Source organism: Odontesthes bonariensis, chromosome 3 (genome assembly GCF_027942865.1).
Source record: "Odontesthes bonariensis isolate fOdoBon6 chromosome 3, fOdoBon6.hap1, whole genome shotgun sequence".
Classification (NCBI taxonomy): Eukaryota; Metazoa; Chordata; class Actinopteri; order Atheriniformes; family Atherinopsidae; genus Odontesthes; species Odontesthes bonariensis.
In genome coordinates, this window is record NC_134508.1 from 44,393,396 (window position 1) to 44,650,152 (window position 256,757).

The 256,757-nt window shown below is 42.9% G+C and overlaps 7 protein-coding genes across 22 annotated transcripts; 4 read left to right on the plus strand and 3 right to left on the minus strand.

Moving 5' to 3' along the window:
• The first annotated feature begins 40,746 nt into the window (after window positions 1-40,746).
• usp48 (ubiquitin specific peptidase 48) lies at window positions 40,747-70,737 on the plus strand. 3 transcript variants are annotated; one of them, XM_075461880.1, is made up of 28 exons: window positions 40,747-40,884; window positions 41,398-41,535; window positions 42,021-42,141; window positions 42,295-42,436; window positions 43,862-43,989; window positions 47,320-47,444; window positions 51,187-51,295; window positions 51,585-51,718; window positions 53,612-53,697; window positions 56,683-56,862; window positions 57,794-57,931; window positions 58,092-58,241; window positions 60,916-61,116; window positions 61,595-61,706; window positions 61,790-61,932; window positions 63,310-63,384; window positions 63,482-63,606; window positions 66,859-66,981; window positions 67,112-67,173; window positions 67,467-67,577; window positions 68,288-68,418; window positions 68,616-68,722; window positions 68,825-68,932; window positions 69,158-69,340; window positions 69,418-69,543; window positions 69,629-69,677; window positions 69,772-69,798; window positions 69,902-70,737. In XM_075461880.1, exons 2-28 carry the CDS (start codon window positions 41,402-41,404, stop codon window positions 69,922-69,924), a joined length of 3,153 nt encoding a protein of 1,050 aa, XP_075317995.1. In that variant the 5' UTR covers window positions 40,747-40,884; window positions 41,398-41,401; the 3' UTR covers window positions 69,925-70,737. The 3 variants fall into 3 exon arrangements, with proteins under 3 accessions (XP_075317995.1, XP_075317997.1, XP_075317996.1); XM_075461881.1 differs by having other exon boundaries at window positions 40,755-40,798; XM_075461882.1 differs by lacking the exons at window positions 68,616-68,722; window positions 68,825-68,932; window positions 69,158-69,340; ... (2 more) ...; window positions 69,772-69,798; window positions 69,902-70,737 and having other exon boundaries at window positions 68,293-68,403.
• A 1,004-nt stretch (window positions 70,738-71,741) lies between these two features.
• On the plus strand, window positions 71,742-115,041 carry zbtb40 (zinc finger and BTB domain containing 40). Of its 4 annotated transcripts, none has more exons than XM_075461884.1 (12): window positions 71,742-71,842; window positions 72,369-72,558; window positions 72,895-73,322; window positions 73,444-73,637; window positions 83,176-83,392; window positions 83,470-83,862; window positions 84,506-84,712; window positions 84,945-85,109; window positions 86,263-86,477; window positions 87,549-87,705; window positions 112,155-112,396; window positions 114,497-115,041. In XM_075461884.1, exons 2-12 carry the CDS (start codon window positions 72,407-72,409, stop codon window positions 114,719-114,721), a joined length of 2,595 nt encoding a protein of 864 aa, XP_075317999.1. In that variant the 5' UTR covers window positions 71,742-71,842; window positions 72,369-72,406; the 3' UTR covers window positions 114,722-115,041. The 4 variants fall into 4 exon arrangements, with proteins under 4 accessions (XP_075317999.1, XP_075318001.1, XP_075318000.1 ...); XM_075461886.1 differs by having other exon boundaries at window positions 72,374-72,558; XM_075461885.1 differs by lacking the exon at window positions 71,742-71,842 and adding an exon at window positions 71,868-72,257.
• Window positions 115,042-116,640: 1,599 nt separating this feature from the next.
• Window positions 116,641-135,525, minus strand: cyb561d1 (cytochrome b561 family, member D1). Its single transcript, XM_075461888.1, has 3 exons — window positions 135,192-135,525; window positions 121,947-121,984; window positions 116,641-119,769 (listed from the first exon to the last, which is right to left on the minus strand). Exons 1-3 carry the CDS (start codon window positions 135,346-135,348, stop codon window positions 119,263-119,265), a joined length of 702 nt encoding a protein of 233 aa, XP_075318003.1. The 5' UTR covers window positions 135,349-135,525; the 3' UTR covers window positions 116,641-119,262.
• Window positions 135,526-136,047: 522 nt separating this feature from the next.
• atxn7l2a (ataxin 7-like 2a) lies at window positions 136,048-149,217 on the minus strand. 5 transcript variants are annotated; one of them, XM_075461892.1, is made up of 10 exons: window positions 149,088-149,217; window positions 148,076-148,144; window positions 146,601-146,937; window positions 145,893-146,143; window positions 145,299-145,381; window positions 144,303-144,514; window positions 140,813-140,993; window positions 140,183-140,304; window positions 136,518-137,442; window positions 136,048-136,268 (listed from the first exon to the last, which is right to left on the minus strand). In XM_075461892.1, exons 1-10 carry the CDS (start codon window positions 149,215-149,217, stop codon window positions 136,251-136,253), a joined length of 2,328 nt encoding a protein of 775 aa, XP_075318007.1. In that variant the 3' UTR covers window positions 136,048-136,250. The 5 variants fall into 5 exon arrangements, with proteins under 5 accessions (XP_075318007.1, XP_075318005.1, XP_075318006.1 ...); XM_075461890.1 differs by having other exon boundaries at window positions 140,813-141,023; XM_075461891.1 differs by having other exon boundaries at window positions 145,869-146,143.
• A 3,625-nt stretch (window positions 149,218-152,842) lies between these two features.
• On the minus strand, window positions 152,843-177,031 carry sypl2a (synaptophysin-like 2a). The gene is made up of 6 exons (XM_075461894.1): window positions 176,864-177,031; window positions 176,603-176,677; window positions 169,868-169,983; window positions 169,303-169,501; window positions 156,258-156,431; window positions 152,843-154,426 (listed from the first exon to the last, which is right to left on the minus strand). Exons 1-6 carry the CDS (start codon window positions 176,876-176,878, stop codon window positions 154,301-154,303), a joined length of 705 nt encoding a protein of 234 aa, XP_075318009.1. The 5' UTR covers window positions 176,879-177,031; the 3' UTR covers window positions 152,843-154,300.
• Window positions 177,032-196,771: 19,740 nt separating this feature from the next.
• Window positions 196,772-210,257, plus strand: zc3h11a (zinc finger CCCH-type containing 11A). 7 transcript variants are annotated; one of them, XM_075461900.1, is made up of 18 exons: window positions 196,792-196,878; window positions 197,179-197,217; window positions 198,297-198,377; window positions 198,879-199,007; window positions 199,108-199,227; window positions 199,630-199,753; window positions 199,833-200,015; window positions 200,121-200,186; window positions 200,270-200,440; window positions 200,918-200,995; window positions 201,068-201,166; window positions 204,913-204,975; window positions 205,067-205,570; window positions 205,747-205,820; window positions 205,908-206,412; window positions 206,640-206,785; window positions 207,101-207,303; window positions 209,012-210,257. In XM_075461900.1, the coding sequence occupies exons 4-18, from the start codon at window positions 198,954-198,956 to the stop codon at window positions 209,238-209,240; spliced, it is 2,619 nt and encodes an 872-aa protein (XP_075318015.1). In that variant the 5' UTR covers window positions 196,792-196,878; window positions 197,179-197,217; window positions 198,297-198,377; window positions 198,879-198,953; the 3' UTR covers window positions 209,241-210,257. The 7 variants fall into 7 exon arrangements, with proteins under 7 accessions (XP_075318013.1, XP_075318014.1, XP_075318011.1 ...); XM_075461901.1 differs by having other exon boundaries at window positions 198,308-198,377; XM_075461898.1 differs by having other exon boundaries at window positions 196,772-197,217.
• Window positions 210,258-223,152: 12,895 nt separating this feature from the next.
• LOC142377958 (uncharacterized) lies at window positions 223,153-229,811 on the plus strand. Its single transcript, XM_075462294.1, has 2 exons — window positions 223,153-223,396; window positions 228,911-229,811. The coding sequence occupies exons 1-2, from the start codon at window positions 223,210-223,212 to the stop codon at window positions 229,693-229,695; spliced, it is 972 nt and encodes a 323-aa protein (XP_075318409.1). The 5' UTR covers window positions 223,153-223,209; the 3' UTR covers window positions 229,696-229,811.
• The last annotated feature ends 26,946 nt before the right edge of the window (window positions 229,812-256,757 follow it).

Sequence of the window (256,757 nt, forward strand, 5' to 3'; positions counted from 1 at the left end):
TAATGCATGTAAACTGCATGTAAATTGCATGTAAACTGCATGTAAACTGCATGTAACCTGCATGTAACCTGCATGTAAACTTCATGTAAATTGCATGTAAACTGCATGTAACCTGCATGTAAACTGCATGTAAACTGCATGTAACCTGCATGTAAACTGCATGTAAACTGCATGTAACCTGCATGTAAACTGCATGGACACTTCATGTAACCTGCATGTAAACTGCATGTAAACTACATGTAAACTGCATGTCAATTCATGTAAACTGCATGTAAACTACATGTAAACTGAATGTAACTGCATGTAAACCCGCATGTAAACCTGCATGTAAACTCTATATAAACTGCATGTAACCTGCATGTAACCTGCATGTAACCTTTATGTAAACTGCATGTAAACTGCATTTAACCTGCATGTAAACTGCATGTAACCTGCATGTAACCTGCATGTAACCTGCATGTAAACTGCAAACTGCATGTAAACTGCATGTAAACTGCATGTAACCTGCATGTAACCTGCATGTAAACTGCATGTAACCTGCATGTAACCTGCATGTAAACTGCATGTAAACTGCATGTAACCTGCATGTAAACTGCATTTAAACTCCATGTAAACTCTATGTAAACTGCATGTAAACTGCATGTAACCTGCATGTAAACTGCATGTAAACTACATGTAAACAGCATGTAAACCTGCATGTAATCTGAATGTAACCTTGATGTAAACCTGCATGTAACCTGCATGTAAACTGCATGTAAACTACATGTAAACTGCATTTAAACTCCATCTAAACTGCATGTAAACTGCATGTAAACTGCATGTAACCGGCATTTAAACTGCATGTAAACTGCATGTAACCTGCATGTACCTGCATGTAAACTACATGTAAACTGCATGTAAACTACATGTAAACTGCATGTAACCTGCATGTAACCTGCATGTAAACTACATGTAAACTGCATGTAAACTACATGTAAACTGCATGTAAACTACATGTAAACAGCATGTAAACCTGCATGTAATCTGCATGTAACCTTGATGTAACCTGCATGTAACCTGCATATAAACTGCATGTAATCCACATGTAAACTGCATTTAAAACTCCATGTAAACTGCATGTAAACTGCATGTAAACTGCATGTAACCTGCATGTAAACTGCATGTAAACTGCATGTAAATTGCATGTAAACTGCATGTAAACTGCATGTAAACTAAATGTAACCTGCATGTAAACTGCATGTAAACTGCAGGTAACCTGCATGTAAACTGCATGTAAACTGCATGTAACCTGCATGTAACCTGCAAGTAAACCGCATGTAAACTGCATGTAAACTGCATATAAACTGCATGTAACTTGCATGTAAACTGCATGTAAACTGCATGTAACCTGCATGTAAACTGCATGTAAACTGCATGTAACCTGCATGTAAACTGCATGTAAACTGCATGTAAACTTGCATGTAAACTCTATATAAACTGCATGTAACCTGCTTGTAACCTGCATGTAACCTGCATGTAAACGGCATGTAAACTGCATGTAACCTGCAAGTAAACTGCATGTAAACTGCATATAAACTTCATGTAACTTGCATGTAAACTGCATGTAAACTGCATGTAACCTGCATGTAAACTGCATGTAAACTGCATGTAACCTGCATGTAAACTGCATGTAAACTGCATGTAAATTGCAAGTAAACTGCATGTAACCTGCATGTAACCTGCATGTAAACTGCATGTAAACTGCATGTAACCTGCATGTAAAATGCATGTAAACTGCATGTAAATTGCATGTAAACCTGCATGTAAACTGCATGTAAACTGCATGTAACCTGCATGTAAACTTCATGTAAATTGCTTGCAAACTGCATGTAACCTGCATGTAAACTGCATGTAAACTGCATGTAACCTGCATGTAAACTGCATGTAAACTGCATGTAACCTGCAGGTAAACTGCATGGACACTTCATGTAACCTGCATGTAAACTGCATGTAAACTACATGTAAACTGCATGTCAATTCCATGTAAACTGCATGTAACTACATGTAAACTGCATGTAACCTGCATGTAAACAGCATGTAAACTGCATGTAAACTCTATATAAACTGCATGTAACCTGCATGTAACCTGCATGTAACCCTTTATGTAAACTGCATGTAAACTGCATGTAACCTGCTGTAACCTGCATTTAAACTGCATGTAACCTGCATGTAAACTGCATGGACACTTCATGTAACCTGCATGTAAACTGCATGTAAACTACATGTAAACTGCATGTAAATTCCATGTAAACTGCATGTAAACTACATGTAAACTGCATGTAACCTGCATGTAAACTGCATGTAAACTGGCATGTAAACTCTATATAAACTGCATGTAACCTGCATGTAACCTGCATGTAACCTGCATGTAAAACTGCATGTAACCTGCATGTAAACTGCATGTAACCTTTATGTAACCTGCAAGTAAACTGCATGTAAACTGCATATAAACTAAATGTAAACTGCATGTAAACTGCATGTAACAACATGTAAACTGCATGTAACCTGCATGTAAACTGCCATGTAAACTGCATGTAACTTGCATGTAAACTGCATGTAAACTGCATGTAAACTACATGTAAACTCTATATAAACTGCATGTAACCTGCTTGTAACCTGAATGTAACCTGCATGTAAACTGCATGTAACCTGCATGTAAACTGCATGTAAACTGCATGTAACCTGCAAGTAAACTGCATGTAAACTGCATGTAAACTGCATATAAACTGCATGTAACTTGCATGTAAACTGCATGTAAACTGCATGTAACCTGCATGTAAACTGCATGTAAACTGCATGTAAACTGCATGTAAATTGCAAGTAAACTGCATGTAACCTGCATGTAAAATGCATGTAAACTGCATGTAAATTGCATGTAAACTGCATGTAACCTGCATGTAAACTGCATGTAAACTGCATGTAAACTGCATGTAAACTGCATGTAAATTGCATGTATACTGCATGTAACCTGCATGTAAACTGCATGTAAACTGCATGTAACCTGCAAATAACCTGCATGTAAACTGCATGTAACCTGCATGTAACCTGCATGTAAACTGCATGTAAACTGCATGTAACCTGCATGTAAACTGAATGTAAACTGCATGTAAACTACATGTAAACTGCATTTAAACTCCATCTAAACTGCATGTAAACTGCATGTAAACTGCATGTAACCTGCATTTAAACTGCATGTAAACTGCATGTAACCTGCATGTAACCTGCAGTAAACTACATGTAAACTGCATGTAAACTACATGTAAACTGCATGTAAACTACATGTAACCTGCTTGTAACCTGCATTTAAACTGCATATAACCTGCATGTAAACTGCATGTAAACTGCATGTAACCTGCATGTAAACTGCATGTAAACTACATGTAAACTGCATGTAAACTCCATGTAAACTGCATGTAAACTATATGGTAAACTGCATGTAAACTGCATGTAAACTGCATGTAACCTGCATCTAACCTGCATGTAAACTGCATGTAAACTGCATATAAACTGCATGTAACCTGCATGTAAACTGCATGTAAACTGCATGTAACCTGCATGTAAACTGCATTTAAACTACATGTAAACTGCATGTAAACTACATGTAAACTGCATGTAAACTGCATGTAATCTGCATGTAACCTTGATGTAACCTGCATGTAACCTGCATGTAAACTGCATGTAAACTACATTTAAACTGCATTTAACTCCATGTAAACTGCATGTAACCTGCATGTAAACTGCATGTAAACTGCATGTAACCGGCATGTAAACTACATGTAAACTGCATTTAAACTCCATGTAAACTGCATGTAACCTGCTTGTAAACTGCATGTAAATGCATGTAAACTGCATGTAACCTGCATGTAAACTGCATGTAACCTGCATGTAAACTGCATGATAAACTGCATGTAACCTGCATGTAACCTGCATGTAAACTGCATGTAAAGTGCATGTAACCTGCATGTAAACTACATGTAAACTGCATTTAAACTACATGTAAACAGCAGTAAACTGCATGTAATCTGCATGTAACCTTGATGTAACCTGCATGTAACCTGCATATAAACTGCATGTAAACTACATGTAAACTGCATTTAAACTCCATGTAAACTGCATGTAAACTGCATGTAAACTGCATGTAACCTGCATGTAAACTGCATGTAACTACATGTAATTGCATGTAAACTGCATGTAAACTGCATGTAAACTAAATGTAATCTGCATGTAAACTGCATGTAAACTGCATGTAACCTGCATGTAAACTGCATGTAAACTGCAGGTAACCTGCATGTAAACTGCATGTAAACTGCATGTAACCTGCATGTAACCTGCATGTAAGCTGCCATGTAAACTGCATGTAACCTGCATGTAACCTGCAAGTAAACTGCATGTAAACTGCATGTAAACTGCATATAAACTGCATGTAACTTGCATGTAAACTGCATGTAAACTGCATGTAACCTGCATGTAAAACTGCATGTAAACTGCATGTAACCTGCATGTAAACTGCATGTAAACTGCATGTAACTCTATATAAACTGCATGTACCTGCTTGTAACCTGCATGTAACCTGCATGTAAACTGCATGTAAACTGCATGTAACCTGCAAGTAAACTGCATGTAAACTGCATATAAATCTTCATGTAACTTGCATGTAAACTGCATGTAAACTGCATGTAACCTGCATGTAAACTGCATGTAAACTGCATGTAACCTGCATGTAAACTGCATGTAAACTGCATGTAAATTGCAAGTAAACTGCAATGTAACCTGCATGTAACTGCATGTAAACTGCATGTTAACTGCATGTAACCTGCATGTAAATGCATGTAACTGCATGTAAATTGCATGTAAACTGCATGTAAACTGCATGTAACCTGCATGTAACCTGCATGTAAACTTCATGTAAATTGCATGTTAAACTGCATGTAACCTGCATGTAAACTGCATGTAAACTGCATGTAACCTGCATGTAAACTGCATGTAAACTGCATGTAACCTGCATGTAAACTGCATGGACACTTCATGTAACCTGCATGTAAACTGCATGTAAACTACATGTAAACTGCATGTCAATTCCATGTAAACTGCATGTAAACTACATGTAAACTGAATGTAACCTGCTGTAAACAGCATGTAAACTGCATGTAAACTCTATATAAACTGCATGTAACCTGCATGTAACCTGCATGTAACCTTTATGTAAACTGCATGTAAACTGCATTTAACCTGCATGTAAACTGCATGTAACCTGCATGTAACCTGCATGTAACCTGCATGTAAACTGCAAACTGCATGTAAACTGCATGTAAACCTGCATGTAACCTGCATGTAACCTGCATGTAAACTGCATGTAACCTGCATGTAACCTGCATGTAAACTGCATGTAAACTGCATGTAACCTGCATGTAAACTGCATTTAAACTCCATGTAAACTCTATGTAAACTGCATGTAAACTGCATGTAACCTGCATGTAAACTGCATGTAAACTACATGTAAACAGCATGTAAACTGCATGTAATCTGAATGTAACCTTGATGTAACCTGCATGTAACCTGCATGTAAACTGCATGAAAACTACATGTAAACTGCATTTAAACTCCATCTAAACTGCATTTAAACTGCATGTAAACTGCATGTAACCTGCATTTAAACTGCATGTAAACTGCATGTAACCTGCATGTAACCTGCATGTAAACTACATGTAAACTGCATGTAAACTACATGTAAACTGCATGTAAACTACATGTAAACAGCATGTAAACTGCATGTAATCTGCATGTAACCTTGATGTAACCTGCATGTAACCTGCATATAAACTGCATGTAAACCACATGTAAACTGCATTTAAACTCCATGTAAACTGCATGTAAACTGCATGTAAAACTGCATGTAACCTGCATGTAAACTGCATGTAAACTGCATGTAAATTGCATGTAAACTGCATGTAAACTGCATGTAAACTAAATGTAACCTGCATGTAAACTGCATGTAAACTGCAGGTAACCTGCATGTAAACTGCATGTAAACTGCATGTAACCTGCATGTAAACTGCATGTAACTTGCATGTAAACTGCATGTAAACTGCATGTAACCTGCATGTAAACTGCATGTAAACTGCATGTAACCTGCATGTAAACTGCATGTAAACTGCATGTAAACTGCATATAAACTGCATGTAACTTGCATGTAAACTGCATGTAAACTGCATGTAACCTGCATGTAAACTGCATGTAAACTGCAGTAATGATGTAAACTGCATGTAAACTGCATGTAAACTGCATGTAAACTCTATATATAACTGCATGTAACCTGCTTGTAACCTGCATGTAACCTGCATGTAAACTGCATGTAAACTGCATGTAACCTGCAAGTAAACTGCATGTAAACTGCATATAAACTTCATGTAACTTGCATGTAAACTGCATGTAAACTGCATGTAACCTGCATGTAAACTGCATGTAAACTGCATGTAACCTGCATGTAAACTGCATGTAAACTGCATGTAAATTGCAAGTAAACTGCATGTAACCTGCATGTAACCTGCATGTAAACTGCATGTAAACTGCATGTAACCTGCATGTAAAATGCATGTAAACTGCATGTAAATTGCATGTAAACTGCATGTAAACTGCATGTAAACTGCATGTAACCTGCATGTAAACTTCATGTAAATTGCTTGTAAACTGCATGTAACCTGCATGTAAACTGCATGTAAACTGCATGTAACCTGCATGTAAACTGCATGTAAACTACATGTAAACTGCATGTAAATTCCATGTAAACTGCATGTAAACTGCATGTAACCTGCATGTAAACTGCATGTAACCTGCATGTAAACTACATGTAAACTGCATGTAAACTCCATGTAAACTGCATGTAACCTTCATGTAAACTGCATGTAAACTGCATGTAACCTGCATGTAAACTGCATGTAAACTGAATGTAAACTGCATATACACTGCATGTAACTTGCATGTAAACTGCATGTAACCTGCATGTAAACTGCATGTAAACTGCATGTAAACTGCATGTAAATTGCAAGTGAACTGCATGTAACCTGCATGTAAACCTGCATGTAAACTGCATGTAACCTGCATGTAAACTGCATGTCAACTGCATGTAAACTGCATGTAACCTGCATGTAAACTGCATGTAAACTGCATGTAAATAGCATGTAAACTGCATGTAAACTGCATGTAAACTGCTTGTAAATTGCATGTAAACTGCATGTAAATTGCATGTAAATTGCATGTAACCTGCATGTAACCTGCATGTAAACTGCATGTAACCTAAATGTAACCTTCATGTAACCTGCATGTAAACTGCATGTAACCTGTATGTAACCTGCATGTAAACTGCATGTAACCTGCATGTAAACTACATGTAAATTACATGTAAACTGCATGTAACCTGCATGTAAACTGCATGTAAACTGCCATGTAACCTAAATGTAACCTGTATGTAACCTGCATGTAAACTGCATTTAACCTGCATGTAAACTGCATGTAACCTGCATGTAACCTGCATGTAAACTGCATGTAACCTGCATGTAACCTGCATGTAAACTTCATGTAACCTGCATGTAAACTGCATGTAAATTAAATGTAAACTGATGTAAACTGCATGTAACCTGCATGTAAAATGCATGTAAACTGCATGTAAATTGCATGTAAACTACTCATGTAAACTGCATGTAAACTGCATGTAACCTGCATGTAAACTGCATGTAACCTGCATGTAAACTGCATGTAAACTGCATGTAACCTGCATGTAACCTGCATGTAAACTGCATGTAAACTGCATATAACCTGCATGTAAACTGCATGTAAACTACATGTAAACTGCATGTAAACTACATGTAAACTGCATGTAAACTACATGTAAACTGCATATAACCTGCATGTAAACTGCATGTAAACTGCATGTACACTGTATGTAAATTGCATGTAAACTGCATGTAAACTGCATGTAAACTGCATGTAAACTGCATGTAAACTGCAGGTAACCTGCAGGTAAACTGCATGTAAACTGAAGGTAACCTGCATGTAAACTGCATGTAAACTCTATGTAACCTGCATGTAACCTGCATGTAAACTGCATGTAAACTGCATGTAAATTGCAAGTAAACTGCCATGTAACCTGCATGTAAACTGCATGTAAACTGCATGTAACCTGCATGTAAACTGCATGTAAACTACATGTAAACTGCATGTAAATTCCATGTAAACTGCATGTAAACTGCATGTAACCTGCATGTAACCTGCATGTAAACTGCATGTAAACTGCATGTAACCTGCATGTAAACTGCATGTAAACTACATGTAAACTGCATGTAAACTCCATGTAAACTGCATGTAAACTGCATGTAAACTGCATGTAACCTTCATGTAAACTGCATGTAAACTGCATGTAACCTGCATGTAAACTGCATGTAAACTGAATGTAAACTGCATATACACTGCATGTAACTTGCATGTAAACTGCATGTAACCTGCATGTAAACTGCATGGTAAACTGCATGTAAATTGCAAGTAAATTGCATGTAACCTGCATGTAAACTGCATGTAAACTGCATGTAACCTGCTTGTAAACTGCATGTCAACTGCATGTAAACTGCATGTAAATAGCATGTAAACTGCATGTAAACTGCATGTAAAACTGCTTGTAAATTGCATGTAAACTGCATGTAAATTGCATGTAAACTGCATGTAACCTGCATGTAACCTGCATGTGAAACTGCATGTAAACTGCATGTAACCTAAATGTAACCTCATGTAACCTGCATGTAAACTGCATGTAACCTGCATGTAACCTGCATGTAAACTGCATGTAACCTGCATGTAAACTGCATGTAAATTACAGTGTAAACTGCATGTAACCTGCATGTAAACTGCATGTAAACTGCATGTAACCTAAATGTAACCTGCATGTAACCTGCATGTAAACTGCATTTAACCTGCATGTAAACTGCATGTAACCTGCATGTAACCTGCATGTAAACTGCAAACTGCATGTAAACTGCATGTAAACTGCATGTAACCTGCATGTAACCTGCATGTAAACTGCATGTAACCTGCATGTAACCTGCATGTAAACTGCATGTAAACTGCATGTAACCTGCATGTAAACTGCATTTAAACTCCATGTAAACTCTATGTAAACTGCATGTAAACTGCATGTAACCTGCATGTAAACTGCATGTAAACTGCATGTAAACTGCATGTAAACTCTATGTAACCTGCATGTAACCTGCATGTAAACTGCATGTAAACTGCATGTAAATTGCAAGTAAACTGCATGTAACCTGCATGTAAACTGCATGTAAACTGCATGTAACCTGCATGTAAACTGCATGTAAACTACATGTAAACTGCATGTAAATTCCATGTAAACTGCATGTAAACTGCATGTAACCTGCATGTAACCTGCATGTAAACTGCATGTAACCTGCATGTAAACTGCATGTAAACTACATGTAAACTGCATGTAAACTCCATGTAAACTGCATGTAAACTGCATGTAACCTTCATGTAAACTGCATGTAAACTGAATGTAAACTGCATATACACTGCATGTAACTTGCATGTAAACTGCATGTAACCTGCATGTAAACTGCATGTAAACTGCATGTAAACTGCCATGTAAATTGCAAGTAAACTGCATGTAATCTGCATGTAAACTGCATGTAAACTGCATGTAACCTGCATGTAAACTGCATGTCAACTGCATGTAAACTGCATGTAACCTGCATGTAAACTGCATGTAAACTGCATGTAAATAGCATGTAAACTGCATGTAAACTGCATGTAAACTGCTTGTAAATTGCATGTAAACTGCATGTAAATTGCATGTAAACTGCATGTAACCTGCATGTAACCTGCATTTAAACTGCATGTAACCTAAATGTAACCTTCATGTAACCTGCATGTAAACTGCATGTAACCTGCATGTAACCTGCATGTAAACTGCATGTAACCTGCATGTAAACTACATGTAAATTACATGTAAACTGCATGTAACCTGCATGTAAACTGCATGTAAACTGCATGTAACCTAAATGTAACCTGCATGTAACCTGCATGTAAACTGCATTTAACCTGCATGTAAACTGCATGTAACCTGCATGTAACCTGCATGTAAACTGCATGTAACCTGCATGTAACCTGCATGTAAACTTCATGTAACCTGCATGTAAACTGCATGTAAATTAAATGTAAACTGCATGTAAACTGCATGTAACCTGCATGTAAAATGCATGTAAACTGCATGTAAATTGCATGTAAACTGCATGTAAACTGCATGTAAACTGCATGTAACCTGCATGTAAACTGCATGTAACCTGCATGTAAACTGCATGTAACTACATGTAACCTGCATGTAACCTGCATGTAAACTGCATGTAAACTGCATGTAACCTGCATGTAACCTGCATGTAAACTGCATGTAAACTGCATGTAACCTGCATGTAAACTGCATTTAAACTCCATGTAAACTCTATGTAAACTGCATGTAAACTGCATGTAACCTGCATGTAAACTGCATGTAAACTACATGTAAACAGCATGTAAACTGCATGTAATCTGAATGTAACCTTGATGTAACCTGCATGTAACCTGCATGTAAACTGCATGTAAACTACATGTAAACTGCATTTAAACTCCATGTAAACTGCATGTAAACTGCATGTAAACTGCATGTAACCTGCATTTAAACTAAATGTAAACTGCATGTAACCTGCATGTAACCTGCATGTAAACTACATGTAAACTGCATGTAAACTACATGTAAACTGTCATGTAAACTACATGTAAACAGCATGTAAACTGCATGTAATCTGCATGTAACCTTGATGTAACCTGCATGTAACCTGCATATAAACTGCATGTAAACTACATGTAAACTGCATTTAAAACTCCATGTAAACTGCATGTAAACTGCATGTAAACTGCATGTAACCTGCATGTAAACTGCATGTAAACTGCATGTAAATTGCATGTAAACTGCATGTAAACTGCATGTAAACTAAATGTAACCTGCATGTAAACTGCATGTAAACTGCATGTAACCCTGCATGTAAACTGCATGTAAACTGCAGGTAACCTCCATGTAAACTGCATGTAAACTGTATGTAACATGCATGTAACCTGCAAGTAAACTGCATGTAAACTGCATGTAAAACTGCATATAAACTGCATGTAACTTGCATGTAAACTGCATGTAAACTGCATGTAACCTGCATGTAAACTGCATGTAAACTGCATGTAACCTGCATGTAAACTGCATGTAAACTGCATGTAAACTGCATGTAAACTCTATATAAACTGCATGTAACCTGCTTGTAACCTGCATGTAACCTGCATGTAAACTGCATGTAAACTGCATGTAACCTGCAAGTAAACTGCATGTAAACTGCATATAAACTTCATGTAACTTGCATGTAAACTGCATGTAAACTGCATGTAACCTGCATGTAAACTGCATGTAAACTGCATGTAACCTGCATGTAAACTGCATGTAAACTGCATGTAAATTGCAAGTAAACTGCATGTAACCTGCATGTAACCTGCATGTAAACTGCATGTTAACTGCATGTAACCTGCATGTAAAATGCATGTAAACTGCATGTAAATTGCATGTAAACTGCATGTAAACTGCATGTAACCTGCATGTAACCTGCATGTAAACTTCATGTAAATTGCATGTAAACTGCATGTAACCTGCATGTAAACTGCATGTAAACTGCATGTAACCTGCATGTAAACTGCATGTAAACTGCATGTAACCTGCATGTAAACTGCATGGACACTTCATGTAACCTGCATGTAAACTGCATGTAAACTACATGTAAACTGCATGTCAATTCCATGTAAACTGCATGTAAACTACATGTAAACTGAATGTAACCTGCATGTAAACCGCATGTAAACTGCATGTAAACTCTATATAAACTGCATGTAACCTGCATGTAACCTGCATGTAACCTTTATGTAAACTGCATGTAAACTGCATTTAACCTGCATGTAAACTGCATGTAACCTGCATGTAACCTGCATGTAACCTGCATGTAAACTGCAAACTGCATGTAAACTGCATGTAAACTGCATGTAACCTGCATGTAACCTGCATGTAAACTGCATGTAACCTGCATGTAACCTGCATGTAAACTGCATGTAAACTGCATGTAACCTGCATGTAAACTGCATTTAAACTCCATGTAAACTCTATGTAAACTGCATGTAAACTGCATGTAACCTGCATGTAAACTGCATGTAAACTACATGTAAACAGCATGTAAACTGCATGTAATCTGAATGTAACCTTGATGTAACCTGCATGTAACCTGCATGTAAACTGCATGTAAACTACATGTAAACTGCATTTAAACTCCATCTAAACTGCATGTAAACTGCATGTAAACTGCATGTAACCTGCATTTAAACTGCATGTAAACTGCATGTAACCTGCATGTAACCTGCATGTAAACTACATGTAAACTGCATGTAAACTACATGTAAACTGCATGTAAACTACATGTAAACAGCATGTAAACTGCATGTAATCTGCATGTAACCTTGATGTAACCTGCATGTAACCTGCATATAAACTGCATGTAAACCACATGTAAACTGCATTTAAACTCCATGTAAACTGCATGTAAACTGCATGTAAACTGCATGTAACCTGCATGTAAACTGCATGTAAACTGCATGTAAATTGCATGTAAACTGCATGTAAACTGCATGTAAACTAAATGTAACCTGCATGTAAACTGCATGTAAACTGCAGGTAACCTGCATGTAAACTGCATGTAAACTGCATGTAACCTGCATGTAACCTGCAAGTAAACCGCATGTAAACTGCATGTAAACTGCATATAAACTGCATGTAACTTGCATGTAAACTGCATGTAAACTGCATGTAACCTGCATGTACACTGCATGTAAACTGCATGTAACCTGCATGTAAACTGCATGTAAACTGCATGTAAACTGCATGTAAACTCTATATAAACTGCATGTAACCTGCTTGTAACCTGCATGTAACCTGCATGTAAACTGCATGTAAACTGCATGTAACCTGCAAGTAAACTGCATGTAAACTGCATATAAACTTCATGTAACTTGCATGTAAACTGCATGTAAACTGCATGTAACCTGCATGTAAACTGCATGTAAACTGCATGTAACCTGCATGTAAACTGCATGTAAACTGCATGTAAATTGCAAGTAAACTGCATGTAACCTGCATGTAACCTGCATGTAAACTGCATGTAAACTGCATGTAACCTGCATGTAAAATGCATGTAAACTGCATGTAAATTGCATGTAAACTGCATGTAAACTGCATGTAAACTGCATGTAACCTGCATGTAAACTTCATGTAAATTGCTTGCAAACTGCATGTAACCTTCATGTAAACTGCATGTAAACTGCATGTAACCTGCATGTAAACTGCATGTAAACTGCATGTAACCTGCAGGTAAACTGCATGGACACTTCATGTAACCTGCATGTAAACTGCATGTAAACTACATGTAAACTGCATGTCAATTCCATGTAAACTGCATGTAAACTACATGTAAACTGCATGTAACCTGCATGTAAACAGCATGTAAACTGCATGTAAACTCTATATAAACTGCATGTAACCTGCATGTAACCTGCATGTAACCTTTATGTAAACTGCATGTAAACTGCATGTAACCTGCATGTAACCTGCATTTAAACTGCATGTAACCTGCATGTAAACTGCATGGACACTTCATGTAACCTGCATGTAAACTGCATGTAAACTACATGTAAACTGCATGTAAATTCCATGTAAACTGCATGTAAACTACATGTAAACTGCATGTAACCTGCATGTAAACTGCATGTAAACTGCATGTAAACTCTATATAAACTGCATGTAACCTGCATGTAACCTGCATGTAACCTGCATGTAAACTGCATGTAACCTGCATGTAAACTGCATGTAACCTTTATGTAACCTGCAAGTAAACTGCATGTAAACTGCATATAAACTAAATGTAAACTGCATGTAAACTGCATGTAAACAACATGTAAACTGCATGTAACCTGCATGTAAACTGCATGTAAACTGCATGTAACTTGCATGTAAACTGCATGTAAACTGCATGTAAACTACATGTAAACTCTATATAAACTGCATGTAACCTGCTTGTAACCTGAATGTAACCTGCATGTAAACTGCATGTAACCTGCATGTAAACTGCATGTAAACTGCATGTAACCTGCAAGTAAACTGCATGTAAACTGCATGTAAACTGCATATAAACTGCATGTAACTTGCATGTAAACTGCATGTAAACTGCATGTAACCTGCATGTAAACTGCATGTAAACTGCATGTAAACTGCATGTAAATTGCAAGTAAACTGCATGTAACCTGCATGTAAAATGCATGTAAACTGCATGTAAATTGCATGTAAACTGCATGTAACCTGCATGTAAACTGCATGTAAACTGCATGTAAACTGCATGTAAACTGCATGTAAATTGCATGTAAACTGCATGTAACCTGCATGTAAACTGCATGTAAACTGCATGTAACCTGCAAATAACCTGCATGTAAACTGCATGTAACCTGCATGTAACCTGCATGTAAACTGCATGTAAACTGCATGTAACCTGCATGTAAACTGAATGTAAACTGCATGTAAACTACATGTAAACTGCATTTAAACTCCATCTAAACTGCATGTAAACTGCATGTAAACTGCATGTAACCTGCATTTAAACTGCATGTAAACTGCATGTAACCTGCATGTAACCTGCATGTAAACTACATGTAAACTGCATGTAAACTACATGTAAACTGCATGTAAACTACATGTAACCTGCTTGTAACCTGCATTTAAACTGCATATAACCTGCATGTAAACTGCATGTAAACTGCATGTAACCTGCATGTAAACTGCATGTAAACTACATGTAAACTGCATGTAAACTCCATGTAAACTGCATGTAAACTATATGTAAACTGCATGTAAACTGCATGTAAACTGCATGTAACCTGCATCTAACCTGCATGTAAACTGCATGTAAACTGCATATAAACTGCATGTAACCTGCATGTAAACTGCATGTAAACTGCATGTAACCTGCATGTAAACTGCATTTAAACTACATGTAAACTGCATGTAAACTACATGTAAACTGCATGTAAACTGCATGTAATCTGCATGTAACCTTGATGTAACCTGCATGTAACCTGCATGTAAACTGCATGTAAACTACATTTAAACTGCATTTAAACTCCATGTAAACTGCATGTAACCTGCATGTAAACTGCATGTAAACTGTATGTAACCGGCATGTAAACTACATGTAAACTGCATTTAAACTCCATGTAAACTGCATGTAACCTGCATGTAAACTGCATGTAAATTGCATGTAAACTGCATGTAACCTGCATGTAAACTGCATGTAACCTGCATGTAAACTGCATGTAAACTGCATGTAACCTGCATGTAACCTGCATGTAAACTGCATGTAAAGTGCATGTAACCTGCATGTAAACTACATGTAAACTGCATGTAAACTACATGTAAACAGCATGTAAACTGCATGTAATCTGCATGTAACCTTGATGTAACCTGCATGTAACCTGCATATAAACTGCATGTAAACTACATGTAAACTGCATTTAAACTCCATGTAAACTGCATGTAAACTGCATGTAAACTGCATGTAACCTGCATGTAAACTGCATGTAAACTACATGTAAATTGCATGTAAACTGCATGTAAACTGCATGTAAACTAAATGTAATCTGCATGTAAACTGCATGTAAACTGCATGTAACCTGCATGTAAACTGCATGTAAACTGCAGGTAACCTGCATGTAAACTGCATGTAAACTGCATGTAACCTGCATGTAACCTGCATGTAAGCTGCATGTAAACTGCATGTAAACTGCATGTAACCTGCATGTAAACTGCATGTAAACTGCAGGTATCCTGCATGTAAACTGCATGTAAACTACATGTAACGTGCATGTAACCCGCATGTAAGCTGCATGTAAACTGCAAACTGCATGTAACCTGCATGTAAACTGCATGTAACCTGCTTGTAACCTGCATTTAAACTGCATATAACCTGCATGTAAACTGCATGTAAACTGCATGTAACCTGCATGTAAACTGCATGTAAACTACATGTAAACTGCATGTAAACTCCATGTAAACTGCATGTAAACTATATGTAAATTGCATGTAAACTGCATGTAAACTGCATGTAACCTGCATCTAACCTGCATGTAAACTGCATGTAAACTGCATATAAACTGCATGTAACCTGCATGTAAACTGCATGTAAACTGCATGTAACCGGCATGTAAACTACATGTAAACTGCATTTAAACTCCATGTAAACTGCATGTAACCTGCATGTAAACTGCATGTAAATTGCATGTAAACTGCATGTAACCTGCATGTAAACTGCATGTAACCTGCATGTAAACTGCATGTAAACTGCATGTAACCTGCATGTAACCTGCATGTAAACTGCATGTAAAGTGCATGTAACCTGCATGTAAACTACATGTAAACTGCATGTAAACTACATGTAAACAGCATGTAAACTGCATGTAATCTGCATGTAACCTTGATGTAACCTGCATGTAACCTGCATATAAACTGCATGTAAACTACATGTAAACTGCATTTAAACTCCATGTAAACTGCATGTAAACTGCATGTAAACTGCATGTAACCTGCATGTAAACTGCATGTAAACTACATGTAAATTGCATGTAAACTGCATGTAAACTGCATGTAAACTAAATGTAATCTGCATGTAAACTGCATGTAAACTGCATGTAACCTGCATGTAAACTGCATGTAAACTGCAGGTAACCTGCATGTAAACTGCATGTAAACTGCATGTAACCTGCATGTAACCTGCATGTAAGCTGCATGTAAACTGCATGTAAACTGCATGTAACCTGCATGTAAACTGCATGTAAACTGCAGGTATCCTGCATGTAAACTGCATGTAAACTACATGTAACGTGCATGTAACCCGCATGTAAGCTGCAGGTAAACTGCAAACTGCATGTAACCTGCATGTAAACTGCATGTAACCTGCTTGTAACCTGCATTTAAACTGCATATAACCTGCATGTAAACTGCATGTAAACTGCATGTAACCTGCATGTAAACTGCATGTAAACTACATGTAAACTGCATGTAAACTCCATGTAAACTGCATGTAAACTATATGTAAACTGCATGTAAACTGCATGTAAACTGCATGTAACCTGCATCTAACCTGCATGTAAACTGCATGTAAACTGCATATAAACTGCATGTAACCTGCATGTAAACTGCATGTAAACTACATGTAACCTGCATGTAAACTGCATTTAAACTACATGTAAACTGCATGTAAACTACATGTAAACTGCATGTAAACTGCATGTAATCTGCATGTAACCTTGATGTAACCTGCATGTAACCTGCATGTAAACTGCATGTAAACTACATTTAAACTGCATTTAAACTCCATGTAAACTGCATGTAACCTGCATGTAAACTGCATGTAAACTGCATGTAACCGGCATGTAAACTACATGTAAACTGCATTTAAACTCCATGTAAACTGCATGTAACCTGCATGTAAACTGCATGTAAATTGCATGTAAACTGCATGTAACCTGCATGTAAACTGCATGTAACCTGCATGTAAACTGCATGTAAACTGCATGTAACCTGCATGTAACCTGCATGTAAACTGCATGTAAAGTGCATGTAACCTGCATGTAAACTACATGTAAACTGCATGTAAACTACATGTAAACAGCATGTTAACTGCATGTAATCTGCATGTAACCTTGATGTAACCTGCATGTAACCTGCATGTAAACTGCATGTAAACTACATGTAAACTGCATTTAAACTCCATGTAAACTGCATGTAAACTGCATGTAAACTGCATGTAACCTGCATGTAACCTGCATGTAACCTGCATGTAAACTGCATGTAAACTGCATGTAAACTGCATGTAAATTGCAAGTAAATTGCATGTAACCTGCATGTAAACTGCATGTAAACTGCATGTAACCTGCATGTAAACTGCATGTCAACTGCATGTAAACTGCATGTAACCTGCATGTAAACTGCATGTAAACTGCATGTAAACTGCATGTAAACTGCTTTTAAATTGCATGTAAACTGCATGTAAATTGCATGTAAACTGCATGTAACCTGCATGTAAACTGCATGTAACCTAAATGTAACCTTCATGTAACCTGCATGTAAACTGCATGTAACCTGCATGTAACCTGCATGTAAACTGCATGTAACCTGCATGTAAACTGCATGTAACCTGCATGTAACCTGCATGTAAACTGCATTTAACCTGCATGTAAACTGCATGTAACCTGCATGTAACCTGCATGTAAACTGCAAACTGCATGTAAACTGCATGTAAACTGCATGTAACCTGCATGTAAACTGCATGTAAACTGCATGTAACCTAAATGTAACCTGCATGTAACCTGCATGTAAACTGCATTTAACCTGCATGTAAACTGCATGTAACCTGCATGTAACCTGCATGTAAACTGCAAACTGCATGTAAACTGCATGTAAACTGCATGTAACCTGCATGTAACCTGCATGTAAACTGCATGTAACCTGCATGTAACCTGCATGTAAACTGCATGTAAACTGCATGTAACCTGCATGTAAACTGCATTTAAACTCCATGTAAACTGCATGTAAACTGCATGTAAACTGCATGTAACCTGCATGTAACCTGCATGTAAACTGCAAACTGCATGTAAACGGCATGTAAACTGCATGTAAACTGCATGTAAACTGCATGTACACTGTATGTAAATTGCATGTAAACTGCATGTAAACTGCATGTAAACTGCAGGTAACCTGCATGTAAACTGCATGTAAACTGCAGGTAACCTGCATGTAAACTGCATGTAACCTGCATGTAACCTGCATGTAAACTTCATACTGCATGTAAACTGCATGTAAACTGCATGTAACCTGCATGTAACCTGCATGTAAACTGCATGTAACCTGCATGTAACCTGCATGTAAACTGCACGTAACCTGCATGTAACCTGCATATAAACTTCAAACTGCATGTAAACTGCATGTAAACTGCATGTAACCTGCATGTAACCTGCATGTAAACTGCATGTAACCTGCATGTAAACTGCATGTAAACTGCAGGTAACCTGCATGTAAACTGCATGTAAACTGCATGTAACGTGCATGTAACCTGCATGTAAGCTGCATGTAAACTGCATGTAAACTGCATGTAACCTGCATGTAAGCTGCATGTAAACTGCAAACTGCATGTAAACTGCATGTAAACTGCATGTAACCTGCATGTAACCTGCATGTAAACTGCATGTAACCTGCATGTAACCTGCATTTAAACTGCATGTAACCTGCATGTAAACTGCATGTAAACTGCATGTAAACTGCATGTAACCTGCATGTAACCTGCATGTAAACTGCATGTAAACTGCATGTAACCTGCATGTAAACTGTATGTAAACTACATGTAAACTGCATGTAAATTCCATGTAAACTTCATATAAACTGCATGTAACCTGCATGTAAACTGCATGTAAACTGCATGTAAACTGCATGTAAACTGCATGTAACCTGCATGTAAACTGCATGTAAACTCCATATAAACTGCATGTAAACTACATGTAAACTGCATGTAAACTGCATGTAAACTTTATGTAAACTGCATGTAACCTGCATCTAACCTGCATGTAAACTGCATGTAAACTACATGTAAACTGCATTTAAACTCCATGTAAACTGCATGTAACCTGCATGTAAACTGCATGTAAACTGCATGTAACCTGCATGTAAACTACATGTAAACTGCATGTAAACTACATGTAAACAGCATGTAAACTGTATGTAATCTGCATGTAACCTTGATGTAACATGCATGTAACCTGCATATAAACTGCATGTAAAGTACATGTAAACTGAATTTAAACTCCATGTAAACTGCATGTAAACTGCATGTAAACTGCATGTAACCTGCAAGTAAACTGCATGTAAACTGCATGTAAACTGCATGTAAATTGCATGTAAACTGCATGTAAACTGTATGTAAACTAAATGTAACCTGCATGTAAACTGCATGTAAACTGCATGTAACCTGCATGTAAACTGCATGTAAATTACATGTAAATTGCATGTAACTTGCATGTAACCTGCATGTAAACTGCATGTAACCCAAATGTAACCTGCATGTAAACTGCATTTAACCTGCATGTAAACTGCATGTAACCTGCGTGTAACCTGCATGTAAACTTCATGTAACCTGCATGTAAACTGCATGTAAATTAAATGTAAACTGCATGTAAACTGCATGTAACCTGCATGTAAAATGCATGTGAACTGCATGTAACCTGCATGTAACCTGCATGTAAAATGCATGTGAACTGGATGTAAATTGCATGTAAACTGCATGTAAACTGCATGTAAACTGCATGTAACCTGCATGTAAAATGCATGTGAACTGGATGTAAATTGCATGTAAACTGCATGTAAACTGCATGTAAACTGCATGTAACCTGCATGTAAACTGCATGTAACCTGCATGTAAACTGCATGTAAACTGCATGTAACCTGCATGTAACCTGCATGTAAACTGCATGTAAACTGCATATAACCTGCATGTAAACTGCATGTAAACTACATGTAAACTGCATGTAAACTACATGTAAACTGCATATAAACTACATGTAAACAGCATGTAAACTGCATGTAAACTGCATGTAACCTTCATGTAACCTGCATGTAACCTGCATGTAAACTGCATGTAACCTGCATGTAAACAGCATGTAAACTGCATGTAAACTGCAGGTAACCTGCATGTAAACTGCATGTAAACTGCATGTAACCTGCATGTAAACTGCATGTAACCTGCATGTAACCTACATGTAACCTGCATGTAACTTGCATGTAAGCTGCATGTAAACTGCATGTAAACTGCATGTAACCTGCATGTAACCTGCATGTAAACTGCATGTAAACTGCATGTAAACTGCATGTAAACTGCATGTAACCTGCATGTAACCTGCATGTAAACTGCAAGTAACTTGCATGTAACCTGCATGTAAACTGCATGTAAACTGCATGTAACCTGCATGTAAACTGCATTTAAACTCCATATAAACTGCATGTAAACTGCATGTAAACTGCATGTAACCTGCATGTAAACTGCATGTAAACTGCATGTAACCTGCATGTAAACTGCATGTAACCTGCATGTAAACTGCATGTAACCTGCATGTAAACTCCATGTAAACTGCATGTAAACTGCATGTAAACTGCATGTAACCTGCATGTAAACTGCATGTAAACTGCATGTACACTGTATGTAAATTGCATGTAAACTGCATGTAAACTGCAGGTAACCTGCAGGTAAACTGCATGTAAACTGCAGGTAACCTGCAGGTAAACTGCATGTAAACTCTATGTAACCTGCATGTAACCTGCATGTAAACTGCATGTAAACTGCATGTAAACTGCATGTAAATTGCAAGTAAACTGCATGTAACCTGCATGTAACCTGCATGTAAACTGCATGTAAACTGCATGTAACCTGCATGTAAACTGTATGTAAACTACATGTAAACTGCATGTAAACTGCATGTAACCTGCATGTAACCTGCATGTAAACTTCATACTGCATGTAAACTGCATGTAAACTGCATGTACACTGTATGTAAATTGCATGTAAACTGCATGTAAACTGCATGTAAACTGCAGGTAACCTGCATGTAAACTGCATGTAAACTGCAGGTAACCTGCATGTAAACTGCATGTAACCTGCATGTAACCTGCATGTAAACTTCATACTGCATGTAAACTGCATGTAAACTGCATGTAACCTGCATGTAACCTGCATGTAAACTGCATGTAACCTGCATGTAACCTGCATGTAAACTGCACGTAACCTGCATGTAACCTGCATATAAACTTCAAACTGCATGTAAACTGCATGTAAACTGCATGTAACCTGCATGTAACCTGCATGTAAACTGCATGTAACCTGCATGTAAACTGCATGTAAACTGCAGGTAACCTGCATGTAAACTGCATGTAAACTGCATGTAACGTGCATGTAACCTGCATGTAAGCTGCATGTAAACTGCATGTAAACTGCATGTAACCTGCATGTAAGCTGCATGTAAACTGCAAACTGCATGTAAACTGCATGTAAACTGCATGTAACCTGCATGTAACCTGCATGTAAACTGCATGTAACCTGCATGTAACCTGCATTTAAACTGCATGTAACCTGCATGTAAACTGCATGTAAACTGCATGTAAACTGCATGTAACCTGCATGTAAACTGCATGTAAACTCCATATAAACTGCATGTAAACTACATGTAAACTGCATGTAAACTGCATGTAAACTTTATGTAAACTGCATGTAACCTGCATCTAACCTGCATGTAAACTGCATGTAAACTACATGTAAACTGCATTTAAACTCCATGTAAACTGCATGTAACCTGCATGTAAACTGCATGTAAACTGCATGTAACCTGCATGTAAACTACATGTAAACTGCATGTAAACTACATGTAAACAGCATGTAAACTGTATGTAATCTGCATGTAACCTTGATGTAACATGCATGTAACCTGCATATAAACTGCATGTAAAGTACATGTAAACTGAATTTAAACTCCATGTAAACTGCATGTAAACTGCATGTAAACTGCATGTAACCTGCAAGTAAACTGCATGTAAACTGCATGTAAACTGCATGTAAATTGCATGTAAACTGCATGTAAACTGTATGTAAACTAAATGTAACCTGCATGTAAACTGCATGTAAACTGCATGTAACCTGCATGTAAACTGCATGTAAATTACATGTAAATTGCATGTAACTTGCATGTAACCTGCATGTAAACTGCATGTAACCCAAATGTAACCTGCATGTAAACTGCATTTAACCTGCATGTAAACTGCATGTAACCTGCGTGTAACCTGCATGTAAACTTCATGTAACCTGCATGTAAACTGCATGTAAATTAAATGTAAACTGCATGTAAACTGCATGTAACCTGCATGTAAAATGCATGTGAACTGCATGTAACCTGCATGTAACCTGCATGTAAAATGCATGTGAACTGGATGTAAATTGCATGTAAACTGCATGTAAACTGCATGTAAACTGCATGTAACCTGCATGTAAAATGCATGTGAACTGGATGTAAATTGCATGTAAACTGCATGTAAACTGCATGTAAACTGCATGTAACCTGCATGTAAACTGCATGTAACCTGCATGTAAACTGCATGTAACCTGCATGTAACCTGCATGTAAACTGCATGTAAACTGCATATAACCTGCATGTAAACTGCATGTAAACTACATGTAAACTGCATGTAAACTACATGTAAACTGCATATAAACTACATGTAAACAGCATGTAAACTGCATGTAAACTGCATGTAACCTTCATGTAACCTGCATGTAACCTGCATGTAAACTGCATGTAACCTGCATGTAAACAGCATGTAAACTGCATGTAAACTGCAGGTAACCTGCATGTAAACTGCATGTAAACTGCATGTAACCTGCATGTAAACTGCATGTAACCTGCATGTAACCTACATGTAACCTGCATGTAACTTGCATGTAAGCTGCATGTAAACTGCATGTAAACTGCATGTAACCTGCATGTAACCTGCATGTAAACTGCATGTAAACTGCATGTAAACTGCATGTAAACTGCATGTAACCTGCATGTAACCTGCATGTAAACTGCATGTAACTTGCATGTAACCTGCATGTAAACTGCATGTAAACTGCATGTAACCTGCATGTAAACTGCATTTAAACTCCATATAAACTGCATGTAAACTGCATGTAAACTGCATGTAACCTGCATGTAAACTGCATGTAAACTGCATGTAACCTGCATGTAAACTGCATGTAACCTGCATGTAAACTGCATGTAACCTGCATGTAAACTCCATGTAAACTGCATGTAAACTGCATGTAAACTGCATGTAACCTGCATGTAAACTGCATGTAAACTGCATGTAAACTGCATGTAAACTGCATGTACACTGTATGTAAATTGCATGTAAACTGCATGTAAACTGCAGGTAACCTGCAGGTAAACTGCATGTAAACTGCAGGTAACCTGCAGGTAAACTGCATGTAAACTCTATGTAACCTGCATGTAACCTGCATGTAAACTGCATGTAAACTGCATGTAAACTGCATGTAAATTGCAAGTAAACTGCATGTAACCTGCATGTAACCTGCATGTAAACTGCATGTAAACTGCATGTAACCTGCATGTAAACTGTATGTAAACTACATGTAAACTGCATGTAAATTCCATGTAAACTTCATATAAACTGCATGTAACCTGCATGTAAACTGCATGTAAACTGCATGTAAACTGCATGTAAACTGCATGTAACCTGCATGTAAACTGCATGTAAACTCCATATAAACTGCATGTAAACTACATGTAAACTGCATGTAAACTGCATGTAAACTTTATGTAAACTGCATGTAACCTGCATCTAACCTGCATGTAAACTGCATGTAAACTACATGTAAACTGCATTTAAACTCCATGTAAACTGCATGTAACCTGCATGTAAACTGCATGTAAACTGCATGTAACCTGCATGTAAACTACATGTAAACTGCATGTAAACTACATGTAAACAGCATGTAAACTGTATGTAATCTGCATGTAACCTTGATGTAACATGCATGTAACCTGCATATAAACTGCATGTAAAGTACATGTAAACTGAATTTAAACTCCATGTAAACTGCATGTAAACTGCATGTAAACTGCATGTAACCTGCAAGTAAACTGCATGTAAACTGCATGTAAACTGCATGTAAATTGCATGTAAACTGCATGTAAACTGTATGTAAACTAAATGTAACCTGCATGTAAACTGCATGTAAACTGCATGTAACCTGCATGTAAACTGCATGTAAATTACATGTAAATTGCATGTAACTTGCATGTAACCTGCATGTAAACTGCATGTAACCCAAATGTAACCTGCATGTAAACTGCATTTAACCTGCATGTAAACTGCATGTAACCTGCGTGTAACCTGCATGTAAACTTCATGTAACCTGCATGTAAACTGCATGTAAATTAAATGTAAACTGCATGTAAACTGCATGTAACCTGCATGTAAAATGCATGTGAACTGCATGTAACCTGCATGTAACCTGCATGTAAAATGCATGTGAACTGGATGTAAATTGCATGTAAACTGCATGTAAACTGCATGTAAACTGCATGTAACCTGCATGTAAAATGCATGTGAACTGGATGTAAATTGCATGTAAACTGCATGTAAACTGCATGTAAACTGCATGTAACCTGCATGTAAACTGCATGTAACCTGCATGTAAACTGCATGTAAACTGCATGTAACCTGCATGTAACCTGCATGTAAACTGCATGTAAACTGCATATAACCTGCATGTAAACTGCATGTAAACTACATGTAAACTGCATGTAAACTACATGTAAACTGCATATAAACTACATGTAAACAGCATGTAAACTGCATGTAAACTGCATGTAACCTTCATGTAACCTGCATGTAACCTGCATGTAAACTGCATGTAACCTGCATGTAAACAGCATGTAAACTGCATGTAAACTGCAGGTAACCTGCATGTAAACTGCATGTAAACTGCATGTAACCTGCATGTAAACTGCATGTAACCTGCATGTAACCTACATGTAACCTGCATGTAACTTGCATGTAAGCTGCATGTAAACTGCATGTAAACTGCATGTAACCTGCATGTAACCTGCATGTAAACTGCATGTAAACTGCATGTAAACTGCATGTAAACTGCATGTAACCTGCATGTAACCTGCATGTAAACTGCAAGTAACTTGCATGTAACCTGCATGTAAACTGCATGTAAACTGCATGTAACCTGCATGTAAACTGCATTTAAACTCCATATAAACTGCATGTAAACTGCATGTAAACTGCATGTAACCTGCATGTAAACTGCATGTAAACTGCATGTAACCTGCATGTAAACTGCATGTAACCTGCATGTAAACTGCATGTAACCTGCATGTAAACTCCATGTAAACTGCATGTAAACTGCATGTAAACTGCATGTAACCTGCATGTAAACTGCATGTAAACTGCATGTACACTGTATGTAAATTGCATGTAAACTGCATGTAAACTGCAGGTAACCTGCAGGTAAACTGCATGTAAACTGCAGGTAACCTGCAGGTAAACTGCATGTAAACTCTATGTAACCTGCATGTAACCTGCATGTAAACTGCATGTAAACTGCATGTAAACTGCATGTAAATTGCAAGTAAACTGCATGTAACCTGCATGTAACCTGCATGTAAACTGCATGTAAACTGCATGTAACCTGCATGTAAACTGTATGTAAACTACATGTAAACTGCATGTAAACTGCATGTAACCTGCATGTAACCTGCATGTAAACTTCATACTGCATGTAAACTGCATGTAAACTGCATGTACACTGTATGTAAATTGCATGTAAACTGCATGTAAACTGCATGTAAACTGCAGGTAACCTGCATGTAAACTGCATGTAAACTGCAGGTAACCTGCATGTAAACTGCATGTAACCTGCATGTAACCTGCATGTAAACTTCATACTGCATGTAAACTGCATGTAAACTGCATGTAACCTGCATGTAACCTGCATGTAAACTGCATGTAACCTGCATGTAACCTGCATGTAAACTGCACGTAACCTGCATGTAACCTGCATATAAACTTCAAACTGCATGTAAACTGCATGTAAACTGCATGTAACCTGCATGTAACCTGCATGTAAACTGCATGTAACCTGCATGTAAACTGCATGTAAACTGCAGGTAACCTGCATGTAAACTGCATGTAAACTGCATGTAACGTGCATGTAACCTGCATGTAAGCTGCATGTAAACTGCATGTAAACTGCATGTAACCTGCATGTAAGCTGCATGTAAACTGCAAACTGCATGTAAACTGCATGTAAACTGCATGTAACCTGCATGTAACCTGCATGTAAACTGCATGTAACCTGCATGTAACCTGCATTTAAACTGCATGTAACCTGCATGTAAACTGCATGTAAACTGCATGTAAACTGCATGTAACCTGCATGTAAACTGCATGTAAACTCCATATAAACTGCATGTAAACTACATGTAAACTGCATGTAAACTGCATGTAAACTTTATGTAAACTGCATGTAACCTGCATGTAAACTGCATGTAAACTACATGTAAACTGCATTTAAACTCCATGTAAACTGCATGTAACCTGCATGTAAACTGCATGTAAACTGCATGTAACCTGCATGTAAACTACATGTAAACTGCATGTAAACTACATGTAAACAGCATGTAAACTGTATGTAATCTGCATGTAACCTTGATGTAACATGCATGTAACCTGCATATAAACTGCATGTAAAGTACATGTAAACTGAATTTAAACTCCATGTAAACTGCATGTAAACTGCATGTAAACTGCATGTAACCTGCAAGTAAACTGCATGTAAACTGCATGTAAACTGCATGTAAATTGCATGTAAACTGCATGTAAACTGTATGTAAACTAAATGTAACCTGCATGTAAACTGCATGTAAACTGCATGTAACCTGCATGTAAACTGCATGTAAATTACATGTAAATTGCATGTAACTTGCATGTAACCTGCATGTAAACTGCATGTAACCCAAATGTAACCTGCATGTAAACTGCATTTAACCTGCATGTAAACTGCATGTAACCTGCGTGTAACCTGCATGTAAACTTCATGTAACCTGCATGTAAACTGCATGTAAATTAAATGTAAACTGCATGTAAACTGCATGTAACCTGCATGTAAAATGCATGTGAACTGCATGTAACCTGCATGTAACCTGCATGTAAAATGCATGTGAACTGGATGTAAATTGCATGTAAACTGCATGTAAACTGCATGTAAACTGCATGTAACCTGCATGTAAAATGCATGTGAACTGGATGTAAATTGCATGTAAACTGCATGTAAACTGCATGTAAACTGCATGTAACCTGCATGTAAACTGCATGTAACCTGCATGTAAACTGCATGTAAACTGCATGTAACCTGCATGTAACCTGCATGTAAACTGCATGTAAACTGCATATAACCTGCATGTAAACTGCATGTAAACTACATGTAAACTGCATGTAAACTACATGTAAACTGCATATAAACTACATGTAAACAGCATGTAAACTGCATGTAAACTGCATGTAACCTTCATGTAACCTGCATGTAACCTGCATGTAAACTGCATGTAACCTGCATGTAAACAGCATGTAAACTGCATGTAAACTGCAGGTAACCTGCATGTAAACTGCATGTAAACTGCATGTAACCTGCATGTAAACTGCATGTAACCTGCATGTAACCTACATGTAACCTGCATGTAACTTGCATGTAAGCTGCATGTAAACTGCATGTAAACTGCATGTAACCTGCATGTAACCTGCATGTAAACTGCATGTAAACTGCATGTAAACTGCATGTAAACTGCATGTAACCTGCATGTAACCTGCATGTAAACTGCATGTAACTTGCATGTAACCTGCATGTAAACTGCATGTAAACTGCATGTAACCTGCATGTAAACTGCATTTAAACTCCATATAAACTGCATGTAAACTGCATGTAAACTGCATGTAACCTGCATGTAAACTGCATGTAAACTGCATGTAACCTGCATGTAAACTGCATGTAACCTGCATGTAAACTGCATGTAACCTGCATGTAAACTCCATGTAAACTGCATGTAAACTGCATGTAAACTGCATGTAACCTGCATGTAAACTGCATGTAAACTGCATGTAAACTGCATGTAAACTGCATGTACACTGTATGTAAATTGCATGTAAACTGCATGTAAACTGCAGGTAACCTGCAGGTAAACTGCATGTAAACTCTATGTAACCTGCATGTAACCTGCATGTAAACTGCATGTAAACTGCATGTAAACTGCATGTAAATTGCAAGTAAACTGCATGTAACCTGCATGTAACCTGCATGTAAACTGCATGTAAACTGCATGTAACCTGCATGTAAACTGTATGTAAACTACATGTAAACTGCATGTAAATTCCATGTAAACTTCATATAAACTGCATGTAACCTGCATGTAAACTGCATGTAAACTGCATGTAAACTGCATGTAAACTGCATGTACACTGTATGTAAATTGCATGTAAACTGCATGTAAACTGCATGTAAACTGCATGTAAACTGCAGGTAACCTGCATGTAAACTGCATGTAAACTGCAGGTAACCTGCATGTAAACTGCATGTAAACTGCATGTAACCTGCATGTAACCTGCATGTAAACTGCATGTAAACTGCATGTAAACTGCATGTAAACTACATGTAAACTGCATGTAAACTCCATGTAAACTGCGTGTAAACTGCATGTAACCTGCATGCAAACTGCATGTAAACTGCATGTAACCTGTATGTAACCTGCATGTAAACTGCAAACTGTATACAAACTGCATGTAAACTGCATGTAACCTTCATGTAAACTGCATGTAAACTGCATGTAACCTGCATGTAAACTGTATTTAAACTGCATGTAAACTGCATGTAACCTGCATGTAAACTGCAAACTGCATGTAAACTGCATGTAAACTACATGTAACCTGCATGTAAACTCCATGTAAACTGCATGTAAACTATATGTAAACTACATGTAAACTGCATGTAAACTCCATGTAAACTGCATGTAAACTGCATGTAACCTGCATGTAAACTGCATGTACACTGCATGCAAACTCCATGTCAACTGCATGTAAACTGCATGTAACCTGCATGTAAACTGCATGTAAACTGCATGTAACCTGCATGTAAACTGCATGTAAACTGCAAACTGCATGTAAACTGCATGTAACCTTCATGTAAACTGCATGTAAACTGCATGTAACCTGCATGTAAACTGCTTTTAAACTGCATGTAAACTGCATGTAACCTGCATGTAAACTGCATGTAAACTGCATGTAAACTGCATGTAACCTTTATGTAAACTGCAAACTGCATGTAAACTACATGTAAACTGCATGTAACCTGCATGTAAACTGCATGTAAACTGCATGTAAACTGCATGTAAACTGCATGTAAACTGCATGTAAACTGCATGTAAACTGCATATAAACTGCATGTAACCTGCATGTAAACTGCATGTAAACTACATGTAACCTGCATGTAAACTGCATTTAAACTACATGTAAACTGCATGTAAACTACATGTAAACTGCATGTAAACTGCATGTAATCTGCATGTAACCTTGATGTAACCTGCATGTAACCTGCATGTAAACTGCATGTAAACTACATTTAAACTGCATTTAAACTCCATGTAAACTGCATGTAACCTGCATGTAAACTGCATGTAAACTGCATGTAACCGGCATGTAAACTACATGTAAACTGCATTTAAACTCCATGTAAACTGCATGTAACCTGCATGTAAACTGCATGTAAATTGCATGTAAACTGCATGTAACCTGCATGTAAACTGCATGTAACCTGCATGTAAACTGCATGTAAACTGCATGTAACCTGCATGTAACCTGCATGTAAACTGCATGTAAACTACATGTAAACTGCATTTAAACTCCATGTAAACTGCATGTAAACTGCATGTAAACTGCATGTAACCTGCATGTAACCTGCATGTAACCTGCATGTAAACTGCATGTAAACTGCATGTAAACTGCATGTAAATTGCAAGTAAATTGCATGTAACCTGCATGTAAACTGCATGTAAACTGCATGTAACCTGCATGTAAACTGCATGTCAACTGCATGTAAACTGCATGTAACCTGCATGTAAACTGCATGTAAACTGCATGTAAACTGCATGTAAACTGCTTTTAAATTGCATGTAAACTGCATGTAAATTGCATGTAAACTGCATGTAACCTGCATGTAAACTGCATGTAACCTAAATGTAACCTTCATGTAACCTGCATGTAAACTGCATGTAACCTGCATGTAACGTGCATGTAAACTGCATGTAACCTGCATGTAAACTGCATGTAAATTACATGTAAACTGCATGTAACCTGCATGTAAACTGCATGTAAACTGCAGGTAACCTAAATGTAACCTGCATGTAACCTGCATGTAAACTGCATTTAACCTGCATGTAAACTGCATGTAACCTGCATGTAACCTGCATGTAAACTGCAAACTGCATGTAAACTGCATGTAAACTGCATGTAACCTGCATGTAACCTGCATGTAAACTGCATGTAACCTGCATGTAACCTGCATGTAAACTGCATGTAAACTGCATGTAACCTGCATGTAAACTGCATTTAAACTCCATGTAAACTGCATGTAAACTGCATGTAAACTGCATGTAACCTGCATGTAACCTGCATGTAAACTGCAAACTGCATGTAAACGGCATGTAAACTGCATGTAAACTGCATGTAAACTGCATGTACACTGTATGTAAATTGCATGTAAACTGCATGTAAACTGCATGTAAACTGCATGTAACCTGCATGTAAACTGCATGTAAACTGCAGGTAACCTGCATGTAAACTGCATGTAACCTGCATGTAACCTGCATGTAAACTTCATACTGCATGTAAACTGCATGTAAACTGCATGTAACCTGCATGTAACCTGCATGTAAACTGCATGTAACCTGCATGTAACCTGCATGTAAACTGCACGTAACCTGCATGTAACCTGCATATAAACTTCAAACTGCATGTAAACTGCATGTAAACTGCATGTAACCTGCATGTAACCTGCATGTAAACTGCATGTAACCTGCATGTAAACTGCATGTAAACTGCAGGTAACCTGCATGTAAACTGCATGTAAACTGCATGTAAACTGCAGGTAACCTGCATGTAAACTGCATGTAAACTGCATGTAACCTGCATGTAACCTGCATTTAACTTGCATGTAAACTGCATGTAAACTGCATGTAAACTGCATGTAAATTGCAAGTAAACTGCATGTAACCTTCATGTAAACTGCATGTAAACTGCATGTAACCTGCATGTAAACTGCATGTAAACTGCATGTAACCTGCATGTAAACTGCATGTAAACTACATGTAAACAGCATGTAAATTCCATGTAAACTGCATGTAAACTGCATGTAACCTGCATGTAACCTGCATGTAAACTGCATGTAACCTGCATGTAAACTGCATGTAAACTACATGTAAACTGCATGTAAACTCCATGTAAACTGCATGTAAACTGCATGTAACCTGCATGTAAACTGCATGTAAACTGCATGTAACCTGTATGTAACCTGCATGTAAACTGCAAACTGTATACAAACTGCATGTAAACTGCATGTAACCTTCATGTAAACTGCATGTAAACTGCATGTAACCTGCATGTAAACTGTATTTAAACTGCATGTAAACTGCATGTAACCTGCATGTAAACTGCAAACTGCATGTAAACTGCATGTAAACTACATGTAACCTGCATGTAAACTCCATGTAAACTGCATGTAAACTATATGTAAACTACATGTAAACTGCATGTAAACTCCATGTAAACTGCATGTAAACTGCATGTAACCTGCATGTAAACTGCATGTATACTGCATGCAAACTCCATGTCAACTGCATGTAAACTGCATGTAACCTGCATGTAAACTGCATGTAAACTGCATGTAGCCTGCATGTAACCTGCATGTAAACTGCAAACTGCATGTAAACTGCATGCAACCTTCATGTAAACTGCATGTAAACTGCATGTAACCTGCATGTAAACTGCTTTTAAACTGCATGTAAACTGCATGTAACCTGCATGTAACCTGCATGTAAACTGCATGTAAACTGCATGTAACCTTTATGTAAACTGCAAACTGCATGTAAACTACATGTAACCTGCATGTAACCTGCATGTAAACTGCATGTAAACTGCATGTAAACTGCATGTAACCTGCATGTAAACTACATGTAACCTGCATGTAAACTGTAAACTGCATGTAAACTGCATGTAAACTGCATGTAACCTTCATGTAAACTGCATGTAAACTGCATGTAACCTGCATGTAAACTGCATTTAAACTGCATGTAAACTGCATGTAAACTACATGTAACCTGCATGTAAACTGTAAACTGCATGTAAACTGCATGTAAACTGCATGTAACCTGCATGTAAACTGCATTTAAACTGCATGTAAACTGCATGTAACCTGCATGTAACCTGCATGTAAACTGCAAACTGCATCTAAACTACATGTAAACTGCATGTAAACTGCATGTAACCTGCATGTAACATGCATGTAACCTGCATGTAAACTGCATGTAAACTGCATGTAACCTGCATGTAAACTGCAAACTGCATGTAAACTGCATGTAAACTGCATGTAACCTGCATGTAAACTGCAAACTTCATGTAAACTGCATGTAACCTGCATGTAAACTGCATATAAACTGCCAACTGCATGTAACCTGCATGTAAACTGCATGTAAACTGCATGTAAACTGCCTGTAAACTGCATGTAAACTGCATGTAAACTGCATGTAAACTGCATGTAACCTGCATGTAAACTGCATGTAAACTGCATGTAACCTGCATGTAAACTGCATGTAAACTGCATGTAAACTGCCTGTAACCTGCATGTAAACTGCATGTAAACTACATGTAAACTACATGTAACCTGCATGCAAACTGCATGTAAACTGCATGTAACCTTCATGTAAACTGCATGTAAACTGCATGTAACCTCCATGTAACCTGCATGTAAACTGCATGAAAACTGCATGTAAACTCCATGTAACCTGCATGTAACCTGCATTCATTTGAGATTTACATTGTATTGTAGTAAACCACTATGCTTACCTGCACATTAACAACTAGAAATGCACTCAGAGAGTGCAGACCTCCGCCAACCGCCAACCTACCTGTGGATAGCGAGCCATGTATGGACATACGTTCCTGATGTGGGCTACTTGTTCTTTGGCTCTGTCAGCAGAAGAGGCATTCCCTTCTCCCTATTCATTATTGAACAGCAGTGTTCGCCGTTATTTATTATTATTAATATTATTATTATTATAATGTTTTGTCGGGAAGCAGTGTTCGCCGTTATTATTACGCTATATGCAGTTATGCACGAACAGACGAACGAACATCCAGACAAACAGACAAACAGACAAACTCGGGCGATCACATAACCTCCTTGGCGGAGGTAATGATATGGAGTTTAACAAGCTGTACTGCAGGTGAACTTACAAGAGTCAATACTAATAACAATAATAGTAATTATGATAATAACTTAATTTGTTCAAGCAGAACAGTGGGTGAGTAAATGCATTTTGTAATGTAATCGCCTCTTTAAACTGCCCCTGTGGACATGCTGTTCTCTCTTACTGTGCTCTGCAGGCAACACATTGGACATTTTTACATGGAAACACAAGCTGAACAGCAACTACTGAAAGAGCGTGACAAGCATAAAGCATGTGATTATCACATACGCCTGGTAGTCAGCATACCCGCCATAATGACCACGTCATCTAACCGGATGACCAATAGTGCTGATATGATGCACTTGTGGAAGGATAAACCAGCTGGGTGTTTGTGTCTGCAGTTGTTCTAAGCGCACACATGCTGTCATATCACAGGTGGCTCAAAACAGTTTGTCCTCTCTATGCTTTTGCATAGCCTCGCACAAATCCCAGGAAGAGTTTTAATACTTTCAACACTCCAGTGTTTCATTGCTTGTACTTCACAAAACAAAATTAAAACATGCTCTGCTGCAGCACGAGATGTGCTTATTAGTGGCACAGCACTGATAGTACGTCTAAGCAGATTATTTATACGTCAGCAGCTCATGCAGATACATTCTCTGTAGGCAATTTGAATGAATCATTAGTTATAAGTCGATCATTATTTACAGAGACAACATGTGAGTGCTGTCAAAAACAGAAATACATTGTTCAACTACAAGACAAGCGACAAAAACTGGGCTAGGTAGTGTCCTATTGGGTAACATCATGCTGATATTATCCGTTTGTCACGTGTAGGAGGTGGCGAGGAAGGGAGGACCCAGGAGCAGACACAGATTGAAAGCCAGAAGGTGAAATGAAAAGAAACTGTTCAAACAAAAGGCGCGGCAAAGCCGGATAACCATTTCCAAAAAAAACTAGGAAAGAAGCAATAACACTGAACTGAAAAAAGACAACAGCAACAACAACTCAGGAAGACAACCTGAAGAAAACAGAGGATCTGACAAAGAGTTTAAATACAGAGGAGGGTGATCGGTGAGTGCTGAGGGAAATAACACAGATGAAGGGAGTGGAGCCTGAGGAAGTGAACAGGACTGAGACAAGACAGAAATAACACAAAAAGACACAGATCATGACACTGTCCTACAAATAACTGAAAAGAATTTACCTTTGTGGCATGTAGAATCAGCACCTCCAAATCTGAGACCATGGTCCTCGGCCGGAAAAGGGTGGAATGCTCTCTCCGGGTTGGGAATGAGATCCTTCCCCAAGTGGAGGAGTTCAAGTATCTCTTGTTCACGAGTGAGGGGCGAATGGAGCAGGAGATTGACAGACGGATCGGTGCGGCGTCTGCAGTGATGTGGGCTCTGCACCGGCCCGTCGTGGTGAAGAAGGAGCTGAGCCAGAAGGCGAAGCTCTCGATTTACCGGTCAATCTATGTTCCTACCCTCACCTATGGTCACGAGCTGTGGGTAGTGACCGAAAGAACGAGATCGCGAATACAAGCGGCCGAAATGAGTTTCCTCCGCAGGGTGTCTGGGCTCTCCCTTAGAGATAGGGTGAGAAGCTCGGTCATCGGAGTAGAACCGCTGCTCCTCCGCATCCAGAGGAGTCAGATGAGGTGGCTCGGGCACCTGGTTAGGATGCCTCCTGGACGCCTCCCTGGTGAGGTGTTCCGGGCCCGTCCCACTGGGAGGAGGCCCCGGGGAAGACCCAGGACACATTGGAGAGACTATGTCTCTCGGCTGGCCTGGGAACGCCTCGGGGTCCCCCCAGAAGAGCTGGAGGAAGCGGCCGGGGACAGGGACGTCTGGGTTTCTCTGCTCAAGCTGCTGCCCCCGCGACCCGATCCCCGGACAAGTGGAAGATAATGGATGGATGGATGGATGTAGAAAAAAAAAATATTTAGAAATAATTTTTAAAAAAGTAAGATCACTTTGAAGACTTCTAAAGTCAATAGTGAATTGGTGACAACAAGTGAGGATGTCAGGATTGGGCATGAAATGAGCATCCACCAAAGGCGTAGCTTTCAAACAAGGGATCCCCATTTTGTGCCAAACTCTGTTGACAAATCATTGGTAAATTTACAAACAATATTTTGAACTGAACTGAAGTCAATTGAATACTTTATTAATCTCCAAAGAGAAATGATGTTATTGCAAACCAAAATTAAGAAGGATCGAACAAACAAAGAAAACCTCAAAGTTCACACAAAGTGCTCTCTCTCAACAACCAAGTAGACAGACAATATCTCAAAGTGCCTACAAACAAATGTCACAAATGGGATGGGTCCCAGGGCCCAGCTGCCACCATAGAGTCTTTCCAGCTGCCCTCTGTACACCAGGAACCATCAGGTTTAAATGCCCTTGGCTGGTTCCAGAATTGGTACAGCTGTAGAGGACCTGTAGTGGAATGGACCAATCACGGACAGGCAACTGCACAGCCTCTGATGAATAGGAAATGAAGGGAGATGAAATAGTCCTGGATGGGTAACCACACAGCCGCTGAAACAGAAAAACCTAGAACAGCAGACCATGGGTCGTAACAATGACATGTACGCAAACTCACAGCCAACGGTTCAATTTCTGAGGTGCAGAGATGCTTTTTCACGGCCTCCCCCTTTTGTTCCCACCTTTGTGTCTGCAGTCTGTGTGTCAGAGCCTATCCCAGCTGCCATAGGGCAAGAAGCGGGGTACACCCTAGACAGGTCGCCACTGGGCACACATTCAACAATGAACTATAAATGCCAAAAGAAGCAATAACAAATTACAAAAAAAGGAAAAGGAACAGTAAAACTAAAGTGAATCTTCACATCTTACAATTAGTTATTTCTCAAGAATCCATCAGAAAACTTCTCACTGCAACAAAAGCAGAATTAGGGAAACCCAGCTGGCTTTTCTTGGTGTGGTCAGAACATCTTGGCTTTACAAATAAAGACCAAGAAAGAAAGATGAGGTGTCAGATCCTGTTTAAACTTAAGTATATTACTGCTACAGAGAGAAACTATGGTGTGTATAACTGCCTATAAAATCTGAAAAATGACCAAGAACAAATGTGTTGAACATATTGCCTTAAAGCATTTGAATGAAAAGATTGCAATAATGCGATATAATTATTTAATGATATTATGATCATTTTTATCATCTAAAAAAAAGAAAATCAACATTTTCTGAGTGTAGGAGCCAATATGAGCTTTTGTTGATTCTAAAAATGTATTTTTCTTCTCATTAGTGTGTGTGAGAATGAATGAGTGGAGCGACTGTATAGCCCCATCTGGTGGGCACCACAGCAGAGGGTGAAGGCAGAGAAGGCCATGATTCCCAGCAGCACAGCATCGAGGGGGGGCTGAGGAAGCTCAAAACCTGTTGCCTGTTTTGAGCGTTTTTGAGTTTTGCCTTGTTCAGCATCAGAAATGCCCTCACATTTGTTGAATCCTGTGAGATTGGATCACAGACCTCTTTATGAAGCCTCTGGTTCTCCTGGTCTTGTAGCTTCTGTCGCTTCTTGCTGCTGCTGTTGAGCTGAGTCCCTGAGGGCAGACCAACAGTGTCTGTTAGTGCATAAAATATGAGAGTGTGGTAGAATGAAGAACTTTTTCTTACAAACAGTTGTATAGCTCAAGGACAAGGACTGAACAGTATCTGATCTTATCTTACAGCCTGCACACTGCATGTGAAGCTCTGAAGGGGATGTTTGATGAAGACTGCATCAATGTCCTTCTTATACAGCCTCCAGCTGATCCAAAATGCTGCAGCCAGAGTTCTGATGAGAACTAACAGCAGAGATCATATTTCTCCAGTTTTAGCTTCTCTTCATTGGCTCCCTGTTAAATTCAGAATAGAATTTAAGATTCTTCTCCTTACATATAAAGCTCTTAATGACCGAGCTCCATCATATCTTAAATATTTTCCTAACAGAGCACTTCGTTCCCAAACTGCAGGTTTACTTGAGGTTCCCAGAGTTTCTAAAAGTAGAAGGGGAGGCAGAGCCTTCAGTTATCAGGCCCCTCTCTGTGGAACCAGCTGCCAGTTTGGGAGGCAGAGCCTTCAGTTATCAGGCCCCTCTGTGGAACCAGCTGCCAGTTTGGCTTCAGGAAGCAGATACCATCTCTACCTTTAAGACCAGGCTTAAAACTTTCCTTTTTGATAAAGCTTATAGTTAGGGATGGCTCAGGTGATCCTGAAACATCCCATAGTTAAGCTGCTATAGGCCCAGACTGCTGGGGGGCCTCATCTGTCACACCTTTCCTCACTTTACTCTCTTTATGTATATGTGACATTATTGTGGTCATTAACTCGTGTTTCCCTGTTCCAACAGATATCCTTTGAATGGTGTTACAGTGTTTGTTGTCCCCTCTTTTCTGTCTTCTCAAACCCCAGCTGGTGGAGGTGGATGGCCACCCTTCCTGGTTCTGGTTCTGCCAGAGGTTTCTTCCTGTTCAAAGGGAGTTGTTTCTCTCCACAGTCGCCTCAGGCACGCTCAGGACGGGAGATTGGACTAAAGACAAGTTTCGGTGCAATCTGTTGGTTTCCTTAGCTAGGAAATCGTTTTTGAATCGGCTCTATATGAATGAATTGGATTATTTTGAAATTTTATGAATTGGATTTGATTGGATTATGATCACAAGGAATTGAACTCCAGTTGGCTTGAATTGGAATATATTATTCAAGTGCCTTGAGATGACATTTGCTGTAATTTGGCGCTATATAAATAAAACTGAATTGAATTGAATTGAACTTCATACACACAGAGTGTGTGAGCTCGACCGGCCTGCCAGCAGTCCACAGCTGTCTCCTATTGAGAATGTACGGAGCATCATGAAGAGGAGAACCAGACAACAACCAGGGAGTGTTGAGCAGCTGAAATCTTGAATTCAGCAGGAATGGACCCAGATTCCAGTGAAAAACTGCAACAATCAGTATCCTCGGTTCCCAAAGCGTTAAGAAGTGTCATTAAAGGAAGCTGATGGAGCAGGATGGGAACAGGACTCTGGAACAGCTCTCACTGAGTGTTGATGCTTCAGATTCTACATTTGGTTCAGTTTTTAAAAACAAAAAGGTTGTCAGTGAAGGCACAGAAATGATTTCCTTTGTGCTTGTGTCTGTTGAATGTCGGTTCAAACTTGTGCTGTAAAGAGATCAAAGTTTTAAATTGTGATTAGTCATAATTTATTGACAAATTTATTTCAATCTTTGATATGTTAAAAATCCTTTAGAATAGAAAAAGAATTTGAATGAAAATATAGCCAATGCAAATGTACTATTACTCTACCAGTTGAGCTTTTCTGTTTAAGAAGAAGGCATTGTGTCTGTTGTGGCTGTGAGCTGTTTTGGGAAGTGAGATGCAGCTGCACAGTGAGTCCAGACAGAGGTCATTAAAGGTGACATGTATCATTTTCCTCTATGCACAGATGTTCCCAACATGATTTACACCATCCAGCCAGATGCTGACACTTTCTATTCAAGACTAGGCTGAAAACGTTCCTTTATGAAAGAGTTTTATGTCAATTCAGTGTTTATTGAGCTCTTTTGTATTTGATATAGGGGCTGCACGGTGGTGTGGTGGTTAGCACCGTTACCTCACAGCAGAGGGTTCCAGGTTCAACTCCCAGCTGGTTCTTTCTGTGTGGAGTTTGCATGTTCTCCCCGTGTATGCGTGGGTTCTCTCCAGATACTCCAGCTTCCTCCCACTGCCCAAAAACATGCATGTCAGGTTAACTGGTGTCTCTAAATTGTCCCTAGGAGTGAGTGTGAGTGTGCATGGTTGTTTGTCTCATTTGTCTCTGTGTGGCCCTGTGATGGACTGTCGACCTGTGCAGGGTGTACCCCGCCTCTCACCCAACGACAGCTGGGATAGGCTCCAGCAGGTATAAAAAATGGATGGATGGTATTTGATACCCTTTTAACCCGTTGTTTTACCCTGAATTCCTACTTTTATCGCTATTTCTTTCAGTAATAATTGGTATTAGCAAAATTGCTTTTAATATTCTAAAATTTTCTACATTTTAAATGTGAAGCAATTGCATTTGTGTGCGTAATAACGTACTATATGAATACAGGTTTACAAGACAGACGCAGCCTCCACAAGATAAGCCCTATCAGAGGGTGTGATGGTGGATAGAGAAGAGTTTATAACATGCATAGTTCAATCATAAGCGATTCTCAAAACCAGATATGGCAAGTAACGCTACAACAAGCCAAAAGCACGTTTCCTGACAAAATAGTTTTAAGAGAAATATTTAAGAGATGCGACAAAATTAAATTTCTCTTTTTTCTTTTCTTCAAACTACAAATGGCAAATTCTTGTCGCAAAAGTTGTGGTAACAGGGGCAGGAAAGAGGGTTCGTGCGTCCCTTCCTCTGACTGGCCTCAACTAAGATACGTCGCCTGCGTCACTTATTGACGTCGTGTTGATTTTGAGCGGAGAAATTATTTATTTATAAACTGACGTAAGGGCGCTAAATCTAAAATAACCCGTAAATAAAATGTGAAAATACATATAAATATATTGATGAAGCAGCTGTACGCATGAAAGGTTCGATAAAATTTGTCATTAACACAATGAATTAGTTACCGTAGCGTCAGGTTGCGTTAAACAGAAAGTAGCTAACATGGGTAAATGACTAGCTAGCACAGCCGGTCGGGCTAGCTAAGTTTTAGCTAGCTAGCAAGCTAACAGCACGAATACATTTTTTAGTTAAGGTACTTTCCTGAAATAACTCTAGATTATGGATTGTGTTTTCGTATTTTAGTGTTTTATATATTGTTACGTCTTAATGTCAGCTCACATTTCAAGGTAAATTAGATAGTGCTAGAACCACAGAGCCTACATTAGCTGGCAAGGTTAAGTAGCATCACAAAAGCAGGGTTGCTTGGTAAACGCTAAGCATTGACCTGCAAGTACCTAATTAGCTTGAGCTAACTGGCTATATTAGCATTCCCGGAAACAGATAGGCAAACGTAAATCATTTGCTTTCTGTTTTTTAAGTATATGTATAAATGTACATTCTTATTTTATGACTGGCTGTCGTAAATGTTACATTCGTAGGATAATGGCGCCTCGCATACAGCTGGAAAAAGCGGCTTGGCGTTGGGTGGAAACTGTGAAACCAGAAGAAATTAGGCAGGAACATATAGAGCTAGCATATCGCATCAATCTCCTGGCCTGCAAGAGAGGAACCTGCAGGTACAGTATTTACATGTTTAGAAGTATGTCTGTTTTGCTGTCATGTGTCAGTGAACCCCTGAGGAGTAGAATTCAGTGTAACTGAAGTTGATGGCTCAGTGGCCAGCTCGCAAAGCGATGTTGACACAGCGTCTATTTTGTTTCATTGCTGCCGAACAAGGCTTCATGTTGTAATTGGCAGCTTCATAGACTTTACACAAGTTAAGAAGTTACATTCTTTGACCTGGCATACCACTACCTAGCTTTGACACACAATGGAGTCGGTTAACACTATTTCCCTGAGATTGTGGTGCGGAAATGACTGAGCTCGGTCTCGCTGAATGGCATCTTTCTACATATTAAAGGCTCATTTCAAAGTCTGTGAGGTTTTGCATGCGGTGCAACAGCAAGCTGTCAGATTCCAATACTGTTTCCACTTAAGAGAGTAAATGTTAAAAGAATCTTGGAGGAAAATCTAAGGTAATGACCATGACTTGCTCTGCTAGGAGGAATTGCAAAGGGAATCCCAACTGTCTTGTGGGAATTGGTGAACAGGCATGGCTTGGGGAAATTGATGAGAATGCTTTCCATAATATTGATGACCCAAATTCAGAACGGCGAGACAAGGTATTTCTTAAACCAGTTGCACATATCACAATTTCTAAACCAAGCTGGCATTTTCTTGGAAGTTTTCTTAAATCCAGTGTTGGCAGGGTACAAAAATATGCTTTAACCTCTTTTCTGTACATCTACATGTCTGTCTCTTTTTCCCCCTTTCAGAACACATTTGTTGGCCTGACCAACCTCGGTGCAACATGTTACGTGAACACATTCCTGCAAGTGTGGTTCCATAACCTGGAGCTTCGTAGGAGCCTTTATCACTGCCACAATCCACGTGCACATGAACACAACATTGAGTCTGGTATACCTGAAAACTATATGGGCACGATCTGTGACGCTTCTAATTCCCTGCTTTCAGTCAGATAGTTTCTGGTTTTTTTTATATTTTCTCTTTTGTAACAAGCTGGCAGTATTATGCTGGGGTTTCACTACCTAGTTACTGTTATTCAGGCTGTCTTCTCCTGGAATGGCCATCTAAATTATACAGTGACAGCCACAGACTAAATAAGCCAAAATCAGTACCAGTCTAATCATTCTCTGAAACTTTTTGGCTATTATGAATGATGTGGTGATTTCAAAGTAGGAACAAAGAGTTCCTACAGCCTACAGATATTGTCTGAAATCATACAACTACCCTATTAATAAAACTTTAGTGACAGTTATCATAAGACTATAGATTTATAGACACATATTTGTGTGTGTCTCATATACAAAATCTGAACAGCCAGTAGAATACCATAGAAAAATTGGACTGCAAATTGAAGTAGAAGCACTCGGAGAACAAAAGAAACAAACATCCTTATCAAGGTGGAACAATGCTTGAGATACAGTTAAAGCTGCAGTCTGCAACTCTTTTTCAAGTATAATGCCTGGAACTGTCCGGGGATTCTGAAAGTAGCACATTAAATACCCCAATACAAAAAAAAATGAGTTCTCTAGGTCCCCTATATGTCCCGCTAGGTCCCTCCAAAGCCAGCAGGTTTGTTTACAAAATTGCAGACCGGACCGGTAAAAGGTAACCAATCAGGTTTACGAGCTGGGCTCTGCTGCCTGTCAATCACCGATTGTGCACGCGCGATACAAGGTAGGCTGTCCCCACGCTTATTTATCTGGACTATTGAACTTCATTACGGGCTAGTCTACTTACTGTGTCTTCCATGATCGCAAATGACAGGTGAGTTGATGAATGAGGAGCCGTGTACGCGAATCTGGCGTGCACGTAGACGTGCACGAGTTCTCATGTGTTTTGATGGGGCGGGACAGGAAGTTGAATAACTTTTTATTTTTCGGTTAAAAAATAAGCATTTCTTGCATTTTGCGACTACGGAGGTCACCGTTTTCAACTTCAAGCGTTCTGATAGATCATGTAAACTCTTAAAATGCCAAAAAGTAGGACTTTACGTATGACAACAACAAATCCTGCAGACTGCAGCTTTAAGATACAAAGCAAATCGGCTAAATCACATAAATCACATTTATTAATTAATCTCAGATTCAACCAAAACCCAGTCCAATAATTACTATGTTGTTGGTTGGAAGAATTAATGGAGTACTAAATATTACAGGTGCCATATTTCTAATTTTTTATTGATTTAAGTTTTCTCTAATAAATTCTTAAAATGACATGACTTTACAGACATTTGTGTCCGTGTAACAGTGCACGCACACACTGCCTTACCTTTGTCCTCATGATATTGTCTGAAATGTACATCTTTGTCTCTCTCAGACTACGAGCCCCAGTCCATCTGTGAGCATCTGCAGTATCTGTTTGCGCTCTTGCAGAATAGCAACAGAAAATACATAGACCCTTCAGGACTTGTCAAGGCACTGGGTCTGGACACAGGACAGCAGCAGGTAAATCAGCCGTGATCATATTCTTAGCCAAGAAATACAGATACATTTGCAGATTGACACACAACTTGGGTTGAGAATGTTGCTTTTCACATGTAATAGGTTGAATATAATGAATTAGCCTCTAAATTATTATCAGTATTGTACCTATTTTAAATACTTTGTTTGGTTACGTTTCCAATGAATATTTGAAATAGTTTAAAAAGTTGTGCTGTTCATTCATGAATCCTGATCCGTTTCAGCTGATGGTGGTGATGTATCACAGCATTATTTCCTAACAGCAGTACAACTTAGGAACAAGGAATATCTCACTGGAATATCTTGAATCACTGACCTCTTTAACAAATCGGTTGCACCTGAAAGGCAAAAGCCCCGCCTCGTTTAGTCTTTGTAATTCACATATGTCAAACATAGGCTGTGCAGGCCCGCTTTGTGTGGATGGAATCAGCTGAGTGATAACAGGACTGTTGGATAGAATGGTGCATTACACGCTGCCTGCTTTATGTGAGCAGACACAGACAAGGCGGGACTGTTTTGACGGCTCAGAGGCATATCAATGGTGGATCAACTTTGACCCCCTCCACCTCCACCACCTCTGGCTCTGTACTTTCACACATGACACGGTGTGCAGCGAAAGCACATCAATCCCAGCTTGAAAAGGAATATGAGAAAGAGCCTTCTGAGTTCAGTTATCACCAAACTACGTACACCCTACCATACCAAATGAAAACTGCTGGCAGTAGAATTTATCCTGGTATTTTGCGATAGTTATATTGTTTGTGTGGAGGCAGTTCTTTCTAAACCTTGATGGTGTTGCAGTCAAAATTTGCAGCTTTACTGACATCTTGTTTGTAAATTATGCCAAAAGTGAATTCCATCACAGTAAAAAAAAAAAAAAGCAAAGCAACATATTCTATACAACATTTTAGTTACGACTTTGTTGTCCGTCGAAATTACATGGAATAATACGTTATTATTTTAATGTTGCTGCAAATTATTAATTTTATTTGAAGTTTTTTATATTTTTCATGTGGTTGCAGCTGCTATCAGGAATGACCTTCAAACAAACATCTCACTTCTTTATTTAGTATTTTATATTTTTTCAATGTTTTACTGTGAACTATTGATTTATGAGATGTTCAAATCAAAGCATTCTCTTTCTAACGTTCATATTTAAACAGTGCCCCAACCTTTTCTGCATTTGGGTTGCAGTTTGGGATTTAATAACACAACGCCCTTACATTCGACGCGTTGACTGCAGTGGATATTCATTTAGATTATTCAAACCAGGAAATGTTGACAGGTCTCAAAGTCAGCGCTTGACCAAAACATTTCAAGTTGTTTGTTTTCTGAATAGTTCCAGAATTAAACAGCTGATTTAAAACTTCATTGGAGAATTTGGCCATTTTTAAGCTCTTCAGCTCCACCTACAGGTGTGGGATGTAACATCATTGTCGTTAAAACAAACACTGGTCTGAGCCCTGCACATGCACAACTATACATGAGAAGCTGTTGTCATGCTTAGTAGCTTGGTTTCAGTCACGTGGTTGTAAGGGGGCGCGGTTTTCAGATGGTTGTCAGGAAGTGAATTCTGCCCATAGAACTGCAAGCAAGATGCCCGTGTTTTGTGCTGTTTACGGCTGCTCCAACCGTTCTACCCGTGAAAAGGACAAAAGTTTTTTTTAGAATACCAAAGGTGGTCGTACACAAAGGTGAGAAATATAAAAAGCTAACAGAACAACGCCGTAAAAAATGGATTTTAAACCTACGTCTGCAGTCGGGAGGAGCAGAGTCTGTTTACTCTCGTGTCTGCAGCGACCACTTCGTCAGAGGTATGTTAGCGAACTGCTAACTTTGTTTTTGTGGCTCTGTTTATATAGCATTGGGTTGTTGTTAAATACTCATTTACTTAGTAATGATTATTAAGTTTCCGGTAGTCTAATGTGGGCTTCATTGTGACTTTTTAGGCGTCCCTAGCGCTTGGGGTGACGTTGAGTCGGTAGACTGGGCTCCGACGGTCAAGCTCGGTTATAAAACCACTAAGCCGAAATCCAAGGCATCTCTTCAACGAGAGCAAAGGATGAAGCTCAAGGAGCACTAACAAACACGGTCGGCATGTGCAGTGGCTATGTTGGATCTCCAACAGACAGCTGAGAGCCCGGGTATGAGCGCAGATCTGATGCAGACAGCCGAGCATCCAGCTGACAACCCACAATAAGAGGGCATCAGTGGGAATGGAACATTAGATTATCCTTTGCTCTCGTTGAAGAGATGCCTTGTATTTCGGCTTAGTGGTTTCATAACCGAGCTTGACCGTCGGAGCCCAGTCTACCGACTCAACGTCACCCAAAGCGCTAGGGACGCCTAAAAAGTCACAATGAAGCCCATATTAGACTACCGGAAACTTAATAATCATTACTAAGTAAATGAGTATTTAACAACAACCCAATGCTATATAAACAGAGCCACAAAAACAAAGTTAGCAGTTAGCAAACATACCTCTGACGAAGTGGTCGCTGCAGACACGAGAGTAAACAGACTCTGCTCCTCCCGACTGCAGACGTAGGTTTAAAATCCATTTTTTACGGCGTTGTTCTGTTAGCTTTTTATATTTCTCACCTTTGTGTACGACCACCTTTGGTATTCTAAAAAAACTTTTGTCCTTTTCACGGGTAGAACGGTTGGAGCAGCCGTAAACAGCACAAAACACGGGCATCTTGCTTGCAGTTCTATGGGCAGAATTCACTTCCTGACATCCATCTGGATTTTGCGCGTTCGCGATGCAGCACTGTGACGTCACGTGAAACCCTCCTGTTTAAAGGCTAACAACTCATATGTAACAGAAAAGAGGGCTAATTCTGACTGCATCCAGTTTTTTCTCCTGAGCATGTTTTGCTCATACACTTTGCTCTTCCTCTCATAGTGTTGTCCCTTTTTTTAAATGTTTTTTTTTAATGACAGGTGTCTCTCCCCCAAAATTGATTTGTAATGGTGACAGTCTTTTTTTTTTCCTTTTAATTTACCAAAAATATGTTGTTATCTAGTTGTTGGTGCATTACATGGTATCGCAAATTAAAACTGTGTTGTAGTGGGCTAGAAACGAAAGCAGTGAGGTGTGGTAACTTACCCCCAGGGAAGCTTCAGGCCTGGGACTGTGGATTATTGAGGTTTGTGTACTTCCAAAAGAGTCAGATTGACATAGTTTTAAGGTCCACAAACTTCTCTGTAGTGTTGCTTTAAAACTGAATGGGAATGTCATCTAGTTTTGGAATGAATTTTTAGTGCAGATTGGTTTAAACTACATAGCACTAAATTCAGACTTTTCATTTTCAGGATGCGCAGGAATTTTCAAAGCTTTTCTTGTCACTGTTGGAGGATACATTGTCCAAGCAGAAGAACCCCAGCCTGCAAAATGTCATCCAGCAACAGTTCTGTGGGCAGTTCTCCTACGTTACAGTGTAAGTCTACTCCTCACTCAAACTTGACTCGAGCGTTTGGAGCTATACAATGTTAAACCACCTGTACCAGCATTCTTTTATAGTTATGACGAGGTATAAAATAAAATAAAACATTTAAACCGATATGTGCCCACTATACAACAGTGCCCCCGCTTTTCCCTCTGTGTTTGCCAGCAACACCCTGAGCTGCACTTGCTGCTTACAACTTCTCCTTATTCTTACCGATATTATTTTTCATAAAAGCAACCCCCTTTAAATGTGGCAACATCTGAAACAAACAATGCCTTAACTGTGTTATTTTTGTTTTATTTGCACCGCTCTACTTTGTTGATCAGGAGAGAAAAATCTGGAGGGGTTTTAATTGATTACAGTCTTTGAATAATTTAATTCAATACTTTTTTATAAAGCGCTTGTGACATCACATGTGCGGTATTGAGTTAAAACTTAGCTTTTATTCCATTTCATAAAGAATACTAGTGTATGACATATTTCACTATTTAGCCTAGAAATACAAGGATATGAATTGTGGTTCATATCTGCTAAGCAGTATAAAAAAGTAAACCAAAAAATGAATCGGGAAAAGATTTGTTCAATTTAAGTGCACAGCGCTATAAAGCATTCAGTGATGTCCCAGTTTATGTCATAAACATCATGCTTTCCCTAACATTGATGTTTGGTTTGTTGGAAGACACCAGAGGTCCGTTTCACGAAGCAGGTTTAGTGAAAACTCTGAGTTTATTAAAGCGGCACAATGCAACTTTTTCATGGTCATAAAATTGCTTGGCAATCATCAGATTGCTTGGCTGACCCGTTCTGATGAAAACGGTGACATTTCCATCTCCATCTGGTGGCCCTAGACCGAAACAGCGCTTGCAACTTTGCCTGTGGCGCCGCGTGCTTTGTTTACCTCTGGAAGTCTCGCGACACACGAGAGCCGAGAACTACTGCTTCACGGCAGGTCGTAAAGGGCTCTGAGCCGAGCCAGGTAGCCTGATAAGACACACCCCCTCTCCATTAGCTGTCGACGGCTCTCCAACTCTCTGCCAGTGTCTTGAAAAATAAACCGTAAATTGCCTCTGGTGGGTTTACGACAGTCTGGCTAGACTGTCGCCTTATTTTCTACGGAGCTCCCCCTACAGCTTTGGGGTGTGTATTGCATGGTAAACAAACCCCGTATTACTGAAAGTTGCATAGCGCCGCTTTAACCCTGAAATGAGGGAAACTGAGTTTTCCGTTTCACAAAGGGAGGTAACTCAACCCCGAGAAAGAGGGGTAACTCTAGCCTGTTTCACAGAGAGAGGTTACTTAAGCTCTCGGTCAGTTACCGTAGTAACAGACTCTATGAACCTAACCTGGTCAGGACCAGGTTTTTCTCTCTGTCTCCGCCCTCTTTCAGCCATTTGATTTCCTCATTCATTCAGTCAGCAGAGCGAGTTCTTCTACTTCTAGAAGTCCATCAGGCACAGCAGGAGGCGACTGTTTTCACCAACATGTCCTTTAGACAACGATCCCGTGGATGAAGGAGCAGCATTACTGCGCAGAGAATTATTAATATAATATTCATCGGGAGATGGTTATCAGACATAGATGTATAGATGTTTTAGCATTTCCAGACAATTATCTTTTTGAGCGGCACCATCAGAATTTTGTTGGGACAAAAGAAAAAAAGACAAATAAATATTTGTATGAATAGGCTTAAAAAAGATATATATAGGCCTATTATATTTTATAAAGGCACTTCTTGGGGGTGGATTCCCTCCAGGGATTCCCTCAGCCACTGGCCTTCCGTTAGAGGTGGCGGTGCTGGGCACCACCCGTTTTACGGGCATCTGCCTTCTTTCTGTTGGCTCAGTAGAAGTCTGTGTTAGTTTAAATAGGCTTAATTATTTAACTGAACATGATATAGATGAGAAGACATTTATGTGTGTGAAAACAGCATTATGTTGGGAATAAAGCAACTGCTCAGTCAAATAGCCACTTAATATTTATTTTACAGTGTAAAACATGATCAAAATGAGAAAGCTTCCGAAACAATAACAGGGATAGTGGTTTGTGCTCCCTGATACGATGGATGCCTTAATCAGCTGTAGAGTCATACATGCAACACAAGATCTCTGTTGCTCACCTTTACAAGTTTGCAATAACTTGACAGTTGTGTTTTTTTAAGTTTCTATTATTACAGTACAGTTTTTATGCTCTGTTTTCCACGATGGAGATGATTTGTTATTACCATTACAGGTTTTGGGTATTCCCTGGAGCCTAAAACGTATCTTAAACACAGTGTTCCATGCTGCCAGGTAGAGACTAATTCGCGATTGCGTCACACCATAGTGGCATAGTCTTTAAGATATGATGGAGCTTTGTCATTAAGAGCTTTATATGTGAGGAGAAGAATCTTAAATTCTATTCTGAATTTAACAGGAAGCCAATGAAGAGAAGCTAAAACTGGAGAATTATGATCTCTCGTGCTGTTTTAATTAAAAGGTTTTTGTTTTTATCAGTGACATTGTATTTAAAGCAACAGAACAACTGACATGGTCTTAAATGCTACCAAATGTTGTTTTCTGACCACATAGAGCTAAACTTACAATATTTGTACATTTCATACCCTACTATTAAAGAGACCGTGCAGTTAGCCTTCCGATTTCCGAGCAGAGACCCTTAATAATAGAACAGTGGCGAAAAGTTAGTGCACTGTGTCATGGTATTAACTTCTTATCGTAAAACTCTTTTTCACTTTGCTCTCCTGCTTGAGTGTTGTGCTGCTATAACAAGTCAGTTTCCCAGAGGAGAGAAGCTGACCTTCAATTCAGTTAAGCTAAATGGGTACTTTAAAAACAGGTACTTACCATTTCTTCTGACTAAGGCCACGTGCCCACGACAACGCTCTGAAGCATAAACGCAGATGTCCGTTTTTTTCCTCCACAATTTATCTGCGTTCTCACGAGCGTCTTGGGGTGGATATCTGTCTACCCATGGGAACAGGGAAAACGTATAAAACTCGCAGTTTGCCGATGTAGTATGCATGCCCCGGACGTAGGTGGCAGTAGCAACAATACCTTTGGTATTGTTATATGAGTTATATATTAATAAATATGAGAAATGCCTGTTTTGTGGCTACTTCCTCCGCGTCAGTTGGAAGAAAATGGCGAAGCGTGGCAGCAACAACAGTACGCCTTCAAACTTTGTTTGGACAGATGATGAGGTCCAGTTGCTCCTGAACACAACACTGAACTACAAAGCCAGGAAGGCAGTGGATAATGTGGATTGGGAGAGTGTCCAAAATAAATATAGTGAGATATGGGAGTCGTTAATGGAGAACTACCCACTTAACGTGTGCAAAAATCGCACTTTTGCGTTTTGAACTGTTCCTACGGCGACGAGAGGTTGGATCGTTTTCAAGATCTCCACTCTGGAGGGCGTTTGCGTTTTCTCCGTTTTGAACTCCTAAAAACGCCGTCGCCGTGTGCAAGATAGGCACATCTGTCGAAATGTTCTGCGTTTATCTGTCGTTAACCGTTGTCGTGGGCACGTAGCCTGAGGTGTAATAATGAGCCAATCTTCTAATAAAAAAATCAAATATAACCAAAAGTTGACTAGGTTTTTGTTATAAATAAAAACTGTTAAGTTCATAAATTCTGATTATGCTTGCATCATTGTCAAGAAAGCTTTATTTACAAAATGATTTAGACAAACCATAAATTCATTATACTGTGTTTATTTCTATTTGGCTGTTCTTCAGATGTAATCAGTGTGGACGATCATCTGCTCTTTCATCCCGATTCTATGAGCTGGAACTAAACATTCAGGGCCACAAGAACCTGACAGAGTGTGTCACAGAGTTCCTAAAGGTAGCTATAACTCACTACCACACTCTGTTTCTTTATCTACTGTTGTAAGTTGTAAAAAGGTTGGGATATGTGCCTTGTTTCCCTCTCTGTGTACAAAGCATGTCAGGAAATGTTTTTTAAATGATAATGAGTTGAATAAGATATTGTTTTTCAGCAAAGGAGGGTTTTTGATTAGTTTATTTACAATGGGCTTCATAGAATGACAATAAATGAATGTATCCATTCAGTTTGAATCAAAGTGGGCGTTATAAATACGTGTTGTTTGCCATGAATACTCTGCACCTTACAGGAGGAGAAGCTGGATGGGGACAACCGGTACTTCTGTGAAAGTTGTCAGAGTAAACAGAGCGCCACCCGGAGGATCAGGCTGCACAGCATTCCTCCAACCCTCAACCTGCAGCTCATGCGCTTCGTATTTGATAGGCAAGTAGCTTTCGCCACTGACGTAATGCTGGTTAATTGTGGTATTTCTTCTGTTTACAAAGAAAAAAATCCATTCAGATGCACTGTGTATGAGGGTTGAGCAGTATATAGGGATAGGAATTGATAAGATATTTACAATTCCAATTCCATTTTCGATTCTGCTTAACGGTTCGGTTCTTTGTCGGTTCCCTTATCGGTTCTTATTTGGGGGGGAAAGGACAGCAAACGGGTCGATGAGCATCAACTTTGTTTAGTTTAGAGGCAACATGAGTCATGTGAGTTAAACTGTGGCTTTGTACTTAGGGTTGAGAATCTTTGTCATCTCCCTAGAAAATATAAAATGGGAATGAATGACTGAGTGAAACATCTGGTTAACTTAGAGGAAAACATCCAACTTTGACATTCTCTGACTTGGCGTACAATGGAACACATTCACCTACCGAAATTCAGGGGCATCTACTGTGGCAAATGGGTGCAAGCCTTTTACCACAAACATAGTCACTGCTCTGTGACATTCGTCTATCCTGGCCTGGGTCATTTTACTCTTCCCATCTTCGGTGAAAGGAGAAGCTGGAGGTAGTACTGCCAGCCTCTGGCTCTGAGCCAGTCAGGCTCCGTCTCTCGTGATGGTCATCTAAATGTATGCCTGAAAAGGCATTCATTTAACCTTAACCGTTACTAATAGCAGGTTTTACAATGAGGCAAATGGCGCTAATATGATAGGCAGTGTTTGGTAGTTAGTTAGTTGCCTGCAGTATTAGCCGAGGACATGCTAACATTGCTGCTGCTGCTGGGTTGAGATTTGCTAACGTTAGTCCGGATCGAAAACGCGACATTCATTAATAGTTATTGCATGCTTTGTGCGCAAATGTTTCTGCATGTTGGTAGTATTTCCTCCCTTCGAGGAAATATCCACTTTGCAAGTAGTGCAAGTTGCCCTGTTGTTGTCTTTTTTAGTAAAGTGTAACCAAACCTTTGCGCGTTTGTACCGCTTGGGCGCCATGTTTACTGTTAATTGCTGGCTGCACTGGACTCGCCACGCACGTTGCGTGGCTTGCGTAAGCTACAAGCTATGCAACGTGCATGGTGACGTCATTCGTGCCCACTGGAATCGATAAGGGAATCGAAACACTGAGAACCGGTTCTCAACAAGTACCGTTTTTTGATTCCCATCCCTAGCAGTATATCAACTTTAAGATTTAGATTTTTCTTCTGGACTGGATTTAAGATGAGACAGAACATGCCATATCAATACAGTCTGATGCTGTGTATGACAAAGTGTTTCATCTTTAAAGTTGCCACTCAGTGTTTCTCCTCTTACTCTCAGTGAAGCCGCAGACCTGCCCACAAATTTCACTATTTAGTGCTTACGTATTTACTTTGAATGGGCACCTCCTGTTAAATCTAATGAAGGAGAAGGGCTTATTTCATACCATGCTCCACCTAACATTATCTGACAAAATTGTGGTTGTAGACCTAATGGGCAGCAGTTCAGCCTCTTTTTTAGGTTTGTTGAAATACAGAGAGTTGGAGAAAAGCAAAGACATGTTAAAGGGATAGTTCGCCTTTTTTGACATGAAGCTGTATGACATCCCATATTAGCAATATCATTTATGAACATTTTCTTACACCCTACTGTGTCCTGTGAGCCGATTTACAGCCTCGTTTTGGTGTTGATGAAGGTAGTCCGGCTTGTTGTCTGGGGCCACAAAAATAAAGCGTTTTGCTTCTCAAAACAATATGTGTTCAAAAGAGTAATACATTTGCATCACAAAATCGTTTTCCAGGAAAAAGTCAGAGCTTTTAAGGCTGACACCAGTTGTTACTTATCAACTAGCTATGTCAGTGGTGCTTAAGCAGTGATATGACAGGCTTTATGTTGTTTTTCTACAGACAAACGGGTCATAAGAAGAAACTCAACACTTTCATCAGTTTTCCTGAGCAGCTGGACATGGGGCCTTTCTTGGAAGGAAAACACAGTACTGAATCATTAGCACGTTCCACATTCTGCTTTACTACATCTGCGTTTTGCTTCTCATCTGCACGGTTCCCTGTTTGTTTTCTGTTCTTTGCACTAATCAGCTGGAGAGCTGCTAGATCTCTTGCTGAGCTATAGCTTCCCTCCCATCAGCATGACAGCTTATAACCTTGTATATATAGGACTATACACACATGCATATACATATATTACTGCTCAAAAAAATTAAAGGAACGCTTTTTAATCGGAGTATAGCATCGAGTCAGTTAAACTTCTTGGGTATTGATCTGTTCAGTTAAATAGAAGGGGGGTTGTTAATCAGTTTCAGCTGCTTTGGTGTTAAAGCAATACTATGTAACATTTCTACCTTAAAATAACAGCTTGAAAAAAATTGTGCGGCTAGAATGAGTTTTAATATTACGATTGGCCTGTCTCCTATGCCCTTCGGGGGTTTGAGTTGGAAAAACTGCGCAATGTAACTTTGCTGGACCGGCCCGGGAGCTGAGCAGAAGTACTTCGACTTGCTTTCTGGCACACCTACCGCAAAAACAAATAGACCCCTCTCACGCTCCCAGGTACATTTGATTACTCTTACCTTCTCGGTCGACATAGCTTGCACCTTCTGACTCCTCGCCGGTTCGTCAACAAACGTGAAAGCGAAAGGGTGTTGTATTTACGACAGTGTAACCGTACATTACCTCCAAGCCTGTAGGGGGAGCTCCATAATGGGCTTTTTGAGAAGTTACATTGTATTGCTTTAATGAAATGAACAACAGCTGCATTAGAGGAGCAACTATGATACAACCCCCAAAACAGGAATGATTTTACAGGGGGAGGCCACTGACAGTTTTTCCCTCTGCATCCCTTCACACTGTTTTTCACTAGTTTTGCATTTGGCAACGGTCAGCGTCACTACTGGTAGCATGAGGATCCTACAGAGGTTGCACAGGTAGTCCAATTCCTCCAGGATGGCACATCAATATGTGTCATTACCAGAAGGTTTGCTTCTCAGCACAGTCTCAAGAGCATGGGGGAGATTCCAGGATCCAGGCAGTTACTCCAGACGAGCTGGGCAGGGCCGTAGAAGGTCCTAAACCCCTCAACAGTAGCGGTACCTGCTCCTTTGTGCAAGGAGGAACAGGATGAGCACTGCTAGAGCCCTACAAAATGACTTCCAGCAGGCCACTGATGGGAATGTCTCTGACCAAACAATCAGAAACAGACTTCATGAGGATGGCCTGACATCGTCTAGTGGGCCCTGTGCTCACTGCCCGACTCTGTACGACAGAACACCAGGGATACAAACTACTGAGTACCATTTCCAGTTGCTGCAATGACATTTAGGCAAAATGGACTAGCCTGTTGCATCATTTATTCATTTAGATTTTCAGGGTGTCTTTGATTTCAGCCCTCTACAGGTTGTACATTTTCAATTCTATCAAACAATGTGGCATCTCTTCATTTCTAACAAATGACCCAGTCCATATCAGTAAGGAGCTGATCTGTTTTCAAATGTTCCTTTCATTTTTTTTTAACATTCTGTACATATATATAGTATATGTCTATGTGTGTATACGCACACACACACACACAGTAAATATGCAGAATATATATATATATACATATATATATATATATATACACACACATACTCATGTTTTGTTGCCACACAACCTGGAATTAAAATGGATTGTTTGAGAGTGCCATTTCATTTACAGAATTTTAGTCTCATCTGAGCAGAGCACCTTCCTCCATACATTTGGGGAGTGGCCCACGCCTTTTGGCAAACTCAAAACGTGCTTTCTTATTTTTAACACTAAGTAATGGCTTATTTCTGGCCACTCTTCCATAAAGCCCAGCTCTATGGAGTGTCTGGCTTATTGTGGTCCTATGGACAGACGGTCCCTGCTGTGGTAACTCCTTCAGGGTTACCTTTGGTCTCTGTGCTGCCTCTCTGATTAATGCCCTCTTTGCCCGCTCTGTGAGTTTTGGTGGGTGGCCCTCTCTTGGCAGGTTTGTTGTGGTACCATGTTCTTTCCATTTGAAGATGATGGATTTGATGGTGCTCCGAGGATCATCAAAGATTTTGATATTTTTTTAGAACCCCACCCTGACTTGTTTGGAGAGCTCCTTGGTCTTCATGGTGCGATGCCTCTCGCTTAGTGGTGTTGCAGCCTCTGGGGCCTTTCAGAAAGGGTGTGTTTATACTGACAGATCATGTGACACAGGTGGACTTCATTTCACTAATTATGTGACTTTTGAGAACTTTTTAGGGACTTCATAGCAAAGGGGTTGGATACATATGCACATGCCAATTTTCAGTTTTTTATTTTTTATTTATCTTTTTTATATATTTTTTTTTTAATTTCACTTCACCAACTTAGACTATTTTGTGAAAATCCATCACATAAAATAAGATTAAAAAACATTTAAATTACAGGTTGGAATGTAAGAAAATAGGTAAAAAATCAAAGGGGGTGAATATTTTTGCAAGGCACTGTGGCTGCACATTGGTGTGGTGGTTAGCATTGTCGCCTCACAGCAGAGAGTTCCAGGATCAATTCCCTGGAATTCAGGTACTCTGGGTACTCCGGCTTCCTCCCACCACCATCAAAAAACGTGCATGTCAGGTTAGCTATAGCTCAGGTTGACTCTAAATTGGATGTAGCGGGTACAGGAAATGAATGGATGGATGGATGGATGGATGGACATCTATCTTTATATTTTTTTTTTTCTCTGCACTTACCATATAATTTTTCATACAGTAAGGTACTTTATCAACTCCAGAAACATCTCGACTTCATGTCTGTCACCCTCTCATCATGTTCAGAGTTTGCTATTTTTCAAGTATTTTCCTTTAAAAAATACAATTTAAAAAAAAATACAAACTTCTTTTCCTGCAGCAACGGACAATTTCATTAGATGACCTTTAAGTTTAAAATGCTAAACTGCTTTATGTATTCTTCGGCTGACTCTTTTTTTCCAGATCAGAAGTGTGTATATGAACTAAGTGCGGTGCTGATCCATCGAGGCATCAGTGCCTACTCAGGCCACTACATTGCCCATGTCAAGGATGCTCTAACTGGTGACTGGTACAAATTCAATGATGAGGAAATTGAGAAGATGGAGGGAAAGAAACTGCAGCTTGGAATTGAAGAGGACATTGGTGAGTATTATTAAAAGTAGATTTAGTAACTTTGGTCTTCTACATTACTACCACCAGGGGCAGAGTTTTACAAGATGAGGTGTATGTTTCCATTCCTATTTAAGATTAATTTGGCTCCTATCATTTCAACCACAAAGGAAAAATAGCTGATAACAGCTACCAATAAGACAAACATTACTGCTGATGATTTGCATGCCAGGCACAATAACACAGCCTAGACTTCTACATTACACAATCATCTCTGTTTATAGCACAAACATATTACACATTAGGGCCCTTTTCACTTATGGGTTCTGCTTGTAGGCACAAAAAGATGTTCTTGTAAACCCGTCTCTTTCCTCCTGAGTAATTCACATATGCCAAGCAGGTGACTCAGCAAAGCATTGATACAAACAGCAAGTGGACCGTGTGAACTCAACGGCGAAAGGTTATAGCTACAACATAAGCTGACTTCAGAAGCTTCCTCTAGGCTCCAGGGCACATTACACACTACGGTGGCTCACAACACATCTCATGACACAAAGTGATGATCTAGAAAAATCTGGTTTTTCATTTGTACATCTAAATGACATCGTACATAAGGGTTTTTTTCATAATGTAATGGGTATTGCTTTTTCCAATTTTGTTGATATCTGTAGTTGAAGTTTTGATGTTTTTAACATTTTTTTCTACAGAGAGCATATTTAAATGGACACCTAGTAAGTACATTACATAGGGTGTCTATGTAGTATACTTGGCATGTTATAAACATCTAGTCCACATTGAAATGCAGTCCAGAGGTTGAGACTGTGTTTCAGTTTGTTCTTTTTTTGCCAAGGTAATGTTACTTGGTAAAATTAGACTAATCCTATTTATGCACATTGATTACATGTCTGTATATTTCCACATTCTCTTAAAGTTTTTCTTTCTTCTTGGTTTTCTTGCTTCCTAGCCGAGACGGTGAAATCCCAGTCACGAAAACCAAAGTGCAGTAAAGGCTACCACTGCTCGAGAAATGCATACATGCTGGTTTATAAAGTCCAGGAAGAGGAGAGCTCAGATCCCTCCAGTAACAATGTTCAGGTGCCAGGTGAGTTGTACATTCATGGGCTGTGGGTTGTTGCTGAGGCCAGAGAAAGAGGTAGTGATTGTCTCTGGTCTTTTTACTTCATTAAAAACAGAAAATATTAGCAGAAAAAAGTCGTTGCACTTCTGATGTCTCTCTTTTCTCTGTCTGTGTTGGTTGCTAGCCTTCCTCCAGAGGTTGGTAGATCAGGATAACCATAAATTTGAAGAGTGGTGCACGGAGATGGCTGACATGAGGAAACAGAGCGTGGATAAGGGCAAGGCAAAGCATGAAGAGGTGAAAGAGCTCTACGAGCTTTTACCTGCAAGAGATGGTTGGTAAAACATTCCTTAACAGCTCAATGCCTGCTTAACAGAAAGTGAATACTTTTGTTCTTAGTATGAGTTCAGGACTCTGATATGCAAATGGTGTGATAAAGGGACATTCCAGGTAACAGGGGGTGCATACTTTAATATTCCATGGAATAAAGACCATTTGTGAAATAATGTATGCTGATACAGTATAATATAATTCTATTAAAAGTCATCTCACATTCATAACATTTGGTTTTACAGTCATTTGAAAAAACAAAGTAGAATATTTTTAAATTCTGAGGTTTTCAAGGTTCAAATATCAGAACATAATTAAATTAATCTCCGATTTATAAATCAACACATGACATGTTACACTATGTAGTTGACTATTAAAAAAACGATGCCAAAACACAAAAACCATCTCGACTGCTTCCATAGGAATTAAGAGGATAAGTAGCAGCTGATCAAATGCATGTGGGTAACTGATGATCAGACAGTGAGACCACCTCTGTAAAGGAGTTTTGGCAGTTTGCTGGTGTGGAGCATTCAGGTGTTTGAACACAATAATAATACAGATGCAGCCACATTCTTCCAGCTACTTCCAGGCCAAGCCCATGGCTGCATCGTAAGCCACCATCGGACCTGGACATATCATGCCCTGACTGTGTAATTAGCTTCAAAGATTTATTTGTCCACTTGGATGAGCAGTTATTATTAAACCTCAAACTGTTAAATATGATGTGGAAAGGGATTATCTTGTGGAGGAAACACTCACAGTACACAGACAAGTCAGTGCGGGCTGCAAATAACAGCCTGTTAAAACTTTAGTAAAATAGGATGAAGCCTCAACACCTACGTAAGATTTAAGAAAGGCATATATTAACATTATTTTTGCACACAAGACTGTCGAAACCGCAAACTTTTTCAAGAGCCATCAACACAGTTTGTGTGGCTTTGGCTGACAGAAGCGTACCTCTTCTCACCTTAAGCCCTGTCAAGTCCATTGAGCTCCAGAGAAAGTCAGCGGGGTTACATAACACTGTAAAAATCGGATAAAGGGCTAAATTACAATCAGACTGAGGTATTAAATTCATGTAGACACCTTAATCTGACAAGATATTGGATCGGATCGGATTTGCTGTTTGTGCAACAAGCAGCTCATCACAGACCAAATGTAGAGGGACGTAGCTTCATCTCGCTCTGCGTTCTCCATCTTTCTCCAATGCCTGAGTCTGTTGTTGTTGTTGGTGTTGAAGAGGTCAACAGGAAGTGGCTCTATTAGCAATAGTTGAAATGGGTACAGCGCCACCTATCATACACAGGCTATGACACGCTTTGTATCAATGATTCCATTCATTCACTGCCATATATCCAAGGAGAATTACCCTTGCTCAAATAAGGAGCATAACCCAACTATAGCTATAATCATATTAATCTCATCATGTAGACCCACTGATTGAGCCATGCAGCCAGAGCTGAGAGGCCGGTGACTGTCCAACCCCAGCTATACACCAAAGGTGTCAAACTCGATGGGAAGGACCCTATGCATGATATGTCTAGAGTCCAGCAAGCACCATGTTTGATGTCACGTTTGTTTTTAGTGAGCATTCATTTAACATTCATAGTAAATGCATACCGCATCATGGAGAAAAAAAAGAAAGACTAAATAAGGTAAATGTCAATGTAAATTTCATTTTCATTGGTTATTTCAACATCCGGTGTTAGAAATGTAAGATTATTGCAACAGCCCAAGCTAAAAGTTTGTTTATATGGTTGAGAGCTGCATGTGTTGCTGCTAAGAAACAGAGAAAAGGCTCTCATGCCATCCCTGTACAGCAGGTTATTATGTTTATGGGATTTCTGGGTTTTATTGTGGAACATAGGTTTTGCTGTGTTTACACACAGCAAAAGAAATTTTTCCACTTCTTCCCACAAAAATAGCCAAACTTTGTAAGGATGTCTGGAGACCTCTCCTTTGCTGTCAGAGCTTGGATGACGAGTTTTTTTTACGGGAACTCTGATACTGGGAGATGACTTGTTGTGAAAAACCCTGTGGGGAAACTGTTAATCACCTCCGTGTGACCCGTCATTGATGATACTCTGAAGTCACACGGAGCCGAGCCTAATTACCTGCTTTTTCTTCTGTTTGTTTCCCACAACATCATCATTTGAGGGCTTTTACGCAGCGAGCTGTCGGTTGGCCGTTGGAAATGTCAGTCAACGCCTGTCTCTGCTGTCTTTTTGGTGTGTAAAGCACTGCTGGTTCTGTTGGACCCTGTTGAGGCTTTAGAAATCACCATTGGGTCATGCAGTGAGAGAGATGTCTGTTCATCCACAGCACACACTGTGTAAATGAATGCACCTTTAACGGTCTCCTAAAGCATTAAGCTGAAAATCATGCATGTACAAAGCAATGTATGTGATGTGTCAGTTTAGACTGAGGCATGGGTTTTGAGTTTAAACAGCCTAAAACTGAGGTAGAACCTGACCTAAATAATGACAGACTGCTGGTCCATTTCACCCTGCAAAGTTGCGTTGTCTTAACATTTTACATCAGAGTTGGAAGTTGGAGGTTGTCTCAAAGTGTGTTCAAGAGCAACTTTTTTCCTTGATGCTGCTGACCAGAGGGAACGCAACAGAAGATGCGTGGGTTGCTATTTATGGTTTATGCATTCCTCTGCTTTCCCTCCATAGGCGAGCAGTATGAGTTTGTCCCTCTTGAATGGCTAAAGAAATGGCTTGATGACTCCACTGCCACAAAAGAAATTGACTGCTCCCTCTTCCTTTGCTCTCATGGCAAACTGCACCCAGACAAGGTAGCAGATGCCAAGAGGGTTTCCATGCAAGCAGCAGAGCTCCTCTACGAACGCTACGGTGGCGGGCCAAGACTAAATGGTCAGTCTGAGAATCTGCTCTCTTCTCCAATCATGAACGCCAGCGTTCGGTTTTTGTGCCTCCAGTCATATATCCAACTGAGTGATCTACTAAATGAACTTCTGAAAATGCTACATTTTGATGATGAGCTTGGGAGAGGCAGCTTTGCCATCTCTGTTTATATCAGCTCTGTTTGAGATAATATGGAAGTTTTGAAATATTAATAGAGCGCTTTCTTATGTTGAAGGCATAGATTGAATCATGCAGTGTGTGCCAAGCAAGTAATTCATTCAAAGACTTTGAAAAAAAAAATGCCAGGGTAAATACTGAGAGAAAGGGATAGTTAAGCAACGGCTGCACCACACTGATGATGACCAGTATGCTACCTTAATCAATCAAAGTCATTACCTCACTGGTTTACTGGAAGGTGGAAATAATTCTGAGTATAATTCTGTCAGTTTTCTATATTTCTTACACTCCATCCTGTGTATTTGTTCAGGCTTCTCTCTGTGTAGAGAGTGCGTTAGTCAGCGATGCAGAGTGCTCCGGCTGAAAAACCAGCTCACTGAAGACTTCAAGGAAGTTTCCAATCTGGTGAAACGCACACTCAGGTAAACACACTAAAATGACTTAGTGATCCAGTTATTCAATCACTTTGTATTTTGATTATTACAAATGTATTTGCATGTTTTAGCTGTGAGGGCTACTGGGTGGGCAAAGCCTCTCTGCGTAGCTGGAGACAGTTGGCTTTGGAACAGCTGGAGGAGGATGAGCATGAGACCAAACACAGTAACAGTCAGACCAATGGACAGGGACCACACACCAACAGCAGCAAGGGTAAGTGGAATGTAGGTACAGGCTTTTTCCTGCTTCAAACTTATTCCACAGTTTCAAAAGCTCCAACACTTTTCCATCATAGTGTTCGAGTTTCTTTGGCTTATCAGACACAGAGTTAAGGAATCTGTCGGACTGTACACAGCACAGAGTACCAGCTCGGTGTTGGCTGAAAGAGGTGAACATCCGAAATGTCCACCCATTAAAAGAAAAATAAAGTTGCTTTTTGGGATACTGAAAAAAGACTGAAACTGACTGACCAAGAAAGGAGGGCATGGACTGGTCAGAACTGAGGGGATGGTGAGATGGATGGTGCTGAATACAGAGAAATGATAGAAATACAGAGGAATCCTTGGTTCAGTCTTCCAGCAGGACAATGACTCTAAGCTAGATGCTGAAACAACACTCGAGTGGTTTAAGGGGAAATCTTTGAATACATTGGAATGACCCAGACCTCAGAACAATTTAGAGTCTGTGGCATGACTTCCAGGTTGCTGTACACCAGCAGAACCCACCCAACCCGAAGGAGCTGGAGCAGTTTAGCTTTAAAGAATGGGCAAAAGTTTGTATACTTGCCTGTTTTTTCTTACATGAAGTGGACAAAAATCTGACTGCACCCTGACTTCTGGAAACTTTTTTAACTTTTTGTCCCATGAGTACAAAGTCATTTAGGGTGCTAAGACTTGGTTTTAGGGTTAGACTTAAAATCAGGTTAGGGAGTGCATTGAGTCAATGGAGACTCCCCAAGAGCAATATAAACCAGACGTGTGTGTGTGTGTGTAAGAATAAGATTACAGAGTTACTGTCCTATAACATATTTCAAATTGAAATAGATTTTCATTTTTTTTAAAACAAAAAAAGCAAAGTAATGCTGCCAAATGACAGAATATTTGCTTCAGGTTTAATGGTCAGAATGTCATTCAGGGCAGTAGTTCTCCTGTCTCTGTCAGTCCACGGTTTCCCCTGATAGAAAGTCCTTTTCTGGTTTTCATTCAATCGTTCCTAATTTTCTGCATTTCATTTTGATCCAAAGTATCAGGAAACATTGAACCCTTTCTCGTTCGTCATTTTAAAAATAAAAAAAAGCCCTGAGATCCAGCCATGATGAACTTTGTATTTTATGGCCCACCTTTCACACAGTTTGATATGGGGTTGCTGTTGAAAAGTCTGGTAACAGAGAAGGAGATAATCTGTGAAAAATAAATGTCAGTTGGTACATTAGCAGCATAGTTTTGGTAAAGGAAATATGACACATCTGCTTATTCACTGTATGTCCCACTGAATCAGTCCACTCTGTGTCAGTGTCTTTGTACGTTCTTTTAGGAGAGAATTGAAACTATTTTTTTGTGTCAATGTTCTTGGTGACGTGTTTGATTGCAGAGTCTGGTTCCGAGCTTTCAGGGGGTACCGAGGACGAGATGAAGACCTTCAATGAAGACGCTGTCTGCACTCATGGTAATTGCTAACATGTGCATCTAGAATGATGTTTGCAATACTTTCTCACAAGGACACAGTAACGGTAGAAATGTTTAATTGTATGTTTCTGCTGTAGGAGGTCTGAGTATTTTGGAGACTGAAAGGAAGCTGGTATCTACCGAAGTTTGGACCAAGCTGAGAAAATATTTCCCAAAAGCCCCAGAGTTCTCCCAAAACCAAGAACCCTGTCGACAGTGTTTGGTGAGTGTACGCCGACCCACATGTGAGGTTCAATTCGATTCATCTTTTTTACAAAATGTTTTGGATATATTCTTTGAATTATGTGTCCAATGTCAACCTGTCCTGCTCACATGACTGCACCTGTTTGACTTTGTTGTAATACTTACCCATTTAGAATGTTACTTTTTCAACTTGTAATAGTTATGTTTATGTTTATGCATTTGGCAGACGCTTTTATCCAAAGCGACTTACACTGGTAGGCGGTAGGTTAAGGGGGTCTTGCCTAAGGACCCCTACTGGAGGTAAGGCAAGGCAAGGCAAGGCATCTTTATTTATATAGCGCATTTCATACCGCAGGCAACTCAATGTGCTTTGCATAAAGACAAGGCATTTAAAAGAACAGCATAAAGCAGCATAAAAACAAGCAATTTAGAGAGAATAAAAAAATAGAATAAAAATTAGAACACAGTTAAAAGCAATCAAAGAAGAGGGGAAAAAGAAAAATATAAAACAATTAAGAGGATTTATAGCATTATGCTTTAAAAATTATTTAAAGGAACTCAACCATAAGCACACTGAAAGAGAAATGTTTTTAACCTGGATTTAAAAGTGCTTACAGTTGTGGCTGATTTCAGTTCTGCTGGTAGTTTGTTCCAGTTGTGTGCAGCATAACAGCTAAAAGCTGCTTCACCGGGTCTAGTTTGAACTCTGGGCTCCACTATCTGACCTGAGTCAGCAGATCTCAGAGCTCTGCTGGGTTTATACTCTGCTAGCATGTCATTCATGTGTTCTGGACCTAAACCATTCTGTGATTTGTAGACAAGCAGCAGAACTTTAAAATCTATTCTGTATCGCCTCAGGCACGCTCAGGCTGGGAGATTGGACCGAAAAACAAAAAGTTTTCAGTGCAATCTGTTGGTTTTCTTAGCTAGGAAATTGTTTTTGAATTGGCTCTATATGAACGAATTGGATTATTTTATGAATTATGATTATTATTAATTAATTGAATTCCAATTGGCTTGAATTGGACTTACTATCTAAGTGCCTTGAGATGACATTTGTTGTATTTGGCGCTATATAAATAAAAATTAATTGAATTGAATTGAATCTAACCGGGAGCCAATGTAAAAACTTGAGAACTGGGGTGATGTGATGTGATCTCTTTGTTCTGGTTAAAACTCGGGCTGCAGCGTTCTGAATGAGCTGCAGCTGTTTGAGACTCTTTTGGGGGAGTCCAGTCAGAAGACCGTTACAGTAGTCAAGTCTGCTGGAGATGAAAGCATGAATCAGCTTCTCCTGATCTGTTTGGGACATGAAACCCTTCATTCTGGATATGTTCTTAAGTTGATAAAAGGCTGATTTGGTGACTGATTTGATATGATTGTTGAAGGTCAGGTCTGAGTCTATCAGCACGCCGAGGTTCTGGACTTGGTCTTTAGTTTCTAGAGACAGTGACTCAAGATGTTTACTGACAGCAAACCTCTTCTCTTTGTTGCCAAACACAATGACCTCAGTTTGTTCTTGATTTAACTAAAGGTAGCACTTTTGATGCAGGGGATTTGAACCCAGGTCACCAACATGAAACTATCTTGTCCCCTCTTAGTTAAATGGACTGTGACCAGTCAGCACATAGACAAAAAACACCCGAGGATATCTTTGTGTGTTTTTTTTTTGTTTTTTTTTAAATGGATCCTTTGGGTCCGGTTTTTATAGATTGTTCTTGCCTCTCACATCAGGTCCCATCAGGCTGGTTTCTGGGATTTTTGGATTTTCTTGTCCTGCTGACCACTCTAAGCGCTTTACAGTATAGGGAACCCTCCAACCCTCTGATTGGTAGATAACCACTCTATATCTTGAGCCACAGCCACCTCGAAGACACATGCTCACGTGTTATATGTGTATATGTGTGATCAGTTAGCTATGTGAGATGCATGGTAACTGCTGTGTGTGAAGGTCTGCCTATACACCGTTACCTCTGAAGTAGGCCTGAGCGATAAAACCACGCCAAAATTATCTGAAAGTTGAAATGATGTCAAGTCTCTGCGATGAGCATTGTTAGTTCATCTGTTATGGAGAAAACTACCTGTCCGGCCAGATGTGTTGGCAGTCATGTTGAGCTTTTAAGAGTCGTGTCTGGAAGTACTTTGCATGTGAGGCGGATGATCAGGGATTAATAATAGATTCGCTAAAAACAATATGCAAACGGTGCCAAAGAGCTTTTCAGACGAAAGGAGGAAACACTTCCAATTTAGCAAAGCAGCTCAAAGACAGACATCCAGACTTATTCACAGAATTCAAGGTGAGTGAGTTTCAGGTCATGTTAACGTTCACTTTGCAGACATCTTAATCTTAATCTTAATCTTAAACTTCACACCCATTGTTCTCCCCTGAACAAACTCCCCATCGCATAGATATGAAATGCATATCACAAGAAAGAGCGGAAACAGAAGTTTAAAAGAGTGTCTGTTCATACCGAAATAATCCCGTTAGGAAGACAGCAAACGAACAGAACAAAGTTATGTCTTTGCAAAGTACGGCTGGATAAGCTGCAAAGTCCCCGTCACGACAGGTTTTGAAATAGATCAAATAATGCATCTGCTTCCATTGCAAAGACTAAAGTTGGGTTCAAAAGATGTGCGCAGATCACCTGTGTAAGCTACAGCTACAGTGCACATGCACGATAGGCACTAAGCAGATATATTTTCAAATGACTAAATCATAGAATATCCCACTTTCATGGTTCTGATATTGCCTGATATTCAAATTGATCAAATGTTAATAGTGGTTTATTATTATTTATTACTTAAGCGCTACATGCCACTGTTCTTTTTTTGTAATGTTGATAGTGTATTCTTTTTATTCATTACTCTAAGGTGAAATGTTTTGAATTAATGAGTAAGTTGAAGTACATGGAATTTATTGTTTTGTTTTTGTTTTTGTTTTTTACCGTGGTATCGAGCATCGTGGAATTTCACTGGTATTGGTATCTACTACTAAATTTCTGTTATTGATAACTGTCATAGGTGCGCGCGCTCCAACGGTTGTATTTCCAGTTACATATACTGTATATGTAACTGGAAATACATATGCATGTGTGTGTTGTTGGACAGCGTCATCAGATTTGACATAGCTTGATTAATACTGAGATAGGCCTGTAAAAAAGCTGTCCCCTCTGTGATCATGTCTGCAGCCTTACACCTGTGGCTATGCTAGCTTATAGATTCATCATTTGATTAGTTGTTGAATTAAAACTCTTCCTGCTTGTGTGTCCAGACTTTAGAACAGGAGGAAAAAGATAATGAGGCAGTTAGTAAGATGATGGCCCTTGACCAGAAGAACCAGCTTCTTAACCTCTTCCATGAAAAGAACCGGCCAACACTCCCAAAGTGGCCTCAGGTAAGCACAAAGCAAAGTTTCCTACTGCCACTTGTTGGTTCCAAATATCCTCAAAACATTTAAATCATCCAAATCCAAATATTCTGATTGCTGGTAAATACGTTTATTCCTTTCTGCGTGGTCTCCCCAGGGCACAGATGTACTTTACATTGTTCCTCTGTTTTTTGTGGATGAGTGGAGAAAATTCATCAGGTATGGTTGTCTCATCAGTGACGTGAAGAAAATGTTTGTTATTTTTCTTCATCAAAATAAAATGTGGCTGCATACAATAAGGAGCAATACAATGAATGTACTATGCTAACATTTTGGCATGAATATGTAATGTAATGTTTGTTGGTGGTAGTGACTAAAATAAGCTGTCATTTCTTTAGTTTGAAAGAAGGGCTTTTGATGCAGAATATATGATGTCTGTTGTATTGCATGTCAGTCCTCCAGATGGTCACCCCCCCCCCCCCCGCCCCCCACTCCCTTTGTTTGTTGTTCAGGAGACCCACAAAATCCTCTCCGGTGTCTAATGTAGGCAACACTCTGCTGCTCTGTCCCCATGGGGGCTTCATGTTCACCTATGAGTCCCTGATAAGTGGAGAGGCACAACAGTGAGTTTAAATGTGTGCTGTAACGTCCTCTTGTAAACAGTTTATGTCACAAATACTGACCAATCATTTCTGCTCAAAAAGTGTTGATTCTCACAAATGGAAAAGTGACAGAAAGTGTTTTTATTCCACAACCTCAGGCAGACTTTTTCCACTCGCAGTGCTCAGATCAACTTTAATGCAGTGCTTTCCATGCAGGCAATGATTTGGTCGTAAACAGAGAAGACCAAACTTTATCCCAGAGTAGTAGTTTACAAGGAAAACGACTGTCTGTTTGTCTCATCCTTTGTTTGGAGCTGCATGCTGAATGAAGCTTTTCTTTTGGAGTTCTTTCTGAGAGTCACGGTCACTTTTTTGAGTTAAACATAGTGAATAGCAGCTCTTCCTTTGCACCATGGGTCCAAAAGAAGAGCTGCCATCATGAGGGTCTCATGTTTAAAGTTTGCGGTCCAGTCAGCAAACGAGTCTTCTCCACAGATGCTTAGCCACAGCAACAGATGTATGTGAAACACACACACACTTTACCCTATAGACAGTGGGACTGCTCCCACATCTTATCCTCATCATTTAGTTGGGACTGTCTCGTCACATTAGGGTCTGAATGTATTGATTAGTATCTGAGCCCTTTCATCCATTAATGGGACAGAATGATATGCTTCTGAAGTCCAGTGTGCACCTCTGTGTTCTCATGTTGTGCTGTTTGTCCTGCACAGTATAGCTCTGCTCTGGCCTAACGAATGGGAGGTGATCAGCAGACTCTTCATTGTTGATCAGCCAATATCAATCCATTGCTTCAAACAGACCACACCGGATGGTTCCACCACCCGTTACACCACTCAGCCTGGTAAGATTTCCAAGTTAGAGAAAATTTGCTATTTTCAAATTGGTTAGATAGTTATGTTATTCTCTAGAAATGCAAATTATGAAAACTCTTAGAACATTGAATAGAATTGGTTTGTTTTCTGCTTTTTAAGTTACTTTAAAACAGCAGTAGGTGTTGTGTTGACCATTCTTAATTCATGGGGACGTTTGTATATTTAGATTTATGTTGGGAGTGCAGAGAGAGCTTCCTTTTCCAGCAGCAGAGGGACCTCAGAGAGTATACTCAAGCAACTATCTACATCCGCAAAGTCATCGAAGACACAAGGGTATGAACCAACAGTGAACAGACTTCCAGCTGTAATGTTCAGAACCACAGATCTGTGATTGCCGCTGTAGTCGATGAGAATTCCACATTGTTCTCTCTACAGATGATCAAAGATGCTACTCCAGAGCTGAACGCCAGCAGCTCTGAGGCAGAGGAGGAAAGAGAAGAACATCCAAAGGTGGATGGAGTGAGGGATCCAGACTTCAGTCAGGTGATCACACTGTAGCACTATATCCTAATGGGCCCCATGGGTCTGAGGTCGCACATCTAATTAGTTTACATAATATGCAGCATTGGAAAATAACAGCATCTAGGTTTCCTTCATCAGTTTTGCAATTCAGCTACATTATCAATCATTCTTTTGAGCTCTAAGACTCAGCTTAGCAAATAGGATAAATTCATCTTCTACAGCTAATAATGACGTGCTTTCTTTCAGTCACAAGATGGTGCAAAAAGGCTAAAGTTGAGTGTCAGCTGTGCAACATCAGCAGCTGCTCCGACTGTGACCAATGTGACCAAACAAGGTGGAATCAGGAGAAGCACCCGGCACAGGAAACTCCGCGGAGAGAAAGCACTCATTGTTTCAGCTAATCAGACACTAAAAGAGCTGAAGATACAAGTGAGACATTCACAGTCCAGGATACAGTGCTGCACAGAAAGGATACAACACTAACTCCGCTTTCCTTGTGACTTTAGATTATGCACGCCTTCTCCGTGGCTCCGTTTGACCAGAACCTCTCTATTGATGGAAAAAGTCTGACGGATGATTCGGCCACACTGGGCAGTCTGGGTGTCATTCCAGAGAGCATCATCTGTCTGAAGGTATGCTCTACTTTGGTATACTGATGGATCTTTACACAGAAGTTTTCCACCTGTGTAGACACATTGTTTCCATGTTGTCTTACAGGCTGATGAGCCAATAGCAGATTATGCTGCAATGGATGATGCCTATCAGGGTAAGTGGCATCATGTTTGCTGCAGCTGTTATTATTCTGGATTTTAAAGAAAAAAAGAAATGTTTTCTTAAAACACCTTGTACTTCCTACACAGTGAGAATGCCTGAAGAGGGATTTAAAGGTGAGCATTCTTCTTTTTATGTGAAAAGTAGAACGCTGGTATCTGTTTATCTACACCAGCATTTCAGATGTGTGGTAACGTCGCACATTTTCTCCCTCTCCAGGCACGGGGCTTCTTGGGCACTGAGGAAACTGATTTGGATGGACGACAGATGGGAATTTTAAAATTGCTTGAATTTGGCGAGTGTCTATATATAAATAAGTGCTTTAATTTTTTATTTTTTATTTTTTTTGGGACTAGGTTTTCTTCGATGAGACTGTGACTATGTTACAAAGCATCAGTTTTCCTCTGCATAATGTTAGCTGGCCTTCAATATTTAAAGTTTGGAGTTACTCTGAAGGTCCGTATGGTTAGTATTTCACACTTTAATGGCCACGGGTTGAAGACAACTGGTGAGATCACCTGTTGTACTCTGAAGCTTGGTTTCAGTTTCAAGCCAAACTTTATGACTCTTAAATTATGGCAGAAGAAAAATGCAAGACAATGTTCTGTCTTTTCATTATGTGGAAGGTTGTGTTGTCACTGCAGCGTTTACAGGTTTGTTCAAAGAACGCACGAGTAACTGGTAATTAATACAAATATAACTGCTCTTAATAGTTAGATCATTTATTACAGCAAATGTATACCCATATACTCCATGTGGTTAGAGCTCCACGGTATGTGTTGAAGCCAGTTGCTGTAGGTTTGAGCAATGCAAACTTGAATTGGATGTGAGAAGCAGAAGGCAAGCAGTGATATGTCCTGTTCCTTTGACTGTTCTTTCTTATGGACAATAAAGCTATTTTCAAGGCACCGTGTCCTCACATGATCACAAGTGTTTGTATTAATAAAAGTGAGTTATTTCGGCGGTTTGTGTAGTTGGGTAATGTCCGTCACTGCTAAAACAGTTTTGCATATTAAGGTATTCTTTTTTTTTTTTCTTTTTTTTTTTCTTTTTTTTACCAATACTGAACCAAATCACGTACACAACTATCTCATTTATTATTATTATGAATTATTCTAATCTTATCGTCTCCTTAAGGAGTCTAATTATTTAATTTCATCTTTGGACTACATGGTTTGGAGACACATTTAGTGGTAACACCATTCAACAGAACTTTTGGCTCCATCTACACCTGATCCATGTGAAAGAGACCAGGTGTGATTGGAGCTACATCAGACCAGATAACCCTGTAATTATGTCCTTTCATAGTTCCACAGCTCCTGCTTCATGGCAGACACATATCTCTAAAATCCCTATTAAGGATTTTAGCACCACACACATCTAATCTAATCTTCAGATGGATCTTAATGGCAGAAATTGATTGCATCTCTGAATGCAAGATCTGCTAATTAACAAGCTGGTATTGTGCCGAGATTTGATCCCCAATAAAAACTGACCCACTTTCTGTCCTTTTTGGGAAAGTAAACCAATCATAGTACAGTCAGATTCAGCAATGTGTTTGTATATGAAGTCGTGTCTAGTGGATTTAATGAGTCACAGTATTGATAATAAAAATGTGTTTTTATGTTGGAACTCATTAAAATGTGTTGGGTTTTTTACTTAAAGTGGACAGATTCTGTTTAATATTTGGCAAATATGTTAGCTTTCCTGGAGTTGGGTATCAGGGTCTGTGCATACAAAAGACGGAGCAAGCGAGTCCAAACAAATCCATTTGTGACGTCAGCTTGGCGTTCGGTATCCATGGTACCTACCATTAGAGCACATAAGCTGCAGCGACAGCCAAGAGCAGAGGAACGGGAAGAGGAAACGTTCAAAAGAGCCTGATGAGACGATGTTGGTCAACAGTTTGTGTGTATATGAGAGAGGGGGAGAACGGAAATAAATATAAATATATACTACAAAGGACAGAATTAATGAAAACCTGACAACTGAAATAACCACAGGACATTACTGGGAAAAAAGGCTTCCCACACCGGAACGGTCATATTTGAGTGCCGCACCGTCGTCGCCATTTTCAAAATGACAAAGCTTTATTGCGCACACTGAAGTTGTCCAGCAAAGAAGTTTAAATAAAGACACGGACCTTTTGAATTGTTCAAGGTAAATACATACCCGGTGTGGAAAGTGTATGTCGGCTGGGTTTGAGGGGCTCAACTAACTAGAACAGCTTGTGTTTCCCAACGCGTTTCATGACTACAACAGTTTCCAGTGACCTTATCTCTAGTCATTAGCATCTTTAGCTAAAGCTAGAGGTTTACAGACGGTCTTTGAGCTGGCTAAAGACTGAACATGAAATCCTCGCTGCTGACAAACTGGAACACTTTCTTTGTAATGTTGCAGAGATGAAGAGTTTGAAAGTTACGACATAAGACGGCACATTTCATGTGAAATGAAAAATATATAAACGCTTTACATGAACTCGCATTACTCTGATTAATATCTCCAATGTTCAAAATGTATTTGATCGCGAAAAAGTATGATGGCCGCATGAATGGAAAAGAAAACACGAGAGGAGGTTGTTTCCTTTGTTTCTTAAAAAAAAAAGTCAACTTGCCAAGAATAAAGTTTGGCTTCAGATAAAAGATTGAAGTCTAAATGTGAAGAAAAATATAAATTTTGTCTCCAGAACAGAAGAGGCACTCTCCCTCCAGGCCTTGAATCAAAATGATGGAGCTCCCCAACTACAGCAGCCAGCTGATGCAGCAGCTGTGGGCCCTGAAGAAGGAGGGCCACTTCTGTGACTGCACCATCCTTGTGGGAGACAGTCATCATCGGGCACATAAACTTGTGTTGGCTGCCTCCAGCATGCTCTTCAGGTAGAGTGAGAACTGGCTTCAAAAGATTAATGAAAACAGGTGATTTGTTAAAGTCAGAGAAGCTTCCAGAATAATCTTAACTTTCAGTCTCTGAGGGTCAGTGTTTAAACCTAAGCACGTGACTAATATCACTGTGTAGATTTGAATATTTCACATCATTTTAGGCTGTGTATGGTTACTTTAGTGAAGTCTCACAGTGTTTAACGGGTTGATTGGTGGGACAAGTTTAACAAAGTAAACTGAGGTGAGGGGGTGGTTGATGGAGTTGGATTGTTAGTTTGGAGTGTTTGTTAAGTAGGAACTTGACCAGGAATAAAAGCCTCTGTGTTCTGTTAGGTCCCTCCTTGATGGCTCAGACACCATCTCCATTGACACCACTGTGGTGTCCTCACATGAGTTTGGCTGCCTCCTGGACATGGTCTACACTGGCAAGTTGCCTCTGGGCAAACACAATGCGAGCCGCATTGTTGCTGCTGCAGACAGCCTGCAGATGTTTGATGTGGCTGTTGGCTTTAAAAACGTCCTCACCAATCTGATGAACCAGCAAGCTCCTGTCCCGGTCCATTCTACGCAAACCAAAAGCCTCACCAACAAAGCCCAGATTATGAGCCCTGAAGGCTCAGCCTCGGCCAGCAAGGAGGACTCACCATCAGACAAGATGGAGACGAGGGCTGGGCCAAGGAAGAAACACTGTGATGATGGTAAAGACAACGAAGAAGAACCAGCGTGTAAAATAACGTGTGTGGAGACCTGTAACCCCTCAGGTGTGTTTCAACTGCTAACCCGACAAAATATGTGGAAAACATCTTTCTGTACAGCATAGTTGATTTACCTAATGCTATCCAACACATCCTGAAAACAGCTGGACTCCATATGTGTTTTCAGGGCTCAAAGAATACGCATCCTCAGGGAGGTCAGTGGAAGAAAACAGCACATCACCAGCCAGAGTGCCCTGTGCTTCTGGCACTGGCCTTCTGCAACATTCCTCTCTCATTGTGGAGCTCCTCACTAACATGCCATCTGTCCCAGAGCTGTTGAGCCAGGCAGCAAACAGCAGCCTGAATGAGCAGGACAGACAGGTATAGCAGGTTGATCTTCTAATGAATGACTTAGATCTCAAACTATCTTCCCGTAGTAATCCTTTTCTCTCAGCCTGGGACCTGTTGATGTCTTCCATTTGTGTTGCTTTCACCTCTACTTTAACTACATCTGCAGTGTGTAGCTGTCATATATTTAAGTGAACAGCAGTGAGCACTAGATGTTCAACAGATTGATTTTCAAAAATACGTATCAGAAGGGATCAAAATGATCGTGTATGGTAATAAATTGGTGCAGTGAAAAAAGTACTAAAAACTGATATTTAAAGCATAGGCCAGTGACCAAGTCAAGAAGATTTGTTCTTTAATGGGTGATGTGGCATGTATGTTGCCACCGTGGGTTCACCCAACACACACGCAGAGACCGTGTCTGATTTCTAATGCTTTATTTAACAATAATGATGATCGAGGTTCTCAGCCAGAACGGCAGAAGACGATCGCCGGTTTCTCCGTCCTGCTCGTCTGCTCCTTCTTCCGTTCTCTGGCTCTGGTTCTCGATCTTCTCATCTCCTTTTCCCTTGCCTGGACCAGCACGCTACTGATAAGGGGAGAATGATTAGCCGACGATGTACAGGTGTGCCAATCATCTACCCTCCCACTGTCCTCTGAGCCCTTCCCACCTCTCCTCTGCACCTGATGCACCACGCCCCCCTCCACATACTTCCACCGCCTGACTTAGGCCGGGGAGCTGTCCGGCCTAACCAACACCCCCCCCCCCTTGTGGGAGCGGGAAAGGAAGTTGGCCACGACCATCTGCGTCCCCGGCCTATGGACCACTTTGAATTTAAAATGCTGCAAAGCCAGATACCAATGGGTGATCCGGGCATTAGTATCCTTCATGTGGTGGAGCCACTGGAGGGGAGCATGGTCCGAACAGAGGGTGAATGGGCGTCCCAACAGGTAGTACCGCAGAGCATCGACCGCCCACCGGATGGCCAGGCACTCCTTCTCCACGGTGCTGTACCTGGCCTCCCTCTTGGATAGTTTCCTGCTGATGTAGAGCACTGGGCGGTCGACACCCCGCACCTGCTGGGACAGAACGGCCCCCAGCCCTCTGTTCGATGCATCAGTCTGCAGAGTAAACGGGAGAGAGAAGTTAGGAGTGTGAAGAAAAGGCTCCTCACAGAGGGCCTGCTTTACCCTCTCAAGCGACACCTGGCACAGATCCGTCCACTGGACCGGATCTGAGGCACCCTTTCGGGTGAGGTCGGTCAAGGGGCTGGTCAGCTCGGCGAAGTTGGGAATAAAACGCCGGTAGCAACCGGCCAGCCCCAAAAACCGCCTCACCTCCTTTTTTGTCTTGGGCCGCGGGCAGGCTGCAATCGCTGCTGTCTTGTCGACCTGTGGACGCACCTGCCCGCCGCCCAAGTGGTACCCCAGATACCGTACCTCCCTCCGTCCAACTGCACACTTCTTCGGGTTGGCCGTGAGCCCCGCCTGCCTCACGGTAGCCGTCCACTATTCCGGCACGTCAACTTAACTCGCCGGATTGGATGCCTAGTCTCGCCGTGTTGCTACTGCAGTGGGCATGTACAGAGGGGCTTGTATACGAAGTTGTAGATAGAACATACGGGCTCCGGGGGAAAGTAAATAACTTGTGATTTTAACCAACCGAAGTTTCTCCCTCTAAAAATTTGAGTTTTGGAGGGAAATTAATGTGTATAAATCGTCAGCAATGGAACATTATTTCATATTGCACCATGGATCCGGATCTGCGAGCGAGGAGAGCTGCTGTGCTGCTGCTGCTGCTGCGACACAGGAGATCACATGATCTACTGTCATTGGATAACGCACTCCGTCTGCCGTGGCAAATTTGCATAAAGTTCGAGCGAGCCCAACTTTTTGACGTGCCGCAGGTCCCCCGCTTGCCGTGCCGGAATCCCAGCATGCTTTGCGAGCACGGCGACAACGATCGGCCGGATTTCATTGAAAATGAATTGAATGCGTTGGATACGGCTTGACGTGCCGGAATAGTGGACGCCTACCGTCAGTGACTCGAGCACCGCGGCCACCTGCTGCACATGCTCCGCCCAGCTGTTGCTGTGGATGATAACGTCATCCAGATAGGCCGCAGCATATGCAGCATGCGGCCGCAGCACCCGGTCCATGAGACGTTGTAACGTGGCTGGGGCCCCGAACAACCCGAACGGAAGTGTAACAAATTGGTACAAACCGTACGAAGTGGAGAAGGCCGATTTTTCCTTAGACTCTGGAGATAGGGGAATCTGCCAGTAGCCTTTGGTCAAATCCAGTGTCGTAAAAAACCGAGCTGTGCCAAGGCGATCCAGGAGCTCGTCGACCCGGGGCATAGGATAGGCATCAAACCGTGAAACATCATTCACCTTGCGATAGTCCACACAGAACTGGATAGACCCATCCTTCTTGGATACAAGAACAATGGGACTACACCAGGCACTGTTGGACTCTTCTATCACGCCCATTTCCAACATGGCCTTTAATTCTGCCTGTACCACTTTTCTTTTGTGTTCAGGCAACCGATAGGGTCGTGAACGCACTGTCACGCCCGGGTGAGTCTCCACGTGGTGTTGAATAAGGCTTGTGCGTCCTGGCAGGGGGGAGAACACATCAGCGTACCGCTGCTGCAACTTGGCTATGTCTGCTTTCTGTGACGGAGAGAGGTGGTTCTCACAAAGGAGCGAGGCGGGATTGGTCGATTTTGGTACCTCGGGGCCCCAACTCATCTCTCTCTGCAATTGTCGTCACCAGTGAAACAGACTCTGCCTCCCTCCATGCTTTAAGGAGGTTGAGGTGGTAAATCTGTCGCACCTCCCCTGTCAGATCGCACAAGCTCATAGTCAACGTCACCCACTTGTGGCCGTGTGACCACAAAGGGCCCTTGCCACTTGGCGAGTAATTTAGAGTTATGAGATGGGAGTAATACAAGCACTTTATCTCCCGGTGTAAATTGTCTCAGCCTAGATCCTCTGTTGTACAGCCGCTGCTGACGTTCCTGGGCCCGGAGCAAATTCTCACGTGATAACTGACTCAGTGTGTGGAGTTTTGCTCTCAGGTCCAGGACGTACTGAACTTCGTTTTTGCTGGGGCTTGGACCTTCCTCCCAGCTTTCTTTTACCAGGTCCAAAACCCCCCCGTGGTTTCCTGCCAAACAGCAGTTCAAAGGGAGAAAATCCCGTGGAGGCCTGGGGACTGGGGTACCTCACGTACTGCAATCAGCAGAGGATCTAGCCATTTATCCCAATTTGGCTTATCATCGTGCACAAACTTACGGATCATGGACTTCAAAGTCTTATTTAGGCGCTCGACGAGGCCGTCAGTTTGCGGGTGGTAAACACTGGTTCGAATAGACTTGATGCCCAATAATCCGTAAAGTGCCCTCAGTGTTCGTGACATAAACTGGGTGCCTTGGTCAGTCAGGATCTCTTTCGGGATCCTGACTCAGGAGATAACCTGAAACAGCGCTTGCGCTACACTCTTTGCAGAGATGGTGCGCAGCGGCACTGCCTCTGGATATCGAGTTGCGTAATCCACGAGGACTAACACAAATCGGTATCCACGTGTGCTCCGGTGAAATGGCCCGATGAGGTCCATCCCGATCCGTTCAAACGGGACCTCGATCAGTGGTAACGGGCGCAACGGCGCTCTCGGGATGGCCGGTTGGTTAACCAACTGGCATTCAGCGCAGGACGCACCAGCGGCGAACATCCGCCCGAATGCCTGGCCAATAGAATCGGGCCATTACCCGATTCAGTGTTTTTTCATACCCCATATGCCCAGCCATTGGGTTGTAGTGAGCCGCCTGGAAAACTATTTCCCGGCGGCTTTTCGGTACCAGCAACTGGGTAACTATCTCCTCAGTCTGAGTGTCACGATATGTGTGGATATGTTACCGCTGCGTCAGGGCGCACCATATGACCATCAATTCGTATCACTTGGTCAAAGGCAAAGCGTAGAGTATCATCACGAGACTGTTCAAGTGGAAAATCTTTCATGGAGTCAAACACGGGAACCTGCGGCGCCTCCTGGGGAGGCGCTGCCGGCTCCCCCTCCCCGTCATCAGTGTCGGACAACCTCGCGTCACCACTGAGCACAGCGCACATATCCCATGTCCCTGTTGGTCGTGAGCACACCCCACACACTGCCCCACTAATTTATCAAACCCCGGCCAATCAGTACCCAGAATAAGAGGGTGCGCCAGGCGGGAGCTAACCGCAGCCTTCACACTATGCTTTTTCCCCTTATATCGAATTTCCACTGAAGCAACAGGGTATCTGTGAATATCCCCATGCACACATTTAATATCCACCCAGCTCGCCTCTATCAAAGCCCCGGGCCGAATCAGATTCTGGTGAACCATGGACTGCGTGCAGCCCGAGTCCACCATCGCCTGATGTGTACCCCCCTGAATCCTTACCGGAATGCTGTACGTCCCTCCCGGACCGGCAGAGGGTGCTGCAGGGCCGACAACCCGGATCACCTGACCGACCTCCATGAGGGGGCACTCCCGGCGAAAGTGTCCGGGCCGTCCACACCTCCAGCACTCCTGCACTGCCGCTTGAGGGACCGTCTGTGGGCTGAGGACAGTGTCCGCAGCGCGCTGGCCCTGTGGCGGCAGGAAAAAAGACAGTTGGTTAGACCGGGGAAGCGGGGTGGGTCGGGTGGCTGTGCTGATCGGAGGTCCGGGTGACTGTGGAGGCCTCCTGCGGGGTGCCGGTGTGGGACGGGCGAAAGGCGTCGGCCGAACCTCCGGCGCTAGGTCACGGGAGTGGACAGACAGGTGGTCCTCTGCCAGCGTGATGGCCGTCGCCAGGTCCGCTGGGCGATGGCACCGCACCCAGGCCGAGGTGCCGCTTGGGAGCCCCTCAGTAAACTGCTCCATTACCACCGTCTCCAGCATCAGCTCCTCTCCCGCCGACCCACCCAGGCTGTAACCACCTGGTTGCTGCGTCTTTCAGCTACTGTGCGTACACAAACGGACGGTCGTTGGGCCCCAGCTTTGTCTCCCGGAATCTCCGCCGGTGGTCCTCCGTGGAGAATTCAATTCAATTAATTTTTATTTATATAGCGCCAAATACAACAAATGTCATCTCAAGGCACTTAGATAGTAAGTCCAATTCAAGCCAATTGGAATTCAATTAATTAATAATAATCATAATTCATAAAATAATCCAATTCGTTCATATAGAGCCAATTCAAAAACAATTTCCTAGCTAAGAAAACCAACAGATTGCACTGAAAACTTTTTGTTTTTCGGTCCAATCTCCCGGCCTGAGCGTGCCTGAGGCGACTGTGGAGAGAAACGACTCCCTTTTAACAGGAAGAAACCTCTGGCAGAACCAGACTCAGGAAGGGTGGCCATCCGCCTCCACCAGCTGGAGTTTGAGAAGACAGAAAGGGGGGGAGGGCCGCAGCGGCGGCGGCACTGTAACACCATTCAAAGGATATCTGTTGGAACAGGGAAACACGAGTTAATGACCACAATAATATCACATATACATAAAGAGAGTAAAGTGAGGAAAGGTGTGACAGATGAGGCCCCCCAGCAGTCTAGGCCTATAGCAGCTTAACTATGGGATGTTTCAGGATTACCTGAGCCATCCCTATTCAAGGTAAACACAAGAAACTTGTGCTAACGAAAAAATAAATAATAAAATAAAGGACCAGACTCAGTGAGTAATTCCCTATACTCCCTATATAGATCTGCTCCTCACACCACAACAACCATCTTTTTACAGCCACAAGCTACCTCAGCCTCTCACCAACTGCACACCAGTCACAGCGGGGTGGGGATGCAAACCCTGGTTCGGGTAGGGGGTAATGAAAGTATAGAGGGTGCCAGAGGTGGAGGCAGAACAAGACACACTAGCAGACACACTATCAGATTCAACAGACCTAACTATAAGCTTTATAAAAAAGGAAAGTTTTAAGCCTGGTCTTAAAAGTGGAAAGGGTGTCTGCTTCCCGGACATTTACTGGCAGCTTATTCCACAATAGAGGGGCCTGATAACTGAAGGCTCTGCCTCCCATTCTACTTTTAGAAACTCTGGGAACCTCAAGTAAACCTGCAGTTTGGGAACGAAGTGCTCTGTTAGGAAAATATCTTACAATGAGATCTTTAAGATATGATGGAGCTCGGTCATTAAGAGCTTTATATGTAAGGAGAAGAATCTTAGATTCTATTCTGAATTTAACAGGGAGCCAATGAAGAGAAGCTAAAACTGGAGAAATCTGATCTCTCCTGTTAGTTCTCATCAAAACTCTGGCTGCAGCATTTTGGATCAGCTGAAGGCTTTTCAGAGAATATGTGGGACAGCCCAATAATAAAGAATTACAGTAGTCCAATCTTGAAGTAACAAATGCATGAATTAGTTTTTCTGCATCACTCTGAGACAAGATGTTCCTGATTTTAACAATATTACGAAGATGAAAGAAGGCAGTCCTAGAAACCTGTTTTATATGCGAGTCAAATGATAAATTCTGGTCAAAAATAACTCCAAGGTTCCTCACTGTAGAACTAGAAGCCAAGGAAATACCATCTAGAGTAACTATATAGCTAGACAATTTCTCCCTGAAACGCTCAGGTCCAAAGATAACGACTTCAGTTTTGTCTGAATTTAGAAGCAGACAGTTCTGAGTCATCCAGGTCTTTATGTCTTTAAGACATGCTTGTAGTCTGACCAACCTATTGGGTTCATCTGGTTTTATAGATAAGTACAGCTGAGTATCATCAGCATAGCAATGGAAATTTATGCCATGCTGTCTAATAATGTTACCTAATGGAAGCATGTATAAAGTGAAAAGAATCGGTCCAAGCACAGAACCCTGAGGAACTCCATGACTTACTCTGGTGTGTGAGGAAGATTCTTCATTTACAAGAACAAACTGAAATCTATCAGATAAATATGACTTAAACCAGCCTAATGCAGTTCCTTTAATCCCAATAACATGTTCAAGTCTGTGTAATAAGATACTGTGATCGACCGTATCAAATGCAGCACTGAGATCCAACAGGACAAGCACAGACACAAGTCCGCTATCAGAGGCTAAGAGGAGATCATTGGTAACTTTCAGCAGTGCAGTTTCTGTGCTATGATGCACTCTGAATCCTGACTGAAACTCTTCAAACAGATTATTTCTGTGTAAGTGATCACAAAGCTGAGCTGCAACTATTTTTTCAAGAACTTTAGACATAAAAGGGAGATTGGATATAGGTCTATAATGAGCCAACACTTCTGAATCAAGAGTAGGTTTTTTAAGTAAAGGTTTAATTACAGCAACCTTAAAAGGCTGAGGTACATATCCTGTCAACAAAGACAGATTGATCAAATCCAATATGGAAGTGTCAATTAATGGGAAAACCTCCTTGAACAGTCTGGTTGGGATTGGGTCTAAAACACAAGTTGATGGTTTAGAAGAGACTATTGCTGTTGTTAGTTCAGAGAGATCAACTGGACAGAAGCCGTCTAAATACAAATCAGGTTCTAAAGATACTTCTAAAGCTGCTGTCCTTGATGATACATCACTGATAATAGTGGGAAGGACTCCATAAATCTTCTCTTTGATAGAAACAATTTTATTAATAAAGAAGCTCATGAAATCATCACTGCTGAGAGTTAAAGGAATACCTGGCTCAGCAGAGCTCGGACTCTTAGTCAGACTGGCTACAGTGCTGAAAAGAAACCTGGGATTATTCTTATTCTCTTCTATCAATGATGAATAATAAGCAGTTCTAGCTTTACGAAGGGCTTTCTTATACATTGTTAAACTATCTTTCCAGACTAACTGAGACTCTTCTAAATTAGAGGAACGCCACTGTCTCTCCAGCTTTCTTGCAGTCTGCTTTAAAGCACGCAGCTGTGAATTATACCAAGGAGCCAACCTCTTCTGACTGATTACCTTCCTTTTCAGAGGGGCAACATTGTCCAGTGCTGTACACATTGAAACTATAGTGCTGTCAACAAGAGAGTCAAGTGCTGCTGGAGTAAAGTTTAGGTAGTCGTCCTCTGTCATATCTGCACATGGCAGTGAAGAAAAGGATGATGGAATTAATTCTTTAAATCTGGTTACAGCATCCTCTGATAAACACCTTCTATATGTAAAGTTCTTCTCAGAAACTGTATAGTCAAGTAATGTAAACTCAAAGGTAATCAGAAAATGGTCAGATAAGACAGGGTTATGAGGGAACACTGTTAACTGTTCACTCTCAATGCCATAAGTCAGCACAAGATCAAGGGTGTGATTAAGGCAGTGAGTCGGTCTGTGAACACTCTGAGAAAATCCAATAGAGTCCAATATAGAATTAAAGTTCATATTCAGGCTGTCATTTTCAACATCTACATGAATATTAAAGTCACCCACTACAATGACTTTATCTGTACTCAGCACTAACTGGGATAAAAACTCTGAGAATTCAGACAGAAACTCAGAAGCCGAGGCGATCCAGGACAGCCCGCCTCACGTCCCGGTACCGCCCTCGGCAGGAGGCCGGTAGGCAGAGCGCCGCCGTCTGCACCTCCCCTGACAGCAGTGGAAGCAGCCGCACCGCCCACTCCGCCCACTCCGCCGCAGGCCAGCCACATGCCGTCGCTGTCACCTCAAACATGTCCAGGAATGACTGCGGATCGTCCTCTGCTGTCATTTTGTGGACAGTCATTCCTGAGAGCGAGGGGCCCGGTGTGCTTGGGCCCGGTGTGCTTGCCCCCGCCTGGGACAACATCGCCTCCAGCAGCCGCGTCTGCTTCTCCGCCTGCGTGTGCAGCGCTGCCAGGTGTTGTCTGTTCGCGGCGGCCTGGTCATGGCTCATCTTCGCGATCTCCGTCAGCATTCCTGCCAACGCGTTCACGGGTTGTTGCGGCTCTGTCATCCTGTTGTGTTGGGATCAGTTGGGCACCAGTGTGGCATGTATGTTGCCACCGTGGGTTCACCCAACACACACGCAGAGACCGTGTCTGATTTCTAATGCTTTATTTAACAATAATGATGATCGAGGTTCTCAGCCAGAACGGCAGAAGACGATCGCCGGTTTCTCCGTCCTGCTCGTCTGCTCCTTCTTCCGTTCTCTGGCTCTGGTTCTCGATCTTCTCATCTCCTTTTCCCTTGCCTGGACCAGCACGCTACTGATAAGGGGAGAATGATTAGCCGACGATGTACAGGTGTGCCAATCATCTACCCTCCCACTGTCCTCTGAGCCCTTCCCACCTCTCCTCTGCACCTGATGCACCACGCCCCCCTCCACAGGTGACATAATGAATTTGTACAAATGTACATTTCCTGTAGAGCTTTAAAACTGGAGGCAAACCAGATGGAGGCAACACATTTGAGCTTCTACAAGTCTTTAGATTTGTTAGTCTGAAAAAATGAGTTTCATTTGCAGCAGCTTAACATTCAAAAGGGAGTGCAGATTCAATAGTTTGGACTTAGTTTGATGTTACACTGTTAACATTGTTTCAAGGAGCAGCAAAATAAAAGCAGACTGATCAGAGAGCATGATGAAAGTGGAAACAGGCCTGTCAGTTTTTGTGCTCCCTCCTGCTCCCGTCAGGCAGTGTGTCGGTGCTGTGAGGAGGCGGACCCCCGCTCAGTGCCGGAGGAGCTGATCAACAGCGCCAGGGGTGGAGTCATCAGTGAGGGAGGGCTTCTTCAGCTGCTCCGCGCCATCAAGCAGAAAGCTCCGTCCTGCTTCCCCCCGCCGCTGCTCTCTCTGCTGGAGGATATGGGGGGGACACACACAGCCGCCCCAGAGGGACATCACACTGAAGGTGAAGACCGACACTTTGTTCCTGCTTTAGTAGTCCTTCTCTTTTCCACAGTTCTAACCTTTCTCCATCTTTGACAGTTGACTCAGAACAGCAGAGTCACTCCGGAAGTGAAGAAAAGGTGGAGGAAGGGAAAAAGGTGAAAGACAGTAAAGAGCAAGAGGATGAAGGGGATACAAACGCGACTGCAGACCCTTCCTCTCCTCCCCCGCCACCTCTCCCGACCTCCCCCTCCCAGCGCTACTCCTGCTGCTGGTGTAAGAAGGGTTTTGATTACAAGTGTCGGATGCTGGCCCATATAAAGCGCTGCTCCATGTCCCAGGAGTGCAAACAGCAATGTCCACTGTGCCCCGCGAAGCTGGGCAGCCAGCGAGCTCTGCAGCGCCACCAGGCTGAGGTCCACCGCAACGCCACACGGCTTAAGAAGAAGGTGGCCTGCGACCTCTGTGGGCGCACCTTTGCCCACCCATCAGGTGAGAGCAGAGAACCCTTTTCATTGGCTGGAGATATTTGTTCATGGTCTTGAAGATAAAGGTAATCTAGCTGGCGTTACTAAATACTGAAAAGCATTGGATGCATGCTGAAGTCTTGTCAGTTCTTCTCTCTTGTTCAAAGAGAAGTTGTATTAATTAGAGAATTAGAAAACAGCGTTACTACTATAGTAGCTACGATATAATAGATATAAAACTACGACTTCCAAAGTGTTCGCCTGCCATGTTGTCTGCTGAGAGCGTTCACCTGAGTTACCTGCTGACGCTGTGTGTGACATCATCAGCTCCCTGCTGACGCTGTGTGTGACATCATCAGCTGAGCTGTTGCTAAGCTACAGAAACAGCACCCCCAACCTACCACACCTTCCTCTCTGCTACACTTCAGCTGCTTTATGTTTTATGTTGTTGTCTAACTGTAACAACAGCTTATCTTTGATAATAATTATTACTGCAGGGATATCATTTACCTGCAGGGATTAATAAAGTGTCATGAATATGATATGCGTATGTATAGTAAATGAAGTGAATTCCGAATCTGAAGGGGCTGGATGGCCTACGATTGGTGGACTCTACTGAGCCACATCCACCCCAAACTACACTATATATTGCATCTATCATATTTCAGGTATGATTTACCACAAACGGACGGAGCACTTTGAAGAGAAGCCGTTTGCTTGTGAAGAGTGTGGGGCAAAGTTTGGTGCCAAGTCATCTCTGAAGAATCACAAGCGGCTGCACACAGGAGAGAAGCCGTACCACTGCCAGCACTGTGCCATGAGCTTCAGTGTAGCTGCTGCACTGGCCTACCACACCAAGAAGAAACACTCTGAGGGTAGGACACTCTCCACATGGGTGGGCATGTGTTAGGAATCATTTCAAACAGAAATGATTCCTCTGCTTGTATTTCAATCTGCAGCCCATCATCAAAAGTTCAATTCATCTTCCTTTTCTTAAAACATTTATTATTTTCTATCATGTATAGCCCAGTGATGTCGAAGGAAAGCTGACTTCTGCTACTGAAGGCTTCTTTGTTGCATGTGTGGTGGTGTTTTATGTGTCCCCAGGGAAGATGTATGTATGTCAGTACTGTAAGGCTGTTTTTGCCCAGTCCATCGAGCTCACACGTCATGTACGGACACACACTGGTGACCGGCCTTATGTGTGTCGGGAATGTGGGAAGGGCTACAGCCAGGCCAGCGGACTCACCGTTCACCTGCACACCTTCCACAGTAAGCAAACAGCACACTTTAAAACCTGATTTAACACGTGTTCAAACCGCAGTGGAACCACACAGAGCCTTTTTAAAAAACTAACGATTCTGGGTATCAGGAAATCAACCATTCCTGACTGTAGATCCTCTGAAAGCTCCTTTTGGCGAAACATTGCTCACATAAGCATTTTCTTCCTGAGTGATTTTTATCAGTCAAAGCAGCTGTAGCCCACACCTCCAAACTCATTTACTTAACAACACTCTCGGTATGCTAACACCTGACTCCAATGTCAGTAACTCAAGGGTTCACATGCTTTTGACATTACCATTCTGAATGTTGAATGAGTTTTTCAGTAAAGACATGAAAGATCAGAATGATCCTCGACTTAGATGAAGATCAGATCACACTTTGACTGATTAATGCAGAAAAACATTGCATACTTTTTCTCATTAGTGTGTGTGTGTGTGTGTGCGTACGTGTGTGTGTGTATGTGTGTGCGCGTGTGTGTGTGTGCGTGTGTGCGCGTGTGTGTGTGTGTGTGCGTGTGTGCGTGTGTGTGTGTGTGTGTGCGTGCGTGTGTGTGTGTGTGCGTGCGTGCGCGTGTGTGTGTGTGTGTGTGTGTGTGTGTGTGTGTGTGTGTGTGCGTACGTGTGTGTGTGTATGTGTGTGCGCGTGTGTGTGTGTGCGTACGTGTGTGTGTGTGTGTGTGCGCGTGTGTGTGTGTGTGTGCGTGTGTGCGTACGTGTGTTTGTATGTGTGTGCGCGTGTGTGTGTGTGTGTGTGTGCGTGTGTGTGTGTGCGCGTGTGTGTGTGCGTGTGTGCGTGTGTGTGTGTGTGCGTGCGTGTGCGTGTGCGTGTGTGTGTGTGTGTGTGTGTAGCTCACTGGAAGTGACTGATGTGTCCACCAATAAAAAAGTGTTTATTTAATGTTAACATCATTCCTGACAGATGTTTTCCTAATGGACAAACACTTTAGCCTGTGGAAACGTCAAACTGCTTCTTTTATCTTAAAGGAGGAGATTAATATTAAGGGATTTCTTTTTTGCCTTCTGTGTTTCAGAATCAAAGGTTGGCCTGATTTTCTCTCTCTCTGAAATGATTTCCAGTCAAAGAAAACAGAAGTTTGGTCCTTTGTGTAATCAGATCCTTCTCTTTGTGTTTTCTGTGGCAGACCTGTCAGAACCCCACGACTGTCAGAAGTGTTGTCTCAGCTTCTCTTCGTTGGAGGAGCATCAGCAGCACATCCAGGAGTTCCACCCAAAGGAGTTCCACAAGTGTTCCATCTGCAACAAGGTGTTCACCAGTGCTGCACTGCTGGACAAACATAAAGCCACACACTCTGGGAGCAAACCCTTCAGCTGTGAGCTCTGCAACAAGTCATACCAGGTAGGAGGAGAGTTAACACTTTTACTGTGTCTATCCAAACAGAAACTATGGTGACCCTGATTAATCCAATACGGCAGGATTTGATACTTCTGAAAACTCGAGCACAACACCATCACTGAAAGAAAAAAAGCCACAGTATTAATGTAAGAGGTCTGCACTTATTTAGTCCCTTTCTAACCTCGGGTCAGTCGTTTAAAGCACTTGTACGTCTCATACACTTACAAACATGCAGCACCTTTTCTCCATCATACTCAGGGGGAAATATCAGGGGGCAACATGGGCTCAGTGTCCTGCTCAAGTACACTTTGACTGGCCCAGCTTCATGAACATGAGTGCTGAGGACATCACGCCTCCACTGCAGCTCACTGCTTTCACCACAGATTCAGGAGAGGAAGTGTGTCGTTGCATTTAGTAGCAGTGTGTGGGAACTTTTAATGACTCATCCACAGAGGTGTAGATACGCCTAGAGGCTTAAATAAGAGGCAGCAGAAAACAAACCACAGCTGAAATATGCGTTAATCTGGTTATTAAAAATGGCTCATGCTGGGATGACGTGCGTTGTTGTATGTTACGTGATACGTGCACGTGTACAAGAACAGAAGACTTGCCCACCCTTTGGTGTTAAAGGCTTGTTGTTTCTGGACAGAGGGTAAACTCAGTTCTACTGGCAGTGAGGGAGTTTTATCCACCTGTTTTATTGGGTGTCCCCATGTTTAAAAAAGGGTTAAACACACTACATTTGCTATAAAAATGGTCCTTCAGCAGTCATGTGATCATTTGATGTTAATGGGTTTCAGACTTTGATAACTAAGATTTACATCCAAGTGTTAAAAGTAATCCTTATATTCATCTTTATCTTAGTTTGTCCAATTACTTTGCCTGATTTTGTGAAAATGTGGGAACTAATGACTTTATGAATGAATCTTTATGAATCCATTTGAATTAAACTCTACACCTCAATCAGGTCTTGGTTGCTTAATTTCCAGCCCACCCTGTTGGTGTACACACGATAAATGATGATCAGTTCAAAGACTTACGAACCTGGCTGCATTTTTCTCTTTGTTGCCATAGCAACTGTCAGGCCTCTGGTACCATAACAGGACCAACCATCCTGATGTGTTTGCCAGCCACAACCGGCAGCTCAAGACCCTGGTCCAGTGTGACGTCTGCTTTAAGTTCTTTCCCAGCGCTGCTAGCTTAGTCAAACACCGAGCTGCTGAGCATCAAGGTGAGGTCAACACACGCCGGGATATTCCACAAAGTGCTCCACACTGATGGTACCCACCCAGTACCACCAGCTGAAATGTGTGATATGAAGAGAAGAGCAGTTCAGTGCCATTTTCTTTATTGTTGACTGCTACTGTATAGCTCCATCATTAAAACACACAGTCAAAGTGTCAAAGTGAACTTTATTGTCAATCCAACTATGCAATCAGTGCAAGTAATTACATAGAGGATCGAAATTGCGTTCCCCCATACTCCAATGTGCAGCAACATTATAATACACACAAAATACGCAACATACAATAATGCACACAGGTAAGACAAAATAAACACACATGTACAGACAAATGGACGGGTGAATAATTAGAGGTAGATAGTGATGTGCAAAGGTACAGTAAGTAAAGTGTAGAGTGACAAAGTGACCAAAGCAGCATACAGTGGGTGTGTATTTTCATGTTCATAGACATTCCTAAAGTGAGTTGAGTAGTCTGATGGCCTGTGGGGAAAAAACTATTGCAGAGTCTGGAGGTCCTGCACCGCATGCTGAGGTAGCGCTTACCAGATGGTAGGATGGTGAACAGTTTGTGTGCAGGGTGAGTGGGGTCTTTGGTGATGTTGTTTGCTCTCTTGAGGCAGCGGGACGGATACAGTTCCTGGATAGATGGTTGGGCCGATCTGGTGATCTTTTCTGCTGTCCTTACCACTCTTTGTAGGGCCTTATGGTCGGCAACAGAGCAGCTGCCGTACCAGACTGAGAGGCTGCTAGTGAGAATGCTCTCAATAGCACCCCTGTAAAAGGTGGTGAGGGCAGAAGGGGGGAGGTTCGCTCTCCTCATCCGGCGAAGGAAGTGGAGGCGTTGCTGGGCCTTTTTGACCAGGGAGGTGGTGTTGGTAGACCAGGTCAGGTCATCTGTGATATGCACCCCCAGGAACTTGGTGCTTTTCACAGATTCCACAACACTGCCGTTTATGATGAGTGGGGTGTGTGGCATGTGTGTCTTCCTGAAGTCCACAGTCATTTCTTTGGTTTTATTTACATTGAGTTGTAAATTATTGATGTCGCACCAGTTGATGAGTAGATTTACCTCCTCTCTGTAGGCTGAGTCGTCATTGTCGCTGATGAGACCCACCACTGTTGTGTCATCTGCGAACTTGATGAAGTGGTTCGAATTGTATCTGGCACAACAGTCATGAGTCATCAGCGTGAACAATAACGGGCTGAGAACACATCCCTGGGGGACCCCAGTGTTCATGAAGGTGGTCTTTGAGGAGTTTTTGCCAACTCTTACTGTCTGTGGTCTGTTTGTAAGGAAGTCCAGTAACCAATTGCATAATGGGGTGCTGATGCCTATTGCGCTGAGTTTATTCACCAGGTGTTGAGGGATGACAGTGTTGAAGGCGGAGCTGAAGTCGATAAACAGCATCCGCACATAACTGTTTTTGTTTTCCAGATGTGTAATGCTGAGGTGAAGTGCTGTTGCTATGGCATCATCAGTGGAACGCTTGGGACGGTATGCAAACTGGAATGGGTCAAGCGTAGTGGGGAGACTGGATGTTATATGGGCCTTGACCAACCTTTCAAAGCACTTCATCATGATGGGAGTGAGTGCTATGGGCCGGTAGTCATTCAGTGATGAGACTGGGGATTTCTTGGGTAGCGGTATGATGGTGATTGCTTTGAAGCATGCTGGTATGATGGTTTGGCTCAGAGAAGTGTTGTAGATGTCCGTGAGAACATCTGTGAGTTGGTAAGCACAGTCTCTGAGCAGCCGCCCCGGTATGTTGTCAAGGACCTGCAGCTTTCCTGGGGTTCACCTTGAGTAGGGTCCTCCGTACGTCTGCTGGGTCCAGGTGTAGTGTTTCATTGTTCATGCTGAAGAATGTGTTGAGTGTGTTGAGGAAGTCAGTGTTGTCCTCACAGGTTGGGGGTGTTGGCCTGTAGTCAGAGACTGACTGAATGCCTTGCCACAGGCGCCTGTGGTCCTTTGTGTCTGTGAAGTGTGCCTGGATTTTCTGTCCATAGGCACGTTTGGCTGTTCTCACGCCTCTGTTCAAGTCAGCCCTGGCAGATCTAAGGGCGTCTTTGTCTCCAGACTTGAAGGCAGCATTCCGTGCTCTCAGGAGCTCATGTACCGCCCTGGTGAACCAGGGTTTGTCGTTGGCTCTTGTGGTGATGTTTTTGATGACGGTCACATCTTCCATGCATTTGGATATGTATCCAGTCACAGACTCTGTGTACTCCGTCAAGTTGACATGATGGTTGGAAGTGGCAGCTTCCCTAAAGACAGTCCAGTCTGTGCAGTCAAAACAGTTTTGGAGAGCTGAGGTGGCTCCCTCTGGCCATGCTCTGATCTGCTTCACAGACGGCTTGTTCCTGGTCAATAGTGGTCTGTAAACTGGGATTAGCATAACAGAGAGATGGTCCGAGTTCCCCAGGTGGGGGTGGGGAACTGCTCTGAATGCCTGCTTGATGTTGGTGTAGACCTGGTCAAGAGAGTTCTATCCCCGGGTCGCAAAGTTCACATGTTTGTGATAATGTGGAAGTACTGTCTTCAGTTTGGCCTGATTGAAATCGCCAGCAATTATGTAGACAGTGTCCGGGTTAGTGTTCTGCATTGAGCTGACAGACTGATACAATATAGATAGTGCTTCCTTAGCCTACGGCTACACGAAAACGAAACGAGTTTTTTTTTGAAAACCGGTACGAAAATTCTTGCGACCACACGGCAACGCGCTGCTGTAAAGACTCTGGTCCAGACGAAAACGGATAAAAACGATGAAACGATGCAGTACACACGCCACTGTGTCACGCCACGCTGTGAGACAATAGAGAAGTGTTAAAATTGGCTCACAGCGTCAACGTTTGACTGACGCAAAAACGTTTTAGCTGTAACAATGGAAACGAAACGAGGCCGTTTTCAAACTTTCCCACTCTGGAACCCGTTCTCAAAAACTATCGTTTTGGGGTAGTGGGAACGCCGGCGCCGTGTGGCCGCGACAGCGAAACGATAAGAAAAAGTATCGTTTACAGTGAAAAACGTTTTTGTGTAGCCGCAGCCTTAGTGTTCCACCATCGTGGAACGACACATGTAAAGAGTCTGGATTAGAGCTGGGCGATATAGGAAAAAGTCATATCACGATATATAATTTTTTTTTTTATATCACTCAATATCGATATATATCACGATGTAAAACAAATCACTATTTTGTGAATTTGAAATGTTCCCTGTTACTTTTAAAGGAGAATTCCGGCTATTTTACAAACATATCCCATCTGTTGGAGACCCAGGAAAGATGGCCAAAGGGAAAAACGCGAGAAATTTTCATGCCCGCTGCGCAAAGTTGTCCAATTGCGCTGATTTCCATGAAAGCGGGCTCTATCGGGCAAGCTTTTAACCTTTCCTGAGGCTCTTAACGTGTATCAAAATACTTTTTACCGAAATGGCCGTGGTGTCAGTACCAATACAATTCAACCCAGGGGCTAACCATACCATTAGCTAGCACAGACATTATACATTTTGAGATTTCAAAAACAGCGCACCTACCTCTCTCAGCTTCCGTGTTCCACAGGCGTGCGCACAAATCGATCGCCGAAGTCATACACTATAGTATTCCAAAATTGTCTTTTTGTCCACCAAAAACGACCCTCGGGAACCGAACTACACATTGCCATGTTTGTTATTGTTTCCTGACAAACAGCTGACTCGTTTCAACACCCATTTTCGCCGTGATGTCATGACGTGTCACATGACTGCTTGAAAGCGCGCACCTTCGCCCATTATTCAGCTGCGGGAGATAAGAACCCTCGGGATTTTATTGTTAGCAATTTAGAGATGGATAGTTCGTCAGATTCTAATGTTGGAATGGAAGAGTTTGACGAGTTTGATGGTCAGGGTTATCTTTTTGAACCAGAATACACTGATGAAGAGTTGTTGGCACAAGATGCAGCGAGGATGGCTCAAAACGATGATCCAGAAACGGGAGCTGCTGCTGGTCGTTTTTGGTGGACAAAAAGACAATTTTGGAATACTATAGTGTATGACTTCGGCGATCGATTTGTGCGCACGCCTGTGGAACATGGAAGCTGAGAGAGGTAGGTGCGCTGTTTTTGAAATCTCAAAATGTATAATGTCTGTGCTAGCTAATGGTATGGTTAGCCCCTGGGTTGAATTGTATTGCTACTGACACCACGGCCATTTCGGTAAAAAGTATTTTGATACACGTTAAGAGCCTCAGGAAAGGTTAAAAGCTTGCCCGATAGAGCCCGCTTTCATGGAAATCAGCGCAATTGGACAACTTTGCGCAGCGGGCATGAAAATTTCTCGCGTTTTTCCCTTTGGCCAACTTTCCTGGGTCTCCAACAGATGGGATATGTTTGTAAAATAGCCGGAATTCTCCTTTAATTGAGATTTGATGATATCAGAAGGTTAATTTTTAATTAAATATTTATTTTCTGTCAAAGTTGAACATGACATGTGACAACTGTTTCAGATAAATACAGAACAGGTATTTTGAATTAAAATCCTATATCTGACCGGTCAGCTGTTTGCTCTCCAGCAGCGGTGGTCTCTCTTGCTGTTCGGGAGCCCCCTCCTGACGTCTCAGCTGATGAACACATCCCTCACACACGTAGGAAACTCACTCAGCTTCTTGTAGAAGAAACACAGGAAACATGTTGCTCTGAACTCGCTCGCTTCAGTGAGGAGGTGCGCTCTCTTTATTATACAATGGGCCTCATGCAAGAACATTTTCGTATTTTTATTCTAAATTTCTCTCACTTTTTCCGTACGAAGGTCTCGTACGAACACGCCACGTCAGATTCAACAAACGCTCTTAACTTGGGAAAAAGTGTGTACGACCTGCGTAAATGATGAATGCCACCCGTGCGTATTTAAGTGCACGTGCACGAGGATAGTAAATTTGCATACTCCACGCCCTAAATAATACCATATAAGGCTGTGCTTCCTCTCTCCTGTGCCAGGAAGTGTTGAGTCATGAGAATGGCATCAAGGCGCAAAAAGAACAACTTTAGGGGCTCTGAGACTGAAGTTCTGCTTTCAGAGATCCAGAAAGAAAAATCTGTCATTTTTAGCAGAGTCAGCAGTGGAATTACGGGACCTGCTAAAGCCAAGAAATGGGAAGTTATCACGAGTGCTGTTAATACCATGTCACCTGTAGTTCGAAATGTCACCGAAATAAAGAAGAAATGGTTTGATATGAAAATAAACGCTGTATGGAGACACACCCACCTGGCCTTCAGCTCACGGCTGCTTTGATGCGTATATGTGTGCATTGCTCCGATTATGTTTGGCAGTCCAGCCACGGCATGAAAGTCCCTCTTAATTTGTACTTGTTGGACAGCGGTGTATGGGAATCTGATGCACCATGGGTGATAAACTGATGAGAGCTTTGATGACCAAGGGGAGCGCACGACTCACAGAGGACTGGGACACCCCCGATCTGTCTCCAATCTCCCTCTGAAAGGTTCCAGTGGCCAAAAATCCAAGGGTGGTGAGGACCTGGACGTGTGGTGGAACTGGGTTTGATCGGCGTGTTTTTCTCTGGAGTTGTGGCTCTAGCAAGCTGCATATTTGGAGCAGCACAGTCCTTGGTGATCTAAATCGCGATATCAGCCATTCGTCTGTCTCCACATGGATATCTACACGCTCTCTTCCAAGAGCCTGACGCGCTAAGGCATCCAAAAGTAGCAAGTCAGCCGCTGGTTACACTTCCCATTGACCTTGTTATATACAGAGTCAAATGAACCTTCAATTAGTGCATAATTTAAGTCAAACAGAATAATGTCAGCATCATAATGGGGTATAATGTATACATTTATTTATGTTTAGGCTTCAAAGTAATTAAATATACAATCCATTAGTCAAGCAAACTTGATTGGAATAACAGCGGACTATTTTAGGAAACTCCTACGACAGGTCTGGATCACTTCTTACCTGAAAAAAAAAGTAAAATAGGAAAAGATTGGTGAATGCGCAAATTCTCTTAAATCACTTGTACGCACGACTTAAGAACAAATCTGTGCGTACGAACGGTTGTTGCATGAGGCCCAATGACCGGGAAGACAACTACGACGCATATGTGCGTGTAAAGATTGTCTATAGCAGGGGTCAGGAACCTTTTTGACTCAGAGAGCCATTAAAGCAAAATATTTGGAAATTTATTTCAGTGAGAGCCATATAATATATTTTAAGACTGAATTAAACTAAATGTGAGTATAATAAGCCTCTGAATTTATTCTTTTAAAAAGTGTTGTTATAATACTCACCATTAATGCGACTTCTGGTGCTGCATGGATTTGCTGATGGCTTTGTAGTCTGGTTGGTACTTGGTGAGGTTAAGCTTCATGCAGGCGTTGAGGCTTTCATCCGTTAAACGTAATCGTAGGTTGGACTTGATGTTTTTAAGATGTGAAAATGACTGCTCACATGACTACGTAGATCCAAACATGGTCAATACAGCAATACTCACACGCTTCAGTGTGTCGTATGTGACAGGAAGCGCGTTCCAAGTTTTGATAATCAGCTGGTCTTCGGGTTGAAGTTTTTTCATTTCTGTCCACATGTGCTTGCTCGCCAACTCCGCTTTCTGTCGTGCGATTCTTTCCAAATCTTCATTCAGTGACTTGAACTTATTCACCCACATGTCTGAGGCCTTCAGGTCAGCCACTTCTGCTTCAAAATCTCTGAGGGAGACATCAGGAATGTAACTCAGGTCGGCTGTGTTCAGTGAACACTCGTTTGGATGGGTGATGAACTTAAAAAGACGAGTGTGCTCACGAAATTCTCCAAAGCGTGCTTTGAACGACTGTAGGAGACTGGATGTGAAGCCAGCTAGCTGGTGGAGATCAAAGTTTTGAGTGGGCTCACTTGCTGTGCATGCATCTTTAAATTGTCTCAGTTTTTCAAAATGTAATAAACGACCTGTTTTAAGATCCATGATAAAGAGCTCCAGCTTGTTTTCAAAAGCAAACACGGCGTGTTGAAGGGATAACACTGTATTTCCAATGCCTTTCATTTTCACGTTGAGCTGCTTCAGATGATCAGTCATATCCACGAGATGGTAAAACTTGAGGAGCCACTCAATTTCGGCTAGCTCAGGATGCTCGATGCCTTTCATTTCAAGGAAAGTCCGGATTTCGTTCAGGCAAGCCGCAAAACGGCTGAGCACCTTCCCTCTTGACAACCAACGCACATTGCTGTGCAAAAGCAGACCGTGATAGTTATTTCCAACTTCATCCAGCAGTGTTTTAAACTGGTGATCATTTAAGGCTCGGGCAACAATAAAGTTGATCACACGAATGACCAGCGACATCACATCATGATAGCGAGCCAGGTCCCTTTTGCCAGTGTGGAGCCACCTAGCGTAGCTAGCTCAATTAGCCTCCCCCTAGCAGAACCTGAGCAGCCAGGATTACAACGTGGCTGGGTGACTGTCAGGAAGAGGCATAGCTCTAAAGTCAAGCCCGTTGTTCACCATCGAGCTGTCCACGCTTCAAACAGATTTTCCCCACTCAGCGACACACCCGCTGAGGACAAAACCCTGGTAACTGGCAGCTCCATAGTCAGAAACGTGGCATTAGAGACACCAGCGGCCATAGTCAAATGCATTCCAGGGGCCAGAGCGGGCGACATAGAATCCTATTTAAAACTGCTGGCTAAGGATAAACGTAAATACGGTAAAATAGTTATTCATGTCGGCGTTAATGACACCCGGTTACGCCAATCGGAGGTTACTAAAATTAATGTTGCATCGGTGTGTAATTTTGCCAAAACAATGTGGGACTCCGTAGTTTTCTCTGGACCCCTGCCAAATCTGACCAGTGATGACATGTTTAGCCGCATGTCGTCCTACAATCGCTGGTTGTCTAGATGGTGTCCAGCAAACAACGTGGGCTACAGAGATAATTGGCAATCTTTCTGGAGAAAACCTGGTCTGATGAGGAGAGACGGCATACATCCCACTTTGGAAGGAGCAGCTCTCATTTCTAGAAATATGGATGAATTTATTTGCCACCCTAAAACATGACAACCCAGGGTTCAGACCAGGATGCAGAGTTGTAGTCTTACACACTTCTCTGCAGCTTCCCACCTGCTGCTACCCACCCAATCAATTAACACAAAAGGAGCAAATCCTCTTGTGCAAAAAGAAATTATTAAAACAAAAACTTTAACTGAACAAAAACATCAAACTATTAAATGTGGTTTGCTGAATATCAGATCTCTCCTTTCCAAGTCTCTGTTAGTGAATGAGTTGATTTGTGATCATCATATTGATATATTTTGTCTTACAGAAACCTGGCTGCAGCAGGAGGATCATGTTAGCATTAATGAATCAACTCCCTCTGACTGTTTAAATGTTCACGTTCCTCGAACCACAGGCAGAGGAGGAGGAGTGGCAGCTATTTTCAGATCAGGGTTACTCATCAGTCCCAGACCCAAGATTAGTTTGAGCTCTTTTGAATCTCTGATTCTCAGTTTTTCCCACGCAAAGTGGAAATCCCAGAAACCTCTTGTGTTTGTTGTTGTGTATCGTCCACCTGGCCCTTATTCTGAGTTTCTGTCTGAATTCTCAGAGTTTTTATCCCAGTTAGTGCTGAGTACAGATAAAGTCATTGTAGTGGGTGACTTTAATATTCATGTAGATGTTGAAAATGACAGCCTGAATATGAACTTTAATTCTATATTGGACTCTATTGGATTTTCTCAGAGTGTTCACAGACCGACTCACTGCCTTAAAGCTGCAGTCTGCAACTCTTTTTCAAGCATAATGCCTGGAACTGTCCGGGGATTCTGAAAGTAGTACATTAAATACCCCAATACAAAAAAAAAAGAGTTCTCTAGGTCCCCTATATGTCCCACTAGGTCCCTCCAAAGCCAGCAGGTTTGTTTACAAAATTGCAGACCGGACCGGTAAAAGGTAACCAATCAGGTTTACGAGCTGGGCTCTGCTGCCTGTCAATCACCGATTGTGCACGCGCGATACAAGGTAGGCTCGTCCCCACGCTTATTTATCTGGACTATTGAACTTCATTACGGGCTAGTCTACTTACTGTGTCTTCCATGATCGCAAATGACAGGTGAGTTGATGAATGAGGAGTCGTGTAGGCGCATCTGGCGTGCACGTAGACGTGCACGAGTTCTCATGTGTTTTGAAGGGGCGGGACAGGAAGTTGAATAACTTTTTATTTTTCGGTTAAAAAATAAGCATTTCTTGGGGGGGCGCTAGTGAGCAGGCGATGGAGTAGGCAGCACAAGTGACATGCTCTGCTGAATTTCGTTTTAAATTCCTTTTCTAGGCACAGTATTCAACAGGAACCTGCGACACATCGCCTCAGTCACTATTTTTTATCACAATACATTATTTTTTCTGTGATACATGGCCTACAATTTGCGGAAATTCGAGTTCACCGGAGGAGCCTCTGCAACTGGGCCAAAAACCTCGAGCTCGAGTGAGCCGCCACCCAAGTGTAGTACACCTCAGCCTGCTGACCAAATGGACTTGGCGGACCTGAAGACCGAAATCCTCGCGGCGTTGAAATCAGAAATAGCCACGCTGCTCAGGTCGGAGCTTAAAGCCGCTCTATCTGAAGATTTTGAAAACATCAAATCCGAGCTACAGGCAGTAAAGTCTGAGCTGGCTAACAACACCGCCGCGATCCGCTCCGAAGTGGAGGTGATGAAAACAACGGTGTCGCACATGGAGCAGGGGCTGTCATCCTGTTCAGACGACGTTACCTCGTTGCTAACGAAAGTGGGGAAACTTGAGACGGAGGTCGGCAGTTTGCGGGAGAAGTGTCTTGACATGGAAGGAAGAATGAGACGCTCCAACATCCGAATATTAAACGTCCCAGAAACCCCAGGCTCAAGCTCACCAACGGCTGTCTCCAAACTGCTAAGAGAAGCGCTGAAACTGGATAAAGACATCCTGATCGACCGGTCTCACAGAGGTCTGCAGCCGAGAAGCCAAGACGGAAAACCCCGGGTCATCATGGCGAAAGTTCATTACTACCAGGATTGCGTAGACATCCTCCGCCGCGCCAGGGAGTCCGGACCGCTCCGATTGAACGGGACAGATGTTTTAATTTTCCCGGACTATCCCCCAAGCATCGTACAGGCCAGATCTGCCTTCAACGAGGTGCGACGACTGCTTCGTGGTCGAGACGGTGTTAAATACGGTCTCCTTTACCCAGCGCGACTCCGGATCACGTATAACGGAACTGAGAAACGGTTTCAAAGCCCGGGAGAAGCCATGGCTTACGTGAAAGCCGAAATCTTACCAGACTGACTGTGATTTAAAACGGGTGATTTTTCTAAATGCTGCGCATGTATAAGGTTGGTACTTTAAACTCTATCACCCATACATATCACCCTGACTGAAGGGAGTGAAGTCAGTTAAAGTTAAAACTCCTGTTTCTCATGCTTTCATTTTATTTACAGCAGATATAACAATCTGATTTGTCAGATTACTGTAATGTGCTTCTGTTACCTTATTATTCTCTTTAATTTAGACAACAGAAGAAATTATGTTTATCTTAGGCTGTTTCTTTGGTGCCTTATTTGAAAGTGTGCTCTTTAACAGCAGAGCTTGTTCTTTTAGGACTAGTGTAACCCAACAAGCACTTAAATGTGTAGATGTTTTTGCGAGGGGTTTGGGATTCACCTTGTTCTGATAGGTGAGGCTCGGGGAGTTGCTGTACCTGGTCAACCTTTATTTTTCTTGTCTTTTTTTTCTTTTCTTTTTTTTCTCCTTGGTTCCTTGTTCAACTTTGATTTTTTTGAAGGTCCTTTCCAACACAATAAATATAGGAAACTTAAACAGAATATCAATCCTTCTCACTCTTGATTATGGCTATAACTAAGACAGGTTTTTCGGATAGTTCAGCTGATTGCGAGGTGGCTTTTGTAAGCTGGAATGTAAAGTCCTTGAACCACCCCACCAAACGAAAAAAAGTATTAACCCATCTGAGTAAATTAAAGGTGGGAATCGCCTTTCTCCAGGAGACACACCTCCGAACTTTTGATCATTTTCGACTCAGGGGAGGTTGGATCGGACAATCATATCACTCTAATTTTCATTCTAAATCTAGAGGTGTGGCCATCCTTATTAATAAGAACATCCCATTTGTTATGTCAAAGGTTGAAACGGACTCCTCAGGCCGCTACATAATTGTAGTAGGCAGACTGTACAACACACCGGTTGTCCTGGCCAATGTATATGCACCACACTGGGACGACAACTCCTTCTTTATAAATTTCTTTGCGCACATCCCCAATATGGACACGCATCATCTCATCTTTGGAGGTGATATGAATTGTACGCTATCACCTACTTTGGACCGTAGTTCATCTAAGACTGCGTCCAAATCCAGTGCAGCTGCTCAACTGCAGCTTTTTCTTGATACGTATGGTGTAGTTGATGTGTGGCGCTTTCAAAACCCTACAGCTAGAAGTTACTCCTTCTTTTCTCCAGTCCACAAAACATACTCACGCATAGACTATTTGTTTTTGGATAAAAAACTTCTCTCACTAATTAAAAAATGTGAATATCAGGCCATAGTTATCTCGGACCACGCACCCTTTTTGATGACACTATGCATACCGATTTCCAAAGCCAATTATCACCCCTGGCGTCTTAACACTTTACTTCTTTCAGATGAAGACTTCATCAAGTTTATCTCCTCTGAAATAACCTTCTTCCTGGAACATAACCAGACTCCAGGAATGTCCTCTTTAACAGTGTGGGAATCCATGAAGGCGTATTTGAGAGGACAAATAATATCGTATGGCGCACAACAAAGGAAACGTCATAATATGAGACTTGAACAGCTAACAAATGACATTCTCAAACTTGATGCTACCCTTGCTGTTACCCCATCCGATGATTTACTCAAACTACGACTAACTTTTCAAACTGAGTTCAACCTACTATCAACGAGACACATTGAAAACCTAATAAATAAGTCACAGAGTAAAATATACGAAAGTGGTGAAAAGACAGGGAGGATTCTTGCCCAACAACTCCACCAGAAAACTGTGGATAGGACAATAGCTGAAATAAACGACGAATCTGGCATCAAACATACAGACCATTCTGAGATTAATTCTTGTTTCCACAAATTTTACTCGAAGCTGTATGATAGTGAATCCCTTAGTGACCACGCTTTGTTTGACTCTTTTTTTAGGAAAATAAAGGTTCCTACAATTGATGACAAAATTGTATCCGAGCTAGACAAATCACTTTCTGTAGAGGAACTTATTAAAGCGATTAGGCTCATGCAAACCGGAAAATCCCCAGGACCCGATGGGTTTCCAAGTGAATTCTTTCAGAAATTTGCAGACCAACTCTCTCCCATCCTGCTCTCTGTATTCGAGGAGTCATATGCCACTGGCTCCCTTCCTCTAACAATGCGACAAGCTATCATCTCCCTTATTCCGAAAAAAGATAGAAACCTTTTAGATTGTGGTTCATACCGTCCCATCTCACTCTTAAATGTGGATAGTAAAATTCTCTCCAAAATCCTGGCTTGCCGCTTAGAGACGGTGTTGCCCTCAATTGTAGCCGATGATCAAACTGGCTTTATTAAAGGTCGCCATTCCTTCTTTAACATTAGACGCCTATTTAATATTCTTTATGGTCACACTCCACCCGACTTTCCAGAAATATTACTATCACTTGATGCCGAGAAGGCGTTTGACCGGGTGGAGTGGGATTACCTTTTCTACACTCTCAGACAATTTGGCTTTAGTGAAAAATTTATCTCCTGGATTAAAATTCTGTACTCCTCCCCACTAGCAGCCGTCCGTACGAACAACAACCTCTCCTCCTACTTCCCTCTCCACCGCGGCACCCGGCAGGGTTGTCCCCTGTCACCCCTCCTGTTTGCCATTGCAATCGAGCCACTAGCCTTAGCTATACGTGGTGAAGACAATATAAAGGGAATACAGAGATATGACTCAGATAATAAGGTGTCCTTGTATGCTGACGACACGCTTCTATATTTGTCTCAGCCTTTGACTAGTCTACCTATTACTCTGAACCTTCTTGAAAAATTCGGCAAAATATCAGGATACAAAATCAATCTACAAAAGTCTGAAATTATGCCAGTAAATGCAGCAGCAAAACAAATTGACTTTGGTTTGTTCCCACTTAAAGTCAGTTCACACAAATTCAAATACCTAGGAATCTGGATAACACATGACTTAAAAGACATATTCAAAACCAATTTTTCACCGCTATTAAACCACCTTAAGCAAGACTTAGAACGCTGGAATTTTCTCCCTCTGTCACTAGGTGGCAGAATTAACGTAATTAAAATGAATGTTTTGCCTAAATTTTTATATGTATTTCAGTGCATCCCCTTATATCTATCCAAATCTTTTTTTATGTCAGTGAACAATTTGGTGTCAGGATTTATATGGAACAAGAAAACCCCTCGTATACGGAAAAGAATCTTACAACAACATCGCCGTTATGGAGGATTATCCCTCCCTAACTTTCAGTTTTACTATTGGGCAGCTAACATAAGGACTATGCTGTTTTGGAAAGATCCTCCATCTGCCACTAATCCTGAGTGGTTACGAATGGAAACCTCCTCGTGTCTTCATACCTCCTTACATTCACTTCTATGCTCAAAACTCCCCCTCTGGGAACCAATATCTAAATACACCTCAAATCCGATTGTGAAGCATTCTTTTAAAATATTGACACAATTCAGACGAAACTTCTCTCTTAAGGATTTGCCCACTTGTGCCCCTATAATAAAAAATCACCAGTTCACGCCATCAGTTATGGACGGTGCTTTTTATGAATGGACTAATAGAGGGGTTGCCACAATAAAGAATCTATTCATAGATAATATCTTTGCAACCTTTGATCAGTTAAAGCTCAAATTCAAAATCCCAAACTCTCAGTTTTTCAGATTTTTGCAGCTCCGTAATTTCATATCAAAAACACTTACACATTTCCCATCCCAACCGCCTGACTCCCTCTTAAATCACATTTTGAAGTTTAAAGCAAGCTCCAAAGGGGTGATTGGGAGCATATACTCCCTACTAAATTCATATAATTTGGAACCGTTGACATCACTAAAGACTCAGTGGGAGGCTGACTTGGGGTCTGAACTTCCTGACAATATCTGGGAAAGAGCCTTAGATAGAATACATTCCTCCTCAATCTGCCTACGACATATAGTTATCCAGTTCAAAGTTGTACATCGCCTTCATTGGTCTAAAGTGAGGTTAGCAAAATTCACACTTAATATTGACCCCATTTGTGATCGATGCAGACTAATGCCAGCCACCCTCTCACACATGTTTTGGTCTTGTTCGAAATTAGACAACTTCTGGCAATCAATATTTAAAACTTTTTCAGATGTTTTGCGAATACCTATAGAGCCTTCTGCCATTACAGCCATATTTGGAACAACTCCTTATGACGCTCACCTTAATCATAAGACGAAGAGCATGATAGCCTTTGCAACTCTCATAGCCAGGCGACTGATACTGTTTAAGTGGAAGGAGAAACTTCCCCCAACCTTTAAAATGTGGATCAACGACCTTCTGCACCATTTGGTATTAGAGAAGATTCGTTATTCCACAAAAGGGTGTATTCAAAAATTTTATTCTATATGGGAACCATTTTTGAGTCATTTAGAAAAATTAGATGTCTGATTTTGGTGGTGTTGTATATGATGGATCCTGAACTGGAATGATCTGGAATTTATAAGGACTATTTTCTGTTTAATTATTTATCCATTTACTTTCCCTTAATTATTATTTAATTAATTTATATACTTTTCTTTTTTATTTTATTCTTTTAATTAATTTATTATTGTTTTCTGGTTTTTTTTGTTTTTTTTTGTATATGGACGATGGTACGGGGCTATTGTTGCAGGGATGGGGCTCTGTTGGAGCAAGGGGGGTTGATGTTTATATTTGTAATGCTTGTAATCATCTGGATTTACGTACTCTGTACAATGTCAATGTATAAACATTAATAAAAAGACTTGGAGCAAAAAAAAAAAAAAATAAGCATTTCTTGCATTTTGCGACTACGGAGGTCACCGTTTTCAACTTCAAGCGTTCTGATAGATCATGTAAACTCTTAAAATGCCAAAAAGTAGGATTTTATGTATGAAAACAACAAATCTTGCAGACTGCAGCTTTAATCACACCCTTGATCTTGTTCTGACTTATGGCATTGAGAGTGAACAGTTAACAGTGTTCCCTCATAACCCTGTCTTATCTGACCATTTTCTGATAACCTTTGAGTTTACATTACTTGACTATACAGTTTCTGAGAAGAAATGTACATATAGAAGGTGTCTATCAGAGGATGCTGTAACCAGATTTAAAGAATTAATTCCATCATCCTTTTCTTCACTGCCATGTGCAGATATGACAGAGGACGACTACCTAAACTTTACTCCAGCAGCACTTGACTCTCTTGTTGACAGCACTATAGTTTCAATGCGTACAGCACTGGACAATGTTGCCCCTCTGAAAAGGAAGGTAATCAGTCAGAAGAGGCTGGCTCCTTGGTATAATTCACAGCTGCGTGCTTTAAAGCAGACTGCAAGAAAGCTGGAGAGACAGTGCCGTTCCTCTAATTTAGAAGAGTCTCAGTTAGTCTGGAAAGATAGTTTAATAACGTATAAGAAAGCCCTTCGTAAAGCTAGAACTGCTTATTATTCATCATTGATAGAAGAGAATAAGAATAATCCCAGGTTTCTTTTCAGCGCTGTAGCCAGTCTGACTAAGAGTCCGAGCTCTGCTGAGCCAGGTATTCCTTTAACTCTCAGCAGTGATGATTTCATGAGCTTCTTTATTAATAAAATTGTTTCTATCAGAGAGAAGATTGATGGAGTCCTTCCCACTATTATCAGTGATGTATCATCAAGTACAGCAGCTTTAGAAGTATCTTTAGAACCTGATTTGTATTTAGACGGCTTCTGCCCAGTTGATCTCTCTGAACTAACAACAGCAATAGTCTCTTCTAAACCATCAACTTGTGTTTTAGACCCAATCCCAACCAGACTGTTCAAGGAGGTTTTCCCATTAATTGACACTTCCATATTGGATTTGATCAATCTGTCTTTGTTGACAGGATATGTACCTCAGACTTTTAAGGTTGCTGTAATTAAACCTTTACTTAAAAAACCTACTCTTGATTCAGAAGTGTTGGCTCATTATAGACCTATATCCAATCTCCCTTTTATGTCTAAAGTTCTTGAAAAAATAGTTGCAGCTCAGCTTTGTGATCACTTACACAGAAATAATCTGTTTGAAGAGTTTCAGTCAGGATTCAGAGTGCATCATAGCACAGAAACTGCACTGCTGAAAGTTACCAATGATCTCCTCTTAGCCTCTGATAGCGGACTTGTGTCTGTGCTTGTCCTGTTGGATCTCAGTGCTGCATTTGATACGGTCGATCACAGTATCTTATTACACAGACTTGAACATGTTATTGGGATTAAAGGAACTGCATTAGGCTGGTTTAAGTCATATTTATCTGATCGATTTCAGTTTGTTCTTGTAAATGAAGAATCTTCCTCACACACCAGAGTAAGTCATGGAGTTCCTCAGGGTTCTGTGCTTGGACCGATTCTTTTCACTTTATACATGCTTCCATTAGGTAACATTATTAGACAGCATGGCATAAATTTCCATTGCTATGCTGATGATACTCAGCTGTACTTATCTATAAAACCAGATGAACCCAATAGGTTGGTCAGACTACAAGCATGTCTTAAAGACATAAAGACCTGGATGACTCAGAACTGTCTGCTTCTAAATTCAGACAAACTGAAGTCGTTATCTTTGGACCTGAGCGTTTCAGGGAGAAACTGTCTAGCTATATAGTTACTCTAGATGGTATTTCATTGGCTTCTAGTTCTACAGTGAGGAACCTTGGAGTTATTTTTGACCAGAATTTATCATTTGACTCGCATATAAAACAGGTTTCTAGGACTGCCTTCTTTCATCTTCGTAATATTGTTAAAATCAGGAACATCTTGTCTCAGAGTGATGCAGAAAAACTGCTCCATGCATTTGTTACTTCAAGATTGGACTACTGTAATTCTTTATTATTGGGCTGCCCCACATATTCTCTGAAAAGCCTTCAGCTGATCCAAAATGCTGCAGCCAGAGTTTTGATGAGAACTAACAGCAGAGATCATATTTCTCCAGTTTTAGCTTCTCTTCATTGGCTCCCTGTTAAATTCAGAATAGAATTTAAGATTCTTCTCCTTACATATAAAGCTCTTAATGACCGAGCTCCATCATATCTTAAAGATCTCATTATAAGATATTTTCCTAACAGAGCACTTCGTTCCCAAACTGCAGGTTTACTTGAGGTTCCCAGAGTTTCTAAAAGTAGAATGGGAGGCAGAGCCTTCAGTTATCAGGCCCCTCTATTGTGGAATGAGCTGCCAGTAAATGTCCGGGAAGCAGACACCCTTTCCACTTTTAAGACCAGGCTTAAAACTTTCCTTTTTTATAAAGCTTATAGTTAGGTCTGTTGAATCTGATAGTGTATCTGCTAGTGTGTCTTGTTCTGCCTCCACCTCTGGCACCCTCTATACTTTCATTACCCCCTACCCGAACCAGGGTTTGAATCCCATTCCCGCTTATCTTACCTCTTTTATTTCTCCCCCTACCCGAACCAGGGTTTGCATCCCCACCCCGCTGTGACTGGTGTGCAGTTGGTGAGAGGCTGAGGTAGCTTGTGGCTGTAAAAAGATGGTTGTTGTGGTGTGAGGAGCAGATCTATATAGGGAGTATAGGGAATTACTCACTGAGTCTGGTCCTTTATTTTATTATTTATTTTTTCGTTAGCACAAGTTTCTTGTGTTTACCTTGAATAGGGATGGCTCAGGTAATCCTGAAACATCCCATAGTTAAGCTGCTATAGGCCTAGACTGCTGGGGGGCCTCATCTGTCACACCTTTCCTCACTTTACTCTCTTATGTATATGTGATATTATTGTGGTCATTAACTCGTGTTTCCCTGTTCCAACAGATATCCTTTGAATGGTGTTACAGTGCCGCCGCCGCTGCGGCCCTCCCCCCCTTTCTGTCTTCTCAAACCCCAGCTGGTGGAGGCGGATGGCCACCCTTCCTGAGTCTGGTTCTGCCAGAGGTTTCTTCCTGTTAAAAGGGAGTCGTTTCTCTCCACAGTCGCCTCAGGCACGCTCAGGCCGGGAGATTGGACCGAAAAACAAAAAGTTTTCAGTGCAATCTGTTGGTTTTCTTAGCTAGGAAATTGTTTTTGAATTGGCTCTATATGAACGAATTGTATTATTTTATGAATTATGATTATTATTAATTAATTGAATTCCAATTGGCTTGAATTGGACTTACTATCTAAGTGCCTTGAGATGACATTTGTTGTATTTGGCGCTATATAAATAAAAATGAATTGAATTGAATTGAATCACTTCGCCAAGCTGCCCGTCACACATCTGAGCAAAAGTGCCTCCTGGTGTAGAATACAATGGAAACTTAGGATGGGTCTATTTTCATGTTCACGGAGATGCGCCACAAATCCTTTGTTTTTCCCCACCATACACGGAGCACCATCAGTTTATCCATAGGTAGATTTTTTTCACGAGCGAAGTCCATGAAAGACTTGAATAAATCTTCACCTGTTGTGGACCCTTTTAATGGCAGAAAAGCAAGACTTTCTTGGCGCAGTGTCACCAGCAGCATATCTTGAGATCACACTGAACTGCGACAAATGACTTACGTCTGTTGACTCATCCAAAGCCAGGGAAAAGAACGGCGCTGCATTTATGTCCTTCACTTGCATTTCCTCCACTTGGTTTGCCATCATGATGGTACGATCATGAACAGTTCTTGCCGAAAGAGGCATGTCTTGTATCTGTTTGATTATCTTGTCTTTGTTCGGAAGATCATCAAAAAGTTCATTGACTACATCCAGCATGAACGTTTTAGCATACTCGCCATCTGTGAATGGTTTTCCGTTCCTCACTATTGCTAAAGATCCAGCAAAACTAGCGGAATTATAGTCACCTTGCTGGGTCCATACGCAGAGTTGCTGCTGGCTAGCTTGCACCCTGCTCAGTAGCTCTTGGCACGCTTTCTTCCTGCTGTCTCCCGCAGGGTATTTTGATGCAAAGGTAGCATGCCGTGTGTCGAAGTGCCCCTTTACATTCGACCGTTTCATCGATGCAATTTTGTCTTTGCAAATTAGGCACACCGCAGAACCTGCTCTTTCCACAAAGGCAAATTCTTCAGTCCATTCGTCCTGAAATGTACGATAATCATCATCTTTTTTTCTTTTCGCCATCTTCTTCGTCGAAGGGTTAGCTTTGAGCTAATGACCGAGCAGACTGATTCAAAAGGGCGTGTTTACCTGTTTACCCAGCAACGGGCAACGTAGGCTTTATCATCCAATTAAAATAATGGACAATTGCTCCTGCAGCCAACTGCAGCCCTGAACAGGACATGAGCAGTGGAAAATCGATGGATGGATTAAAACAAGTGATAACATTTTATGTTTTATCTGAAAAGCTGCGAGCCAGATGCAATCATCAAAAGAGCCACACCTGGCTCGCGAGCCATAGGTTCCCGACCCCTGGTCTATAGTGACAGACATCGCACTCTAGCATCAACTAATCAAAAAAAAGTTTGCCTTCTCTGTGCTCAAACGGGTGGCGCTGCTTCAGGTGATGAAACAGATTAGTGGTATCTTTGTCGGAACATGTGCTCGACATAACACACTACTCTGTTTCGTGTCGGACTCCCTGCTCACGGCTTAAGGCTCTAGCATGGTTGCTATAGCATGGTTGCTCTAGCATCGTTGCCGCGTCTGCTAGCGTGAGCGGTGTTGATGGCGTCACGATTTCGTGCCGGCTATTTATAGTGTCGCCAGTCGATGCGCCAGTAGTTGCAATTTTCTCCGAAGGTTACTGCTACTCTACAACCACGAAAGTGGAGAAGAAAACAATGCCACTGTCAAGAGTAGGAACACTGTCATCAATGATGCTGCTGCAGTATCTGGAAGATGAAATGATTCGTGTGTTTCTGTGTTTCACGAAGTTCGTGAGCCAAGACAATTCAGTCAGTAGAGGTGAAGGTCTGAAGCCCCCGGCATCACCACTTGGAGTCTCTGCCCTCTTCTTTGCCTTCACGTATCTGTCCCGTAGCTTCTTCCACACATTCTTACAGAACTCTCCCTCTTTCCCCAAAGTTCTGCCAATCTCTGTGCACCAGTTTTGGGAGTTTAGGTGCTCCCTGTGCTGTTTCCCTGCAGTGTCGTACAGCTGCCTGTACAAACGCACCTCCTGACTGAGCCGGTCTCACATCGGTCCATCTAGTTTGTCGTTCTCGGCGCAGCCAAGTTACAAAAATCGACTGGTGCACGACAACGCGCTGCGCCGTCTTTTCAAGGCAAGCGCCAGGCCTGAAACGTAATTTTGACGTCACGGTCCACCAGCGCCGTGAGCGACGCGTCAACGGTAAATCCGCCTTTAAGCTGGAATTATAGTTGACGCGTTCCTCACGACACTCACGGCCCAGATACTGCACCTGCGGCAACCATGCTCTAGCCTCAAGCATGGTTGCTATAGCATGGTCGCCGCGTCGGCTTGCACGAGCGGTGTTGATGACGTCACGATTTCGTGCCGGCTAAGTTGATGCGCCAGTAGTTGCAATTTTCTCTGTCACAGAGGTGTCGCTACGTGAAGGTTACCGCTACTCTACAACCACGAAAGTGGCGAAGAAAACAATGCCTCTGTCAAGAGCAGGAACACTGTCATCAATGATGCTGCTGCAGTATCTGGATAATTAAAATCTTTTAATTCAGTTAAGGTGACGTGTGATCTATTAGGCTGATGGAAGACCAGACGCGCCGCCGCGTTCTGGACCATCTGCAGAGGTTTCACAGTACAGGCTGGGAGACCAGTTAGGAGAGCGTTGCAACAGTCAAGGCGGGAGATGAGCATGGCCTGCACCAGCAGCTGGGTGGCGCGTTGGGTTAGGTATGGCCTGATCTTTCTGATGTTCAGCAATGCGAAGCGGCATGATCGAGCAACGGAGGTAACATGATCTTTAAAGGTTAGTTGGACATCAGTCATGACACCCAAGTTTCTAGCTACCTTTGATGGAGCAAGAGATAGGGATTCAGTTTGGATGCAGATGCTGTGGTGTATGGTTGGTTTGACTGGGAAGACAAGCAGTTCAGTTTTAGAGAGGTTCAGTTGGAGGTGATGGGCTTTCATCCATTTTGATATGTCAGAGAGACAGAGTCTGAGATTCGTGCTGAGACCGTGTGGTCGTCAGGTGGCAAGTTTGTGCATTTAATGGCCGGTTCCAACACGATAGTCTGTAGTCAGGCTGACCTAACAGCCATTAGACACATAGCGGTGATCTGATCTTCATCTATGTCTTTTTAAGTCATGGCCCCTCTTGTTTTGAAGAGAATAACTCCAGAGGCTGCTGCAGAGCTCTCAGGGTTTCCTTTGTTCCCTCTCTTATCACAAATGTCCTTGCCTGGTCCATGAGTCTTGATGGAGGGTTTTGTTCTTGGTAGGTTTGTTGTGCTTTAATATTATTTTGATTTTATAGTAAGTGCTATTTTTTCTATATATTTGTTTTATAACCAACCCAAGTCTATCCTTCCTCTGGGTCTCTGACTGAGCTGTTTGCTAATTGGTGTTGCAGGTGAGGCTGATAGATTCACCTTAACTTCAGGTAATTGCCAGCATCAGGTCATTATTTTAACCCATTTAGGCCTAAAACGCCTGGAAAAGAATGCCTGTAAAACCTATGGGCGATTTCAGAAAGACCCCCTAAAACCTGAAGTATCTATTTGTCTCGGAAATGAGATGCGCCCAAAGCTCCTCAGTAAAAATATGATTAAATGCCTGCAACGGTGTGGCATCTGCAGGTAAATCAACTTTCACCCCTGGTGTGCGGTTGAAATCTCTCCGTCGATTACGGTGGTAATTGTCAGTCTTCCACTCACATTCAAACCCTTCAAAATCATCCTCGTCGTTATCGTCATCTTCAAACATATGTGCTAGCCATAAATCTCCATCAATTGGGTCAGCACGTTCATCAGCATCATCAAAGCTAAGAAACTCCTCAAAATCGCTACCGTCTGAAATGTCCTCCATGCTTGTTCGATGTAACTTAACTTCAAAACAATGAGACGAGGAACATGACGACACTCTCACGTGTCTATTATAATGCATTTAATTGGCGCAGAGGTCAATAATTGGTGCAAAACAACCTTATACAGGAAAAAAGACGTGTACGCTTTCCCGGCCTTAAAGGTAGAATAACGCAACAGCGCCCCCGGCTTTAAAGGTAGAAATGCGGCAATGCTTTCCCGGCCTAAATGGGTTAAGGTGGTTAATACATACAAGTGTGCTTTTGGCCTTTGTCTTGCTACAGGTTATGGGGGGCTGCTCTGGTGCTCTTCTGTAAAATCTCTTCCAGACCTTGAGATGGCAGATGGTTATCATGATGGTCCCCTGCTCCTGCTTTACATTTAGAATGAGTTGGTGTGTTGTGCCTTTTATTCTGCAGGTGTTTCAGTGTTAGCCTTGAATAGTTTCCTCCCATGAAGAGTAGCAGCAGTCCTGAAGTTTCTGTACCTGTAAACTGTTTGTCGTGTGAACACTCACTCATCTGATCTCTGCACTGTCCACACCAACCAACCTTTCTTAAGTAAGGAAATCTAGGAGCCATACAAAAAATGATTAGGATGCAATGGAAAAATTCACCTTTTAAGACTTTTAAAGGGGAAGTTTTTTGTTTTTTTTTAAACCTGGACCATATGTCTGCTATAAAATACATTCATCTACTCACTGATAACAGTTTGGAGAAAGTCAGCGTCCTTCTGAAGATATTTAGATCACTCGAGATCGGCGTATATCCATATAACAGAGAGAACAGGGCAGAGACAATACAGGCTCTTAATAAGGCATTATCTGTCTTTATTTCACCAATACTTTAAGACCAATGAATGAATGAACGTGTAACTATTGCACTGTTAGCTCATAGTGCTCTGTTGGGACAATATCCAACAATGAGATCTTTAAGATATGATGGAGCTCGGTCATTAAGAGCTTTATATGTGAGGAGAAGAATCTTAAATTCTATTCTGAATTTAACAGGGAGCCAATGAAGAGAAGCTAAAACTGGAGAAATATGATCTCTGCTGTTAGTTCTCATCAGAACTCTGGCTGCAGCATTTTGGATCAGCTGAAGGCTTTTCAGAGAATATGTGGGACAGCCCAATAATAAAGAATTACAGTAGTCCAATCCTGAAGTAACAAATGCATGGAGCAGTTTTTCTGCATCACTCTGAGACAAGATGTTCCTGATTTTAACAATATTACGAAGATGAAAGAAGGCAGTCCTAGAAACCTGTTTTATATGCGAGTCAAATGATAAATTCTGGTCAAAAATAACTCCAAGGTTCCTCATTGTAGAACTAGAAGCCAAGGAAATACCATCTAGAGTAACTATATAGCTAGACAGTTTCTCCCTGAAGCGCTCAGGTCCAAAGATAACAACTTCAGTTTGTCTGAATTTAGAAGCAGACAGTTCTGAGTCATCCAGGTCTTTATGTCTTTAAGACATGCTTGTAGTCTGACCAACCTATTGGGTTCATCTGGTTTTATAGATAAGTACAGCTGAGTATCATCAGCATAGCAATGGAAATTTATGCCATGCTGTCTAATAATGTTACCTAATGGAAGCATGTATAAAGTGAAAAGAATCGGTCCTAGCACAGAACCCTGAGGAACTCCATGACTTACTCTGGTGTGTGAGGAAGATTCTTCATTTACAAGAACAAACTGAAATCGGTCAGATAAATATGACTTAAACCAGCCTAATGCAGTTCCTTTAATCCCAATAACATGTTCAAGTCTGTGTAATAAGATACTGTGATCGACCGTATCAAATGCAGCACTGAGATCCAACAGCATCAACATACATTTCGACTGTGCTAATGACTTCTGTAAAACTACCTGGGGCCTGACCCCCCTGGCACTGTTTGATGGCCACATCTGGCCCATGTATTTGAAACACAACAACATTCAGAAGTGAATTACTTCTAGGATGGGCCACGCCCCACTTCTTCTTTTCATTTCTATGCAAGTCGGTCCTTAACTTTTTCCTTTATGTCATGATACTGTAACTTATTAACGATCTTTGGCAGTCAGCTGGACTGGTCAGTATAAGAACAGGTCTGCTCACTGTGGGGAAAATGTGATTTACAGCAGCAGTTTGTAGTACAATGCCCTCATGGTCAGATATGAGATTAAAGCAGTAACGAACGACTTTATAGCCCCCGCTCCACCCTAATTTTATACTGTGATTTCCCAGTTGCTACTGAAACAGTTAATGAACACAACTTCCTGTTCTGTCTTCACTGATCTTGTGTGTCCTTCTTCCAGACTCTGAGGTGACTGCGGTGCATTGTCAGTACTGCAAAGCTGTTCTGGGTGGAGAAGAGAAGATACAGGAGCACATCTGCAGTCAGCATGTCAGCCAGAGCAGTGAGGCATTCAGCTGCCCCCTCTGCTCTCTGATCGGCTTCTCCCAGATGGAGCTCCAGGAGCACCTGCTCTCCTGCCACATGGAGACACAGCAGGAGCAGGAGAGTGGAGAGGAGGAGCAGGCCTCCACCTCATACACGGTGAGAGCAGCGTCCAACACACTGATGTGGGCTGAGCCCCCTCTGTCTGACATGTTGGAACATGATCAGTCCATGTGTGGAACAGGCTAATGAGGCTGTTATTTGACCAGGTTAAAGATACAGTTACAAATGATACAACTAATATTTTATATGAAATATTACATATCAAATAATGTATCAGATATTTAGTGTTAGTACAAAGGCTCTGTGCGGATCCAGAGATCAGAATACTGAAGCAAGCTTTTACTCTTAACAGCCACATGCACACACATACAGCACTTAAGGGCCGTGTATACTCTCGCAGCAGTGTGTCGCAGTGAGCTTGTCGCAGACATGACGCAGTTATTTTTGATTTATGCCCAATTTTGAAGCGTGGTCTGCGCTATGTTAATTCCACGCCACAACGCAAGAGGGACTATCACGAACAAGCTAGGATTGTGGGTGTGGTGGGTGGCGTGTTTCTCTTCCGGTTACGGAGGTCATTCAACAACAATGGCGACTGGACGAATGCGCACTTTGATTGAGATGCAGCTGATCGATCTAGAAATAGAAGAAATATTGCTACTACTGGAGCTGGCAGAGAGGCGAAAGAAGCGTCACGGTTAGCTGGTTAGCGTCACCATTAGCCGGTTAGCAAACCGGAAATACGCATAGTGTAGAGCGGATGTAGAGTTGACCAATCAGAGGCCTCCTTTCTCTCCTCCCTGCGGCGATGTCTGCGGCGATGTCTGCGGCACTGTCTGCGGTGAGTTACAATTTTGGGGAGGTGCACCAGAGTGTCTGCGTAAGGCGGGGGGGCATGTCTGCTTTAACTGCGACACACACGCAGACGACCTGGTTTCCGACCATAAACAGGCCTTTAGTCTTCACACTAGGGATGTCCCCATCAGGTTTTTTTGCTCCCGAGTCCGAGTCATTTGATTTTGAGTATCTGCCAATACCGAGTCCCGATCCGATACTTCTACAGTACATTAAAAAAATGAAGAACGGCGAAGAAACAGAACTTGGATGTCCCTGATTCTTTATTTTCTTCACTTATTTTATCATTTAACACTTATAAACAGAGCACTTCTGTGAGGTAGCGTGAACAACAAAAAGTAATCGAGTAATAAACAAATTCTTCACGTTGTAGTTTAGTGCAACAATGTCGGATATAAAAACGAGCAGCAGCTCAACCTGAAATACCTGCAGGCATGGAAACAAATAAGCAAATAAAAGTGCCACAGTGTTCTAAAGTAAGGCAGTAATGTGCTTTAACTGCACTCCTAATTCTTCCTCCCCTCCTCTGGCTTCACAGAAGGAAATGTACCTTTTTCTGTCATCAAGGATGTTAGCCATGTCTTTGCCACCTCTTGAAATCCCAAGTTTGCATATCTCACAGTTTGCAATTGCAACGTTTTTGTCCTCCACTTTAAAATCCCTCCACACCGCGGACATTCGGCCCCCAGCTTCTAGCTGCTGCCGTGTTCTGCTTCGCTTTACGGCAGCAAAGTGACGTCATGCCGCATGTTTCTGTGTTTCTGTGTTTCTGTGTGGAGGTGAGACCAGAGACATGATGATGATTATTATAGTTGGGGATAAACACCTTCCTCAGTGGAAATAAATGTAATCTGGAGGCATTGGAGACCCATCCAAGATGGCGGCCGCGCTGATTCGTCAGCTCCAACAGGCAGCGTCGGCCTATGAGGCGTCTACGTATATTATGTCTATGGTTGAGACACTCTGACTCTGTACCACATAACAGGAAATACTAAGCTGTTATTTTTTCCCATTTGTTTTGAAATATTATAGTTCTGATAAAAATAATAATGAGAATAAATAAACATATATAAATAGGTTATATATCCGATTCCTGTTCAGGATGTAACGTCCGATACCGATCGAGTCAGAAACCACGTGATCGGATCGGGACATCCCTACTTCACAGGCTACATAGTGCTTTTTTCCTAGTGACTGTGTCATGTGACGTGTGTGATCACATAACAGATACAGTTCCAAACGCCGGGCACTCCCACAACTGAATATCAAAGCGGGACTCCTGCTTTAGTGATGTCAGCTCCACCAACAGAGCAGTATTATTTCACCTTCTCTGTCCAACAGGTGATTTCAGCAGATTCATCTGGAAACAGGGAGGAGGGGGCCGAGTCCAGCATCCTGCCTGAAAAGCAAAGGCCTCTGGCATCTGGCCAGCAGGTGCTTGTTGCTCTTACAAGTGGAGGAGAGGGCAGAGCATCGGGGGAGGTGGTGGAGGTGAACTTTAATGACCTACTGAACAGCTCCATCACCTTCATCTGTGAGGACAAGGCGTCAGGTCCTGAGTCCTAAGGGGACACCAGGAGCTCTTTGGTCTTTAGGCCTGGGTTTAGTCCTCCAGGGGATTTCTTTAACATTGTTTTAAATGTTTATTTCTGAGGTTGATAGTGGTATTTAGGCCATAGAAAATCCAATTTTGCTATACTGGCAATAAGATGATGAAGGCAGAAAGTCTCTGCTTCTGTTGGTGAACAAATACTGTAGCAGTTTCATTTGTGTGAGTCTGTAATGGCAGGTGGAGAGGTGATGTTTCATCCATTCATTCATGTAGTTTTCTTCCACTCGTTTGTCCAGTCAAGCAGAAACATTAAATGATATCATCAAAATAAAAATGGGAGTTCAGATGTGTTTATTTGATGACTGTGGAAGGATCATGAGTTGATGACAAGGTTCAGAAAACAGAAACAACCTGCATCCAGTCAGAGCTCTGAGAGGACTCGAACAGCAGACAGGTGGAGGTGGGGGTGGGGATGGGGGTGGGGGTGGGGTGGAGGTGGGGGTGCGGTGGGGTGGGGCTGGGGGTGGGGGTTAACACAGTGACGGGGCTCCTGGTCCCACTCTCAGCTGCTCTCACTTGTGATGGACAGTCAGTCTGTCCGGGTGTACGCTGCCCTCCGCCCGATGGCAGGTGGAACTGGGTGTAGTATCCCCCACGATCCTGGATTACATATATCGATCAGCCATAAAATTATGACCACTTGTCTAAGGTAGCGCAAGCTCTCCTCATCCTGCCAAAACAGTGAGGAGGGGGGTGTCTGTGTGTTGAGGTTTAGATCCCATCGGATCTCTATCTGGGTCAGGGAACAGCTCGGGCTCTCATGGGCTTTTTAAGCCCTTCCTGCGGGCTCAGGGCTGTCTGGGGTTGCCTTACATGTGAGTCCCAGGATCAGAACACGCCACTGGATCATTATGAGAAGTGTGGCTCACTTTACCTGTCAGTGGTTTTAATGTTATGGCTGATCAGTGGAAAGCTGGTAAAGAAGATGAATGGACACATCTTGGCTCTGGTAAGAGGTTGAAGAAGTTTTCTGAGAACAGAGTGGACCTGCTTTGTGTCTGCCTGCAGCAGCTGGTCACGAGTACGACAGGAAGTAGGGCGTGCTGCCTGAGGCTCGGTACCAACGCTAAGTAGCTGCTTCAGCTGCTCCAGCTGCATCAGCTGCTCCAGCTGCATCAGATGCATCAGATGCATCAGATGCTCCAGCTGCATCAGCTGCTCCAGCTGCATCAGATGCATCAGCTGCATCAGATGCATCAGCTGCATCAGCTGCTCCAGCTGCATCAGATGCTCCAGCTGCATCAGATGCATCAGATGCACCAGCTGCATCAGCTGCATCAGATGCATCAGCTGCATCAGATGCTCCAGCTGCATCAGATGCATCAGATGCATCAGCTGCATCAGCTGCTCCAGCTGCATCAGATGCTCCAGCTGCATCAGATGCATCAGATGCATCAGCTGCATCAGATGCTCCAGCTGCATCAGATGCTCCAGCTGCATCAGATGCTCCAGCTGCATCAGATGCATCAGATGCATCAGATGCATCAGCTGCATCAGCTGCTCCAGCTGCATCAGATGCATCAGATGCATCAGCTGCATCAGATGCTCCAGCTGCATCAGATGCATCAGATGCATCAGCTGCATCAGCTGCTCCAGCTGCATCAGATGCTCCAGCTGCATCAGCTGCATCAGATGCTCCAGCTGCATCAGCTGCTCCAGCTGCATCAGATGCTCCAGCTGCATCAGATGCACCAGCTGCATCAGCTGCTCCAGCTGCATCAGCTGCTCCAGCTGCATCAGATGCTCCAGCTGCATCAGCTGCTCCAGCTGCATCAGATGCTCCAGCTGCATCAGCTGCTCCAGCTGCATCAGCTGCTCCAGCTGCATCAGCTGCTCCAGCTGCATCAGATGCTCCAGCTGCATCAGATGCATCAGATGCTCCAGCTGCATCAGATGCATCAGATGCTCCAGCTGCATCAGATGCTCCAGCTGCATCAGCTGCTCCAGCTGCATCAGATGCTCCAGCTGCATCAGCTGCTCCAGCTGCATCAGATGCTCCAGCTGCATCAGATGCTCCAGCATCATCAGATGCTCCAGCATCATCGGACTGCTGCGGGTTGAAATAACAGCCTGCAGCTGCCTTTGCACGGCTCCCTGAATCAGCCTGTCCTGTCTGCTGGAATAGGTAGACAGTTTTGAGTCTTTATGTCAAATGGCATTACTTGTCAGAGGAATGACTTCGGAGGAAGCCAAATCTGATTCAGTCAGGCTTAAAGGGACACTTTGTAATTTCTTCCCCCATCTAGAGGTGCAATTTTATTTTGCAAAGTCGAATGAATTTGCTCTCTAGCGCCTCGCGTTTTCAAATGTGCGCTGCAACTTGTTGAACTACGGCAGGCGGTATGTGTCGAGATTCAAGAAGCTACAGATTCAGACTCAAGGTCCATACAAACAAAAAGACATCAATACACACAGTACAAAGGATTACATAACACACATACAACAACACTATAAATACAGATGACAGATAACATGTCAGATAACATAAGTTGACATAGCCTTTGGTGTGCAAGCAATGCAATTAGTCATATTCCGGGAGTTACCAGAAGTGACGTCGACGCAGCGGTAGCGTTAGCAGCAGTGTGTAGTTGCTATCTGGAAAGTGTTCTTTTAAATAAACTCCCGGTAAACTTACAAACTTTCTAATGCCTCGTTTTGTGAGTTAAGAGCCTATGTGTACTACGGCAGAAGTTTGGTAACAATCAATGCATTATTAGTGGGATCACTTACCAGATAAAATCTATTTACCATTAGCGCCAGTAATAAGCCGTTCGGCGGATGTGGCTTCAAAATGACGTCATTTCCGCTTGCAGGCCTGGTGTTGGTGAAAACGTGATTCAAAGTGCTTTATGTGCCTCTCGGCACTTCGTCGTTTTTCATAGACCGGAAGGACATGGCAGCCTCCATAGAGCTTGCCCGCTCTATGTAGATACAGACAAGTTATTCTTCACTCAGGAGGATAAGTGAGATTTTTGACAGAGATCATTTTACACCAATGAAGACTAATTTATGAATGAGTATGTTGATTTGAGCTAATAAATGACTTAATTTATTACATAGTGTCCCTTTAAGGGTCAGAGGTCATGCTCTTTATAAACAGAACTATTCTGCAGAGATACTGAGCAGATTGTGCAACTCTGGAGCTTCTCTCTTGCAAGAAATAATGAAATTGGTCCATAAATGACAGTGGTGGTACAGACAGTGTTTCACACACATTAGAACAGCAAACCCAAACAAAGAGTTGACCACAGAAGATGAGGGCTCACACATGCACAGCATGAGCACTTCATACACCAGAGGGCAACGTGGACTTCTAACATAAGTTAATAACACAAACGGCCTGTTAAGAAACCATTCCCACTGAAAAGGTTCTGTGCATCAGAATCCCTGACTGGTCATTTCTGAACAATGTGCAAAACAAAACTTTCTCCTCATAGGTTTCATTGGTTTACAATCACTGCAGAAATGGTTCCTACTCTTGGAGTCACACTCCATTAAAAGCTGCACCATTCAGCAGAAGACGGCTCTAACTGAAGCTAAGAGTTTCACTTTCATCAACTAAAAGTTGTAGTTGCACAGCCCACTGGAACATGATGCTGTTCGCCTGTTAGCAGTGTAGTCACAAAGCAATTAGACAACAGAGCGAAAATGAATCCAGCAGCACCGTCTGCTGATGCCAGCTGCCGGTAATGGATCCTTCATGTCGGCTCTTTCAAACACTCCAAAGATACAACACAAAATACATGATTAATCAATAAATTAGACAAAATAAAACCATCCACAGCATCTTCACTGCTTTAGATCACTTCACTTTAGATCCAAGACTACAGAGTGTTTGAGACATGCTTTCATTTCAAAGGTAGTGCAAAACTTCCTCCACGTGGGCAGCAGACATGCAGACGACCTTCTCTTCTCAGGAGTTCCATCCCACCTTTTACACTGTTCCCTGGTTTTGTTTGTGTAAAACTCTGGGATCCAATGCAGTGTCGTGAAGGTACTTAGAAAACTATTTCTACATATTATTGATAAAAAAAGAAAAGAAAATAAAACAAACAAATAAACTTAATTATGTTTGCAACACCTGCACCAAATAACTTCACTTCTTCTTCCAACACATTGATTTGAGGGGAAATAAACTGTGTGACGAGTTGAGGGTAAAAGTCTGACAACAGTGCAGAAACTTCCTGATTGTGAGCTCGGGTGATTCCACCTGGACTCTGCCTCTTTACCCAATAAGATGTCTCTGGTTCTAATGACCTCTCAAGCAGTGAGGCCTAATCCATGACTGGTAAACCTCCTTTCAGAAAGAGGACAGACGTCCTGTGCTTGTGTCCTTCCACCGTTTACAGGACAGCCACTTACACGAAACTCTTATAATACTCAGATAATATCTGCAGCACTCAATGACTCCTCCATCTAAATCTCTGAGCCTCGGAGTAAAATCCAATATTACCACAGTCAGAACGAAGCCAGTCGTATCCGTGCCACATGCTACCTAGCTAGTAACCTTCTTGCGTGGCAGGTGGGCATTAGTGATCTGGTTCATCACCACCAGGGCAGTGAAGAGGGGCAGCAGCAGGAAAGCCCACCACGCCATTCCTTTCACCGTGGCCTGGAACCAGTCTGAGAACATGGCTGACATGACTGTGACTGTAGCCAGCAGGTAGACCACCAGTCCACAGGTGGCGTGGTACAGCTTGAGTCTGGGTGGGGGGGAGGAGAGACGCAGCTGCTTATGGAAGACCACACAGATGCCACAAGCTGCTTGAAGCAGGCTGGCAGCCAGCGTGCAGGAGCCCAGCAGGCTGTGCCAGGTGATCAGGTGGGGCAGCTCCGACACATTTTTGCTGGCCACCATGAAGCCCAGTCCAGTGGCTGCAGACACCAGTACCAGAGCCTGACACAACCAGTGAAGACGGACTTTACCCTTTCGAGATTTGAAGCAGAAAGGAGATCCCTCAGCTGAGAAGAGGAGGATGCCTTCAGTCATGCACAGACAGTACTGCAAAGACCAAGAGGACACGTGGAAGTGAGTAACACTGATGTCGTGGTGTGCTTAGGCAGACGTTAATGAACAAAGATCTGTATTTTCTTCATCATGTACAGTGGGGCTCTGCATCAGCTACAATCATACATGGAAGAAGAAGTGATGTGATGAGAAACAATGATGAAAGACTATTCAAAATACTAATCATGAACTATATGTTCACACACACAGTTTATTGACTTCATACAGTGGAGGAAATTGTCACTAAAGCATTGCATTTGGCTTATTCCACCACAGACCATAATTTGCCCTTGCTTCAATAATATTCACTAAAATTTCCCACGTGTCTTTTTTTTTTTTGTTTAAACGATTTATTGCTTGTACGAAGAAAAAAAAAGTCCTGTCATGTCATATGAAATAGAACTCATCTTCAGTGAAGACTCTTTCTTATAACTTTAACTATTTTCCTCTCAAAATTCTAATCTGGGAGGTGGTTCCCCAACAAAGGGAAATTAAATTCTAAACCCATTTTTAACGTGCAGTCCGCTACATGTTTCATATTTATCTCACAGAGGTTGTACTTACATGTGACAGAGTATAATTGGCCAGTTATTAGTGACATGAGCAGGCCAACCACTGTCCACATCATGATCTTTGGATGTGATAAACAACGTGTGTGAGTGTTGTTTTAGGCGTGTATCTAATGTACCAGACCTATCTGACAAGAGAAGCTTCATGTGTCCCAGTTATTAAGTCCAGTTATGCCATCTTAAAGTCTCGGACCATTGAAGGACATACATTGTGTATTATGAGTAGAGAGGACAAGTATGAAATTGAAACATAGATTGTTTTGTGAAATACAGAATATGAGTGCATAATGTTTAAGAACAAAGCCAACCAGAAAGCTGCAAGCAGCGTTAAGCGGGACCAAGATGTGCGTACGTTGGGATGTGCGTACGTTGGGATGTGCGTACGTTGGGATGTGCGTACGTTGGGATGTGCGTACGTTGGGGCTGCAGCTCTGCCCACACGCACGATACCCTCTGCGTACGTACGAGCACATAATAACCCCAATGCGGAGGGGTTTTTGAACATTTCTAAGGGGCGCCACTGAGCCATTTTGCTCCGCCCACACACGATACCCTTTACATACGTACGAGGTCGACAGGGTGGACGTGTGTGCCAAGTTTCATGACTTTGCGATGATGATAAGGCTTTCAAATCACAAACGCCATCACACGATTTTAATCGCCTGGCCACGCCCATACCGTTCAGAGTTTAGAAAAGTTTCTCCATGATTTTTCCCCCCATGTCTTAAGAGTAACCTGGCCAAGTTTGAAGTCTGTAGCATTAAATCTGTAGGAGGAGTTCGATCATATGAGAGGCGTGGAATCAGTCAAAAATGGCACGAAAACTCACTTTCCATCTAAAATGGCCGCCTTCCTGTGGACGTGGGACCATGGCGACATGAGACTTTTTTGTGCGTCTGGGCATGATGAATGAGTGTACCGAATTTTGTTGTCCCAGGTGAAACTAACCCCAATGCGGGGACCATTTTTAAGCATCCATAGCCGCATTCGGACTGTAAGAACCTTTGGCAGTTCTAATAACCTTTTAATCCGCGGGGCCGTTTTCTCCCTCATTCGCACATACAGGAACTCGGGACCATCGCCCTCAGTTCCTATAACCATTTTAGCTCCTCCTCCGAGGTCGGGTCTGTTCTGGGTTCCATAGCAACACATCTGACGTAGGTGTGAATTGGCTTGAATTGGACTGTATTATTGAAAATGACGTAATTTGGCGCTATATAAATAAAACTGAATTGAATTAATAAGTAAGCCAGCTCCTGCTAGACCACAAACACGGTGAAACACTGAGAATTTTGCTTAAGCTTAACATACCGACCCCATGACTACTAGAGAAGATATGTGTGTGCGTGTTTAGGTTGGGACACAAAATCTGAAAGCACATCAGTTTATGGGGATTTTTGAGAAGTTAAAACTTGGAGGGAGGGTCAAAAAAAAGAAAAAGGACAGTGAAAGAGAGATGGGAGTTGAGGTTATGTAAAGTAGAGTTAGAATTAGGTTTGGGTGAAGGCGTCATAGAGTGAAAATCCCCATGGGAACATAAAAAGAAGTGTGTGTGTGTGTGTGTGTGTGTGTGTGTGTGTGTGTGAAGAATTGGAGACTTACAGCAACAGACATACACACTGGATGCCAAGAAAACAGACCTGAAACAAACAAACAAAAAAACACCAGTAAGCATTTTACTGTGAAAAAAAACAACTAAAATAACTATTGAAGTTCCATTGAGAACATAGCAGGGTTTCTGTTAGGTTCTTTTTACCCTTTTACCATGTAAAACAACATTTAAATTATACAGAGCACAGAACCTGAATCAACTCCCTCTGACTGTTTAAATGTTCACGTTCCTGGAACCACAGGCAGAGGAGGAGGAGTGGCAGCTATTTTCAGATCAGGGTTACTCATCAGTCCCAGACCCAAGATTAGTTTGAGCTCTTTTGAATCTCTGATTCTCAGTTTTTCCCACGCAAAGTGGAAATCCCAGAAACCTCTTGTGTTTGTTGTTGTGTATCGTCCACCTGGCCCTTATTCTGAGTTTCTGTCTGAATTCTCAGAGTTTTTATCCCAGTTAGTGCTGAGTACAGATAAAGTCATTGTAGTGGGTGACTTTAATATTCATGTAGATGTTGAAAATGACAGCCTGAATATGAACTTTAATTCTATATTGGACTCTATTGGATTTTCTCAGAGTGTTCACAGACCGACTCACTGCCTTAATCACACCCTTGTGATCTTGTGCTGACTTATGGCATTGAGAGTGAACAGTTAACAGTGTTCCCTCATAACTCTGTCTTATCTGACCATTTTCTGATAACCTTTGAGTTTACATTACTTGACTATACAGTTTCTGAGAAGAAATTTACATATAGAAGGTGTCTATCAGAGGATGCTGTAACCAGATTTAAAGAATTAATTCCATCATCCTTTTCTTCACTGCCATGTGCAGATATGACAGAGGACGACTACCTAAACTTTACTCCAGCAGCACTTGACTCTCTTGTTGACAGCACTATAGTTTCAATGCGTACAGCACTGGACAATGTTGCCCCTCTGAAAAGGAAGGTAATCAGTCAGAAGAGGCTGGCTCCTTGGTATAATTCACAGCTGCGTGCTTTAAAGCAGACTGCAAGAAAGCTGGAGAGACAGTGGCGTTCCTCTAATTTAGAAGAGTCTCAGTTAGTCTGGAAAGATAGTTTAATAATGTATAAGAAAGCCCTTCGTAAAGCTAGAACTGCTTATTATTCATCATTGATAGAAGAGAATAAGAATAATCCCAGGTTTCTCTTCAGCACTGTAGCCAGTCTGACTAAGAGTCCGAGCTCTGCTGAGCCAGTTATTCCTTTAACTCTCAGCAGTGATGATTTCATGAGCTTCTTTATTAATAAAATTGTTTCTATCAGAGAGAAGATTGATGGAGTCCTTCCCACTATTATCAGTGATGTATCATCAAGTACAGCAGCTTTAGAAGTATCTTTAGAACCTGATTTGTATTTAGACGGCTTCTGCCCAGTTGATCTCTCTGAACTAACAACAGCAATAGTCTCTTCTAAACCATCAACTTGTGTTTTAGACCCAATCCCAACCAGACTGTTCAAGGAGGTTTTCCCATTAATTGACACTTCCATATTGGATTTGATCAATCTGTCTTTGTTGACAGGATATGTACCTCAGCCTTTTAAGGTTGCTGTAATTAAACCTTTACTTAAAAAACCTACTCTTGATTCAGAAGTGTTGGCTCATTATAGACCTATATCCAATCTCCCTTTTATGTCTAAAGTTCTTGAAAAAATAGTTGCAGCTCAGCTTTGTGATCACTTACACAGAAATAATCTGTTTGAAGAGTTTCAGTCAGGATTCAGAGTGCATCATAGCACAGAAACTGCACTGCTGAAAGTTACCAATGATCTCCTCTTAGCCTCTGATAGCGGACTTGTGTCTGTGCTTGTCCTGTTGGATCTCAGTGCTGCATTTGAAACGGTCGATCACAGTATCTTATTACACAGACTTGAACATGTTATTGGGATTAAAGGAACTGCATTAGGCTGGTTTAAGTCATATTTATCTGATAGATTTCAGTTTGTTCTTGTAAATGAAGAATCTTCCTCACACACCAGAGTAAGTCATGGAGTTCCCCAGGGTTCTGTGCTTGGACCGATTCTTTTCACTTTATACATGCTTCCATTAGGTAACATTATTAGACAGCATGGCATAAATTTCCATTGCTATGCTGATGATACTCAGCTGTACTTATCTATAAAACCAGATGAACCCAATAGGTTGGTCAGACTACAAGCATGTCTTAAAGACATAAAGACCTGGATGACTCAGAACTGTCTGCTTCTAAATTCAGACAAAACTGAAGTCGTTATCTTTGGACCTGAGCGTTTCAGGGAGAAACTGTCTAGCTATATAGTTACTTTAGATGGTATTTCCTTGGCTTCTAGTTCTACAGTGAGGAACCTTGGAGTTATTTTTGACCAGAACTTATCATTTGACTCGCATATAAAACAGGTTTCTAGGACTGCCTTCTTTCACCTTCGTAATATTGTTAAAATCAGGAACATCTTGTCTCAGAGTGATGCAGAAAAACTAATTCATGCATTTGTTACTTCAGGATTGGACTACTGTAATTCTTTATTATTGGGCTGTCCCACATATTCTCTGAAAAGCCTCCAGCTGATCCAAAATGCTGCAGCCAGAGTTTTGATGAGAACTAACAGGAGAGATCATATTTCTCCAGTTTTAGCTTCTCTTCATTGGCTCCCTGTTAAATTCAGAATAGAATTTAAGATTCTTCTCCTTACATATAAAGCTCTTAATGACCGAGCTCCATCATATCTTAAAGATCTCATTGTAAGATATTTTCCTAACAGAGCACTTCGTTCCCAAACTGCAGGTTTACTTGAGGTTCCCAGAGTTTCTAAAAGTAGAATGGGAGGCAGAGCCTTCAGTTATCAGGCCCCTCTCTGTGGAACCAGCTGCCAGTTTGGCTTCCGGAAGCAGACACCCTTTCCACTTTTAAGACCCGGCTTAAAACTTTCCTTTCTGATAAAGCTTATAGTTAGGGATGGCTCAGGTGATCCTGAAACATCCCATAGTTAAGCTGCTATAGGCCCAGACTGCTGGGGGAGCTCCCATGATGCACCTCTCCTCAGCAGGGCCAGATTAACACTTTGCTATACCCTGGGCAACAATATTCAAGGGCCCCATGATCACGACCCCAGGATCACCATAATCTGACAAAATACAGAACTACGTCCTCTTATCAAGGTCACTCACTCACATACGATGTTATGAAAACAAAGCACATCAGCATCAGTATAATCTGGCAAAATTGACCCACTACATAGAGAGGGAAGGCAGTGTCCTCCATTTTCACAAAAAAATAAATAAGCAATCACTTTCAAAGCATCCAATATTTATTTAACAACACATATTCCCAACACAGATGTATTGAACTGATAAAGCCATCACAGAGGAAGTCCACAGACAAGACAAGAACAATCTAGTTATAGTGCAATATAAACATTTTGAAATCTGCCTGTTTTCTCTCAACAACAATAAACTATTTACAGCATTTCCATGGAGCCACCACAAGGAAAAAATAAATAAAATGCAGTATCTGCAGTATCATCTGTATAATTTTAACTTGTCACATCACAACTCAACAAGACTGGCAAGGGTTAAACATTTTAATGCAAAATAACATTTGGAAATCTGTCATTTTCTCTCAATTAGACAAGACAAAACAAATTTAATCTTAAATAATGGGGAAGTGCATGTTTAAATTTGAAATGCTTGATTTAATTTAGCAAACTTCTTACACTGGCATTTTTCCGGACTTTGAATGTGCAAACTGGTAGCCTGGAAAACCAGCGCCAACTGCTGGACGGCAAAATGTTTTGCCTGCGGTTGGGTCTGGCTTCAAACCACTTTTCATTATGAAAATACTGCCCTGAATCTGGCAAATGGCAACTAAACCAATCACAACGCAGAGATGTGTTTTGAATCAACGCGGGCGGGGCAGAGGGTTCTGGGGCGGGGTTTTGAGGGAGTGACGACAGAGCAGTGCGACGTTGGGCAGTGGAAGCGAAAGCACAACAAGAAAGATGGCGGCGGCAATGGAACAGCACTCGTTTGATTCAGCCTTGCTGAAGTTGCTTCACTTGTTTACATACAGTCCCCTCCCACCAAAGCTTTCTGTCGCGCTTACTACGTCACAGTCAGTTGCGCTGATTGGTCAGAGCGTTGGCCTATAGGCACAGACACGGTTTGAAAGACAACGGGTTGTGCTCATCAACAATGTTCCGTTGTATCCATTCATCGGAGCCAGACTAAATTAGACATCCAATCCATTTAGGCTGGTTTATCAGGCTAGCAAACTGGTGTACAATATCTTCAAAATCAAGGGTACTAACAAGTTCATGTTCGATGGCCAAGAGAGAAAGTGCAGAGAGCCGTGTCTGTGACATTGTGGTCCTCAGCTCATTTTTAACTCGTTTCAAAACAGAAAACGACCTCTGACCCTCACAGTTAGACACAGGCAAGGTTAAAAACAGTCTTAGTGCAACATAAACATTTGGAAATGTTGTCTTAAGTCCATGTCTCTCAAGAGCTTGCAGCAGCTGTACAGGTGAAGTCTCATTCTGCACAAAGTGCTTGAACTGAAGAAGTTCGTCTGACAAGGAACCATCTAAATCTGTCGGATAAGTGGAGCACAGTTTAGCAGCTCTTTCACGCACATCACAATCATTGCAGTCCCTCAAATAAAACTCCAAAGAGGTCACACACATGTGTGTAGGCTTCGATGCGCTTGGATAGGCACGAACAAAGTCTGTCAATGATGACATGATATGTTTCAACCTTAAATCTCTGACTACTATCAGTAAAAGCTACTTCACTGTCATCACTAGACTCGTCTGCAAATTTCTTTCTTTTTCTCACACGTCGAGTGTCAAATTTATAGTTTTGTGTGGCACTAATAGTGCGCGCGGATTCTTCGAGCTCAGCAAACTGTTCTCGTAGAGAGCCAACATATGAATGCAGTGACCGCAAAAGGCCAAGAGCAGTAGCTAAATCCATGTCGCTCCTTTGGAGTTGGTCACTTGTTGCCTTAAATCTATGCAGTACCCGGTCCCACAACATAGTCATTATTACTGTTTCAAGTTTATCAAGTTTTGTGACCAATGCAGCAGCTTCGAGTTTGGTTTGTGTTTTCTCATCACAGTCTGAAGCTAATTTGGCTAATGTATCTCTGATTGCCCTGTAATTTTCATTAAGAGCTTTTGTGGAGTCTGCTCTGCAACTCCATCGAGTGCTGCTGAGGGATTTTAGAATGTATCTAATGTAATGTTCGCTGTTATGAAAAACTGTATTCCAGCGGTGTGTTGATGCGCTACAAAATCTATACAGGGACTGTAACAGTTCAAAAAATAAGTTCACCTCCTCACAGCAATTATCAATACTGTTAACACCTACGAGGTTCAGCGAATGGGCAGCACACGGTGTATAATGAATTAGTGGGTTTTGTTTTTTCAAGTGTGCCTGGAGGCCGCTGTATTTGCCAGACATATTGCTAGCATTATCAAAACTTTGGCCACGACAGTTTGACAAGTCTAACCCCAAGCCTCGCACCATTTCAATCACAGATTTAGCTAGCCTTGCACCTGTGTGGCTGTGGATGGGCTCAAACCCAATGAATCTTTCCAAGACTCTGCCATCTGCACTGACAAAACGAAAAACAAATGTGAGCTGATCTATGTGTGCTGAATCTGGTGTTGAATCAACGATTACAGAGAAATATTTAGCGTGTCTGATTTCCTCTGCTATCACTTGCTTAGTTTTGTCACCCATTAATGAAATAAATTCTTCACACACAGTTGAGGACATGTAAGATGGCCTACCTCTGCCCTTATTGCCATGCTTCTCAAGGTGCTCCTTTAAAAAGGGATCAAACTCCGCGATCAGTTCAAGCAGTCCCAAATAGTTCCCATTGTGCGCGGAGCCCAGCAGCTCGTTGTCGCCTCGAAATGGCAGTCCTCTCGCTCCCAAAAATTTAATAACGGCAACCACACGTCGAAGGACTTCTTTCCAGTACTGCTGTTCTGGCTCACACTGTCGGGCAAGAGAAGCGTCAACTCTGCATGCGAATTTAGACCGGTGCAACAAAGAAAGCATGTTTTGTCTGAGTTCTGCACTCTTTTCATGATTACTAATCCTCTCTGGATGTTTCCAATCACAGAATCCGCTGACAAATGCAGGCTTTTGGGATGATAAGAGTTTGCAGGCATAGCAATAAACTGATCCAGTTGATGGCGAGTAAAGAAGCCATTCCCTTGGCACAATTTGGTTGTTTGGGAGACGACAATTAAGCACATCGTTGGTGAGGGAGCGTGTCCAACTCCCAAGCCCGGACTCTCTTACCGATGTCGGATACTTAGCAGTCCGGTTCTGGAAAGCTGCAGGCCCCCGGGAGATCGCCTCTTCCGCCTCTTTCTTCTGCTCCGTAACCGGTCCCCACAGTGCAGGATCCCCAGGGAGTAGCAGAAGCGTTGAGGTACAGGGGCAACTCTCAGACTCGATGAGCGGCTCAGATGGCGGTGAGACTCGAGGCCCATCACCGCTTCCCTCAACGGTCGCACTCGCAGCAGAATTTGGGCCGTCGGTTGAAGATGCCGTGGGCTCTTTGCTAACCTCTGGGCTGTGGACATTAGCTAGCGCCAGCAATGAAGAAATATCCTGGCTAGCTGAGCTGTCCTTGTTGATGGAAGCTACCTTAGAACAGTTGGTAACATTTACTGGAGTGAAGAAGTTACCTATTTTTGGAATATACTTTAAATTTTCTGTGTTTCTGATGTCCTTCTCCTTTTTTAATTTCCGTTTCGCGCTCCCACTCAGCTTCTCCATGTTTGCTAATTGTGAACAAGCGCTTGACATCATGAAACCGCTCAGTGCACGTTGATTGGCGTCACCTTTAACCCGCCTCATACGGGCTGACCAATCACAGCTCATGGTCACAGTCACAGGCAGCCAGGGGCAGAGATTCTGTGCGGCGCATAGACTACAGATGCAGCGTAACGGCTCCCGTGGACAGTTTAATACGCGAGAGATAACCAGATATTTTGCTTGTGCCGTCACTGCCCAGGGCCCCATAGAAGTCGAGGGCCCCTGGGCAATTGCCCAATTGCCCATATGGTTAATCCGGCCTTGCTCCTCAGTCTGCTCTCTTTCCTTTCCATGTACATATGACATCATTGTGGTCATTAACTCGTGTTTCCCTGTTCCAACAGATATCCTTTGAATGGTGTTACAGTGTTTGTTGTCCCCTCTTTTCTGTCCTCTCAAACCCCAGCTGGTGGAGGCGGATGGCCACCCTTCCTGGTTCTGGTTCCAGTGTTTCCCGCAGCGCATTATAGTTAAGGCAGCCGCCTTGCCAACGTTCCCAAAAAAAAAAAAAAAAAAAATTTTTTTTTTTTTTTTTAAACCGAAGTAATAATGCTTTGCCAGGCTCAGACATTAAAAGACAGCATTGATAACATTGAATTGCGACACCTACTGGTTGTTAATGTAAATAGTTAATAATGTAAATAAAAAAGTGTTACAGCTCTTAAACAGCTTCGTTATTGCTCTAACGGCCCCCGTCCCATTCCAAGTACCCCCCCCATTTTATAATATTTTTTATGTTACCAAACGGCTTTCTCCCATTTAGTTTTTTTTATTTAAATGATTGTTTACCTATGGCTTTCCTGTCCCTACTATGTGAAGGAGGCTATAAGAATTATCGCTAATATTTAAGGAAAAATCTTCTAGAATTCAGCTCATTTCACTCTTTTAAACTCTCTCCTTTTTGTTGCCTGCCATTTAGAAACTGTATCTATCTATTTTACATCCAAGTCACTTGCATCCAGTGACTTGGATTAAATGCGCTCCATTCTTTCCCAGTGGCAGTGAACTGGTTTCACAATTTCTCATCTCAGTTCCAACTGTATTGCAGCACGAGGGAAAAAGCAAGGTTGCCTCCTGTCACCATCCGTTTGCTACTGCAATCAAACCACTGACGCTGCTTGATGAGGCTGACATTAAAGGAATGAAGAATAAAGATTTGAAACATAGGGTGATAAAGGGTACCCCTTTCTGCTGATATTCTTTATTACCTTTAACCTTAATTAGAAAAAAAAAACATGAAAAAAATGATGTAGATTTGAGTGTTTTAAATGTAGGTGTTTATGCTTATACAGAACAATTAAATATCCCATTGTCAGTAACACTGTCAGTGGGGTTACATGGCACTGAGAGGTTCTGCGCATGCTCCAGATGTTTTCCCGGGGTCGTGACCCAGAAGTCAAAGGAGACGATATTCCTGTTGTTGTCGCCGTCAGAAAGAAACAAAAAGCACGATGGAGAATGCTCCGTTGGGCATCGAGTTTGTGCAACAAGCAGCTCATCCCAGACCAAATGTAGAGGGACGTAGCTTCATCTTGCTCTGCGTTCTCCATCTTTCTCCAATGCCTGAGTCTGTTGTTGTTGTTGGTGGTGCAGAGGTCAACAGGAAGTGGCTCTATTAGCAACAGTTGAAATGGGTACAGTGCCACCTATCATCAATTTAAGATGAGGTGATGATGAGATGATTGATCTACTACTGTAGACAACAAAGTATATGCTATATTCTACATGATTTTTTATGAATTTTTATGTTGTAGAGTTGTGAATTTATTTTATCAATGGAGAAATTGAGCAGCCTTGCTTTGTTGTCTACAGTAGTAGATCAACCCTCATCTTACATTGAAGCTCCCAGATCAAGGAAGTGTCGTCGACGCAGCTTTAGCAGCAGAGAAGCTATCAGGCTTGTGTTGATAATAATAAACATCAGGGGTCCGTTTCACGTAGCAGGTTCAACCAACTCTGAGTCTATTCCTGATCTCTGAGTTGATCTACTCTGAGATAGAAAACTCTGAGTTTTCGGTTCCAGAAACGCTGATTTGAGTGAGGTTAATCAACTCTGAGTAAGTTCACCTTGAGTTTAGCGCGTGCACCACAACTTTAAAAAGCCAGCATCAATGGAGCCCCGATTCGACGAGTCACCTTGGCAACGGGGAAGAGGAGGGGCTACGTTTTTCACCAACCTCGAATTGGAAATCTTAATGCGCTCATACGGCGAGTTTCAATATGTTTTTAGAAATAAGTGCAACACCGTTGCAGCAGCAAAAGTGTAAGTTTAAATGTAGTCCTTTGCAATCACAATAATATTACAGGGAAACTGCTTGAATGGTAGCCCATTCATTTATTTCATTTAGGTGCAATCCCGCAGGAGAGAAGCGCTCTTGGCAGCAGCTTAAGATGAAATATAAAAACATTGTTCAAACAGGTGAGACCTCGGCATGGAGGTACCTCATTCTGATCATGTTTTACACTGTAAAGTAAATATTAAGTGGCTATTTGACTGTGCAGTTATTTTATTCCCAACATAATGCTGTTTTCACACACATAAACTATGTCTTCTCATCTATACCATCCATCCATCCATTATCTATACACCGCTGAATCCGTCAGTCGGGTCGCGGGGGGGCTGGAGCCTATCCCAGCAGTCAATGGGCAAGAGGCGGGGTACACCCTGGACAGGCCGCCAGTCCATCACAGGGCCACATAGAGACAAACCAGACAAACAACCATACACACTCACAGTCACTCCGAAGGACAATTTAGAGTCATCATCTACATCATGTTCTGTTAAATAATTAAGCCTATTTAAACTAACACAGACTTCTACTGAGCCAACAGAAAGAAGGCAGATGCCCGTAAAACGGGTGGTGCCCAGCACCGCCACCTCTAACGGGAGGGAAGTGGCTGAGGGAATCCCCGGAGGGAATCCACCCCCAAGACACGAGTGCCTTTATAAAATATAATAGGCCTATATATGTCTTTTTTAAGCCTATTCATACAAATATTTATTTGTCTTTTTTTTCTTAATTATCTGTAAATGCAAAAATCTATGCGCGGTCTGATAACCATCTCCGACGAATGTTTAATTCTCTGCGCAATAATGCTGCTCCTTCATCCACGGGATCGTTGTCAAAAGGACATGTTGGTGAAAAAAGTCGTCTCCTACTGTGCCTAATGAGCTTCTAGAAGTAGAAGAACTCGCTCTGCTGACTGAATGAATGAGGAAATCAAATGGCGTGTGTGTCTGAAAGAGGGCGGAGACAGAAAGAAACTTGAGGTTTCTTGAATAAAACCTGGTCCCGACTAGCCTGGGAATTCCCATGCTGCTTTGCGCTCGATTTCATTCTCACTGCAAAGTCAGCCTGGAAACCACCGCCCTTATTTTTGCCAGAGTTTGGGAACCAATCACAGAACGGGGGGGGCAGCAAGACGATGACGACGTCTATGCGCTACACCGAAGCTTGTAGAGTGTTAATCCAACATGACAGCGGACACAACGTTACCGTTCGATGCAGCCTTAGAAAGTGTTTCGGAGTAGATTCACCCTAGGGTCATTTGAACCGTGACATCCAGCCAAGTAGCCCACCCGAAGTTTTTCCGATATTGGCTGAACATCAGCTGAGTTACCGAGTGTCCCGAATAGCTTTGTACAAGCGCTAACGGACCCTGGCAGTATCTCCAAAATTACCACACTAAAATCACATGCCATGACACCAAACTTCTACAGTAGTACAAATATGGTCTGTACTCACAAAACGATGCATTTGGAAGTTTGTACATAGTCCAGGAGTTTATTATTATCATCAACACAAGCCTGATAGCTTCTCTGCTGCTAAAGCTGCGTCGACGTCACTTCTGGGAGCTGGGAGCTTCAAAGTAAGATGAGGGTTGATCTACTACTGTAGACAACAAAGCAAGGCTGCTCAGTTTCTCCATTATTAAAATAAATTCACAACTCTACAACATAAAAATTCATGTAGAATATAGCATATAGGCCTACTTTGTTGTCAATTTAAGTAGCTTAGAGCGCAAGTTTACTTTTATTTTACTTTTTTTTCTTCTTCCTCGTCGAATTTCTGTCGTCATCTGGTATAAGTGATACAATTGGCTATGAATCGCGCGCAAAGCAGCATGGGAAGAACCTGACGTCATTTGATAGACATTCGTAGCGCCCAATAAACGGCTCTAGGCATTCGTAAACCACGCCTCAAATACGAGAAAATGCACACCTAGTTCCCAGACCACCATCTCATCGAGATTGTGGACGCGTCAGCCAGGCTAGGTCCCGACCAGGTTAGGTTCAGAAAGTCTGTTACTACGGTAACTGACCGAGAGGTTAAGTTACCTCTCTTTGTGAAACAGGCTAGAGTTACCCCTCTTTCTCGGGGTTGAGTTACCTCCCTTTGTGAAACGGAAAACTCAGGGTTTCCCTCATTTCAGAGTTAACCTACTCAGAGTTTTCACTAAACCTGCTACGTGAAACGGACCTCTGGACTATTTTCAAACTTCCAAATGCATCGTTTTGTGAGTACAGACCATATTTGTACTACTGTAGAAGTTATGATATGGATTACCAGTGCACACCAGTAACCACTCCGGTGAGTTGATTATTTTGAAAACGTACGTTTATGGTGCTTTTTGGACATGCACATGACTTGCCGTTCTGAAATCAGGTTGAGATTAATCAAAATTAGGCAAATACCGGAGACAGCTAGCCTGGCTGACGCGTCCACAATCTCGATGAGATGGTGGTCTGGGAACTAGGTGTGCATTTTCTCGTATTTGAGGCGTGGTTTACGAATGCCTAGAGCCGTTTATTGGGCGCTACGAATGTCTATCAAATGACGTCAGGTTCTTCCCATGCTGCTTTGCGCGCGATTCATAGCCAATTGTATCACTTATACCAGATGACGACAGAAATTCGACGAGGAAGAAGAAAAAAAAGTAAAATAAAAGTAAACTTGCGCTCTAAGCTACTTAAATTGACAACAAAGTAGGCCTATATGCTATATTCTACATGAATTTTTATGTTGTAGAGTTGTGAATTTATTTTAATAATGGAGAAATTGAGCAGCCTTGCTTTGTTGTCTACAGTAGTAGATCAACCCTCATCTTACTTTGAAGCTCCCAGCTCCCAGAAGTGACGTCAACAAAGCTTTAGCAGCAGAGAAGCTATCAGGCTTGTGTTGATGATAATAATAAACTCCTGGACTATGTACAAACTTCCAAATGCATCGTTTTGTGAGTACAGACCATATTTGTGCTACTGTAGAAGTTTGGTGTCATGGCATGTGATTTTAGTGTGGTAATTTTGGAGATACTGCCAGGGTCCGTTAGCGCTTGTACTAAGCTATTCGGGATAACTCAGTAACTCAGCTGATGTTCAGCCAATATCGGAAAAACTTCGGGTGGGCTACTTGGCTGGATGTCACGGTTCAAATGACCCTAGGGTGAATCTACTCCGAAACACTTTCTAAGGCTGCATCGAACGGTAACGTTGTGTCCGCTGTCATGTTGGAATAACGCTCTACAAGCTTCGGTGTAGCGCATAGACGTCGTCATCTTCTTGCTGCCCCCCCCCCCCCCCCCCGTTCTGTGATTGGTTCCCAAACTCTGGCAAAAATAAGGGCGGTGGTTTCCAGGCTGACTTTGCAGTGAGAATGAAATCGAGCGCAAAGCAGCATGGGAATTCCCAGGCTAGGAGACAGCAGTAAACATCAAAAAAGCGGAGAGGGGGGGGTTCTAAAACATTGCAGACGACTCAGAAAAGAGGCTTAATGTTGAAAATACCGCAGTTATCCTTTAATTGTTCGACCAAGGTGGCGGCCATCTTGAAAAGTGGCTGGGAGCATTTTCTTGTCAAGTGACCCATGGTGACTGGTGATGGTCCCATGTGTGACCCAGACTAACGGCCAATTTAAACAACTTCTGAAAGTTAATCTTGTATTTTTTTTTTTCCAGATACACCCACAGAAGCAAACTGAATGCATGTCTTCTTCCTCAAAGACTTGTCTTTAGGAAGCAATTTCTTGTTTTATTATGTTTTATTCTCGTGCACACGCCTGTACTTTGGAAATGAAACTCACTCTTTCCATCTTTAGACAGGTGTTCTGCATGTGGAGGAGCATTTTCTAATCATTTCAATCGGTCATAAAAGCATTCGCAGATTATTAAAACAGTTAATCTGATTTATTCGCTTCGCAGGATTTCCCAAAACAAAAACTATACAAAGGGACTATTTTCACTACAGCTAGTCTACAGAGGCCGTTTTCGCCACTGATGACCTCACTCGAAGCACCTAATTCCTATATCCCTCCGCGACCGAACTGCTTTAAAAACAGATCCATGTTTTCAGTCGCGGCTGAATAATGAACGTGATAACCGCGTTGTGTCCACATATGCACGTGCACTCACTGGTTCCGGGTCTGGACAGCAGGGAGATGATGAGGGTCAGGCCCACGCCGGTGACGTGAGCGGAGACCACCGCCGCTCTACGCAGCCACACGTAGAGCCAGAAGTCCCGCATCCCCAGCCCCTCTCCCACCGGGCTGTACTCCACGTCAGACGGCATGATGCTGTCCCAACCAAAGTGCCCACCCGCTCCGGATAATTAAAGTGTTGATTTGAGCGCGGGACACGCGGCGCGCGTGCTACAAAGACGCTTCACGAGCGGCATAATCGCATCGAAGAACTAAGAGCCGAATATAAAGAGGAAACCGACCCGAGTCAGGTTAGCGACCGACACAACCGCGACTACTTCCGGTAGCAGCAGCGCGCTGACCGCCGGCGGGACGTCATTACTTTATATATTCATGAGGTCTGTGAGCTGGAAATAATGTCACCCTGCGCGTGTTCTGTTCCACTCAGCTGCTCATTAACGTATTTCCGCTTTCACTGGCTGCCGGAATCACTCCAATCTAAAGCAGGGGAAGGTGCCCCTGGATTTACAATAAAAGAAGAAGAATTCTCTTACAGAAAGGCTCAATAATGCGTGAATGAGCAAGTCACTCCACACGGATGTGTGGATGCACATGCCTGTAAAGACAAAGGAGGCAACACTGGATAAGCTCCATTTTCACCGATTTAAAAACTCAGATTGCGCTGCTGGTGCACAGGTAACTTCAGTCTTCAGAAAACAGTCACACAAGCAAAGTGAAAAGGACATTTTTAATCCATTTCTATAAACCAACATATTCAGTTTAGCAGCATAACCAGATGGTCTTGAGGTATTTCTAAATCCATACTCTGATTTTCACCCACCCTCCCAGTTCTCCCTCACACATCCACACACACACACACACACACACACAACCTGACACATTCATATTTGAGACTATGCTCAACAGACAAAAGGCAGACAGATGTGCACACACACACACACACACACACACACACACACACTTGAGTCCTGTAGCCTCAGTCGGGGACTGAGTAGAGCTGGCTCCCTCATAGTGGCTTGTAAGGCAGGCACACTCAATGGTGCAGTTTTGGCTGTGGAACAGAGAAAAGTGGTTCAGGCAGAGTGGGGTGGCTGGGAAAGACTTCTACACATTTCATCTTTAATCTCAAAGCTTGAACATTTCTGAAGAACATATCAGCGAGGTGGAGCAGCAAAGCATCCAGGGATGGGATGAGACCTCCAGTTTGGGAGAAGGAGACCCACCCTGCACATTCACTGTCAAATGACTTTCTTTTTAAATTCCTTCACTCAGTGATTTTTTTTGCCTTCTCCAAACCTACCTTTTGTGTGCCCAGTTTCTTCTCCACGCCCCCAGCAAGCCCCCCACCCTTACTGTCCTTCCAGGTGTAGAAGTTGGAGCGTGGAGAGGACGAGGGGGCAGAGCTGGAGCAGGATGAGGAAGGCAGGCGCTGTGCTGAGGGTTTGGATGAGGGGGAGTGCTCCTCCATGCCTCCCCCCTTGCGCTTCTTCAGTCCCTGCTGCTCAAAGTCCCTCCCCCCACCCTGCCCATGCAGTCCTGAGTCCCCCACACTGGCCCGGCTGTGAGAGTTTGTGGCAGAGGAGGGGTCTGGGGATGAGGAGTGGACCAGAGGAGGGTGTGTCCGTCTGTAAGTCCAGACGGCCTTAGCGGCAGGTGAGTGAGACTCTAAGAGGGAGGGTTGGGCCCGGGGTTTGCTGCTGGGGGAAAGAGTGCCATTGGTCTGTCCGTGTGGGACAAGCGAAGGAGGCGGGGCTTTGGAGGAGGAGGAGGCAGTGGAGGGTGGGCGGCCCCGGTCCTGGAGAATGATGCAGTTCCTGTCGGGACCCGAGTGTTCTCCTTCCTGGGACGGGACTTTTCGCTTCCGCAGGGCAGCGGCGGCGGCGGCCTCTTCTCGCAGCTTCAGCATTTGCTTGCTGGGGCGCCCCACTGGATTCTTAGGTCTCCCCGGACCCACGTGACGCACCACAGCTGCCTTTCCCACCAGGTGACCACCAGCAAAGCTACTGCCCCCAGAGTTCTCCCCCTGTAGGGCTGCGGTTGGTCTCCCTGGACCACGACTGGACGAGGACGATGCATTTTTCAGGGAAAAGCTGATATGACTTCCTGTGTGGACCTTCGAATGTAACGAAGAGGAGGATGCTGAGGCCATGGAGGGCGGAGGCGACGACATGATGGCCTTGGCTGAAGGAGTTGCAGACTGGAGGTCTGGGGCTTGAGGTATTTTTCTGGTTGGAGGAAAAAGAAGCTCCATCAATAGATATCAGATGCACTTTTGAAGACTAAACCATTGAAATATTACCAAATGAGAGCATCAAGAGTCCAATTTATGGCCTCTTTTTACTCTTCTATGTTAAATGCTATCTGGAGTAAATGTCAACTCCTACCATGTTCCTGTGGTTAAGACCTGGGACTGTCTGCGAGTCAAACAGGTGAAATAGTGCCGACTCATTTCTAATGTGGAAGGAAGGTTCTGCGTTCCTCAGTGATCAAACTAACTGCTGCTGCAGATAGAGGCTGGTTGTTTTAAAACAGCTGCTCTTGTATCCAACATTTCTTTGTTGAACTTTTTTGGACACCCACTGAACAGCATGGATCTGATGCACTTATCTGAAATTAAATCTGCGAGAACACCAGTACCACCGACTGGCTGGGATCCCATACTGCGCTGAGATTCACGGTAGGCGTCCACTATTCCGGCACGTCAAGCCGTATCCAACGCATTCAATTCATTTTCAATGAAATCCGGCCGATCGTTGTCGCCGTGCTCGCAAAGCATGCTGGGATTCCGGCACGGCGAGCGGCGGACCCGCGGCACGTCAAAAAGTTGGGCTCGGCAGACGGAGTGCGTTATCCAATGAAAGTAGATCATGTGATCTCCTGTGTCGCAGCAGCAGCAGCAGCAGCACAGCAGCTCTCCTCGCTCACAGATCCACAGCCATGGTGAAATACGAAATAATGTTCCATTGCTGACGATTTATACACATTCATTTCCCTCCAAAACTCAAATTTTTAGAGGGAGAAACTTCGGTTGGTTAAAATCACAAGTTATTTACTTTCCCCCGGAGCCCGTATGTTCTATCTACAACTTCGTATACAAGCCCCTCTGTACACGCCCACTGCAGTAGCAACACGGCGAGACTAGGCATCCAATCTGGCGAGTTAAGTTGACGTGCCGGAATAGTGGACGGCTACCGTAATGCCAACTACCTTTGGAAATGTCACCAGCTGCCTTGGAGCTGATATACATGATTGGGCAACACAAGAAGCAATGAAAATAAACAACATGGCGGTGAAGAAAGCATGTGCTCTGCTCTGGAAAGGGAACACAATAGCCGCTTTCGGACTGTAGGAACCTTTGGCAGTTCTAATAACCTTTTAATCCGCGGGGCCGTTTTCTCCCGCATTCGGACATACAGGAACTCGGGACCATCTCCCTCAGTTCCTATAACCATTTCAGCTCCTTCTCCTCAGCTGGGTCTGTTCTTGGTTCTATAGGAACACATCTGACGGAGGTGTTTGGTGGCTGGTAGCTCCGCCCCTTGTCATGTTGTCAGGCTGAAATGTTTCCTCATACGACACGGACACAACCTTGGCGTGTTTAATAAGTTAAACTTACACGTGGTCTCCTTTGTCTGCGGCGCTCTGCTCTCCTTCCTTCATGAAACCAAGAAGTACGGCCTGCGCTCCATCCTTCGTCTCCTGACTCTCTCTGTGAGCTCTTCCAGCCTCCATGTTAAGGCTGATTTATGCTTCAGGCGCAAAGCCTCTGACGCTCGGACGCAGAGCCTCTGCGAGCGTCAAAATCTTGACCACTCCCCCACGCAGAGGCTCTGCGCGCGTTGTCGTGCACCTCAGAAAAATCCTGACTACGCGACAGACGCACGCAGACCACCAACGGAAGTGCGCAGACAAAAGCGGCTGTGATTGGTCCTCGGTGTGCCTTTCCGGTTGTCTGTGTGGCTTCCTCCTTTGCATTTTCGCCAACTCCAATAAAAGAAGCTGTTCTTCTTCGATGTCGAGCAACTCCAGATCCATATCTTGCATACACTTTTTTTTTTTTTTTGGAAAGATAAACACTTCCGCCGCCGCCGCCATAGTTCTCGTCACCGCCCACCGAAATTCTCGCGAGGGGAAACTGCTGTGCGTCCCGAGAAATTCCAGACCGAGGTTGCAGAACCATAACATGAAAAGTGGTTCGCGACCAGAGCAAAGCAACACGTCAAGACGATAGACGCAGAACTATAATCCGCCCTTTAGACGCCTGATGTGATCGTCCATGATTAATATCACCATCATGCAGACCATGAACACGGTGGCCTCCCCGCTCTCCATGTTAGCTTCTTTGTGGTGTTTTTTCTTCTCTCCTTACTTTTACCGGGTTTTGTTTTGTTGTTGAATGTGGCGCTAAAGTAACACGTCGCTGATGCAGACGGCTGCGTGCGGCGCATCAGTCCCGACTCATGTGCGAATGCAAACTGAAACAGTTCCGCTGGGGAAGCGCAGTTATCAGAACGAAATTCGAGTAGGACAGTTCTGATAACTGCGTTCTTAGAACGGCTCTGTCCGAAAGCGGCTAATGTGGTTGAACACTGGTGAGAAGGTCCATGATGTTTGCAGTGGAACTAAGTAAAGCCACACCCACTCCCTCCTGATGCATGTTGGGAGTGAGTGGTTGCAGTTTGACAGCATGAACAATGTTAGCTTTGCTTCTATGCTGTAACAGCAGCTGTTTAATGCTCGATATCAACTTGTGTGTTCACTGTCAGCTGGAAGAGGTGAAGACAGCTCTGTCAAATGAAGATCTGATGAGATACGAGATGTAGTTTCGTTTTGTTGCTCTTGACAACCCTGTCAGTAACACTAAAGCTCTTTGACATGCAGTGTTCATTTTGGTTTGCCACAATAAAGGAATAACAAAAGACTCTTAGATTTGACATGACAGCAAAGCAGGACATGTGGTCTTACTTCCAAAGGTGGGCGCTGATGTGCTGCTCCAACATGCTGCTGAGGGCCCACCTCAGGTGGTGAAGTCTCCTGTCAAATGTGTAGATGCCGTGACCCAGCGAGTGGCTGCCGAATGAGCACATCTACAGAGAAATGATTTGTTAGAAAACAGACACACATCCATCAGTGAACATCATGTGACTCATGCTGCAGCTTTGTGTTCTGCAGAAAATCTCTGCACACACACACATGTATACATGTGTATATCTATAGATTCAGATTTTTTCTTCTCCATTTTCAGACTTGCTAAATATTAATACTGCTTTAAAAAAATAAAAGCACAAGTTTTGCAACAGCATTTACAATCGTCAGGCTTAAACAGAATTTCATATCATGTGTCAGAAACAGAAGGAGTTTGACAGGAATACGCTGGTTCTCTTTAATGCACAGCTAATGCACAGCTAATGCACAGCTAATGCACAGCTAAAGCACAGCTAAAGCACAGCTAAAGCACAGCTAAAGCACAGCTAAAGCACAGCTAATGCACAGCTAATGCACAGCTAATGCACAGCTAATGCACAGCTAAAGCACAGCTAAAGCACAGCTAAAGCACAGCTAAAGCACAGCTAATGCACAGCTAACGTGGCTCACCGCTGCTGGTCGGGGATGTGCAGCAGAAGAGGAGATATCTGAGAGCTCCTCTGCTCCTTCTGCCTCACTTTCATCACTGGAGATGTGTCCGTGGACCAGAGGCGAGGGGGCTCGGAGACGGGCCTCATCCTGACGTTGCTTCTCCTCCTCTGGGGCGCATTCCGACGGAGCCGTCGATCGACTGGAAACAAAGTCAGCTAATTCTTTTAAGCTGTAAGTGAACATCCAGAGGACAAGCAGGTCAGAACTTCTACAGCACATTGACTGGCTCAAAAAAAGAAAGAAAAAGATCAGGTACTAAACTCAATAGATATTCATCTTCAAATGCATCAGGACCAGTTTCACAATATTTATACCGTTGCATGGAAAACTCCCATGACTGGGATGGTGTTATAGCCTGCTGAGAAGACGTTTGATGGGCCCCAGTTCAATAGGTCACTAAATAAAATATGTATTTGTATTACTAAAAATATTTTAAATATCCATATAAATGATATGATGAGAAATCTGAAAGAAATCTAATATCACACCCAGTGCTTCCCATGTTCTCTCAGCCGAATATCAGAACCAGACAATGTTTAACATCTGAAAATATGAATTATTGCTGTAAGCCAACACACCCACCAATCAAAAGAGGAAGTGGAAGGTTTAATCAGGAATCCCCAGATAAGGACTCTGATTTGCAGTGAAAGACATGGCAATTTTCAAAAACTTTAGCAAAAGTATGAGTCAGGGAACATGAAAAGTTCAGCTACAACAAACAGCTGATTTTCAATGACTTTTGCCAAGTTTGCAGAGTGCAAAATCCATTTTTGTTCATTGGCCGCGCTCACCTGTCCAATCATCCCAAAAGTTTCGACATAGCCTCAGAACTCAAATCCACTCTGGTACACATCTGTCCAGCCAGCTAAGATAAACTACTCACATTTACAGCATCCCCTAGTTTTGGACTTTTAGCAAATTAGATGCATTTCCTCCTGGAGAGTTTTCAACTTAGATGTTAAATTTAAAGCACCATTTTCCAATTTGATAGTTAGCAAGCCGAACGCTGCAGGTACATTATTTGCACATAATGCGGTACGTCTAAATTCCACTCTGGTAAATTTTTTTGGTTAGGTCAGTACTTAAAGCATACTGAGTCTGAACCTGAGGAGGAGTTGACAAACAGAAGCTTCATGACTTTGTTCTGTAGCGAAACACAGTCCCAGCCAGCGAATCACAGGGGAGCTCAATCTGATCAGCTTCCAAAGAACGTGGGATGCTTTTATCAATGTGTGTGATACGGTTTACGATGCAGAGGGGGAAAGACTGTGGCTTTCAGAACAGCGCCGCCCTGTGGCCAACGTGTAGAATTATTTGTGCTTTAGATAAATATAGCCATTTATGGACCCAGTCTGATAAATGGCTATATTTCCAGCCTTATGATTCCGGCTGCCCCATGAGTTTTATATACAGAATAATAATGAAAATAAACAACAGAACAAAAACAATAGGGTTCTAGCACTGCTGGGTGCTTGGAACCACGTATGCGTCAAATCGCTGGACCCCTGACTAGCGGTGTTCTTATTGTTCAAAGGGCTTCAAATGTCAGATTCTCCATCATGTAGCAGCACACTAGGGAAGCTCTGAAATATCACCCAAGGCTTTTTAAAAAATCATCCTCACACCACTCTTATGAAACATTAAGTGTGTGTGTGTGTGTCTGTGTGTGTGTGTGTGAGAGAGAGACCCGGGAGTTAACAGCAGTGTGTGTGTGTGTGAGTGTGCGTTTCACATACAGCTGTTGCTGTGTCTGAACATCTGTGGAGGCTGGAGACAGAAGAAACTGAAAGGACCATAAACGTTATTACAGCCAGTGGAAAGAAAAGGCTGCCACTCATTCATTTGGAGTCAAACTGTTCAGATTGTTTGAGTTGACGTGACTCCGACTCTCAGAAACAACAGTATGTGTGCAGCTCTTTGGAAGCGACTGACGGGTCAACCAAACAGCTTCCTGCCATATTTATCCCATCTTAAAATCTTTACGGAGAAATGTTTCGGGAATGAGCAGACAGTTTGAGCAACAGAAATATACAACTAAACCGTTGTTATATTTCAAAGGAGGGGGTTCAACTCAAGCCATTTATTTATTTTGATCTATTTTGGCATTTAAATGAATGGGTTCTTTCTTGTAAACTACAAGGAACGCATTTTCTTATTGTTTTGCCAAAATCATTTCCAAATCAGGGATGCAGTGGAGAGTAGAATAATATGAAAGCGTTTCATTAAAGTTGATCCAAGCAGTGCTCCTTTTTGTGCTGCTCCTGTTTTCAGTGGGGACCACCAGTGATGCAAGTGGGAAACGTTTGTCTGAAGCCATTCAGAAAAGCATGTCACGCCTCTTAATGTCCCTGCGCGGCATCAAACACGTTATTAATCACTGAATAATATTCATTCCGTAACATAACAACCACAATCCACAGCAACCCCGATTCACTGAGAGTATATTCAAGCCATGTTCAGCATTCTCAGAATATTGGTCAAATACCTTTGGAAATGCCCCCCCCCGAAATGACCAACTTGTAATTATCACATGGGTCATGAACCCACAGTGGAAAAAGTCAGCATTAAATACAGAAACTTACAGCAGCCGAGGCCTCTACAGGGCAGCAGGTCAGTCATGCTTTGGTGCTCAGTAAGAGCAGAGATACTCATTGCGCGGCTCGCGAGCCACATGCGGCTCCTCAAGCTCTAATTGGCGGCTCGCACTCGCATAGTAGCTTATAACAATATGGTAACAATAACAATACATTTTTTCAAATAACATACAGCGAAAACTGCACAGTATTAAATATTTTTATTAAGTATTAATTAAGGCTTAATGGTGTTTCCTAAAGGGGGCTCTGTTAAACCTGGCAACGCAGCCCGCTTAACCCACCATCACACTTGACCGCAGTGCACGCTGGCTCTTTTAGCCAGCATGAGATGCAGGCACAATGGATCAGTTTTTAATTAAAAAAAGGGCAAAAACCAGCACAAAAACCATGCCCATCTTAAATGTCTCACTATGATTACAACAACAAACTACAAATACAACATGAAGAAAGTCGAGGACATGCACGCCAGCTTCTGCTCATCCCAGTATTAAGGTGAATGTGGTCTTAATTGAAAATGTATTGGCTGTGTTGTTTCTTTTTTGTGGGATGTTTTATATGTAGAAATGCATATTTGCAAAAGGCGACTTAGTATGTTGTTGTAAAAGTGGCTCTTCCTTTGATTTTGCTGCCAATGTGGCTCTTGTGAAAAAAATAGTGAGTATCACTGGTCTGAGCAGTTCAACGTGTTGTCAGCCAGCACGGCTCCAACACTCCCAGAATCTTAACACTATCCACCAACTGGGTACAATAGCTGAGCAGCAAGTTAAACTGTAAAAGTGCTCGTCAAATCCATGTGAACATGAATATTTACAATAATGGCCACTCTTGTATGCATCATTAGTAATCTTGCCAACCTGAAGGCAGGCAGGCTGGCCAGAGGTCTCCTGCAGTGTGGAACCCCAGCCTGCTCCCTGGGGGCCTCAGGGCTGGTGGAGCCTCCAGTAGAGGAGCCTCCCTCCAAGGCCTGGACCCCTTTGTCTCGAACCTTCGTCTTCAGTTCTGCCACCAGCTGGTCAAAGTTTTTGCTGCGGCCCGCCACCTTCCTCCGCTGGTGGATGGAGTGGATCTGAGGAGGAGCAGAAAGATCCAGATGAAGCTGCTTTCAGTTGTGTTCACATTCAGATCCATCCCAGCTTCAGCTTTACGGAATGACTGAGTGGCACTTCAGGTGACATGCTGTCCTCACACTCACAGCTCTGTCAGATACAACATCCCATAAACAAACTTTTCAATACACAATTACCGTTTCTATCGCTGGATGAATAGCATCATGAGCCCGTGGCATCTTTCAGTCTACGGGTGTCTGTGACACAGGCCACCTGGCCTCCCACCAACCACTATACCAGGACTCTTCCTGTGTCTTAACCCATGTGCAGGGCTCAGTATCAGATGGAGCTGATCAGCAGCAAAAAGCTGGGGTTGCCCTTTCAGTCACCTGAAAACCTTTGCTCTGATTTCATTATTCCCAACTTTGCCCCTTTAATGGCAGTTTAGTTTCCTTCAGTGCTGCACTGTGGGCCTCGCCAATGCAATTAATGGGAAATAGCTTCAAAAGAAAAGAGTAATTCAAACTTTCAAGTGCTTGAAAAAAAACCTTTAACAAGCAAAAGAAAACTTAGTCACTCGTGGATCTGACACAAGGACACAGAATCTACATTTGATGCAGTTAAAAAGCTTTTGCTGTCAACTTTCTGAGAAAGGATTATTACCAAAAATAATACCTAAACTTATTAGCTGTTGTGTTTCTGCTCTGATGTATTTTAATGAAGTCAAAGACACAGGGGACACATGATCCCACCATACACTGTTAAGAAAAAGCCTTTGGGGTCAGAGGAGGCGGAGCTACTTACATTACATGTCAACAGGCGAGTGCAGACCTTCTTCCTGTCGGGGTCGAGGACGCCGCAGTGTTTGTCCAAGTCACACTCCCTCTCTGAGGATACAGACACAATCTCAGCCATGACATCACAAACAGCACAAGAATTAAGGTCAACAAACACCTTCCTTTATCAGGCAGGGGAAAAAATACAAATAAGTCTATATTCACCAGTGTTTTCTACCAACTGTATCACCAAGTACATTCAGCTTTACACATGAATACTAATGTTGAAAAGGGTGCAAGAGATTGTCATCATATCAAGTTCTGAGACTTGTGGATGTATTAAATTCAGGTTTCGGCATCTGATAAGCCCTGAAAAAATGTATCCAATACCCAAATGATCCTTTTCAGATGGTATTTCATAGTTATCGTGTCCACAATGTACATTTATTTCCGACGGCTACACATATTCTTTCTTTATCTTATAATATGATGACGTTTTATGCGATTACAACTTCCTAATGAAGGAGATAAAAACAAGTTAATGAATACATATTAGATAATCAGGCCATCCACTCCTCTACCTAACAGTCAGCATTACCCCAGTCTGTCCTTGTGAACTCACTGGAGGCCACTTTGTTGTAGGGCCGGGGGATCCGGTGGCCCGACACCACAGAGGGCTGAGCAGCATCCTTCCTCTGAGTGGGGTGCCTGTCACTGGGTGAAGGCCTACCAGTGGGAGCGCCTCCATGTGGCCAAGGAGGATCTCTGAGTGAGGGAGGTGGAGACATGATCTGAGGCTCCAGAGGCGGCGGCTGCTTGAACACTGATGACTCTGAGTGGCTGCTGTGGGAGGACTTCTCCAGAGGGGAATGTCTGTGGGACACCAGGAGAATCGCCAGTTCAAAGTTAGCTTTGTGACATATCCTACCAACTGACCAAGGTTTGAAATACAGACAGAAAAATGTCTAACCACACCCTCCTCTCTGTGCACGGAGATGACGGTGCTGAGAGCTTTTTTGTGACCTGTGCACCAACATAAGTTTTTGAATGAAATAATAAAGAGGTATCACATATTAATGAGGGAGCTTTAAAGGAGCTGGTCGGGGGACCATTTCCAATACCTGCCCGTCTACTTTCCAAATATTTCCAACATTTCCAAACAGACATGAGTGGAACAGATCGCCCCACTCAGCTCTGGGCAGAGGGAAAAGCAGATTTCCCTAAAAACCTTTTACTTGAATCCAGCCAATACCTTTACTCTGAACAATATATCTGATGAGCCCTAAACTCAGGTTTGAACTTTCTTCCCGACTTGTGCCACTGCTCTTACCGAACTCCATCCTTGGAATTCTTGGAGTGTTTGTACTGGGGTGGGGTGGAGGGTGAAGGTGGGGCTGCCCGTAGCTGCCCAAAGCCCTGCCCTCGACCCTCCCATGACGAGGCGGAGGCAGTGTTGGTCCCGTGGGAAGGAGAGTGGCCATGGTGGGGTCTCTGGGGCAGAGGTGCAGATGTGGGAGAGCGCAGTCGGCCGTACAGCTTTGCCAGAGGGCCGTGTCTCCGCTCGCAGTGCTTTTCAAACGCCTGAGGCTTCACTACTTGGCCACAATGGCTGCACACCACCAAGTAGAAGTCATCATGGCCAGGGTAGAGGCCAAAGATGGACATGTCTGCAAGGAGAACAGAAACATGTCATTTTGAGAGAGCAGGCAGAGGTGATGATGCGTTGATGAAAGTGGTGGCTCCTCCCACTTTGGGCTGCTATACCTCGTACATAAGCATGTGAGCTTCGTGTGGACGACTGTCTACTGGTGTGACCAACGGTACTAATCTGTGGACTTAATTCATGATGCATATGTGCAGCAAACCACTGTGTGAACACGCTGATCTGATGGACTGCAGTCCTCCACCCAGAAGAGAAACATGTCCACATCTACGAGGGCCACAGTCAACCAAGAACAGAACTGTTAGAACTTTAATCTGTATTTACAAGGTCAAACCAAGTAACTACCCCCCCCCCCAGCATCCGAACCAAATGAAAACTGAGCTGCAGCTTCTGCTCTCTGTCTGATTATATGACAGTATATTCAACAGCTCCCATCCACCAGCATGTGGTCTAACAAGGTGCAGTGAGCACGATACCAAATCCTTTAGCAAAAGACATCTTATAAGAAAACAATGAGTCTAAAGACGAGCAGTTTCGCGTGGTGCTCAAAGAGTCAGGTGTGGAGTTAATAACAACTACACGGTTACTGCAGTACTATCAAACTCTTTCTGTACAACAAGGACTGTTCAACCCCTTACATTTTGAGATGTTTGCCCTCACTGTCAGCGCTTTACACAACAACGCCGTCTAATAATCCTTTAAGGTGTAGTGCGACATGCGTTTGGTCTTTCAAGCCTTAAGTGATGCACACGTTGCATCAACATTTACAAAACACACCAACTATTAGGCTGAGGAAGAAAAAAAAAAAGCCTTTTGGTGGACAGTTTAAGGATTTCCCTGTAATTTACTTACACTGGGTTCAACGACCATAAATTAGCCTCAAGTCTGAATGTATTGATAGAAATTGTTCCAATTGTACCTGTTGCTGTAAGAACTTTTCTGTCATGTGTCAGTCCAGAATCCTGACACACATTTTCAGGTCTCCCTGTTGCTGTCACAGGCAGGTCTGAATGAAACGTGAGGAACATTAACAAGGGAATGCCCCATGTGACAATGACTTGATGATGTCACTTTAACAGCCATTGGTGTTACTGGTCTCTAGTCTGCAAAGGACTTAAGCCGTGTAGACGTCAGTGACTTACCCTCTTTACTGAGTGACATAGCCTCTGCGGCCTTTTTGCCATTCTTGTTGCAGTCATCCACATCAGGCCCTGAAACATCACACAACACACATGTTCAAGAGCCCTGCTAAAAACAGTACGTCCATTTCAACACAAATAATAATCTCATCTCACACATCATACAGTTTTATCGGCTCGTTCGGCTGGGTTATATAAAGCACTGACTTGCAGGTCAACTGCTCCACTCCGGGCTGCTGCTCTGTGCTTTTATCACAGCTAGCTGAAAATTAGTTGCTATTTCACTGTGCAGTGAATGAAGACTTTATTTCAGAGTTATGGCCCCTGTATCACTTGGGGAAGATGTGAGACAATTAGTGAGCGCACATACTTCACACTGGCCGACACAGGAGGGCTTTATAAGTCATATCTCCTGGCAAACATAGTCCTGTTTACATGGGTACAGCGGTGGAAGCGAGGCTGCCAGAGAAGGTTGAGATGATGCTAAAAGAACACCGGGTAACGCTGGCTAATATCAAAGGCTGGGCCAGCATTTACATGGCAGCAGCAGCAGCAGACTCCTCCTCCGTCACCGGTGCCTTCTCTGATCCTCCTTCGGCTAGCATTAACATGCTAACGCTGGCTGCCGTGCTAGCCTAGCTTTGCACGGTGAGAAGTTGCTCGCCCAGCCGCCCTCTCTAACCTCCTTCCGCTCGGATGCCACCGCTGCCCAGCTGCTTTCAGTCAAAGCAAGCGGGTTCCAGAAGTGCCGGCAGCCCATTTTACTGTCACGGCATCAAAACAAAACGCTAGAATGACCATGTCTTAACATATATCACTATTTCTGTCTTGAAGACAGCGTTTGCCTCGGGAGCAGCGGGAAAGCAACATGTTACCCACCCAGCACTAGGACCCGGCAGGGTCTTTGTTTGGGTAACATGGTTAGCCTTGTCCATCGTTTCTACAGAAATTAACTGCCGTGATTTTGTAAAATGATTTCGTAGCAAACAGTGTTTGCGCCAGAATGCTTCCTTACCGTCTGCCGCTGTCACGCAGGCCAAGTCGGCCCAGGCAGTCCAGCTCTGACCAACGAAATCATCAAGACTCGGTACCCGCCGATCCAGAGCAGCCATTACTTTTGCTGCGCGTTCACGCACCGCCATCATCACTGCGCGGCAAGCAACTTACGTCATATCTCGCGTTCTCGACAAGATAGGAACTTCCTGCGTGCGCGTTCTAAAACCATAGACATAATATACATATAACCCCCGTATATTATGTCTGTTAAAACAGTCTGAGCGGAAGGGATTGGGATAGGACATACACTCCTGATCCAAATCTTAAGACCATTAAAAATTGCATGAATTTGCATTTTGCACCGTTGGATCTTAGGAAGGTTCTAAGTAGAGCTTCAACATGCAAAAAGAAGAAAAGGGAACAAGAGACCAAAAGTTGTGAGCAGGCAATTTATTGAAAACAACAATTGAACTGAAATAGGCTGTACATCAGCTGATCAAATGTTTCAGACCACAGCCTTTAAAAGCCAAACTCTGTGCTAAATTTTGGATTCCATGTCATTTCCTGTCAAGTAATCACTTTGTGAAAATCTCTTGATGGCAATGGCAAAAAAAGCTCACCATCTTTGAACGTGGTAGGATTGTTGAGCTGCATAAACAAGGCCTCACACAAGGTGCCATCGCTGCTGAGGTTGGACGCAGACAGTCCTTTTGCATGATCCTAGTCCCAAATTAAGGCCCTTACTGGTGCTGACTGCAGCCCACTAACCATCAGACGGCATCTGAGAAGGAAGGACTTCAAAAACAAGAAACGTCTTCAAAGGCCACGTCTCCTTCAACGCCACAAAATTGCCAGTTTGGACTTTGCATGGAGCACCAAACACGGGACATTCAAAGGTGGAGGAAAGTTTTATTCTCTGACGAGAAAACATTTAACCTTGATGCTCCTGATGGCTTCCATGAAGAGGAGATGCCACCTGAGAGGTTTTCTCCGCAGCACAGTGGAGGGGGCGCCATCGTGATGTGGGGTGCTTTTTCCTTCAGTGGAACAATGGAGCTCCAGGCTGTGCGGGGGGGGGGGGGGGGGGGGGGGGCATCACACAGCAGCTGGCCATGTTGCAGCGGGCATCCCTCATGACTGAGGGCCCTCGTCTGTGTGGTAATGACGCTTCAATTCACAGTGCCCGTCTGACCCAGACTTTTTTCCAGGAGAATAACATCACTCTTTTGGACCACCCTGCGTGTTCCCCTGATCTTAGTCCAATTGAGAACATTTGGGAATGGATGGCAAGGGAAGTGTACAAAAATGGACGTCAGTTAGAAACAGTGGATGCCCTGAAACGATCTTCACCACTTGGAGCAACATTCCCACTAGCCTTTGGAAAGACTTGCATCAAGCATGCCAAAACCAATTTCTGAAGTGATCAACAATAATGGTGGAGCTACTCATTACGGAGTCCGTTTTTGACACTTTAATTTCTGTTTTAGGAGGTTTTGGGTTTTTTTTAAGCCGTGGTCTTTTGATCAGCTGATGTACAGCCTATTTGAGTTCAGTTGTTGTTTTCAATAAATTGCCTGCTCAAAACTTTTGGTCTCTTGTTCCCACATCTTCTTTTTGCATGTTGAAGCTCTACTTAGAACCTTTTCCAAGATCCAACAGTGCAAAATGCAAATTCATGCAATTTCTAACAGTCTTAAGATTTTGATCAGGAGTATATTTACTCACATGTATTCAGTACAGTTCTGATTCATAGTACACACATATCTGAGAAATCTGACAACTCCTTTTTACACAAATGAAAAACATCCATGTAATCCAATATTAAGAAAAGCAAGTTCCTTTGTAAACCTATCAAATTGAGCAGATTCACTGTGTGAGGCACTGCATTATCACAACGATAAAACAATAAAAGTAGGTACCCCATCCCATGTCTAAGAACTCTGATCAAACTGATGTGGCTTTATTTTTTGCCCTGAGGCAGCACGATGGGGTCACACCTGGCCCCAGGATTATGTTCACTGGGAGAGCATGTTCTAAAATGGTGATCAGAAGTCACCAGCCCACAAATGTGAACACACCCTCCTCTTTTCTAATCCCCTTATGTGGTTAAGCCTCACACAGCTATTCAGAGCTGCACCACACACAATTCACCACAAAGACATATCTCTGGGTCTTCCTCAAGGGTCCAGTGCTATCAGTCATTTAATCAAATTTTTGTTCCACAAAATATGTTGTGAAAGTCCCAGACAGTGGTCTTATTTTGTACTGTTGGAGCTCAGAGCTGCATTAGACACTGAAACATGTTATCTGGATTAAAGTAACCACTTCAGGTTGGTTTAAGTCATATTTATGTACACAATGAGTCGTTTTTTAACTTACACATGCTTCCATTTGGGAATATTATCAGACAGCATAACTTTTTTAAATTTAAATTTTTTCCATGCTGATGATTCTCAATATTTATCCATGAAACCAATCAGTTGGTCAAGCATGTCTTGAAGACATAAAGAGCTGAATCACTCTGAAATTTGCTTCTAATTTCACACAAAACTGAGGCTGTTTGTGGATAGCGTCTCATGAAGACACCGTCCAGCTCTGTAGTTTCTCTGGATGGTACCTTTACCTTGGCTTTACATACTACCATGAGGGACTTTGGAGTTATTCTTGACCAGGTAGAGTTTTTTTTCTCACATATTAAAAAAAAAAAAAAGGTTTCTGGGGCCAATTTCTTTCACATTCTTAACGTTGCCAAAATTAGGAGCATCTTGTCCTTTTTGCTAATGATTATGATTCCTTGGTTATGATGCTATGGGAGCAGTAAACTGAAAGCTTTGCCCTCTGGCTCAGCTCCCTCTTCACCACATCAGAAAAGGCGCAGTGCCAATCAGTGGGAGTCTCCTGTCCAGCACCCTGGAAGACTTTCCCAGGGAGGCTGAGTAGTGAGAGCCCCCTGTACTTGGAACACACTCCAGTCCCCTTTCTTAAAACTGGGAACCACCACCTTGGTCTGCCACTCCACAGGCGTCGTCCCAGACATCCACCCAACATTGAAGATGCGTGTAAGCCACGAAAGCCCCACAATGTCCAGATCCTTCATCATAGGGGTGAATCTCATCCGATCCGCCAGTATGCTTTTTAACTATCTCGGCTACCTCCACCAAGGTGATGGGCAACTCTGCCTCTTCAATGGAGGACATGCTGGCTGGATTAAGGAGATCCTCAAAGTTCTCCTTCCACCACGCTATGATACCGTCAGTTCAGGTTAGCAGTTCTCACCTAGAAAGTCAAAATTTCTCCCATGCCAGAGTTTTGGCTTCAGCAACCACCAACACTGCAGTCCTTTTGGCCATTCGGTATCTGTCAGCATCCAAACCCGACAAGCCTCCTTCTTGAGCTTGGGGACTTCCCCCACCATTGATGTGCACAAGCGGGTCTATCGATTATCCCAACAAAAGGCACCGACAACCTCCAGGCCACATCTCCTTTCCCTTTGGTGCATAGGCCCAAACAACAGTCAGAACCTTCCCTCCTGCGAATGCACTCGCAGCGAGGTGACCCTCTCGCTTACTGGGGAGAACTCCAACATCGAGGCACTCATCCAGGGGCTTGTGAGTATATTTTTGCAAGCCACTGTACATAGAGGTTCCGGAAATGTCAAACTATCCATTAACCAAAAGAATGCGTGGTGAACTGCTAGCTTGCTAACTTCTAAACTCATGCATCAATAATAATAAAAAAAAAAAAAAAAAAAGAAGAAAAGAGACAGAATCCAGCAGTTGTGAAGCTCTCTTTTTTAACATGTGTCAATACAGATGAACCATTTGCACAAACAAGGGATAAAATACACAAAGTTCATCGTCAAATAATCCATGACATAAAAATCCCACTTTTACGCTACTCTAAATGAACCGTTATTTATCTTTAAAATTAATCTTGGGTGTCCAATATTCCCTGCAGTCAAAATGAGCCAACACTTTATTAATGTTGAGTTAATTACCACAGATGCATCTTAGTGTAATGCAAAGATGTGCTATGTTGACAAAGTCAAGAGTGACTCATGGATTCAACACAAAAAGCGACAATGAATGTAGTGGTTATCAATTCACATCAACAGCACAACAAGCAGGATTAAAAGAAAACAGCAGTCCATCTGTTGAAATGGGAAACAACAGAGTTCAGTCGGAGGTACTCAGGGGCACAACCAACTTTACAGAGATTCAGTTTTAAAATAAAAAGGACTTACACACTGAAACATTTCCCCTGTGAAAAACATGAAGCCATCACTGTTCAAATATGCAGCAGACCAATTCAGATTGATAAAAATACATATGAACTGTATATAAATAATGTCACTGATGGCTGAAAGAAGGAATAGTGTTAGACGAGGGATAAGGCTGGAACATTTACATCAAACGAAAGCTAAACATAGTTTGGGCCGACGTGTCAACTCCAATGTGAGGTTGAGCACAAACGCACCTGGAGTAACCCTGCAGAATCTCCTTCGCTTTGGACTGAAAACAAACTAAATGCTTCTACAACCTGAAAACTTAGCTGGAAATGACACTTTCCAATAAAGGTCTGCTTACCAGGATAATATGAAAAGTGCAGAAGACATTAGTGTCAGTAAACAAAAAGTGTGTTGAATCTAAGTGTTTTCTAACATTGGAGGGGGACAGCATCAGTGAAAGATTGTGGACTCCAGGCTGTAACTCACCCACTGGATGCTGTGCATTTGCTCCTTCCTACACATCTGCCTCTGTAAGGTTCTTATGGCTACACTAGCTCCTTTTCTTCCTACATTGGCTGAGCTTCATCTGAGATTCACAATTTTACACTCGGTGATGCTTTGCAGGGAGGACAAGGAGCTCATGTGGAGCACTGCAGGTCTGCTGCACTCAAAACCGCATATGTACAGTTCCATGTTGAAACTCATGCTACTTAACCTAAACTTCTAGTTGCACAAAGTGGAAAAGCATATTAGTTTTTATTTGCACTCATGCTTTGAAGGCTCATAGGGGCACAGTTTTGGATAAACATTTTGGGAAAAGTGTAGAACAAAGGGGTAGTCAGAGATTAGGGACGAACTAAAGCTAAAGAACAAAAGAACGGGGCTGGGAGCTAAAAAAACATTTTTTCTTTTTTAATTTAATTTCTGCAGGTTAACATCACTGCGGCACATAACACATTTCTCTGGTGGAAAATGGCTATGCTTTAGGACCCCCAGTGATGTGGTTAAGGCACAGGGGCTCCTCCCTCCTCCATGGTGGCTGGTGGGTTGGGATCTTTGTGGAAAGGAGTCTCCTTGTAAATGAACCAGCAGTTACCTGCCCACAGGATCAGGTTCAAAAAGCCAAAAGTCTAAAGAAAAACACAGAAACAGCTTTAGTAACAAACAACAAATACAGGTTAACAGCTCAATGCTTTAGAAACTCATTAACTAATATCAAGCCATGTATTAAAAATCACGTGGGCACAAAACACGCTTAGTCATGAGTAGAAAAGTACCAGAATTATTTCGCCACATCAGATATGTGATATTTTGGGGAAAATGCATTCATATAAGTCTCATGTTTTCCCAGAGTTCCATGTTAGAGTGCTGCAGTGAAGGAGAAGGTGTGGTTTGACTTTTAAACACCAGAGTGCACTGCCTGCCATAATAATCCATCATCAGCCACTCACTCCCATGCGGTGCATGATGTTGGAAGTGAAAACTAGCAGCTTGGATGAAAGCATTCAGAAACTTGACTCGTACCAGAGAGCTGCCTTCATTACTTGAGTCGACAAGGGGCTGAAAACAGCCTTCAGACATTTTGGAGCATATTTCACTGTGTATATCTGATCCAGCACATCCAAAAAGTGCACTGTCAGACTGAGTCCGTCGTGCTCATATAAGGATAGGGGACATAACGGAAACTTTGTGCTCAGAAAGTACGTTTGCAGATCACACCTGTTTGCACATACAAACTCTTCTAAACATGTATTTAGTTCAAGACAGAGAGAGGTGAAAGTGATCATTCAAAGTCATCCATTTCAATCAATTCTGTTAATAAATGCAATGGTAAACAGGTAAGCAAGAGTTGACACAGAGCTGCACTTCTCTGGGAGCCCGTTCCACATATCTGGTCTGGCCAGACAGGGCTAACGGAGGGTAATGCATGTAGACAGCAGAGATCACCCACGACATGGCTCAGGCACCACATTCAGAGACAATCAATACATTTTTTTTACCTTCATTTATTCAGCCACTAATTTATTTTGCTAGTTAACCAGCAAAATGATTGAACTCTCTATATCTGAAGTAAAAGATAAAGTCAGCTACAATTAGTTGTAGATGGTTTATTTGAACTGAAGCTTCATAAGGATATGTATTTGAGTTTTTATGAATAATTATGATTACAATTAATTGAATTCCAATTGGCTTGAATTGGACTTTATTATCTAAGTGCCTTGAGATGACATTTGTTGTATTTGGCGGCGCTATATATATATATATATATATATATACATAAAAAATGAATTAGTTAATTGTTCCACTTCTTGTACAGCTGCTTTTAACATGTCTGTTATATCTGCATTATATTGCATTTGGCAGCACATCTGCACTCTTACGGCACATGTTCACATCCACCTACCTAAAAACCATCTGCTTGTGAACAGCTAATTTACCTTTAAGAGCACTTTATGTGTGACCAAACTGTAAACTCTGTTTACTGCGGTAGGGAATTTCATTCCCTTTTTTCTGCCCCAGTTTGTGCAGTTTGTGCAAACCTTCTGTAGTTATTTACTGTACTGCTGCTTTGCATTGTGTATAAAATGCACTGCCCCACTTTCAGAGACTGTTTCAAAACAGGTGAGGTGACGTGGGGGGCTTTAAGGGCATTACTCCAGGGCCAGAGGCCCCATAGTTTCAATAGTAGTAGGTGCTTCAATTCTACCCAAGATTAAAAGTTCTCTATCAATGTGTAACCCCCCCCCGGCCCCCCCGGCCCCCTGTCCAATTTACTGGAGCAGCCACTTCTATCATGTCTATCAGATTTGGATGGCTGTTCCATAGGTAGGCTTTTACAGTTGATCAAACCCAATTCCCCACAGTTGTGTGCCACAGGACCAACGTAAGCACACTGAGAAATGAGGGTTTTATCAGAAAGGTTTAATATGGCCTGCGTCAGTTGTCTCCAACACATCTTACCACTGAGGCATTTAGACGGCCCATGGAAGGGAAATCTCCTGCTTGACAGATATCCAAACATAACTTCATCAGGTGGCTGGGGTTAGTGGCCCATTTGACATCCGTCAGGCCTTTGCCCCAAGCCGAGGAGGACACGAGCCACAGAAAGGCAAAGGCAGCCGTCACTACCAGGTCCTGGTCACAGTGAAAAGGAAAAATAACATATTAATGTACATATTGATACCATATGCACTTAGACACAAGTACACATAATATATATATATATATATATATATATATATATATATATATATATATATATGTAGCAGTCACAGTGCCGTGTGGATTAAGAGTTTTTCAAACTTTGACAAAACCAACATTCCTGTGGAGGATGTTTACGTATGTGGATAAAAACCAGATCCAGAGAACAGAAAACTGCCTAATTTACAACACCCTTAAGAGCTTTTGGGAGTGAAAAATAAGCAACAGACACTTGCCATAAAAATTGGAAAACTCGAATGAACAAAGGATCTCTCTGTTGGAAATGTGGAGACTTACTATCTTATCTTCACCATGAATCTAAGTTGACATTTTAACACCCTTTTTCCACCAGAGACCGACCAGATGGCTACACACGAACTGAGAAGACTTCACTAAGACTCACTTTTAGTCGAACCTTAAAACTATATTAAATGTGTTTGATAACCGTATACAATTTCTTTCAGGTTTCCAGCTTGATCACAAGACGCATATAGAGACAATTTGTACGATTCTGGCTTAAATATTGACAAAGAACTGATCTTGGTTGAAAATGCCCAACCTGCCTGATGGAACCACATTGCCCCCTAGTGGTCTGCAGTGTTGATTAGTTGAACATTTAAATCCCAGAGGACTCAGTAAAATGGACAAGATATATGTAACTTTTAACTTCTAACGATGTCCCTTCGGTATCTATTTGGTATTTGTTTGGTATCCCCATTGTTAACACAGAAAATTAACATTGTGTGGTTCACTATTCATATGTCACGATTTCATAGATATTCATCTGAATTTTGAAAGTCATAATCATCAATTACGTTGTGTGTTATTTTGATGTCTTTATATTGTAAGTCTATGTTATATCTTTAATCTGCATATCTTAACAAGATGTGGTGTTTTCAGAATCACCGAGACAAATGTTCTATGAGACAGAGTAATGGAGAAATAAGAGTTTCTTTGTCTCATCCAGAAATCCCCACGCAAAACAGATCATCTTACACAGTTCAGGCATATCATTGGCTGAAAGAGTAGTGTAAGCTTACGTCACGCCCCGCCTCCGAGAGTCAAAACCCGGAGCCCGCGAAAAACACAGGTCTCTCGCTTCTGGCTTCTTGTTTTTCTTGCTTCTTGCCTCTTGTTCCAGAAGAGTTTCAACCCAGAGTTTCAGAAGGAGATTTGAGCAGAGAACAGTTGCTCAGAGAGAGTTGGAGATGGTTTGAGAAGGAGAGAAGAGCTCACCAGAGTTTGGGAGTTTTCCCATAATCTCAGGAGAGAGCGGAAGGACGTGAGGAGGAGCGATGCAGAGGACGACCGGAGGAAGCCCTCCAGAACCCAGTGAGACCCCGGAGAAGAGAAAGAAAGACCCGAACAAAGATAAGAACAGAATGAAGTTTTCCTACTCAGAAAGCCAACTCCAAGCAACCTTTTATTAATCTTCTGTGAACTTAAGTTCACTTCATCAGAGAAGCAACGGACCCACTGACACTCAGAAGATTCGATCATCTAACCACAGCCCTCGGCACCATCGTTCCCGTTTCCCGGTGAAAAGAAGCAACTGAGAAGTCCGCTAAAGTCAGCCACCACAACCAGGAAGGCCCAGAGAGCGGAAGAGAAATCCCCTCGGACCCCGCGTGGCCGCTGCCGTGTTCCGAGCTGACTAAGCAGAACTTCATTCATATATATATATATATATATATCTCTCTATCTATCTTCTGGGAGATACATCACTTTGTCTGTTCCCCCTTACATCCAAGTCATGCGGTGTAAATACTTCAGGCATGCTATTAAGAAGGTGATTAATGCGATGTTTCCACTCAGAAGGACCCGGAGATTTGGCAAAGCTGAAGGCCAAACTAGGCTCCTGAGTTAGGCTCGCCTGAGGGGTAACCATGTTTTGTTCTTAGGCCAACACAGTTTGAGAAACACTAGCCCCTTTCACACTGAGGAATAACCCGCGTTTAATCCGCGAATTTAGCGTGTCCGCTGTTCCTTTCACACTGCCGACCCGGGCTGCCGTGTGTCAACTCGACTCGCCTTTCGACCCGCGTCGGACCCTAGTGTTTTTGCCGAGCCGAGTTTGATGTGAAAGCAATTGATGCGGGATGGACGTGGGCGTGGCGTGACGTGAGGAGTTTAAAAGACAGAATGGAGGACTTCCGGCGGGTGAGCGATGGAGTAGCCAGCAAGTCGGAAGGGCTCTGTCACCATTCGACATCAATTTGATATTTGCATTAATATTTACTCATTTAGAGCGTGGTGAACATCGAAAGGCTTTTCTCACAGTTGTTACCTTTAAAACTCAACTCATCATGGTTAAAAAAGGAAGAAAAGCTGAAAATGAGAGCGGACAAGATGGCGGTTTAGCCTCCGAGGAGCTAACCAGCAATGAGCCCGCAGAGAATGAAAATCAAGACAATCCGCCTGCAGCATCTCTCGGGGACATACAGACACTGCTCGCGGGCATGGAGGAGCGGATTATAACAAGCCTGACGGCACAAATTTCAGCCAACCACGCCGCCATCGCCAGACATGATCAGACAATTCAAGCTATTGAAACCTCCATGAATGACTTCCAGGGGAGACTAACCACGATGGAGTCCACAGTCGGCAAACTTGTTAAAGTGAACGAGCAACTGCAATTGAAGGTGGACGACCTTGAAAATAGATCAAGAAGGTGCAACATTCGTATAACAGGCATACCAGAGAGGATGGAAGGCAACAAACCAACCTTCATTGAATCCCTCCTGGGAGAGATCTTCGGCCCCGATGCTTTCCCTCACCCTCCAACCGTGGATAGAGCACACAGGCTGGCCATCCAAAGGAGACAGGACGGCGCGCCCCGACCCTTCATAGCCTGCATCCACCATTTTCAGGTGAAGCAGCGAATTATGCAGCTTGCCCGAGAGAAAGGCTCATTGACCTACAGGGGCACGGAGATTCACATTTATGCGGATTACAGCGCTGAGCTGTCCAAGAAGAGAGCCTCCTTCACCCCAATTAAGGCCGAGCTAAGGAAAGCGAGATACGAGTTCAGCCTGTGCTTCCCCGCAAAGCTCCGCGTAATCGCCGAGGGGTCCTGATTCGAGTTCAACACCCCTGCTGAAGCCGCCGCGTTTCTGGGTGAGCGACAACCAGCTGGGTGAGTCCCCTCAACAACCATGATGACAGGGACTTTATTCCTTTCTACCACGACCCTGATGGATTGTTTGGTGAGTGAACTTAACTACGGATCTACAATGTCCGGCACCTGAAGTCTGAACAGTCATTCTTGCCTGAAAAAGCCGCGGCCCCTTTTTTTTTTTCTCTTTTCTCTTTCTTTAAAAAAATTATTTTCTATTTTACCCGCATTTAAACGAACAGTATTTGGCAAATACAGACTTATACCAGGCGTCTTGGACCCTATACACACAGCGGGGTGTGAAATATTTAATTTATTTATTAGGCTACAATTGCTGTTCTGTGTTGAACTTGGCCAGGGGACTGTTTAAGCAGATGGCCTTGATCACTCCGTTAAGGACCCGGCTATTTCCTTTCTCCTTTTTTCATAAATAATGCCGGCTGGTTTTAAAGGACAGACTCCCTAATTTACTGAGAACCAGTTGCCTTAGTTCACAGTTTTAAAGGCTTATATCCCTAGTTGTTTGTTTACTGGGGTGATTTAAACATAACCTATAGAATTATTTTGAACACAGCTTTATGCCTTGATGATGTCTGATGACATACTCGCTGGTTATTTAAACTTTTTTCTTATAGGCTATCAATACTGCCTTTCACAGTACTGCTGACTAAGAATCAAGCTTCTTGTTTGGTTTTGCTTGAATACTTGTAAAAGAGTGGTCCACCAAACTCAATCTTACTTTTTTATGTATTCTATGGAAATGTTTTTCATAAAGACAGAGCTTTAAAGCTGCAGTCTGCAACTCTTTTTCACGCATAATGCCTGGAACTGTCCGGGGATTCTGAAAGTAGTACATTAAATACCCCAATACAAAAAAAAAAATGAGTTCTCTAGGTCCCCTATATGTCCCTCTAGGTCCCTCCAAAGCCAGCAGGTTTGTTTACAAAATTGCAGACCGGACCGGTAAAAGGTAACCAATCAGGTTTACGAGCTGGGCTCTGCTGCCTGTCAATCACCGATTGTGCACGCGCGATACAAGGTAGGCTCGTCCCCACGCTTATTTATCTGGACTATTGAACTTCATTACGGGCTAGTCTACTTACTGTGTCTTCCATGATCGCAAATGACAGGTGAGTTGATGAATGAGGAGTCGTGTGGGCGCATCTGGTGTGCACGTAGACGTGCACGAGTTCTCATGTGTTTTGAAGGGGCGGGACAGGAAGTTGAATAACTTTTTATTTTTCGGTTAAAAAATAAGCATTTCTTGCATTTTGCGATTACGGAGGTCACCGTTTTCAACTTCAAGCGTTCTGATAGATCATGTAAACTCTTAAAATGGCAAAAATTAGGACTTTACGTATGACAACAACAAATCTTGCAGACTGCAGCTTTAAGTGCAGAGTTTCACAAAGCACAAATGAATAAAGGTACTAGCCGAGAGAGGACTGTAGGTTTACACACACACGATTGTAATATTGCTTTTTCTGGGTTTTTTTGTTGTTTTTTTCTCTCTTTTTTTTTGTTTGTTTTGTTTTGTGTGTGCCCCCCGCCCCCCGCCACCACCACCAATGTTTCCTGCTGCCAAATATTCCTCAGACAATACATCACCTTGTTGTCACTACTGCATCTCCATCTATTCTCTACTACTCCTAAATAAATATGAATAACAATCTCAATAAGGGGATAGCCAACACCACCAAGTTCATATCCTGGAATGTAAAGGGAGTCAACAAGCCGGTTAAAAGACAAAGAATTATATCCCACCTGCAGCAGTTGAAAGTAGATGTTGCATTTTTACAAGAAACACACCTCTGTAATGCTAATGCTTCCAGTCTTAAGCAAAGCAGGGTTGGTCAAGTCTTCCATTCCAAGTTTAATGCAAAAGCAAGGGGAACGGCCATGTTAATTAACAAAAACATCTCTTTTCACTCCCAAGAGGTAATTAGTGATCCCAATGGCCGGTACATTATTGTTGTTGGACGGCTCTTTGCCAACCCGGTAATTCTGGTGAACTTATATGCACCAAACTGCGACGACAGTAACTTTTTCGAAAAACTATTCCTGACAATACCCAAAAATTGATAATGGATATCTCATAATAGGAGGAGACTTTAACCTCGTACTGGATGTCACCCTTGACAGGTCATCAACCAACCCCCACAATCTTACCAGGTCAGCAGGAGTTGTGAAAGACTTTATGGGTCAGTGTGGCCTTTCAGATGTCTGGAGGTTTAATTTTCCCCACGCCAGAGCTTATTCCTTCTTTTCAAAAGTGCATCACACTTACGCCCGCATAGATTATTTTTTACTTGACAACAGGCTGTTACCCAAGGTTAGAATGTGTTCATATACTAATATTGTAATATCAGATCATGGCGCCATCTTCTTTGATTTGGACCTCCCAAACCGCCCTCCCTCCAATAGGATTTGGAGGCTCAACCCCCTTCTGCTATCAGATGAGAAATTTGTAGAATTCATTTCATCCCAAATTGACTTTTTTCTGGAGACAAATACCTCCCCAGAGATTACACATGCGACACTATGGGAGACTCTTAAAGTATACATTCGAGTACAAATCATAGCCTTCGCCTCCACACGTATAAAAGAAAAAAAATCAAGATTACAAAATATCTTTCAACAAATATCAGATATTGACTTAAAATATGTTCAAAGCCCCACCCCAGACCTCTATAAAGACCGCCTAAGACTAAAAACTGAACTTGACCTGTTAACCACTGATGAAGCAACACGTCTCATTATGAAGGCTCGGCACAACACTTACGAGTTCGGGGACAAAGCGAGTAGACTACTAGCTATGCAAGCTCGTCAGGCAGCTGCCTCTCACTCAATTACAAAGATTCAGTCAAATACGGGTGATATACTGACAGACCATGGTGACATAAATAACACGTTCTTGCAATTCTACTGCGTTCAAGTATTTAAAACATTACAACAATACATGCCCAGTAATATTGTTGTAATGTTTTAAATACTTGAACGCAGTTTTTCTAGAGAAGATAATTGTTTTGTATATGGGATTATCGTCCATTGACTCTTTTGGGCTTTCACATGCGCGCGCCTACCGACAAGAGGTAAGTGACATGCTGTTTATAAAGTTGTTTTGTAACGTCCCCATGCCAGTAATGTGAGAACCATGCATATGGTTTTGATGGTAAGGCTTGTGACTTTATTGTCGGATGGTTTATAAAGTGGTGTGACGTTTCTGCAGTGTGCAAGTTGTTGTTTTACGTGGAAGGGTTAGCGCTTGCCCCTTAGCCACCACGTATTTGGTTAGCATGACAGGCTGCGCAAACAGCGCAATCGCTGCACAGGGAGCGCCGATTTGCACCTGTCTGTGTCCTACCGTCAGTATTTGACAACCTCTAGCAATGGAAATGCGCTTCAAATGCCCCGGAGTTCCCCTTTAAGGTAACACTGGTCTCCATCAAGCTCAAAGAATGCACAGCTAGTCCATTTGCCCCCTCAACTTTCAATATATTGTCATTCATGAAAATTCAATTCATTTCCTGCTCCGACTTGTGCTGTTCATAGAAAAGTTGAGAAATCGTGGTCACTGTGAGCCTGCGTCAAGAAGGCATTTGAATATTCATCTTTAATAATGACCTAAGCTGTACTCTTAGCACCAACTAATCTCTTAGGGAGTTTGAAAAGCTGTTTCTTTTAGCTTAGTGCACATTTGTGTTCTGCCATCACTGCTCACATCTGAGACACATTGTTCACTTTTTTTAGCTGATGTTTGTCCGACAGTAAGAAGGAAGTTTGGTTTTTCCTCACCAAAGCAGGGTTTGCAGCATGAGAGCAGGATGAGGCTATGTTCCTGGGTTTGCTGTTCTGCTTCCATTCAGTCTCTGGCTGCAGCCCTGTGTTTCCACTGCTTATCTTTAGACTTTGAAACTGTTTCTGTCGTGTGATGTCCTCTTGTTTATTTCTGTGATACACAAGAACATTACTATCTCAACAAAATTGCCATTTGTTTTGAAGATCTGCAATGACAGCAGGACAAACATCTGGCTTTTCTTTTAGTTCTGCACAGACATTTTGACAGTAAATGTGGACTTGCAGCATTGTGGCGTTAACTAAATGAAAAAATACTTGAATCCAAATGAAAATTCAAATTTTGCAGTATCTTTTTTCTCTAAACATTCCTTAGAAGCAGTCATTATGTTCCCGAGAACAGTGTCTGTGTGTAAATCGTCGTGTTTGTGTGAAAGTTTGGTTTGCCTACGTTGAGGTGCAAATACAGTCTGCAGTCCAGTGTTAATTTCGCCAGCTTTTTTTAATTTAGTCTTAGTCACAATGTCGAAAATCAATTTTAGTCTTAGTCATTGCCTTCCCAATTTAGTCTTAGTCTTAGTCACAATGTTGAAAATCAATTTTAGTCTTAGTCAAATTTTAGTCATTTTAGTCAACACTGTACATAATAGAACTTCTCCGCACACTGCTTCTATTTTTAACATATATCACACCACCACCAGCGGCATGATCAATCATTATCATGCAGGTTGTTTTGTTGTCCTTTGCGTTGTAAACGAAATGGCTCCATACATCCAGGCGTTGTTTTCGCCCAGCTCCAACAAACCTTATACCGGTATTCGAGCCCGACGCCATGACTGGACTGCAAAGTTGAACTAGCTACGGTTAAGTTATAGCTAGCTACCGGCTACGTTACTTGACATGGGAAGGGCCTAAACTCAACTGAACTCGACTCACTGAACTATCACTGATTGAGCCGCGCGAGGCACTGTGAGACAGGCGCCGTGCAGGGACAAACAGGGCAACAGCGCGTAATCTTCTATGAAGTTCAAGAAACACTTATATTAACAATTACAAATTAATTATAAACAATTACATTTTTTAATGTCCATTCGTCCATGGCTTGTAAATTTCGTCTTGTCTTAGTCTCGTTAAAGAAAATCATTTTGTATTCTCGTCATTTTTATTTTCTGGAAGCAATTTTGTGCGTCATCGTCATGGGAAAAAGGGGCGTTAACGAAATATTTTCATCATCGTCCTGGTTGACGAAATTAACACTGCATTGCTACTAGACCTCAACTTCGGGACCTGAGATTACTTCACAGGCCTAACATATCACCAACCTGGACTGCTGCTCTCCTCCCAAAGTGGAGGTGCAGGAAGAAGAAGCAGAAGATGGGGTAAACAGAAGTATATAAGCTAGGCAAATGGTTAGCCCGCACAAGCCGGCAATTTCATCCATTCTACTTGCTAATGTGCACTCACTGGACACTAAAATTGACCACCCCCGTATCCTAAGGTTCATCCTGCATAATGTGGATGAAACGTCATGGAAACGTGGCTTAACGACAGCATTCGACTCGACCACCTAACATGCTCCCGAGCCGACAGAGCCTGCAGTGTAGGAGGTGAGACACATGGCAGCAAGGTGTCAAGATGCTGCGGCTGTCTGCAGACATTGTACACCACTCGCCTTGGTAAGGCTGCGGCTACACGGAAACGTTTTTCACTGTAAACGATACTTTTTCTTATCGTTTCGCTGTCGCGGCCACACGGAGCCGGCGTTCCCACTACCCCAAAACGATAGTTTTTGAAAACGGGTTCCAGAGTGGGAAAGTTTGAAAACGGCCTCGTTTCGTTTCCATTGTTACAGCTAAAACGTTTTTGCGTCAGTCACACGTTGACGCTGGGAGCCAATTTTAACACTTCTCTATTGTCTCACAGCGTGGCGTGACACAGTGGCGTGTGTACTGCCTCATTTCATCGTTTTCGTCTGGACAGCAGCGCGTTTCCGTGTGGTCGCAAGAATTTTCGAACCCGTTTTAAAAAAAAACCTCGTTTCGTTTTCGTGTAGCCGTAGCCTAAGATTCAAGTAACATTCAAGCCAATACGTTTTGTTTCTTGATGTATATTGTACATTTTATAGGCGTTTTTTTCGCTTTAAAAGAGAGCTTTAACGTTATTCCTGAATCAGCAGCAAAGTTGAATAAAAGATGCATTTTTTTTCATTGAAGTACCCATCTTTCTTGTGTTTATTATCATTTGCCACATAATTAAAGCAACTTCATGCTAAATTTAAGAAAAATTAATAATTTTTAATTAATCAATTATCACAGTTATGCAGACGATACACAACTTTATGTGTCTCTGTCACCATGGCGACTGCAGCCCAGCAGACGTACTGTGTCAGTGTCTGGAGGAAGTAAACGCCTGGATGAGAGAGAATTTTCTACAATTAAATGAAGACAAAACTGAGATCATTCTGTTTGGTAGCAAAGAGAAGAGGGTCAGCGTTGGTAAATATCTTGAGACTCGGGCCCTTACAATCACTGACCAAGTTGGTAACCTCGGAGTGTTGATAGACTCAGATCTGACTTTCAGCAGCCACATCAAAGCTGTCACCAAGGCAGCTTTTTACCACCTCAGAAACATCAACAGAATTAAAGGTTTCCTCTCCCAAACAGACCAGGAGAAACTCATCCATGCATTCATCTCCAGCAGACTCCATTACTGTAATGCTCTTTTAACTGGACTTCCCAAAAAGAGCATTAAACATCTGCAGCTCATCCAGAACGCTGCTGCTGGAGTTTTAACCCGGACTAAGAGATCTGAACACATCACAGCAGCTTTAAAATCTTTACTCTGGCTTCCAGTCAGTCACAGAATAGATTTTAAAAGCCTGCTGATGGTTTACAATCTGTGATCTGTTCAGAGAATATAAAGCCAGCAGAGCTCTTAGATCCAAGGACTCAGGTCAGCTGGTCCAGTCCAGAGTCCAGACTAAACATGGAGAAGCAGCATTTAGCTGTTATGCTGCAAACAAGTGGAACAAACTGCCAGTGGAGATTAAACTTTCACCAAATGGAGACATTTTTAAATCCAGGTTAAAAACATTTCTGTTCTCATGTGTTTATGCAGGAAATCTGCACGATATCTTTGAACTTATCTGGACTGCTGCTTGTTTTTAAATTCATTTAAATGATTTTATTTGTTTCTCTTCATATTCTTTTATGTATTTTAATGCTTCTTCCACTCCCTGCTGCAATGCTTTTATTTTATGTAAAGCACTTTGAACTGTTTGTACATGAAATGTGCTATATAAATAAATTTGATTTGATTTGATTATCCGATTAGTCGACGAATGTTTCAATAGTCGGCGACAGAGAGCCCTCTCAGTCGCTTGCGTGCGTCGGCCAACATATCTATCTATCCGTCGAGGCGAGCGCGACTCGTGGAGACCACAAGGGTTGTGATTGGTCAGCTAACAACATAATTTCCGGAATCACTTTTCCGGTTTAGCTCCTTCCTGTCAGAACAACAACACCGCCATTTTTGAAAGAGTTTACTGTGTGCCGGTCAACATTTGGTCAAATTTATTTGCATTTCAATATCAACAAGCTCCAACTCCAACAACAGTCTTTCTCTCTCGGTCGCCATCGTTCACTGTGAGGAGTGGAACGGACCCGGAAGGTGAACAACCAATCAACCACTTTCACGATAGACATCGCCAGATTGGGTCATTTAACTTAGCGACCCCTACTGATCGGGAGGTGAACTGCCTTGCGTATCCGACATCCCAACGGAGAACTTCGAAAGGACAGCGAGCTGACGGCGAGCTGACGGAGAGCTGACGGAGAAGCATACTGAGGCCTTAATACGACACACAAAGGAGCATCTAAATCCTTACCCCTCCCCCACTTCAGCTTTTCTGATCACACCACGGCTGTGCGAATACTAGAGTACAGACCAACAGAAAAAAACGTTTTAAAGAAACAAAACCAGTTCTGAAGCAGGTACGGTGTGGTCAGAGAGGTGCCATCTCAGCCCTACAGGACTGCTTTGACACTACACACTGGGAATGCCCAAGCAAGCAGTCACCACCATTCAGAAATATACAGATTGCTACAGCCAACAGTAACATCTCTCTGCTGAACAACCTCAACAAATTATCTGTACACTTGGGTGCAATAAACTCCACAACTGCTAAGAAAATAGCTCCCCCACTTAATGACTAGGTTATGTGTCCATCTTCAGCCACTGTGCACTGTCCCACATAAACACCCGTAAGGCTGCTGGTCCAGATAACAAACCCGGTGCATGTGCTGAAGGACTCAGGGATTCACAGACATTTTTAACACTCCCTGATTCAGGCCATGGTCCCAACAAGTCTCAAAGCCACCACTAGGCATGGGCCGGTATGAGTAAGTAAGTTAGGTACCTAGATAAATGGGAAGACAATTTAGGAAACAAATAAGTGCGTAAGGAGCTGGGAGGAAACAGGTGATGTCCTAAGAGGGCGGATCAGGGTAGTGTTTCCTGAAGAGGTGGGTTTTCAGCCTGCGGCGAAAGATGGGCAGCGACTCAGCTGTCCTGATATCAGTCGGGAGATCTTTCCACCATCGGGGGGCCAGAACAGAGAAAAGCCGTGACCGTGTGGATGGTGCGCAGGGACCGCTGAGTGACGGGGCAGCCAGTATTAGGATTACAGCTCTGAAATGTGTATTTTTAATGTCTGTATTTAAAAACAAGAAAAATAAAAAACTTTTCCATTAGTTATGAAATAGTGTGCTTCAGTGGACACACTTGGGAATTATCTTATTACTTTCAGGATGCAATAATAATAATCATAGATCGGTTTTACAGTATATAGCGCTTTTCATAATACTCAAAGCCACTTCCAGTGAATGAAACAACAGCAAATTCCCCAAAGTTCTGCCAATCTCCAATCTCCTCTGGGAGTTGACGTGGTCACCATGTTGTTTCAGTGCAGAGTCATACAGGTGACTTAGCCGCACTTCTTCACTGAGTCTGGATTTCAATTGGTCCATCCTGTTTGTTGTTTTCTGCGCTTGCAAAGTTACACAATTTGACTGGTGCACGACAACGCGGCAACGAAAAAACAGAAGGGGGGCTCGCCTCCTTCTGCCATCATACAGCCTGCAGAGCTGCCTTCTTGTCACTCACAGCAAGCGGAGGTGCGCGAAGGGGGGCACTACGCTCCAGCTGCGTGAGAGACCTCCACTTTCTCTCTGACGAGACGTCACATAAAAAAAATAAAAACACGCTCATACCGCTGGGACGGTATGAGTGTGTTTTTCACATCCAATCTGTTCTACCTGCTACTCTGGATCCATTTCAGTTTGATAGCTAGTTTGAGTCTCTGGCCTTGATGCTGCTGCCACAGCAGATTCAACTCTCCACCAGACTTGGATGATGTGCAACATCTTGGTGCAGACATTGACGGACAAGTTCATGAAGAAGTCTTTTCCATCCCTTCATGTGGACAGCTGCTCTGTTCTATTACCAGTCAAGTCTGCTGTCCAGATGTATTCCCAGGAATCTGTATTCTCCTCAGATGGAGACTGTTTGGCTTATTCTTGGTCCTAAAATCCACAATCATCCCTTTTGTTTTGTTTGTCTTCAAGATGAGACAATTATTCCCACACCATACCACAAAGTGGTTGACCACTTACCTGTACTCAGCCCATCATCTGCAGAGTAATTCTGGAGATGACTTTGAGTTATGCTGGATGCATACATACATACATATTCATTCGATGGAGGACATGAATGTGGCAGTGATTTCCAGAAAATCATGTATGAAAGAAAATGATGTGAAATAAAGTGACAAAAGCTGAGAGTATGGGTTGTCTCTTGCTTCAGATGTGCATGAAAAGGGTTAGGATCTGTACTTACTATGACAGGACCTCGGGTGGTCTGACGGTAGACATTTTGGTAGCCCAGGTAGAGGATCAGCGTGGCAGTGCAATACAAGAACCCAAACACTCCGACGCAGACAAAGAACTCTGCTGAGGAGGAGAAGTCGCCCTGCAGGTAGGTGTTGTTGCGTGTAGTGCCATTACATGTGGGAATCTTAAATGGGTGCGCCGACAGCCTGAGGAAAACAAGTAAGGGACAACGCAGCTTTACCAGGTACTCTGAGGACTCTTATTTCAGTATTGTGAGATTTCACCTGATCCTCACCTGTGATTCTGTTCTATCCAAGGAAAGCAACAGGAGAAGAAGGATGAAGTGAGATTTTAAACATGTTCGAAAGACTGTTTACAACTATAACGCAGAACCTTCAACTGATCCAAGTCTAGCTCAGTTTTGGCCTTAATATCAGATCCACTGAGTAACGATACTTTTCACCAGAAGATGGCATCAATCCACTACTTGAGGTCTAGCAGGCATTCGAGTGAAGTTCTAGGTGCGTTGGTGTTGGTGTTATAACTGTGAGAACCTTAGCTTTCTTTAGTACCTGAATGGGTAACCAAACACGGGCTGGACATCAAACACCTCCTTGGGACATGCAACAGTGAAGTTTGTCGATCCAGAATAACCTCCAGTGGTGGCAAAGGCAAAGATGGTGAAGACCTGTTCAAGCAGAGGAATTTAGCAGGGTACAGGTTAGTTTGACTGACATGTCCTAAGCTACCAGGTTTTCTGTTTGAAAGGAAATCAAATCGGATTTTGTTCAAAAGGTCTGCGCTGAAAGTAAATGACAAACTTTTCTTACAACACGGTCAGAGTAGAGATGTGAACTCAAGTCAATAGAACTTTGACACCTTGGATCTTCTTCTCTTTCAGAGAAGAGTGAAAGACCAGACTTTCTTCGTGTTTTGTTCCAACTTCCCCTTACTTGACTATCGCACGCTTCCCTGCTGTGGTCACATCCCCTTTCCACACAGGAAACCCCCTCCCTCAGAGAACCGAGGACAAACATGGCAAACCTTTTAACTTGAAGCTGACAAATTAACTGTCCAACTCTTCAACAAGTTATTTTAGAGCTTACATGTGGTCTGAATGCCATCTCCTGAATCCGTCTTAAGAGAGTAGTTACTATATAATGAATCATATAATGGTTCCTTTGGACCCCTGGTGTAAAGGAAGACCTGTTCATCCCTACACGTCATCTTAAAGGGATACAAGGTAGTATAGCGATCTCTACTGGTCAACCTGAAATTCTACACTGTCGTAAAAATCCTGAATCCTTTTTCATGTGTAGATAACAATTCTTGTTCGGATCAAAACGCTATTCTTATTCTAATCAGGTCAGTCCGTGTATTTCTGAAGCTAGGCTACGTCTCGAACTCAGGAGGAATTAGAGCACCATCGTCTGTCTCTTTACGAACTAAAACGCAGGTCACTATGGTAGATGAACAAGATCACGCTTGGAGAAATTTCACAAAGATGGGAAGTGCCAACATCGAACGTTTCATATTCAGTCTGTGAAAGGCAGAATATGAAACGCTTGGTGTTGGCTCTTCAACGCAAGCGAACACATAGCCTACAAGTCTGCAAGCGAAGCCTACACCACGAATACCACATGAGGGACTAGCATACAGTACCTAGCTAAGTGCCGTAAACACAAACGACTCTTCTCGCGCATCGCGATACTTCAGAAGCGGGTCGCTTCTGCAGAAGTTACATATGGGATTCTCAGCAGACAGACCCCTGTTGGGAGCGAGACAGGCTTCATTCGCTTACTATTGACTTGTTTAACCATTGGTAAACTCCTGAAGGCTATAATTTTAGGTGAAAATGCTACCTAGTGCCCCTTTAATTATTCAATTAAAAAAGTCAATCAGTGAATCTGACACTCAGAAACAACAATGTTGGAAGTGACCAAAAATCAACCTGCAACTCCACACATTGATATAAATTCCATCTCAACATCATTTTATAATGAATAGACAGTTTAACCTAAAGAAATACCAAACTTCTCTTTTATTTTAAAGAATGGGTTTAATATTAAAGCGCTTATTTCTTTGGCTTCTTTGTTTGAAATGCAAAGGGTTCAACCAAATATTTTTTCCTGTAAACTACTTTACTCTATGCCTTTTGACCTGGAACATAAAACAGAAGTTTGATCTGTCATTTTTGTAGTGTTCTATGTCCATGACTAAGTCTTTTATCTAGGGATGCACCGATCTGCTTTTTTCAACTCCAATACCGATATTTGAGGTTTAGTATCGTCCGATATCGATACCAATACAGAAAAACAGCGCAGAATTATGGTAACAAACGGTAAGTTTCATTGCGTGGAAAAGAGGCAACATCAGACTTGACTTAAACATTTCTTTCCTATTTTTTAAAAAACAAATAAACACATATAAATGTACTGAATTACTTATTTATTTAACAATTGTGCACCAGTAAAACAATCTTTACCATAAAGGGATTATTTGTTTCAAATAAAGGACGAGCACACAGAAGAAGTAAAAAAGTTCTTAAAAAAGAAGTACAAAAACATAAACATGACAAAGTCGTCATAAGTTTCTTTTTTGGTATCCAACAAAGTTGTAGCTCAGTCAGACAAGTGTTCAGACCCATAACCCTAACCCATCATATGATCTCTCTCACTGACAGACAACATCAATTTAATATGTTGAATCGGCTGAAAAAACATCTTTACTTACATATTTCTAACACGACAGAGTAAAGGATAAATACAATTTGAAAACTAATTGTGAAAGATTTTTGAGAAAGGGTTTTTTCCCAAAAATCACCTAAGTTATCAAAAAGTAAGCGGATGCTGTCGACCAGCAGGAAGTGGAGAAATCAGAGAGGTAGTGAGTTCATTTCCTGTAAGACAAACTGACAGAGCAGAGAAGTGTGATACCACCCAGGCGCTGAAAGTTTGGACAAGACTTTAGCAGCCTCGGACCCACACTAACGCACAGCACAGGCTAAAAGATGGAGCTGTGGGACCATAATCTTTGGTTGGAGAATCAGACTGTGACAGCTGGGCAGGACACAGTTTACCCAAAAATCTCAAAGCCTTATTGGGTGGTGGGAAGATATCCATAGTATGAGAGGATTAGCAAGCAATTACAAAAGCTAGAAAAACCCTGTCCAACACCACAAGTCTTTTCTGGGCCAGGAAAAACATTGTCAAGATACTGTATCAGTGGTCCAACAATGTCAATGAGATCCTGACTGCTGCCATTTCATGCTATTTTTAATAGGAAAGACTACTAGGAACACAGTCAAGTGGGGTTCCAGGATCCAGTGTATCACACAGCCAGTACAAACTCACACTGAGCACACGGAAAGAAGGAAATACTGGATTCATCCTGGTCCTGAACACATGATCGCTGCCCACTAAAACCTGTCTTTGTGAAACTGGAAAGATGAAATAAAAATCATTTGAAATGAAAACCTTTAGCTTTTATTGAAATGTTCTGGCCTTGGTTCTGGCTGCCTTCTCAGTATCACAACAACATGTGCAATATTAAGGCGTTTTGACTTGAAATAGGACAATCAGAGGCGCATTAATGAGGGCTCCACTCCCAAAATCTGATCTACGTGCATGTGTGCAACAACACACACATTCATATGCATTTCCAGTTCCATTTATATTTACACTACACATCCTTACATGAGCAACATAATGTCATCATACTCATATTCATCACATTAGCCGCATAGCCACGGTAGGAACCTTTGGCAGTTCTAATAACCTTTTAATCCACGGGGCCGTTTTTTCCCGCATTCGCACATACAGGAACTAGGGACCATGGCCCTCAGTTCCTGGAACCATTTCAGCTCCTTCTCCTCAGCTGGGTCTGTTCTGGGTTCCATAGGAACACATCTGACGGAGGTGTTTGATGGTCGGTAACTCCGCCCCTTGGTGGTCGGTAGCTCCGCCCCTTGTCATGCTGTCAGGCTGAAATGTTTCCTCATACGACACGGACACAACCTTGGCGTGTTTAATAAGTTAAACTTACACGTGGTCTCCTTTGTCTGCGGCGCTCTGCTCTCCTTCCTTCATGAAACCAAGAAGTACGGCCTGCGCTCCATCCTTCGTCTCCTGACTCTCTCTGTGAGCTCTTCCAGCCTCCATGTTAGACGCCCCATGTGATCCTCCATGATTAATATCACCATCATGCAGACCATGAACACGGTGGCCTCCCCGCTCTCCATGTTAGCTTCTTTGTGGTGTTTTTTCTTCTCTGCTTACTTTTACCAGGTTTTGTTTTGTTCTGTTTTGTTGTTGAATGTGGCGCTAAAGTAACACGTCGCTGTCGCAGACGGTTGCGTCGCATCAGTCCCTATCAGGTCCCGACTCATGTGCGAATGCAGACTGAAACAGTTCCCCTGGAGAAGGGCAGTTATCAGAGCGAAATTAGACGAGGACCGTTCTTAGAACGGCTCTGTCCGAATGCAGCTATTGTCAGCTCTGAGGCTGCTGCATTCACTCTACAGACTGCAGTTAAGGTCTACTTTGTAAATTGGATTCAGCTCCCCACACCTTTCACACACACACATCAGCCCCCGTCCTCATACACGTCGCATCTTTGAACCAACATTGACTATGTGTTGGACACACCCCCTCTGCCCCTCTCTGTGTGTGGGGGCATGCCATGAAGATCACATGAGAGGGGGGCAGCTAATTCAATGACCAGGGAGCCAGACAGCTGACAATGATGTCAATGTGAGTGGGACATAGACTAAATTATTAAGGAATTCTGTTGGTTCTAATCTAGTAACAATAACTGAGAATAGAAGCATAGAAATAAGTTTATAACGAAGTACTGACAACTCCCCCACCTCAAAATGAATAGATCAATAACAATTTGGATGTAGGAAAGTTGGAGACTTTTAATGTCAACAACTCAGTGGCACCCCTACAGCTACCGTCAGACAGAAAATACTCCTTACCACAAAAAAAGGGGGAAAAACAAACGATATCACATTTTTCAAACCTATTTCAGATAGACACAGTTATTTAGCTGAATCATCACTGTAGCCTCTCTTCAAATGGATTTAAACAGCTGAATTAAACTGACAAATGTCCCATCATTCTCCCCATGATGTGGTCTTAATATCCCTGTTTCATTACAACTAAACAGCAGCATTGCAGTGACAGAACATATCCCACAGTCACTGTGACGCCTGACCACACACGTCTCGCCCCCCTTCTTCTTCTTCTTCTTTTCTCCAATAGAAAGCTTCTAAGTAGGGCATGCGCTTCTTGCTTCTGTATTTTTCTTGTGAGAATTAGGTCCTTTGCTCACTTTCACCCACATTTATTGTCAATTTATCACAGCAACTACACAGGAGTTAGAAACAATGGGCCAAAACGCAGGGAGACGAACACCAACTCACCCACAGTTCTGGATCTAACTGGGATCTTCAAAAATGGGTTTCATCTTTCAGGCATCTCCAACTCTCCACAACATTTCTCAGCTTTCATCCCAGGCACCACCTGACACACATTCCAGCCGACAACGCTACAAACAGGAGACGGCAGTAGCTCGTCACAAGGCGCTGATGCAAGAAGGTCAGCAGTTCATACAACAAGCAGATGGACGTCAACAGTAACGAACACCTCACAACACGATCCAGACTACTACTAAACTGAACTGCAGAGAAATCACAGAAGAAAACATGCCTTGACCTTTTATCACACTGAAATATGAGAAAAGATCTACTGCCCACACTTGGGTGACCAATAGGAACACTGCATTTGTGACCTCATGGTTCCTGGTTATTCAAATTTTAGTACAGACCTCACTGCACCCATAGGAACACTTACTGGTGCCAAAATACCAAAGGAGCTCTATGATTTCAATGACAATGATTTGAACTTACTTACCAAGTTCTGGTTAGTGTTAGATGCCATCAAACTTTATACAGGCGACTTCTTTTGTTAAATAACAAAAAGAAAAACTTGGATTTGTGTGACTACAGAGGAGCCTTATTCAGACTGAGATCAACCCGAGAGGAAAAAAATGCAGCAATCAGAAGGGTTCATGTCCAAAACCTTGGATTTGGCTGCAGTGTAATGTGCTCATCAGCATGAGCACGATAGAGAAATGTGCTACAGAAATTCATTCTTAGGACAGTCTACATACACCACATCTACAATTAAGTAAAACAAATGAGATTGTTAAAGGTAGCTGTAGTCCATTCATGGGTGCTTAAATAAGCCACATTAAGCTATTTCACAGGTTTGTGATTTTATTTTGGGGAACTCATAGATTTACATGCCTTACTAATGAAAAAAAACTGAACAAGATTATGTTTGAATTGGTTTCATTTGAAATAAAATGAAATATTTTTCACTTTTGCAGAAAAAATAAAAAATAAATACCCCAATGCAGCATCACTTTCAATTTGAGAGTTTCCAACATTTCTAACCATGTGTTTATATATTGTTTGACTGATTCTAATAATTTGTAACGTAACTAGAGATTACAATTCAGTTGATCCATTTGAGTCTGAACTTTATACTACATTTCTCAACTTTGCACAATTAAGATAAAAGCAGGCTTTTAAACACACCCTCCTGGAATGACCCAGCAATAGGTAATGCTGGTCATATACGTTAATCAGCAACAGTATTTTGGTGCTCCAGAGGCCCACACCTTATTTATACAAAGCACCACCTGCTGTCAAGGACAAGGGAGCACAGCGGTGCAGCACCCACCTTTGGAGCTCTGTGAGGGCTGGCAGCCACACTGGACATGGCATACCTGAACTGCTTTATTCCTCATGCAGTGAAAGGGTCAGTGGCTCTCTGCTGCCTCACCACAGCCTGGCAGAGCTGCTTCTACAACAATCTTCATAACACGGTGCCAACACCACCTCTGTGTGGTGCCACCATCTGCTAGAAGACAGCATCTTTGATCCAAAGTCACAATGTCTTTAGTTTTCCTGGTAACCATCACAGCAGAGCGGGAGTTTTATCACGGTTAAGACTTTCAGTGTCAGATCGGTTAACACTAATAAAACAAAACTGAATCCAAAGCCAAGAAATAGAGCAGAGATTTGAATAAACAAAGCAAAAATATTGTTTTTCAGACGGTGTTCACTCTAATGCCTTCCTGTCCAGTACATGGACTCAGTGGGATGGGCAGGATAAACCAAGGGGACTCTTTCGGAGTAATTAGGACCACTGAGCACAGGTGACAGAAACTAGAATGTGATTTCATCTCTAACCTATTGGCCCTTTAATGTTCGGTTGGTTTTTTCTAACTTTACTTACCCATTCCAAGACACGAATAAATCCAAGAGGTTCTTTCAATGGTCCCAGGTCCAGAGAAAATCCAGACACCACTTTCTGCAAACAGGGTATGTAAAGTGACACGCAAACATGTTCATGTTAGCGCCCAAACAACTATCATTACCTGCTTGTCACCTTGTAGCTAATAAATGGCCCTCCCCTCTTAGTTAGCCAGCCAACCCACTGCTAGCTACATGCTAACGCTACTTCGTGCCTGTTCGCCTATTAAACTAACTGACTTACCTGAACTGTGTCCATTGGGACAGACAATAGTATGTATGCCACTCCAAAATGTTGTCACTTTATCCGTGAAGATAATCTAAAGTTAGCATTCGAACGCTGGCATGCGATACAACAGCTGTCCGCAGGTGGCAGAGTCCAGGCAGGCAAACTGTCAAAACCTGTACGGCAACAGAACCGCTGTCAAACATGCCAAAATAAAAGTCCCCTACTTCCGGTTATGGCTTTTCAAAAATGTTCTCTCAAGCACGTCTCACCTGTCAGTGAGGCACTGCGGTCAAGTGAGCAGACGTTCGTTTTTTCCTGATTTAAAGTGCGCCCGTATTACAGAAATGATGGCAAATGCAGGAAGTCCATGATACGGAGCGTGCAAATAATTTACTCAACTGTAAAATCCCTTTTGATCCATAATTTCTGACAAAGGTTGATACACTTGAACTCAGGACCATCCTGACTGTTCACTGACTCAGTATCAAACATATTCACTGTATCATTTTGGAGAAATTCAGCCTCAAAGTTCATTATTTTTAAGTTAAAAATGCCTTATGCGCGATATTTATTCTACTGTAAAATCCCTTTCATCCATAATTTCTGACAAAGGTGTGTACATTTGAACTCAGGAACATCCTGACTGTTCACCCACTCAGTATCAAGCTCATTAACCGTATCATTTTGGAGAAATTCAGTCTCAAAGTTCATTATTTTGAAGTGAAAAAGGCATTATTTGCAATATTTATGCTACTGTAAAATCCCTTTCATCCATAATTTCTGAAAAAGGTTGATACATTTGAACTGTGGAAAATCCTGACTGTTCACACACTCAGTATCAAACATATTCATTGTACTATTTTGGAGAAATTCAGCCTCAAAGTTCATTATTTTTAAGTGAAAAATGCATTATGCACGATATTTATGCTACTGTAAAATCCCTTTGATCCATAATTTCTGACAAAGGTGTGTACACTTGAACTCAGGGACATCCTGACTGTTCACTCACTCAGTATCAAGCTCATTAACTGTATCATTTTGGAGAAATTCAGTCTCAAAGTTCATTATTTTGAAGTGAAAAATGCATTATTTGCAATATTTATGCTACTGTAAAATCCCTTTGATCCATAATTTCTGACAAAGGCGTGTACACTTGAACTCAGGGACATCCTGACTATTCACTCACTCAGTATCAAGCTCATTAACTGTATCATTTTGGAGAAATTCAGTCTCAAAGTTCATTATTTTGAAGTGAAAAATGCATTATTTGCAATATTTATGCCACTGTAAAATCCCTTTGATCCATAATTTCTGACAAAGGCGTGTACACTTGAACTCAGGGACATCCTGACTATTCACTCACTCAGTATCAAGCTCATTAACTGTATCATTTTGGAGAAATTCAGTCTCAAAGTTCATTATTTTGAAGTGAAAAGGGCATTATTTGCAATATTTATGCTACTGTAAAATCCCTTTCATCCATAATTTCTGAAAAAGGTTGATACACTTGAACTGTGGAACATCCTGACTGTTCACTCACTCAGTATCAAACATATTCACTGTACCATTTTGGAGAAATTCAGCCTCAAAGTTCATTATTTTTAAGTGAAAAATGCCTTATGCGTGATATTTATGCTACTGTAAAATCCCATCCATCCATTATCCATCCATTATCTTCCGCTGGTCCGGGGATCGGGTCGCGGGGGCAGCAGCTTGAGCAAAGAGACCCAGACGTCCCTGTCCCCGGCCACTTCCTCCAGCTCTTCTGGGGGGACCCCGAGGCGTTCCCAGGCCAGCTGAGAGACATAGTCTCTCCAACGTGTCCTGGGTCTTCCCCGGGGCCTCCTCCCAGTGGGACGGGCCCGGAACACCTCACCGGGGAGGCGTCCAGGAGGCATTCTCACCAGTTGCCCGAGCCACCTCATCTGACTCCTCTCGATGCGGAGGAGCAGCGGTTCTACTCCGAGCCCCTCCCGGATGACCGAGCTTCTCACCCTATCTCTAAGGGAGAGCCCAGACACCCTGCGGAGGAAACTCATTTCGGCCGCTTGTATTCGCGATCTCGTTCTTTCGGTCACTACCCACAGCTCGTGACCATAGGTGAGGGTAGGAACATAGATTGACCGGTAAATCGAGAGCTTGGCCTTCTGGCTCAGCTCCTTCTTCACCACGACGGGCCGGTGCAGAGCCCGCATCACTGCAGACGCCGCACCAATCCGTCTGTCAATCTCCTGTTCCATTCGTCCCTCACTCGTGAACAAGACCCCGAGATACTTGAACTCCTCCACTTGGGGAAGGATCTCATTCCCGACCCGGAGAGAGCATTCCACCCTTTTCCGGCCGAAGACCATGGTCTCAGATTTGGAGGTGCTGATGGTCATCCCAGCCGCTTCACACTCGGCTGCGAACCGCTCCAGTGAGAGCTGAAGGTCACGGCCTGACGACGCCAACAGAACCAAATCGTCCGCAAAAAGCAGAGACCCGATTCTGAGGTCGCCAAACCGGACCCCCTCGACGCCCTGGCTGCGCCTAGAAATTCTGTCCATAAAAATTATGAACAAAATCGGTGACAAAGGGCAGCCCTGACGGAGTCCAACCCTCACAGGAAACATGTCCGACTTACTGCCGGCGATGCGGACCAGACTCTGACACCGGTCATACAGGGACCGAACAGCCCATATCAAGGAGTCCGGCACTCCATACTCCCGGAGCACCCTCCACAAGAGTCCCCGAGGGACACGGTCGAACGCCTTCTCCAAGTCCACAAAACACATGTAGACAGGTTGGGCGAACTCCCATGCTCCCTCCAGGATCCTGCGGAGGGTGAAGAGCTGGTCCACTGTTCCACGGCCAGGACGAAAACCACACTGCACCTCCTGAATCCGAGATTCGACTATCCGGCGGATCCTCCTCTCCAGTACCCCCGAAAAGACTTTACCAGGGAGGCTGAGGAGTGTGATCCCCCTATAGTTGGAACACACCCTCCGGTCCCCCTTTTTAAAGAGGGGGACCACCACCCCGATCTGCCAGTCCAGAGGCACTGCCCCCGATGTCCACGCGATGCTGCAGAGGCGTGTCAACCAAGACAGCCCCACAACATTCAGAGCCTTGAGGAACTCAGGACGGACCTCATCCACCCCCGGGGCCTTGCCACCGAGGAGTTTTTTGACCACCTCGGCAACCTCAGCCCCAGAAATGGGAGGTCCCACGTCCGAGCTCCCCAACTCTGCTTCCTCATCGGAAGGCGTGTCGGTAGGATTGAGGAGGCCCTCGAAGTACTCCCCCCACCGACTCACGACGTCCCTAGTTGAAGTCAGCAGAGCCCCGCCCTCACCATACACGGTGTTGACGGTGCACCGCTTCCCCCCCCTGAGCCGCCGGATGGTGGACCAGAATCTCCTCGAGGCCGTCCGGAAATCGTTCTCCATGGCCTCCCCGAACTCCTCCCAAGCCCGAGTTTTTGCCTCAGCAACCGCCGAGGCTGCGTTCCGCTTGGCCTGTCGGTACCCATCAGCTGCTTCCAGAGTCCCACTGGCCAAAAAGGCCCGATAGGACTCCTTCTTCAGCTTGACGGCCTCCCTCACCACTGGGGTCCACCAGCGGGTTCGGGGATTGCCGCCACGACAGGCACCGACCACCTTGCGGCCACAGCTCCGGTCGGCCGCCTCAACAATGGAGGCACGGAACATGGCCCATTCGGGCTCAATGTCCCCCACCTCCCCCGGGACATGGTTGAAGCTCTGCCGGAGGTGGGAGTTGAAACTCCTCCTTACAGGGGATTCCGCCAGCCGTTCCCAGCAGACCCTCACAATACGTTTGGGCCTGCCAGGTCTGACCGGCTTCCTCCCCCACCAGCGGAGCCAACTCACCACCAGGTGGTGATCAGTTGACAGCTCCGCCCCTCTCTTCACCCGAGTGTCCAGGACATACGGCCGCAAGTCCGATGATACGACTACAAAGTCGATCATCGAGCTGCGGCCTAGGGTGTCCTGGTGCCAAGTGCACATATGGACACCCTTATGCCTGAACATGGTGTTCGTTATGGACAATCCGTGACGAGCACAGAAGTCCAACAACAAAACACCACTCTGATTCAGATCGGGGGGGCCGTTCCTCCCAATCACGCCCCTCCAGGTCTCACTGTCATTGCCCACGTGAGCATTGAAGTCCCCCAGCAGGACGAGGGAGTCTCCCGGAGGAGCACTCTCTAGTGCCTCCTCCAGGGACTCCAAAAAGGGTGGGTACTCTGAACTGCCGTTCGGTGCATAAGCACAAACAACAGTCAGGACCCGTCCCCCCACCCTAAGGCGGAGGGAGGCTACCCTCTCGTCTACCGGGGTGAACCCCAATGTACAGGCGCACAGCCGGGGGGCAATAAGTATGCCTACACCTGCTTTACGCCTCTCACCGCGGGCAACTCCAGAGTGGAAGAGAGTCCAACCCCTCTCGAGGAGGCTGGTTCCGGAGCCCAAGCCATGCGTCGAGGTGAGTCCGACTATATCTAGCCGGAACCGCTCAGCCTCGCGCACCAGCTCAGGCTCCTTCCCCAGCAGAGAGGTGACGTTCCACGTCCCAAGAGCCAGCTTCAGTAGCCGAGGATCAGACCGCCAAGGTCCCTGCCTTCGGCTGCCGCCCAGCTCACATTGCACCCGACCCCCATGGCCCCTCCCACGGGTGGTGAGCCCGTAGGAAGGGGGACCCGTGTCGTTTCTTCGGGCTGTGCCCGACCGAGCCCCACGGGCACAGACCCGGCCACCAGGCGCTCGCCGGCGGGCCCCACCCCTGGGCCTGGCTCCAGGGGGAGGCCCCGGTGACCCGCGTCCGGGCAAGGGAACACGGCGTCCAAAAGTATCAATCATCATAGGGGTCTTGTGAGCTGTTCTTTGTCTGGTCCCTCATCTAGGATCTGTTTGCCATGGGTGACCCTACCAGGGGCTTAAAGCCCCAGACAACATAGCTCCCAGACTCATTGGGGCACGCAAACCCCCCCACCACGGTAAGGTGACAGCTCAAGGGGGAGTAAAATCCCTTTCATCCATAATTTCTGACAAAGGCGTGAACACTTGAACTCAGGGACATCCTGACTATTCACTCACTCAGTATCAAGCTCATTAACTGTATCATTTTGGAGAAATTCAGTCTCAAAGTTCATTATTTTGAAGTGAAAAGGGCATTATTTGCAATATTTATGCTACTGTAAAATCCCTTTCATCCATAATTTCTGAAAAAGGTGTGTACACTTGAACTGTGGAACATCCTGACTGTTCACTCACTCAGTATCAAACATATTCGCTGTACCATTTTGGAGAAATTCAGCCTCAAAGTTCATTATTTTTAAGTGAAAAATGCCTTATGCGCGATATTTATGCTACTGTAAAATCCCTTTGATCCATAATTTCTGACAAAGGTGTGTACACTTGAACTCAGGAACATCCTGACTGTTCACTCACTTAGTATCAAGCTCATTAACTGTATCATTTTGGAGAAATTCAGTCTCAAAGTTCATTATTTTGAAGTGAAAAAGGCATTATGAACGATATTTATGCCACTGTAAAATTCCTTTCATCCATAATTTCTGACAAAGGCGTGTACAGTTGAACTCAGGACCATCCTGACTGTTCATTCATTCAGTATCAAGCTCATTCACTGTATTATTTTGGAGACATTCAACCTCAAATTTCATTATTTTGAAGTGAAAAGGGCATTATGCGCATTACATCAGCCAGGTTTGCAAGAACTGATTCTATATCAAACACTGTCACTGCAGTTTAATTCTTTTGATACTTCTCAAATAATTGGGGGTCCTAGCAGCGAAGCTGCGAAGGCACCCATTGTGTTAGTAGCTTTTCTTATTATTGATCCGTTTCTGCTGCAATTGAAGTCTATGGCAGCCCCATTAACGCAATGCGAGAAAGTTGTGAAATTTGGCACACTTAATCAGCCAAGTGCCAAAGCCAAAGTCAAGAAATTTCAAGCCCCAAGAGCTTACTCTCTAGCGCCACCAACACGTCAAAGTTCAAAGTGCATTCAGCCTAATAACTTTTGAATACTTGGTCCAAATTTCACAAACAAGGCATCGTTGGAATCCTTGGATCATGACGAGTCCAACGCACCCTATGACGTCAATTTGCGTATACTTAGATTTTCCGCCATTTTGAATTTGATCAAAAAGCTTAAAAAAGCATTTCAGGTCACACAGATTGTCAAATCTTCACGAAACTTGGCACATAGACTCTTAAGATCAAGCCGCACAAAAGTTATTGTGTGGAATTTTTAATTAGGCTTCCGATTTTCCATAAAAGCCAATCAAAATCGAGGTTGACGCCGCCAAACCGGAAGTGAGGTCATATCGTGGCAACCATTTGATGTTATAACGTCAACCTTCTAACACAGACTCCAGACCGCTAAGGTAAGAGGCCCAAGAAGTTTGGTGACGTTTGGCCAATAGGTGGCGCTATATGTAGCCAAAATGTCTTTTTGCTTATATCTTTGGACTCTTTGGTCCAAATGTCACACATGAGGTACCAATGGAATCACTCGATAAAGTCGGGGATATTGCACCTCATGACGTCATCTGCGCCATCTTGGATTGTCCGCCATTTTGAATTTAATCGAAAACCTTCAAAACACATTTAAGGCCACGCCTATTGTCCAATCCCGACGGGACTTGGCACATAGAATCTTCAGACCAAGCCACACATAAGTTATCAGGTGGATTTTCTCATTTCACTTCCGTTTGCCCGTGACAGCCAATCAAACTCTACGCCGACACGCAAACGTGACATTTGGCCAAATCTCTGCGATCCATTGATGTATCGAGGCCAAACTTGCTGCATGGACTCAAGACGCATTCCTGAGCAGCCCAAGCCTTCCCTATTGTGCCAATATGCTAGGCCCCCACATTGCTGCTTGCAGCTATATTTTTGTTCTATTTCTGAAGAATGCAAAATTCAAAGTCATGACAGAAACTTTGACTGATTGACTCGCTTAGTGAATTTTTTCTAAAAAAAAACACTTTGTAAACCTCTTCTCTATACGCTAAAACAAGGAAATCATTATTTTATTTATTATAAGAACAATTGTTAGTGGTGGCAGTAGTGGTAAATATAATATTTATAACTTTCTGTTAGTGATTAACACAGAGACCAGTTGTGCCATGTGTAGCAGTCACAGTGCCGTGTGGATTAAGAGTTTTTCAAACTTTGACAAAACCAACATTCCTGTGGGGGATGTTTACATATGTGGATATAAACCAGATCTTCATTTTCTTTCCACAAAGGAAAAAGAGACAGAAACTGCCTAATTTACGTTAACCTTCTACCCTTTTGAGAGTTTTTGGGGAGTCGAACTCGCAACAGACGCTCTCCATAAATTGGGATAAACTCGAATGAACAAAGGATCTCTCTGTTGGAAATGTGGGAGACTTACTATCTTATCTTCACCATGAATCGAATTGACATTTTAACACCCTCTCCCACCAGAGAAAGAGACCAGATGGCTACATACGAACTGAGAAGACTTCACTAAGACTCACTTTTAGTCGAATCTTAAAACTATATTAAATGTGTTTGATAACCGTATACAATTTCTTTCAGGTTTCCAGCTTGATCACAAGACGCATATAGAGACAATTTGTACGATTCTGGCTTAAATATTGACAAAGAACTGATCTTGGTTGAAAATGCCCAACCTGCCTGATGGAACCACATTGCCCCCTAGTGGTCTGCAGTGTTGATTAGTTGAACATTTAAATCCCAGAGGACTCAGTAAAATGGACAAGATATATGCAACTATTAACTTCTAACGATGTCCCTTCGGTATCTATTTGGTATTTGTTTGGTATCCCCATTGTTAACACAGAAAATTAACATTGTGTGGTTCACTATTCATATGTCACGATTTCATAGATATTCATCTGAATTTTGAAAGTCATAATCATCAATTACGTTGTGTGTTATTTTGATGTCTTTATATTGCAAGTCTATGTTATATCTTTAATCTGCATATCTTAACAAGATGTGGTGTTTTCAGAATCACCGAGACAAATGTTCTATGAGACAGAGTAATGGAGAAATAAGAGTTTCTTTGTCTCATCCAGAAATCCCCACGTAAAACAGATCACCTTACACAGTTCAGGCATATCATTGGCTGAAAGAGTAGTGTAAGCTTACGTCACGCCCCGCCTCCGAGAGTCAAAACCCGGAGCCCGCGAAAAACACACCCCTCTTGCTTCTTGCCTCTTGTTCCAGAAGAGTTCCAACCCAGAGTTTCAGAAGGAGATTTGAGCAGAGAACAGTTGCTCAGAGAGATTTGGAGATGGTTTGAGCAGAAGAGAAGAGCTCACCAGAGTTTTCCCATAATCTCAGGAGAGAGCGGAAGGACGTGAGGAGGAGCGATGCAGAGGACGACCGGAGGAAGCCCTCCAGAACCCAGTGAGACCCCGGAGAAGAGAAAGAAAGACCCGAACAAAGATAAGAACAGAATGAAGTTTTCCTACCAAGAAAACCAACTCCAAGCAACCTTTTATTAATCTTCTGTGAACTTAAGTTCACTTCATCAGAGAAGCAACGGACCCACTGACACTCAGAAGATTCGATCATCTAACCACAGCCCTCGGCACCATCGTTCCCGTTTCCCGGTGAAAAGAAGCAACTGAGAAGTCCGCTAAAGTCAGCCACCACAACCAGGAAGGCCCAGAGAGCGGAAGAGAAATCCCCTCGGACCCCGCGTGGCCGCTGCCGTGTTCCGAGCTGACTAAGCAGAACTTCAGCACAGTAAGACCGACCCGTTTTCACCTTAAAGTGGGTTTGATGGATGTCTCGAGGCTTTCACAGAATGATAAATTAATCCGAAATGTCAGTATTTAGCGTCAAATAGTCAGCCAACCTAAACTATTTGAATACATCCAGTATCTCCCCATTCCCCATATTTTATTTTCCATTCACTAAGTGTTTTATATAATCACCCATATTCAATGCATCTCCTGTTTGTTTTAAAGGTTCATGTTTTGGTCATATCATTTTAATAAATAGTTCATATATCTATATATATGTTATGATCACAGATTGTGTCGTATGCTTTCTTTACGTAATGTCTGTCCAACCAAACGAGAACTTCACGAAAGTAGCGAGATATGAGACTGATTATTAATTGATTATTAACTGATTATTAATTTAACATACCAGGATCGTAATATTTCAACAGTTTTCCTACCTGACTGTCACTTAAAGTAAATTATAGGTAGGTGGTGCCCTTAACTCGAGGTTTAAGATAAATCCTTATATTTGATAACCAATAACGCTACACATGTGCTCAGCAGTCAAACCAACACTTAAAGGGCCTGACTTAACAAACTGGGTAAGTTGTTTAAAAGGTTTTCTCCGCACATTTTGCATGCCTTGTTTTAAAGTGGATGACGGCAAGCAAGAGCCTAAAAGGATGAGAAATGACAGCCAATCATCTGTGCTAGGACAATCTGAGGTTCACTCCTCAGCCATAGGGATATGCATGTTTTCCTATCAAGAATTCCAAAAAGAAAGTGTGCATTAGATTAAGATTTCAACAATGAAAACATTTTGATCTGGAGAATAATCAAATGAAGATAGTCATCAAAAGGTTGTAGAACATAATTACTTAGTGATTTCCATGAAGAAAGCCAAAACATTTCTGGCCTTTGCCCTTTTACAGATTCAGTGTGACACCTGTTGCAGGTGGTTCCATGTTGAGTGCATCGACATGGACTCGGAAACATTTCAGCAGGCAGAGAGTAGTGAATGGAATTGTGTGATTTGTGAACAATGAATAAACAACTTCAACAATGATTTCAGACTATATCTACAGTTTATAGTCACTTCCTGCTCACACATCCACATTTTACTAGTGAATGATGTTATTTCTTTCCCAAATGTGGAGCTGAGACATGGAGGGTTTGCAATTATGTTTTCAGCTGAGTTGTTTAGTTTTCCTTCTGTTTGGAGTGTAATCCTCTTGATTTGTTCAGCTTCATTCTTATTTTGAACAAATAAACAAAACCAATATTAAAATAAATAATCTCCCTTTACAAACTAAAAATGTGAACTTTGAGGCTGAATTACTAAACAGTCAGGATGTTCCTGAGTTCAAGTGTACATGCCTTTGTCAGAAATTATGGATCAAAGGGATTTTACAGTAGCGTAAATATTGCAAATAAAGCCTTTTTCACATCAAATGAATGACCTTTGAGGCTGAATTTCTCCAAAATGATACAGTTAATGAGCTTGATACTGAGTGAGTGAACAGTCAGGATGTCCCTGAGTTCAAGTGTACACACCTTTGTCAGAAATGATGGATGAAAGGGATTTTACAGTTGAGTAAAATATTTGCACGCTCCGTATCATGGACGTCCTTTATTTACCATCAATTCTGTAATACGGGCGCACTTTAAATCAGGAAAAGACGAACGTCTGCTCACTTGACCGCAGTCTGTGACGCTGTGCACTCTTCTCTCACAGGTGTCGTGCCAAAGTAGTTATCCGACAGAAATTGCGTCCCCTGACGCGGGAGCGCGCACTCGCTCGGTAGCTGGCTCCTCCTCCTCCAGCTCTGCTCCTAACCATAGACAATATAAATATAAATATAAATATATTTATACGTGCCAGAGACAATATAAAGATAAATATAAATATATAAATATAAATATATTTATATGTGCCAGAGACAATATAAATATAAATATATAAATGTAAATGTAAATATCTTTATATGTGCCAGAGACAATATAAATATAAATATAAATATAAATATAAATATAAATATAAATATCTTTACACAACTGCAGTAAATAAAGACAAAACATCCTCATATTTACTGCAGTCATTGGACATGGCCTAAAGTATGTATGGAATAATTACACTTGGTGATGAGGTAAAGATCTAAAGACAGGGGACACAAAATGAATGAATGAATGAATGAATGATGACCTTTATTGTCATTGCACTGTGGAGGTACAATGAACACAGCGGGTGGTAGGCAGGGTGTGAGGGCTCTCCTGTGATGGCCTTGGTTTTTCTGAGGCAGCAGGATGTGGAGAGGTGTTCCAGGTTGGGCAGCTGATGATCCTTTGGGCAGGGTTTCTGACCCTCTGCACCGCCTTCCTGTCCTCAGCTGGAGCCTGAACCACACACCCAGGCAGGATGTTGGAACGCTCTCCACAGAGGAGTGACAGAAGGCCAGCAGCAGCTTTGTGTTCAGGTTCTTCTTCCTGAGGACACGCAGGGGACTGATGTGCTGGGAGACCTCTTGCTCCAGGCACTTCATGATTACAGACGTGAGGGCGATGGCTCTGTAATCATTCAAACTGTCTATGGCAGGTTTTTGGGGATGGGGACGATGGCGGAGGCTTTCAGACGTGGGGACGGTGGCATGTGTCAGGGAGGTGGAAGAGTTAGGTGAGGCTCCCTGCCAGTTGGTCTGCACATGCCTTAATCACCGCCCCCGGGATACCGGCCAGGCCAGCAGCTTTCCTGGGGTTCACTGCTCTAAGGTTTTCACCTCCTGCTCCTGGAGAGAGAAAGAGAGAGGCGGGGAACTGGAGCCAAGGGGGGGCGGTGACTGCAGGTGTGTGGTGGTGGTCTCAGAAGCTGTTCAGCTCCTCTGCCAGTGTGATTCTGCTGCTGCTGCTGGAGGGCCTTTGTAGTTGGTTCGGGCCTGGATGCCCCTCCACATCTGTCGTGGGCTCTTGTCAGTCAGGTATCCCTCCATTTTCCTCTTGTAGGAATCCTTGGCCTCTTTGATGTGGCAGGATGAGAAATAGAAGCAGCCTTCAACCATGCAAAGACAGATCAATCCTCAACAGATTTACTAGATCAGGGGTGGGCAACCTTTAAAGGGATACAAGGTAGTTTAGCGGCAGTATAGCGATCTCTATTGGTCAAACTGAAATTCTACACTGTCGTAAAAATGCCCACCTGTACACACCCACTAACTAACCATCGTGGCGAATGCTGCCGTTGTGTTATTTAGTCAGTGCAGTTAGGTCATCTGATTCACAAGTGTAGACTGCCCACGTAAGATACTATAATCAGAGATTTTCTGTAGAGAGAACTCAAGATAATATGCTATATATAATCCTGTTGCTGGAGGAAGTGGCCGGGGACAGCTCGTCTGGGTTTCTCTGCTCAGGCTGCTGTCCCCGCGACCCGATCCCCGGACAAGCGGCACATAATGGATGTATGAATGTATGGATGGACTGTTGCTGATCTTGAATGGGATTCTTCCCTCATCATGGTGTATTCGTGGAGTGATTCCTTTGTATTAGCAGACACTTACAAAAGTTACATCTGAGACAGATGCGCGCAGGCACTACCAACACACGCCGCAATAAACGCAGACTAGCTCTACACTATTCCGATTACAATCACAAATTAATCAATTTTCATTTGTAGATAACAATTCTTGTTCGGATCAAAACGCCATTCTTATTCTAATCAGGTCAGTCCGTGTATTTCTGAAGCTAGGCTACGTCTCGAACTCAGGAGGAATTAGAGCACCATCATCACATGTCTCTTCACGATCTAAAACGCAGATCACTATGGTAGATGAACAAGATCACGCTTGGAGAAATTTCACAAAGATGGGAAGTGCCAACATCGAACGTTTCATATTCAGTCTGTGAAAGGCAGAATATGAAACGCTTGGTGTTGGCTCTTCAACGCAAGCGAACACATAGCTACAACTACAGCTAGCATACAGTACCTAGCTAAGTGCCGTAAACACGAACGACTCTTCTCGCGCATCACGACACTTCAGAAGCGGGTCGCTCCTGCCGAAGTTACATATGGGATTTTCAGCATACAGACCCCTGTTGGGAGCGAGACAGGCTTCATTCGCTTACCATTGACTTGTTTAACCTTTGTTAAACTCCTGAAGGCTATAATTTTAGGTGAAAATGCTACCTAGTGCTCCTTTAACACTCAAAGAGCCATTCGGACCCGGTTTCCACGGAAAAGAAAACACTGGGAGCCGCAAATACTTTTTGACATCTAAAATGAAGATATTGTTTTTTACCTTTACGTTTTGTATAAACAATAGTGTGTTGCTTACGAAATCCATGAAGTGCTACAGAGAAAATGACGTGTTATTTCTGTAATGAAAACATTTGAACTCTTAAAAAAAACAGACTGAGTTTAAGGTCTCTTTCTCACCACAAATGAGGCATACTGGTCAGCCACTCTCCTCAGAGGTACATGCAAATGGATCTGCCCAGGCATCATTAAATGTTCTATTTTCTTTAGATATTTTTCTTTTCTTACATTTCTCCATACTTGGCCAACCTGGGGTTGAAAGTCTCCATAAATGCAAAGCGTTTTGTCGGGCATATACCGGCTTTCGGCGAGTGTGACGCATATTTTGAGCGACAATAAAAATAATAAAATATCATTTTATTTTAATATTTCAATATCACAACAATCTTCATCTTAAGGATGAAAGAGCCGCATGTGGCTCCGGAGCTGCGGGTTGCCGACCCCCGTAGAGTATTCAAAACTCACATGCCATATGTGTCAAATAAAACAGTTGCTCCTCTAATATGCAGTGATATTAATAGAAATTTTATTTCAGTTTTGGTAGAGCAAAACATAAACATCCACTACAGCACGTTTCTCTGCTGACCTTTTGCTTTAATAAAGTCAAAGCCTCTACAGAAGTACAACAATTCCATTCAATTAATCTTTATTTATATAGCGCCAAATACAACAAATGTCATCTCAAGGCACTTAGATAATAAAGTCCAATTCAAGCCAATTGGAATTCAATTAATTGTAATCATAATTATTCATAAAATAATCCAATTCGTTCGTATAGAGCCAATTCAAAAACAATTTCCTAGCTAAGGAAACCAACAGATTGCACTGAAACTTTGTTTTCGGTCCAATCTCCCGGCCTGAGCGTGCCTGAGGCGACTGTGGAGAGAAACGACTCCAGAACAGAATAAAAGGTGATCTGAAATATATGCTGAAGTACACGTCCAGCATCCAAAAGTAGGTTACTTTTTTGCCATGGATCCGATGACTAAATGTATTAAATATTATGTACAGTTATGCATTTGTTCATATTTAATCTCGAATCAATTAACAGAGCCAAAGACAGATCAGCCATGTTCACCAACGCGAGTGATGGTGCTTCGGTGAGTGAGTTTACTTTATTTTCCATTTGTGTTAGTAAAATTGAGTAATATATATTACTAATATCTATTGAGATGATCTGTCCAATGGAGCGTAACTTGATTGGCTGCCGTTGGATGAATTGAGACAGGGATCTATTTTTTTTTTTTTTTTTTTTTTTTTTATAAACTTTATTGAAAAATTGGTCATTACAAATTCAAAAAACAGTTAGGTATTCATAGTATTACATTCATATATTGTTAAATTCAAAGAACATTACAATGCCAGGGGTCACAGTGTTCAAAATAATATATAAGCTTTGTTAAGTTAGTCCAGTAAAATATTATATAAAATGCATAGCTCAGTGGTCTTGATGGCTTTTTTGTTTGAAGAATATTGGATTGTTGTAAAGTATTGTTTGAGTTCCTTCTCAAAAATTAAAAATGATGGATTGTGATTAGAGAATTTGGATTTGTGTATGTGGTATTTTGCAAGTAGAGTAAGCAAGTTGATGAGGTAATAATGATCTTTGTTGATCGCAGGATAGGAGTGGAACCCAAACAGCACATTCACATATGAAAGAGACACATCAGACAAGATATTCAGGGAAATAAATGTACAAACATCTTGCCAGAAAGCACATGAAACAGGGCAGGACCAGAACAGATGATAAAGATCTTCTTCACATTGGTTGCAGAATGAACAGTCCACAGCAATGTCTTTTTTGTATCTACATAAAAATAATTTACAGGGATAAAATCTATGAATCATTTTAAAAGAAACTTCTTTAGTCTTGTTTGTAATCAGAAATTTAAAAGGAAGGCACCAGATTCTTTTCCAGTTCAAGTCTGAAGTAAGGCTATTCCAGTGAGAAACTACATTTGGAACAGAGATTAAGTCTTTTTGAAATAAAGCACGTATATTACAGTTGTTATTACTCTTCTTCGTAGAAAAACAAATCTGACCAACAGTAGTGACAGCAGGGTCTAATTCCAAAAAAGACAGTTCAGATGTAATGGAGCTTTTAAGTAGCATAATCACACCAGACGGAACAGCGTCAAAAACAATAGCATATTCCTTTGGCGAAATGGGGATACTGTATTTGTTGAGAAATTCAGAGTAAGACATTAAAAAGCCATTAGAGTTGAGAAGCTGCTTGACTAAATAAATACCATGGTCAAACCAGTTTTCCAAAAATAAAGATTTTCTTTTGTATAATATATCTCTATTGTTCCAGATATAATATCTGTGAGGTGAGAAATTGTGCTTATAAATTAAAGACCAAGAAAGAAGCATTTGTTTATGGAAATTAGAAAGCTTTAGAGGAATCTTTTCAATGCTGTAGTTGCAAAGTAAAATAAATTTAAGGCCACCAAGTTTAGAAAATAGGAAGTTTGGGATAAAGTTCCATGTTGAGGATGGGTTTTTAAGAAATTGTTTTATCCAATTTATTTTGAAGGTATTATTTAGGGTTGAAAAATCAAGAAAATTCATTCCACCGTGTTCATACGAGTTCCTTAGAACTGACTTCCTAATATAATGAATCCTATTTCTCCATACAAATTTACATAGCATATTATCAACTGCTTCAGCGGTCTGTTTGTTCACATCAAGAGACAGGCCAGCATAAGTCAAACGGGAAATGCCTTCTGCTTTGGATAGCAGGATTCTTCCTCTAATCGACAGGTCTCTTTGGAGCCATGAATTCAGCTTTTTCTGTACCTTACTTATAATGGGGTTGAAATTCAGACAGCATCTAGTATTTTGATTTTTGTTAATTGTTACGCCGAGATAGGTTACAGAATCTTTCACAGGAATGTTAGAGATGGAGGATACATTACAATTTTTGAGAGCTAACAGTTCACATTTACTGATGTTTAAGCAGAGCCCAGAGGCATTAGAAAAAGACTTAATTATGTCAACAGCTACTGAAACTTGAGAAGCATCCTTTAAAAATAAAGTGGTGTCATCAGCCAGCTGACTAATTATGATTTCCTTTTCAGCTATAGTAATGCCTTTGAGGTGGCTGAGTTTAATAAAATCTGAAAGTAGTTGAGTGCAAATTAGGAACAAGTACGGTGAGACCGGGCAGCCTTGTCTAACACCACGCTCTAGGTTAAACCTGGGAGATGTGCCTGCATGTAGTTTAATTGAACAGTTAGCATTATTATACATGGTCTTGATGGCTGCACAGAAGTAAGGACCAAAACCGAATATTTTTAGGGCTTGAAACATAAAATTATGTTCGATGGTATCAAAAGCTTTCCTAAAATCTAAGAACAAAATTAAGCTGTTATCATTGCAAAGATCAGCATAATCGATAAGGTCTAGTACAAGCCTGATGTTATTAGCTATGTGTCTATGTCTCATGAAACCACTTTGTGTTTCATCAATAATGTGATCTAAAACAGATTTCATTCTAATAGCAAAAATTCGAGCTAAAATTTTGTAGTCATTGTTAAGAAGGCAGATCGGTCTCCAATTATCAATCAAGAGAGGATCTTTTTTCGGCTTTGGAATTAGGGTTAAGAGTCCTTGACACAAGGTGGGAGGAAGGGTTTGTTCATCAATGCTCTCTACAAACACACCATGGAGGAAGGGGGACAGCTGCTCTGCAAAAGTAATATAGAATTCAGACGTTAGGCCGTCAACACCAGGGGATTTATTAGGCTTTAAGTGTTTGATTGCAAACAGAACTTCGTTTGGAGTTAAGGGACTATCACAAACATTTTTTTGGTCTTCACCGATTAATTTTAATTCAGTGAAGTGTGCAAAAAAGTTGTCCGCTTCAGTTTCATTATATTGTGACTCATATAGGGATTTATAAAATGTGGCGCAATAATTAGCTATCTTTTTAGGATCATCAGTGATAATATCATTAATACTGAGTTTTTGAATAGAGTTGCTTTTACCACGCGCTCTTTCTAACTGAAAGAAATATGCAGAGTTACGTTCCCCCTCCTCCAACCATTTTCTTCTTGACCTTACAAAGGCTCCTTCTGCTTTCATTCTGTATATGTCATTTAACTTACTTTGTTGTGAAATTAACTCTTGTAAGTCATTTTCTGATAAATTTTCAGGAGAAATTTGAGTAAGTGTCATTATTCTAGAAATCACATTTGTTTCTTCGATATTTCTAGATTTTGATAACGATGCACCGAATTCTCTCAAATATATTGATACCTCAAATTTAAAAAGTTCCCAGTTTCTGAAAAAACAGTTGTCAACTAAAGCTTTGTTCCAATGGATATTAATTATAGTTTGAACTTTTTTAATTACAAATTTATTTTTTAGAAGAGAGTTATTAAGTTTCCAGTAAGAGCCTCTAAATACGTGAGAAGTGTTAGAGCCAAAGGAAACAGTTAATGACACGGCCTTATGATCTGTTAAAGGCGTTGTTATAATATTGGCTGTAATGTTATTCTCATCTAAGCTATCAGAAACTAACCAATAATCTATGCGAGACATTGAAGTACAAGCCCTATTATTCCATGTATAAGATTTACTGTCAGGATTTTTCTTCCTCCATATGTCGACCAGATTAAACTTTTTCATGAAGGTAGACAGAGTAGAAGCAGATGAATTGTTAGTATTTGGGGGCCATCTATCTAATGAACCATTCAAAGCAATGTTGAAATCACCACCCAAAAAGAGTAGCGCATTTGGGTACTTTGACAACCAGTGCAGAATGCTAGATTCTAAAGCATCAAATAAAAAGTCATTTTCCGGTTTAGAGTTATATCCATATATGTTAGCAAGAAGGATAATATTGTTGTCAACATTAAGGATTAATATTAAGTAATGGCCTTTAGGGTCACTTTCTGAGTGTAGGACAACACCGTTTAAGTTGTTTTGTAAGCTAGTAACCCCTGCTGATCTTTCTGATCCATGTGAAAACCAAAGGTTATTCCCCCACTGAGTTTTCCAAAAGGAAGCATCATTTACCACTGTATGTGACTCTTGAAAAAAATGAAAATCAGATTTCTGCTTTTTTGCAAATAAAAACAAAGCTTTACGCTTAATGTTATCTCTTAAACCCCTGGCATTTAGAGAAAAAACTGATAATGACAATGTAGGAAGTGTTAAGAACTTAGTAACCAACTTTCACCTCTCAATAAGTGAAACCGTTTTTTGCAGGAACAATGAATTTTAAGAAATATGTTTATATTTTCGATAACTAGTGTTATGCGCAAACCTCATAGAACTGTATAAGTTTAGGCTTAAAACAAAGAACACAATCAACTAACAGTAATAAAAATATAAACTGTGCTGAATAATAGTGTAAGTGCATAAGGAAGAGGGCTCAAATATGAAATTAAGGTCTCAGGCATTATCGCATTGAGTTATACTGTATCTGAATAGAGGGTGTGGATTAACTTTACCCACTAATGTTTAGCTTATGTCTACATCTCAGAACAGTATATGTTTATTTAAGTTAAGAAAATATATATCTAGAAATTATATTTAGCACAGTCAGCCAACAGTAATAGAAAGAACGTGAATTTAAATACTTGAGTACTACATGGCTGTAAATAGGATTGTACTGAATAATGGAGTAAGTGCACATGGAAGAGGGCACAAATAAACAGTTATAAAACTATTTGGAAAAAAATGAAAATAAAAAAATAAGAATCTCGGGCAATAGTGCTTAGTGTAATGTTGTACCTACAGGTACGGAAAGTGGATTAAGGAGAGAGCACAAATACTCATCATGCAGGTTTCGAAGAAAGACAGGGCAAGAGTACATGTGCTTGTAGTGGATACAGTGTTGTAGTCTTCCATCAAGGGGGTCTTGCTGTGTCCATCTGGTCAGGAGTAGACTGGATTCCGCGGATCTCTTTTCCTTCGATTATCACACGAACCCCGGCGAAGTGTGCCTTTTTCCCTTCCTTCTTGGCGGCTTCAATCATTGGCCAAAGTTTCTCACGCAGAGCTTTGTCAGCGGTGGTGAGATCCTCCGTGAATCTCAGTTTGTTATCCTTGAGAAAGCTGCTGTTTTTGGCCATTCTCCACACCAGGTCACGGGACGATCTGTTGGTGAAGCGGATGATGGTTGTTCTCGGCATCTTCTGTTTGTCGTTAAAGCGACCCAGACGATGAGCAATGTCGATATCTTCTTTGATTTTGACCTGATTCTCTCCAACAACGGCACAGCAGATGTCGGCAACTCTGGCTTTAATGTTCTCTTGTTTGTTTTCGGGGATCCCATGTAGCCGCAAATTCCATCTGCGTTGATACCGCTCTGCCTCGTTGATTCTTATTTCAACCTCTGATAGCTTCTGGCTGTTGTTTTCACATGTGCGGTTCACCACCTTCATGAGACAGGGATCTATTGCTTCTCCCTGTTTACCCGGATGTTGAGTCTGGTTCTTTTTCCACTGAATTTTTTGAAGTTGAATTTTTTTCCACTGAATTTTTTTTTTCCACTGTTGGTTTTTCAAATTCAAAGTCTGATTTTGATGCTGTAAAAATTCGATATTACAAATTCGTATTCAAACTCTGATGGCACAGAAAAACTTCCATACATTTGTCACATCAGTATTACATCAGAAACATCCAAGAGAAATGTAAAATATCCCTCATGGACTAGACGGATGCCAATATAATGAATTATCATATAGTATATTGGTATCAATTTATCATCCAGGTTATTGTTGAGATTGTAGTTGAAAGGCACTGCACCTGCGTGCTGTTTAAACATCAGTAGAATAATCAAATGTACGATCCTTCCATTGTACGCGAACGCAACGTCTCGCGCGTCCCTCCCTCGTCATCTTATGCTGCCGCCGCCATTTTGCTTTGGTCTTGATGCGGCTGCGGCATCCAACGGCCCGGGACGACGCGGCTACTGTATTTCACAACTTTAAAAAAATCTGTTAAAATCTCACATTGGTAATTAACACCGTTTACAGAGTTTAAAACATATATCTGGTTGTTATATTGTAGTGTTATAGTTCCAAAGTAAATCCAAAGGTAACAACTAAATAAACAGCCATCTTAACATTTATCTCGAGAGAAGGTCGCGGCCTCTGTTGTGTTGCCTTTGCTAGAGTAAAGTGTTGAGAGTACAACACATCGGGTGTTTTTAACATTAAGATTCCTTCGATAGCCTAACTTTGACATAAAAATCGACATAAGTTAATGATTTTTACACGGTGTTTTTTTTCCATCGCTATGTGGAATCGCTCGTAGGTTGTCCCAGCTAGCATTGAGCACCTTAATTATTTTACAGTAAGTATGTGATTTGTTTTCCTTCCTGTCTTGGTTTTTAGGCTTTCGCTACACATACAGTACTATCGGTGTTATTCTGCAAGAAAAGCCGATTCTGATCAACTAGTTCCGTTAATGAATATTGTCCTAGCCGAAAGGGAATTATTTGATAGACATTTCTCGTGAATTTGTGACTTGGCGAATCGCTGTTTTAGTGTAAGTGACTTATTTTGACCGTGTTTTCATTGCTCATTAAAATGAACACTAGAGTATTTGTTCAGGTTGATCACCACAGTGGAGTGAAGGTCCCCCTGTACAGACAACCCACACCTAGTCTTCCAGTAACGCTCAATTTAATAGTTATTTGCTCTGAATTTAAGACGTGAACAATTGTATGCATGATTATGGGTTAGAGATGGTGTCAGAGAGGGACTGTGGAGCAAGCCACATGTATTCAATGTATTCAAGCACCGGTAGAGTCCGTATTGAGAGCATAATTGTCTCTTGTTGATGATCATCTGTTGAAATGTGCTATGTTTGCTGTCTTTGTGTCTCTGATTAACCCTTTTCAGTTTCTGGGGAGTTTTCTTTGATTGATTTGTAGGTTTAAAACTACCCTCTTGGCCCTCTTTGGGGATCCCTGGATATGGATAGTTTGTCCCTAAGAGAATGCAGAAGATGTTTTTTCCTCTTCAGTATTGTTAAACAACATCTGAAAATCTTTAAAAGCCTGAGTATCCTGCCCATTTTTTCTTCTGCCATCATCCAAAAATGTTACCAAGGTTGCTACAAAGTCCAAGAAGAACCTGAGGAATTTTTTTTTTTCACACATCAACCCTCTTTTTGCCACTTTTTGTCTCATCAGTTTAAGTATTTTTTCCTTGTCAGAATGTCTATGTCCCCCTGTTTGTTTCTTTCATTAGTCACTTCAGTTAATGAAAAAAAAAAAGTACAAAGGACTCTGTTGCATCCACTATCGGTACTATTTAGAAGTCTGGCGGAGATAAAGATGTCTCAGAGAGTCTCATAAAGAGATGTCATAGGAAGACGAGTTTCTCTGGGCGACCCACCCCACTTTTTCTTTTATCTCATGGATCAAGTGTTCCTTCAGGACTCCATACTATTGCGGAGAAACCATACCAGCAGTGCACTCGAGAGGGACAACTTCTCAGCCACGTCAGGTAAAGATGGAGCTGTGTCAGCTGAAATTTTGAAAATGACCTGCTTGAGGGTTAACCGACCTTTTTAATTGAAATATGTCCCTCCCACTAAGCTCCTGCCACTGACATGTTTGGGCTCTTTCTCTGAGGAATTAAGAGACCCTGTAGATGTTTTCAGGAACTGCTGAGGTGTTACTACAGCTCTGCGGGTTGTCTTCAGTGTGGCTTTAAGACTGCATGATTTATTTCAGACAGGAATAACTCTACAATCCAACAGCTTCTTAGACCTGTATACTATCTCTGCAGATTAAAGTGACCTTATGCTTCATTCCAGTACCAACTCTTCATATAGACTGCTTGTAGATACATTATGTAACTAAAGAACTACAGACAGGCCTCTAAGTATTTTATCTACATGTGTAGAAGATTTCCCAGTGAACCAAAGTAATGGAGAGGTCCATTTATACTGCTGGGGTTAGGGTTAGGGTTCTGTGGTAACTCTTCTGTGTGGTGTTTCCTCAGGGGGAGGCCTGTTGGCCCTGAAGAGAACCAGCTGCTGGGTGACCACCGCCATTAAAGCCGCATACAAGCATTACTATGACTAACCATGGAGATGACTGCTACTTTTATTACTATTCCACCTGCTCTAAAGTAAGCAGTTTGTGCACAAACCTACCATGTACTAACATGTTAGAAATGACCCGTGAATAGGTCAAATGATATCGGCTTAACTGTTTGATGAATTGTGCAGGGCGACAGCTGCCCATTCAGACACTGCGAGGCAGCCATGGGCAACGAGAGCACTTGCAACCTGTGGAAGGAGGGACGCTGCTTCCGTACTGTCTGCAAGTTTCGCCACATGGAGATCACTGTAAGCAAAACTGAAGCATCAATTTTAATACAAACTTCTCCCTCAAGTGTTTGTCTTGAATGGCCATGAAAGAAGGGTAGAGAAAAGTCTTCCTGTGAATCAGGGGCAGGAGCTCCACTCCTGCCTCTGGACCCGTTGGGAGGGACAGGCAAACTTCCTTTTTCTCAGTAGTAATCTTCAAATCTGCAATGTACCATGTGGCTTGTAGCACAAACTTCTGCTGCCCATAACAGCAATGATAGCTTGTTAAGTTTGAGAAACAATACCATGATCCATTTTAAAGAGTGAGAGTAGAATGAGAATCCCAGAACCTGAAAACATTTTTTGAACACGTGTCCATTGTTTAGCCATCTCATCTGCTCACACTATTTTATGTTATTAATCTCATTATTCTGGAAACAGATAAACCGCAAGGAGATCCCCTGTTATTGGGAGAATCAGCCAGCCGGCTGCCAGAAGCCACACTGTGCTTTCTTTCATGAGAGGCCCCGCTACATAGAAGGCATCTTTGTCCCACCAGATCAAAGTGAGTGGACTTCGTTTCTACAAACTCAGGAATTTAAGACTGCCATGATGATGACTGATAACGGCTGTAATTCTGCCAGGTCAGATCAAGACTGAGGAGCAGAAACACGAGGAACCAGCTCCTCCACCAACTGCTCCTCTTCCCACCACATCCAATCCTCAGCTCAGAGGAGTCATCAAGACAGAAACTCAGGAACCGGTACCCAGCCCCACCCACCCGCCAGTAGTGATCAATCCCGCTGATGATGATGAGGATGAAGATGGTGAGCTGGATTTAATCTCAATAGAACTTCTTGGTCTTGACTAGTCATCACTTGAGGACGAGACGTTTCCTTTAATTGTTGCCACTCACGTCTGTCTGTTTGCAGACCAGTTCTCAGAGGAGGGGGAGGATGGAAAAGTCGGCCCTTCGCCAAGGAAGTTGGCCCGATCAGGTGAGGCTGTGCACACACAAACTGTAGCTGTGATCCTCCCAAATTCCACTTGTTATATGTGCAATAATGTCGTGTCTTCACAGGTGATTCACTAAATTTTGGAGTAAGCACCTTGGAGGAGATCCGGCTTAGGAAGGCCCTGAAGGCCAGCATGAAGAGGGCGGGATACCCCATCCAGAGTGGCGAAACCTCTGCCAGTGGAGAAAAAGAAAACATCTTGGCATTTCCACGGCCAGTGCTATTAGAGTCCAGAGGTGAATGAAAAACAATTCAGTGTGCATGGTTGTAGCTCAACAACACCCCCTGCCAGGCCAAAAATAATCAGTCCTGCAAAATGATCAATATATCTAGCAGCATTTACACCACGAAGAGAAGTCTGTGGTACTGAGCCCAGCCAGCAGAAAGTTTCTACTTATGTAACAGTTAATAGAGACGGCTTTGCTACTATTTATGGTGGCAGAGTTGCATTGTTTGGACATCATCATGACTGGAATGTGGACATGGACAGCTCGAATAGATCCAGATGGTGTATGCAGCCTTAGTTTGTTCCACACTCCCTCTACATGCTCGGGGTCACGTTGAAGCATCTTGTTTTGCTCTGTATTCTGTCTAATGATGGTAGTCCCTGCTTGAAACCTTAAAAAGAAATGCTGTAAAATGTGCTAAATAATGCTAACCTCGGACGTCTACTTTAAGGTAAAGCATTAACAACCTGCTGTCTTTAAAACTAGGCCCGCTTGTTGTTGAAGAGGCTGGGAGACCAAGAGGCAGTGTGGCAGAAAGACTTGGAAGAAAGATTCCCAACAACGGTATCTCTTGTTGCAGATTCCAAATGCCTGAGTTATTGATAATGAGAAGCTCATCCCATGTTCTTATTGTAGATTTAAAAAGTGGGGACGGTGTCTCATTGAGGAAGAGTCTGGCTGAGCGTCTGGGAAGAGTCGTGGGTGTAGAACAAACATCGGTACCTCCTCAAAAAGGTGAGTGTTCCACTAAAAACTATGCTGATGTGTGGTGTGGTAAAGTGGGAAGAGCGATGTCCTATCTTTGCTACAGCTGACAGGCTAACAAACCCTCCTGTGTTAGTGGCAACTGAACTTCATTCCACCATGGCCTGCAATGACTTTGCCAAATTCTTCACAGACAAAATCCAAAATATTTGACAAGCAGTTGGTCCATCAGCAGCAGGTTCAGCATATGTACCGTCTCCACCGAAAACCCGTTTAAACACCGTGACACAGTGACAACCTATTAACAGCAAAGACTCTTGCTGGTCAGACATCCTGCCAACAGCTTTTTTCAAAAGGGTCTCAAAGATTTTGGAGTCAGACCTGTTACTGATCGTGAACTTGTCCTTGATGTCGGGTGTGTTTCCAGAGCCACTAAAAACAGATGTAATCAAACCTCTGCTGAAAAAGGACAATCTTGACAAGACACAAATGAACAACTGCAGACCTATCTCAAATCTCCCATTTTAAGTAAGATCATTGAAAAGGCGGTTTTTCCACAGCTTAATTACTTTTTAAAACAAAATAACTGCTATGACACCTTCCAGTCAGGTTTCAGACAGCACCACAGCACTGAGACTGCTCTGACCAAAGTGTTTAATGACATGTGTCTGAATACAGACGGTGGAAAAATGTCAGTCTTAAGCCCTATTTGGACGGGACTAGTTCAATGGGGGGACGTATGGTAATGTTGGTTAACCAGACGACGCCAGGGAGAAGAAATGACCAATTCGGACGGGACAAGAAATCCCTGTACTATTCATCTAACATGGGAGGAGTTGTTGGTTACGCACAACCGTCACATCCTGGATGCCATGCACGTCTTCATTTCACTTCCGTAAACCCCATCTGTAAACAGACATGGCGCCGACCATGCGTGCTTGCAAGCAGCGCTTCATCCAGAACCTCCATGTTTGCAAACAGACACACCTAATTGTTTCTTTCTTTAAAAGGATGTGACGACATATTCCGTACTTATTACCGAAGGTCGCATTCGCACGGGATTAGTATTACCTATGGTAGATACTCCGGACCGTTTCACAGGAGGTAGAATTCTCGGCAAAGTTTACCGACATACTCCGCTATCTTTACTGACATGGCACGTTCGGACGGGACTAGATTTCCCGGTTATTATTACTTTACCCCAGGTCCCCCCATTAAACTAGTCCCGTCCGAATAGGGCTTAAGTTTTACTAGAGCTCAGTGCTGCATTTGATACAGTTGACCACAATATATTACTGAAACGACTGGAAAACTGGGCGGGTCTTTCTGGAACTGTACTAAACTGGTTCAAAACATACTTAGAGAACAAGAAGTACTTTGTGTCAATAGGTAACTTTACATCTGAGCACACAAGAATCACATGTGGAGTTCCCCAAAGTTCCATCCTGGGACCTCTTCTGTTTAACATCTACATGCTCCCACTGGCGCAGATTATAAAAAAAACAACAAAATAAACTACCATAGATATGCAGATGACACGCAGATATACATTACAATGTCACCAGGAGACCGAGGCCCTGTACAGGCTCTGTTTGAACAGAGGTCGGCGCAACTATGGCTGACACTGCTCTCTCTGGGGTGGTGGGAGCACATGTGGGTGACTCTGATTACCCCCAAGGTAAATACAGATGTTTTTGTGTAACTCACAACAACGTGTTCATACATTAACGTGCAGAAGTGCGCCGGGGAAAAGGTGAGGCTGATGAAGACATTTCACACTTTACGCACGGGGTTATTAACATTTGCCCACAGAGATGATCAGGGGCTTGTTAGAAAGATCTTAAGCTGAAGTTTAACCAGCAAAAAACAGCAAGAAACTAACTTTAACCACCGACTATGATGCTGTGAAGACGGGATAGAAACTGGGGGCGCACATACTCAATGCACGTCACGGGGAATAATATTAGGACAATTACACAATAAAGTTACTCCCCAAGAAGCCACCCATCGCGCACAGTGCCAGCTTGTAGTCTGTTCCCAACGATGCTGTTACTCAGAATGTATGAATCGGGCGTTGAACCAGGCCACCTCGCCACAATGTTGGTTAATTGCATTTACACATCACATATGATCTGTACAACGATAGAATGAAAATGTTTCCTGTTAACATACAAATTCATCATGTGATGGCGCTTTTATAGCAATGTGTGCGCAGTCGATAGCCCCGATTACAAAACCGACTCTCGCTTCAAATTGAGCTTTAATGTTGGCCTGTTGAGAATTTGATATACCTGGCTGAGATGCTGATAATTCTGTCCCACACGGCTGGCATGGCTCGGCTCAGGGTACACTGGCACAGTCCCAATCGGTTGGCCAGCTCCCTCTGGAATGCCCCGGTTGCTATAGGAACCCCAGTGTGCACATCACCTGTGAGCACAGGCAGCGCATGGCTCCTCGCTGTGTTGCGCTCCAACGCCGGCCGCAGCTCTGCACACAGTTCCAGGAGGATTTCCCTCAAAACGGCTAATGAGTCAGTCGCCATCACTTGCCAGAAAATCCTCTCTGTCTCTGAACACACGCTCTCTTCGAATTGCACCATTTGCAAAGTCTTCTAATACTGCTAAAGCAGCCATTGTTTTTAATGGTATGCATTGCACCACTTTGCGCTGCTTTTATATCCACTTGTCTAATTGCAGACACATGGGTGTGTTAATTGTTTATCAGTATTAATTGTTCATGTATCTCAGATGTGCACATCACAGTCTGAGGACTAATTGTGTTCACATTTATTTATTATAACAGTTTCCCAACATCACCTTAGGTGTCGCCAAAGAATCAACAGCTGCAGAAAAGTGCGTACGCCAGCCCTGAAGCTGCCGTGAGGCACCGCACGTTTCCACGGTCTTTTCGCTCTTGATACATCTGATCGTTGACGTGAAAAGGTGCGTACGCCACTATTTTGTGCGTACGCACCCTTTGTACGAGGCCCCTGATGTCTCAGCAGGACCTGGAAAAACTAGTCCATGCATTCATCTTCAGTAGGCTTAATTACTGTAACAGCATCTTTACAGGTCTACCTAAAAAGTCAGTTAGACACCTGCAGCTTATTCAGAACTCTGCTGCTTGAGTCCTCACTAAGACCAAAAAAATGGAGCACATCAGTCCAGCTCTGAGGTCTTTGCACTGGCTGCCTGTCCATCAGAGGATAGACTTTAAAGTTCTGATGCTGGTCTATAAAGCTCTGAATGGTCCAGGACCAGAATACATCAGTGACCTCCTGACCCAGTATGAACCTTCCAGACCCCTCAGGTCATCTGGATCCGGTCTTCTATCAGAACCAGACATGGAGAAGCTGCGTTCAGCTTCTATGCTCCACATGTCTGCAACAAACTCCCAGAAAGCCTCAGATCAGCTGAAACACCCAGTGTATTTAAGTCCAGGCTGAAGACACACCTATTTTCAGCTGCATTTGAATAAAGCTCCAAATCTGAAGCTTGAGTTTCAAAACTTAATCACATTTTTTTAACTACTGATTTTATATCTATTGTTCTTATATCTTTCTTTTTTGTTTAAAATTTATTTTTTTAAATTTAAAAAATTTACAACAATTTAAATTTTTTTTAATTAATGCTTTTTTTCCCTACTGTTTTAATGTATCTGTAAAGCACTTTGAATCACCTTGTTGTTGAATTGTGCTGTACAAATAAACTTGCCTTGGAAACGTCTCTTTAGAAATAAGCAGGATGTGTTCAGACTTCTTTCTTCTGCTTCTCCAGCACTGAAACCTGTAAAGGAAAGACTTGGACTGCTTTCTGCTCCTATTGCACCCTCACTCCCAGGTAAGAAGTCTGAAAAATTCAGATGTTGCTTAGAGTTGGTCTGTGGATGATCCTTGTGTAAATGAAAACTTTATTTATTCCTGTGTTGCAGCTGAGAACAGTGTGGTGTCTGTAAAAGTTCCTGAGCAGATACACATCAAGAGTCTAGAGGAGATCAAACAAGAGAAGGCAGCAAAGTCTCAGAGTCACAAAGATTCCCTTACTCCAGAAATGTCTAAGACCAACCCCGCCGAAGCCACAAAGGGTATCAAGCGAGCCGTCTCTGTGAGAGACACCTCCATCAGCCATGTCAAAACCATCTGGGCTAAGAAGAAAAGGCAGGAGGAGGAACGGGAGCACAATCCCGAGCTCTTAGTGGAGAAAACTCAAGGCAAGAGTCAAGGGGAGTCAGACATTGGCCGGCCTGGTTCTAAGAACACAAATAAGGGCAAAGTTAAAGTTCAAGTAAAGACCCTTGAAGAGATCCGCAGGGAGAAGGCATCGAGGCTACAGGAGCAGCAGGCCATGGAGGCTGAAGACAAGAAGAGCTCGGATACAGAGGAGAGCAGTTCCAAGAAACCTCGACTACAGCGGCCCAAGAAGCTGGCAACCCAAAGTAAGACCGCACTTTTTCACTGTTTGGGTGCCTGTGTGTTAGCACTAGAAACATGCTGCAGAGTTATTGTCACCTCTGATGCTGCAGATGTCTTTCAGATTGAAGTACAGTTTGAATCTTGTCAAGATTTACATGTTTTTTTTTTGCTTCTGACTGGAATTTCATGTCGAACACAGCAGGCAACATTACAACAGAGAAGAGTGCTGAAGAGCAGGAGAAGCCAGTGAACTCTCCAGCTGCTGCACCAGAGGTATGGGCGCTATGACACTTCAACACCAGCTGTGGTTGGTTCTTACTCTGCTCACTGAAGGTGATGGCATCTTTCCTGTCTCTCTAGACCAGTAACAAAGTGAAGGTCAAGACCTTTGAGGAGATCATGCAAGAGAAACGCCTTCGAAAACAGGAAATGGAGGAGCAGGCTACAAGCTCAACGGAAGCCTCTCAGAAGCAGACTACCAGTGGCCCCCTAAAGAGGAAGATCACTCCTAAAATCAAGCTCACCCCATTAGACTCTTACTCACCTTCCTCCAGAACACGCCCCAAAGTCCATATTCATAAACTAATTTCTCCAACATCCAAAGAAACTCTGAATAGTACTCCTGACACAGCAGCTGCTGCCTTGACAACAGTGGCCTCAGTCTCAGTGAAGCAGAGCTCTTCTCCACAGCAGGCCGAGTCCCAGATCAGATCCAGGGAGGTTCCACACAGAAGCACTCGGAGCTCCGCTGCACAGCCAACAGCCAGGCCAGCCAGGGAAACTTCTGGCTCTGCAGAATCCCCCACAGATCATTCACTGGGCAATAATCAGACCAGTTCCCCAGAACATACTGTCGACTCTAAAGGTACTACATTGCTAATGTTGCCATAAATGCAAATGAGAAGCAAAGTTTTCCTTGATTGTGTATGGATTTAGATCAACCTGATTACTATGCAATGCATCTATGTGCCTCACTGTTAAAACTAGAAGAATACGTGTGAATAATCATCTTCAAAGAAGGCATAAGAGAGAAAGAGAAAGCCCTTTTTTCTATGATGGAGCATTTAAACTTTCCGTCAACTCTCTTTTCAGTGAGGCCTAAACTGAATGTGAAACCATCAGTCATGAAACCTGCGGTGCAGGTGAAGCCGGGCCAGAAGAAGAGGGGAGCAGAGCGATCTGCTGTGGCTGCTGTTAAACCTCTGAACAGCACCTCAGCAGTGCAGGAGGACAGACAGGTACGTCTCACACACAGTTCACTTCATCAGCATCATAGAGGTTTACTACTTTTCAAACGCCATTTTTCCAAATGTTCTCTGACACACTTGCATCGCTCACCTCTGATGTAGTGTTGTCTTCACATGCTCTTTCTGCATTTTTACTGTCTGATGTTTTGAGTTAAATACATCCAGCTACCACGTTGCTCTTAGATTTTTCTATGATTAATCGGGTTTCTTGAGTTTGCATGTCATCTGTATTTGAAAAAAAACGTGTTGGTTGGGGAATGGAAAATGTTGTGCTCTCAGTGACGTCCAGCATGTTTTGCTTGTCAGGTGTTCCCATCCTTGAACGCAGAGTCTCAGCTGAGCTCTGCTGTACCTCACAGTCCCACCACTTTGCTGGATTTGGGATCGAGCTCCAGCCCAGTGAGAGAGGAACTTCAGACTGTCCCTGTCTTTAAACAGAGTTCAGTCCAAGAAACCAAGCCAACTGTCAGCGTTGCTGCTGCCAGAGAGGCCTGTGCAGTTCCCCAAAGGTAAGGAGCAACAGAGAGCTTCATTTTAAAGCTGAAGTGGACAAGATCATGTCCGCTGTAGGAAGACTATTCATTTCTACTCATATGCCGGCATTTCATCCCATTTCTAAATTTGTCATGACAGAGGACAATGGGCCTCATGCAAGAACATTTTCGTATTTTTATTCTAAATTTCTCTCACGTTTTTCGTACGAAGGTCTCATACGAACACGCCACGTCAGATTCAACAAACGCTCTTAACTTCAGAAAAAGTGTGTAAACGACCTGCGTAAATGATGAATGCCACCCGTGCGTATTTAAGTGCACGTGCACGAGGATAGTAGATTTGCATACTCCACGCCCTAAATTATACCATATAAGGCTGTGCTTCCTCTCTCCTGTGCCAGGAAGTGTTGAGTCATGAGAATGGCATCAAGGCACAAAAAGAACAACTTTAGGGGCTCTGAGACTGAAGTTCTGCTTTCAGAGATCCAGAAAGGAAAATCTGTCATTTTTAGCAGAGTCAGCAGTGGAATTACGGGACCTGCTAAAGCCAAGAAATGGGAAGTTATTACGAGTGCTGTTAATTCTGTGTCACCTGTAGTTCGAAATGTCACCGAAATAAAAAAGAAATGGTTTGATATGAAAATGGCTTTTAAAAAAAAACGTCTCGCCATGGCCAGGCGCTCGATGACTGCAACTAAAGCCGTGCAATCAGTTGTTGCCTCATCATGATGGCTCTTTGATGGGGTGGTCCATGAGGGGGGTCTTCTGGAACCACACCTTCTGGTCTTCCTGGGCTGGTTCAGGTAGTAGGAGACCCTCGTTCATAGAGCAGTTTGCCCCCCAGATGTATGGAGACACACCCACCTGGCCTTCAGCTCATGGCTGCTTTGATGCGTATATGTGTGCATTGCTCCGATTATGATTGGCAGTCCAGCCACGGCATGAAAGTCCCTCTTAATTTGTACTTGTTGGACAGCGGTGTATGAGAATCTGATGTACCATGGGTGATAAACTGATGAGAGCTTTGATGACCAAGGGGGGGCGCACGACTCACAGAGGACTGGGACACCCCCGATCTGTCTCCAATCTCCCTCTGAAAGGTTCCAGTGGCCACAACTACGCTGCAGCTGCACACGGCGTGAGGGACCTCCACTTTCTCTCTGACGAGACGTCACATAAAATTTTTTTAAAAACGCTCATACCGTAGCCGGTTTAACAGAAAATTTTAGTTGTTTTGAAACCTTGACTTTTTAATACCGTGGTATACCTTGAAACCGGTAACCAGCACATGCCTAGTAGCAAGTCAGCCGCTGGTTACGCTTCCCATTGACCTTGTTATACACAGAGTCAGATTAACCTTCAATTAGTGCATAATTTAATGTCAGCATCATTATGGGGTATATTGTATATATTTATTTATGATTGCTTCAAAGTAATTAAATATACAATCCATTAGTCAAGCAAACTTGATTGGAATAACAGCGGACTATTCTACGAAACTCCTGCGACAGCTCTGTTTACGAAATTCTGTTCGTACCTGAAAGAAAACGGAAAATACGAACAGGTTGGTGAATGCGCAAATTCTCTTAAATCACTCGTACGCACGACTTAAGAACAAATCTGTGCGTACGAACGGTTGTTGCATGAGGCCCAATGATATTTATATTTGACTTTCCTCATTTGCAATGTTGCCCACTGACACGTCAGTTTCTGTCTATTTCAGTCCCGTCCTGAAAACTCCTGCTCAGTCCAAATCACGAAGACTCAGTGTAACAGCATCCCGCGCAGCCTCTACCTCCAACACCGACGCCTCTGCCTCCACCTCGGCTGTGGATGACTTCGAGGAACTGATCAACCAGTTTACTGACGATCACTTGGAGGACGACGACGTGGATCCAGAAATAGGAGAGGATGACCTGCTGCAGGAACTGTCGGAAATGATTGACAGCTGAGGGCTCCGGTCATCGGGCCGCCCCGTCTCACTCTTACTTCCTGCTGTCATGACTTTATATTTACACCCACCATCTACCACTGAGTTTTGAAATGGCATTTAGTTGTATAACTCTGAACTAAGTTTAAGCTTTAAGTTCGATGTTCGTTATTTACATTTTAGTCATCTTCTCTCATGTACAAGCCTCTTTAATTTTCTGCCCAGGTGATCATCTTTTAACCAAGTATTTTTGTCTTTGCCTTTCTTAATCATGTCTTTCTATGATCATTGTCCAACTCATCAGGCCCTAAAAATGAAAAAAACAAACATTTTTTTTAAAAAGCACGCAGGTTGTTTTCAGAGATGGTGTTTTCAGTTTGATGAGAAAACCTGGAAGATGTCATTTTTGAGAAGTCATATCTGTATACTGTGTCTGCATATGGAATAAGAAGCTCAGTATAGAAATAATGGATACTACTGCACTTACAGCATTTGTGTCTGAGGTTTTGTGTACGTGTGAGTGGATAGGACTGTCGTTGCTCAGCTGGTTATCATGTTAAAATGTCCCGTCCTCAAAGCTCCTGTGGACATGACAGCAAACTGGGCACCTGAGGAGTCCATCAGGTGCATATGCTTCATGGAGGGCATCCTCTCCTTGACACTGTCCTGTAGTTGTTGTTTTTTTATTTTATTTTTTATAATGTTTAATTGAAATGTGTTCTTACCCAGGTCTGTTTAATTTGAAATACTTTTAAACAACTAGTATGGGATAAATGTGTCTATACTCTGCAAACTTAATGAACACCTCAGGGACTGTTTGTAATGTTTTTGAAATGTTCTTTCTCAGATTGAACATTTTTACAGATGCTGTCTTCAGTAGATATTTTTCTCTTTCGGTTTATCGTGTGCTTTGGTAAAAGATCAAAGTTTCTGGTCTTAATGTGTGTTTGCTCTGTTCTGACCCTTTTTCATGAGCTCACTCTTCAAAGTAACTTGTACAATTTTCTGTGTAAATAAAAATGCTTTTAATGACCAGTAACTTTTTTTAAATATTATTTTAGTCAATAATATAAATATAAATAAAAAGTTTCGCCTTTCAGCTCAGTTTTCGCTTCACAGCATCGACTGGCACTATAACTTCAATATTGCTGACACAATGGTGGGGGCCAATGGGGACCATGGCCACCATGATAAATTAGCTGGACCTTCCAGAACCCCCAATCCGTCTCTCCATCTCTCACTCAGACTTGCTATTACAGTACTCCTTAACAAGATACTAAAACCCTCATCCTGGTCACTTCACATTCAGCTGCAAACGGCACCAGAAGACAACAGAACTACATCATCTGCAAAAAGCAGAGCTGTAACTGAGGTGCCCAACTATGCCTCTAGACCCTTTCCATGGAAATCATAAAGAGGATCAGTGATAGGGGCCAGCCCTGGTAGTGTCCAACATGCAGTGTAGACTAACTTGACTTTGAACCAAGAATGCAGTCAGTTCTAGCTTTGCAGAAGTAAAACTGGTACCCTGTACCCCCCTTAGCACCCTCCACAGAATCTCTTGGGGGACATGTCATAAGCTTTCTCCAAGTCCAAATAAACACTTGAAGAATGGATAGTCAAGTCCCATGACCCCTCAGTAACTCGCCAAGGGTGAAGAGCTAGTCCACTGTTCCACAACCTAAGCAGAAATCAAACTGCTTCTCCTAAATTAGCATTAATGAAGCAACTCCCTCTGACTGTTTAAATGTTCACGTTCCTGGAACCACAGGCAGAGGAGGAGGAGTGGCAGCTATCTTCAGATCAGGGTTACTCATCAGTCCCAGACCCAAGATTAGTTTGAGCTCTTTTGAATCTCTGATTCTCAGTTTTTCCCACGCAAAGTGGAAATCCCAGAAACCTCTTGTGTTTGTTGTTGTGTATCGTCCACCTGGCCCTTATTCTGAGTTTCTGTCTGAATTCTCAGAGTTTTTATCCCAGTTAGTGCTGAGTACAGATAAAGTCATTGTAGTGGGTGACTTTAATATTCATGTAGATGTTGAAAATGACAGCCTGAATATGAACTTTAATTCTATATTAGACTCTATTGGATTTTCTCAGAGTGTTCACAGACCGACTCACTGCCTTAATCACACCCTTGATCTTGTGCTGACTTATGGCATTGAGAGTGAACAGTTAACAGTGTTCCCTCATAACTCTGTCTTATCTGACCATTTTCTGATAACCTTTGAGTTTACATTACTTGACTATACAGTTTCTGAGAAGAAATGTACTTATAGAAGGTGTCTATCAGAGGATGCTGTAACCAGATTTAAAGAATTAATTCCATCATCCTTTTCTTCACTGCCATGTGCAGATATGACAGAGGACGACTACCTAAACTTTACTCCAGCAGCACTTGACTCTCTTGTTGACAGCACTATAGTTTCAATGCGTACAGCACTGGACAATGTTGCCCCTCTGAAAAGGAAGGTAATCAGTCAGAAGACGTTGGCTCCTTGGTATAATTCATAGCTGCGTGCTTTAAAGCAGACTGCAAGAAAGCTGGAGAGACAGTGGCGTTCCTCTAATTTAGAAGAGTCTCAATTAGTCTGGAAAGATAGTTTAATAACGTATAAGAAAGCCCTTCGTAAAGCTAGAACTGCTTATTATTCATCATTGATAGAAGAGAATAAGAATAATCCCAGGTTTCTTTTCAGCACTGTAGCCAGTCTGACTAAGAGTCCGAGCTCTGCTGAGCCAGTTATTCCTTTAACTCTCAGCAGTGATGATTTCATGAGCTTCTTTATTAATAAAATTGTTTCTATCAGAGAGAAGATTGATGGAGTCCTTCCCACTATTATCAGTGATGTATCATCAAGTACAGCAGCTTTAGAAGTATCTTTAGAACCTGATTTGTATTCAGACGGCTTCTGCCCAGTTGATCTCTCTGAACTAACGACAGCAATAGTCTCTTCTAAACCATCAACTTGTGTTTCAGACCCAATCCCAACCAGATTGTTCAAGGAGGTTTTCCCATTAATTGACACTTCCATATTGGATTTGATCAATCTGTCTTTGTTGACAGGATATGTACCTCAGACTTTTAAGGTTGCTGTAATTAAACCTTTACTTAAAAAACCTACTCTTGATTCAGAAGTGTTGGCTCATTATAGACCTATATCCAATCTCCCTTTTATGTTGAAAAAATAGTTGCAGCTCAGCTTTGTGATCATTTCCACAGAAATAATCTGTTTGAAGAGTTTCAGTCAGGATTCAGAGTGCATCATAGCACAGAAACTGCACTGCTGAAAGTTACCAATGATCTCCTCTTAGCCTCTGATAGCGGACTTGTGTCTGTGCTTGTCCTGTTGGATCTCAGTGCTGCATTTGATACGGTCGATCGCAGTATCTTATTACACAGACTTGAACATGTTATTGGGATTAAAGGAACTGCATTAGGCTGGTTTAAGTCATATTTATCTGATAGATTTCAGTTTGTTCTTGTAAATGAAGAATCTTCCTCACACACCAGAGTAAGTCATGGAGTTCCTCAGGGTTCTGTGCTTGGACCGATTCTTTTCACTTTATACATGCTTCCATTAGGTAACATTATTAGACAGCATGGCATAAATTTCTATTGCTATGCTGATGATACCCAGTTGTACTTATCTATAAAACCAGATGAACCCAATAGATTGGTCAGACTACAAGCATGTCTTAAAGACATAAAGACCTGGATGACTTAGAACTGTCTGCTTCTAAATTCAGACAAACTGAAGTCGTTATCTTTGGACCTGAGCGTTTCAGGGAGAAATTGTCTAGCTATATAGTTACTCTAGATGGTATTTCCTTGGCTTCTAGTTCTACAGTGAGGAACCTTGGAGTTATTTTTGACAGAATTTATCATTTGACTCGCATATAAAACAGGTTTCTAGGACTGCCTTCTTTCATCTTCGTAATATTGTTAAAATCAGGAACATCTTGTCTCAGAGTGATGCAGAAAAACTAGTCCATGCATTTGTTACTTCAAGATTGGACTACTGTAATTCTTTATTATTGGGCTGTCCCACATATTCTCTGAAAAGCCTTCAGTTGATCCAAAATGCTGCAGCCAGAGTTTTGATGAGAACTAACAGCAGAGATCATATTTCTCCAGTTTTAGCTTCTCTTCATTGGCTCCCTGTTAAATTCAGAATAGAATTTAAGATTCTTCTCCTTACATATAAAGCTCTTAATGACCGAGCTCCATCATATCTTAAAGATCTCATTGTAAGATATTTTCCTAACAGAGCACTTCGTTCCCAAACTGCAGGTTTACTTGAGGTTCCCAGAGTTTCTAAAAGTAGAATGGGAGGCAGAGCCTTCAGTTATCAGGCCCCTCTCTTGTGGAATAAGCTGCCAGTAAATGTCCGGGAAGCAGACACCCTTTCCACTTTTAAGACCAGGCTTAAAACTTTCCTTTTTGATAAAGCTTATAGTTAGGGATGGCTCAGGTGATCCTGAAACATCCCATAGTTAAGCTGCTATAGGCCCAGACTGCTGGGGGGCCTCATCTGTCACACCTTTCCTCACTTTACTCTCTTTATGTACATGTGACATTATTGTGGTCATTAACTCGTGTTTCCCTGTTCCAACAGATATCCTTTGAATGGTGTTACAGTGCCCCCCCCCTCTTTCTGTCTTCTCAAACCCCAGCTGGTCGAGGCGGATGGCCACCCTTCCTGAGTCTGGTTCTGCCAGAGGTTTCTTCCTGTTAAAAGGGAGTCGTTTCTCTCCACAGTCGCCTCAGGCACGCTCAGGCCGGGAGATTGGACCGAAAAAGAAAAAGGTTTTCAATGCAATCTGTTGGTTTCCTTAGCAAGAAAATTGTTTTTGAATTGGCTCTATATGAACGAATTGGATTATTTTATGAATAATTATGATTACAATTAATTGAATTCCAATTGGCTTGAATTGGACTTTATTATCTAAGTGCCTTGAGATGACATTTGTTGTATTTGGCGCTATATAAATAAAAATGAATTGAATTGAATTGAATTAAATCTGAAGTTCGACATTAGTTGAAGCCTCCTTTCCAACACCCTGGAGAAAACTTCCCTGGGTAAGCTAATTAGTGTGATTCCCTGAAGTTTGAGCACACTCTCCAGTCTCCCTTGGCAACCACTGCTCTGATCTGCCACTTTACTGGAGTTGTTTCAGACCTCCATTCAACATCAAAGAGCCGTGTCAGCCAAGACAACCTCACAATTTCCAGTGCCTTTTAGCCTGGCTGACGCGTCCACATCTCGATGAGATGGTGGTCTGGGAACTAGGTGTGCATTTTCTCGTATTTGAGGCGTGGTTTACGAATGCCTAGAGCCGTTTATTGGGCGCTACGAATGTCTATCAAATGGCGTCTGGTTCTTCCCATGCTGCTTTGCGTGCGATTCATAGCCAATTGTATCACTTATACCAGATGACGTATGTAGAGCGACAGAAATTCGACGAGGAAATACAACCTTCTTGGCAATGAAATCTTTCAACGCCAAATGTTGCTCTTTTTTAAAAGTAAACTTGCGTTCTAAGCTACTTAAAACACTTTCTAAGGCTGCATCGAACGGTAACGTTGTGTCCGCTGCCATGTTGGATTAACACTCTACAAGCTTCGGTGTTGCGCATAGACGTCGTCATCATCTTGCTGCCCCCCGTTCTGTGATTGGTTCCCTCACTCAGGCAAAAATAAGGGCGGTGGTTTCCAGGCTGCCTTTGCAGTATGAATGAAATCGCGCGCAAAGCAGCATGGGAATTCCCAGGCTAAGTGCCTTTAGCATCTCAAGGCAAATCGATCCATCCCTGGCTTAGCTTTTCAACTACCTTGGCAACCTCTGGCAATGTGATGGAACTCAAGTCTTCAGACCCTGCCTCCGCAACGATGAAATGCTGGCCAAATTTAGGAAATCCTCAAAGTACTCTTTCCAGCACTCAACAAAATATCCAGCTGTATGCCATCCAGGCCAAGCAAATACTGGATGGTGTGGGAAATTCCTCCCATGCCATAGTTTTAGTTTTTGGTCACATAACCACACAACCAAGCCTGAAAGGTCCTCTTCTTCCTCCTTCAGCTTGATGGCTTCCATTGCCGGCATCATCCACCAGTGGGTCCCCCGTTTACCGCCACAACATGCACCAACAACCTTCTGGCCACAGCTCCTGGAAATTGCACCCAAAATGGAGGTCCGGATCAGGGTCCATTGAGATTCCATGATTCCAATCTCCCACAGTAGGTGAGAAAACTCTGAGTTGAGCAATGAGTTGAAAATCTCATTGGCAGGGGCCTCTGCCAGATGTTCCCATTTCACTTTCACTATCCGTTTGGGCTTACCCAGTCTGGCTTGCATTCTTCCTCATTAAAGGATCCATCTCACTGCAAGATGGTGATCAGTTGATAACTCTGCCCCTCTCTTCATCCAAGTGTTCAAAACATATGGCCATAGATCTGATGATACAACTACAGTCGATCATTGACCTTTGGTTTAAGGTGGCCTAGTACAGAGTACTTTTATGAACCATCCAACATTGTGTTTGTAATGGACAATCCAGGACTAGCACAGAAGTACAAAAACAAAACTCTGGTTGTGTTCATATTGGGGAGGCTGTTCCTACCAATGATATTCCTCCAGGTCACTCTGTCATTGCCCACATGGGCATTGAAGTCCCCCAGGACAACAATGGAATCCCCAGGTGGCACACCCTTCAGGAAATCACTCAGAGACTTCAAGGAGGCCAGGTAATCTCATCTGCTGTTTGGTGCATACACACATACCACAGTCAGAACATTGTGAACACAGAACACACAGAACACCCTGTGACTTGTAGCTGCACCTAGGCAACCCTCATTGGGAAGAAGTCAGACAGGGGCTTTTAGAGTATCCCCAAACCCACAAAATGCCTCTCCCCCAGGGTAAATCTTGAGTATGAGAGAGTCCAGCCCCTCTCCAGTTTGCTTCAAGAGCCCATGCTGTATGTGGTGGTCAGCCCACCTACAGTAGATCAAGTTAGTACTGCTTCACCTAACTCACCAGCTCAAGGTCGTTCCCCACCAGCAAGGTGACATTCCACATACCCAGAGCCAGTTTGCGATGCTGGGAATCCCAGGGCCCACCTTTGCCTATTGCCCAGCACACAGTACCATACCTGTCAAGTATCCCGTTTTGGCCGGGAAAGTCCCGTATTTTACTATTCTTTCCCACCCTCCTCCCGTATTTTGCGTTTTTTTAAAAATAATAATACCCTGGGCCTGGGCGAAGGAAAAAAAAACAAAAAAACATTCCCAATCTGAGCTCTGTCACTAACCTTGCGATAACTGCCACCTGCAATAGCCTTCTACAGGTACTGCAGGTGGCAGTTGTCGCGAGGTTAGTGATGAACTGACAACGCACGAATAATACAGAAAAAAAACAGAGATGGATGAGGAACGCCACGACAGAGAAGGCACTCCGCTTTCCAAAAAACCAAAACCCTCGTGTAAATACCGGGATCAATGGGATCAATTGGACAAACTGATTAATCCAGGTGTGCCTGACCTCAGTAGTGACAACAACAATAAATCAGACACACCTGAATTAATCAGTTTGTCCAATAATGGCAGACAGGAAACAAAGGAGCTGGCTTCAGGAAGTAGTGCAGCTATAAAGCCCATTGTAGTTTATAAGTGTTTGACAAGTGGTGATTTCAGCTTAGATACGGAGCTTGGTTGGGGTGGTAGGACTGCTCGTGGCGGGCGCCGGAAAATGTCCCTTATTTTCAAATCCAAAACTTGAAAGGTATGCACAATACACCCCACCTTGAATTTCCACCCCACAGATGGTGCGCCCATGTGAAGGTGGCATCCTTCTTCTTCTGGCTGAGCCTGGCCAAGCCCCAGGAGCCGAGGCTCAGCCACCAGGCATTAGTTTGAATATTCAACCTCAATATTACTTGCAGCCAACTTCAAAGATAATTAAAGAGAATTTTGATCTCTTTCTTACACGTCTTTATTGTTAAACAATGTCATTTCATATCATAAAATAGATTTATTCTGTCCAACAGAATCCTTGCTGCACCAAGATGAATATATCACTTTGAATTAATCCACCCTTCACTAATTGTCAAATAGCTTGCAGCACTAGCAGTGAAGGAGGAGTGGCAACCAAAGGTAATTTAAGCATTTCAGTAAATATGGAAGAAAAAACAAGTTACAAGTCAATAAAAACGTACTCATTGCCACCAACACATACTTGATCTTGTTTTGAACAATGGCATTGAGATACAGCACATGCAGTTTTTCCTTATAACAGTCTTTTGTCCAAATAACATTTTAAATCAAAGGGCAATGTGGAATCTGGTTTTAAAAAAAGAAAAGAAAAGAAAAGAAAAGAAAGAACATTAACATAGGTATCTTTCTGATGATGCTGTTATCAGATTCAAGGAGATATTAACATTGTTTCCTGCACTCTCCTATATGAACACTGGATAGCAGTTCCCAAATTTTACTCCCACACAATTGGACGGTCTTGTTCACGGCACTGCAGAATCTCTACATTCAACTTTCAATTCCATTGCTCCATTAAAGAAGATAACATACATTTCCATTGTTGTTTCAATGACAACAAGCTTAATTTGTCTAGGAAAACTGAGGAAAAACGAATCAGTTACTTGTCTTTGAAATATGCATGCTTTGGATAACTAATGTAAGATGCTAGATATAGGATTTTAGGGTCTTGGTCATGAGTGGTTGTAGGAAAGAGTGGGAGATTGACAAGCAAATTGGGGCAGCACCAGCTGTGATGCAATCATTTTACTGTGCATCTACGTTCAAACTCTCAACAAAGGTCATGAGCTGTGAATTGTGACTGAAACAATGTCATGAATAAAAGCTACAGAGATTAGCTTCCTGTTTAGGCTTACCTTTAGAGAGAGGTTGAGGTGCTCGATCATCAGGGAGGGTCTCAGAGTAAAGTTGCTTGTCCTTTGAACTGAAAGAAGCCAGTTGGGGTGGTTTGGGCAAGCTGTTATGATGCCCAGAAGCCTCCCAGGGGAGAGAAAATATATCTTGCTTGATTTAAATATTAACTTTAATTCTATATTAGACTCTATTGGATTTTCTCAGAGTGTTCACAGACCGACTCACTGCCTTAATCACACCCTTGATCTTGTGCTGACTTATGGCATTGAGAGTGAACAGTTAACAGTGTTCCCTCATAACTCTGTCTTATCTGACCATTTTCTGATAACCTTTGAGTTTACATTACTTGACTATACAGTTTCTGAGAAGAAATTTACGTATAGAAGGTGTCTATCAGAGGATGCTGTAACCAGATTTAAAGAATTAATTCCATCATCCTTTTCTTCACTGCCATGTGCAGATATGACAGAGGACGACTACCTAAACTTTACTCCAGCAGCACTTGACTCTCTTGTTGACAGCACTATAGTTTCAATGCATACAGCACTGGACAATGTTGCCCCTCTGAAAAGGAAGGTAATCAGTCAGAAGAGGCTGGCTCCTTGGTATAATTCACAGCTGCGTGCTTTAAAGCAGACTGCAAGAAAGCTGGAGAGACAGTGGCGTTCCTCTAATTTAGAAGAGTCTCAGTTAGTCTGGAAAGATAGTTTAATAACGTATAAGAAAGCCCTTTGTAAAGCTAGAACTGCTTATTATTCATCATTGATAGAAGAGAATAAGAATAATCCCAGGTTTCTCTTCAGCACTGTAGCCAGTCTGACTAAGAGTCCGAGCTCTGCTGAGCCAGGTATTCCTTTTACTCTCAGCAGTGATGATTTCATGAGCTTCTTTATTAATAAAATTGTTTCCATCAGAGAGAAGATTGATGGAGTCCTTCCCACTATTATCAGTGATGTACCATCAAGTACAGCAGCTTTAGAAGTATCTTTAGAACCTGATTTATATTTAGACGGCTTCTGCCCAGTTGATCTCTCTGAACTAACAACAGCAATAGTCTCTTTTAAACCATCAACTTGTGTTTTAGACCCAATCCCAACCAGACTGTTCAAGGAGGTTTTCCCATTAATTGATACTTCCATATTGGATTTGATCAATCTGTCTTTGTTGACAGGATATGTACCTCAGACTTTTAAGGTTGCTCTTGATTCAGAGGTGTTAGCTCATTATAGACCTATATCCAATCTCCCTTTTATGTTGAAAAAATAGTTGCAGCTCAGCTTTGTGATCACTTACACAGAAATAATCTGTTTGAAGAGTTTCAGTCAGGATTCAGAGTGCATCATAGCACAGAAACTGCACTGCTGAAAGTTACCAATGATCTCCTCTTAGCCTCTGATAGCGGACTTGTGTCTGTGCTTGTCCTGTTGGATCTCAGTGCTGCATTTGATACGGTCGATCACAGTATCTTATTACACAGACTTGAACATGTTATTGGGATTAAAGGAACTGCATTAGGCTGGTTTAAGTCATATTTATCTGATAGATTTCAGTTTGTTCTTGTAAATGAAGAATCTTCCTCACACACCAGAGTAAGTCATGGAGTTCCTCAGGGTTCTGTGCTTGGACCGATTCTTTTCACTTTATACATGCTTCCATTAGGTAACATTATTAAACAGCATGGCATAAATTTCCATTGCTATGCTGATGATACTCAGCTGTACTTATCTATAAAACCAGATGAACCCAATAGGTTGGTCAGACTACAAGCATGTCTTAAAGACATAAAGACCTGGATGACTCAGAACTGTCTGCTTCTAAATTCAGACAAAACTGAAGTCGTTATCTTTGGACCTGAGCGTTTCAGGGAGAAATTGTCTAGCTATATAGTTACTCTTGATGGTGTTTCCTTGGCTTCTAGTTCTACAGTGAGGAACCTTGGAGTTATTTTTGACCAGAATTTATCATTTGACTCGCATATAAAACAGATTTCTAGGACTGCCTTCTTTCATCTTCGTAATATTGTTAAAATCAGGAACATCTTGTCTCAGAGTGATGCAGAAAAACTGCTCCATGCATTTGTTACTTCAGGATTGGACTACTGTAATTCTTTATTATTGGGCTGTCCAGTGGTGTAGTCTACCTTTTTGAGGTGGGTATACTGTATAGTTGGCCAGTCATAGGCCCGTGGTACCAAACTAGGGGTCGGGACTCAGGACCCTCGGGACCAATAGTAGCCCCTTAATGCACGCCGTACCTCCAGTGGTGCGCTGTAATAGTCATTGAAAAGTTAAGTACCATAGTACTACAATACTATGACATAACACAGGGCTTTTAATAACGCACTACGACTTGGTCATTACCATTCTGGTAACAGCACATTTATAATGCTGTCTTAACGTGTTAAGGGACAAACATGTTTGTGGGGTCGCAGCTTTGCACTTACCTGCCCCTTGCATGCATGAGGGACAGGATGAGGGACATCATAAACTCACTTTGATTGTGTGGACTGTATGCTGTGTATCTCAGTGGCAATGGGACTCCCTGTGACACTTAATCTTTGTACTCATCCCTCATAGAGCGAGGCCTAACAGAGTGATTGTTTTAAAGCAGCAGAACACCATCACATCTTGAGACAGGTTGTTTTATATATTAATATATACACAAGGGCTGTCAGAATTAATTAATTGTAATATATATATATGTGTATTACATTCGTTTATATATGTAATATACATAAAAAAAATATATATATATACACACAGATCCATTTTAGTTTTCCACCTTCCACTCCTATATGGCGCGCTGTTGTGCGTTAGAGAATCACCGCTTTCAACTAATACAAAGAAGAAGAGTTTCTATGGGACGTTATTGTCAAAACACTGATAGTGAATCCCTGGGAGATTGATTGACTGCCGCAATTTCCGAATGAATGCTATTCTGAAGTGTTGTCGTTGTATTGTTAAATTATAACAAGGCTTCCATGAGAAGTGGTAGTTGATGAAACGTGGCTGTGCTATTCTAAATATTGAAAAATGAATTTTAAGTGGGTATACGGAGCATTTTAGGTAGGTATACGGAAATCCCCCAAAAAAAGAGGTGGGTATACCGTATACGCCGTATACCTGCGTTCAACTAGACTACACCACTGGGGCTGTCCCACATATTCTCTGAAAAGCCTTCAGCTGATCCAAAATGCTGCAGCCAGAGTTCTGATGAGAACTAACAGCAGAGATCATATTTCTCCAGTTTTAGCTTCTCTTCATTGGCTCCCTGTTAAATTCAGAATAGAATTTAAGATTCTTCTCCTTACATATAAAGCTCTTAATGACCGAGCTCCATCATATCTTAAAGATCTCATTATAAGATATTTTCCTAACAGAGCACTTCGTTCCCAAACTGCAGGTTTACTTGAGGTTCCCAGAGTTTCTAAAAGTAGAATGGGAGGCAGAGCCTTCAGTTATCAGGCCCCTCTATTGTGGAATAAGCTGCCAGTTTGGGAGGCAGAGCCTTCAGTTATCAGGCCCCTCTCTGTGGAACCAGCTGCCAGTTTGGGAGGCAGAGCCTTCAGTTATCAGGCCCCTCTGTGGAACCAGCTGCCAGTAAATGTCCGGGAAGCAGACACCCTCTCCACTTTTAAAACTTTCCTTTCTGATAAAGCTTATAGTTAGGGATGGCTCAGGTGATCCTGAAACATCCCATAGTTAAGCTGCTATAGGCCCAGACTGCTGGGGGGCCTCATCTGTCACACCTTTCCTCACTTTACTCTATTTATGTTTATGTGATATTATTGTGGTCATTAACTCGTGTTTCCCTGTTCCAACAGATATCCTTTGAATGGTGTTACAGTGCCCCCCCCCCCCCCTTTCTGTCTTCTCAAACCCCAGCTGGTGGAGGCGGATGGCCACCCTTCCTGGTTCTGGTTCTGCCAGAGGTTTCTTCCTGTTCAAAGGGAGTCGTTTCTCTCCACAGTCGCCTCAGGCACGCTCAGGCCGGGAGATTGGACCGAAGAGAAGTTTCAGTGCCATCTGTTGGTTTCCTTAGCTAAGAAATTGTTTTTGAATTGGCTCTATATGAATGAATTTGAGGAGACATTTTATACCTCATTGTTTAGTCATTGAAACATCTCTGTCCGCTATCCAAGAATCTTTATTGTCACTATGCAGGCATAATGAAATTTTGTTCAGGAGCTCTTGGCTTAGAATACATGACACATTGTGCACTGAAAGGGTTTCGGATCCACATTGCATCATCACACGAACGCCTGAAGCTGAACAGGCTTTCTACACACTGAAAACAACAGCTATGTCTCCACCCACAACGCATGTAACAAATGTGTGGCAATACTTCTTAAAATCTAACATCACACTGTAAGCAAACGGAACAGCCATGAACGGCTGTTTTTAAGCACCTTCCTCCGCTTATTTCAAACTGTGAATGTAAATACTGATAATGAAATGAAAGCAGGAACAAAGAATACTCTGCTTATTTTTGAGTAGTTTAAAACTCTGGTAAGGAGCTTTGTCCAGTGTTCTGCAGGCACTGTAGATTATGCAGTGAAGACTTTTTTTATTTTTTTCCTGCTGTGACCCACTAAACTGCACACTTTTTAAAAAAAACTTTTATCATTATTTTTATTTTTTATGCATCATAACATTGAAATTTTAATATTTTCTATTCATTAGTGTTTGTTTAGAATAGACGAACAGTGAAAACACTTCAGGTCAACACTGCATCATCTTAACACTCAGACTGATTTAACATTGAAACAATGTTTGTGATGCAATATTTAACTCAGTTTTCTTTCTTTTTTTTTTTACCCCAGTTCAAAATTCAAACAACTGGGGTAAAAAAAAAAAAACCTTTAGTGGTGAGACATATTTTTTGACAAAAAACAGGCGAGTTTTACACATTTTATGGCGTGAAAAAAGCGCCGTTTTACGTCAGTCTATACAGCGAGGGCCTCCTGACCAGCAGGTGGTGCTACTATCAGCCGCTGTCTGATTTCACACAGAACCCGGCCCGCTTGTACTTCCGGTACTGGATGTAAACAGTCGGAGCTCCGCCTCTGGACACAGCTGTTGGAAACATGACCAAGCTGGAGCTGTTGAACGTGTTCCTGAACGACAGGCTGACTGCAGCCGCAGAGGAGATCTTCGGGGCCGTTAAGGACACGGTGGCGGGCTACCAGAGCGAAATCCTTCGCTCAAAGGAGGAGAACGAGCGGCTCAAACGGCTCCTGAACGTCGCCATTCAGCGGCTTCTGTTGCAGTCAGGTGAGCGGCCGCGGTTGGTGGGCACACGCCATCTTCACTGGTAGCCACGCTAAATGTCGTCCGAAACAAGACGGGTGAAATCTGTTGGTCACTGCCGGTGTTAATAAACCGTGATCTGCTGCAGGTCACATCCTGCTGTAGCAATGTGCGCCAAGGTTTTTACGGGTTTAAGGATTGATGGATTCAGTGCATTTCCAAAGCAGCAACATTACCTTTGGCATCCAGCTGCAAACATACTGGCCACATCTGTTGTAAGTTGCTTGGTACAAACTCATTCCCTCGGTGTTTCAGCTCGGAGAAACTGCGCTCTCAAACACGTGATTATAGAGTTCCAAGAAGAGAGAGAAAAAAAAAAACTGCAGATTTCAAAGAGATCAAACGATACAACAGGAAACTATGGAGCTAAATCAGTCTCAATTTTCACAAATGCTCAGGACAAGATTCACACATGTATTTCTGATGCACACACAAATATAACCTGATTTACAAACGGCTTCTGGTCGGTGGACTTCGCTGCATTTGTGTGTGAATTTTGAGACTCCCCTGACTTGCCTCAACCCACAAATGTCTTCTTTTTTTTTTTTTTAATAAACACGGAATAATCTGCAACCGATATCTTCCTTGTTTTAGCCAATCATAAGAACGCACGATTTACTCATTAGCCAATCACATTAAGCCATTCAAACCGCGCTAAGTGCATGTGAATTTCAGTCAGTTCAACATGGCTTCCAGCAATGGCAGCGGAGCGCTAAGTGAAACATCTCATTCAACATGTTTGGCTACCTAATCCCCTTGTTATGAGAAGTTGTTTAGTTATTAATCTTAATCAGTTTAATTGTGCAACTATCAATACAAGCCAGCCAGCTAAGCCAGTGAGCTACGCTAGCTCTTCTGCATGCCAAGAGGTTCAGGCTAGTTTCTTTCCACAAAGTTGAATTTCTTGAGAATAAAGTGACTGCTTGACAGGGTCTGTCGCCCCGAGCCGAGGCAGCAGCTCCGGTCTTTGTGCAGTTATTGGCCCGGGAGCTGGCCTCGGCCCCAAGCCCACCAACAGAGTATGCAGCAGTCAGGGCTGGAGGCAGTGCCACAGTAAATGTAAATGTACTTTATTTCTACAGCCCTTTACAGACAATCCTTCCGGTGTACCAAAGTGCTTTACAGCAGGTAATAAATAAAGAGAAGAAGAAGTAAAAACAAATAAAAACAGTAAAAGAACACCAAAAGCAATAAAATACAACAAAATCGAATAAGATAAAAGTGTCATCATACTACTGGGTATTAAAAGCAATCCTAAATAAGCAGGTTTTTAGCCTAGATCTGAAGAGGCCCAGGTCAGAAATAAGACGCAGCTGGACGGGGGCTTATTCCAGAGCCTGGGGGCAGCTTTGGGAAAAGGCTCGCTCACCCCACGGTTTGTATTCTGACCTGGGCACTTCCAGCAGAAACTGGTCTGCTGACCTCAGAGCTCTACCAGGACTGTTAAAAGCTCAGATAAATACGACGGGGCGAGGCCGTTAAGAGCTTTAAAAACAAACATTAAAAGCTTAAAATCAGTTCTATAAAGGACAGGAAGCCGATGGAGGGAGTTAAGAACAGGAGTGATGTGCACACGTCTGTTGGTGTTGGTTAAAAGACGGGCAGCAGCGTTCTGCGAACGTGTTACAGCAGTTCTGATTAAGCCTCTAAAAGCTGACAGGCCCTGTCAAGCAGTCACTTTATTCTCAAGAAATTCAGCTTTGTGGAAAGAAACTAGCCTGAACCTCTTGGCATGCAGAAGAGCTAGCGTAGCTCACTGGCTTAGCTGGCTGGCTTGTATTGATAGTTGCACAATTAAACTAATTAAGATTAATAACTAAACAACTTCTCATAACAAGGGGATTAGGTAGCCAAACATGTTGAATGAGATGTTTCACTTAGCGCTCCGCTGCCGTTGCTGGAAGCCATGTTGAACTGACTGAAATTCACATGCACTTAGCGCGGTTTGTTAGAAGAAAACGTTATATCCATTTCACCAAAACACCCCACTTTTATTATTCTTAATTCGGTTCTTCTTTCCTGCCTGTTGATAACGTAGTATTGTGCGTGCGACAGCATCCTGTAGGGCGGCGCATGCGTGCGTCGGTCATTGATGTTGAGCCACACACGGAGCTCACTGTTTCTATTTCTGTTGACAGTAAAACTGTTGAATTGGATCCGAGTCCCTGTTTTTCATTCCCGCACAACACAAGCAGAGGAAAAAGTAAATCGGCTCCCACATTGTGTGGGTTATGATTGGCTGAAACAAGGGAGATATCTGATTGGTTGCAGATCATTCCGTGGTTTTTAAAAAAATAAAAGACATTTGTGGGTTTGACGCAAGTCAGGGGAGTCTCATAAATCGCACACAAATGCAGCGAAGTCCACCGACCAGAAGCCGTTTGTAAATCAGGTTATATTTGTGTGTGCATCAGAAATACATGTGTGAATCTTGTCCTGCGCATTTGTGAAAATTGAGACTGATTTAGCTCCATAGCAGGCAGCTCATCATTCAAAGCTGCATCAGCAGAGCAAATGAGATCAAGCTGTAGCAGTCAGAGGTGCCCAGCACATTTTATTCAAAAGTCTTAAAATGTAGAGTGGAAGGTGAATCACTTTATTACAGAGACCTTGTTTTTCTTAATCGGCCAATATAACCTCCAGTCGTAAAGCTTGCTGTGTTAAAACATTTCTGATAAAATGACCTACTGGTTGATAAGGCTTTGCTGAGTAATCTCAGGTTTGTGCTTTATTTGGAACAGCTCTGAAGAACTAGTTAACATGAGTTAAAGGTCCTATGGCATGAAAATAAATGGAGGCTTTTATGTATTTTTATAGGCTTTAGTGGTCCTCTAATACTGTATCTGAGTTTTTTCCCCCAAAATTCTGCCTTGGTGCAGAATTACAGCCAGTCCCAAAAATGAGCTTTCCTTAGGATCCTCAGAATGAGCCGTTTAGTGGGGGTGTGGCCTTACTTACGCCCGTGGTACCTTGCGCAAATGTTTTGTGAATCGCTATGGCACGTAGATGGCACGGCAGCCTTATGCCATAAAACTAGCGAAACCTGTTGATATGAGCTTACTTTGACAATATGACGAACTAGTTACTGAACAACTCTCCTAACACAGTCAAACATCAAGCAAGTGCTACACAAGACACAGCAAAAAAGGCGTGCGTGAAGGGGAAAGCAGGAGTGAGGATTTCTCAGCTGATTGCTCTGGTTTGCAAAGATGCACGTAGCGCGAGTCATTTCAATCAGGGGAAAGGCAGATATCGTGCGCGCCATAACACCAACAGCAGGACGGCTATCAAAACAACAAATAAGTACACAACACTCGCGTTACAGTAAATGAGGTGTCCACTTGCATACCTCATGCTATTTACCGTTACATGACCGAGCTATTAGCTGCAGAGCTAATGACACAGACAGACTGACCGTTTTGACTCTGGAACCATGAATGAATCATTATCCTGATGCACTGAATTTGCGGATTCATTCTTCTTCAGGAAGCTTGAAGTAGGGGGTTTTGGTCTAAAATGAGCGAGCTAACCATCTCATGGGCATGCAAACACCTCCAACAGCCCAGTTGGCAGAGATAAGAGCTTGCAGATGCTATTAGCTGCATAGCTAACCGTTAGCTAACGTTAGCTGCTAACGTTAGCTGCTAACGATACAAACCCTTTCCTGTGGTAACAAGCTATGTAACTATACTGTACATACAGGAAAGCCACACAATAATAGAGCGTTAAATGACTTACTCGGGAATGAGATCCTTCCCCAAGTAAGGGGACGAATGGAGCAGGAGATTGACAGACGGATCGGTGCGGTGTCTGCAGTGATGCGGGCTCTGCACCGGCCCGTCGTGGTGAAGAAGGAGCTGAGCCAGAAGGCGAAGCTCTCGATTTACCGGTCAGTCTATGTTCCTACCCTCACCTATGGTCACGAGCTGTGGGTAGTGACCGAGAGAACGAGATCGCGAATACAAGCGGCTGAAATGAGATTCCTCCGCAGGGTGTCTGGGCTCTCCCTTGGGCTCTGTATTAGCCCAAGTTCTGGAAACATTCGTCTGTGAAACATTTGGCGCACACACAAATCTCTTCGGTTCTGTCGTCACTTTCCCAGAAAAAAACAAAATCTGTCCACTGGCTCTTTAGAGGTTCTGATGCAGGAGCTCTAAACAGATTTTTTACATCGATATACAGCGCAATGAGCCGGAGGCACGGGAACACATTTTCGGCAGGGGGTGCTGTTGGTGGGTGGCAAACTTTTGAACGGGTGGGTCTGGGGGCCCTCCCCCATAAAATTTTTTTTTTTTTTTAGATGCAATTTCCTGCATTCTAATCAATTTTAGGGCATGGCAAATCCCATCTGACTCACTCCGTCAGAATCCACCAAAGAGTTGGTACACACAACACAATCATTTCTGTAGCAATCAGAATCAATGGTAGCAACTCATGAACTCGCTCTTGCCAGCACTACCTACGGCACTGAAAATAGCAATTTAACACAAAGCACTCGGCGGTGCTATACATGAAAATAGCATAACCCAATGACTTGCCAGAGGTGATGTTCCTGTTCCCACGACACTCTCTTCAGTATCCTGCGAAGGGCTAGCAGCAGTGCTAACAGGGATCACATCAGTATCAGCGGCAGCTACCTTGTCCTGACGCTCCAGTGCTTGGTATTCTTCGTCCGATGCGTTGGGCTGTGGATTACTGATCTTCAAAAGTTTGGGATTGGGGAGGCTTTGAAAAAAAGACGAAATTCTCTTCTGCGACATGTTTGCTACTCTTTGCTACTCTTATTGAAACGTTCTACTCAGCGGGCTCGCGGGTTTTGTTTCGAGGAATCTCAATCACGTCAGGACAAAAGAAAATCTGATTGGCCACACAACAAATTTTATTTATTTAAATATTTATTTATTATTTTAAGAGCTAAGATATTGCCATCCCACTTCATGAACACAATATATCATATTAGCAGAGCGGAAAACAACAGTTTGAAATAAATAAATACATAAATAGCCGTAGCTTTATTTTCATGTCAGTTTCGAAGCTCCGCCACCAGGGGGTGCTGCCGCACCTCCCGCACCCCCAGTTCCCGCGCCACTGCAATGAGCTGGCCAAAGAGCTGTGGGCGGGGAAAGGCAGTTTATTGGCTCTGGGTGGAAACAACCTCCACGTCATAAGAGGCGGCTTTCCCGATCAGGCCATCTGCATGGTCACATTTCCAAAGGTGGAGAACAATTTCCAGTGCATGGTTTAGGTCGATCGTCATTTTTAGCCACTGGGGGACCGCAGGCAGGCTAGAGGAACTCATATTAATGTTAAACAACCTTAAAAAGTGAAAATTTCATGCCATAGGACCTTTAAATGAAGATTTCATGATATGTTTAACCTGCTCTCCACAGCAGGCCCCAGATCAGTTTGTCAGAAAGCACGGGATAACATTCCCTTTGAAATGCTCCCAGGATGACGTGATGTTTTTCACCTCTGCAGATCCTCCCTCTGTCCAGCCTCAAGAAGACGGGGAATCAGAGTGGAGAAGCAGCGTTGAGCTGCTGCCACAAGTTAAAGAGGAACCAAAACTAAGAACCACCCAAACAGACTGTTTACAAGAAGCTGGAGAGTGTGGGGAGGACAACTTCAGTCATGTTGAACTGCAGGGGGTACATCCAGAAGCAGCTCGGAGTGAGTCCCCACCACCACTAACCCCCACACAGATAAAGACGGAGGATGCTGGAGAGCCAAATGAGAAGCAGCAGCTAGCCAGCAGCTTGTCATCACACATGGTGGTTCACTCAGAGTTCAATGCAACTAAGAGCGACTCCTGTGGCACGACTGCAAAGAGGAGCAGGCCCCCAAAGACTGCGCAGCAGGTGAAGGGCCTGCTTTGCTCCAACGGAAAAAAGAGCACGCACATACTGCAAATCAAGAAGGTGAGATCCCCCAAGCTGCCTCTATCATGCTCCTCTCACCCAAGCCAGAGCATCCAGAGGTGGCACAGCTGTAAAGAGTGCGGCAAGGGCTTCAGCTTTGCCTGCCAGCTGGAGGTCCACATGCGCTGGCACACCAAGGAGAAACCATACAGCTGTGCAGTGTGCAGGAAGAGCTTCACCACTGTCAGCATGCTGAAGAGGCACCACCGCATCCACACCGGAGAGAAGCCCTTCCACTGCAACGTCTGCGGAAAGTGTTTCAACCAGTCTGCACATCTCAACACCCACTTCAGGCTCCACACCAGAGAGAGGGCCAGCTGGAATCGATCACCACAGTGCAAGTGAACCACATCTGGCAGCATCTGTAAACTCTAAAAGCCTTCAACCAACCAGAGTTTCAGCTCAAATACTGTACAGAGATGGTGTTTGTGATTGTTGTGAAATAAAGTGCTCCATGAAGATTTCTAGTCTGAATGCTTTAAGTGGTTTAAAAGGACACTTTTGGACACTTTGTCTGCCATGGGCGAAGCAAGCACAGTTTAATGACGTTAAATGTTGTGTCCCCGTTTCTGCTGCTTGAGTGAGCGTGCAGCATTTCCAACTCCCTTTGTTAAAGAAAGTTTGAGTAAAACAGCTGTCCTGCAGAAAATATTCAGACTGTGGGAATTTAAACTTTGACTGAAAGCACATTCTTTTTACATGAGCGCTATTGTCCTGTCATTAATTTTTTAAAAATAGGTCCCCTCTTTTAACCTTAGTAACATGTCCAAACAATGTTTTTATGTGTGAAGAGGTAACTTCCATGCAAAATCAGCCATCAGTGCTATGGCTGAGGATTTTTTGCTTTGAATCTGCAGAGCACCACCCAAAGTCTTAGAAAGACGAGGTCTGGTAGGTTTTACATGGACTATTTGGAGGACCTAGTGCCATCCAATCCTGACCACTTTTTAAGCCACTAGCTCTGAGAGCATCAAGGTGATGGGGTTCAGAACAGGGCTAATCCAGCAGCTACAGTAGCAGAGTGAGCACATCAGAAGCAGAGCGAGTGAGAGCTTGTGCACTGAGTCGACTGGACTAGCTCCCAGGCTAGTGCTGTGTTTTCACACTTAGCCTTGCCTCTGCTGTGTTCTGCTCATCCTGGGATGTGGACTGTCTCCGGGAGCACTGGGCTAGCTAGCAACTCAGCTAGCAACAGTTAGTCCTGTTTCTGCTTGAATTGAATAGAAAATATTATGATACTCCCATATGCACACAACTGTTTTGACAGCTTTTACTAGCTTTCTTGAAAGTTGCTCTCTGGTTCAAAGATGTATTGCTCAATTATTTTTAAAACTTGGCTTTATTGGACATAGTCATAAGGCAACGGATGTATGTCTGAATTACATCAGTAATATAGTTGTTCATTGCTTAGCAGAGAAAGAGAAGGCTGGTGTCAGCTGCTGGTAGGTGGAGATGTGAGCGTGGCCAAACTGGCATAGTCATAGGTACCTATTTGCTTAAATGGGTAGTAGAGGGAGAGTCATATCCCCAGTCATTTTTAAGACTGGGAAGAAATTCTAAATGTACAATTTGGTGGAACATAGATGAGCTTTTAGTGTATTTATAACAAGTGAGAATTTAAGATGAATGCAATAGAGATAATGGTATCTCATGGTGATCTCACAGCTCATGTAGGATGACTCTTGAAGCCCACGAGAAGGTAAAGTTTTAGGGTTCACACACAGTGAAATTATGTAGAAGTTCATGGTATAGATTTGCACATTCTTATATAGACTCACTAAGAGGTTTTATTTCAGACTAGTTTTTAAGCACCACAGTATCCGTGGGTAAGTTTACTCCAGGGTGTTTGAGAGGAAGCTCCAATTGATTGTTGAACCTCAGATCCAGGAGGGGTTAGCGTCAATCCTTAACCTGGCAGAGTTCCTGGGGGGGTCATGGCAGTTTGACCATCCAGTGTACACATGTTTTGTGGACTTGGAGAAGGCTTACATCTGTCTCCCAAGAGGGGTTCTCTGGTGGGGTGCTGCTTTCCGAAGTTGCTTTTGCAGGTTTTCTGTTCCTGTATAACCAAAACAAAAGCCGTGTCTGCCTTCTTGGCACAAGGTCGAGCTTGTTTATGGTGCGTGTTGGACTCCACCAGGGTGGCCCCTTGTCACCGATCCTCTTTGTGGTTTTTGAGGTGCAGTTTGGGAGTGGAGAGCATCTGGTGTGGGAACTTCAGGGTCACATCTCTGTTTTTTGCACATGTGGTTCTTTTGGCTTCTTCAAACCATGACCTTGAGTTGCACTGGAGCGGTTTGCTGCTTTGTGAGAAGCAGCCGGCATGAAAGTCGGCTCTTCCAAATCCGAGGTCATGGTTTTACACCAGAAAAGGTGGAGCGCTCCCTCCGGGTCGGGGATGAGTCTCTGCCTCAGGGGGAGGAGTTTCAGTATCTCTGGATCTTGTTCTCAGTGATGGTGAGTTGGAGTCAGAGATGGACAGAGGGATTGGGGCTTCGTCAGCAGTAATGAGGGCGCTGAGCCGGAAGGAGAAGCTTTCAGCTTACTGCTCCATCTTTGCTCCAACACTCACCTATGGTCACAGATCTGGGTAGTGACCCAAAGAAAGAGGTCGTGGATACAAGCGGCCTTTGTTTCCAAAGGAGCCAGCAGAGGTTGTTTGGGCATCTGGTTAGGATACCTCCTGGTAGCCTCCCTGGAGGAGTTTTGCCTTGTTGGTGAGAAGCTGCAACTAGGAGGAAAGGCCCTCTGCCTCTCCACCGCTGCTACCTTTACTCACCTGGAGAAAGTCTGAAACAGCTTGCAAGCTACCTTCCCCGGTCAGAATGCTTGGGCTTTGTGATGACAAAAATGACTTCAAATGATTTGAATGCTTTCATGATTTCTTCTAGCCTGCACAGAACCTTAAGTTGTTTTCGAGAAAGCCAGCTCATCCCTACCATAACAGCTGAGACACTTCCAGAGCTTACTGAGTTTTGTGACTACCTCTGACAGAAACGAGCAGCTGTATCAGTTTTAACCAGTCAGACTGTGAGCAAGAAGGAGCTTCTGGAGAGGTTCAACCATCAAGCTTTCAGCGGGATGTCTGATGGTTTGTACGTTGGCTAAGGACACACTGTTATGTTGGCTGACGCTGACACCTAACCCTAACCCCATCATACATGTACTACGTGCCATCAACACCTGGACATCTGCTGTGTAATTTAATGCAGTAGCACAGACATGATTAAGCTGTTCCTCCAGTCAGACCAAAAACACTCTATAGCTTTATATATAGATACAGATAGTTACTCTATTGATCCCAGAGGGAAAAAGAAGGGGCGTCATCGGTGTGTCACCAATGCCAGTGAGGGGTCAAGAGATCCAGGTGCAAGTCACTTCCTCTTGTTGGCCCTCGGGTTTTTAATCCACAAGCCGGAGTAAGTTTCTTCTCAAAGCCTGTATAACCTTGTTTCAGCACATCCAATATGTTTTTAAGGAGTAAATAAACGCATGCCAACAAAATGTTGCCCCTCTAAATTTGAAATGACCATAGATTTGTCTTGCATGGTACCCAAAGTTATATATTTTGATTTCATCACTAACCTTAAACTGGTTGGCTATCGCACATTAAAGGTAGGGTAGGAGATCCTGGATTTTGAGTCCAGCGAAGCTGCATTTTGAAAATACACAGGTAAAAAGTCCCAACCCTTTTCTTCACTTTCCCCCCGAAGGCACGCCTCTAAAGTACATGAACGCGCACGAGCAAGAAGGTGCACGAGCGCTGTTCTGACAGCAAGCATCGATCGTTGCCGTATTTAGTATTTAGTATATGATAACTATACGTATGATAACTATACGTTTTACGGTGCTAGCCAAGCTGGCTCTAGTTTAGCTTCCTGCCAAGCTTCTGGACGCGTAATTCGTTCACGGAGCAGGGTACGTGCACAGGGGGAAGGAGGGGGAGGGAGGAGCAGATTGCAGTTTGATAGACGGCATCAGTATCCAATCATTGTGAACGGTCCGTTCACAATGATTGGATACTGTTTTTCCTAGATTGTACGTTCTAGAGGCCACTAAAACTTTTCATATTAATGTCAAAACTTTTAATTAATTGGTTGCAATGGGGGTGTGAAGAGTATTTCAAGCAATGTGTAAAAAAATGTTCCAGAAAAAGATCCCCTACCCCACCTTTAAGGCTAATGTCAGCTTTACTTGTAGTAAGTGGGTTAGTGATTCTGTTTGGTGAACATTTTTGCATGTTCTTGTTGGCATCTCGCTCCTGAATTTGTCAGGAGAGATGCGACTCGAGCATGCACTGATGCTCCGACATAACTAACTCCCATGTTAATAGCCCCTTTCACACTGAGGAAGAACCCGCGTTTAATTCACGAATTTAGCGTGTCCCCTGTTCCTTTCACACTGACGACCCGGGCTGGCGTGTCAACTCGACTCGCCATTCGACCCGCGTCGGACCCTAGTCTTTTTGCCGAGCCGAGTTTGATGTGAAAGCAATTGACGCGGGATGGACGTGGGCGTGGTGTGAGGAGTTTAAAAGACAGAATGGACAGCTGATTCAGAACAACAGCGACAGCTGAGGACAAGTTTCACTTCAAGTTTTACTCTGTTTTACATCAAGTTGGAGACATTTTTGAAGATGGCCAACTGGGGAGACAAGCAGGTCCGCGAGCTCCTCAGCCTCCGAGCAGAGGACATTATTTACCGCCACATGTCGGGGCGGTGAAAGATGGACCTCTGCTGGAAGGGCTGGCGAGAAAGATGAGAGAGCGCGGTTTCCCACGCAGCAAGACGCAGGTGACCAACAAATTAAAGGCCATGAGGAAAAAGTTAATGCGGTTAATGACCACAACGGCAGGAGTGGCAGAGGGCGATTTACTCAACTTGGAGACTATAGTGATCTTGTATTCTCCGCATGTGTTCTTCGGCGGCATCCCACGTTGTAACCATCCACACCCCGTAAAATAACATCTCCATGAACTGCATATACAATTGCAAAAACAAGTCCTCAAGGTGTCCCGCCATCGTTGGTTTGAAAAATTTGATGCAGACAGGTGTATTTAACCCTACCGCCGACGCATGGGTTGTGCTTACGTCACTGTACACGCCCAGCAATTTATGTGTTTCCTGTGACGCTCTGCCACTAGGCAACGCCCCCTGAACTCGGCTTCAGGCGACACGGATCACCTAATACGCCAAGCTTTCACATTGCTCGAAGCGGGATGAAGTGGCAATTTGGACCCGTGATGGTAGCGGGTCGCAGTGTGAAAGGGGCTACTGTTGGACATGTTTTGTTTTCTACAAGTTACCAAAAAACAGAGGTATGTCTTGAATGTGCTGAAAGTTTTGAACATGAGCTGAAATGACTTCTAAAGTATGCATGAAACTTTCTCACTTTGATTCCCAGATAGCAAATGGACTCCGGACCGGATCCGTTCCGGATTTAGGGTAGGCTCAGGAACGGATCCGCAAAACGGACCCGGATCGGAGTCCACTTGCACACCGGAACGGATCCGGACCAGATCCAGATCACGGATCTGGGTCGGATATGCCCCGGACCCTTTCCGGATCCACACATTAAGTGCCACATCCGGCCCGGAGCTGTTTTGGATCCGTTCATAGATCGCATCATCCGGCCCGGAGCCGTTTTTGATACTTATAATGGAGGTGGACTCATTTGGTCCAGATCCAGAACCTTTATTTATTATGAATTTATTAACAAAAGTAGATACAGATAAACACTTGCTTACCAACTAGAAATGACTCCATAAAATCCCACCAGTTTAGCCTTATACACTTGAAAATGATTTATTGTGAAGCTCTAAAAGACCTAAAATTGTTTCATTATTACGAGTAAATTTACAGTTCTGAGGCTGCACATTGGTGCAGGTGTTAGAATCCAGCCAGGGGTCTTTCTGTATGTGCTTTGCATGTTCTCCCTGTACATGCATGGGTTCTCTCTGGGTACTTCATCTCATCTGCTATCCATTGTGCTGTACTGCTCTCTCTGCCGCCCTCATCCTCCATACCAGGACAGTAACCTCCACCAACCTCCCAGAGATATATGGGACATTAGAGTATGATCCTTGTGATCATATGATTGGTTGGATATAACCAATTAAGTGGAATTGAGTTCACTTAAAGCAGGGCTCAGTAATACGGGGTTTGTTTACCATGCAATACACACCCCAAAGCTGTAGGGGGAGCTCCGTAGAAAATAGGCGACAGTCTAGCCAGACTGTCGTAAACCCACCAGAGGCAATTTACGGTTTATTTGTCCTGGGTCCGCATGAGAAAGTGAACACAGTCACACACACATCAGGCTGTCTATCAGGCTACCTGGCTCGGCTCAGAGCCCTTTACGACCTGCCGTGAAGCAGTAGTTCTCGGCTCTCGTGTGTCGCGAGACTTCCAGAGCTAAACAAAGCACGCGGCGCCACAGGCAAAGTTGCAAGCGCTGTTTCGGGCTAGGGCCACCAGATGGAGATGGAAATGTCACCGTTTTCATCAGAACGGGTCAGCCAAGCAATCTGATGATTGCCAAGCAATTTTATGACCATGAAAAAGTTGCATAACATGTCTTTAAAAGAGCTGGCACAAACACCAGATTGACCAACACATCACTACAAGTGGCTAATAAGATAATGGACACACATGATGGAAATTCTTAAATGTATTTATGAATACTCACACACTCATTTAAATGAACAATAAAAAAAATAAACAAGAACTGGCCTAACATGTGCTGTGCTGTGCTTAGACATGGTCAGCAGGGTGAACCTCGTGTTTTCTGCGTCTGCTTGAGGTTCCCCTATCTGCTGCCACGTTGAACCACCGGATGGCATGCTTGCAGACATCATGTTCAGTGGAAGCACGAGCGACAGGATTTTTTCTGAGAGAATCTGTAATCACAAAATGAGATTTTCAATTAAGTTATCATCATCCGCCATCATAATCACAATTTGTAATGTGACAGGATACACATAGTGATGCACTCCAAAACAGACAATCTGTCACATACTTCAGACATAGAATTTCTAAATGTAGGAATTGTAAGAGTAACTTCAACTTAGATGAATGAGTGATGAGTGAATGATATCGTGACCAAAACTTCCAGGGTTAACTCAAATCTACATTACCTACCGGCAATATGCTATGTGAGCTAGCTAACCACGCTCGCTATGCCATATGCTATATATGCTATATCGCTATGCTATATTACAAAAATAAATCATAGAGACAGATTCACCCGCTTTCCATCTGCATAAACAAGCACATTAACAGTTTTAACAGTTTATTTACAGTGTACGATCTGCTGAAGGAGACGTTTCGCTGTTGCTTTCCAACTTCCAACTTCGAATGAAGCTGTAACAAAGAATGGTGCGGATCCGCCTAGCACAGTGATACTCACTATTTTTTTCACAAGAGCCACACTGGCAGAGCAAAATCAAGGGAAGAGCCACTTTTACGACAACATACTAACGGTGCGTTCAGACCGGACGCACCGCACTGCGTTAAGGCTCTAGCATGGTCGCTGCGTCTGCTCGCGCGAGCGGTGTTGATGACGTCACGAGTTCGTGCCCGCAACATATAGTGGCGCAAGTCGATGCGCCAGTAGTTGCAATCTTCTCCGTCACAGAGGTGGCGCTGCTACGTGAAGGTTATCACCACTTTTTCAGTCTCTGCCCTCTTCTTTGCACGTATCTGTCCTGTAGCTTCTTCCACACATTCTTACAGAACTCTCCCTCTTTCCCCAAAGTTCTGCCAATCTCTGTGCACCAGTTTGGGGAGTTTACGTGCTCCCTGTGCTGTTTCACTGCAGTTTCGTACAGCTGCCTGTACAAACGCACCTCCTCACTGAGCCGGTCTCACATTGGTCCATCTGGTTTTTCGTTGGTGGCGCCGCCAAGTTACAAAAATCGACTGGTGCACGACAACGCGCTGCGCCGTCTTTTCAAGGCAAGCGCCAGGCCTGAAACGTCATTTTGACGTCACGGTGCGACACCGCCGTGACAGACGCGTCAACCATGCTAGCGCCTTTATTCGCGCGAGTAAACAACGAGCAAATTTTCGCTCAAGGGGCTATCCATTTAATTCTCATCGCGTCCTTGTACCTGCTGTGGCAGTCCGAGATTTGTCGGAAACGCACACGCCGTCGTGTCTGGGTCAGTGACATCATCCGGAGGCGCACTCAGCTCAGAGAATTTCACCGCCTTCTCCAGGAGTTGCGTCTGGATGACGGCCGCTTCCAGCAGTATTTCAGGCTCACCAGGACCCAGTTTGATGACCTGCTCAGGAGGATCGGTGCCGTGATCTCTCCCAGCTGAAGTTGGAGCCACAGCTGCAGCTGTGAGACACAGGGTGACCGACAAATGGTGGTGCACATGTTCGAAGTTTCAGTAATCCCAACAGAGGTGGAGAGCTACTGCTGCCACGAATGGGAACTCATTATGCCACAGATGCAAGACATTTCAATTGATGAAGAGGCCAGTGTACCAGCTTCTGTCTGCATCACAAATCATAAAGACTTCCCCGCAATCCTGAATGCTGGTGTCTGGCAGACCTTTTTTTACGTTCCCAAAATTAACTGGAAGAAGCGACCCAGGCCAGCTCTCCACCTCCGTTGGCATTACTGGGCACTTCGAACAAGTGCACCACCATTTGTCGGTCACCCTGTCTCTCACAGCTGCAGCTGTGGCTCCAACTTCAGCTGGGACCACTTCTCTGTCGTCCCCCCCTCCTCTCTCTCTCTGCCCGTTCTAACTCCATCTGGTGAAGTTCGGCATCTGTATATTCTGGTTCATAAAGATATCCCTTTAGCTCTGTGGTAAAAGGGATGTCTTCATCATCGGTGTCGTAGTCAGACATGATTACGTTAACTTTCCGAGCAGTAAACACCGTGAAACAGGCGCAGCTGTCGGCAGGCGGCAGCGCGCATTGATACTGCAACCTAGTGCCAAGCGATTGTGAGGTGTAACTTTTTCGGAAAATACGATTTTGTGATGCAAATGTATTACTCTTTTGAATGCATATTCTTTTCAGAAGCAAAACGCTTTATTTTAAAAGCCCCAGCCAACTAGCCGGACTACTTACGTCACCGCCAAAACGAGGCTGGAACTCTGCTCACAGGACACAGCGGGGGGTAAGAAATTGTTCATAAATAATATTACTAGTATGGGATGTCATACAGCTTCATGTCAAAAGAGGCGAACTATCCCTTTAATACTGGGATGAGCGGAAGCTGGCGTGCATGTCCTTGACTTTCTTCATGTTGTATTTGTAGTTTGTTGTTGTAATCATAGTGAGACATTTAAGATGGGCATGGTTTTTGTGCTGGTTTTTGTGCTGGTTTTTGCCCTTTTTTAATTAAAAACTGATCCATTGTGCCTGCATCTCGCGCTGGCTAAAGGAGCCAGCGTGCACTGCGGTCAAGTGTGATGGTGGGTTAAGCGGGCTGCGTTGCCAGGCAGTGTTGCCAAAAAAAAATCACAAGAAGTCGCTATTGGCTCTCTGAAAAGTCGCTAGATGTCGCTAGATTGCGTCATGACGTCATAAGTGACGTAACCACGCCCATATTATATATTTTCGCTCCTGCCTGAGCCGAAATCAGCCGGCCTGAAGCTGATTTCAGCTCTGAACTCTGTAAACTTTAGCAACATTTGAAACTTTTCAGGCCAGAAAGTAGTCGTTTAGATCCCCAACGTGTTAAAAACCTGCCAAAATACCGGCTATTTACAATTTTGTTCCGACGAATTCGGCGCTACTAAAGCTAGCCGCAGTGAGCAACGTACTTCCGGTTATTTTCACAAAATAAAATACCCGTTGCCTTTTATCATAGGGAAAGCCATTACGATAAAAAGGTGCTTTTGTTTTGAAAACAGGAAGTGAACATACCCTCGTTGTAGCTAGCTTGAAACTGACGTTTTGACAGGAAACGACGGTATGCCGGGTTGCCGCCGTCCTGCAGTGCTTCTGTCTCGGCTTGAATGGTGTCGCGGGGCAACTGATTTGTCACTCACAAAACAAGTTAAATTGTCGCTAGATTAAGCCAGATTGACCCCGAAAGTCGCTAAGTCGCTAGATTATTTTTTTTGTCGCCAGAGATGGCCAAAAGTCGCTAAATCTAGCGACAAAGTCGCTAAATTGGCAACACTGTTGCCAGGTTTAACAGAGCCCCCTTTAGGAAACACCATTAAGCCTTAATTAATACTTAATAAAAATACTTAATACTGTGCAGTATTCGCTGTATGTTATTTGAAAAAATGTATTGTTATTGTTACCATATTGTTATAAGCTACTATGCGAGTGCGAGCCGCCAATTAGAGCTTGAGGAGCCGCATGTGGCTCGCGAGCCGCGCAATGAGTATCTCTGGCCTACAGTGTGCAGTGCTTCCGCTGTTTCACAGCACATTGTGTGGGGGCTGGGCGTGTCGCCAGTGGCGCGGGAACTGGGGGTGCGGGAGGTGCGGCAGCACCCCCTGGTGGCGGAGCTTCGAAACTGATATGAAAATAAAGCTACGGCTATTTTATTTTATTTTTTTTCAAACTGTTGTTTTCCGCTCTGCTAATATGATATATTGTGTTCATGAAGTGGGATGGCAATATCTTAGCTCTTAAAATAATAAATAAATATTTAAATAAATACAATTTGTTGTGTGGCCAATCAGATTTTCTTTTGTCCTGACGTGATTGAGATTCCTCGAAACAAAACCCGCGAGCCCGCTGAGTTAAGATTAGCAAAGAGAAGCAAACATGTCGCAGAAGAGGATTTCGTCTTTTTTTCAAAGCCTCCCCAAAAACAAACTTTTGAAGAATAGTAATCCACAGCCCAACGCATCGGACCAAGAATATTACCAAGCACTGGAGCATCAGGACAAGGTTGCTGCTGCCGCTGATACTGATGTGATCCCTGTTAGCACTGCTGCTAGCCCTTCGCAGGATACTGAGGAGAGTGTCGTGGGAACAGGGACATCACCTCTGCCATCAGAGCCATTTCAGCCGCAAGCTTTGGATTTTCCAGCAAAACAATTCGGGACTGAAACTTTTACCAGATCCTTCAAATCAGCATGGTTTGGAAAATGGAAGTGGCTGCATTACCTAAAGGATGTGGACAAAGCTTTGTGTTACACCTGCGTGTCTGCGGTCGAGAAAGGTCTTATACAGGAGGAGAAGACGAGAGCAGACGCGGTGTTCATTAGAGGGGGCTTTTCGAATTGGCGTAAAGCCACCAACAAATTCAGGGAGCATGAGAGATCGACATTTCATCTGGACGCCGTGAATAAAGTTGCTGCACTTAATAACACCCCAATCAGCGCTTTACTCTCCGACGTGGTGGCAAAAGATCAGAAAACTGCCAGGGTCGTTCTGAACGAGGCGTTCAGGTCGGTGCGCTATTTGCTCCGACAGGGCTTACCACTCCGTGGCCACGACCATCGGGACGGCAATTTTTGGGTAATGATGCTGGATCGCACCGAGTCTTCTTCCTGAAGCTCGCCAATGGATGCTGCGGAGAGATAATTGGCTCTCGGATACGATCCAAAACGAAATGATTGAGCAGCTTGCACATGCTGTGCAGCGAAAATTGGTACAGGAGGCAAATTGTTCAAGTTACTTCAGGTTGACAGCTGATGGCACCACAGACATCAGCTCATCGGAACAGTTTTCCTGCCATCTACATTACGTGGATTCTGAAATGGGCAAACAAAGTGTTTTTTTGGGGTTCTACAGTGCACCAGATTCCACGGCAGACACTCTGTTCAGGTGCATTGTTGCTGAACCTGCCTATTGAAAAGCTGCAGGGCTACTGCTTTGACGGGGCAAGCAACATGGCCGGAAGAATAAGTGGAGTGCGGACGCGTCTGGCAGAACTTTGCCCTGGCTCATTGTTTGTCCATTGCTGTAACCACTCGTTAGACCTGGCGTTGCAAGAGGTGGCGCGGGATGTTTCTCTGATAGCGGAAATCTTCAACTTTGTGCAGAGCGCCTCCACTGTCATCCGGGAGTCTGCGAAACGAATGAGTCTCTACCAGAGCCTGTTCTCAGAGGGGGAACCTGTCACCAACCTAGCAGCGCTGTGTCCCACAAGGTGGTGTGTGAGGACCAGGGCAATAAGCAGATTGCTACAGACCCTACGCACTCTACAGGAGGACAGAACTGTTCGCGGCGAGACTCGCCAGAAAATATCTGGACTCCTGAAGCAAGCGCAGAAAGCCAGAACAGCATACCGTCTGCTTTGCTGTGAAGGGATGTTTGGGCCATGCGAGACAGTGGTAAAGAGTGTGCAGGGTGACAACGCAAGTGTGTCCGGCGCACTTGAGTGCATCCTCGTTCTCAAGGAGCGCATGAGTAAGAATCCGATTCCTTCATTGTATAAGCCTACAATTATATTTGTGTTTTCATGACCAAACAAAATATAGGCCAATAAATAGGCCTACTAAGATATGGTATTTATAAATCATTCTGGCCTGAGTTTGACATCCCTGGCCTAGGCTATAAATACTGTATATATGACACATTCTTTGTTATTATACTTGTAGGTGCACTGAGGGGAGATAGAGCTGTGGACACAATATTTGTGAAAGCCAAAGCATTCGCAGCTGCTCACAGCCTAGAGTGGCCTAACGAATCCAGGGTCTGCAGAACACCGTCCCGTTTTCGGGATACCACCGCGGTGGAGGATGTACCGGATTGTGCAGCAGAGGCGAAATGGAGACGGGAATTTTTCGAGGCGGTGGACCTGATGAATTCCGAGCTTGATCGCCGTTTTGACCAAGCAGGAATATCAACAGCGGCAAGGAGAGAGAAGGTGCTGCTGGATTCTGCCAGGGGCCTCGTGTCTGACAGTGATGATGTCAGTGCCCTTCAGCTGCCAATGCGGGATTTTGAGTCTATCGCCCTGCAACTGAAAATGCTGGGTGGCCTGACCAAGGACCAAGCATTTCACACAGTGAACGACCTGGGTCGCTTCATGGCAGCGCTTCATCCCCAAACTAGAGGCCTCTTCTCAGAAGTGGAGAAGCTTATCCACCTGTGCCTCTGTTTACCTGTGTCAACTGCATGCTCGGAAAGATCATTTTCAGCTCTGCGCCGCCTGAAAACCTGGCTCCGCAGCACGGTCAGTCAGTGCAGACTGACCCACATGGCCCTACTCCACGTCCACAAAGACATCTTGGACGATTTAAATCTTCAGGATGTAATTGGAGAATTTATCCACCGCACTCCAGAGCGCAAAGCTACGTTTGGAGTGAGTAAATGATGTTTACTTGAATGCTTACCTGAATGTTTCTTTAATGTTTTTTTAACTGCCGTGAAGTAATACACCTTAATGATTGATGAATGTATTGTTTTGTTTAGGCCTATTTTTTTTTAAAACATGATATGTGGGATATGTGTTTTTTTTTATTTTACAACCACCTATTTGACCCCAATAAGGGAGTTTGTCTGCACTTAAACTGTCAATCAATAAAACCAGTGTGCCCGTGGTTTATGGGTTCACTCAAAATGGAATGCTGTGTGCTGCGTGTTGTGTGCCACATTGTAATAGAGTAGGCCTAATAGGTCTATAATAATAATAATACTGTGACAATGTATTTATTTTTATTCAATATCAGCTGCACTGAAAAGCAATGCAGTAACTCTGCCGCAACAAAGGGGGAAATGGTAAGTCATTGGGTTATGCTATTTTCATGTACAGCACCGCCGAGTGCTTTGTGTTTAATTGCTATTTTCAGTGCCGTAGGTAGTGCTGGCAAGAGCGAGTTCATGAGTTGCTACCATTGATTCTGATTGCTACAGAAATGATTGTGTTGTGTGTACCAACTCTTTGGTAGATTCTGAAAGAGTGAGTCAGATGGGATTTGCCATGCCCTAAAATTGATTAGAATGCAGGAAATTGCATCTAAAAAAAAAAACATTTCTGGGGGAGGGCCCCCAGACCCCCCGTTCAAAAGTTCGTCCCCCACCAACAGCACCCCCTGCCAAAAATGTCTTCCCGTGCCTCTGCGTGTCGCTGCCCAACTCCAAATGCAGCTGAAGCCGAGGTTTGAAAAGAGCGTGTACAATGTGCGGATCCGCCTCGAGTCAGCAACGGGTCCGCTGATGAGATATAACACTGTGTGGAGGCGGGGTGAGAGGTTGATCAGGACGGCGGACCTGCCCGGCTTGAGGGCGGATCCGCCCCGGAGTCCACTGCAATCTGGGTTACTTGTGACGTAAACTCCAGCTCTTGGGTGTCTAGAATCGCACTACACGGGCGCATGGCAGAACAGGGTTTAACAGTGTTTTAATTGTATTTCATATTCTGTATTTGTAACAATTGATCTAATGATGGAGCATAGTTTTGATAGGCATTATCATAGACATAGCCATAGCCATTTCTTTTATGTACTTCTTGAACATTGCAACAGGGTGGCCATTGCTCAGTGGTTAGTGGGTCGTTCAATAACCGGAAGGTTGCCGGTTCGATTCCGCCACTCAAAGATTAGGGAACTGACAGCTTAAGGGGTGGCAGTCCACGTTGCCATGGCCGAGGTGCTCTTGAGCAAGGCACCGAATCCCCATGCTCCCCAGGCGCTGTGAATGGCTGCCCACTGCTCCAGTGTATGGCATCTGTCTCCATGAGTGTGTGACCCTGTGCATGAGTGTTCAACAGGTACCGACCTGGATGGGTTAAATGTGTGTGCATCAAAGGTGCTACCTCCAGTAGGGGTCCTTAGGCAAGACCCCCTACCCTACCGCCTACCAGTGTAAGTCACTTTGGATAAAAGCATCTGCCAAATGCAAAAACATAAACATTGGGAATTAGGTCTAAGTAAAGAACCAAAACAAGTGGTGCCACAAAAAAATATGTACCACACTGAGTTAATAACATTGATGTAAAACTCACTGGAGTGTCTGGCAGCTCATATTGTGATAAGAATTTACGGTTGTACATTATAGGAGTGTATATTGAGAATGAGGAGTCACGTGACTCCGGTCGGCCGGTCGGCCATGTTGGCAGAAGAATCTATTGGTTGCCAGGGGCAACGCCATTAACTTAACGGATATCTTCCCGCATTTGTCATTTCGGCAGGGCAGAGACGAATACAAAAGAAAGAAAGAAAGCAAAGCAATGGAGAGAGATAAGGCGAAAGAAAAGGGACCTTGCAGGGACAAGCTTATTACAAGCGCAAAGCAGCGGTATTTGGAGAAACTGTCCAGCATCCAAAATATTGATCCTTACGAGCTCCCTGCAGCAGAATGGCACAGAGACCTGGACCAGTTACCTCCGTGCACATATATGGACATAGTCAATTATCTTGTCTTTGGTGTAAGTTACAACACTATGCAGGAGTTTAAACGTCACAAATCTTTGGAATCGTACGAGACTTTCTGCTGTGGCTGGGTGCAGGACTTGGCCATCTACAAGCCTCCAGGTGGCTCTGGTGATGATAACAGCGTTGTACTGGCAAAGGTAAGGTTCTTGTCATGCATTTTAGTGTGTTGTAATTACATTGCATTAAGACACTTCTTGACCAAAATGACAACGTAATTAACTGCGACTTGTTTTGTAAACACTAGATTAACGAGATGTTCAATGTACACAAACGTTTCCAATGTTTTGATGTATGCTAAAGCTTATGTTTAGGTATTTAGTTGTCATTTGAGTTTAGCCCAACGACACATACTGTCGCAGGTTATTGTGTTGGGTGTTGGGGGCTGCAAAGTGAACAAACCAGTTCTGGGTTGGCTAGGGTACTTATGTGTGATTGCAAGGCGTACATTCCTGGTTAGATTTAAGCCATTAACATTTTGAATGCAAGGTGTACATGTCCTGGTTAGATTACAGCCATTATCAATGTGTCTAAAGTGTAGACTGTAACTTGAAATAAATGCTTTTTACTGTTTAGTTTATTTCACTTTATTTATTTTACAGGTCCTGCATTCACGGAGACTCTGTGAGCCTCCACTTACCAGTCCAGTGGTATCACTTCAGTTGTGTGGGGCTTGTGGACAGACCCTCCGCTGACACGCCCTGGTTTTGCTCTTCTTGTGCTGAATAGTGTTTCTTTGTTCTTTTGCACTAGTAACAGTATTATTTTATTATTGCTTGTTGTCAATGTTTACATGCTGGAAATTTTTATACTTTTTTTTCTGAATGCACACATGTTCTTTTGCACTGTTAACTTTTCCTAGAGGTATATTGCATTCTGCACCTTGCGCCCTTATTCTTTTTTCCTGTTCTGTTAATAAACATTATTAAGCCATATCAAGTTCTTTCAAGCATTTATTTCAAACAAATTAAAAGGTAATGAACAAGGCACTCAAACATTTATTTCAAACAAATTAAAAAGTAATGAACAATGAGGAATGAACTCAAACAACACTTTTGCACATGTTCGTTAAGGCACAGCAAACAGTGACAATCTTATCTAAAGGCATTAGGTTTTCACCCTCACATTTGAGCAGCATGTGCACAGGTACAGTTGAATGTAAAAAGCTGAATTTGTCCAGTCAGCGTGGTTCTCCAACATCTCATATGATGGCTTACCTAAAACAGAATAAATAGTTTATGAAAAAAACCTATGCAATCAATGGCAAACCCATCACAGAACACATGCAAAATAAAGATACAGACTGAGAGGGTAACGCTGCTCATGGTATGACAAAAGGGCTGAAGGGGTACACATTAACACATTAGCCACATTAGGGGGTAGTTAACATTAATTTTCGAAGAGGCAACAGTTCGCTAGTTAGCTAGCTAGGCAGCAACGTCAGGTGCACTTCAGGGTTTGCAACAACATAAAGTAACTTCGTAGCTTTAAGAGACAACAACATAAAGACATCTTTAGAGAACGTACCCGAGTGAAAATGTAGAGAACACACTCATCGACGGAGGGGTACAATCGAAAGTAAGGTCCAGCCAGCCAGGCAACCCGGCGTCTCCTCGTCAGGTCAGACGCCTGCTCTCCCTGATGCTGCATCCATTTAGGAAACCGAAAAAAAATGTATTTCGTTGTTCCTATGTTTCCCAAACGTATTATGTGAGGTACTGGAACAGTTCTTCACACAGCAGTGATTTCCAGGCATGTTCTTGCAATTCCGCACTGTTTAAACTTACTGATTTAAAAACACACGCGTACAATGTAAACGAACGGAGAGAATGGCGTTTTCTCGCTAGCATTCTGCCAACATGGCGGATAGGGGCGGGGCTCTGTACTATGACGACAACTCCTCATTCTCAATACCAGAGGTTGGAACAAGTCACTGTTTTGCAAGTGTAACACACCTGAAATATTGGCTAAAGCCAAGTATGTGTTATGTTTTGGTGCACTAATATATGTTTTAAACAAGAGTTTTAATAAGCATCTAATGTAATGTATTGTATTTCTAACATTGTAGACAACTTGTTATATGAACTTTTAGGTTGACAGGGTAACCAGGTTGTCATGGGAACAGAGGGGAGAGCTTGCGAGGGGATTGTTAACGGGAGAGACATCTTTCGATACGGAGTTGGAAAAGAGTTTAATTAGTTATTTTTAAGTCAACATGTCAACTAGAGACGTTTAGGAGAAAGAGCAGTTCGACACACTGTCTTTCTGTGTCCGTTCGGTTTCAGTTCTTGAGTTATGTTTTCGTTTGAGAAGTTTAGTTTACTTTCTACCGTTGGACACTGACAGTTGGATAATGCTATCAAACGAAAGGCCAACTACGGAGACTCCACTAGCCTGTTAAGACCGGGTCGCGGTGTTAAGACCAACAGAGGAGGCTACTTCGTGTCAGAAAACCGTTGCCTTGGATGGTCATGGCGTCGGTACTCGGGTGACATCGGTGGATGTTGCGTTTGTGGATACGAGTGTGGATTACCTTGTCGGCTGTCTGTATCCCTTTTTCCATCAGATTCTGTAGCGAATTAAAAGTTATATCGCATTACTTTGTTGCGATATAAGATGCGTTCGGTTGGTTTTCCATCAAACAGGACGATTCTAGCGAAATAAAATGACATCACATGAACGTGCTGATGCACATTATTCTGACTCGACCAGATGATTTTCCATTACAAAAGTGGCGAATTGTAGCGAATTAGAATGCTCGGTAGCGGGAGTTTAATTGCTCGCGCTGTTATTGTCAGCCTCCTGTTATAACAGTTGCTATAACTTTCAAGGCTGCGTACCTTTTCACCACCGGCTTTCGTTTTATTTATTAAGCTAGTTACTTATTTAGAGTTATGGACCGTAGGATAGGACTAAACATGCTGCTAGTGCTGCTATGTCAGCTTATAATAGCCGTCAGAAATTTAAGAAGGAGGATCCTTCATCCGCAGGATCCGCAGCATAATTAATTCTCGCCTCGCTCTCATCGATGAGAGCGAGGCGAGAATTAATTATGCTGCTTCAGGACCTCCCGAATTGTGTTTAAAAAAAGCAGAGTCTCTGCTCTCGACCAGTTGTTTCTTTTAACATCGGACATTGTTGTTACTAGTTGTTGCTGCTGTTTTGATACCGACAGGATAGGTGAAATGGGGCGGCTGAGCGGCTCAACAACAACATTCGAATCCTCGCGCTTTACCAATACCATCTGCGCATGCGTGGCTAGTCTGAATCGCATTAACCTTTTCCATCACTTCCGTAGCGATACAACTTAGCCCTGAACCACCTATTTCGAGCGAATTGATTTAATGCGACAAAACAGGCGTTCTAGCGATTTAACCGTTTTTCCATCACATGTATCGCACTAACTTCTTGATGCGCATCAAATTAAAGCGAATCATGTCGTTGATGGAAAAAGGGCTTGTGAGTAAGCGCTTCAGGTCAATAGACGGTATGAGCTCCATCGCGCGCCATCAGGGTACCCACAATAACTTTGCTTAACCCCGGCCGGGTATTTTTCTTTTTCTTGTTTGTGTATTGTTTTGTCAGTGTCCTGCATTTCTTGCCATTGTGTTTGGGGTTATCAGTTTCAACTATGGGCTCAAATAAATGGTTATCAGTTTAATATAACTTACGTAATGTTTCACTCTGTTTTATTTCTGTGTGATTGATCAGCTAAAATATGAGCAGTGTGTGTTAAATGAATCTCTGAGGTGTAATTCAGAGTGGGGGCTCGAGAGCACAACCTTAGAAAGCACAGCAGTCATCAGTAAACATTTCTACTGTTTACCCCAGGCCTCTGGTAAAGTGAGTAATCATCTCTAGACCGTTAATAGCTTAACGCCATACAATGCTGATGAGCAGGTTGGTTACACGGGTAACAAGTCTCAAGTCTTTCCAATCAAGTCTCAAGTCAAGTCGCAAACAAAGACGTGAGTCCCAAGTCAAGATGTGGAAGTGCAGAGTCGGGTCCAAGTTTTAAACTTTGAATTCTCGAGTCCTTATCAAGACATCTTACCAAATATCTCATTCAAATGGAGAATAATAATAGATCATTTCCAGAAATAATAGCTGCTTCTTAAAAGGTGCATTTATTTGCCAAAGTAAGCATCAAGTGCAACTGAACTTGATCAAAAATAAAAAGTGCTGGGGTTGCATTTAACAACCAATAATAACCCGGGACTACATGCTGCAGTTTGCATCTTGTTAACCACTTGGTAATTTAGGTAAGCAAATTAAACGACCTTAACTGGGTCCTGTAATGTCTGTATCTGACCTAATCTGTATCTCTTCTGTGACTTCATTGAATGTTGTGTTGGATCTGGGAATTCTGGGTAGTTGGTGTAAACGGACTAGAAATGAATAGAATAAAATAGAAAATACTTTATTCATCCCCCAGTGGGGGAAATTCAAATTAGTCAAGTAGTTCAAACATTTTTAAATATTTACAATGATTGTATATAAGACAACAACAACAACAACAATAATGATAAATGACAAAATAAATAAATAAAGTTTTAGAAGAACTCAGCAGTCCCTGTTATAAAGCCTTCTGGCTGTGGGGACAAAGGACCTCCTGAAGCTCTCAGTCCTGCAGCCTCTCACTGCAGCTGCTCCTCTGTCCTGCAGGATGCTGTGGAGAGGATGTTTATTATTCTCCAAAACAGAATCTAACTTCCTCCTCATCCGTTGCTCCACCACAGCACTGAGAGGGTCCAGCCTTCTGCCTACAACAGAACCAGCCTTTTTCACCAGTTTGTCCAGGCGCCTACAGTTTGTGTCTGTAGTGCAACTCCCCCAGCAGACAGCAGCATAGAACAGTGCACTCTCAATGATAGTGTGATAAAACATGCACATCATATCACTGCAGACATTGAAGGACCTGAGCCGTCTCAGGAAAAAGAGACGGCTCTGGCCCCTCCTGTACACTGCTTCTATGTTTTTGGCTGGGCAGGCCTGGAATCCTTCCTTCTGGGTGGAGCCTGGGCTTCAGCTTACCTGCTGCCGCACCTTCTGCTCATCAGTCTCATCACCAGAGCTGCTTTTAAGGATCTCCACCAGATGCACTGCTTTCTCTGTGTGCTAATCAGACCACTTGGTTATGTTTGCTCCTGCTTTAACCAGTCTCCTCTTGTGTCACTCAGTTATTCCCTGTTGGTCAAGAAGTGGTTCACTCACCTGTGTTTCCAACTTTGCCTCCTCCATGTAAACCAGCTCCTGTGAAGATCTCCCTGCGGACAACTTACTTCAACCTCGTGCCCGCCCACCTTCCTACGGCTCCCGCACCCACCAAGGAGAGCCTGCGGCTCTGCTCAGTATCGCTCTGACATCCAATTGTAGTAAGGACAGACATTCGTTAAAGCCAAATAACTCACTGGATTTTCCTCAACTATTCCTAGAATGAATATGCCTCTCCTCTTATTTAGTGACTCAAACCGTGTGATCGAACCATTCTCCGGATTCCCAGAGTCTCCTGTACATTTACATTGGTTCAACAAACCTTTTACTCTTTTAACTTCTTCTCCTGGTACCACATTACTTTGGCCGCGACAGATGCATCTCGCCTGGCTTCCCACAGTGGCCATAATGTTGAGCTTTGCCTGAGCTCATGATGATTTTAGAGGGGTTTCTTTTTTGTGTTTGTCTTTAAAATCATATTGAGGAGTAAAGATTGGTTGGTGTAAGCTGGGAAGAAGACACAATAACCAGTACTGGCCACTATGGTGGTGTCTGTTTTAAACTGAAACACTGGAATGATGCATGCTTACTGTGGTTTAGATAGATTGATAGAACGTTATTGATCCTTAGCTACTCTAATAAATTCCTGCCTTTGTTATTTCTTGACAAGCCTCACTAGCTTACTCATGAAGTTAAGCTAGTGAAGGTCTAACAAAATAAAAGTAAGCATGTCTATGAATTTTAATATGAGGACATGCACGTCCATATTGGAATCCATCATATTGTAATTTAAACCTGCTCGCTCTCGTGTCCCTGCCACGTCTTCCAGCATCATGGCTGCTGTCTCTGAGGAGCCACCAGGCAACTGATGCAAGACACAGATCTGTGTTAAGACCTATGTGATAAAAGGCTACATAAATGAACAACATCGAACTCGGTCCAAAAGTCTTGCCAAAATCTTTGAAAAAAATCTAGTTTGCAACTTGTGCGTCACTAAGCTGAAGAAATGGCGCTTCACACCCATCATCTGACAGAAAAAGGAAGTAAACAATGTGTTTTAACCAAAACAACAGATACAGTTGCACTTGAGGCCATAGCATGCTGACTTTTCTATAACTTTGCAACTGAAGTAAATTTTGGGGCAACATGGACTATTTTTTTTTTTGTATCAAGTTACCTTCCAATCTGCAGGGGGGTAGTCTGGCCCAGTCTACTTTCTGGATGATCTTGTAAAAGTTGATTGGTTTCTCTTCCCTTGCCTAAGTGTCCTCTCTCAAATGAAGTCCACTTTCAGTGTTGGCTCATCTTTTTTTCCTGCAGCAGAAAAATACTTTCTGTACGGCACTGATGCCCTCTCTGGAGCTTCAACTCTGTTACAGGCTGAACAATATTTCAAATCAAAATTGCATTTATATCGAGGTAGGTACAGTCACCCAAAGGGCACATTCTCATTATGTTGTGTATTACAAGCTTTAAAAAAAGCCAAGTGAAGAAACACCATGTTTTTTGGGGGGTAATGGTCTTGATGGTCTGCTTTGGGATGGTAAGTGGTCATAGCTGGAAGGGCTAACATGCTGGTTTCACTGTACTGCTGCTTATGGTACCCTACAGCGCAGTTCTCAACTGGTCTGGCTTCAGGACCCACCATCACCCCTTAATGACGAGCCACGACCCAAATTGAGGAAAATATTCAACTTGGACAAAAAAAGTCCAACTGCTGATAAGTGGTTTAAACCAGACTCAGAATGTGTAGCTTTAGCAGACAACCAACTTTGAATATATGACAAACAATGTCCCATTAAAACTATTCAGTCACTTATTCAAGCATTAATCATAAGGCTGGTCAGAACATTTCAGAAACGGTTGGTGTTTTCATGCAAAATACAACAAATAAAATGCAACTACTGGCTTTGGCTGACAATCCTCACTCACTGAATCTTTGACAGAATAACACTGCACAATGGAAAAAAGCAGTTTCATCAACAAACTCAAAGTAGATTAAACAAAAAGTGCATTTTGAAAGGATTCAAGTGAGAAAAATGAATGTTTCTTCTGATGACCTTATCAGTAGGCAAATACTGGAAAACATCGTGCTTTGAGGAAAATGAAGCAGCGCTCACTTCAACCATAAGTGTGTCACTGACCTGATCATAGACCTGAGTTTATGGGAGTTAACTCTGAGGTCATGCTCAGTGTCCAGTCTGTCTCTCTGTGTTTGGTGTTCAGCTGAACCAGAGCTGAGAAGCCACACTCACAGGTAGCCCTGAATGGGAGGAGGATTTGTACTGCTCGAGTGGGAAGGGAGGATCGCTCGCTCATAACAGTGCTGCACCAGAACTGGGAGAGGCTTACCTCTGTCAATTTCTTTTTCAGCGTCACAGGATAGCTCCACCAGCTGACTCTCTTTGTTGCTTGGCAACGTGACGCTTTCAGTGCTGATTCCAAAGGGGTCGTGTATCCAATCGTCATCCCTCTGTTTCTTGGGAAAGTGGTCATTAAACCGCTCCATTATGATCCATCCATCCATCCATTATCTTCCGCTGGTCCGGGGATCGGGTCGCGGGGGCAGCAGCTTGAGCAAAGAGAGACGTCCCTGTCCCCGGCCACTTCCTCCAGCTCTTCTGGGGGGACCCCGAGGCGTTCCCAGGCCAGCCGAGAGACATAGTCTCTCCAACGTGTCCTGGGTCTTCCCCGGGGCCTCCTCCCAGTGGGACGGGCCCGGAACACCTCACCGGGGAGGCGTCCAGGAGGCATTCTCACCAGATGCCCGAGCCACCTCATCTGACTCCTCTCGATGCGGAGGAGCAGCGGTTCTACTCCGAGCCCCTCCCGGATGACCGAGCTTCTCACCCTATCTCTAAGGGAGAGCCCAGACACCCTGCGGAGGAAACTCATTTCGGCCGCTTGTATTCGCGATCTCGTTCTTTCGGTCACTACCCACAGCTCGTGACCATAGGTGAGGGTAGGAACATAGATTGACCGGTAAATCGAGAGCTTCGCCTTCTGGCTCAGCTCCTTCTTCACCACGACGGGCCGGTGCAGAGCCCGCATCACTGCAGACGCCGCACCAATCCGTCTGTCAATCTCCTGTTCCATTCGTCCCTCACTCGTGAACAAGACCCCGAGATACTTGAACTCCTCCACTTGGGGAAGGATCTCATTCCCGACCCGAAGAGAGCATTCCACCCTTTTCCGGCTGAAGACCATGGTCTCAGATTTGGAGGTGCTGATGGTCATCCCAGCCGCTTCACACTCGGCTGCGAACCGCTCCAGTGAGAGCTGAAGGTCACGGCCTGACGACGCCAACAGAACCAAATCGTCCGCAAAAAGCAGAGACCCGATTCTGAGGTCGCCAAACCGGACCCCCTCAACGCCCTGGCTGCGCCTAGAAATTCTGTCCATAAAAATTATGAACAGAATCGGTGACAAAGGGCAGCCCTGACGGAGTCCAACCCTCACAGGAAACATGTCCGACTTACTGCCGGCAATGCGGACCAAACTCTGACACCGGTCATACAGAGACCGAACAGCCCATATCAAGGAGTCCGGCACTCCATACTCCCGGAGCACCCCCCACAAGAGTCCCCGAGGGACACGGTCGAACGCCTTCTCCAAGTCCACAAAACACATGTAGACCGGTTGGGCGAACTCCCATGCACCCTCCAGGATCCTGCGGAGGGTATAGAGCTGGTCCACTGTTCCACGGCCAGGACGAAAACCACACTGCACCTCCTGAATCCGAGATTCGACTATCCGGCGGATCCTCCTCTCCAGTACCCCCGAAAAGACCTTACCAGGGAGGCTGAGGAGTGTGATCCCCCTATAGTTGGAACACACCCTCCGGTCCCCCTTTTTAAAGAGGGGGACCACCACCCCGATCTGCCAGTCCAGAGGCACTGCCCCCGATGTCCACGCGATGCTGCAGAGGCGTGTCAACCAAGACAGCCCCACAACATCCAGAGCCTTGAGGAACTCAGGACGGACCTCATCCACCCCCGGGGCCTTGCCACCGAGGAGTTTTTTGACCACCTCGGCAACCTCAGCCCCAGAAATGGGAGGTCCCACGTCCGAGCTCCCCAACTCTGCTTCCTCATCGGAAGGCGTGTCGGTAGGATTGAGGAGGCCCTCGAAGTACTCCCCCCACCGACTCACGACGTCCCTAGTTGAAGTCAGCAGAGCCCCGCCCTCACCATACACGGTGTTGACGATGCACCGCTTCCCCCCCCTGAGCCGCCGGATGGTGGACCAGAATCTCCTCGAGGCCGTCCGGAAATCGTTCTCCATGGCCTCCCCGAACTCCTCCCAAGCCCGAGTTTTTGCCTCAGCAACCGCCGAGGCTGCGTTCCGCTTGGCCTGTCGGTACCCATCAGCTGCTTCCAGAGTCCCACTGGCCAAAAAGGCCCGATAGGACTCCTTCTTCAGCTTGACGGCCTCCCTCACCACTGGGGTCCACCAGCGGGTTCGGGGATTGCCGCCACGACAGGCACCGACCACCTTGTGGCCACAGCTCCGGTCGGCCGCCTCAACAATGGAGGCACGGAACATGGCCCATTCGGGCTCAATGTCCCCCACCTCCCCCGGGACATGGTTGAAGCTCTGCCGGAGGTGGGAGTTGAAACTCCTCCTTACAGGGGATTCCGCCAGCCGTTCCCAGCAGACCCTCACAATACGTTTGGGCCTGCCAGGTCTGACCGGCTTCCTCCCCCACCAGCGGAGCCAACTCACCACCAGGTGGTGATCAGTTGACAGCTCCGCCCCTCTCTTCACCCGAGTGTCCAGGACATACGGCCGCAAGTCCGATGATACGACTACAAAGTCGATCATCGAGCTGCGGCCTAGGGTGTCCTGGTGCCAAGTGCACATATGGACACCCTTATGCCTGAACATGGTGTTCGTTATGGACAATCCGTGACGAGCACAGAAGTCCAACAACAAAACACCACTCTGATTCAGATCGGGGGGGCCGTTCCTCCCAATCACGCCCCTCCAGGTCTCACTGTCATTGCCCACGTGAGCATTGAAGTCCCCCAGCAGGACGAGGGAGTCTCCCGGAGGAGCACTCTCTAGTGCCTCCTCCAGGGACTCCAAAAAGGGTGGGTACTCTGAACTGCCGTTCGGTGCATAAGCACAAACAACAGTCAGGACCCGTCCCCCCACCCTGAGGCGGAGGGAGGCTACCCTCTCGTCTACCGGGGTAAACCCCAATGTACAGGCGCACAGCTGGGGGGCGATAAGTATGCCCACACCTGCTTTACGCCTCTCACCGCGGGCAACTCCAGAGTGGAAGAGAGTCCAACCCCTCTCGAGGAGGCTGGTTCCGGAGCCCAAGCCATGCGTCGAGGTGAGTCCGACTATATCTAGCCGGAACCGCTCAGCCTCGCGCACCAGCTCAGGCTCCTTCCCCAGCAGAGAGGTGACGTTCCACGTCCCAAGAGCCAGCTTCAGTAGCCGAGGATCAGACCGCCAAGGTCCCTGCCTTCGGCTGCCGCCCAGCTCACATTGCACCCAACCCCCATGGCCCCTCCCACGGGTGGTGAGCCCGTAGGAAGGGGGACCCGTGTCGTTTCTTCGGGCTGTGCCCGACCGAGCCCCACGGGCACAGACCCGGCCACCAGGCGCTCGCCGGCGGGCCCCACCCCTGGGCCTGGCTCCAGGGGGAGGCCCCGGTGACCCGCGTCCGGGCAAGGGAACACGGTGTCCATAAATATTATTCATCATAGGGGTCTTGTGAGCTGTTCTTTGTCTGGTCCCTCATCTAGGATCTGTTTGCCATGGGTGACCCTACCAGGGGCTTAAAGCCCCAGACAACATAGCTCCCAGACTCATTGGGGCACGCAAACCCCCCCACCACGATAAGGTGACAGCTCAAGGGGGAGATTATGATCATTTCTTTTTTTTTTTTGCCCAGGCAAAGGCCCGCGACCGTGACCCACTTCTGCATCGGGACCAACCAGCTGAGAAAAACTGCTCTAGTGACACGCTTTGTTCTGATAGAACTGCCATCATGTAATTTATGTGAGGGAGGCTAGATGGCAAAACATGCATTTGAATATTTTCAAGTAATGTTGACTATAAAGTCAATAAGTAACATAAAACTCGAGTGAGAGGTGATAAAACTGTATTGTATTTTGCCAAATTCCAATTTCAGTAAGGTTTCTACATCTGGTGTATATCAAACATTTCTGTTTTTGCTGACTGAAGTGGCCTAGAATTCAGAATAACATTCGTGTTTGGTTGTGCCCAAAACAATGTGAACCAGCATGAGACAGACTCCCTGTCACACGGCGAGGTCAAGTTGGGTTTTTGTCTTGTCTCCATGTTTTGTCATTTCCTGTTTTATTTTGAAAAGTAACTCTCCTCTTGTTTCAGGTCACTTACCCTTTCTCATGTGTCACCCGTTGGAGTGTCTTCCCTGAATCCTGATTGTGTCCACCTGTTTCCCGTTGCCCTCATGTGTCTTATAGTCTGCGTCTCCCTTTGTCTTGTGCCTGAGTGTTTCGTCTTATCGTTCACCCGAGCCTGCCACAGTCACAGAGATTCTTGCCTTGTTCGTGCGTTTTCCTAGCCTTGATTCCTAGCCTCCTTGCGAGTGATTTTTTGTTCATAAATTTTGATAATCTAATCTTAAGTTTTTCAGTCATTTTTGATAGCCTCCTTTAGGAGTGATTTTTTTGTTATAGATTACGATTCACGATTTTGTAGAGCCTCCGGTTTTGTAGGAGTGCATTTAGTTGTTTTGTCCTCTTTTATTTATTAAGTTTTATATAACATATAGAAGTGTATTTTCATAACTCTTTAGTTTTCATCACGTCGCATTGGTGGTTGGAACATCCTAATAAACCCTGCCTTATTTGGATTATCTGCATCTGAGTCCTCCTTTCAAGC

Bases quoted from the DNA above. Each gene is read 5' to 3' on its own strand.
- usp48 (XM_075461880.1), top strand. From the start codon at position 41,402: ATGGCGCCTCGCATACAGCTGGAAAAAGCGGCTTGGCGTTGGGTGGAA. The intron at 57,932-58,091 runs GTGAGTTGTACA...GTTGGTTGCTAG, and splicing joins TAACAATGTTCAGGTGCCAG to CCTTCCTCCAGAGGTTGGTA. The intron at 68,723-68,824 runs GTATGAACCAAC...TTCTCTCTACAG, and splicing joins AAGTCATCGAAGACACAAGG to ATGATCAAAGATGCTACTCC.
- zbtb40 (XM_075461884.1), top strand. From the start codon at position 72,407: ATGATGGAGCTCCCCAACTACAGCAGCCAGCTGATGCAGCAGCTGTGG. The intron at 83,863-84,505 runs GTGAGAGCAGAG...ATCATATTTCAG, and splicing joins CACCTTTGCCCACCCATCAG to GTATGATTTACCACAAACGG. The intron at 112,397-114,496 runs GTGAGAGCAGCG...TCTGTCCAACAG, and splicing joins AGGCCTCCACCTCATACACG to GTGATTTCAGCAGATTCATC.
- cyb561d1 (XM_075461888.1), bottom strand. From the start codon at position 135,348: ATGCCGTCTGACGTGGAGTACAGCCCGGTGGGAGAGGGGCTGGGGATG. The intron at 121,985-135,191 runs GTGAGTGCACGT...TGTTTGTTTCAG, and splicing joins GCTGTCCAGACCCGGAACCA to GTCTGTTTTCTTGGCATCCA. The intron at 119,770-121,946 runs GTAAGTCTCCAA...TGGTCTTTGCAG, and splicing joins CAGTGTGTATGTCTGTTGCT to TACTGTCTGTGCATGACTGA.
- atxn7l2a (XM_075461889.1), bottom strand. From the start codon at position 149,217: ATGATGGCGGTGCGTGAACGCGCAGCAAAAGTAATGGCTGCTCTGGAT. The intron at 148,145-149,087 runs GTAAGGAAGCAT...GTGATGTTTCAG, and splicing joins CTGCGTGACAGCGGCAGACG to GGCCTGATGTGGATGACTGC. The intron at 145,382-145,868 runs GTAATGCTGACT...CTGTATCCTCAG, and splicing joins GTTCACAAGGACAGACTGGG to AGAGGGAGTGTGACTTGGAC.
- sypl2a (XM_075461894.1), bottom strand. The intron at 169,502-169,867 runs GTACTAAAGAAA...TGTTTTCCTCAG, and splicing joins GTGTTTGGTTACCCATTCAG to GCTGTCGGCGCACCCATTTA. The intron at 154,427-156,257 runs GTAAGATGTGTT...GTTTTTCTTTAG, and splicing joins GCCGTCTAAATGCCTCAGTG to ACTTTTGGCTTTTTGAACCT.
- zc3h11a (XM_075461896.1), top strand. From the start codon at position 198,954: ATGACTAACCATGGAGATGACTGCTACTTTTATTACTATTCCACCTGC. The intron at 200,016-200,120 runs GTGAGCTGGATT...GTCTGTTTGCAG, and splicing joins TGATGATGAGGATGAAGATG to ACCAGTTCTCAGAGGAGGGG. The intron at 207,304-209,011 runs GTAAGGAGCAAC...TGTCTATTTCAG, and splicing joins GCCTGTGCAGTTCCCCAAAG to TCCCGTCCTGAAAACTCCTG.
- LOC142377958 (XM_075462294.1), top strand. From the start codon at position 223,210: ATGACCAAGCTGGAGCTGTTGAACGTGTTCCTGAACGACAGGCTGACT. The intron at 223,397-228,910 runs GTGAGCGGCCGC...TCACCTCTGCAG, and splicing joins GCGGCTTCTGTTGCAGTCAG to ATCCTCCCTCTGTCCAGCCT.